This window comes from Dama dama, chromosome 9, assembly GCF_033118175.1.
Source record: "Dama dama isolate Ldn47 chromosome 9, ASM3311817v1, whole genome shotgun sequence".
Classification (NCBI taxonomy): domain Eukaryota; kingdom Metazoa; phylum Chordata; class Mammalia; order Artiodactyla; family Cervidae; genus Dama; species Dama dama.
This window is the reverse complement of record NC_083689.1, coordinates 40,086,714-40,339,848: the sequence shown is the minus strand read 5'-3', so window position 1 is coordinate 40,339,848 and position 253,135 is coordinate 40,086,714. Positions and strand designations below refer to the sequence as shown.

The 253,135-nt window shown below is 38.3% G+C and overlaps 1 protein-coding gene and 2 pseudogenes across 8 annotated transcripts; all 3 read left to right on the top strand.

Moving 5' to 3' along the window:
• The first annotated feature begins 41,420 nt into the window (after positions 1–41,420).
• Positions 41,421–42,844, top strand: LOC133062804 (endogenous retrovirus group PABLB member 1 Env polyprotein-like; annotated as a pseudogene).
• Positions 42,845–49,924: 7,080 nt separating this feature from the next.
• COMMD10 (COMM domain containing 10) lies at positions 49,925–231,896 on the top strand. 8 transcript variants are annotated; one of them, XR_009694129.1, is made up of 8 exons: positions 49,933–50,217; positions 52,161–52,251; positions 61,840–61,950; positions 63,432–63,587; positions 81,400–81,510; positions 145,126–145,231; positions 229,933–229,992; positions 230,724–231,896. XR_009694129.1 is itself a non-coding variant. In XM_061150956.1 (7 exons), the coding sequence occupies exons 1-7, from the start codon at positions 50,177–50,179 to the stop codon at positions 147,673–147,675; spliced, it is 684 nt and encodes a 227-aa protein (XP_061006939.1). In that variant the 5' UTR covers positions 49,925–50,176; the 3' UTR covers positions 147,676–147,690. The 8 variants fall into 8 exon arrangements, 7 of the variants coding, with proteins under 7 accessions (XP_061006939.1, XP_061006940.1, XP_061006943.1 ...); XM_061150956.1 differs by lacking the exons at positions 229,933–229,992; positions 230,724–231,896 and adding an exon at positions 147,608–147,690 and having other exon boundaries at positions 49,925–50,217; XM_061150957.1 differs by lacking the exons at positions 229,933–229,992; positions 230,724–231,896 and adding an exon at positions 199,458–203,130 and having other exon boundaries at positions 49,927–50,217.
• On the top strand, positions 65,071–65,623 carry LOC133062230 (large ribosomal subunit protein uL23-like; annotated as a pseudogene).
• Positions 231,897–253,135: the final 21,239 nt, after the last annotated feature.

Sequence of the window (253,135 nt, the reverse complement as noted above, 5' to 3'; positions counted from 1 at the left end):
GTCCTGTTTCCCTATCAAAGGATACACACAACCCTATCTTTGAGCTATGTTACAGATACTGAAACCCCCTCAAGGTGGGAGAATGTAGGGAAGATTAACATGGTATGCTGCCCCCAAGGATGTAGACCTCAGACCAGTCCTGTTGCCAAAATCTTGGCTCTGTGTGCACCAATGCCAAAAAGAAATATGGAGACACAATTATCACAATTATGGCGGAGAAGGAAAGGGTGGCTCTATTACTTTGCTAGGCAAAGGGGGAACACAGTAGGCTAGGGACTCAAGAACTGTGCCCTGTCCCTGGTAAGTAGGAAAAGGTTATAGTCAGCAAGAGTATGTGATAAGGATCAAGGTAGTAATAATCTATTCTTCTATTCTTTCTTCTGCAAAGTTTCAAAAGGGTGGGTTTGCTGACAAGGTTAGGGTGTGTGCAGGGTCTTAGGTGGTCTAGTCTCCTAATCTTGAGGAGCCTCTCTGGCCCTTTAATCTTGCTTCAGGTGGTTTTGTTGCTGTTTCTCCTTTGATTAGCAACTGTTCTGCTGTTTGGAATTGAGAGAAGGTCATGAAGGCTGGAGTCTTGCCTATAAGATATGGGGACAAAAGGACCTCCATGCCCAGGAGCCCCACAGGGTCCTGCTTGGCATCAGTTGGCCATGGAGGTTGATGCTGCTGACTCCAACTTACTTCACTATCAACCTATCAGACGAATGTCCACGCTCTTTGAACAATTACTATAAAACTTTTACTTTCCCCAAGTTGAAACACATAGCTTTGAGGGCATAGCCCACTGTGGCCCCCCTTTTCCTGGCAAAGTAATATAGCTTTTTCCTACTTCACCCCAAACTCTCTGTGATTTGATTCAGCACCGGTGTACAGAGAAGTTGAGCTTTTGGCATCAATATTTCAAGACTCTGCCTTCCCTTCTCCTCCTCCTCTCTCTTGCCTTTCCAGATGGCCTACACTCTGTGGGATGTTTTTCTGTGTAAATAAATTCACTTCTTACCTATCACTTCGTTTCCAAATTCTTTCACAACGAAGCAAGAACCTTAAACTCACTAGCAACAGTAGCATCTTAGTTCTTATCTTGCTTGACTTCCTGGCACCATTTAATAGTGTTAAATCTTAGCAGATGTCTTAGTCTTCTTGGGCTATCATAACAATATACCATAGAGGGGTGAGGTGAAAACAGGAATTTGTTTTTCACAGTTCTGGAGGCTAGGAAATCCGAGATCAAGGGGTCAGCAGATTCAGTTCCCTGCTTGAGTCTTCTTGGCTTGCCACCAGCTGCCTTCTCACTGTGTCCTCACGTGGCAGAGAGCAAGCCCTGTTCTCTCTCTGACTTATATGGATGCTAATCCCATGTTAGGGCCGCACCCTCTTGATCTCATCCAAATTTAATTACCTCCCAAGAGCCCCACCTCCAAATAATATCACTAATATTTCATTGGGGGTTGTTGTTATTCAGTCACTAGTCATGTCTGACTCTTTGTGACCCCATGGACTGCAGCACCCCAGTCCTCCCTGTCCTTCACTGTCTCCTGGAGTTTGCTCAAACTCATGTCCGTTGAGTCAGTGATGCCATCCATCCCATCCTTTGTCATCCCCTGCTCCTCCTGCCTTCAATCTTTCCCAGCATCAGGGTCTTTTCCAATGAGTCAGCTCTTCACATCAGATGGCCAAAGTATTGGAACTTCAGCTTCAGCATCAATCCTTCCAATGAATATTCAGGACTGATTTCCTTTAGGATTGACTGGTTGGATCTCCTTGCAGTCCAAGGGTCTCTCAAGAGTCTTTTTTTTTTTTTGACTCTCAAGAGGCTTCAAAAGCAATTCCTCAGTGCTTAGCCTTCTTTCTAGTCCAACTCTCACATCAGTACATGACTACTGGAAAGACCATAGCTTTGACTATGCAGACCTTTGTCGGCAAAGTGATGTCTTTGCTTTTTATATGCTGTCTAGGTTTGTCATAGCTTTCCTTCCAAGAGGCAGCATCTTCTGATTTCATGGCTGTAGTCACCATCTGCAGCGATTTTGGAGCCCAAGAAGAGAAAATCTGTAACTGCTTCCACGTTTTCCCCCTTCTATTTGCCATGAAGTGATGGGACCGGATGCCATGATCTTAGTTTTTTAAATGTTCGGTTTCAAGCCAACTTTTTGCTCTCCTCTTTTACCTTCATTGAGAGGCTCTTTAGTTCTCTTCACTTTCTGCCATTAGAGTGGTATCATCTGTGTATCTGAGATTGTTGATATTTCTCCTGGCAATCTTGATTCCAGCTATGCTTCATCCAGCCCAGCATTTTGCATGATGTACTCGGTATATAAGTTAAATAAACAGGGTGACAACATACAGGCTTGATGTACTACTTTCCCAATTTGGGACCAGTTCTAACTGTTGCTTCTTGACCCATGTACAGGCTTTTCAGGAGACAAACAATAGTTTAGTATTCCCATCTCTTTAAGAAGTTTCCGTAGTTTGGTGTGATCCACACAGTCAAAAGCTTTAGTGCAGTCAATGAAGCAGTAGATGTTTTTCTGGAATTCCCTTGCTTACTCTATGATCCAACAGAAGTTGGCAATTTGATCTCTGGTTCTTCTGCTTTTTCTAAACCCAGCTTGTACTCTGGAAGTTCTTGATTCAAGTTCTGTGGAGGCCTAGCTTGACGGGTTTTGAGCATAACCTTACTGGACTAGGAAATGAGCACAATTGTCTGGTAGTTTGAACATTCTTTAGCAATGTCCTTCTTTGGGATTGGGATGAAAACTAACCTTTTCCAGCCCTGTGGCCCCTGCTGAGTTCCACATTTGCTGACACATTTGAGTGCGGCACTTTAACAGCATCATGTTTTAGGATTTGAAATAGCTCAGGTGGAATCCCATCCACCTACACTAGCTTTGTTGGTAGTAATGCTTCCTAAGGCCCACTTGACTTCACACTCCAGGATGTCTGGCCCTAGGTGAGTGATCACACCATCGTGATTATCTGGGTCATTAAGACCTTTTTGTATAGTTCTGTGTATTCTTGCCACTTCTTCTCAATATCTTCTGCCTCTGTTAGGTCCTTAAAGTTTCTGTCTTTTATTGTACCCATCCTTGCAGGAAATGTTCCTTTGGTAGCTCCAATTTTCTTGAAGAGGTCTCGTAAGTCTTTCCCATTCTATTGTTTTCCCCTATTTCTTTGCATTGTTCCTTGAAGAAGACCATCTTATCTCTCCTTGCTATCCTTTGGAACTCTGCTTTTAGTAGTATCTTTCCTTTCTCCCTTGCTTTTTGCTTCTCTACTTTTCTCAGCTATTTGTAAAGCTTCCTCAGACAAGCACTTTGCCTTCTTGCATTTCTTTTTCTTTGGGATGGTTTTGGTCACTGCTTGTACAATGTTGTGACCCTCTGTCCATAGTTCTTCAGGCACTCTTGTCTACCAGATGTAATCCCTTGAATCTATTCATTACCTCCTCTGTATAATCATAAGAGATTTGATTTGTGTCATACCTGATTGGCCTATTGGCTTTCTTCAATTTAAGCCTGAATTTTACAATAAGGAGCTGATGATCTGAACGATACTCAGCTCCAGGTCTTTTTTTGCTCACCGTATAGAGCTTCTCATTTTCAACTGCAGAGAATGTAATCAATTTGATTTCAGTACTGACCATTTGGTGATGTCTTGTGTAGAGTCATCTCTTGTGTTGTTGCTAAAGGGTGTCTGCTATGACTGGGATGTTCGCTTGGCAAAACTCTGTTAGCCTTTGTATATTGGGAGTTAGGGCATCAATAAATCCTTTTTGGGGGAATATATCCATTCAGTCCTTAACAACCAGTTAGTAAAGAATGTTTCCTGTCTCCCAAGTTTAGAACCTACGGAGAAGTGAGACAAAGAAGATGTTCAAATGGAGAGAAAAAATGTCATCTTTGTTGTCAATAAAGGCTGGATTAGAGAAAGTGGCTTAGATGTGGGGTTAAAATAGACTTGCTAATCCTTTTCCATGAAACAGATGGACTACCCACCAGATTAATGTCATAGCACATCAAACAGGGGCAGGAGAATATTAAGAATATTAACAGCCAAGATGGCAGAGGCTCCAAAGAAAAGGGATAGGCACTGATATGAGAATAGAAACTCTCTAGGAACCTTACAGGGCCAGTCTCTTCCCCAGCAGAGGGAGAGCATCATGACCCACCCTCTCTACAGATGGGCAGGGCGGAAGAGCCCAAAAGCATCTGGATTGAGCATACCTACTGCTTTCTCCCAAACCCCTTTCAAACAAATCACTCCCCTGGGGAGAAGTGAATAAGGCTTAGCAAGGGAACTTAAGAGTATGACTCCAGTCTTGTGTTTCAAACTGTAGTTTAAGGCCATTAGTGAATTGTGAAATCAATTTATGGCAGAGTGGATATAGCCAAAGGGCAAAAAGTATGTATGAGGATTATCATTGAGAAAATTTCCAGAAAGCATGAAGAAGATAGAGATACTTTTAACATGATAGATATTAAAAACATAGATATAGAAATATAGATATTTTAAAGATATAGATTTTTTAACTTTTGTATTAAGTGTGTCTGCCTGTGTGTTTGTACTGAGGTACCATATCTATATCTATATTTATTGTCTTCCCTGGTGGCTCAGATGGTAAAAGCATCTGCTTACAATGCAGGAGACCCGGGTTCGATCCCTGTGTCGGGAAGATCCCCTGGAGAAGGAAATGGCAACCCACTCTAGTACTCTTGCCTGGAAAATCCCATGGACAGAGGAGCCTGGTAGGCTACAGTCTGTGGGGTTGCAAAGAGTCAGACACACCATATCTATATCTGTATATATTAAAAATGTCTATATCTTCTTCATGCTTTTTAGGAAATTTTCTCAATGTGACCCTCATACTTGCTTATTTGGTCTTTGGCTATATCCACTCTGCTATTTACCCCACTCTTTGAAGTCTTTATTTCATCTAGGATACTTTTCATGTCTGTTTTATCGATAAGTTCATTTGTACCTTTTTCTTTTTAGATTTCAGATGTGAGTGATATCATAGGATATTTTTCTTTCTGTGTCTGACAATCCATATTGCTGCAAATGGCATGGTTTTGTCCTTTTTAATGCCTTTTAGATTAGAATAATACTTAAAATGTGTATTTTCATTTCCTGTCCTGCCTAGTTGGTTAACTCTGCTGTTTGCGGATAAGGTTGCTCTGTGTGTTGTCTTTCTCCAGCTGGGTGTGTGTCCCTCAGCTGTGTCTCTTATCTGGCCTGTGGCTTCTATTTCTTTGGGGCCAGAACTGAGTGCCTGAGGGAGGCAGCAAAGCCCAAGTGTAGCTTGAACTTACTTTGGTGAGTTGAGGAGATGCTGGTGTAGTCTGGTCTATTTGGTCCTGAGCATCCCCAGAGAACTTCCCCGTACCTCTCTCTGTCCAGATAAGACTCTTACTAGAAAAGCTGCCTCTCACGGCTGCTGTAACCTGGTACCTAGGGAATTGGGAGGGGGAAGAAAGTGTGGTGGAAGAGAGGCTAAGGAACAGGCTAGTTCACTGCCCTGTGGTTGTTTTTGACACCCGCACCCTCCCCCCACCCCCTGAGCACTAAAGCCACCCACAGCCTGCCAGTACCTTCTCTGCCTGCAGTCATGATATGATGATAGCTATAGGGCTGGTCAAGGTCTGTCCCAGACAAGGTGGGGAAAACAAAGGTCTATCCGAAAACCCTGATAGGGCTCTGTGTTCTTATGCTCCTGGGCTACCATCGTCCACACCCTAGCCTGGCCCTCTTCTGGTAACCACAGAGCTAGTTTCTCAGATCTGCCAACTTCCCTGTGACTCTCAGGTATCCTCCTGACCTAGGACTGGATTCTGCTGTCTGCCAACTTGTCAACTTACTTCCACCTCCTAAAAAAAAACAAGCCTTGGGAGAGGAAGTGACTCCCTCAACGTCGTATAGTCAATAAAGGATGCCACTGGGGTTTGCACCGGGTCTGTGTGACTTCAAACCCATGCTTTAAATATCCTGTATCCTCCCTTACAGTTGCTGGAACCTAGGTCCACTCATTGTATCAGACTTTTCTTCTGAAAAAGAAGCGAAACTCAGAGTCTCTGAAGTTTCTCACTCTGAAGTCTCTCAGGCGTGTCGGAAGGGAGAAGAGTAGCGGGTTAAAAGCTGTTAGAGTGTAACAGAGTCTGTGAGGAGCAGTTAACAAAACGACTTCATAGGAGGGGAGGCAGCTGACTGAGAAATGCTGAGTGTGGTGAGAATTCAGGAGGGCTTCTACTGTCTAGGGAACAAAGATTGTTAAAGGGGAATCTCACAGTAATTTTCTTGGTGCTCTTAACCAAAAGGGCAGTGGCTGTAATGACCCTGTTGCCAAGGAGAGTATTCCATGCCACAGGATCCATTAACTGGCTATAATACCCTGAGGGTCAATGGTGGTCCCGTGTTTTTGGGTAAAAATCCCCAGGGCATTCTCCTTTTCATAGTACAAAAAGGAGAAAAGGGAATCTGGTAATCCAATGTCCAAGAGCAGGTGGGTTCATCAGATTTTCCTTTAAGTCCCTGGAAACTATGGTGTCTGGTTGTTCTCATAAAATTGGGTCCAGTTGTTATTGTTTAGTAAGATATTACAGAGGTTTGGCCTTAAGAAATTGGTTATCCAATTTTGGCAATAACTAACTAGCCCAAAAAAACCTCCCAGTTGGCATTTGGTTTGAGGAAACTTGGGACACCATGAAGTCTGGACCTGAGTGTAGCCCTTGTTTGGTATCAGGTGGCCTAAATATCGAACCTGGGTTTAGACAAACTACAATTTTTCTTTGGTGACCTTCAGTCCCTCTGAGGTTATAATTCTTTAGCGGGACTTCCCTGGTGGCACAGTGGATTAGAATCCACCTGCTAATGCAGAGGACGATCCAGGTCTAGGTAGATTCCACATGCAGGAGAGCAACTAAGCCTGTGAGCCACAACTACTGAAGCCCACATGCCTAGAGCTGTGCTCCGCAACAAGAGAAGACACCATAATAAGTCCTCGCACAGACTGCAGTGAAGAATAGCCCCGCTCACTGCCGCTAGAGGAGTCCCGGGAACAGCGACAAAGATCCAGCACAGCCAAAAAAAGAAAAAACCAGAAAAAATTAAAAGTAAATACATAAAAGCTTTCATAAGTGGATGCTTTATTTCTGTGAGAAAACTTGAGAAAGAGAAAAAAGAAGCAAATCATCTATACACTGCAACAAGGTAGAACATCTAGGGACTTTAAACTTTATACCATCCAGATCAACCTTTAGGATTTGCAAGAAATAAGGACTCAGTAAAACCTCGAGACATTACTCTCCAGGTGAATTATTTTTCTTCCCAAGTGAAGGCAAGAAGGTAGTGTTAGCTAGCTTCATCAACTTGAGTACTAAAGAATGCACCGTATAAATCAATTACAGTAAAAAAATTTACACCTGCTGGGGATGGATGTTAGCAACATATGAGGGTTAGGAACAATAGGGTGTTTGTTGCTCTGAGGTCCTGTACAAACCTCCACCCTTGACTCTTAGGTTTTCCCACTGATAAAATGGGAGTGTTACAGGGCTAATGAGGCTTTGAGCCTTGCAACTACTATGGGCCTTGAAGAATTTCTTACAGGGTAATTTTTTTTTTTTTTTACAGGGTATTAATTAGTTCTGGGGAGAGGTTTTGAAGGGTCTATATGAATCTTGAAGGGAAGTGTACTATGAATTTTGCAAACATTAGTTGCAAACATTAGTTTTGCTCATAAAGAGGATGGTAGCTGATTCAATAGAGGCAAATGATCAATGTTTCTAGAATAAGCTCTAATTCTATCAGAAATGGAACAGATAAAAGATATCAAAGGGTTATTTACTTCACTGGTGGGTGACTTTGATGACTACTCTCAAACTCCAGAATTATTTCCATTTTTGGGGAGAAAGAAACTCTGGCATGATACTTCTGTAAGAAGTCTAGGGCTAATAAATGGATGAGTGGAGGAGCTATGAAGAAAAGGATGTATATCTTTCAAAGGACCTAGACAAAAAAAGAATAAAGGACAGGAAGCTGTTGATGTTTGTTAGAGATCCCCACTATTTGAACTGTATTAGTCCTGCAAGGCAGGGGCTGCTTTATAGTAGTGGGGTTGGGCACAGAGAGTGTGGCTCCTATGTCAACTGGACTAGAAGAGATCTATCCCAAGTCTGGAGGAATGTTTCTCCAAGCTGGGAGAAGGAGGATTGGGAAGAGCCCTTGTACTTCCTTGGAGCCCCATCATTAAGAGTTGGGAGAAAGTTGGAAAGGCTGTTTAGAGGGCTGATGTTGTCTGGCATGTTTGAGTCTGTGAAAAGTGAAACTTGCTCAGTCGTATCCAGCCCAGAAATCGAATCAGGGTCTCCTGCGTTGCAGGTGGATTCCTTCCCGTCTGTCTGTAACCTCTTTCTCAGTGTCCTGGCTTTTTGCAATAATAGCAGAAACTACTGGATTGGGAAGATCCCCTGAGAAGGGATAGGCTACCCACTCCAGTATTCTTGGGCTTCCCTGGTGGTCAGATAGTAAAGAATCTGCCTGCAATGCAGGAAGACCTGGGTTGGATCCCTAGGTTGTCCCCTAGAGAAGGGAATGGCTACCCACACCAGTATTCTTGCCTGGAGAATTCCATGGACAGAGGAGCCTGGCAGGACAGAGGACCCCATGTGTCCATGGGGTCACAAAGAGCCGGACATGACTGAGTGACTAACACTTAGGCTTTTTCACAAGGGTATTAATTTTATTTAGGGGACTTCATTTGTGGAGTTGAAGATTAAGAATTCTGGTGTCTTACTTCTAGGTGACTCAAGTAGAGTGTGAGGGCTGGTTTGCCAGATTTCCTCAATCTGGAGGGGACATAGTTTTCCACTTCATCCTGGTCCTTTTATTAGAAGGAAAGGGGCCTGGTTCAGCCCACTAATACAGAGTTAAAAGTTACCCAGGAGGGATCAACAGCTGAAAGATGAGAATGTTTTTAAAAAATAATCTGAAGTTGATTGTAATAGTCATGAACAGGTTCTTCAGATTTTTGTGGGCAAGTTTGAATTTTGTCCCAATTGATATGCTTTGAAAAAGCCCTAGAAATTGCTTGATGAAGTCACCAAGCAGTTGTCCAAAAGTGAAAAGTGAAAGTCACTCAGTCGTGTCTGATTCTTTGTGACCCCATGGACTATACAATCCATGGAATTCTCCAGGCCAGGATACTGGAGTGGGAAGGTTGTCCAAGCCTAATCATATAATAATTTAGTGGACAGCTTTCCCAGTTGTCATTCTAGAGACCATTCATGATTTTTCCAGTTTTTTACCCAGGTTTTTATCCAGTGCTGGGGCCTGGCCTTCACTGACAAGCGTATGAACTAGCTAATAGAGGTCAGAGAAACCAGGTAAGTAAGTTTGAATGACTATATTAAATTCCTCAGCAAATCTGTGAGGTTTTTCAGTTACTTGGGAAAATCATTAAGTAACTGAACTATGAAAAATTGAACTATGTTCAATTAACTAGTTCAAGTAAAATTGAACTATGTTCAATTAGCTAGTTCAAGTAAAATTGAACTGTGGCTTGAAGTTCAGTTTAAGTCCAGGGAATATAAGAAATTAAGTGTTTAACCGCTGGATCCTCAAGATGTTTAATTTTATTTATTTATTTATTTATTTATTTTTTCTGATGAGCGTCGGCATCGGGCGCCTTAACCCGGCGTTCGGTTCATCCCGCAGCGCCAGTTCTGCTTACCAAAAGTGGCCCACTAGGCACTCGCATTCCACGCCCGGCTCCACGCCAGCGAGCCGGGCTTCTTACCCATTTAAAGTTTGAGAATAGGTTGAGATCGTTTCGGCCCCAAGACCTCTAATCATTCGCTTTACCGGATAAAACTGCTTGGGTTTCGTTGCGAGAGCGCCAGCTATCCTGAGGGAAACTTCGGAGGGAACCAGCTACTAGATGGTTCGATTAGTCTTTCGCCCCTATACCCAGGTCGGACGACCGATTTGCACGTCAGGACCGCTACGGACCTCCACCAGAGTTTCCTCTGGCTTCGCCCTGCCCAGGCATAGTTCACCATCTTTCGGGTCCTAACACGTGCGCTCATGCTCCACCTAAGATGTTTAATTTTAAAGAGACAGGTTTTGATAGGTTTGAAGGAAAAGCAGGTATGGAGAGTTTCAGAGAAAAGAGCTGGTGAGAGATTGAGCATGGGGGACTTGAGAGAACAGAGGAGGCGTGAGTGGGATACAAGGGAAGGAGGAAGACGGCGCTGGAATGGAACCGATGGAGAGACAGCATGGTACCAGGGGCAGAATGGGAGACAAACCAAGCAAGAAGAATCCAAGGCTTTGGGAAACATTCTGTTTTTCTTTGTTTGCCCCAGTTAATATTAATATCTTATTTTGCAGAGAGGTAATTTCAGACTCCTGAGAACATTGGGAACCCTCAAGATGCCAGTTGAAATAGGCCTACTTCTCAGTTCTGGAAATTTTTTGAGCTATTGTAGTCCAATTTGGTTTTAAGGAAGTTAAGTCTGAGGATTTCAAAAGTTCCACTAAATGGTCATTGATACTCTAAATTGCCTTTGGTCAGGTTGGTCCATTTGTTGAAACGTGGATGAAGAATTATCCAGTTTTTGCTTATTTTTATTACTTTTTAAAAATATTGTAATTACTTAATTTATTATTTACTCTGCTGCTCCAGGTCTCAGTTGCAGCATGCATGCATGATCTTCAGTTGTGGCATGCAAACTCTTAGTTGTGGCATGTGGAAATGAGTTTCCTGACCAGGGATCAAACCTAGGCCCCCTGCATTGGGAGTGCAGAGTCTTAGCCACTGAACCACCAGGGAAATCCCAAGAATGATTCAGTTTTTAAATATAAAATCGTCCAGAGTCCCTATAGTGAGGATACCCTAAAAATATTCAGGTAACTGATAGCTGAGAAAAACTCACAGGTTTTTCTGTAAAGGGACAATTTCCAAACAGCTCGAACAACTCAGTTCACACAACTTGCAAGATGATATCATCCAGTTCTAAGGAAACACCTTGGTCCCAGAGAAGACAGGTCAGAGACATTCTGAGTTTCCAGAGAAGTGCCCCTGTTCCTAAAGAATGTGCTGACAATGAAACTGGCAGTTTCAGTGAAGCAGCTTCTGTTCCCAAAGGAAGGGCCCACAGCCTCTCGGCTAGCTTCAATTGAAACACTCTGATCTCAAAAATCAGACCAAAGGGCCAAGCAGGGACTCACATACAGAAACAAGACCTTAACCACAAAGATGGAAACTTTAAGTAGATCCCCCACCCCAAAGCCTGAAGAGTGTCAAAGGCAAAGAGGTTGTCAGCTTGATCCAGGAGAAAGATATACCTTTCAAGTCCAGGGTTGGTGAGAAAGACAGTAAGTGACAGTGGGCTCAATTGTGGGTACTGCACCTGTTTGCTCACCAGTCTCAGAGTCCGCAGGGGTCATCTCTGGCCCCTCTATGGGCCACCAAAATGTTGACTTAAAGCAAATAGACTGCCAGATATTTCTCCAGCCAAGGTGGGCTTATTCAGGATCAGTAGATAATTGCAATTTGGGGCCTGTTACTGTGGGAAGCCATGTACAAGTCCTTGCATTGCAAGGGAAGAAGAACTCTTTTATAAAGGGAAAAAGGAAGCTAGGATGGCTACGGTAAACAAAGGGTCCATGGCTTTTCATTGGATGAGTCTTCGTCAGGAAGGAAGAGGAATCTTTCTTCTTCCTGTTGGGCTCTGCTATCATCATCAACAGAGTGTGAGAGTCTCCTGTGTTTGGTCTCCTGATTATTTGTTTGAGATTTCTGTTTATTAATTTTTTACACTGGAAATAAGTACCCAGAATGTTCCCTCTTCTATCTAACTTCGACCTCATTACTGGCTATACTGATCCCTAGTGTCCTAAAATCCTGGTTGGGAACCATTTTCTGTGCAGAGAAAATTGGTCTTGGAGTCAGCAAGACTTGAACAGAGCAAAGCATAGTGGTATCAGAAAGATCTGGGCTAAGTTTCTGGACCCATGGGACTTCCCTGGTGGTCCGGAGATTAAGACTCTGCTCTTCCACTGCAGAGGGTGTGGGTTTGATCCCTGCTTGGGGAACTAAGAGTCAACATGGTGCATGGTGTGGCCAAAAAGTAGAAAACAAAGAAAAAAAAAAAAAGACCTCAATTTCTAGACCCCCTATGGCCTTCATCATGCCATATAACCTTCCTGAACCTGTTTCTTCAACTGCAAAATGAGGATAGTGATTGTGGCAGACACTGTTGGTGGCCTACCCAACAGCCGTTTCCTCTGTTTTTCTTGCTAACAGAATCCCAACTCTGTCCTTGGTATGTGACCAGCCTCAGGAGGAGTCATGATTTAAAACTGGAGCCTTCCAATTCCTGTTGATCAGTGTTGGTCAGGGGTGAGTGCCTGGCTCAGTTCTGGCCCAGGGGATGTAGGTAGAAGGCTGCTAGCCTTCTAGGAAGTATCCTTTTCCCTTCCCACAGAAAGTGCTGTCAGGTAAGGAAGGTATGCTTTGTGAGCTGGGGCAACCCTGGTGCAAACATCAGCTCCGAGCCTGCAAATGAAACCCTTGCTGAGGGAAGGCATGAATGAATGGGAAGGAAAACCCAAGTCTCTGAGGATATCACGGAGCTTCCAAGCCAATTCTAGGTCTAATGTCCTAGACTCCTTGGTGAGTAAACAACAAATACCTTTCAGCCATTGTTAGCTGAGTTTTTCTCTTGATTGCAGCCAAATGTGTTGTAACCAATAGATATAATGATGTTTCTGGATGAGGCGGTGTATGTAAGAGTGTCTATTCTTGTGCATGACGTAGGCACTCAAATGATGTTAACTTCCTCACCACCTCTGACCCTTCATCCTGCCTATCCTACGGAGAGAGTCAGTTCCTAGGCAGATTGATAAATCCAGGGGTCCCCAAGGAGAGAGGGGTCTGGGGTTCTCAAGGAGGAGATAAGGGTCTGGAATTCTCAAGAAGAGGAGAGGACAAGCTTTTGTTTTTTCTTTTTCTCTACATTCCTTAGTCTTAGTCACATAAAATTTTTTTTTCTTTAAGCCTGGAACTGATGATTACACAACAAACAACTAAGCCTGGAACTGATGATTACACAACAAACAACTCAGTTTAAACTCTGTGCTAGGAATTATGCAACAACAATGTATCCTGCTTGAGGACAGTTTCTCCTTCCTGAAAACCTTCTGACTAATCCTGATATCTTAGAATGTATATCATGGGAGTGGGTCTGGTAAAATTTTACAACCTTGAGACCTTCTTTTCATTTATTGTAATAATTAATTAAAAAGTGTATAACTCCCTTGCTAACACTAGCAATGGGGGCACTCTCCATCCCCCTTCTGATGTCTATGTCAGAAGTTTTCTCTGGCCCTTTCATACTGTAATAAAACTGTGCTGTACAAAAGCTCTTGAGTGATCAAGCCTGGTCCCTGGTCCTGAAGTTAAATCTTCTTCAGAGATCACAAATCCGACACTGTTCACTGTCAGCTATCACTACTGAACCCCAGGCCCTGGTGAATCCAGCGAAGTACTTTCTGTTCCAGCTTCCAGACTGACTATGCTCCTGAAGACACAACTAGGCAGACTGACATAACCACTTTCTCTTGGTGGCCAACCTCACCTGGGTGCTCCATGCTTTCCAGTCAGTTTCCCTCCTCCACTCTCTGAAATGACAATTTCAAATCTTGATGTTCCTCTCTGTTTGCCCCTCCCCTCCCCTCCCCTTCTTGGCTCGCAGACAGAAGAAACAACTCATCTCCTACCTCATAGAGAACAAAAGAGCCAACAGAGGGGGGCTTGCTAATCTTCTCCAACAACCCCCGTGAAAACTTCTTCCTCTCCCAGGCTAGCCCCTCACATGTCACATGCTCTGGCCCACTGCAGGCTGTTTTTTAGGTCTCCCCTGGCCTTCTTCTGTCCTTTAGAACATTCCACTACAGACTGTACCAAATATATTCAAGTGTGTTTACGTCCCATGTAAAACACACACATACATACACACTTTGCTGTAAAACTTTAATTTAAGAAAGTTTTTCTTTAAAAATTACTTAGCTACAGATAACTTGTCTAATTTGTGATTGACTGTGTGTGGGTTTTTGTGTGTTTTTTTTGTGTTTTTTTTTGAGCACTAAAATGCTCATCAGGTTTCCCTCGGTGGTTCAGGTTGGTAAAGAATCTGCCTGCCAATGCAGGAGAAGCGGATTTGATCTCTGGGTAGGGAAGATCCCCTGGAGAAGGGAATGGCAACCCACTCCAGTATTCTTGCCTGGAGAATCCCCATAGACAGGGGAACCTGGTGGGCTTCAGTCTATGGGGTCATAAAAGTCAGACGCGACTTAGTAACTAAACAAAGATGGTCTTTGGGAGCATTTTTCAAGATGAGAAAAATCTAACTCCCAAATTGATTTTAAATACAATGCCATCTTTATGAAACTTAAATATTATCAAAAGGAAGTTGACATAATACTCTGTTGTACATACATTTAATTAAACATATTTTGATTCTGCAGTTTTAAAATAAATTTTTGAGCCAATCCTTTTAGTGCTCAAAGTTGTTTTTCTTTTTTCTTTTTTTTGTGGGTTCCTAAAAAGCCTGCAGGCTCTAGGTAATGGATCAAATGCCAGGTGCCCCTTCCTGGGTCTCAACCCCTTACTCGCCTTGCATCTTTCACACTTCCTTCTTTACTGTTTCTCCCCAAATGCATTTAAATGTGTTCAAACTGCCATCAAGATAAACCCCAACCGAGCCTAATAAAACCTGGCCTAACAAAGTCACGCCAGGGCCCACTGCAACTAACCTTTCTAACTCTGCCTTCCCTCCCCACTCAAGCTGGCTACAGAGTTGCTTACACTATATCCACTTCCAGATGGCCCCTCGCCCCCCTTGCTCTCAGGGTAAAGACCAACACCCATACCTTGGTCTATAAACCTTGAGCTGGTGGGGACTCTGCCAACCTCAAGGACGCTGCTAATGGTTCCCCACCCCCCAGTTCTACCTCCTCTGGGTTTCTCAGACACGTGCTTTCTCCTGCTTTCAGAGCAGGAGCTCTCCTGCCTTGGAGCCCCACGTGTAGCACCCTCTTCCACTCACTTCCTCACCTCTGTAGCTCATATTCCTCTGGGCACCCTCCCCTGGTGTTTCAAAGTCAGTCTCCCTGTGGCTGTTGCTTCATGATGTTTGACCCCTAATTATTTGTAATCCTTCATTCCTTGTTTCTCTCCTCATATTGGTGCTGTGCTGCATGCTTAGTCACTCAGTCGTGTCCGACTCTTTGCAACCCTGTGGACTGCAGCCCACCAGGCTTTTCTGTCCACGGGATTCTTCAGGCAAGAATACTGGAGTGGGTTGCCATGACCTCCTCCAGGGGATCGTCCCAACCCAGGGATTGAACGAAGGTCTCCCGCATCGCAGGCGGATTCTTTACCGTCTGAGCCACCAGGGAAGCCCAAGAATACTGGAGTGGGTAACCTATTCCTTCTCCAGGGGATCTTCCTGACCCAGGAATTGAATCGAGGTCTCCTGCATTGCAGGTGGCTTCTTTACCAGCTGAGCTACCAGGGAAGCCCATTAGTTTGGTAGGGCTGCCCTAATAAAGTATCACAGACTAGGTGGCTTCAACAACAAAAAATGCATTTCTCACAGTTCTGGAGACTAGAAGGGCAAGCTCAAGGTGCTGGCAGGTTTGATTTCTTTTGCAGGCTCTCTCCTTGGCTTGCAGACTGCCTCATTTTCACTGTGACCTCATGTGGCCTTTACCCCGTGCTTCTGTAACTCTGGGGCTCTTAAAAGGACACCAGCCTTATTTAAACCTGATCACTCCTTTACAGACCTTACCTATAAATACTGTTAGTTCTGAGGTACTGGCGTTTGGGACTTCATCAGATGAATTTTGGGCGGACACAATTCAGCCTCTAACAGCCAGGGACTGTGTCTTTCTCCCCAGTGTATCCAGAGTACCATGCGTAGCACCTGACCCAAAGTAAGACACAAGAACACATTTCTATGTAACCAACTGCCCAGGACTAGCTGTGTGACAATTCCTGGGTTCCTCCTGTTCTCTTCACCTTAGTTGCATTATCTATGATATCAGGAGGCAGAAGGTGGTTTCGAAGGACAGTCTGACAGTTGACCGAGCATCCTGACATTTCTTCAGTGAAATCTTTCCCCACTCACCACTAGAGGGCAGTGTTATTTCTTATTGTTTCTTCCTTGGGACAGTGCCTTCAACTGTCATGCATCAGGGACCTCAAAGTGAAGATGCTGAAGTCAAAGACAGCCAGCGTCCAACTATCAGCTGGGCACTCAGCCCTGGGCTTGATTTTCAACTCTGCCACTTCCTGGCTGAGGTATCTTTTCCTAAGTCACTTCAAGAGTGTTAGTTTCCTCTGCTGCTGCTGCAATGGAAATGGACAATTCCTGGGCACAGCTAGGTGGCATGCCTCATCCATGATGTTATAGGGGGCAGGTTTCCATATAGAGTTCCCAGGATAGAGACCCTAGAAATAAGAATGCCCCACTTGCTGCCATCCTAGGGACCAAGTTTCAGTCTGCTGATGGGTTGTGAAAATGCTGGCAAGTCTATCTAGGGTTGGACTTACCTGAGTGCTTGGACTGCCCAGAGAGGGCAGATGTCCAGAGGGAGGCAGGTGGGCAGAGTCTGGTCCCACCCTCTGCCCTTCTTCTGTGAAGTAGAAATGCAGGACGATTTGGGGGTATCCTGGGTGGGTATAAGAGAGATTCTGGTTAATTTCAATTTCTGAGGCTTCAAGTTTATTACAGTATGAAATGCCCAAGGAGGTGCAAAAGAAAATTCTGAGTCGAAAGTATTTAGAAAATTAGTTTCTTGCTAAGTGTATGTTGTAAACATATGTAAAAAGGCAACCAGATTCCCTGATGAGCCACACAGATAGACCCTCGACTGTTCTCTGCCCCTGGATAAGAACCAGTAGTCAGACCTCGAAGACCAGCTTCCCAACAATGCTGCCACCCTCGGGGAAATGAAGTGGCCATGACAGAATTATAAAATAGGCTTGGCTGAGAACCACAACCAGAGTCAGAAAAACCACAGAAAAGGCAGTGGAGGGGAACCTCTGTTGCCACAAGAGATTCACCCAGGAGCTGAGAAAAATGGTCTTGAGATCAAACAGCTCTGAAAGTACCCTTCTTGAGCCTCATGGAACAGCATTACCTAACAGGAAGGGAAGGAGGTGTTATGCCTGCTTAGGGACCAAGGGTGCAGAAGGTCATAATTTCACAGCCTTGTCTAGCTTCAGTAGTTATGGCAACCAGATTCTTTACCACTGAGCCACCAGGGAAGCCCAGTTTTAGGTATATGGAGAAGGAAATGGCGACCCGCTCCAGTAATCTTGCCTGGAGAATCCCATGGACAGAGAAGCCTTGCGGGCTACAGTCCATGAGATTGCAAAGAGTCAGGCAAGACTTGGCGATTAAACTACCAGTGCTTTTTCTTAAGAAAAAAAAAAAGAAGGGAATGTACTGTATTAGGAAAAATTCCATTAAGAATGATTACACTTTTAAGTAAAATTTTTGTAGAAGGAAGTTTTTAATATCTTTCAAGCAGCTGTTCCTCAAAACTGGCTTAGGTTGGATATTACATTACCCAGCATGCCGGAAGAATGGAGCCTTACTCTCCATGACAGGCCTGACTGCCCTGGTAAGGGTACATGTTGACTGAATTTCCCAGGACACATTGCCTTATAATGTTCTGAAGTATTGCTGGGTCATTTTTAGGGTGTTGCTTCTTCAGAGTAAAGGGAGCTTATTTAGGAAGATTGCTACACAAAAATCTATTCTGAGTGTGGAGGGAAATTGCTCCGTCCTGTTGGTGGTGGTGGTTGGTGGTTTAGTTGCTAAGTCGTGTCTGACTCTTGCCACCCTGTGGACTGTAGCCTGCCAGGTTCCTCTGTCCATGGAATTCTCCAGGCAAGAATACTGCAGTGGGTTGCCATTTCCTTCTCCAGGGGATCTTCCCGACCCAGAAATCAAACCTGAGTCTCCTGCATTGCAGACAGATTCTTTACCAACTGAGCTACAAAGGGAAGCCAACTGTCCTGTTAGCATCATTCTTTTTCTTTGCAGAGTCGTGGAGAAGTATGACAAAAGTGGCAGGCTTATCCGCAACAACGCAGACCTGTGTGACTGCCTGAGCTGCTTCTACCCCTGCCCCACGTGTAACTCCAACAGGTGGGGCCTGAGTGCCGCTCCAGCAATGCCTTCATCACCGGGTCTGGGGAGGTCATCAGCCTGCTGCCATTTGATGTTCCCAACTAGGAACTGCCCTTGGGGCTGATCGGTTTTTTCTTTTTTGCATTTAAGCCAGCCTCTTTCTCCTAGGGGAATTTTAGGGCTGGAGAAAAAGTTTTAAAAAACATACTTAAGACTTGTGTTCTCTGAAGCCATAGAACCAAGCAGAATGCGCCGTTCTTCTCTAACCTTCCTGTTGTGATGTCTGAAATTCCTCCCCCTGGTAACCCAAGAGCGTGCCTGTGGATGGATCTCAGTACCAGCACCTCCATCACTACCCTGCTCTCAGAGTAAAAATCCCTTTCCTCTTTGCTGGTACCTTAGGAGTTGGAGTTTGAGGATTTTCAGAATTCAGTAGCTGGGAGCTTGCCTTGACATAGAAGAACATAAATTCAGACATTTATAATAGCTAGTTACCCTTAGAATCTCACATATCACCAGTTCTAAATCAGAATTGCATTTGGATTAGACTTGGCACTGTATACCCATAGTCTCATTTATTATCATTATTATTTTAATAATATTAAAATGAAATTTGATAATACTTGGCAATATTTTTATTAAAAATTTGTATTTTACTTGTAACATGGAAACATTAGGACTTGAATATCCTAAAGGTCATTGGTTTTCATTGTTTTTTCATTTCAGGATCAGTATTTCAGAAATTTTTTTTTTCCAAAAGGAGGAAACTTAAATTATTCTGTGGAAGCATGTTGTTGTGTGTTGACTAACTGAGTGTATTGATACCCAACTGAGTAGATTCATGATGTGATTTTTTTTTTCTTTTTTTTTTTTTTTCTTTACTGTGCAAAAGTTTTTATTTGATACCTCAATTATCTATTTTTGCTTTTGTTCACTGTGCTTTTGGTGTCACATCCAAAAAAAAGTTGTGATTTTTTTTTTTTTCAATTCTGATTCATTGTAGGAGCTTTATAGAAACTTATATTCAGCTTACTTTGAATTTGTTTTTATGAGTCCTGTTTAACTCAGTGGTTCTCATCCTTCAGTGTATATCAGAATCACCTGGGAGACTGGTAACATGCTAGATTTTTCTGCTCCACCCCCAGAGTTTCTCATTTGTTCGGTCTGGGGCAGAGCACAAGGATTTGCATTCCCCAGGTGAGGTTGATGCTGCTGTGTGGGGACTGGAAACATACAGTTTCGAGTTTGTTTTTCCTGTGTAATCAGTTTCAAAAGTACTTATTACTGTACAATCCACATGCCAGGTAAGGTTCATGATAATTCTGGACTTGTTATTTTGGGGCTAAAGTAACAAAAATCCTGCAATTCATGCTGTAACGCCAGTATTCCTATGTGTGTAGCAGGAGAACTGACTATGTTTTTCACAGAATTTACTGGGTTTTCTAGACTTAACTTTGTACTCTATGCTCCAAATTCACTACCTTTAACCATCACAGCCCTGGGAGGAAGAAATCAAATCACCCTAGTCAGGTCCTTTGAAATGCCCATCAGGAACATACAACCCTGCTGCTGCTGCTGCTAAGTCGCTTCAGTCGTGTCCGACTCTGTGCGACCCCATAGACGGCAGCCCACCAGGCTCCCCCATCCCTGGGATTCTCCAGGCAAGAACACTGGAGTGGGCTGCCATTTCCTTCTCCAATGCATGAAAGTGAAAAGTGAAAGTGAAGTCGCTCAGTTGTGTCTGACTCTTCATGACCCCATGGACTGCAGCCTACCAGGCTCCTCCATCCATGGGATTTTCCAGGCAAGAGTACTGGAGGGGGTTGCCATTGCCTTCTCCATACAACCCTGAGACCAGTCCAAAGAAATGGGGGCATTTTTTTTTTTTTTTTTGGTTTATATTATGTTTTGTTTTGAGAATAATTGTTATTTTGTAAATGACTGACCAAGTGAATTGTTTCCTTACTTACTTATTTTAGAATCACGTAATTTTAAAGTCAAAAAGGAAACTTATGGGTTGTCTAACTAGGATTTTGTCAACAGGTAATAACCAAGAGGCTGTCCTCTGCCAGGCATGGGGAGGCAGCTGTGAGTAGAACTCAGCTGGTCCTGTCCTCGGAGTCTATAGACTGAAAACAGTCTTCTTTTCCTTTTTTTTTTTTTTTTTTACAATTGAGGAAATTTAGACTCAAATTAAAATGACTCAGTTAAGGACTAACAGAAGCCCTGGCAACCTTAGGGTTTTGAACCCTAAGACTAGGTCAGTTGTTGTCATGGCATCACATAGGTCCCTAATTGACCTGATTGTAGAGCTCATCCAGGTGCTTTTAATAATGTGTATTCCTGAGCCCCACCCCATACTTTGGCAATCAGAATCTCTAGGGGGGAGGCCCGGGAATCCATACTTTAAAACTAGCACTCCCAAGTAGGTCTCATGATCAAGGAAGTTTGAGAAAACTGCCTTATCATATATATTTTTTTAATTTAAAAAATGTTTTTATTAACATACATGTATTTGGTCACTTCAAATTTAGAACACTTAGAATCAACATGAACATGGTAAACTATTCTTTGGTGATAAATTTTTGAAATAGGGGAATAGATACTGAACTGGTTCATATTAACCTCACCGTTCAATCTGTATCTGTATCTTGTTCAGTGAAAACTCATTTTCATATTAAAAAATAATCAGACAGAACTAGAACAAATAATTTCTCAATTTGTATGGAAATACAAAAAACCTCGAATAGCCAAAGCAGTCTTGAGAAAGAAGAATGGAACTGGAGGAATCAACCTGCCTGACTTCAGGCTCTACTACAAAGCCACAGTCATCAAGACAGTATGGTACTGGCACAAAGACAGAAATATAGATCAATGGAACAGAATAGAAAGCCCAGAGATAAATCCACGAACCTATGGACACCTTATCTTTGACAAAGGAGGCAAGGATATACAATGGAGAAAAGACAACCTCTTTAACAAGTGGTGCTGGGAAAACTGGTCAACCACTTGTAAAAGAATGAAACTAGAACACTTTCTAACACCACACACAAAAATAAACTCAAAATGGATTAAAGATCTAAATGTAAGATCAGAAACTATAAAACTCCTAGAGGAGAACATAGGCAGAACACTCTCTGACATAAATCACAGCAAGATCCTCTATGACCCACCTCTCAGAATATTGGAAATAAAAGCAAAAATAAACAAATGGGACCTAATGAAACTTAAAAGCTTTTGCACAACAAAGGAAACTATAAGCAAGGTGAAAAGACAGCCCTCAGAATGGGAGAAAATAACAGCAAATGAAGCAACAGACAAAGGATTAATCTCAAAAATATACAAGCAACTCCTGCAGCTCAATTCCAGAAAAATAAATGACCCAATCAAAAAATGGGCCAAAGAACTAAACAGACATTTCTCCAAAGAAGACATACAGATGGCTAACAAACACATGAAAAGATGCTCAACATCACTCATTATCAGAGAAATACAAATCAAAACCACAGTGAGGTACCATTACATGCTAGTCAGGATGGCTGCTATCCAAAAGTCTACAAGCAATAAATGCTGGAGAGGGTGTGGAGAAAAGGGAACCCTCTTACACTGTTGGTGGGAATGCAAACTAGTACAGCCACTATGGAGAACAGTGTGGAGATTTCTTAAAAAACTGGAAATAGAACTGCCATATGACCCAGCAATCCCACTTCTGGGCATACACACTGAGGAAACCAGATCTGAAAGAGACACGTGCACCCCAATGTTCATCGCAGCACTGTTTATAATAGCCAGGACATGGAAGCAACCTAGATGCCCATCAGCAGATGAATGGATAAGGAAGCTGTGGTACATATACACCATGGAATATTACTCAGCCATTAAAAAGAATTCATTTGAATCAGTTCTAATGAGATGGATGAAACTGGAGCCCATTATACAGAGTGAAGTAAGCCAGAAAGATAAAGACCAATACAGTATACTAACACATATATATGGAATTTAGAAAGATGGTAACGATAACCCTATATGCAAAACAGAAAAAGAGACACAGAAGTACAGAACAGACTTTTGAACTCTGTGGGAGAAGGCGAGGGTGGGATGTTTTGAGAGAACAGCATTGAAACGTGTATATTATCAAGAGTGAAACAGATCACCAGCCCAGGTGGGATGCATGAGACAAGTGCTCGGGGCTGGTGCACTGGGAAGACCCAGAGGGATGGGGTGGGGAGGGAGGTGGGAGGGGGGATCGGGATGGGGATTGCTAGTAAATCCATGGCTGATTCATGTCAATGTATGACAGAAACCACTACAATATTGTAAAGTAATTAGCCTCCAACTAATAAAAATAAATGAAAAAAAAAAGAAAATTAAAAAAAAAATCAGGAAAATGAACATTAAACCGCCCTTCTTTTTTGTCTTCTCTTGTTCTACTGTCTTAAACATTAGATGAGAGGATCTGATTTAAAACATGTGTTGGCAAATTACAATGGTAAGTTTTTCAAGTAAAGGAAAAAATAAATAAATGCACATATTTATTAAGCAGACATCCCATCCTGCTGTTAAGGAAGCCTAGTAAAACCTTTGGTGAAGTCCTTTTATTCCTGTGAATCAGTTTATTTCATTTTGATCTAATGCTAATTCAATGCATTTTTGAAAAGCCTCTTGCACTAAATGATTATTGCAAAAATAAATTGATGTGAATTGTCAGAAACTTATTTTGTAAGTGTCTAGTTCTATCCCACAGTGAACAAAGCTCTTTAGTTATTTGAACTGAATTCAGATTAACAAGGAATAGAGCTGTACCATCTGATTACATTAAGGAAATTGTCATGTCAGTGTAATAGGATTTTTTCTCTTTCTGCTTGGCAATCTTTCAGTGTTGACTGTGTGTCTTCATGAATATGTATAGAAATTGTAAGGAAAGCGATTTCACAGGTTGATTAAAATATTAACTGAAGGATTTAAAGTCACTCAGTATCCTTTACACAAGGATTTATTCCAATGCAAATGGAATGTCACATCTCATTGATTTGCAGAATAGTTTATCTGTGTCTAATTTGTAAGAGAATCCATACAGCATCTGAGACAATCCATCCACACCCACCCCCAACCCCAAAATCCAGTATCCTGGATCTCTTACAGGTATGAACCTTGGGATGTGAACTCAGAAAAATCATGTACGCTCTCCTTTATGTATTTATTTGCTTGTCCTGGAAAGTGAACAGTGCCAACTTGGGCATTTTGTGGCTATCATGGATTGTAGTTCTGTTATGCATTGGAAATGTAAACACTTATGTGGGCAGGACTGCAGTGTTTGGCCATGCAAACAATTGGCTGCTTTGTCCAGGGGTGACTTTCATGTGGACTATGCTGCCACCACTCCCCTGGGAGCACAGTAAAGTAGCTCTTCTATGATAGCAGATGCCCTTGATGTGTGACTTTCTTGATTGTCTAGTATTTATGGACATTTGGTATGTTCTCAGCATTGAGTGATTTCCATTAGCATGTATTCTGTATAAAATAGGATTCCCTAGTGGCTCAGATGGTAAAGAGTCTGCCTGAAATGCAGGAGACCTGGGTTTGATCCCTGGGTCAGGAAGATCCCCTGGAGGAGGAAATGGCAATCCACTCCAGTATTCTTGCCTAGAGAATTCCATGGACAGAGGAGCCTGGTGGGCTACAATCCATGGGGTTGCAAACAGTAGGACGAGACTGAGCGACTTCACTTTCACTTTTCACTTTGTATAAACTAATTAAAAACATCTCTACATCTTGCTTTTCCCCCTTCTGCTGTTTCTTTTTCCTTTATTCTCTGCAATGTCTCTAATGGCATACTACAATTTCCAGGTTAGTTTGAACAGTACTCTGAATATATTATGTAGCCAAACCAGTTTTCATACTTTCTTTTTCATAATCTATGCTTTAATCTTAGATATGGGAAATTCTTTTTCATATTCATAGATTTCCTAAAATTTCGCATTTTCCATAATATTTTTTTTTTCACTCTGTGGAAGGAATATGACTATTTTATCATCACTAGTCTTGTCTAACAAGTAGTTTATTTTGTGTTCATAGTTTGTAGTTTTGGCAGCATTTCCCTCCTCACTCTCTTTGGTTCTTTTAAAATTGGCCAATGCTTAAATCAGCTATAGTAAATTCAAAGAGATCAGGGACTGCTTTTAATTGTTTTTCCTTTGATAGTGAATTCAATAGCCCTGAGTGCTTAATAGATATACTGCTTAGTGACCATTCATTTGTTCGTTCATCAAGTACCTATCTGCCAGTTACTTTACTAGGTGCAAAGGGTAAAATGAATAAGAAAAAATTTCTTAAACCTGGGATATATGAAGTAGAAAGAAAACCCAGGCTACCTCAACTGTGTTGACTATTCAGTCTGCCTACCTCTCTCAACTTTTCAGAGTCATCCTTTGTTTTATTTATCATGTCCAGTCTTTTAACCTGTACTTACTGAGGGAAACAGAAAAAAGTCCTTCTACTTATCTCTCTGGAAGTGGAAGCCCCTTGTGGTCTTCGATATGGAGGTAATGTTCATCTCACAAAAGGAACTGTGGATTCCTGTCCACTTTTTCTTCTCTAGAAGGCTTTGTTTCAGATGACTGGTTTCCTTAAATATTTGCTGGAACTTACCAGTTAAGCCATTGGATCTGAGGTTAGCTGGTTGGTTGGTTTTTATAAGAAGGTATTTAATAATATATGCATTTATAAAAACAGTTATATTCTATTTTATTCTATCTTAATGCCAATTTTGGAGAGTTTTCTTTTTCTAGGATTTATCTGTTTAATCCACATTTTCAAATTTGTGAACATAAGTTAGTTCAAAATCAACTCTAGTTATCATTTTCAGTATAAAACATTTCCCAGATTTTAGTTATAAACTGTTCAAAGGATAGTAGAAACCAATATCCTTTCAATAAACTCCTTTCCCCTCTAAGTTAGTCAAAGTTGGATTTTCTTGCTTATAAACAAACTATCCTAACTAACGCACATACTATGCAGAAAATGGAAAGACGTCTATTTAATGGCAGCAATTAAAAAAAAACCAAACTTCCACTAGAAATGTTTCTCCTCTCTTTCCCAAGTTAACCTGAAGCCTGAATTAAGAGGTCTGAGCCAGATCTGTTTCTTGTCAACATACTTCTAATCAGTATGCTCCCTGTAGCAGTGGCTGAAAAAATGTTGATACAACTCACAGAATGTTTTCACTGAAATGGAATACAAATGACCTAGCTTTCGGGAGTTACTATAGCCCAGCCCCAGAGAGAGGAGAGAGAAAAAGAAGACAGGGATGGAGGGAGGAAGGGATGCCGCTGTTTTGAACTACTTGAGATTCAGAATTCTCTTCTAGTTTGACATTTTTTCTAATGTATTTGGCATCAGAGTAGCATTAAATTGTATGATTTCTACAACTTTTGCATATATTCTTGGAAGATGAGGTTCATTTGCATTTTGCAGTTTTTAATAATTCACTTTCCTAAAAAGCTTTGTAGAAAAGTTGTAGGCATGGCTTTGGCTCCCTCTGGTGGCCAGTCATATGTACTTTAAGTTTTATGCAGAGAACAAAACTGCTGCTGCTGCTAAGTCATGTCAGTCGTGTCCGACTCTGTGCAACCCCATAGATGGCAGCCCAACAGGCTCCGCTGTCCCTGGGATTCTCCAGGCAAGAATACTGGAGTGGATTGCCATGCCTTCTCTCCAGGGGATCTTCCTGACCGAGGGATTGAATCCACATCTCTTACATCTATTGCATTGGCAGGTATGTTCTTTACCACTAGCGCACCACCCGGGGAAGCCTGAAAATAAAGGCTACATTTAGCAAAAACATCAAGTTTAGGAAATATTTCAAATAAAATGTGTGACTCCGTCTATGTCTCTTTCTCAAGCTGTCTGTGGTGAAGGTACCAGTTATGCAGACTGATGCTGTTGCCTGTTCCCATGCCAATGCCTCCTTTGGCCCAACAAGCTCCTCAGTCGTTCACATGGCAACCATTTAAGCTTTAGCCATCTAAACTCACCACCTCTTCATTGTCTGAGCAATGTTTCACCTTTCTTAGAAAGGATAGAGGGCTCCCAACACAGATATCTTTGACATCCTGATTATCTCCCCTGCCTCAAATCTTCATAAAAATCTCTATTTTCTTCTTGCCCCCATTTTTCTATGTTCTCTCCTGCCAAAGTCCAGTCAGTTAGGATGACCTCTGGATCCCGTTTCCCCTGATTCATCTGGAGCCCCACTGTATTAATCTTTATGATTTCTCTTTCTTTTCTATATCTCTGCACTCTTAGTCTTTGTTGGCTTTTCATGATCATCATTTAGACATGCTTACGTCAGCTATGGTTTTCAACTGCAAACAGTTCTGGCTAATTTAGGCTAAAAAGGGCCCACCACGTGTGAGGTAATGAACAAGAGCCTACCTCAGAAAGAGCAGGTGCTCTGTGGAGCTGGGGAGCAGTGCAGAGAGGACAGAGTCCTCAGGACAAATTGTTAGGAGCTCGCTGAGCTGGGAGAGAGTGCTGAGTTGTCAGAAGTCAGAGCAGCTGATCAAGGAGCCAAAAAGGAAAGAGTTAAGTCATTATCACTTACCGTGATGGTGAAATGGTGGTGATGGTGGTGGTTTAGTCGCTAAGTTGTGTCCGACTCTTTCGACCCCATGGACTGTAGCCTGCCAGGCTCCTCTGTCCATGGGATTTTCCAGGCAAGAATACTGGAGTAGGTTGCCATTTCCTTCTCCAGGGGATCTTCTCGACCCAGGAATCAAACCCAGGTCTTCTGCATTGCAGGCAGATTCTTTACCAACTGAGCTACAAGGGAATATGCAGGGGGTATATTCTCTTGTACGGTCATATGCAAGGGGCTAAAACCAAACAAAGCACCAGCCCCCTGCCACCCCATTCTCTTTTCCCCACTGTGGAGGGTTAGGTGGATCTAGGCCATCTTGGGGGGCACCTTATCATCCACAAATCCTGAACAAGAGGCTCCTACAGCTTTTTGGGCCCTGGGCTGGGTAGGGGATAGTGGGTGAGGATTAGGAGTGGACGAATACTGGGTATTGAGACAGAGTGGGGAAATCTATCTTCAGGATTCCCTCTTCCTTCGCGGTAATGGCAGCTTGGCAGAGGTTTGCTCAAGACCTCAGGTAAAGAGACTAAGGATTGAAGGCCCTGGGGCTAGGAATGCAAACCTGCAAAGCACAGGGTCTGAAAGGCCCTGACTCCAACACCCAATTCTCCAAGCCAGGCTTCAACAGTACATGAAACATGAACTTCCAGATGTTCAAGTTGGATTTAGAAAAGGCAGAGGAACCAGAGTTCAAATTGCCAACATCCCTTGGATCATTGAAAAAGCAAGACAGTTCCAGAAAAACATCTGCTTCTGCTTTATTGACTTTGCCAAAGCCTTTGACTGTATGGATCACAACAAACTATGGAAAATTCTTAAAGAGATGGGAATACCAGAACACCTGATTTGTCTCCTGAGAAATCTATATGCAGGTCAGGAAGCAACAGTTAGAACTGGACATGGAACAACAGACTGGTTCCAAATTGGGAAAGGAGTATGTCAAGACTGCATATTGTCACCCTGGTTATTTAACTTATATGCAGAGTACATCATGCAAAATGCCAGGCTGGAAGAAGCACAAACTGGAATCAAGATTGCTGGGAGAAATATCAATAACCTCAGATATGCAGATGACACCACTCTTACAGCAGAAAGTGAAGAAGAACTCAACAGTCTCTGATGAAAGTGAAAGAAGAGAGTGAAAAAGTTGGCTTAAAACTCAACATTTAGAAATCTAAGATCATGGCATCCAGTCCCATCACTTCATGACAAATAGATGGGGAAATAATGGAAACAGTGAGACACTTTATTTTTTGGGGCTCCAAAATCACTGCAGATGGTGACTGGAGCCATGAAATTAGAAGACGCTTGTTTCTTGGAAGAAAAGCTATGACCAACCTAGACAGCATATTCGAAAGCAGAGACATCACTTTGTCATCAAAGGTCCATCTAGTTAAAGCTATGGTTTTTCCAGTAGTCATGTATGGATGTGAGAGTTGGACTACAAAGAAAGCTGAGTGCCAAAGAATTGATGCCTTTGAACTTTGATGTTGGAAAAGGCTCTTGAGAGTCTCTTGGACTGCAAGAAGATCAACTAGTCCATCCTAAAGAAAATCAGTCCTGAATATTCATTGGAAGAACTGATGCTGAAGCCGAAACTCCAGTACTTTGGCCACCTGATGCAAAGAACTGACTCTTTGGAAAAGACCCTGATGCTGGGAAAGATTGTAGGTGGGAGGAGAAGTGAACCACAGAGGATGAGATGGTTGGATGGCATCACCGACTCGGTGGATATGAGTTTGAGTAAGCTCGGGGAGTTGGTGATGGACGGGAGGCCTGGTGTGCTGCAGTCCATGGGGTCACAAAGAGTTGGACACGACTGAGCAACTGAACTGAACTGAACTGTGTACCCAGGCCAGGAGGGCAGGAAGGGCAGCCTTCCCCTTGAGGCAGGGAGAGCTCTTGTAATTACCCATGGTCAGGCCTGAAAAGTCACATGTAGGTTTTTTTGTTTTTGTGTTTTTCAACAAGGAGCTGGACTCCTCATCATTGTGGGGGTGAATCAACTCTAAGCACTGGTGTCAGTCAGATCCCGGGGTCAGAACCCACCCAGTATAGCAGTCCCATCAAACAGCATAGAGTGGGAGAAGAGGGTTAGCTCAGATAAAATCAGGGACTGTTGCAAAAAAAGGTGAAAGAGAAGTGAGGCAGGTTAACTCAGAGTCATCACACTACCCATGTTCAAGTCTCTCCCTTCTTAGAAAAAGCAAAGCAAAACCTGTTATAGAAAAGTCTCTCTTTGATCCTGTCTATTGACCCCTCCCCTTTTCCCCAAAACTGAGCTTCTAGAAATAATATTCAACATTCACGGAGTCCATTTCCCAGTCACTTATTTACTCATTTCTCAACTCACTGCTGTCTGAAATCAGCTCTGCCTTCCCCCTAGTCAACCAAAATCCCCAAGGATGGCACTGTGGTTACAGTCCATGGACCTTTAAATCTTTTATTTCGGTATTTGACCCTACTGGCTCTGTTCTGCTTTTTGAACCACCTCTACTCTTGTTTCTTTCCTCTCCTTTCTCTCGACTGTTATTTCCCAGTCTCTTTTGTGGTCTTCTTATTATTCTTTCATCACAGAGTTTCTGTCTTCAGCCCACTTGCACACTGCTTGTTAGATTCAGTCATTCTCCATCTCTCAGCAGGACCAAGGCTAGGAGTCCTAGGTCTTGAATTAGCACGTGGGATCCAAATCCTGGCTCGACCCACAGCTTGCTGAATCACGGTGGGAAAACCACTCAGACTCTCATTGTGAGTTTCCTTATCTGAGAGTGGACCTGCCAACAGGGTTGTCGTGGGATTTAATGAAACAATGCTCACAAAGCATTCAAAACAATGCTGGGCACACAGCAAGTGTAGCTTGATAAATGGTGGCTATCATTGTGTATTCAGAACATCTACCCTGCCCCATGCTCACATCAATCATGGTACTTCTTCCTTTGTAGTGTCTTTTTTTAGACCTCACATTCATTACATCAGTCTGTAACTTCCTTATCAGGAGGACTGTGTTTTTTTGTTTTTTATTTATTTATTTTATTTTTGGTATGTGGGACCTCATTTCCCCAGCCAGGGATCATACCTGTGCCCCCTGCATTGGAAACAAAGAGTCTCAACCACTGGACCATTAGGGAAGTCAGTTCAGTTCAATTTAGTCGCTCAGTTGTGTCCAAGTCTTTGTGACCCTATGGACTGCAGCACAGTCTTCCCTGTCCATCACTAACTCCCGGAGTTTGCTCAAACTCTTGTCCATTGAGTCGGTGATGCCATCCAACAATCTCATCCTCTGTCGTCCCCTTGTCCTGCCTTCAATCTTTTCCAGCATCAGGGTCTTTTCCAGTGAGTCGTTCTTTGCATCAGGTGGCCAAAGTGTTGGAGTTTCAGCTTCAGCACCTGTTCTTCTAATGAATATTCAGGACTGATTTTCTTTAGGATTGACTTTTAGGTTTGATCTCCTTGCAGTCCAAGGGACTCTCAAGAGTCTTCTCCAACACCACAGTTCAAAAGCATCAATTCTTCGGTGCTCAACTTTCTTTATAGTCCAACTCTCATATCCATACATGACTACTGGAAAAGCCATAGCTTTGACTAGACAGACCTTTATTGGCAAAGTAATGTCTCTGCTTTTGAATATGCTGTCTAGGTTGGTCATAACTTTTCTTCCAAGAAACAAACGTCTTTTAATTTCATGGCTGCAGTCACCATCTGCAGTGATTTTGGAGCCCCCCAAAATAAAGTGTCTCACTGTTTCTATTATTTCCCCATCTATTTGTCATGAAGTGATGGGACCAGATGCCATGATCTTCACTTTTTGAACACTGAGCTTTAAGTCAGCTTTTTCAGTCTCCTCTTTCACTTTCATCAAGAACCTCTTTAGTTCTTCTTTGCTTTCTGCCATGAGGGTGGTATCATCTGCATATCTGAGGTTATTGATATTTCTCCCAACAATCTTGATTCCAGCTTGTGCTTCATCCAGCCCATCATTTCACATGATGTAATCTGCATAGGGAAGGTGGGACTGTGCTTTTTGGACACCAGAGCCTTAGCACAGAGCTTAGCACAAAGAAGATGCTGCATAAATGCACATTGGATGAAGGTGATAGACATCATGGATTATGTATTAAGGGGAATATGAAAGTAAATTTGGCATGGTTAGGAAAGTTCCTCCAGATTTCCTAGATAGTAACATAAATTCTTTTCATTAAAATGCTTGGCTATCATTTTAATTTTTTCAGTCCCACCTGACAAATATTCCAAACCCTTGTTCAAATAAAATTCAAGAATCTATCAGACAAAAACTTTTCCTTTCCTTTGTCTTCCCATCATCATAATCACCACTACCATCATCATCACCATCAGTATTGTCTTCAAGTGCCTGATGCAACCACTGAGTAATAATCTTGAAAATTTGTCCGGTAAGAGTCTCTGCTGCAACTTCGGTTCCCCGGGAAGTAGAATCTGAGCTTCAGTTGGCATGTAGAAGGTGAAAGTTAGTTAAGTTGCTCAGTCGTGTCCAACTCCTTGTGACCCTGTGGACTATAGCCCACCAGGCTCCTCCGTCCATGGGATTCTCCAGGCAAGAATACTGAGTGGGTTGCCATTTCCTTCTCCAGGGGATCTTCCCAACCCAGGGATCGAAGCCAGGCCTCCCACATTGCAGGCAGACGCTTTAACCTCTAAGCCACCAGGGAAGCCCCAACTGGCATGTGGGAAGTTGGTTAAGAAAGGCTCTTGAGTTCAGCACCTGGAAAGCGGTGGGAAGAAAGCAAGCCTAGCTGGAGGGAGAGGAAGGACTGTGATTCAGACAGATGAAGCACTCAGCGGGCCCCAGGAAGCTCTGGAGTGGAGATGGTGCTCTGACCTTGTCCCCGATGACCTCAGGGAGACACAGAGGTGTCCCAGAGCTGGCTCCTGCCGGGGTCCAGCCTCAGCAAGATCCAGGGGGCACCCTCAGGATGAAGGGCATCGTCGAGAGAGAGAGAGAGAAGACACGTGAGACCAGCCTTGATACGGCCAAGTCTGAGAGGGGGAGAGAGAGAGAAAGAGAGAGAGAGAGAGACCAGACAGGGGGTGCAGAGTCTGGCAGAGTCTGGCAATGCTTTATTTTTTACCATAGCTTTTATACCCTAAGTTAGTACATTTCTAAGGGGAAGATAGTTCAACATTACATCAGCTTGTTCTTCATGAAACCAGGGTGTTTTCTGCATACTTTTTTGTTTATGAGGGTCTTGTACATTATCTTCTGGCCTTGGGGCCTATTGACATTTTATGACCTAGGTGAATGCAAAACTGTTTTCCGTAATCTATTCTTTAATGAACACAAAGGTCAGTCCTTTTGCAGAAGTTATCAGTTAAATTTATCTAAAAGGTTTACCACACACAGACTCTGCAGCTCCGGTGAGGCAGCCCCTGTTTAGCATTCCTGGTTAAAATGAACAATTCTGAACTCTTATTTTTCTAAATCTTTAACTCTAACCACTTTTAGAATAATATTTTTGTGTTCGCTAATAGGGCTTCCTCACCCTAAAGGGCTCTGTGCCTATTAGGGCCTTTTGTGTGTTTATGGTTAAGGTGTTGTGAGCAGTCATGTGCATTAGTATGCTTTTGCCAAGCAGGCTAGAATGCCGGCAAAGGGGTCTGAATTGAAACACTCCTTTCATCCTGGATAATCTTATAGGATACCACTGTCCAGGGGACATATTGATTAAAGTTCTAAGTTGATTCTGTTTGGAAAGAGATCAGGGAAGGCCTTCTACCCGTGTCACAGAAATTAGGGAGTAGTCTAATATAGCAAGCATCAGAAAGACCGAGATCATCTTTAAGGTGAGCTCCGGGGCAGCTTTTCGAAATCCCTGAAGTCCTGATCTGCCTTGCTTGTCAGGTCTTCTCCTCATGACCTTGTCATGGGTGGGATCTCGTGTGCTGGCTCCCGGTAGGCTCCTACTAGCTCCAGAGAGGAGACATTGCAGGTGTGCATTCATTGACAAGCCTTTGGTTTGAAATGGGCCGTGGTAGGAGCATTTACCTTATGGAAATTGGAGACAGGCTGCCCTGAGAAGTGGATGTGACCTTGAGCTGGGTGGGGCTCTTTAGGAGAGGAGATCTCTGGAGAAGGCTGACAGCTTAGAGCGATAGCAACCTTCCCAGCCGCTGAGGGTATACAGCCCACCTTCCTGGGGAAGGAAATGGGCTCCACAGCACACCACCCCTAACAATCCCCGTGCTCTAGTGATGCAGCTCTGAGAAAGCACAAGGAGATGATGTGTTTCTAAGTTTTATATGTGTCCTTTTGACAGCAGTGTTTGCTTTATAGTTCAAAAAGTTGCAAATAGATAATAGGTTTTTTAAAAATAAATTTCTTCTAAAAGAGTTTTAGAAAACAGAGAAATTGCAAGGACATTACAAAGAGTTCCCATGTACCCCACACCCAATTTCCCCAGTTATTGACATCTTAGGTTAATATAGCATATTTATTACAATTAATGAAGCAATACTGATACATTACTATCAACTAAAATCCATACTTTAATCAGATTGCAAAGGAGAAACTACTTAATTCTAGATGTAGAACTGAGAATGGACAGGTGTGTGGTTGGAACAATGAGGACACCGGGTAAAGAGTCAGACAAACCGCTTGTTGTTACATGTGACCCTAACCAGGCAGGTTGGGTCCTCTCTGGCTATTTGGCTTGTTAGAAGCTTTGCTGTGTCTTAATAATACTATGCTGACTGTTCTGGGCGATGGTAACTATGCTGTCTGGTCAATTTACTAATCTAAGCAAACAGTACAGAGGAAGCTTTTAAAATCTTGTGTAAATAGTAGGTAGTTACACTGGAGAGATGTACAATTGCATTCTTTTCAATTTAAGTAGTAGTCATCATTTATTTTGGACCTTTCCTTGAGTACAAAAAAACTTAAGTAAATTTTGATAGTAATTAATAAATTAATACTACTTACAAATTACCATGAGAATGGTGTTAATACTTGGGTCACTCAAAGAACTTTTATTTATATGTGACCTCTTTTAGTAATATATTAAAAAATAATCTGAATGCATAGCAAATTCACTTTGTTTTCATTATATTTTGAATAATGACTTTCTTGTTTTTATATTAATTAGAAATTCAAGCAGTACAAAGTAGAAGGTAAAAAATTATAGAAAATCTTACCAACCAGAAATAAAACTGTAAACATTAGCCAAACCAAATTCCAGTAACCTCTAGATGGACATTTTTCTAGATCTCAGTCTATATGCAGTCTTTGAAAGTTAAATATGGCTATATAGAAATAGCTTTATCAAAGTGGATAAGGAAGGAAAAGAAATGGAAGAAATTGCTCTTTTAAAAAAGTTGTTTCTTTAACAAAGCTATGTGTATTCCTAAAATAGTCCTCTCAGGCAGAGGTCACAAGCTCAAGTGGCTTTAGAAGCAGTGGCAATATGATTTGTGAAGCAAGCAATGGATATTAAATTGCTAGCATTGTTTTCAACAAAAAAATCTCTCTGATTATATTGCCTATGTCATCACTGAGTAGGTCAAAGAAAATGAAGGAGCAAAATATTTTCATAGTCAATTAACCATATTCAGATGACAGTTCTCTAGGTTGTTACCCTTTCAAAGATTAAAAAAAGATTAAGAAGTTATAGTTAATTTATTTTTTAAGTGATATATTTCACTTAAGATAGAATTGATTGATACCATGCCATGAAAAATTAAGAAATCTGTACTCCTAAAATTTTATTTCACTTATCATGTGCATTATATAAATTAGTTCTCTTAGCTATATATTAATTTTACATTTTCAAACATTAAAATATTTAGATTTAATTTTGTAAACATAATTCCCATTTTAACTCTTACTTCTAAATGGATTTAATGTTCACTACATGTTGTCGCATACTCATTCCTGTGTTCTTTATTTTGTTAATCTTTAGATTGGCTTGTTTTTTAACTATCTGTTTTCCCAAAAGAACTCTGAGAATTACAAATACAATCATATTTGAGAATATCTGACTTTTGCTTTAACAATTGAATAGCATCATGGCTGAACATAATACGCCCTTCTCAAAACTTCACAGGCGTTGCTGTGGAGCAGTCTGAGACTTGTTGATTTCTTTTCTCTTGTGATTTACTTTTTTCACCTAGATCACTGAAGAACGTCTCCTTTATACTTGGAGTGTGATTATTTCACCAGAATTCCGCACCCCCCCCCCCCCAGTATTATCATTCTATAGCAGGTTCTTCCTGATAACAATTTTACTCTTTCATCAAAGTGAAGAGTCAGTTTCCCCCACATGATAGGGGAATTGTCTTCTAGTGTATATCTGTTGTGACTGTTTCACACAAGAAAGACTCCCCAACCCAGTCTTCATTTGCTGTTGAGATCGATGGTATCATACACACACTCTAAGAAGATATGAAAAGGTTTATTACTCACATCATGTGGCTTTCTGGGGTGAGCAGGACAGGCTCCCAACAGGTTCAGCAATGTCTGGAGGGAGCAGGGAAGGTGGCTGGCTTGGAGTTCTATTGTGTTTGGGATGGGGACGCAGGAGGACAGTTCTCCCACACAGTTGGGGTCTTGCATGGTTTGAATGTCCTGCCAGAGCCAAAGGAGGGAGCGATGGGCCATCTTCATCAGTTTGCCCAGATGTGGGTCAGAAGGGAAGAGGGCTTGAAAGCTGTCAATGGTCACATAAAAAATGGAGGCAGACTTGTCAGACTCTTGTTACAGTGATTGGATGTGTCTTTGTGTCTGTTTTTATTTGTTGTTTTTCAGTTGCTAAGTCGTGTCCAACTCTTTGCAACCCCTTGAACCGAAACACAGGGGGCTTTCCTGTCCCCCATTATCTCCCAGAGCTTGCTCAACCTCATGTCCATTGAGTGGGTGATGCCATCCTACCGTCTTCTCCTTTGTCGCCGCTTCTCCTATTGTCCTCAGTCTTGCTTTAGGGACACAGTTATTCTCAGGCTGACTTTTCTTTGCTCTCAGCATCGACTTTGTGTTTCTCCTTTGCATTTGCTATGAACAGTATGAACAGCCCTTCCTTTCTGTCAATAATTCAATTTGCAATTGTGCCTACTCTGTGAAGGTTTCTTATTTACGTATTAGGAAATGATGCACTTTTAGTCCTCAATTTCTTTCTTTGCTTTTGCAATGTATTTTACATCTAATTGTGTTGTTTCATCAAGTTTGTCTTTTAGCTCTTGTTCCACTGAATTTATTTTCGTATTAAATTCTATCTTGAGCAATCACATGGCAGATGGCATTTTCTTCTATTTGATTATATCTTATTCTAGACTGAACTTTTCATCTGTTTCTTGTATGCTATATATTTCTGATTCTTTCTGCCTTATTGTTGTACTTTCCCCTCCCCCAGGGGCACCAGAAGACTAGTTCCTGATGTTCCTCCATCCCTCATAGCATCCTGCATCTGCCTTCATGGATGTTCCATGAGTCCCCTTGGCTGACAATTTACACAGCCCCCCAACCTTCCCCTCCTCCCCAAGTTGGAGGTTATTAGGAGAGTTCTCCTGGCTTGTAAATGTCTTCTTTCCCTAGTACTGTTCCAGCAGTTTGGGGATCACCTCTAGGATGCAAGTTAGGCAATACAGACACTCTTTCTTGTCTTGGCAGACCTTTCTTTCATGTCTGTTATTAAATTCTGCCTGGTGTTTCCCTGTTTGCTTGCTGTTGCTGGGTGGGTTTTTTCCCCCTGCTGCCTATTTGTGGGTTTACTGTTTTTACTTCCTTTACTACTCACTGAATCAAGGGGAGTCTGCAGTTGTCCCTTGTGGACGTGTCTATATGGGAAGCACCATCTAATTCTTTTCAAACTGTGCTCACTGGTGAAAATTACTGAAGAAACCACTCAATGGTTCACACATCCTATGTGTAAATATCAATCCTGTGAATGGCACAGGTCTCTGAGAGGTTGAGAAGAGGAAACTAGGTGCAAATGAAAATGGAGGGGTGATAATTTCAGATGATTTTCAACTTTAAGCTTGAGAATAGATTAGAAAGGGGAACTGTTCGTATATCACAATATATTTTTGTTACTTTTTAAAAAATGCTTTCCTCCCATTCCCTTCCCTAGTCTCCAGTTAAGGGTGGGTGAATATAAGTACTGTTTGTGTGAACAAATGTGGCCTGCACCCTTGATGCTATTCCTTCTTTTTTAACAAATTTAATTAAATTAGTTAATTTATTTACGGCTGCAGTAGGTCCTTGTTGCTCTGTATGGGCTTTCTCTAGTTGCAATGAGTGGGGGCTACTCTTCAGTGCAGTGCACAGCCTTCTCATTGTGGTGATTTCTCTTGTTGCGGAGCGTGGGCTGTAGGTGCGCTGACTCAGTATTTGTGGCATGTGGCCTCAGTAGTTGTGGTATACGGGCTTAGTTGCTCTGCAGCAAGTGAAATCTTCCCAGACCAGGAATCAAACCCTGTCCCCTGCATTGGTAGGTGGAGTGCTACCTACTCTACCGCCAGCGAAGTCTGATACTATTCCTTCTTTTCTTTTTTTTTTCCCCTAAGCTTCTTGCTTCCTTCCACACCACAGCCTGGTATGCAAATACTCAGGGAATAGTTTACATTTATGCTTTCTTGATTCCTAACATATCTTACATTAAACAGGAACAGTCACATAACCAACTCATAAATTAGAATATGTGACTTTAAAACTTCATTCCCCTGAGAATCTGGGGAGAAAATGTGGAAACATTACATGTTTACCATCTAGAAGGCTGTTTGTCCCTTATACCCCAACTGATTCACTTACACTTATGAGGCAAGTGCTGAAAACAGAGCTAAAAATAGGGCTAGAAAGTGTGACTGAGGTTGGTGTGGAAATGGGGAGGTGACAGGAAGGAGGAAAACTGGGCCAATGGCTGCTGCAAGTGACTGTTCCAAGCAGCTGAATGTGGCTTTTGTGTTTGCTCATCATCTGGGGATGGCACATGGGTGGCAGGCAGTTCTTGTCCTCTGCCCTGATGTGACTCTAAACAACCTTTGATAGTTACCTGAGAAACTCAAGGTGAGTTGTAGGATTACAGGCTTTCACACTGTTAAGGACCTGGGTCAGATCCTTAGCTAACCCATTGCCAGAAAAATCTGAGGTTGTAACAAAATGCCTGTACCCCTCAATTTGATAATATATATCAAGAGCTTGGTTAAACGGTCATTTCAGCTAGTCTGGACTCCTTGGGCTCAGGTGCTGTTCTAATGGTTGAGTAGGTGTTACCCTTCCTCCAAAGATAATTGTTCACCTTTCTGGCTGGAATGGTTTTGGGCTGGATTCCTTGATGTACTCAGGGTTTACCTAAGTGTTGGAGAAGACTTCTGGGGAAAAAAGGCCCATATTTTGGCTCTACTTCATTGAATGATGAAGATATAGGTCATGCCTAGTGGGCAGACTGCCCACTCCAGTATTCTTGCCTGGAGAATCCCAGGGACGGGGGAGCCTGGTGGGCTGCTGTTTATGGGGTCACACAGAGTCGGACACGACTGAAGTGACTTGGCAGCAGCCGCAGTGGGCAGACTGAGGTTACATTGCAAGACACTGCCATGGGGCCGTTGAGAAGGAAATCATCAAAAAGGAGGGGCTCCAGGGTCTTCCCTGGCTGTCCAGTGGTTAAGACTCTGCACTTCCAGTGCAGGGGGTGAGGGTTTGATCCCTGGTTATGGAAGTAAGATCCCAGGTGCTCTGCAGCACGGCCAGAAAAAGGGGGGAGGGCTCCAAATGGGACAAAGTTTCTCAGAACATAGGGCAGTGGTGTAACCAACCTCACTCCAACCTGAGTTCTGATATTTTGGTAAAACAGCTAGGCATACGTGAATTGAAAAAGCTGCATCAATTAAGAACTGAAGCACTCAGGGCCCAAGCCAATTCTTGTGTTGAGAGTCCACTCGGGGAGTAAAACTGTCTTCTAGCTATATACCTCCACGGATACACTCAGCCCTCTGTGTCCCAGGCTTCAGGCTGTTGCTGACTTTCTCAATAATGTGACCCATGGGAATGCTGAATTACTCCTGTGATCTTAAAGCCCCTGCCACTTGCTTCCAGCCTTGTAGGGCAGGGACTGGGGAGACCTCCAAGGTGGGTGTGGGCAGGGATTGGGCTGTGGGCTCTAGGACAGTTCCTACCCAACTTGTGGAAGCTCTGGATTTTCCAGTGACTGTCTATAGGCTCCAGGTGACATACCTCAGGAGTTCAAGGGTGGCATGAGCCATTGGACAAATTTGGACCAAAATAAGATGGCAGATTGGAAAGAGTTTGCAGACAAAAATCTCCTCTCCACTGTTATCTCTTGGCTGTTGCAAGATACAGTACCTTGAAATAGTTTCTCTCAGAAATAAACTAGGTTTTGAAGCTGTAATAAGCTGGATAACATGCCACCTTGTATTTGCTTCCCTCCTTCCTTCCTCTACCCTTGTTCCTGAAAGTGGAAGTGGCTCAGTTGTGTCTGACTCTTTGCAACTCAATGGACTCTACAGTCCATGGAACTCTCCAGGCCAGAGTGCTAGAGTGGGTACCTGTTCCCTTCTCCAGGGGATCTTCCCAACCCAGGGATCAAACCCAGGTCTCCAACATTGCAGGCAGATTCTTTACCAGCTGAGCCACAGGGAAGCCCAAGAATATTGAAGTGGGTAGCCTATCTCTTTTCCAGCAGATCTTCCCAACCCAGGAATCAACCCGGGGTCTCCTGCATTGCAGGTGGATTCTTTGCCAACTGAGCTATGAGGGAAGTCCCTATGATGGAAAGGACACTTATTCCTACTTCCCTACAATTACAGCCCCCAAGGAAACATTAGCATGTAACTCAGGCTGTTACATGCTGAGTTACAATACAAAATATAATTTTATACTTTATAAAACAAATATATAGAATATAAAACAAAATATACTTTGTTCTATAAATATATTTTATTTATATTAGAATAATATAAAAACTAAGGTGAATTTGGCAGGTGATTGCAATAGAATCAAGAGTATGAAAGAAGCTTTAGGGCTCTGGGCAGGTTTAGTAGACATAATAGATCAGGGGCAGCAGGTCTAGGCTCTGGATCCATTCTAAAGATGGGTTGACAAGCTTGGGGGTTAGGAGTAAAGTGTGATTTATGGTATGCCTTTGCTACCTTACAAGTACAGGGGGCCATATATAAAGAAAGGGGGGGCTATTAACTACAACTGGCAAAGAAATAAGAAAAATAAAGAGGAACTTCTGCTGCTGTTGGAAGCAGTATGGGAACCTGCTGCAGTGGCAGTAATGTACCTCTGGTGAGACCACCAGAGGGTGAACGCGCCTTAGGCGAAAGGGAACCATTTGGCTGACCGACTGGCACAGCAAGCAGCCGCCCAAGACAATATAACAACCAAACTTACGGTAACACCTGTGGTGTCCAGCCTACTAACTGCCCAAGCAGTCCCAGTCTATGACAAGGAGGAAACCACTTGGGCACAAACTGAGCAAGGAGCACGGCGGGAGGACGGATGGTGGGAATTCTCAGATGGGAGACTCTTCGTCCCCTCTAGGTTGGCACTTCAACTGGTTGCAGATTTCCATCAATCCACCCATTTAGGAAAAACAAAGACTCGTGAGATTTTAGCGCTCTATTTTGTCATACCACGTCTAACAGCCTTGTGTGTAGATGCAAGCCGCTGATGCATAACCTGGGCCAAGAATAACCCAGCCCCAAAGGAGACAGTGCCAACTGGGATACAATTAAAGGGGACCGCTCCATTTGAACATCTAGAAGTGGACTTCACTGAGGTAAAGCCATGCTGAGGATACAAATATTTGCTGGTGATATGTACTTTTACGGAATGGGTAGAAGCTTACCCCACCAAGACTGAAAAAGTGAAAGAAGTGGCCCGATTCTTGCTGAGAGACATTATTCCTAGGTTTGGGCTCCCTCTGAGTATAGGATCAGATAATGAGCCCGCATTTGTGGCTGAATTACTCCAACTGGTCTGCAAAGCAGTAAATATTAAATGGAAACTACATATAGCTTATAGGCCACAAAGCTTAGGAATGGTTGAGAGAATGAACTGGACCATCAAGGTGACTTTGGCAAAATAGGTGCAAGAAACTGGCGCCCCCTGGATGGACGTGCTGCCATTGTGTTAATGAGGATCAGAATGACCCTCCGGTCACACAGGTATTCTCCCTATAAGATAATGTTTGGGAGGCCTCCCCCGCTTATTCGGGAACTAAAGGGAAATTTATCACAAAAAGGAGGGGTGGAGGTGTGGTGGCAACTGGCACAGTTGGGGAAGGTAATCTATGATATCACCCCTTATATTCAAGAAAGAATTCCCTTTTCTTTAGGTACTACTATACACCCATACTCACCAGGAGATTTAGTATGGGTAAAGGATTGGAAATGGCAGACGTTATCTCCCACCTGGAAAGGGCCATACACTATTGTACTAACCACTCCCACTGCAGTTAAAGTTGCAGGTATCACTCCCTGGATTTACCATACTCAGTTCAAGACAGCAGCAGAGGAAAAAGGACACTGGACCACCCATACTAACCCAGAGGAACCACTGAAGACCCGACTCATCTTCTGTTGATGATTACAGATCCAGGATGGAACCACTACAAATGATTCTGCTGTTCCTGATTGGCATGATGACCCTACCTGGACTGCAAACTCAGGATAATGTGTTCCTGTCCTGGGCCCACTTGTATGCGAACTTCCATAACACTTCTAACTGTTGGGTTTGTGGGGCCATGCCTTTGTCAGTGATGGATGGACTTCCTTGGTGGGTGTCTCCTCTCTGCAGAGGGGGCTTTTGCCCCCTCTGTTCCTTTTTGAGGCAACAACAAGAAACATTTCTTTCTTCAGTAACTCACAACCTGTCACTTCTTTCTTGGTGTAAACAGGACTCTAATCTGATTGATCAAGGTCATGGGGCGACATCTGAAGTAAATGCAAGCTTAACAGAAGTAACAAAAGCCTACACTTAAAAAATAAAAAAGATAAGAAATCTATGGCCAGTAAAAAGGGCCAATTCACCAGGTACTTTGAACAATTTTACCAGATATCAAATGAATATTTTTGGATGACTTCGGAAAAAGGCCAGACTATTGTCCCTGCCCCATCTGTTGGGAGCAAAGCGAACAGAATATTGGATTTGGTGACCATCCCATAGATCCAAAATAATTAAAGTATGTGGGATACTTGTCCCCAGAGCAATGTGAACAAATATTAGAGGTCACCTATCACCCAGATTTACCAGCTCGCTGGCCTGGCTCAGACTGGAGGAACAACCCTGGGATCTGATGGGTGGCCCCTAAAGGTACCCAATGGCTGTGTGGATCGAATTTATGGCCTTGGCTTCCAGTTGGTTGGGTTGGCCACTGCACTTTAGGATTTGCCTTTGCTCATGGACGTATTAAGCCATGCTTACAACAGGCCCCAGTAAATTTGCCTCATTTACCTGTGCGGTGGGCAAGGTCTGTGTTTCAATGGTATGATTACATAGCTGCCTTGTTTGTACCATCTATAGGAACAACAGATATTAAGATTAAAGTAGAAGCTCTAACTTCATGAAACACACAAAGGCAATCCAAGGCAAAGGCAATCATGCAAAGGCAATCCAAGCTTTAAATGAAGAACAAATACGAATGAGAAAGGCAGTGAATCAAAATCGGATGGCTTTAGACACGCTTAAAGCTGCCCAAGGAGGGACTTGTGCTATAATTAAAGTTGAATGTTGTGTAATTATTCCTGATTTATCTGGCAAAGTATCAGCCACAGTAGATGACAGGAAAAACCAGGTAAAAGCTATGTCTAATGATAATCCTCCTTTTTGGACATTGGTATTTTCTTGGATCAAAGGTGATTGGTGGAAAAATCTTTTTGTAATTATTTTGTTAATCATTATATTAATTTTTGGCCTTGTATTCTCCAGTGTATAACTCAATGCGTAACCTCCAAACTGATAGCTCTGCTGCAGTTACACAGTCCCCGTGTACCATACACACCCATGACTGATGCCCATCATTAAAGAGAAGAGAAGCATCAGGAGGGGGGAATGTTGGGGCCAGTGTGGGAGAAGCAAGAGAGACTGCATCATGAAGCCTGTCATCCATCTTAAAGACAAGATGTGAAATGGGCATGAACTTTGCCCAAGAGTGAGGAAACAGTTGCTAATGAAAAGGTCTCCTGGAGACATCCCTCCCTACAGATGACAAATAGATTGTAGCTGAGCTCAGGCTGCCCCTGCTAGATTAACCAAGGAGACGTCCCGCCCTTGATGTATAATCATTGTTTCCCCCCTTTAACCTTAATTGTTTGTTCTCCTAGCACCTATTTGTTGTAAAACTCCGTCATATACAACAGAGGTTGCTAACATGTAACCTGTCACTAAGCGGGGGGTATAAAACTAGGCCTCTCAGAAACATCAGGGTCCTTGTTGGGAACTGATTCCCCTTGGACCCTCTGGCATAATAAACTGTACTCTACTGCCTTGAGTGTCCTCTGAGGTGAATCCACAACAGTCTAGGCTCTGGATCCATTCTAAAGATGGGTTGACAACTTTGGGAGTTAGGAATGAAGTGTGGTTATGGAATTATGCTTCAAGAAGTACATATCTTGTTCTCTAGCATTTGGCAACAGGAAGACAACTAAAAGGACTTGTCCATGTAGTTTCGGATGTGTATGCCTATACTCCAGAGATTGGGCTTCTCTGGTGACGCAGACGGTAAAGAATCTGTCTGCAATGTGGGAAACCTGGATTCAATCCCTGGGTCGGGAAGATCCCCTGGAGAAGGGAATGGCAATCCACTCCAGTATTCTTGCCTGGAGAATTCCATGGACAGAGGAGCCTGGTGGGTTATAGCCCATGGGGTCACAAAGAGTCAGACATGACTAAGCGACTAACACACACACACTCCAGAGATTACAGAAATATTTTGGCTGAGAGTCTCATTTAGGGGGTGGAATTATTCACCGCATCAAGACTATATAGGAAAAAGTGGTGATAAGAAGTGATCACTCCTATCAGTGAATATGAAGAAAAATAATGAGAGGCCTTTCTGTATCCACTGGACCCTATTTTGCTAAACCTTGGAAGTCTGTGCTTTGTTTTATGAGGGAAAGTAGAGTGATCCTTGCACATACAAATCAGGCTGTTTAATTCTCACCAGAGCCCAGGGGAGCAAACGTTATTCTCACCTCCATTTTGCAGATCAAGAAAAGGAAACTTGGTGCAGTAAACTGTTTTGTTCCAGGTTACATGAATTCAGGGCTCAGACGAGGTTGGACTTGTGATCTCCAAAGAAGAATTAGCTCAGGACCAGGGGCCAGGCTTGATCACTCAAGAGCTTTTGTGTAGCAGAGTTTTATTAAAGTATGAAAAGGGAGAAAGCTTCTGACATAGACCTCAGAAGGGGGATGGAAAGTGCCTCCTTCCCTAGTCTAAGCAAGGGAGTTATATATACATTTTATTATGATAAATCCAAAGAATGTCTCAAGGTTGTAAAGATCTTACTAGACCGACTCCCATAATTTACATGTTAAGATTACAGATTAGCCAGAAGGTTTTTAGGAAACATGTCCTCAAGCAGGATACATTGTTGTTATATAATCCTTAGTGCAGAGTTTAAACTGAGTTGTTTGTTATGTAAGCATCAGCCCTGGGCTTAAAGAAAAAAACGTTTTATGTGGCTAAGAGTAAGGAATGTAGAGGGAAAAAAAGATGTTTGTCTTTTCCTCCTCCTTGAGTATTCCAGACCCCTATCTCCCCCTCGGAGACCCTGGACTTATCAGCCTGCCCAAGAATTGACTCTCAAAACCACCCTGATGCTCCTTGGCTGAAAATCCCAGCTATAGTTTTGATGGGAACTGAGGAGGAGATAAACTTCACCTCTTCCTCCTAGAGATTCAAAATAGTTTTAGTTGTTAGCAGCTCTATTTCAGGCAATGAATCGAAGGGATCATTCAAGGGAATGAGGGAAACGATTCAAAAGTTGAGGGAACTGGAACTTTATTAAAATGGTGTCGGCTAAGGTAATCTATGTTTGTATCAGAGACCTATAATTTATGTAGATTCACATGCACTTTTTTTTTTTTTTTCAGATACTGCATGAATTGGGAAGTGTGTGGAGTGTTGTGGAACCAAATGTATTTGTATGTGTTCAACACGCTGTATAATTGACTCAATTATCCATGTGGGGATTATTCACTTTTAATTTGCAATCTGGCTTCTCCTTTCAGTTAGGATGTTTCAGGGCTGCTCTAGGAATGCCAACTAATTTAAATAATTTAAGTAAAACATAATTAGGTACGAAAATTAAATTCAATCTTTTCTAAGCTCCTGAAGATTCTGCAGCTGAAATGTAACTCTAATTCATTCACTGTCTTTTCATTCTCCAATGCCATTTTACTACAGTGAATTTTACTGCTTTCCATAGGTTATTGCGATAGTTCCCTGTCTGGCTTTCTTGCTTACCACTTCCCTGTCCAACAACCATTCTGTTGACGGTAATTTTCAACAAACAAACAAACGCAGCTCTCATCACAAAACTTTCTTTGCTTGAAAACACTTAATGGCTCCCCATTTCTCATCAAATTGAATGTACATGCCACAACCTAACATTTAAGGCTTCTTCACTTCACCTGCCCCAGGAAGCTTTCCTGATCATACCTCGGGGATGTCTGATCACTCTTCCCACCTCTGAATCCTCATAATGCACTCGGTATTTTCCTGTAAGGGAGACTAAGGTATTCCTGAAGTCATGCTGTCTTTCTACTCTCCTGTGAGTTCTTTTTACCTTATTAAAAAATTATTTTTACTGCATTCAGTTGCTTTACGATGTTACTTTCTGCTGTAGAGCAAAGTGAACCAGCTGTGTGTAGACATGGGTCACCTCTTCGCCACGGCACAGCGTTGAGTAGTGTTCCCTGTGCTATGCAGCAGGTTCTCGCTTGTTCTCTCCTTTTTTACATAGTGGTGTATATACGTCTATCTCAGTCCTCTAATTCGTCCCAACCCCCACCCCCTTTCCTCTCTTGGTGTCCATACTTTTGTTCTCTACAGCTGTGTCTCCGTATCTGCTTTGCAGATAGGTTCATCTATACCATTTTTCTAGATTCCACATATATGCCTTAATATTAATCAAAGTCTTGATAGCTTATGGTGAACAGTGTCAGATTCATGATCTCCAAAGAAGATTTAGCTTCGGGACCAGGGACCAGGCTTGATCACTCAAGAGCTTTTGTGTAGCAGAGTTTTATTAAAGTATGAAAGGGACAGAGAAAGCTCTTGAGTGACTGAATGCAGTCCCCAAAAGGGGAGCCTTGTCAGGGGTTTATGCCGACCTGCCAATGCCAAAAGACACCCAACCTCCCTGCGAGGGGAGCGGCCAGAAATGGACGAAGTGGGTGGACCGAAATTTCCTTTTTTGGTCACCTTTTTCTGGTCTCTTTGGCCATTTCGTAATTTCGTGGGGGAAATAGAACTACTAACCTCATCTGTCAGATCATAGACTTTCAAGGGACTTGTGATCCATGCTGTTACTATGCACTTTTACTTAGACTCCATGTATGGAAGCGCCTAGCCTTGCTAGGAGCCAAAAGTTACAAGAGCACTTCTGGGAGCGAGGCGGAGCTCTAGCTCCAGGAACATCTCTCAGGCTAGAGGTCACTCTCTTGGCTGCCTGCCTCAAGGGCCAGCGACCTGAAAGTGAGACTTTGTCATGGCTGTGCCTCCGATCTTTGTGGACAAAAGCCCTGCTGTTGACCATGAGGTTTTTGAGGACACAGATTGGGAATTGCAGAGTCTGGTCAGATTGGAAGTGCAATGGGTTTCTTCCTTTGGTAGCATTAGCTCTTAGTGGGCCAGAGGAGGCTCTCTGGTGGCTTCTGTCTCAACTCCTTAGATATTCTTTCTGTGGAATCTGTGGAAATGAACTGGAAGGATTGGCCCTAATAGCTTGAGGACAAAAATCACTTTTTCCTTGCTGGCCTACCCTTTTGCTAGCACATGTACTGGTGTGGCGACACTCAGAGGAGACATCGTGGTTGTTGTTCATTCCTTTATGACTCACTGCTTCTACTGCGGTCAGGACTGTGCACGGGCACATGTGAGACGGAAGCTTCCCCTAGGAATCCCTTGGAGAATATTCTGGGAAAGCTACTCTGCTCTACTGGGTCACATCAGAAGAATGCAAATCAAACAAAGGTCTTGGTGGTAAGGAACTAAATCAATTTGGGATTCCATCAGGTCTACCCTTGGTGCATCTCCACCCCACCTCAGTGGTAGAACCGGGAGGGATGAGTACGGCACCTGCGTTGGTAAGCGGCACACTAAGCCCGACAAGGGAAGGAAATCTTTGGTGGAAAGTCTGTCTACACCGCCATCTAGACCAGGGAGGGATGCCTCTGGTGGAAAGAAGCCACGGCTGTGGATGCCGCTTTTTTCTCTCTTACAGATTGGAGCTAGCAGTTCCAGAGCCACTCTTTTAAAATTTATTTTTAAAAACTGGGACAAGTTTGATCCCCAAAGTTTAGAAACACACGTCTGATCTTCTTCTGTGATAATGAATGGCCACAGTATCCTTTGGAAGATGGGGAACGTTGACCTGTTAAAGGGTTTCAATTAAAATGCTGTTTTACAATTAGATTGGTTCTGTAGAAAACAAGAGAAATGGGTAGAAGTGACATATATGTTTCTCTTTCTCTCTCTGTGAGACATGCCAAGCTTATGTCCTAAGAGTACAGATTTGGGTGTGAAACCTTTAGCTCCCTCCTCTTCTCTTACTTTGCCCCTGGATCTGGGGCTCCCAACTGAACAGGCTGAGAATCAGGACACCCTTCTAGGATGGGTTGCCTCAGTCTTGGTAGAAATTCAAACAGTACCAATTGTCGTCGAAACTATCTAGAAGATCCAACAAGTACATAGAAGCCTTTACAGGACTAACTTTATGGGCTTACTTGGTGATATATGTCTTGGGACAGATGCTGACTCCTGAGCAAGAGCTTGAGTTTTGGGGGAAGCTACTGCTTTTGGAAATAAATGGCTTGCATGTGAGACAAGGGGAAAGAGGGAACATGAAATAGCCCTCCTTCTGCAGTTCATTTCAGTCACTTAGTCATGTCCAACTCTTTGTGACCCCATGGACTGCAGCATGCCAGGCTTCCCTGTCCATCATCAACTCCAGCAGTTTACTCAAACTCCTGTCCATTAAGTCAGTGATGCCATCCAACCATCTCATCCTCTGTCATCCCCTTGTCCTCCCACCTTCAATCTTGCCCAGCATCAGGGTCTTTTCCAATGAGTCAGCTCTTCAGATCAGGGGGCCAAAGTATTGGAGTTTCAGCTTCAGCATCAGTCCTTCCAATGAATATTCAGGACTGATTTCCCTTAGGATTGACTGGTTTGATCTCCTTGCAGTCCAAAGGACTCTCAAGAGTCTTCTCCAGCACCACAGTTCAAAAGTATCAATTCTTCGGTGCTCAGTTTTCTTTATAGTTCGGCTCTCACATCCATGCATGACTACTGGAAAAACCATAGCTTTGACTAGATGGACCTTTGTTGGCAAAGTAATATCTCTGCTTTTGAATATGCTGTCCAGGTTGGTCATAGCTTTTCTTCCAAGGAGCAAACGTCTTTTACTTTCATGGCTGCAGTCACCATCTGCAGTGATTTTGGAGACCGAAAAAATAAAGTCTGTCACTGTTTCCATTGTTTCACCAACTATTTGCCATGAAGTGATGGGATCCAATGCTATGACCTTAGTTTTCTGAATGTTGAATTTTAAGCCAACTTTCCCCCTCTCCTCTTTCATTTTCATCAAGAGGCTCTTTAGTTCTTCTTCACTTTCTGCCATAAGGATATCATCTGCGTATCTGAGGTTGTTGATATTTCTCCCAGCAATCTTGATTCCAGCTTGTGCTTCATCCAGCCCTGCATTTCACATGATGTACTCTGCATATAAGTTAAATAAACAGGGTGGCAATATGCAGCCTTGACGTACTCCTTTTCTTATTTGGAACCATTCTGTTTTTCCATGTCCAGTTCTAACTGTTGCTTCCTGACCTGCATACAGGTTTCTCAAGAGGCAGGTCAGGTGGTCTGGTATTCCCATCTCTTTCAGAATTCCCCACAGTTAATTGTATCCACACAGTTGAAGGCTTTGTTGTAGTCAGTAAAGCAGAAATAGATGTTTTTCTGGAACTCTCTTGCTTTTTCCATGATCCAGCAGATGTTGGCAATTTGATCGCTGGTTCCTCTGCCTTTTCTAAAACCAGCTTGGACATCTGGAAGTTCACAGTTCATGTATTGCTGATGCCTGGCTTGGAGAATTTTGAGCATTACTTTACTAGCGTATGAGATGAGTGCAATTGTGCGGTAGTTTGAGCATTCTTTGGGATTGCCTTTCTTAGGGATTGGAAAGAAGACTGACCTTTTCTGGTCCTTTGGCCACTGCTGAGTTTTCCAAATTTGCTGGTGTATTAAGCGCAGCACTTTCACAGCATCATTTTTCAGGATTTGAAATAGCTGAATGAATAAAGGTACTAAGAGCACAGGTTCCCCTAGGGCACTGCAGAGCACCAGGGGACAGGAAGAGCTGGTGGCGCTGGTCACACGCTGGAGCTGCCCTGGGCTCCTTCAGAGAGCATTCCACCACTTGCCCAGCTGTGGCACAGGCCAGACACTGCAGGGGTGCTTAAACTTTTCCTCCTCACCCCTCAAAAATTATTTGTGTATGTACGCACTGCTAAATATATGTTCATACACACACACATTACCTATACTAATACCTAAAAATATTCACACTCCATATCCAGCTATGTGTATATATAAAATAGGTAAATATAAACCTGCTGCTGCTGCTGCTGCTAAGTCGCTTCAGTCGTGTCCGACTCTGTGTGACCCCATAGACGGCAGCCCACCAGGCTCCCGCGTCCCTGGGATTCTCCAGGCAAGAACACTGGAGTGGGTTGCCATTTCCTTCTCCAGTGCATGAAAGTGAAAAGTGAAAGTGAAGTCGCTCAGTCGTGTCCGACTCTTAGCGACCCCATGGACTGCAGCCTACCAGGGTCCTCCGTCCATGGGATTTTCCAGGCAAGATTACTGGAGTGGGGTGCCATTGCCTTCTCCGAAATATATACCTATAAGTAAATTAAAATGTGTACAGCCTTAACTCGGAACTGCGGGAGTGGCGCGGAGTATGACGGCTGGGAACGCCCCTTCGCCGCTCCAGGACTGCAGGAGCGGAGCGGCGCGGCCCTGGCGAGGCTTGGCCCTTCCGGGTTGCCGTCCGCCGCCGCCTCCGCCATTGGTTGGGCTCCAGGCATCTGACTCGGGCGGCGGGCCTAGTAGGGAGCTTCAAGGATGGCGGCGTCCGCGGCGCTGATCCTGCGGGAGAGCCCCAGGTAGCCCCGGCTGGGCGCGCGGGGACAGCGGTCACCGGGGTGGCGCGGGCAGGGCCGGCCCGAGGATGCTGCTGCTGTCTGTCGCCGGGGCGCCGGGCCGGCTGAGTCGCTGCGCGGGCCCCGCGGGAATGCTGGACCGCGGGATCGCGGGATCGCGGGCCCCTGGGCGCCTCCGCCTGCACCGTGGTTCACTTGCGTGGGCTTTCTATGAGCCCGACAGCTGAAGTCAGTGCGTCGGTGTCTGGTCACTGTCACTGTTCCCCGAGGCTGATATCGCTGGTACCCAAGCCGTCCTGGGGTAGTTCTGAAATCACGTGAAGAGGTGTTCCCTTTCCTTTTTCAATACTTTTCAGACTTTCTGATTATGGGAGAGACTCCCATTTGTCCTGAGTGGTCATTAGTACTTAGCACGTGTTATTACAGCTTTTCAATCAAGATCGAATAGGCCCCAGGCCAGGAGTTTTTTGGCTGGTAACAGCATCTGACCAGAATTTGGTAACATTGCTTTTGTTTTCACTTTATTTACCTTTTGTCCATTTATATATTTAGTTCATATCTATTCATGGTAGGTAAGATTGGCGGTCTATAGTGGTGATATAAAGTTCTGTTTTAAAATAAAATTTGGCAAAAATGATTCCATTTAATGAAAGATAAATAATAGTGCATGTAGTGTGTGGATGCAGAAAAGTGCCGAAGTATCACTGAGTCTGGAGAATAACTTCTTTGTGCATAGTGTTAGTTGCTCAGTCGTGTCCGACTCTTTGCACCTCATGAACTGTAGCCCGCCAGCCTCCTCTGTCCATGGAATTCTCCAGGCAAGAATACTGGAGTGGGTTGCCATTCCCTTCTCTTGGGATCTTCCCAACCCATGGATCGAACCTGAGTCTCCTACATTGCAGGCAGATTCTTTACAGTCTGAGCCACCAGGGAAGCCCATCTTGAGCCTAGAAGGGACAAGAATCTTTTTGAAGAGGGTTGTCATTTTGAAGTTTTTCCTTCTTTGATTGCGTTCTGACAGCCAATTCCTTTTCTCACACCAGTGTCCTGGGTAACACACCACATCAGTAAACCATATCCAGCGTGGTGCAGTAGAATTGTTCTTATCACATAATTTAAAGTTGGTTACAGTTTAAACAGGGTTTTAAAATAACTGTGCACTTCAGTATCAGTTCAATGGCTCAGTCGTGTCCGACTCTTTGCGACCCCATGAACTGCAGCACGCCAGGCTTCCCTGTCCATCACCAACTCCCGGAGTCCACGCAAACCCATGTCCATTGAGTCGGTGATGCCATCCAACCATCTTATCCTCTGTCGTCCCCTTCTCCTCCTGCCCTCAATCTTTCCCAGCATCAGGGTCTTTTCCAGTGAGTCAGCTCTTCGCATCAGGTGGCCAAAGTATTGGAGTTTCAGCTTCAGCATCAGTCCTTCCAATGAACACCCAGGACTGATTTCCTTTAGGATGGACTGGTTGGATCTCCTTGCAGTCCAAGGGACTCTGAAGAGTCTTCTCCAACACCATTGTATGTTAATGTTTGTTTTTTTGAATTCCATTATCTGCAATGCATCACTCTTTTTATCTGTTTTTGGTGTAGCTGCCACTTCCCTTCCCCAACTCTTCAGAGTTCTGTTTTGAGTTACATGGATACATAAACTCCCACTCCTAAATTGATACTGTTCCCCACAGAGTGCAGGCTTTCCCAAGTAGTTTGCCAGGCCCAGAAGAAAGAGAAAATTTGCCAAATAGACCTTTTCAACAGAGGTACTTTTGGGATATCTTTTGGAAATGTCCTGTCTTCTTTGCTGGCCATCATCTGTTTCACTCGGACTTACCTTTATAGCAATCAGTTGTTGAAATGAAAACTTACAATCAACTATACTTACAGCAATGACAGTACCACTTGGGGAAAACACATTTTAAAACTTTGTGTTATGAATTTCTTTAGCATGAAAAAAGCAGTGTCCCTGATAAATGAAATAGATATAGGAAGATTTCCACGACTGCTCACCCGAATTCTTCAAAAACTTCACCTGAAGGTTTGTATGTTTGTAATTCTATCGCTTATAATTTGTTCTTATGATTCTACTGCAAATCCAGGTTTCCACTTGAATAACTTTTTGCAAGGTATCGTTCTCCAGCACTACTGGGGAACACTGAGTCTCCAGAAAATTTGATGAATATCCTATGGTCAAAAGTTTGGGAAGTTCTGTTTTCATTCAAAATAATTTTTTTTTAATATTATGGAACTTATCAGAGTATGTTTTATGGTAGCGTTAATAGTAAATATTTAAGGGTGACTATTGTGTGCAGAATTTTCCATATGTATTTTTTTTCCCCCATATGTATTTGACCATGGAATTGTTTTATCATGGTATTTATTTTGGGATTAAGATTCTGTGGAACATGCTTTGGGAAAATTCTGATATTATGATTTCATTCTTCCTCTTAAAAATATTTCTGTAGTCTTGCTGTCAACCGGTATATAATCTTTCTCTTCCACTGTTATTTCAAGGGTGTGGTTTCTTGAAAGTATTGATAATTAGTAATTCACTACTTGGTCACCAATCTTAGTTAATTTCTTTATCAGGTTCTGGAAGAATTATGAAAATCAGACATAAGAAATATTTGATTAAAAAAAAAAAGAAATACTTGATTCATTACAAGAAACTAGTGTAATCCAAATGAATCTTTGAAATATAACTATTCACTCAGGGAAATAAAACCTGTAGCCTCTGGAGTTTGGTGTATTTGGAACATCACAATGAAACTTATACCTACATATACCTAAGTTTATTGGCAATGGAGAAGGAAAAAGTTAAAGACTATTGATATGTCCTTTTTTTAAATTAAAATATAGTTAATCTATAATGTTATATTTCAAGTGTAAGGCAAAGTTGTTGATAAATACATGTATTCTTTTTCAGATTATTTTTCATTATAGGTTATTATAAGATGTTGAGTATAGTTCTTTGTGCTATGCAGTAGGTCCTTGTTGTTTATCTGTTTTATATGTAGTAGTATGTGTATGTTAATCCCCATATCCTAATTTATCTCCCTCCACATCCCCATTTGGTAACTGTTATTTTTTTTCTATGTTTTGGTATATTTTTCCTTAAAATTGTTTCAGAAACATAGGACTTCCCTATAGCTCAAATAGTAAAGAATCTGCCTGCAATGCAGGAGACCAGGGTTCGATCCCTGGGTTGGGAAGATCCTCTGGAGAGGGTTATGGCAATCTACTCCAGTATTCTTGCCTGGAGAATCCCATGGACAGAGGAGCCTGGCGGGCCACAGTCTATGGGGTCGCAAAGAGCTGGACATGATTGAGCAACCAACACACAGTGTGATCCAATATACTTTGTTTACAAGTCTGGAATGGGTGCCATACATTTCAGAAAGATTGCTTTTAAAACTTTACAAGTTATTTGATAGATTGACTTGTGGGTGCTACCATATTTCCCCATTATGATAGAGAGGTCTTGTTATATTAACATAAAGGACAATCACAGGTGTAAACCCCAGCACACAGAAATGTGTGAGGATTTTGTTGTTGTTACAGTGTGTTTAGGGTGCTGCTGGTGTTTAATGCCCTGGGACATTAACTCTATTAATAATGTGTAGCACAGTCCTGTACAAAGAAGAATTGACCCCATCTCTGAACTAAAAAAGAAAAAGCATAGCTTATCTCTGAAAATGCATTTATTTTGTACTTAATATAAGCTGGAGGACTTCTTATAACTTAAGTTTATCAGGTTAAAATTATATATGTACACTAAATTATGACATATGCAGACTACTAGTATCATATGTTTTTCCTCGGTGATGGTGTGTGTGTATGCCTGTGTTTGAAAATCAGAACTTGAATTTTGGACCAAAGGCCTCTCTTCTCTCTAAAGCCATGCTGAGTTGAAAATGAAAGTGAAAGTCACTCAGTCATGTCTGACTCTTTGCGACTTCATGGAATTCTCCAGGTCAGAATACTGGAGTGGGTAGCCGTCCCTTCTCTAGGAGATCTTCGCAACCCAGGGATCGAACCCGGGTTTCCCGCATTGCAGGCAGATTCTTTACCAGCTGAACCACCAGGGAAGCAATTGCCTTTATAGTTAGTTCAATAATATTCTGCCTTCATAGAGTAGAAATTCTCTGTAACTTTCTGAGGAATGTGACCTGATTTTAACTATATGTGGAACTGAGATTAGTTCACTCATTATGCATGTTAAGAAAATGAATTCTTCAAAAAAAAAAAGAAAAAGAAATGTTGAAAGAATGTATTTTTTGATTTGCTCTTTTTGTGCCTTTGAAGTTCAAAATAGAGTGCTTAAGTTGTTTTAATAACATTTATGTTTTAATAACATAAACCATTTCACAAATAGTTTATGGGTGTTTGTTTTAAGACATCTAAACAGTGTGGACGAACTGAAATGCCCCCTTGATTAACTCTTGCTTCTTTCTCCACCTTGGTTCTTTGCTGTGTTAGTTATCTATTGCTGAATTGTAAATTTCCCCCAAATTTAGCAGCTTAAAACAATAATAATCATTTATTGTCTCTCACACCTCCTCTAAGTAAAGAATTTAGCAGTGGCTTGGCCGGGTGGCTCTGACTTGGGGTTCTCATGACATTGCTACCAGCTTCTGGTGGAGGCAGTTGTGACCTGAAGTGCTGACTGGGCTTGGAGGATTTCCTTCTAACATGGCTAGCTGGTGGCAGCTGTGGCTCCTTGTCACGTGGGCCTGTGCTCCTGACACGGGTGGAGGTTGGCTTCTTCTGGAATGAGTGGTCCAGGAGAGGACGGTGCTGTCCTTTTTATGCCCTAACCTTGAATATCACATAACTTCATTTTCACTATATTCTTCTTCTTAAAAGTAAGTCAGTTAGTCTGACTCATATTCAAGGAAGAGGAACTTAGGCTCCCATCTTTTGAATGGAGGCGTGTTAAAGAATCTGCAGACGTGAGAAAACCATCACACCTCCCTCAAAGCTATCTTTGTTGTCGATTTGATTTTTATCTTTCAAGGCCTTTTTTCAAGTATTAATAAATACAGATGTGCCCACGTATGTGCATGCATATACACATAGAACTGTTTGGTTTGTAAATAAATGTTTTCATAAGTGGCATTGTACTGTGTGTATTGCCCTACTGTTTACCTTTTCCACTCATCACTTTTACCAGAAATCTTTCCTTGTCAGTCCATATAGTGCTTATTCTTTTTAAGTATTGGTTTTCCTTTTTACCTGTATATGTCTATATATGTTTATGTGTGCTGTGCTTAGCCGCTCAGTTGTGTCCAAGTCTTTGCAACCCCACCAACTGTAGCCCACCAGGCTCCTCTGTTCATGGGATTCTCCAAACAAGAATACTTGAGTGGGTTGCCATTCCCTTCTCCAGAGAATCTTCCCAACCCAGGGATCAAACCCAGTTCTCTTGCATTGCAAGCAGATTCTTTACCGTATAAACTACAGGGAAGTTCTATGTTCTGTGTTTATGGGGTATGCTTTTTAAATATATAGAAAAATTAACATCCACTTTCCATTAAAAATTTAAGTTTCTTAGACCCTTGATCTCTGATTTTATAAACCTGGGCCTTAAATTTTTCTCCCATTGAGAGGATAAAAATGAATATATCTCTTTAACTTTTTCAGTGCCCAGATATGTGTGGGTTACTTTTGGTATAGAGGAAGAAGTTAACCGGCTGCTGTTTGGAAGCAAATGCCATGACTTACATTTAATATTTATCTGCCCAGGGTTGTTGTCAGATCAAGATATTGAATATGTGTTTGGAACTTTGTTTTGTAGCTGTATTCTGCATTTGTTGTTCTGTTCACATATTGATGCTGGGAGGGATTGGGGGCAGGAGGAGAAGGGGACGACAGAGGATGAGATGGCTGGATGGCATTGCCGACTTGATGGACATGAGTTTGGGTGAACTCCGGGAGTTGGTGATGGACAGGGAGGCCTAGCGTGCTGTGATTCATGGAGTCGCAAAGAGTCGGACATTGACTGAGCAACTGAACTGAACTGAACCTTATTTTAAGGGTGCATTTCTCATGTACTAGCGGTTGGGGGGGAGATAAATGTTCCCTTGCTCCCCTTCACTCCAAACCACTTTATTAATATAATGCTCCTGAAGATCTTGAGAATGTCCCTTTTTTGCCCTCTTTTTAAAAAATCTCCCTTTCTTGTACATCTGAGGACACTGAAGTTTATTTTTCCGTGTGCCCAGTCACTATCTTTATTTTGTCAAAAACAACTCATTTGGTGTATGTTAAAAGGAATCAGTTCGACACACTTGGAAGTTAGATTGTACATATCCATTGAATTTAATGCAACATGTGGTTCAGTGATTATATGTGAGTAATACTGTTATTCTGTTCCTTATATTGATAAAACTCTGGTACTGTAGGTCATTATTTTAAGAAGGTATGTGGTAGTCACAGAAACTCTGGAACTTTAAAATCAAAACATTGGTCTTGAGGTAAGTGACTGACATTTTAGCCAAATTGGGTTCATGCTTTTCTTAGTCAGAAAATAGATAGTAGAGACTGGAGTTCCCCTGACTGACCTCCCCAAATGGAAAATGTGGCAGTTCTGAGCTGCACTTCTAAACTTAGACTTCTAAGCCTCACCTCATTGCTGCTTCACTACAAGAATGCAGTTGTAAAATTGTATCTCATCCTAAGCCATCAAGGCTGGGAATCATGATACTTCTGAAACTTCTCCATGTAGCTACTGGGGAGAGGCAGCAACTGGGAAAGTTGTTTGGTATGTGGGGATAGAGTATTTTTATTTGAAAGCAGTTCTAATAGTGTACATTTTTCATGCATGAAAAACCGATCTTTGGATCAAGGAGGTTGTACTCCTTGTACATGTTGTACAAGGAGTTGTACGTGTACAACCATGAGGTTGTACTCAGATGACTCACTTCTATTTTTCACATATTGCTTATGAAAGTAATGTGTAAGTTTTGGAAAATGTTAAAATTATCAAAAAGATTTCTTGATTTATGTGTACTCTTATAGTAACCCATACTTTTGCAGAACTTATTAAAATGGAAATTATTGGAATAGTTGTTTGTAAGGTCTTTCTAACTAGAGCATAGTATACCCGAGGGCACGAACCATCTGTGTAGCACATAGAAAATACTCAGTAAATGTGTTTTGTTGTTCAGTTGCTAAGGCATATCCAGCTCTGCGACCCCATGGACTGCAGCATGCCAGGCTTCCCTGTCCTATTTGTTTGTTTTACTTGCTTGTATTTCTGTGGTAACAGTTGTGATTTCTCTCTTTGATTTCTTATGTTGTTTATTTGGGTCTTCTCTCTGTTCTTCTTGGTGAGCCTGGCCAGAGGTTTGTAAATCTTGTTTACCCTTTCAAAGAACCAACTCTTGGTTTTATTGTTTTTTTTTTTCTATTTAAAAAAAAAATGTCATATTTATTTTCTCTCTGATCTTTATTAGGTCCTTCCTTCTGCTGACTTTACATTTTGTTCTTCTTTTTCTAATACTTTTAGGTGGTGGTTTAGGTTGTTTATTTGAAAGTTTTCTTGTTTCTTAAAGGCCTGTATCACTGTGAACTTCTATCTAAGAACTGCTTTTGCTGCATCCCGTAATCCATTGACTTTTAACAAAATAATACTAAGGCTCAAACTAGTTGCCACCTCTCTATCTGATGGGAATCTTGGTGCTAGGTAATGCAGGTTGTAGATAAAGGTTCTTAGGGTTAACGGATTTTATCTCTTTAATCCTACCTCTTATAAATGCTGACAGGGGCTTAATGCTGGGTCAGGTCATATATTGGGAGAGGTTTTGGGGTGAGTTCAGGGGAGGAAAGAAAGAGCTAACAATGGAAAGGAAGTCCCAGGTATTTTCTATCTTAAAATGCTATTCTCTTAAGAAGATTTTGCTTGGGCTCTTAGAAAAGTTGCTGAGACCCATTATAATTGGTTAGTATTATTACAGAGAACGTGCTCTCCCCCACAATGTTTTATTTATTTTTTAAAAGATTTTATTTTATATTGGAGTATAGTTGATTTATAGTGTTACAAGTGAGTGATGAAGGTGAAAAGAGGAGAGTGAAAAAGCTGGCTTAAAGCTCAGCATTCAAAAAACTGAGATCATGGCATCCAGCCCCATCACTCCACAGCAAATAGATGGGGAAAAAATGAGAATAGTGACAGACTTTATTTTCGTGGGCTCCAGAATCACTGCAAATGGTGACTGCAGCCATGAAATTAAAAAACACTTGCTCCTTGGAAGAAAAGCTGTGACCAACCTAGATAGCATATTAAAAAGCAGAGACATCACTTTGCTGACTAAAGTCCATCTAGTCAAAGCTATAGTTATTTCCAGTAGTCCAGTAGTCATGTACGGATGTGAGAGTTGGACCATAAAGAAGGCTGAGCACCAAAGAATTAATGCTTTTGAAGTGTGGTGCTGGAGAAGACTCTTAAGAGTCCTTTGGATAACAAGGAGATCAAAGCAGTCAATCCTAAAGGAAATCAGTCCTGAATATTCATTGGAAGGGCTGATGCTGAGGCTGAAACTCCAATACTTTGGCCACCTGATGTGAAGAGCTGACTCATTGGGGAAAACCCTGATGCTGGGAAAGACTGAAGGCAGGAGGAGAATGGGGTGACAGAGGATGAGATGGTTGGATGGCATCCTTGATGCAGTGGATGTGAGTTTGGGCAAACTCCGGGAGATGGTGAAGGACAGAGAAGCCTGGCATGCTGCAGTCCATGTGGTGGCAGAGTTGACATGACTTAGCCACTGAAAAACAGTAAATTCTTAACATTTTAGGGCTTTACTTTGTAATATTGTGTTTTCTAAATGTCCATTTTTTGTTATTATTTTCCACCTCCTGTAAATGATAGAACTTAAGATTTTTTTAAAAAATGAAATTTGTTTGGCAAGATCCAAATAATGAACTGTTATGTGATTTTAAGATATTGCAATTTACAGACACATCAGTTTGTATTAATGATGGATTTACTTTTTTCTTTCAAGTTCTCATTTTCTTTTCTTTTTTTTTTTTTTTTTATGGTGGGACTTCCCTGGTCATCCGCTGGTTAAGACTGCACTTCCACAGAGGGGGCACAGGTTTGATCCCTGGTTGAGGAACTAAAACCCTGCATGCCTTGTGGGGTGGCCAAACGCGCACACACTCACACACACACAGAGTCTTGGTGCTGTTAGAAACGGCAGCATGGCCTCCGGCTCTAACAGTACTCTGTATAGCACTGAGCACTTTCTCTCAGGTCATCTGATTGTCTCCATAGACACCACCCTCGTGAGATGAGGGGGGTCGAGAGCCCAGTCCAAAGTCACAGTTTATCCATTCACTGAATCACTCATTCAATAGAGCGGATGCAAAAGACAGACACAGAAAAAGGAGAGGGGTGGTGGGACCACCCAAGGGCCACCGACCCAGCTGGAAGGAAAGTGGCCTCAGAGAAGGTGCCACAGAGGTGACATCTGAGCTGGATTTTGAAAAGCAGGCAGGAAATGGGCAAAAACATAAAGAAGGGTAGCCCAGGCAGAAGGAACAGGAGAAGCAGTGGGAACATCAATGTGAGGGAAGAGGGCATGGTTCAGTGTAGCTGGAGTAAAGAGAGCAAAACAGACAAGACAGACTGCAGCAGGTGCTGCGTGCCAGGCTGGGTCCTCGTCCCAGGGAAGGGGACAGAAGGAATGCCCCTCAGAGGTAGACTGGGCCGGGAAGTACAGATATCAGCAGGGGTGAGGGGAGGAAGATGGAGGGCTCCTGGCTCTCCAGGCAGCCCATATCTTCTGGAACAAAGCTTTCTTGTGTCTTGCACTGGGCCTGGCTCCATCTGGGTTCCCCGACACTGAGACATCCTGTGTGGTCATTATTTCACACCTGGCTGCCTGACCCTTCAGCTGAGAGCTGCCTGAGACAGGCCTGGATCTGATGTGTCTCTGAGTCCCTAGCATCCAGCAGTGGCCAGAAGGGACAGAGAACAGGAATCAAACAGTGACAGGTCCAGCCGAGGCCTGAACCTTGGGCTGTAATAAAGGCATCGAGCAGGTGAGCCTCACCTGCTCAGCACCCACTTGGCAGCACAGCAGGGTATCTCCAGGGCCTTGGACAGGGATGAGCTGTGTCTGTCACCTCACACCCCTGACTCCAGTCTCCCCAACAGCACCTTGATGGAGAAGGGGAGATGTCCAGGGCCCTGCCAAGGTCTGGGGTGCAAGACGCTGCTGGGATAGCTTCAGCAGATTTCTTATGGGACAACGCAGTGGGGTCTCCTCCCAGAGCCAAGTACCAAGTGCCCTCTGCCCAAACTCCAGGATGGAGGACTCTTTAGCACAGAAAGCAGTCTCAGGCTCAACTCCTCATCTTGAAAGTGAAGTCGCTCAGTTGTGTCCAACTCTTTGCGACCCCACGGACCGGGGCCCCCCCAGGCTCCTCCTTCCGTGGGATTTTCCAGGCAAGAGTACTAAGGCCGTGGGAAAACAAGGCAGAGGCTGCAGAGCAGCCTCCCCTGGACAGTGCTGCTCCGTGTGCCACGGCTGCCTCCTTCCCTCCATCACCGGCGAGGCAGCACGACTGGGATGATTAACCCCTTTGACAGCTAAGGAAATGAGTCAGAAGGTGGCACACCTGACCTGGGCCACTGTGGGCAGAGACGGGAAGAGAGGGCCTGGCGTCACCAGAACAGACGCTGGCACTGGAGTCTGGGCTGTCCCCGGGCATGGCTGGAGCAAGAACAATCAAAACCAGATGCCACTCTAACTACTCTGCGTGGATTTAGATATGCAACCCTCATGACAACCCCATGAGGTAGGGACAATTATTTCCCCACTTTTTACAGATGAAACACAAAGATCAAGTACCTTTCCCAAGGCAGCTGGTGAGGGAAGGAGCAAGGATGCAAACCCACGCTGCAGAAGCCTCCTGAAAAGGATGGGAGCATGTGAAAGCATTCTATTCAGCGCCTGGCCCTTCATTCATATTTGATGAGCAAACAAGTAGATGAATGAATGAAGAGTCTCAGCATCTCTCCCCACCTGTAACATTAACTCCCTGCCCAGCCGGCAGCCCTCACCACTAGCTGGGACCACTCACCCACCAGCACAGCACGATGATTCCTGCCCAGGCTCTGGGACCCAACCAGTTGCTGACTATGGTTTTAAGGGACCCAGGGTAAGGCGCCTACAGGGACTTACTGGAGCTGCTCTGACCTTGGCCCATCTCTCTGGGAAACATCACTATGTCCTCACCATCCACACCATTGTCAGACTGACTCTGGTCCTGCCTTTGTCTCCCTAGCTGTGCCCCCCTGCCCCTGCCCCCACCACCAGCTTGATCCCCTGCCTGTCCTCTTTCCAGCCCCTATTCCAGCTCATGGGTCCCCAGACACCTCCAATTCTACCATCTCTCATGACCTGTGTCGACTAAAAAAAGATGTCCAACTTGAGAGTTGCGAGTTAAGTTTTATCCAGGGCAAAATGAGGACAGTAGCCTGGGAGGCAGCATCTCAGATAGCTCTGAGTGACTGCTCCTCAAGTTCTCATTTTCATATGAATAAAGGAATCCTCTGTTGAGTATCTGAATTTTGAATACCTGAATGTATGTTAATAGGTTGCTTTTTGTGTTGTAGGCTGAAAGTAGTTTCAGTGAAGAAGAGGAAGAAAAACTTCAAGTTGCATTTTCTCTAGAGAAACAAGATCTTCACCTAGTTCTTGAAACAATATCATTCATTTTAGAACAGGTATTTTTATTGCCGCAAAACAGCCTAACCATGATTTTTATTTACTACATGTTTGCATTGCTGTGACATCTATAGCATTTTAGCTTATTTTTCTAAAGTGTACAGGTAAAAGCTGTGAATATGTTTTATCAAAAATTTTGATGTGGTAAAAAAGTATTTGAATGTGTGTTTTTTTCTCATGGTATTGCATTCTACAACACAGTCTTAGTGTTGAATAGCATGAGTAAAGTATTAATATTTGACATTATGAATCAAGACTTCACTGACTTGAGACAGTTGAAAAAGATTTAAATTTATTGTTACTTGGTATAGTAATTTGGAAAAATGCACACATTTTGTTTAAGAAATTTAATAATTGATTTTGAGAATTTATTTGACTAGGATGATAAACAAAACATTTAGAAAAGAAATAGTTGTCAAAGGACATTTTGTTATAGTCTTTCTTCCTACTGAGCTGCCCTTCTGCATCCCTTGTTTACATCTAAATTCAGTTCATTGTTTAAGTTCCCTTCAGATCACATCTCCTCCCACTGCAGCCTGGACCCTATACTCACAGTCCTCCCCTTATTTGGATTCCTTTTATGCCTGGCTCATCATGGTTGAGCCCATTGTTAAGTCTTTTCATTATTTCATGTATATCAGTTACATCTCCTTCACTAGGTTTTGAATTTGTAGGGGGCTAGGATCACATTTTTGGTGCATTGTAGCACACTGCTAGGCTAAATCTATTAAGAATCTAGAAGTAGATTCTTAATAAATTCCTGTTGTTTGATTAAGTAGAAGAATACTTGTGAAATAAAAATTTAAACAGTACTGCAGCTTTTGGGCATTCTAGTGAACAGATACGGTTGAGGACAAAATGCTAGGCTTTACTACATGCAGACTTACACAGTTTACAGATCATAAAGAAGACTATGTTCTTGTCCTTGGTGAACCTTCCGTAGAAGAAAAGGATAACCAGACAGGACAGAACAGCATGGGGTTTATGAGAAAATTGTTTCATCAAAATGTAAAAAAATAGAACAGGTATCACTGTAAAGAAAGTTTTCAATTTTTTTTAATGTATTTACCTAGGAAGTTGGTAGATGAAGATGGTTTTGAGAAAGTGTTTCTTGGAAAAATTGTGTTAGTTGGGAAACAAAACCACTGTGTACTTATTTGAAATAATTAAGTGAAATAAGGAAATTAAATTTTAATTAGGATACTATTTATATAACCAGAGCAAAGAAGTTGATAAGTAGATTTAATATTACTTAAACCACAGACAAAAATGAAGTTTAGCATGAAAAATTTGTGCCCTTTAATTCTGAATTTTCCACCCTTGGTTGTGTATATTGTTATTTGTAAAATAACAAAAAATTTATGCAGTAGAAATATAAAATTTTTAAAAATTTAAATCATTTGAAGTAATGCATTTAATTATAGCTTAAGGTCTCTGTGTGAACATTAGGGATATATGTGGCTTTTTTCCTCTTTACTAGGCAGTGTATCACAACGTGAAGCCGGCCGCTTTGCAGCAGCAGTTGGAGAACATTCATCTTAGACAAGACAAAGCAGAAGCTTTTGCCAGTGCTTGGTCTTCTATGGGTCAAGAAACAATTGAAAAATTCAGGCAGAGGATTCTTGCTCCCCACAAGGTACAGGATATATTGCTCAAAGGATATTTTTCAGTAATGTATGGCATAAATTATTATACCTAAAAGTTTTTAAAGTGATAGTTTTTGTAAAGAGTTAAATCAGGCAATAGAAAGTATGTATATGATATTCCTATAAAAGTATTTCCATGCATATTTGCTTGCTTTCCATGCATAATTTTAATTGCCAATTTCAAATATGCTTCTGTAACTTTTGAGACCCTTTTTCCTTCCGAGTCCTTGGTCAGAGTTGGTTATTCTGTTAACTGTGTATCTTATGTATAAGACTTACTATAATTTTTAAAGTATTTATTTATTTATTCGACTGTGCCAGGTCTTAGTTGCAGCACACAAACTGTTAGTTGCAGCATGTGGGATCTAGTTCCCAGACCAGGGATCATACCGGGGCCCCCTTATTTGAGGGCTTAGAGTCTTAGCCTCTGGACCACCAGAGAAGTCCCAGACTTACTATAATTTTTTACTGAATCACATGCTTATTTGTTTTTGTATGCTGGTATTAGGGCCTAGCAGAATGCCTTGTATGCAGAAAGTGCTCAGCATTTGTTGAATAGCAAATAGTAAGCAAAACGAACTCTTAGGGGAAAATGTAAAATAATAGCAGTATCACAAAGCTCCTTAATAACCTCTGTGTGTGTGTGCGCTAAGCCTCTTCAGTCGTGTCTGACTTTTGTGACCCTATGGACCATAGCCTACCAGCCTCCTCTGTCCATGGGATTCTTCAGGCAAGAATACTGCTGTGTGTTCGTATTCCTCCTCTGGGGATCTTCCTGACCCTGGAATCAAACCAGCATCTCTTAAGTCTCCTGCATTGGCAGGCAGGCTCTTTACCACTAGCACCACCTGGTTACTCTTAATGGAGATTAAGATGATCATACAGATTTTGCCCCTTTTTTCTATTAATATGTTGTTTTACATAATTGATTTTCAGATTTTCAACCATCTTTGTATTTTGGGGATAAATTTAACTTGGTTTTGGTATATAATCCTGGTTGTATATTGCTGTATTTGCTTTACTAATATTGTGGTAAAGATCTATGTTCATGCGGGATATTGGTCTGTAGTTTCCCTGTGATGTCTTTTTTGGCATCTGGTTAATACTGACCTCACAAAGTGAGTTCCCCTCTCCTCTTTTGTTTTCTGAAATTATTTGTGAACGTTTGGTATTAGTTTGCATTTTCACCAACATTATATGAGAGTTCCAGTAGTTCCAAATTCTTTTCGGCATTTGATATCATCAGTTTGTATTAAAGCTATTCAATTAGGTTTGTAATGGTATCTTGTGTTTTTAATTTACATATCCCTAGTAACAAATTATGACGATGATCTTTTCATGTACTTAACTTGTCATCCATAGAGCTTCTTTGGTAAAGTGTCTGTTCAGATCTTTTATGAAACTGTATTTCCAGGTTATGACAGATAAAGAATCATAGTAATATAAATATAAAGGACAATTATAAGTGTAAATCCCAGCATATCAAAATGCATGGGTTTCCTTTTCATGAAGATGGCGCCGAAGGCGAAGAAGGAAGCCCCTGCCCCTCCTAAAGCTGAAGCCAAAGCAAAGGCTTTGAAGGCCAAGAAAGCAGTGTTGAAAGGTGTCCACAGCCACAAGAAAAAGAAGATCCGGATGTCACCCACCTTCCGGCGGCCCAAAACACTGTGGCTCAGGAGGCAGCCCAAATATTCTCGGAAGAGCGCCCCCAGGAGAAACAAACTTGACCACTATGCCATCATCAAATTCCCCCTCACCACCGAGTCAGCCATGAAGAAAATAGAAGACAACAACACACTGGTATTCATTGTGGATGTCAAGGCCAACAAGCACCAAATTAAATAGGCTGTGAAGAAGCTCTATGACATTGATGTGGCTAAGGTCAATACTCTGATCAGGCCTGATGGAGAGAAGAAGGCATATGTTCGACTGGCTCCTGACTATGATGCTTTGGATGTTGCCAACAAAATTGGGATCATCTAAACTGAGTCCAGCTGGCTAATTCCAAATATAAAAGTTTTCACTATGTATATGCTTCTTGTCTTTATGTTGATTTTTGGTTGAGGGGCCATACTGTGGTACATAAACACTTAAGTAACCAGGAAAAAAAAAAAAAACAACACAAAATGCATGGGTTTTGGTTTTGTTCTTGGTTTTTTGGGTGTTAGAATTTGTAGAGGGTGTTTGGTTTCTTTCTGTTGAGTTTTGTGAATTTTTAAGTCCTCTGTCAGATATGTAATTTGTAGTTATTTTCTCCTAGTCTATAGCTTTCCTTTTCAGTTTCTAATAGTATCTTTTGCAAAGTAAAAGCTTTAAAGTCTGATGAGGTTTGATTTGTCGCTTTTTTCTTTTATTAACACTGCTTCTGGGTTTGGGTCTGAGTTTGTAACATAATGCAGTGTCACAAAAATGTTCTCTTTTTTCTTCTAAGTGTTTTGTGTTTTACATTCAAGTCTAATATCCGTTTTGAGTTAATTTTTTGTAGGATATGAGGTATAGGTCTAAGTTCTTATATTTTTTCTGATATGAATGTTTCATTTGTTTCAGTGCAATTATTGATAACATTCTTTTGTTATTGAATTGCCTTAACTCCTTTGTCAAAAATCATTTGACATATTTGTGTGTCTCTTTCTGGACTCTCTTTTTGGTTTCACTGATCTATTTATGTCTGTCATTATGCTGGTATCATGCTGCCATAATTACTATAGCTTTGTTGTAAGTCTTAAAATCAAGTATTGTTAACCTGCTAACTTTATTCCTTTTAATAATTGTTTCAGGTATTCTAGTTTCTTTACCTTTTAGTGAAAACCTTTAAAAAAAATCTGCAAAAAACCCTTTGGAATTTTGATTGAGATTATGTTTAATTTATAGATCACTTTGTAGAGAAATGACTTCTTAACAGTATTGAGTATATCTCCATTGTTGTTAGAGTTGAACACTCTTGACCTTTTTTTTTTTCCCCCTTTGGAGTTGTTGTAAATGGTACTGATTTAAAAATTCAGGTTTCCATTGTTTATTGCTAGTATATAGAAACACAGTTAATTTTTGTATATTGTTATTGTATTCAAGACCTTGGTAAACTTATTATTTAGTTACAGCAGTTTTTTTGGTTGTTTTCCTTGTGATTTTGTCTACAGTCAGATTGTCCATGAAGAGAGAGTTTTATTTCTTCCTTTCCTGTTTGTCCAGCTTTTGTTTTTCTTCCCTTACTGCGCTGACTAGGACTTCTGGCATGGTGTTGAATAGGATTGGTAACTTTGTACTTTGTTGTGCTCTGTTTGTGGTTTTAGAGAGAAGGCATTCCTCACCATAAGTAAGGCACTAACTGTGGGTTTTTACAAAATGCCCCTGTGTTATTTTCATTCCTTTCCTTTTATTTTTTTGACTTATGCATTCAAGAGCTCTCAAGAAGGATGTGAAGCTCCATATCACTGCTTCATTTTTCATCATTTAAATTTCTGCTTTCTCCTATCCTATTTTAAAGGTTTATCCAGATTTTGTTTTCCATTCTTTGTTCCTGAAATTATTTTTAAACATCTTCATTAAAAAAAAAAAAATCTCCACTTGCCTTTGAATATTTTCCTGTTTTATATTTATATATAAATATTTTATATATAAATATATAAATATAAAAATTTTCTTCTGTTTTTCTTTCTTGTATTTATATAAGTACAGTATACTTGTATAGTTAAAAGTGATTTTTTTCACTTCTTTTTTGTTTATTTTTTGTTTTTATTTTTTACAAAACCTTGTGTCAAGGGCTGACTTTAAATAGATCACAATGAGGGAGCTGCTGTCCTAGGTATGAAACCCTGACCTAGAAGCAGGTCAGCTACAGGTGGTTTAGCACCAAGTTGCCCATGAATGCGTGGTGTGTGATGGGCCAGGGGGTGGCCACCTCTCTGGCCATGCCGTGTCTCCCACGGCAAAGGGCCGTCCACACCAGACCCCAGTCCCAACGTGTGGTGTGGCACGGTGTGCTGCGAGGGATGCTGGGTGTGGAGACCGGCTTGCTTAGGGTGACTGAGGCTCCCAGGGTGCAGCCATATCAATTGACGTGGGGTCAGATTCTGACCTAGAAGTGATCAGAATCCTACAGATGGTGGCTTCCCCCTATTGGCTCTTCAGCCAAGCGTACGCCGAATGTCTGAACCTGTGGCTCCTCTCCTACAGAGCAGGGTTACCATGGCAACAGCACATCATTAGTAGAGTAAAATTTACCTATCTCATAGCAGTCTAAGGCCAACTCACGTTCCATATTAGTGAGTGAACAATCCAACACTTGGTGAATCCTGCCTCTCAGTGATAGGAAGAGCTGACAAAGAAGGATCAGAAGGTGACGTTGCTGTGAATGCTTAGCCACCACAAGCCAGTTATCCCTGTGTTAGCTTTTCTGACACTTCCTGCTTAAAACCCCAAAGGTCAGAAGGATGTGAAGCTCTGCTTTCAGGGTCTTTATTCATACTGAAAATCAAGATCAAGTGAGCTTTTGCCCTTCTTCACGGGAGGTTTCTGTCCTCCCTGAGCTCATCCTAGGACTCTTTTTGTCACTTCCAATAGTAAGTCATTGTCTAATACCTTCTGGATGATAGTTTGTTACTCTTTTAAAGAATAATATTTCTTCCCCATGTTATGTTGCATTGCATTAACTTCTGTCTTAAGAAGTGGTTTGATCAGTTGTCATACAAAATATGCAAAAAAAAATAGTTGGAAGAGTGTGATTAATTGTACATTGGTCCCTGAGAATGTAGAAAATTACCTTTTGCCAATACAGAGTATATGAGAGGATAGCTAATATCAATGCATTATTTTAATGCCTTCAGTGCTTAATTAAGATTGTATAATAATAGCAAACATCTCTTGTGTTTATTGTGGGCCAAATATTCTACTCAGCGCTTTGTAGTAATAGCTTGTAAAACTCATTAATAGTTTTAGTTCATATTTAAAATTAAACTGAAACTTAGATTAAATAATTGATCCATGGTCATGCTGCTAAATAAGTGGTAGAGTTGGGGTTTGACAAAGTAGTTAACATTTCTAAACCACCGTGCTAGTCTCCCACCTAGATATTAGCAGCAGAATTTTTCTGTCAGGCATTATGCACAGTGGTTTACATAGTAGGTGTGTGTTTTGTATTTTTGAAAAAGAAATAAAACTTGAAAGTGTGCCTTAACTGTGTTAACCCAAGTGGTCCATGGCAAAGCTGAGATGGTAATCAGATTGGTCCCTCTCTTAATTAAGCCTTGTTCTTTTTATGTCACGGCATCTCTTGCAGCTATAATGTTACCTTTTTTTTTTTTTTTTGCCCTGATGACTATTTAGGATATGGTGACTAAAATAGCCATGGGTGAAAATAAATCATGTCATTTAAGTTATAACAAAAATATGTGGCAGTAGTTAATAGTGGGCAAATGTATTTACAGAGACTGACTGTTGTTTTACAGTGATTTAGAGGTTCTCATGAACTGTCTGTGCCGTGTTTGCAGTGGAACATCTGTGTAAGTAATTATCAATGCAGAGAGAGTCAGATTCAATTAAATAACAAGCTAAAAAATCAAAAAGAGCTTATTTTTAATTCAATTTTTAAAAATACCTCCTTTCATCTTCTGTTACTTAGATCTAATAAGTGAGAAGCAGATTGAAAATTAATCTGGTGGCTTTTTGTAGGATACGACTGAAAGGATTTTTAAATTTTATCCCATCTCTTTTTTTTTAGTACACTTTATCTTTACCTCTTCAGAGACTAAGATGTTAACACAGCTTATTGGAATTTATATTCTTCCCTCTTTCACCAGTGTTGATTATGTTAGCAGTGTCCTTCTAACAGGGTTTTCTGTTTGATTTTTGTTACAATGCCTGTGTGGTAACAAATTTATTAGTTATGAATACTCTTTCAGACAGAACTTGAATACTGTGTTTACTTTTAGTCCTAAAATTCTGGTGAGAGTTTATGTATATTCCTAGTATACAAAATGTAACCTATATATCAAATATTTTTGGCACACATCTCTTTTTTTTCTGAGACCTTAAGGAAAATAATTGTGTTGTTTTATGATTTTTAAAAAAATATTTTTGTATTAGAGTTCACCCTGTTCCTCAGTAATAGATTTGATAATGAGAAATATATATAAGGCATATTTTTAGCACTGTGAGTAGCCTGCTTTTTAAAGCCTACATGTACTGATTCTTTTTCTTAAAATGCACTTGTATATTTGTTAGGGAGTTTTTAAAGATATATTTGACAGTTGTATTTGTTTTGAATATTCAAAATGTGTAATGTGATTTTCTCCTCCTGTTAATAGTGTTCTTAACTTTACCAATTATATGACAAATTTATTTATAATATTTACTCATCTCATTATATAGTGAAAATTCATCATGTCTTCTCTCATGTTCTTGAGAAACCTGCATTTAAAAATGGATGGATAATGTTCTTAAGATAATAATGTTCCTAAATAGTGTTTAAAAAAATTCTCTTTAAGCCATTGTAGTAAGATTTACTTCACTGTTAAGTATAGCAACTAATTGTTTGCTTTATTAACTGTTAAATATCTGTTTTTTAAATGTAATATAAGAAATCAGAAATTTCAATTTGACATTTTAAAAATTTGATGCATTCTTTTAGTTTTATTATTTTCTTTAGTATTCTTGTTTCATTTCTTTTTGGAATTATAAGAATGGATGAAGTGTTTTACTATAAAGAGAACAGAAAAAGCATACTTCATAGAGCTAAATCTAAATATATAACTATGAGTGCGTATCTGAGTGCTTTTTTCAAGCTCTATGTATTTATTGGCTGCACTGGATCTTAGTTGCAGCACACGGGCTCCGCAGCTGTGGTGCACTGGCTTAGTTGCTCTGTGGCATGTGTTCTCTTAATTTCCAGACCAGGAATTGAACCTACATCCAGAATCCACCTGCCACTGCAGGAGATGCAGGAGATGTGGTTCGATCCCTGGGTCAGGAAGATCCCCTGGAGTAGGAAATGGCAACCCACTCCAGTATTCTTGCCTGAAAAAACCCCATGGACAGAGGAGCCTGGTGGGCTGCAGTCATGGGGTCACAAAGAGTCAGACACGGCTGAGTGACTAACACTTAACATTCGTGTACAAGTCTTTTTGTGGACATATGTTTTCATTTCCCTTGAGTAAATGTCTAGGAATGGGGTGATTGACTCTTTAGCCAAATTTAAGGCTTTCTATTTGAGTTTCAGCCACCCCATGCTGCATGGATTGGGAAAAGTCATAAAAATACAAAAAGGCAAAGAAATGTGAATCTGTCATGTTGTGTGGATCCCTTCCCTTTAACTTCTGCTTACTTTTTAGTCATTCTCCAGTGCCTTCAAGTCTGTTTTTAAACTAGCTTGTTTAGAGGTTGTACTTTTTATTTGCAAGGGAAGTTTATGTCATATAAACTATTTCCTGCCATTATCAGATCAGGAACTCCAGAAGTGCTTCTTTTAAATTGTAAGTCTTATTCTGTCCCTTCTCTGTTGCACATCCATCAGTCTTTCCATGTTGCTTATGATAGAAGTCAAAGTTCTTACAGTTGCTTTTAAGACCCTATGTGATCAGTAAACCCCTCTTCGTCTGCTCTCTTGTTGACCTCCACCTGGCTCACTTTGTGTAATTTTATTCTTTTTACCTCAGAAGCTCTTGGGTGTTCATGAGGTAGGCTTCCTTATTTTTTTTCAGCCCTGTGCTCAGATGTCACGTTTATCAGTGAGCCTCCTTGTAATCGTCATAGTGAAAAGTGCTTCTATCTTTATGGTAACTTCTTACTTCATTTTTTTTCTATCATACTTAGTATTCTTATCTGACCCACTGTGTATTGTACTTACTTATTATTATTTTTTTTTATTGTCAGTCTCTACTACTAAACTATAAACTCCAGAAGGACAGGAATTTTTGTTTGTTTTGTTCACTACTGTATTTTCACTACTTTAAGTGACCCTTGGGACTTGGTTCTCAAAAATTGGTTGTTGACTGAATAAATGGACAGTATCCCTGCTTTTACAAATTGTGCTATTTTGAAGTTCTGTGTATAAGGTTTTCTTTTAAAGAGGGATATCGGTGTTTATAGGTGGAGGAAAGAACAGTAAAGAGAGAAGGGTATGGATTATATTTTGTATTTCCTAGTGCTCTTTTGTGTTTTCATTTTGGTTGTACTTGAAACTTTTTGTGGTTCATTTATTTCATTCTTCTTGAGTTTCACTGGAAACTATATTCAGTCATTTACATTTTTTCTCTTTAAAAGTGGGAATGTATATAATAAGAATTGCTTTAGCTTGGAATGAAAATTCTCCAGGGGAAAAAAAGTGATGTCATTAGCTGTTGCTGCAGCAATCAGTTTAAAGAACTTTAGATCTAAGAGGCCCTTAATCAGTCTAATTTGAAACAGAAATGTGTTCTATGCTTTATAAATAATTGACTAAAACCAGAGCCATTAACAAATTAAATAAAGATTTTACTAATGCCAAAGAACTGGGCTATTAGCAAAATTACTCTTATGTCATAGTATTCAAAGATGTGCACTTGCTAAATAGAATTGATGTACTTTTTCAGAGTGTGCCAATAGTGAGAGCATTAGTTGAATGACATTTCAGTGTCCGCAATCTTGTACTGTTGTGTTCGTATATTCATGGTATGCAGAGGTGGAAAACAGGCTGAAAGATGATTCATTAATGTTTTCCCTCATCACCTTATAACTTGGATATGATGACCAATTAGGTATTTTGGCCAAGTTTGTGAGTCAAGGAATGTGATTTTAAGTTTCATACCACCCTAGCAGTGATGCTATGTTGACTTTGGTAACTTGGATATGATGACCAGTTAGGTATTTTGGCCAAGTCTGTGAGTCAAGGAATATAGTTTTAAGTTTCATACCACCCTAGCAGTGATGCTATGTTGACTTCGGTAGCATCTAAACTTGAGGATATAGGTTAGAGAGTATCCCTACGTTGTGATATTTGTAATGAAGCATTTACACCTCTTATGATGTCAATGCTGAATTGCACAGTAGTCATCTCTGAGATCCTGACCTTGTCTTTGTATGCTTACAGATGTTACAGTGTAGAATTCTTTCTCTGGGAGGCAAGGAGTAGTGTGGATTTTTTGAAGCTTATTGCCTCCCCTTCTTGCCAATGACTAAAGGATGGCAAAGAGGTTGAAGATGTTCTCTGAATGCACCTATATAGTCCTCTGTTACAGCTTTTCATATATTTTATCTGTCTATTAAGAAATAATGTTGCATGTCATTGTTCAGTTGTTCAGTCGTGTCTGACTTTTTGTGACCCCATGGATGCCAGGCTTCCCTGTCCTTTTCTATCTCCTGGAGTTTGCTCAGACTCATGTCCATTGAGTCAGTGATGCCATCCAGCCATCTTGTCTTCTGTCGTCCCCTTCTCCTCCCACCTTCAATCTTTCCCAGCATCAGGGTCTTTTCCAGTGAGTCATTTCTTCCCATCAGGTAGCCCAAGTATTGGAGCTTCAGCTTCAGCGTCAGTCCTTCCAGTGAATATTCAGGACTGATTTCCTTTAGGATTGACTGATTTGATCTCCTTGCAGTAATGAATTATAATTTACATAGTATAATCTATATCCTTTTAATTGTACTGTTCAGTGAATTTTGATAGAGGTATATCTATGATATCATTGTCATAATCAAAAGGCAGAGCTTTTTCATCATTCTCAAAAGTTACTTCGTGCTCCTTGGCAGTTCTTTTTTCCTCTAACCCTGGCCCCAGGAAACCACTGATTTGCTTGATGATGTTTTGTTGGATTTTTAATCCATGGAATCATATACATGTACTTCTCTCTGGCTTCTTCCACTGAGTATCATTTTGAGGTTCATTCTTGTTGTTGAATGTGTTAATAGTTTGTACTTGTTTTTTTAAATTGTGGGTTGGTATTTTTTATTGCAGTGTGGTATTCTATCATATGAATATATCACAATTTGTTATCCATCCACCTGTTAATGGTATTTGTACTGTTTTCAGTTTGGGGTTATTTTGAATAAATCTGTTAATATTCTCAATACATATCTTTTTATGGGCATATATTTTCACTTTGCCTGAGTAGTTTCTTAGGGATGGATTGACTGAATTGTAGGGTCAGTGTGTATTTAACTATGAGGAAACTGCTAAAGAGTTTTCCAAAGAGGTTATGCTATTTTACATTCCAGCCAGCAATTTTTTCACATCCTGGCCAACACTTGGTATTGCCGTTCTTTAAAATCTAGCATTTTAATGGGATAAGGAGATTGAATATCTTATCATGTATTTATTGTGTTTATTGGTTTATTTGTTTTCTTTTGTGAATTATGTATTCCAATCTTTCCCTGTTTTTGTGGAGTTTTTTTGTCTTATTATGGTAAGGATTCTTTTTATAGTTTGAATACAAGTTCTTTGTCAGGTATATGTATTGTGAATATTTTACTAGTCTGTGGCTTGGCTTTTTCTTAATGGTGACTTTTGAAGAACAGGATTTTTAGTTTTGATGAAGTCCAGTTTATAGTTTTTTTCTCTTATGGTTCATTCTTCTATGGCTCTCTCTGAAATCTTTGCCCGTCCTAAGACCACAAAGGTCTTCTTTTCATGAGAAGTTTGAAGGTTTTAGCACTTGCATTTAGGTCTGTGATCCATTCTGAGTTCATTTTTGTGTGTGGTGTTTGTTAGGTGTTAGTCGCTCAGTCATGTCCGACTTTTGCGACTCCGTGGACTATAGCCCACCAGGCTCCTTTGTCCATGGAATTCTCTAGGCAAGAATACTGGATTGGGTTGCCATTCCCTTCTCCAGGAGATCTTCCCAACCCAGGGATCGAGCCTGGGTCTCCCACATTGCAGGCAGATTATTTTCCATCTGAGCCATCAGGAAGCCCATCTGTTAGGTAGAGATTGTTTTTTGTTTTGTTTCCTTGCCGATATCTAGTTGTTCCAGCTTCATTTACCTTGGTGCTTTCATTATAAGCCATTTTGTGAGTCTTTAAGTCTATCCTTCGCCTTTGTCTTTATTGCTGTAGCTTTATATTCTTCAAGTTAGGTAATATGATTCCTCCAACTCTTTGAAAAAAATTGGTTTGACTCTTTTAGGTCATTTACATTTCCGTTTAAAATTTAGAATCAACTTGTCAGTTTCTATTAAAAAAAAAAAAAATTCCTGCTGGGAATTTAATTGGATTGCCCTAAATCTGTAGATCACATTTGAAAGAACTGACATCTTAGCAATATTGAATCATTAATTCATGAACATGGTATATCTGTCCATTTATTGATATCTTCTTTAATTTATTCAAGCAATGTTTGTAGTTTTCCAATGACCAGAATTTTCACAAATTTTGTTAAAGTTATGCTTATGCTATAGACTGAATGTGTCTCTTCAAATTTCATATATTGAAACCTCACCCCCAAAATGATAGTATTAGGAGGTGGGGCTTTTGGGAATTAATTAGTTAATACGGAAGGGACCTAATCAGTGAGATTAGTGCCCTTATAAAGAGAGAACTCCCTTGCCTCCTTCTGTCTTGTGAGGATACAAGAAGTCTGCAGTCTGGAAGAGGGGCCCTCACCCATCCTTGCTGGCACCCTTATCTTAGACTTCCAGTCTCCACAACTGTGGGAAATAAATGTTTGTTATTATTAAGCCATACTGTCTGTAGTATTTTGTTTTAGTGGCCTGAACAGACTAAGGCACTGTGTATTTCCCTGATTTTGGTTGCTACTATAGATAGAATTGCATTTTTGATAATTTCTAGTTGTTTGTTTCTAGTATGTTGAAAACTACTGATGTTTTATATTGGTCATTTGTCATATCTTTCTTAAAATCAGCCATTAGTTTTAGTAGCTTTTTTTGCAGATTACCTAAGATTTCTTATGTACATGTTATGGCAAAGTTGTTTTTGCATATGTTTGTCTTCATCATGTGGCTTGGAACAGAGATTTCAGTTTGATGACTTTTATGTCCCCAGCATCTATGATGGTATAAAGGTCAGGTTTACGCTCTTCTGATTTTTCTCCTTTCTGGCTGCATCTTTTGGCCAGTCATACTCATTACTGTCTTCTCATTTCCACAACCTATAAATCTTGTGTTGTGCCAGGACTTAGCTGTCGGTCCTCTTCTCTTATTCTTTTGTTCTTGCCTGGCAATCACATTCAGGCTTCTGAGTTTAAAAACTATTTTCTAATAAAACATTTTTTTCTCTAGCCTATTTGATAATTTCATTGGATGTAGAATAGGCATCTCAAACTTAACATTTAAAAAATAAATTTTTTTTATTTATTGGATCGCTCTTTGGATCGTTCCTCTTGAAACTGTTCCTGTAGTTTTCCTGTCTTAGGTAATGGTTAAGGTTTTTTTTTTTTTTAATTTGCACAGGTCAAAATGATATAATTTTGCCATTATTATTTAAAAATGGATAGAAAACCAGGATAAAAGTATGATTCTACTGAAAAGAAACATAGGTTTCATCAACTTACAACTTAAAGAATTCACAGAAAGATGGGAATCTTCTGAAAGTGACAGGCTTTTTGTCAAACTATATGCTTGTTGAGTTAAGGCTGATATCCGATGTAAATAATAGTTAAGAAAACCACATATATAAAATGCTGGAAATTGGTTTTTCTTAATGCCAAGGTGTTATTTATTTTTAAACATTAGGGGTTAGAATTTTCTTCATTATTTTTTGAATTTTAGATATTCCTTTGGTTAGGACAAAAGGAGGGAAGCACTTCTATTCCTTCCTAAATTACTTGGTAATTTAATCCCCACTTAACAATTTCATTGTATTTGCAAATTTGTTCTAAGTTCCAAACAAATAGATTTTTTTTTTTTTGGAATCTGACTTTGTAAATTGGGCATTGTCAGCTTAAAGATGAGGAGTAAAACTTGGCATCTCTTGGAGGGCCTCCTAGTGACAGGTTGTTTAAAAATTTCCTGATTTGATTAATGGACCTATTTGAGTGGATTAGAAATACCCTTCGTTTCTTCTACAGCATTTTCTTTTGAAGGAAAAAGGTAAAATTTGAGGTATAAACATCAGTGCCCCTATTGTTCACTGGTTTATATTAATAGAATGTTTCCAATAAAATGTACTTCTAAATTGATCCTGTCATCTTCTGTCCTTTGGCAGACTCTGTAGGTACATATATTGCTGAAGAAAATAAATCTGTTATTGATTGTAATGGAAATACTAGAAACTTCTCTATTTTAGACAAATGTAAAATTACTCTGAATCTATTATTTTAAAGATTTAATTATATACACATTCATATACACATGCCATTATTGAGGGATCATAAGTATGACCTCTTATACATTCATAAATTGATTTTCCCAGCAGGTATTGCTTTCTTGGTGATACAGATTTATAATGAGAAATGTGTCTAAAAGCTAACCTTATTAAGCAGATTACATTGAACTGAAAAATGCCCTTCTCCCCTGTATGAAAGATTTAGAAAAAGTTATTTCATGCTTCATTCTATGTGTATAATTTTAGAAAACACAGAATAAACCAACTAGAATTTTTTTTAAGTGGGGAATTTCCTATAACTAGTCAGTAGATTGTATAGGAAGAAATCACTGAGGTTAAGAGAAGTGGTCAAGGAAATTGGGGAATAAGTATTTAGCTAAGCTTTAAAAATAGGTTCATGTTCTTGTATTAAATGTTTAGTCAACTTCCAGGTTTTACATTTCATAAGAGTAAATAATAATGTATAGTTTCTGTAATAAGCTGTATATATATTATATATGGAATTTCTGCTTGTAGTATTTGCTAGTTATAAAATAAATGGTGGATTATAGCAACAGAATATAGATAGTGCTTTCTCTTTTAGCAGTTAGAGTTCTGTTTTTATGTGTTTTCATGATTGATTATAATAAACAGTAATTGTTTCATGAATACACACACACACATAATTCCTAAAACTCATTCAGTATTTCTGAGCAGTATTTTTCCTATTGTAGATAGCCTGAGCTGTTAGAGGTTTAGTGGGTAATGAAATCAATTTGGAGGGTTTTTGAATTAGTATTTTAAGAGTGAAGCTTAACAGAATTTATGTATCATTGCTCTGGGTGAAAAATTGAATGGTGACACTTTTGTATATTTATATCAATTTGCAACATAAAAAAGTATTTCTTACTATGTGATGTGATCTAAGCAGATGCTACTATTATAGGGAGCCAGTAGTTAAAGTATGGTGATTAACATTACGTTTTCATTTTCATTTTAAGAGAGTTAATATTATTTTAATTTTGACTGATTTTGCATATGCTTGGAATTGTGATTTACAAAGCAATTACGAGAAGTTAAGCTTGGAGTTGTTACCTGGATGTTAGAGGGAGAATGAAGTCTTATATGTATCTGTTTTGAACTGACATCTTAGTGACATTGTCAGATAATAAGTAATGTAAGTGGGATGCCTAAGAACTATCATTTAAGCAGTTTTGGCATGGGTTAGAAAACATTAAAAATATTAGTGGCTCATTCTCCTTGTATTTTATGTTATGTTGGTGACATTTAAATGTAGAATGTTGATTAAGGTATAAAGACCCTCAGATTTAAATTTGGATGTGAGATATCTAATTATATTTAAATGATTCCTGGTATTTTAATGTACAAATGTTCGATATACACAATACAGAATTTTCTTTTAAATAGAAGCAACGTAGTTTAGCTAACTTAAGTAAAAATTCAATCTAGATTTTGTTTCCTGTGTAATTAAAATGTTGATGACTTTCATATTTGTTTCTTAGTTAGGAGTCTCAGAGGAATAATTAGAGTATACTATAACATCTTCACCTTGGTAAAAGGCTTTTGTTTTATTCATATTTATATCACCAGTGTCTATTACAGACTCAGAAAATAATATATGTGTATTATTTAAACCAGTTTAAGGAATTATATAAAACCAGTTTAAGGAATTCCATCTTTCTTCAACTTGCCTTTGTCTTTTAGGACATTGATGTTTTTCAAGTGTACATTCCTCTTATGTCTATTTTTATATTTTCTGTTAGTTTCTTCAGGATCAAATTTAGTTATAATTTCGCTAAAAATTTTTGTGAATGGTACTTGCAGGATATCGTACCTGGAGGCACATCTTGTCTGTTTGCCACTGCTTGGTGATGTTAATTTTGATCTCTTGGTTAAGGTGTTTTGCTTTTTTTCCTACTGCATAATTATTTTTTCTTTTGTACCTAAAAAGCAATTGTGGGCAAGAAGCTTTGTGGCTATTCATTTCATATCAGACCTTCTCCACTTAAATTTAGTATCCATTGATGATTTTTACTACAGTTTATTTTTGTAACTTTTGATTTTGATATAATTTCCGATTTAGAGAAAAGTGGCGATAGTAACAAGCATAAGGAGCCTCCGTATACTCTTCTCTTCACCAGTTGTTTACTTTTACATATTTTATCTGTAAAATGGGGATAATAAGATTAGTGCTGGTATTGTCTCCTAGTTTCACTCAGAAGATTTTCTTAGGTTTGTTTTTCTTATTGCTCTATGTAACTGTAAAATATTAAAAAAAAAAATAATTGTGGCTCTCCTTTTTTCCCTCTTCGTTTGAGGTTTCTGGATACTGCTCTTTTAATATGAAATTTTATGTATGGGTGTGTGTATGTGCCTATGCCTACATATGAGAGGCTTAGCAGCTGAACAACAACTACATTTTTTTTTTAAACTTTTAAGTTACTGTTTCTTGTGGGCATGGGATGAATGTTTTTAAATCACAAAACAATAGAAAAGGCTCTAAAATATAAGAAAGTCAGTCAACAATGTTTTCAGTTATGATGTTTTTAAAATTACCTTAGCTTGTATTTTTTATTTGCTTCAGTTCAATTCAGCATATAGAGTGCCTACTCTGTTTAAAAGATACTATTAAAAAGAGTATAGGAAAAATTAGGTAATCAAAATGCCTTGTTTATAATGCTTTGGAGTTTCCAAAACAGTTTGAATATGCATTTTCTTATTTAATATTGCCAATAACTCAGGAAAAAAGCAGATAATTCAGATAGATTTATTTCCACTTCCTATGAGGAAACTGAGATCTTGAAAGGTTGTGACTTAATTATTAGGGCCACCTAGGTAGTGAGTAGTGGCTTAAGTATGAACTAAAGCATAAGCTTTAAGTTCAGTGATCTTAATTGCCCCATTCCACCTCTATGCAGTGACTAAGTATACATTCATTTGTGCAAAGGCCTGACCGTAGTGGGACCATATTTTAATTTATTCACTTAATATTTATCTTTGTCGTTTATCTTAAGTGCTTAAAGGATAAGTATAGAATTAGTTAGATCAAAACAGTGTCTTGTAGGTTTATATGAATACCTAGAGGGTGTTTTTCAATTAAGACTGTGTATCAAAATGCTTGGATATATGAGAGTAGTTGTGACATGTGTTTTCCTGTTATGTTGGAGAATCTATTGCTGTAACTGTTGAAAATAATTGTTGTTCAGTCTGCTAGGTCATATCTGAGTCTTTGTGGACTCCGTGGACTGTTGAAAATAGTAGTGAGCTGGTGTTAGAGACTGTTTTACTATAATTAGTATTAAAAATCAGTACATTATGGATCCTTGCTTCATGTGTACCATTAAATTGATTTTTTTCCTTGTGGTATTATGGATTATGTCTCTGCAACATCTTCGCTCTTTTTACCCATAACCTCTTAAAGGTTCAGTGCCAGGGAGAACAGAACTGTATCTTTATTTTCTCATCACATCCTCTCTCGAATAGATAATACTTTCATTGCTCTCTTTCCAATTTGGCTTTGAGTCATTGCTGTGATTCTAGCTGTTGAACAGTCTTTCAAGTTAGCAATTAGTATTCCAGTTAAGTAAAAATTGTTTTGAGTCTGCCATTCTTACCAGTGTAGCTGAGGTAGTTTCAGTAAATCAGTTACTAGAGTCGAGTTGCCAGAGGTATATGACAATTGCATGTCACAAAACTTCCCTAAATATTGATAACTTTGGATTTACTGGAAATTAGATTTAAAACTTCATACTTACAGTTTTGAGGTTGGAAAAATCAGTAATCTGTCATGTTCAGTAAAGCTGCCTTTATGTTGCTTAATATTTTGAAACTTGAACTGCTTTAGCGTCTCCTGTCTTTGCCTTCCTGATTAAATCTTGCTGTTGTGTTAATTAATAAATTCAAAGGAAGTATTCTAATTAGTTTCTGTCATAACTGGGAACCATAGTAGGTTAGAATACTTTGGAAAGCATGATAACACCTGCTCACTAGTAAGTAGATATCAGTTCTTTGTCTGGCGCTCTTCCAGTCTCACTAACTGTGTCTAAATGTGTGAACCTCTTACCATCTGGGCACTTCAGTTTTCCACTAAATTAAAAAAAAAAGTTTTACCTTGTTCTACTTATTGCAAAGAGTTTTGAAAGATAGTGGGAGGTCATTTAGAGTAGTTATCACATATATATGCTATTTACTAGTTACAATTTATAACTTTAAAAACCATTGGCTTTAAAATACACTGTTTTAAAATAGTAATTTACTGTTTAAAAACCATTGACTCCTTTAGTGTAGTTCATTGCCTCCTCTCAGAACTTTTATTTTTAGAACAGAGTGTATTTAAAGACCAGTTTTACGCTTGAATTCGACAGGCATGGCATGAGGCCAGTCTAATGAGCCCAAAGGGAGAATGTTCAGAGTGTGCAGGTTGAAGGAGCCCAGGAACGGACTTTCCACAAAGTCCAGGCTATCCATGTTCATTCCTGCTGACTGGAGATTTGCTTAAAGCTGAGTGTTTTCTTCCTTCTGTACCATCTGATTCCAATCTACACTTGTCTTTTGTAGCTCGAGACGGTTGGATGGCAGCTTAACCTTCAGATGGCTCACTCTGCCGAAGCAAAACTAAAATCTCCTCAAGCTGTGCTACAGCTCGGAGTAAGCAATGAAGATTCGAAGGTGAGAAAGAGTATCCCATTGAAATGATGTATTTTGTTTCCTCCGACTTGTACTTTATTGTCGGCAGGGTCTTTGCTCTCTGGATTGAAAATTTAAAAATAATTTAATTAAAATTAGACAAGGATTAACAGCATGACAGATCTTTATTTATACAAGTTTTGATGTCAGATTTACACTTCACTTTTTTTATTTGAGAAACCAGATTCTCTTACAAGGTGGCGTTCTTGCAAGAACATGTTATAACATATTCTTTTGAATTCTGCAATGGGAAAAAATTGGTGGTAGTCATAATAAAATTACAATTTTAATGTTTTAGGTATTTGTGAACATTTCTGGGTGTTTTGTGTTTTAACCTGCATACATATGGCAGAGGGAATATTGTTGTCCAGCCAATGCCTGGAATATGAAAGTGACCTGAGTTGTGTTTGTGTATGTATAGTATGTTTGTGGGTATGTTTAAATCTCAGCTCTTACGAAATAGAATTTTGGTGATACTGCCTGGTGATTTCTTCCTTAGTATTAATTTCAGAAAACTTGAACATGTTATCAGAGGCTAAAGAGTTGCTATGGAATAGTTTTTATTATTATAGCATTTAAAGAAATGTATATTTCACATGTCAACCAGAGCTATTTTTTACATACATATATTTTTTTACTATAATTGAGTATCCTTAATAGTGAGAAAAGGGAGTGATCTCTTTTCCTCAAATAAATGAAAATGTGACAAGTGAAATAGAGGTGAGAATGAGTGAGGAAGATCTGAAGAAGAAGAGATTATCATGACTGTATGTGATCGGAGAATAATGAAAGAAATATTACTTATTGAAATAATGGTCATTGAAAGGTGTGTATATTATTATTTGTTAGCACTTTCACAGTTTATTGGGTTGCGCAGAAACTTTGTATGGATTTTCCCAAATGAACTTTTTGGCCAACCCACTATTATGGATTGTATGTTTCAGTCTTTCATAAGAACTGGCATAAGTGCCTATCTCTAGTTACATGTCTACAGAATTTTGAGGCATTTGAGTTGGATTTTAACACACAACACACGCACATACATACATACATACATAAAATCTGTTAATTTATTACAATGTTTCCAAAGAGTCATTTCATTTCGCACATTTTCACCAGAAAATAACATAAACGTAACAATTAAGTGTTGAATTGACTGGTATATTAAATATGCTCTGCAATTTAGTAGCTGTTTAACCTCGGGCAAGTTACTTAATCCTTATGAATTTCAGTTTCTTCATCTGTAAAATAGGAATAGTATTATCTGCCTCACAGGGCTCTAAGGAAGATCAAATACTCATTGTTTGTGAAGTACATCATGCTCTATAAATGCTGTCCGCTGCCATCTTCATCATCATCATCACTAAAAGTTTTTTTGGGCTAATGAATAAATAAAGCTCTTTGTTTTAAACCAAAACTATTACCAACTTTATTTCTTAAGGAAATTAACCTTTCCTCTTTTCTTTCAATCTTTCTCCCTTTTATTTCTTGATCGTGTTTTTCATATGTATGCTTAGTGGGCATAGGGAGGTAAAGGATAGCCTGGAAAGTCCTTTATTTTTTTTTCCCCTTGTGAACTAAGGAAAACATTCCTTTAGGTTTAGGGTAATAATCTGGAGCTCACTGGTATGGACTGGGACTGCTCCATAAGGGAAAACACACCTATACATTCTCACACACAAGTATATGTTCTCCAGTGTACCTTCACTTTATTTTTCATGACTCTTGTATGTGAAATCTGAGTAGCTATGTGAAATTTATAGGTTGAAAGGGTACTGTTTTTGACCCCTCTACTGGATATCCTTTAAGCATCATCACGTTGGCAGTGATGAACTTTGGAATGCTTGACTTTGGGTTGCTTGAGTCTTCCCGGCTTCTTTGTTATGTCTTCAAAATGTGTCTGTGTCCGTTATATCTTTAGGCAGTAGGCATGAATGAGTAATGCTTCAAGTAAAAAAGTCATGTTTTTAATTCATATTATTCAGGAAATCCATACCTATGTGAGAGCCAGCTCATTTGAGACAGAGGCTTGAGCACATTTGTATTTTTCTGTTTGCTGCTGTTTTAAAATTTTGAACAGACATTTGATTACCCTTAGGCTAGGTTGTAAAGAAGCCTCCTGCCAGTGCAGGAGACCTAAGAGATGCTGGTTTGATCCCTGGGTCAGGAAGATCCCCTGGAGGAGGGCATGGCAACCCACTCCAGTATTCCTGCCTGGAGAATCCCATGGAGCCTGGTGGGCTACAGTCCGTAGGTCACAAAGAGTCGAACACGACTGAAGTGACTTAGCACTCACACGTGCATGACTTGTATGGCTAGAGAACCATTTTCATTAACAGGCACTTGGGAAGAGAACTGCAGCACACAGGTATAAAGATATTTTCTTTTTGTTTGCAGATTTAAGTGAACCTCTTTGTATTGCCTGTCTCTCCTGTGGCGTTTTTATGGGTTTGGCCCCTATTCCTTATACCTTGTAAACAGTAGACATGTAATGGGATGTACAGTTATGATCAACCTGGATGGAAACACGCCCTCTCCACGGGATGTGTGCCCCATCCCTGAAGGGCCAGAGAACGACCACACCGCTGTGCCCTCCATGAACTGATGCTGGGAGGCTTTACTTTTTCTCCGTGTTTCTATGATCTGTCATTCTGTTCTTTGTACTCTTGTTATATCTGATTCCTTGATGTTAATTTTTATATAACTCTGATTATTAAGGACACACACTCCTCTTCCCCCAAACATTTGGTCTCTTCTGAAATGAGAATTTGGAAATTCTAGACAGGTTAGAATATTAGGTTAAAGGAACACGAGTATGGAATGTGTTTTAAAAACCAGATTGGTTAAAGGAAGGGAGAACTTTTATTAAAAGGAAGATTGAAAGTTATCACTGGTTAGTGTATGATGCAGAGTATCGTGAAGGACAAAGTTGTCGTGCTTAAGAAATTGTCATTTTTTTAAAAACAGGAAACAGGTAAAATTCTTTCATATGTATGCTTTATAGTGTAGTTATTTTGAAAGTACACATTATTAAAATAATTCTGAGAGGATTAGAGTCAGTGCAAATTGTAAGAGAATATTTTGATAGTATTTACTTTTAAGCTGCTAAACTGAAAACTTACTGTAATGTAATTCAGTGTAAAGTGTGGTTTCTAAGAATCTCTCTCTTCTCCTTCCCTTCCAACATACACATTGAAAAGGGTAGCCTGCAGTGAAGTTTTAATTGCTATCACTTTAGATAACATTGTTGTACTGACCTCCTTTCTCTTAGAACATTTCTGTCTCAAGGCTTTCCTGTTTTGCTACTAATTTTATCATGGAAACTGGATGATCTTAGCTTTTCTTATAGTACGTTGATATATATTCTAGTCGTTTTCAGTTAATTTTCATAGTGTTTGTCTACTGATTTAGCAAAGTAAGATTATTTTCCTATTCCACACATAGCTCAAAACAAGTTTTCTGAGTTTTTTGGCTTTTCTTTTTTTTTTGGTTTATTTCATTAGGGGGCAGTAGAGCTCTTTGCTTACCTAATCTCTGGCACTCAAAATGTTATTTGAAATAACATTCAAAGTAATTTGTGAAGTCAGTAGTTGTGGGAAATGCTAAGTGTTTACATTTCTAATCTGTATATAACAATAGAGTTCTCTTGTTTCCATCAACAAAATTAGTGCCTGTTAATCAGATATGTACAGAACAAATAAATGAAATCATTATGATTTCAATGTTTGCTAATTTATTTGTGATCATTTGCCAAAATGAAATTTATTAAAAAGCCTTCCACACTGTTGATTTTTTGGTTATCTTCTGTCACTTGTATTAATTTCTTTATGAGAGAAGAGAATACAATATTCCCAAAGATAGTTGAATGGCTGTGTTAGATTAGAGAATAACTAATTCCAGACTAGTCATAGACAGTTGAAATTTCTTTGTTTATAGAGAATAGCAATTTATACGTAACAGATCTGGTAATTTTGAATGGCATCAACACTTTAACTTTGAATATCCTAAAAACACTAAAATATTTGAATTTTACTGTTAATCTTTCATTTTCCTCAGTAAATTTGCTGTTGAGAACAATCATATTTTGTTAATACAGCAATTCTAAATTCTTTTTGTACATCTCTTAAGAAAGAATCCTTGTGTTTCATTCTTTTTTTCTTCTTTATTTTGAAACAGCTGAGATAAAATCTTGACAAGAAAGCTTTCTAGACTTTATCTAACTGTTCAGTTGGTTTGTGCTCACGTTGTAGAAGGTTAATTATGATCTCCAGTGAACCTAGGACTTTTAATACTAATTTTAAAAATTAGAGGTCTTCATTCTTATTTGCAAAATGTATGACAAATTCTATTTAGATTGAGAAAAGGGGGAAAAGCCTTTTTTTAGTGCTTACTCTATGCAGAGATGGGCTTACCTCTTTTAATATTTAAAACATGTCTTCCAGATATAAATTCTTATTATTATCTGTATTTTATAGATAGATGGAGAAATGGAAACATGTATAATTAATTTATTTTCCTAGATTATTCCTAACTAATAAACAAGGCTTCCCTACTTAGTAACTCAGTCAGTAAAGTATCCGCCTGCAATGCAGGAGACCTGGGTTCAATCCCTGGGTTGGGAAGATCCCCTGGAGAAGGAAATGGCAACCTACTTCAGTATCCTTGCCTGGAAAATTTCTCGGACAGAGGAGCCTGGCGGGCTCTAGTCCATGGGGTCACAAAGAGTTGGACATGACGGAGTGACTAACACACAATAAACAAAGTTGGGATTTGAAGTCAGGCAGTTTTATTTCTGAGTCTTATGCTATACTTATTGCTAGGATACTGTATCATTTTGCTTATTTAATAATTTAACACTTATCCTGTAATATGTGTATATGTTTCAGGGTGTTGAGAGCTTTTCTAAAGTGCAATGATTGTTTTATTATTGTTGTTCTTCATAAAAGTATAGTTACGTGGATTCTAAATTTCCTTTGCATTTTCTTATTTGATTAAGTTGAAACAATCATATACTTAAGTCAAAGGAAGACACTAATATATTCCTTTATATAGTAAGTAAGGTTGTATGTTTTGATGTTATCCCAGTCAGTAGAGGCTGTAGTTATTGACAGACCTTATTGTAAGGGCTGTATGACATCATTGATGTTGATGTGTTATGAACAAAGAAATAGGGTATGTCATTAAAAACACATCCTTAGCTCTATATATGACAGATTTTTCAGTAAGAGAAAAGCATATGTGGTTCAAATCGTGAGCTCTTTGTATTAGAAGTTTAAAGTATTTTGCTTTCCTTAAGGACAGTGTTCATAGTGACTGATTCTGGAGGACCTTCAGATTTTTCTGAGCTGCTTTGATGAGCAGGTCTAAATTTTACAAATGCTGTATTTTTATTAATCTAATATCTGTATAGTGAATATGTTTCAACATATTCTCTTGATAATTTAAGTTCATTTTTCTCTGTTACAGTAGCTATACATATATTTATAATGGATATTTTAGAAAATATAGGAAAAAAGCCAGTTAAAATCATGTATAATTCTAGAACCCACTTCACTTTTCACCCATAGGCTTGTTATGTTTTGCTGTATGACCTTCCAGCTGCTCTTTCTTGTACCTTTGTTATGAGTGATTTTTTAAAAAATAGTGATGTTTGCTTTTGGTTTGGGAGAAAGAATTGAAGTTTTGTTATTACTCCTCAATACTAGATGTGGTATGAGAAGATAATCTCTTTCATCAGTCAGAATTTTTTTCCCTTTTATACAGTATACTGTCTTATGATCTGAAAAGTTACTCTGTAAATTCTTGGGTTTTTTACTCACTGATTCTGATCAGAAATTTATAAAATGAGCTTTGTCTAATGAGCAGGTCTGTGTCAAGATACTAACTTTTATTTGTGTCATTTGGGATGGTTTTATTCAGGGTTCAGAAAAATTTTGAGATTGGTCAGTGGTTTTACTTTTGAAATGAAATGATTGATGAATATTGCTTATCTCTTTAAAATATTTTTTGGGTCTTTTTTAATTACCTAAGTTATAAATGTTTATTGTGAAAATTTTAGAGATATAGAAAGAAAAACTCAGATTTACCATGACTATGCAGACATCTTTTATTTCAGTGTTTGTTCAGTAGAACTTTCTTTTGAAAGTCTTCTTTTATTTTATTTTTTGTCTTCTTTGATTTTATATTCTGCTTTTTTCACTTAACTCTGTAACAGATCTTTTCCATATTCAAATGAATGAATGAATAAAGCATCTTTGGAATTTATGGTTATTCTTCAGGAGTATAATTACTGGGTGAAGGGTGTAAACAAAAAAAAAGATCTGACTATAGTTAGATAATAGGCTTTTCATAATCATTCTAGGATACATTTTAGTTTGCCTTTGAGGGATTTAAAATCTTCTAGAGAAAGGTATAACATTACTATCTCAAAAATAAGTTCTTTGATAACTAGTTAATAATTATACTTTGGGTAATTTTAGGAGAACAGTGAAAACCCAGGTATTTTTATAATATTATAGAGCCCTCTCATTTATAATTTCTTTATTCTAATAGTGTACACATTAAACAAGCTTTTGTTATATGTGTTCTACATTATTAAAGAACATGTGGAAGCAATCTTATAAAATATTCTAGCAGCTAGCTTAGAGAAAATAAAACAGCCCCTATTTGGTAGACAATTGCACATATACTTTGGAAAAAAAAAGCCTAGTTCTTTGGAATCATATTTACTTATTTAAATATTTCTAAGACTTTGTGGCTCTGGTTTTCTGATTCTTAATTTTGTTTTCTATCCTTTTTCATTGTGATGAATTTCTCAATGATAGTATCCTTTAAGTTGTCATGTTTTCTAAATGAGAGCAATACAAAAGTGTCTTTCCTCAATTTAGTCGGTTTTTATTTTTTTATTTTTTGGTTTATTTTTAAGTTTCCTGATTAATATGACTTTCTGAAAGATCATTAGTATTCAAGTATATTGAAGTGTTCACATCATATGTGTATAAGTCCTTGATATCACAAAATGAACCCCTTTGATGTAGGTGAAGAGTGTGTATGTGTAAGCCTTTATCTGTATTTTAGGCTGCCTCATGGAAAGTGCACATTTATCCATAATAAGACTTTCTAAGCTAGCAAAAATATTGTTTTAGACACTATATATCTTTGAGTGAAAACAAAGTATTAATACAAAGAGTATGATGGTAGTTAGATTAAAAATGTCTTGTAGGAGTAAATCCTTTTTTTAAAAAATACCCCATTCATGCATTTCATAATTTTAAAAAATCATCTTTTTACTGAAATTCTTTTCAAAAATTTTGTGAAATTCCAAAGTAGGGAGACAAATAGTATCACCCTCACTTGCCTTTCTTAGCTTCTGAACTTCTTTATTTTTTGAAATCCAGTGGCAATTGATAATTGTAGAATTCCTCAAATATAGTATATTTAAGTACCTTTAAATTTTCTTTAAAATATTTTTATGGATTAGAAATAATACTAACGTAAATGAGTGGCTTAAGTATTTTGAAATAAAAGTGTTAACAATGAATTAGACATCTAAACAAATAAAATGCTGGTAAGTTCAGTAAGTTAAATAAGCACACGTCTAAAATATCTCAAATTCAATTCAAGAAACACTTATTAAACACATTTATTATGCATGGGATAGGCCTAGTGGTAAAGAATCTGCCTGCCAATTCAGGAGAAATCAGGAGACATGGGTTCGATTCCTGGGTTGGAAAGAGCCCTGGAGGAGGAAATGGCAACCCGCTCCAGTATTCTTGCCTGGGAAATCCCATGGACAGAGGAGCCTGGTGTCTTAGAGTCCATGGTGTCACAAAGAGTTGGACACGACTGAGCGCCAGAACGCATACACATGCATGCATGGGATACTTGGCAAGGTATTTTTGATATAGACAGGTTTTATTTTCCATCGTGGGGCTTATGGTCTAAAAGGGAATACATGTTCTAAGCCTGTAAATGTAAGTTTAGTGATTGTTACAAAGAGGAAATACTGAAACTGTGGAAACTGACAGCAAGGAGTTTGAGACTGCACCAGAAAGGGGAGTTTGAGACTGCACCAGAAAGGGGAGTTTGAGGGGGAGGAAGAACAGCTGAAAAAGGAGAGAGCCTTATCTTTTGAGCTTGTTGAGTGTGAGATAGCTGAGAGATTCGGGTAGAGATTTTTGGATGGCAGTTGGTGAGGTAGGGGGCGGGTTATACACCAGAAATTGAGCCTTGGAAATCATTGAGGTTTTGATTATAATTTCAGTTAAGAGATGGAAGAGCTTAGTCGCCTCGGGAAGGAGTATAGAACCTTATGAATTCCCAAGTTTAAAAGGCAAATAGAGCTGGAGGAGCTTTTCACAGTGATTGGGAAAGGAGCAGCCAGCAACTGAAGGGAGAGAGCATTTCCTGGAGGGCGAATTACTTTACATGCTGTAATAGGTAAAAGAGAGAATTAAAGTTACTAATTTAACCCTCACAGCTGGGAATTAGGCACTAATATTTTTCCTAGTTTGTAGATTGAGAACCTAGTCTCAGTGGTTAAATATCTTTCCCTAGGTTGGAGACCAGGTTCGATCCCTGAGTTGGGAAGATCGCCTGGTGAAGGGAATGGCTACCCACTCCAGGATCCTTCCCTGAAGAATTCCATGGACAGAGGAGCATGGCAGGCTACAGGCCACAGGGTCACAAAGAGTCGGACACGACTGAACCACTGACTCTTTCAGATTGGATTTTAAAAAGTGATGTAGGCAAGATTTGAACTTAGGTTCTCCTGCCACAATAGCCTGAACTTAAAGTCACCACATGGTAGTTAAAAAAAAAAAAGAATTTAGCGTCATGGGGGTCACTGGTGATCACTGTGTGGGGCAGGAGAAGGAGGTGTTTCAAGATGGAGGGCGGTATTGAATACTATTCAGAGGTCGGGAAAGAGAAGAGCAGACATCTGTGTGACTGTTGGATTTGATTAGATGGACTTCGCTGATAACCTTGACAATTGTAATCTCAGTAACAATTGAGAGGGAAAAGAATCCTGACTGGAATAAATTGAGGAAAGAAAATGAGGTAAGAAAGTGAAAGCAAAATAGAATAGTCAGTCAATGTAGAGGAATGTGGATTCAGTGGCCGAAGATACTAGAGAAGGTTTGTATGCCAGTGCCACATCCATTGGGGGAAAAATTGATGCTGCTGGACAGAGAAAGGTATGAGTTTCTTAAGAAAGTGAGAAGATAAGAGGGCCAGAGCACAAATGAAACCGTTGGACTGTGATGAGAGTAGGAACATACTATTTGTTGTAACAGCAAAAAACACAGAATGGACCAGGTAGGTCGTTTTGGTGGTAGAAGAGAAAGCTGTAACTGACTGCTTCTGTTTTCTGAATGTAGTTATTTGTTCGGGGAGCAGATAGGTCTTCGAGTTTTGAGAACAGAGGAAAAAGTATGAAGTAGTTATTTTGGATATTGGGAAAATGAACACCCTAGTTATTTTAGACTATTTCACTGTTACTGACCAGTGCTCATTGCCCATTTGAGCTTTGTGACCACAAATTTGAAACGAGAACTGTTGAAAGGATATATATTTTCTTTCATCCATTTTTAGTTGCTCTAGTGCAGATGTGAAGTAGGTAGATATTTAGGTTTAATCAGGGTTTCATCTTTGCCAAGTATATCAGATGAAGAGAGAAAGGGACAAAGGATTGACTTTGCATACAAGGGAGTGATTTTGGTGATGGACCACAGATTCTAAATCAGATCAGTTGGAAAGAGGATATAGTGTCTATTGGGAGTGGCATGGTGGCGAGTGAGAAACTGACCGATGATAGAACTGGAACCCGTGCCGCACCCTCGTTAGAGTCATTTGTGGTTCAGAGGACCCTCAGACGCCTTAGTTCCAGGATCACTCAGGAGTTTTGTGTTTGAATCTTCAGACCTCTTGACTTGGTCAGGTGTATAGCTTATTCTTTAAAATGGAGAACATAAATGTGAAGGCTGCTGTCTGGTCTCTGAACTTTGTCCCCTGCATCAACTTGGAAACTGAAGTGGTCTAAATACAAGATTTATTCCATATCATAGGAGTTCTTAATGTGTGACTAGTGGCTACTGCTTGATCTGTTACTTCTTTGGTTGATGATATACCCAGTCTGGTGGAAAATACTGGAGTAGTTCATAGTGAACCCTCTCTTCCATGGTACTATAGCTGGAAATCAGTTAAAATGTAAACTTTTTTTTTTTCACTCTTAGGTAAATATTAACTACATCTTTGATGGCTTTCTGAATTGCTCTTTGAAAGCTAATATTCTGATTTTGGCATGGTATGTAACTTTTAGATCCAAGAAGACAAAGTAAAGATGACTAGATTATTTTCTTATGAGTAATTTGCATTTTTGAATGTTGAATTCAGGCCTAATAATTTTGACAGAAGAGGAACTGGCAAACACTTTCCTGGCCTAGTTTAAATGAGATTTTAAGCATGTTTGGTGTTAGGTATCATATGAAAGCTGAAGTTTATATATCTTGAATATGTTATGCAAATTGTATTTCTTTCAGATTTCTTTCTTTGTATGAGAATTATTTAGGGGAAATTAAACTTTTATGAAGAGGAAGAATCAATTTTACTGTATAATACATTTCTCAGAACAAATTATTGGGCACTATTGGCTGTTTTTATGGTATTTGGAAAAGTGAAGATTTTTTTAATAAGTTCACATATAAAATTCTTTATATGTTATTACTTTCTGAACTTTTCAACTTCTTTAATATTTATCTAAAATTACTAATCTTTTGAATAAATCTCATATTTGTATATGAAGTACTTTAAGGATTTAATTAAATCCCCAAATTTTGTATCACCTGACTACTTACTTGGAAATGTTGCCATTTCAAAATGCCTAATGATTGTGAATCTGATTTGGCTATTTTCTTGTTAGTTTTTAACATTAACTCAGCATCATGAGTTTTATGTTTTAATTCTAGAGCTGAATGGTGTTTTTGAGGATCTGAAGGTAGTTGTTCAGTTAGTGCACGGAAAATAGCCAATTTCAATCACCATATCATTTAATGGTGTCCATAGGCAGTGGGAACAAATAACAACTAGGGCCACAGATGGAATAGGGTTGGTAGAGCACTTATTGTGTCACTTATCTCACCTCCTGCTACTAGCAAAAACAAAGAGAATTAATATAATCTACTTTTTACAAACCTTGATAATTTGCTTGTTTCAGGAAAGTTTTGATCCCCATGTCTAATTAATGAAGTAACATATACACAGTTTTTAAAACATCATATTAAGCTTTAAAAAATTTTTTTGTTGATGTTAATCTGGAATTTATGTAAAATTTACTTATACTTTATAACTGTGCTGTTAAAACATCAGTGAAACTCTGTATATTTCTTGTTGTTATTGTTGTGATTAGTTAACCAAAACATATAGCTGACAAATTATACATAATGGGTGAAGATGAAATGTAATAACAAGTAAATGTATAGAAAGAAATTCTTACTTATTAATTTCATCTTTAAAGGGCAATTTTATCCAAACTCATTTTAGGGAATTTTAGTTTTATCTCTTTTTTATTCCTTTGTATTTTGCTAGATTTACATGAGTAATTTATATTGTAGAAAAATCAGAAAATGTAAGAAAATAAAATTCATCTATAATTCTATCTAAAGATAATAATTTTGAATGACATACTTAATTGGCATATAGCTTTCCAAATCTATCAATTATAAATTAGTTTCCCCCGCCATGAAATATTACATTATAAATATCTTTGTCAATAGATGAATTTTTAAATGGCTGTGGAATATTCTATTTTTTTGGTAAATATGGTTTATTTTTTCTAGTAATTATTTAGCAATATATTTGCTTTAAAGCCATGTCTAAGCCAGTTGACATATACTAATATATTGACTGAAGTGAGGGAAGTAGATCATAGAAATGCTATCCATGTATTAGAGAAGATTTTAGTAGCTGCTGGAGTATTTACTTTATATTGCAGGATAAACTGTTTTTTCTAATAATCATGTTTCAACATATAGTTTAAACACATAGTGCCTTTTAAAATTGTCTGTGTGTGATTACTAACTGATGATGTTCTCAAATGAAGAAAATTTGCTCCCTCCTTTCCTTTCTTTCAGTCTGAATTTGGCAATAAGGAGTTCATGATCTGAGCCACAGTCAGCTCCCGGTCTTGTTTTTGCTGACTGTATAGAGCTTCTCCATCGTTGGCTGCAAAGAATATAATCAGTCTGATTTTGGTGTTGACCATCTGGTGATGTCCATGTATAGAGTCTTCTCTTGTGTTGTTGGAAGAGGGTCTTTGCTATGACCAGTGCGTTCTCTTGGCAAAAGTCTATTAGCCTTTGCCCTGCTTCATTCTGTACTCCAAGGCCAAATTTGTCTGTTCCTCCAGGTGTTTCTTGACTTCCTACTTTTGCATTCCAGTCCCCTATAATGAAAAGGACATCTTTTTTGGGTGTTAGTTCTAGAAGGTCTTATAGGTCTTCATAGAACTGTTCAGCTTCTTCAGCGTTACTGATCAGGGCATAGACTTGGATTACCATGATATTGAATGATTTGCCTTGGAAATGAACAGGGATCATTCTGTCATTTTTGAGATTGCATCCAAGTACTGCATTTCAGACTCTTTTGTTGACTGTGATGGCTCCTCCATTTCTTCTAAGGGATTCCTGCCCACAGTAGTAGATATAATGGTCATCTGAGTTAAATTCACCCATTCCAGTCCATCTTAGTTTACTGATTCCTAGAATGTTGATGTTCACTCTTGCCATCTCCTGTTTGACCACTTCCAATTTGCCTTGATTCATGGACCTAACATTCCAGGTTCCTATGCAATATTGTTCTTTACAGCATCGAACCCTGCTTCCATCACCAGTCACATCCACAACTGGGTATTGTTTTTGCTTTGGCTCCATCCCTTCATTCTTTCTGGAGTTATTTCTCCACTGATCTCTAGTAGCATATTGGGCACCTGCCGACCTGGGGAGTTCATCTTTCAGTGTCCTATTTTTTGCCTTTTCATACTGTTCATGGGGTCCTCAAGGCAAGAATACTGAAGTGGTTTGCCATTCCCTCCTCCAGTGGACCACATTCTGTCAGACCTCTCCACCACGACCCGGCAGTCTTGGGTGGCCCCACCCGGCATGGCTTGGTTTCATTGAGTTAGACAAGACTGTGGTCCGTGTGATCAGATTGGCTAGTTGTCTGTGATTGTAGTTTCAGTCTGTCTGCCCTCTGATCCCTTCTCTCAGGGCCTAATGTCTTACTTGGGTTTCTCTTACTTTGGACTTGGGGGTCTCTTTTCATGGCTGCTCCAGCAAAGCACAGCTGCTGCTCCTTACCTCTGATGCGGGGTAGCTCCTCTCGGCCGCACTTCTGCGCAGTCGCATGAAATTAAAAGATTCTTACTCCTTGGAAGGAAAGTTATGACCAACCTAGACAGCATATTAAAAAGCAGAGACATTACTTTGCCAACAAAGGTGCGTCTAGTCAAGGCTATGGTTTTTCCAGTGGTCATGTATGGATGTGAGAGTTGGACTATAAAGAAAGCTGAGCGCCAAAGAATTGATGCTTTTGAACTGTGGTGTTGGAGAAGACTCTTGAGAGTCCCTTGGACTGCCAGGAGATCCACCCAGTCCATCCTAAAGGAGATCAGTCCTGGGTGTTCATTAGAAGGACTGATGTTGAAGCTGGAACTCCCAATACTTTGACCACCAGATGGGAAGAGCTGACTCATTGGAAAAGACCCTGATGCTGGGAGGGATTGGGGGCAGGAGGAGAAGGGGACAACAGAGGAAGGGATGGTTGGACGGCATCACTGACTTGATGCACATGGGTTTGGGTGGACTCTGGGAGTTTGTGATGGACAGTGAGGCCTGGCGTGTTGTGGTTCATGGGGGTCGCAAGAGTCGGACATGACTGGGTGACTGAACTGAACTGAACTGAACTGAACCTCCTTTCTTTCCCCACCCCCCTTTTTTCTTTCTTTCTTTTTTTTTTTATAAACAAGCAAAAGTGCAGTTTCTTTCAGAGTTACTCCATTTTATCTCAAGGAGTTCCAACCTATCCATCTTTAAAGGGCAATTTTATCCAAACTTAAAATACTGCCACTTCTTTGGTAAAGGCAATATAATAAAAGCTCCCAAAATAACCCTTTAATAACTTTCAGCAATAAAACAAATAGAATTATTCATATGCAACTTTATTTATAGAATGAGCAAAGGCTAATGGAATTTTCCAGCAAAAAGAGATCTTAGGTGGATTTGGCAATGGATTCTTAGATATAATACCAAAAGTGCAAATGACAAAATACGTAAATTGGACTTCATCAGAATTAAAAACTTGTGTGTCAAAGGACATTATGAAGAAAAAGGAAAGATAACCTAAAGAATGAGATAAAATATTTGCAAATTATATATCTGATAAGGAATTTCTATTTAGAATATGTGAAGAACTCCTAAAACTCACCAACAAAAAGATAAACAAGTCAAAGAATGGGTAAAGGCCTTGCATAGACATTTCTCCAAAATAGGTATACTGATTGCCAACATGCACATGAAAAGATACTCAACATCATTAGTCACTAGGGATACACAAAACAATGAGATATCACTTGACACCCATTAGGATGACTTTAACTAAAACAATAAAATAAGTGTTGGTGAGGATATGGAGAAATTAGGACCCTCATATATCACTGGTGGAAATGTAAAGTGGTGCAGCCACTATGGCAAATAGTTTGTTACTTCCTCAGAAATTTAAACATAGAATTATCAAATGACTCAGCAGTTTCACTCCTAGATATATACCCAGAAGAAGTGAAAACAAAGACTCAAATAAGTACATCTATATACATGTTTATAGTAGTACATAATAGCAGCCCAAAAGGTGGAAACAAATATGCCCATCAATGGATGAATGGATAAACAGGTAGTGTATACATAAATGCAGTATTATTAGCCATTAAAAGAAATGAAGTTCTGATTCATGCTACAATATATATGTACCTTAAAAATCTTTTTCTTAGGGGAAGAAAAGCCACTGACTTGTATACTTTAAATGGATTAAAATAGTACATTTTAGAGAGAGAAAGGCTGACTAGGAATATTTTAACCCTCCCAGTTTACTGATCAGAAGACTCAGGCCCAGTGAGGTTAAATGATTTATCACTTGATTATTGGCATAGCCAGATGAGACCCTAGTCTGACAGAATGGGGGGAACGGAAGATTTAAAGTGAAATGATTGAGTTTAAATTCTTAGACTGTGGGCAAAAATCGGAGTTTTTCTGCAGTAAATTGCTCAATTTGAAAATGTGGTTGGTAATACCTGCCTCTTAAGATTATTGATAGGATTACATGAGGTATCTGTGAAATGCCTATTAGAATGACTGTCACATAGTAGGAACTTAGTGTAATTGAATTTGAATTTGAAGTGCTATAGTTTAATATTGTATAAAGAACATAAGTTATTCTGGAAAATATTTTTAGGAAAAGATTACTTTAGAAGACAGTTGACACTGGCTTGATGGCTTATATAGTATTTTGCTCTTACTTAAAAAATTGTTCAGTGTTAGATATTCTCCTTTGTGACCAGGCTGTTGGAATTGAGATTGAATTATCTGTAGCCATCATTTTTTAACAAATTACTGTTTCTTTTCTTTTAATTAGTAGAAAAGATTCCCAAATGAATAAAGAGGAAGAATGCCACTTCCTTAATTACTAATATTACATTATAGGCTACTTGAACTCCCTGTGGGATTTTTTTTTTTTTTTCACCCACAGTGACATTTTATAGAGTATGTGCTCTGAAGGAACAAGTCCACAGGGATAGTATGGCATTGTGCCAATTACAAATGTAATTTTCTATTGTATTAAACCATCTTTGCTTTTATATCACTATTCTGAATTATAATACTTTGTATTTACTTTGTAGCTTTTAGCTACAAGGCTCAAAGCTCTACAGAGTCTCAAAGCACTCCAGTGAGGTAGGCATACTATAATCATCCTTTTTAGTTAAGAAAAGGGGAGGATGATATTATTTGTTATTGCTATAATAACAGAAGAAATAGTCTGCTAAAAATGTGTCACTGGTTATAGGATTTGTTGTTCAGTCACTAAGTCATATCCGGCTCTTTTGCAACCCCGTAGAGTGTAGCCTGCCAGGCTCCTCTGTCCGTGAAATTTCCCAGTCAGTACTGGAGTGGGTTGCCATTTCCTTCTCCACGAGATCTTCCCAACCCAGGGATCTAACCCACTTCTGCATTTTCAGGCGGATTCTTTATCACTGAGCCACCAGGGAAGCAGTTATAGGATAGTCTTATTTTTAAGAAATGAAAAGTTCTTCTGCCTCATGTAAATAATGTTTAGATTTTTATCCACATTTTATTTGTTTGGGTATTTTCTCTACTTTTCAACTGATTGTACTGTATGTTAACTTTCTTTGACTCTAAAGTACAAGAAAATATGAACACTGTAAGCATGTACCTAAAGTAGATTTGAATGATTTAAATTTATCAAATATTTTGTTGTAGACAGGGAAGTAATTTATAGATTTATTGACAAATTTATATTTAGATATAGCTTGTAGATTTCTTAGCTTTGAGATGGGTATTGTGTATTCACTTATAAGTTAATTATAGTCACCTTCTTAGGTATTTTAGGTTGGCATGCTAATGACTAATACTAATAATAAGACTGCTGCCATTAAGTGTATTTACACTTCTCTTTTATGGTACACATGTCCTTTATGAATTAAGTTCTACCTATAGGACTATTACATAGAATAAGAACAAGTTTAAAAATATGTTTTAAAATGGGATCTAATTAATGGTAATTCCTAAAAAAAAATAAAGATTCCTCATAAGGAAATTTTGTTTATTTAAGAAGTACACTCATAAGTTGCTTTGGGTCAGTTCTTATGGATTAGGACCTTTTTGGAGGTTGAGAGGACAACTAATTTCTTCATGATATTATATGAAATTTGCAGGTGGCCAAGATATCTCATTGTCTCTTTTGTAAGTGCTGCCACTTTATATTTTTCTGAATTCTAGACGTTCTAGGTAGATGGAGCTCATCAAAGCTGAGTGTCTTGATGGCTGCAGTGCATAGAGAGTAAGCGCTATGTCTGGTAGTACCACATTTAAACAATTAAGAAGATAATGATAATAGATAACCTTTATTGACTGTTTAATATATGCCAGGTATCCTATGTGCTTTTATACTTTGTCTCATTGGACCCTTGAAATTAATAAACAATAAGTCACATTTTTTAATTTGCTCAGAAGGACTGAAAATAATGTACAATTTAATAAAGTAGCCACTATGCTTCCACAGTGATTACTTTGCCATCTGTCTTTAGTGAGGTCCATGACTAGTGCCTATTCTCATAGTCATTATGGTTTTATCTTTTTCTTAAACATTTTGTTTTGATAGTCATGAAGCTCTCCTGAGGGTAGGCGATTTACCTCTATTTGCCAAGTGTGAGGGGTGAGAGAATGACCTTGATACAGGATTGCATTGAGAGTTGTTCCTGTTCTTTTCTGGCAGGGATGTCTGGGTGAAGTACTCACAGTACGCGGAAATCAGGGCATTGCTGGTAGTAAAATAGAGTCTGTACTGGATTTTTCTAGATTATAACTGCTCAGTTGAAGTCTGAGTAGGTAACAGGTTAGCTAATATATTGATTGACTGCTTCTGCTCTTGGGGCAGTCAAGCAGTGTGTGGGGGACCTGGAGGCCTTAGTCAGCCACCTAACTTCAAGCTGCCTTGTTGGTTAACCATATTGTAGAGTACAATGAGAAACCTGTATGTGGGTCAAGAAGCAGCCATTAGAACTGGACATAGACCAACTGACTGGTTCAAAATTGGAAGAGGAGTACGATAAGGCTGTATATTGTCACCTTGTTTATTTAACATATGTGCAGAGTACATCATGTGAAATGCTGGGCTGGGTGACTAACAACCTGGAATCAAGATTGCTGGGAGAAATAACAGCAATCTCAGATGTGCAGATAATACCACTGTAATGGCAGAAAGTGAAGAGGAACAAAGAAACTCTTGATGAGGATAAAAGAGGAGAGTGAAAAAGCTGGTTTGAAACTCAGCCTTCAAAAAACTAAGATCATGGCATCTGGTCCTGTCACTTCATGGCAACCAGAAGGGGAAAAAGTGGAAGCAGTGACAGTTTATTTTCTTGGGCTCCAAAATCACTTCAGATGGTGACTGCAGCCATGAAATTAAAAGATGCATACTCCTTGGTAGGAAAGCTATGACAAACCTAGACAGTGTATAAAAAACAGAGACATCACTTTGCTGGTAAAGGTCCATATAGTCAAAGCTGTGTTTTTTCCAGTAGTCATTCACGGATGTGAGAGTTGGACCATAAAGAAGGCTGATTGCTAAAGATTTGATGTTTTTGAATTGTGGTGGTAGAGAAGACTCTTGAGAGTCCCTTGGACTGCAAGGAGATCAAACCAGTCAATCCTAAAGGAAATTAACCTTGAATATTCATTGGAAGGACTGTACTGAGGCTCCAATACTTTGGCCACCTGATGTAAAGGGCCAACTCATTGGAAAAGACCCTGATGCCGAGAAAGATTGAAGGCAAAAAGAGAAGGGGACGACAGAGGATGAGAGGGTTAGTAAGTCTCACTGACTCAGTGGACAGGAATTTGAGCCAACTCTGGGAGATAATGGAGGCCAGAGGAGCCTGGGATCACAAGGACTTGGACATGACCTAGCGACTGAACAGTAACAACAAGAAGTATAAACAGCATCATTTTTTGTCAGTGCCAGAATGTGAGTTAGGCCTTAGGGAACTATTTCAGAAATGTGAAGCAGTAGAAATTATATAATATTTTCTTTTTAAAATATCTAATTCTCTCCTATTTAATTGCTGATGAGATGTTGAATTTAGAGCTTGAACCTTATACTTAGCAGCTTAACGGCAGCCACTTGCACAAAAGTATAAACATTTCCTAACCAGATTGTGTTTACCAATCTGTAGTGTCAGTTGATGGAGGACAAACTTGACCTGTTTACTAGAGAATGCTTTTCACCTCCAATTTTCTTTTTGGGGAAGTTTGGCTTACAAGTAGTTTTAGCTAATTATTAAAACTCTGTGACATAAAAATTCTTTCAGAGAGTTTATAATTAATTTAAGTTACATTAAGCAATTCGTAATTCAGGTTGGCCCAAGTCTTTACATTCAAAGAGTGCCTTTATTAACCCACATAGTTTCCCGTAATCCTCATTTCTACCAGGTTCTCCTATAAAACTTATTTTTCTTTTTTGCATATTAATGTTAAAAAGAGTGATGAATGGTTTCTTCTGTTGTTTTTTTTTTTCCTTGTACATATGCAGAGTCTTACAGAGAGATGGGTTTTACGGTCTCTAAGGTCAGTGTAGAAGGTGATGATCTCATAGAGATAAGACTCTAATTTGAGGAGGGAGAGGAAATTCTTTAGGAAAGTACCACACGGACTCTCAGCATAACATTTCTTAGTAAGTCAGTTCCAGTCATATTATTTTTCTTCAGAGGTTTGTTGGAACTGTTGGCTGTTTCTTTAGTTGGTCATTTAGATTTGGAGTGCATATTTGTCTTTTAGCCCTAGAATCACCTTAGCACTCATGAGACGTCAGCATGCATTGACTGAGGAAACAGAAGATTCACATTTTCCATCTCACACTTACACTGACTCCAGGACTTACCCTCATTCAAGGAATGGTGAACCTAATTGCTTGGATTTTTTAATTAGTATTCTATCTCTGTTTGCCAAGTGTATAGTTGAAGTTATATAAGTGAATTGTGCTTAAATTCACATAAATATGTCACTGTGTTGTATTAACTGATGACTTGTGTCTGCTTTATCCATTTTCTATTTTACTAACATGCATTCAGATTCTTCAGGTTCTCTTGTCCTAGAATTTAAAAGTACTACTGTGTACATTAAAGAAGGCCACCTACCTGTTACCAATCTCTTACTGATTTATAGGCTTAAAGCCTGTTAGAAGAGATAAAAGTTTCTTAAACATAAATTCACTGATATTCTATATTTGTCAAATAAGTTTAGTCTTATAAAAATCTTGTAGGTGAACAAATATTCAGTGTGTCCAAATGAAAAATGGAAGGGATAAGATAGTATAGATGATAGGTACTAACTTTAAAATTGACTAGGAGGCATGTGACTATATTGACCTGCTACTGCTACTGCCAAGTCGTGTCCGACTCTGTGCGACCCCATCCCTGGGATTCTCCAGGCAAGAACACTGGAGTGGGTTGCCATTTCCTTCTCCAGTGCATAAAAGTGAAAAGTGAAAGTGAAGTCCCTCAGTCATGTCCGACTCTTCGCGACCCCATGGACTGCAGCCTACCAGGCTCCTCCGTCCATGGGATTTTCCAGGCAAGAGTACTGGAGTGGGGTGCCAATTGCCTTCTCTGCTATATTGACTTAGTCGGTGCCAATTTGAAGAATTCTAGTGTGATTCCCTGTTTTCCTTCAAATTGTATTGAGTTGGGTTCTGTTGCTGCAAGCCAAGTTATTTTAATTGGATTTAGATTCAGGCATGACTGTCTCCCATGGCTTCTGTTCTTGTAGGCTCTACTTATGCTGCTTTGTACAGTAGGGGTTTGCCCTTATTTATATTCATAGTATTAATCACCTATTAATTTTTCATTTTAGGTCATTAAAACATGTCACATTCATTAGTATCATAATTAGAAAATCAATTATCCTCCTAACTTAAGGACCAAAAGATTTGAGAACAACTGTGGTATTTAATTTCTTATATTTTAAAAGGTCTGACTGAAGATTTTAATTTTAATTTTGTCCCCTTGTTAATATTGTTGTAGGGAGGTTTAGTCTTTGTTACTAAATACACACCTTATTAAATCAGTGTGTGTCCTGGGACAAGACATTTTTCTGGATCCTGGTAATTTCTACCATCCAGCTAAAAACTAACTGTTACATTTGATAGATAATAGAGAATAAGGTGGAGGACTTTGGAGTTGGCATTGACATGTAGTAAAAAGATCACAGACTTTGGGATCACACTGTTTACGTTTTGGGGACCAGTTGAAGAATCTTGGGCAGGATACTCACTTGATTGAAACTTAAGTTCTGGTCTGAAAGTTTGGACAGTAATAGCCACCTCCCAAGGTTTTTCTAGAATTGAATACTGTGTGTGTGCTCAGTCGTGCGCTCCTTTGCGACCCCTGGGACTGTGGCCCGTCAGGCTCCTCTGTCCTTGGGATTTCCCAGGCAAGCATACTGGAGTGGGTAGCCGTTTTCTCCTCCAAGAGATCTTCCCAACCCAGGGATCGAATCTGCCTGTTCTTCGTCTCCGGCTTTGGCAGGTGGATTCTTTACCACTGCACCACCTGGGAACCCCTTAAATATGGTAGGAAGTGTAAAAGCATCTATTACAGTACAGCACATTGATATCTTCATTTCTTAAAGAGATCTTTCCAGTTTAAGGCCGGAGAATCAAAATGCCTAGCTCTTTATAAGGCCTTTATCAGCTGTTTATAAGGCCTTTTTATTGTTGAGTTTTGCCAAAAGTGGAACTAGTTGTGAAAGTAGAAAGCATAAAGAAGATAATTCCTTCTTATCCTTTTTTTTTAAAAAAAATATTCTTTTTATCTTTGGGGTAAATTTAGGGAGAAAATGTTTAAGGGAAGATTAGGTCTATTAGAAGACCTTACTGAATTTTTTTCTTTGGTGCTGGTGACCTTTTGCTAGCAGTTTGAAAGTGAAAAAGGTTAATAAAGCTGTACAGTAAAACAATCTGACTAAAAATAAAGCTGCATACTTAATAGAAAGCCTGCCCCTCTGCTTAAAAGTGGGAGAATATAAGTGTGCATGTTTGATGAATGTAGAACTTTCATAAGAGTTGTGACTTTACCTGTTCAATTTTAAAATAAAAAAGTTCAAAGTGTACAGATTTCCAGGTAAGGGTATAAATTATTATGGGAAAGTGTGTATAAAATAGAAATTAGAAGGTAATGGGCAGCCTAATGTTACATCTATAATGAAGATATAAAAAATTAAGTGAAAGTATCTTCCAGTTTTGTATTTTTAACCAGAGAAAAGTTATTTTCTGTGACTACTTTTATTTACAAAAAACAGCCACTGACTTGCTTCTAAAAAAATTTAGATTATTTAAGTCCTGTAAGAATTTCATCTGAAATAGTTTTAGCAGCATGCAGTATCAGTAATCATCGTGTGAAATTAGCATGATGTTTGGCTCTTCTAAAACTGGTTTGAAATTTGCTTGTGCAGTTTTACCCAGTTACGTTGGTGACCTTGAAAGACTACTAGTCACAGCAGTGTTCTGTGAAAGAAGTTTCAGTAAGCTGCAGTTAATTTAAAATTACTTATGATTGTCACTTAGTCAAGAGAAATTGTTTAACATGGCATTTCCCTCAATTGAAAATACCATAAGCAAAGAAGTAGATTTTAAAGATATTACTGGTGAATTTGCTTCCATAAAACCAGGAGAGTAAAATTGTAATGTTCTGTGGTTGATATAAATAAAATATTTAAACTTAAAATGTTGTAAATTTCAATTTCTCAATAATGTTCTGCAGAAATACTAACCCTTAAAATATACACTAAAACGTACAACTAGGGGACACATTTTTCTTTTCGCCTCAAGTTCTGGGCACTGATAAGAACTTCACAATACACCCATTTCCCTCAATCCCTGGCCTTCTGCTTTTATTATCATACGTTTTTAAAAATATGTTACAGGCCTTTCACTATACTAATATGTTTGTTAAAACAAATAATTATCTTTTACAGAAATTTAAAGTCCCAAATCGATTTAAGCTATGGAGATTTTTTCTGGGTGGGCCTGGCCCAATCAGCTGTTCACTTTAAAAGCAGAAAAATTCCTCTGGCTGGTAGCTGAAGAGAAATCAGAAAGATCTGAGGTGTATGAAGTACTCTGTGTGTTGTGGGTTTGAGGATGGAGACACTGGTGAGAAAGAATGAGGGCAGCCCCTAGGAGAAGAGAGTGTTTTCTGGTTGACAGCAAGGAAACAGGGAACACAGACCATTAGCTACAAGAGCTAGATTCCACCATCAGCCTGAATGAGTGTGGAAGCTCCTTCTTTCCTGGAGCCTCCAGGTAAAAACCCTACCTGCCTGACACCTGATTATACCCAGTGAGAGGCCACCCAAACCTGTCTCAACTACTGACCTGTGGAACTATGAACTAGTTATTGCATCTTGTTTTAAGCCGCTCAGTTTGTGGTAATTAGTTATACAGCAAAAAAGAAAAACAAATATACTTTATAAGGTCTTTTGTCAATCTGAACATTTCTGTGAGGCTCTGTCTTCGCTGGTTCAGACGTCTTAACATGGCATACAGCCCTACCCTGGATTGGATCTTTACCTGAAAGCCATTTCATTATTTGAGAATGGTTTTGTCACCTGGAGGCGCTTGTAGCTTGGCATAGCTTTACTGTTTAACCCAACAAGTCCTCGCTCTTTTGGAGATAATAGTTCGTTTTTTTTAAGATTTATTTTATTGATTTTTGGCTGTGCTGGGTCTTCATTGCTGCACAAGGGCTTGCTCTAGTTGTGGCGAGCTGGGGCTACTCTCTAGTTGTGGTGTGTGGGCTTCTCATTGCGGTGGCTTCTCTTGTTGTGGAGCACAGGTTCTAGGCACATGGGCTTACAGCAGTTGCAGCACGCAGGCTTATTTGCTCCTAAGCATGTGAAATCTTCCCGGACCAGGGATCGAACCCATGTCCCCTGCATTGGTAGGCAGAGTCTTAACCACTAGACCACCAGGGAAGCCCTGAAAGTTCATTCTTTAGTTCATCTCTTTACTCTCATGTGTTATGTGCAACGAGAAGCCCAGTGGCACTTTTAGTCATTGAGTTAATTAGGAACATTTCCCATTTTCGAACAACAGTATTTCTAAACTTCTCTCCAAAACAAAGCAAGGAACCTCTTTCTTGCAGCTTCCAATCACATTTTAGTACTTTTAGACCCTCACCAACAACCCCCTCTGGGCCTTTGTTGTTGTTGTTGTTTAGCCACTCAATCGTGTCTGACTCTCTTGCAACCCCATGGACTGTATGTAGCCCACCAGGCTCCTGTGTCCATGGGATTCTCCAGGCAAGAATACTGGAGTGGGTTGCCATTTTCTTCTCCAGGGAATCTTCCTGACCCAGGCATTGAACCTGGGTCTCCTGTGTTGGCAGGTGGATCTTTTACACCTAAGCCATGAAGGAAGTCTTCTTGGCCTTTGAGGTTTCCACTAACGCTGTACTCAGTGCCCTGAAGGCTTTAACTCAATCTCCACCTCAATTCAAGAGCAAACATCTGAAGGCAGAAGTGCGTGACATTTTTATGACCTTGACGCAGAAGTCACATAAGCATAATTTCTGTTGTTCTCTATTGGTTGAAGCAGTCACAATGTGTGCCAGGTTCAGCAGGGAGGGGTACTGACCACACTTCTGTACGGGTGAAGTGTTGAGGTCATATTGAAAAAGGCCCTTGTTGGGTGAAAGATACTGTGTTTATATTTGGAGAATTAAATCTACCACAGAGCTCAGTATTTTAGCTTGCATTTTAAAATTGCATTTTATTTGATTTGTAATGGTCTTTCAAAATATAATGCTTCCAACCCTGTAGCCCATTTCACAATTAAAGATTTATAGGAAAATCTAAAGTTTTATTTATAATAGTCTAATAGTATATCCAATACTGACATCAGCTAATTGGTACATTCTTTAATTAAAAAATTAAAAATTAAATTTAATTAGTTATTATCTGGAATTCAAGCTGAAATTAGTCAAAGCTATGGTTTTTCCAGTAATCATGTATGGATGTGAGAGTTGAACCGTAAAGAAAGCTGAGCTCTGAAGAATTGATACTTTTGAACTGTGGTGTTGGAGAAGATTCTTGAGAGCCCCTTGGACTGCAGGGAGATCAAACCAGTCAATCTTAAAGGAAATCAGTCCTGAATACTCATTGGAAGGACTAAGGCTGAAGCTCCAATACTTTGGCCACCTGATGCGAAGAACTGGCTCATTGGAAAAGACCCTGATGCTGGGAAAGACTGAAGGCAGGAGGAGAAGGGGACGACAGAGGATGAGATGGTTGGATGGCATCACTAACTCAATGGACTTGAGTTTGAGCAAGCTCTGGGAGTTGGTGATGGACAGGGAGGCCTGGCGTGCTGCAATCCATGGGGTGACAAAGAGTAGGACAGGACTGAGTGACTGAACTGAACTGAGCTCAAGCTGACTTTTTTCTTGTTTAATGAGTTTATATTTTTAAAGAAAAGTATTCTCTTAACTGAGTCAATCTGTAACTCTCTTTTATACTCCGTGTTACAGATTTCAAAAACTGTAGCATATGAACTGAACAAATACAAGTTCTGATGTATGATTTTTCAGCTTTTTTTTTTACAATGGTGCCTATTTCTTTAAGAGAAGGTTCTACGTGTAGCTTATTATTATTTTGTATTACACATATCTCTTCTCACCAAAGTCAGGCTGGTCGTCAGCTGTGGTACCTACTGAAACCTTGAGGGAAGGTTCTCTCGATCTCTTGCGGCTTCTCTCATCTCTGGGCTTTCCCTGGCCGAAAAAGTCTAGGACTTTGGCTTTCAGCTCTAGTGGGCCTAGGAGGCAATTCTACTCAAACGTTTCTCATCACGGTAAGATTTCACAAGGAACTTCTGAGGAAGAAGTAGATAAATGATGGAGGAATAATATTTAGCAGGAGTTTTTGAATCACTGTTGAACACACATCTTAAAAAAAAACTATTACGGAAAGTGAATGTTGCTCCTGATGAATGACAGTTCATCTCATATCAGAGTGCCTGCCAGATTTTACTGATCGTGAAGCAAACAAGGGAATCCGCTTTGCACCTTCAGTCTTAAACAGGCTGACAGAATGAATCAGTGTTGCTTTGATTACATGAATTAAATAAAATCTCTGCAGAGCATGTCACTTAAACAGAATAGTTCTGTCTAACGGGCTTTCGAACCTGGACATGTTCCTAGTTCTTTGGGTGTCGCAGTCTGTCCTGTGGCCTCGCTGACCCATGTCTTTTATGCATGCTGAATTACGTATGTACAGAAAAGCGCATAAAACACAAATTTACAGTTAATCACAAAGCTGACATCTGTGTAACTACCATCCAGCTCCATTCCAGATATAACTTATTGCCAGCTTTCCAGCAGTTTTCTTGGCTTCTCCTATGTAGTTTCCTCTTCTTTCTCCCTCTTTTACATAGTGTACCTTCTATAATATTGTTTGTTTTTATTGACTGTTTTATTTTTGACATTATTTAAAAGGTATTATGTTATTTTCTTGTGTTGCTTGCTTCAAAATTATGTTTTTGATATTTATTCTTATTGGTATGTATACAGTTTCATTTTCATTGCTGTATAGCATATTATTATATGAATAGATCACATTTATTCATTACAATTAAAACATTTTTATATTCATTACATTGTTGATAGGCATTTGGGTTGTTGCCAGTTTTTAACTATTATGAGCACTGCTGCTGTGAACATTCTGATACATACCTTTTGTTGCATAGGAGCATCTGTTTCTGTTGGTATCTGCCTGGGAGTGGAATTGCTGGGTGTTATATATACCAAAATCACACTTAAATTTGGTGTGAGACAACACTTCTTTCTCTAAACATAGTTTGGGTGTGTCAGACTGTGAGACAACTCCTTTAAGACTATAGAAGCCTTTTTATTTAGCTGAGAGGGTCTTGTAGGCCCCTTCATTATTCTCTTAGAGACACTTACAAGGGGTTTTTACATTTTAATTTGACCTGCGGTCCCAGACTATACGTTTGAAGAATGTTTTGCCAGCTGAGAGACTGGAGGTGAGAAGCAGTTATTTTTCAACCCAACAAGTCTTGGCCCCACTTTATTCCTTCTAAATTTTGCTTGTAAATTGATCCCATTTTTCTTCAGCTCATCTCTTTTTTGCCCTGTTACCTTATCACACACAGCTGGGAACAACCTGCTGACTTTTAACATTTGCCTGGAGATCTGAGACAAATCTAAATGTTTATTAAGTAACTTTTTCATCTTCAGAGTACTATAGGCAACACAATTTTGCCATTTATTTTGTTACTACATAGCATAAGTTTCCATTTTTTCAGCCTCCAGTGAAAATTTTCTTAACCTTTTTCAGCTTTTGCTAAGAGTTTGCTCACCATTTTTTAAGCCTTAGGCCACTGTTTGATTTCAAAAGCAATATTATATACTTTATGTTTAAAATTATGGCTGTACCTCTTTCTGGTACCATCAGTTAGCTATTGCTGCCGAAGGAACCACTCCAAAATAGTGGTTTAAAACTGTACCCACTTATTACTGTTCATGGGTCTGTGTGTCGGCAAGGTAGTTTGAAGCTGGGCTTGCTCGTGTGTCAGCAGTTTGCCGGGGGCAGGCTAGTTTACGACAGCTTTAGTCACTGTGCTGACTCAGGTGACCATGCTTCATGTCTTCCACCATGTGGCAGGTTAGCCTGGGCTTGTTCACTTGATTCACAGGGAGCATGAAATGGCACAAGGCTTCTTGAAACCCTGGGGCTGAACCAGCACACTGTTATTCTCAACATACTCTATTGGCCAAAATAAGTCACACGTACAGGCCAAATCTAAGGAGTAGGGAAATAGATTGTAATTACTGATGGGAGGTGCTGTAGAGTCACGTTTGAGCAATAATGTCTGTAGTAAAGGGTGGAGAATTGGAGTCATTTTTGCAATCTTCCAAAGCATATACCTGTTTAATTTTAAAGTAGTTGTACAGTTTGTACTCACACCAACAATGTGTAAAAGTTGTGTTCTACATGGTCATCAGAACTTAGTAATGCATCTGTGTTACTTGTAGCTATTTTGGTGAGTGCCCAGTGGTATTTTATTGTGGTGTTAATATTTCTTTGCTTGAATTTCTTTTATGGTTTTCTTTTTTCCCTCTTTTATTGGCCATTTGAGTATCTACTTATGTTAAAGGCAAGGGGAGAAGCACCTCCAAAGGCTGAGTTTATTTCTAGGCTGCTCCTGGATCCTCGACTGTAAATCATTACTTCGTTGTTAGCCCTCCAGTGCCTTCAAGCAAGTGTTTCTAAATTTTTGCTTTTAATTACTTTTTTGTAAATTTTCTTAGTTAATCCTCAGTGGGAGGGTTAGTCTGAGTCTCCCATTCCCGGAAGTAGAATGTTTGTATTCCTATGTCTTTGGAGTTTTGACTTTTATGAATCTGGGAGAATTGGGGGTGCAATCTAAAGTTTTAAGGGTTAATGTACATTACGGAAAGGCCTTTTGTAAGTGAAGTATTATTTGCCTTGCAGACAGTGATTTTTTTTTTTTTTTCCTGAGGCCTGTCTGATTTGTTGGCAAACAGTTTTGTTGTGTTTGACAAGTAACAGGTGCTAATGTCTTTTGCAATCTTGTCTCTGGGAATTAGAGGGTCTAGGTCACTATGTTCATTAATTAAGTCCAGGAAATTTTATTTCTTCTGTGGCTAATCACTTATGTTTGACATGAGTCTGTCTTTTGTGCCTTTAGCTTCCTCGCTTCTACCTTTGTTCTGTGTAGCTTATTTTTCATGTGGCAGTCAGAATTTTTAAACGTAATTCAAATTATATTATACCTCTGCTTAGTATAATCTTAAGGGCTTCCCTTGTAACTCAAAGACCCAAAGGCCTTAGCAGAGTCTGTGAGATCCTATCAGATATAACCCCCTGCATGCTAACTCGCTTCCGTTGTGTCCAACTCTTGGCAACCCTATGGACTTTAGCCCACAGAGAACAAGCTCTTCTGTCCATGGGATTCTCCAGGCAAGAGTACTGGAGTGGGTTGCCATGCCTTCCTCCAGGGGATCTTTCTGACCCGGGGATTGAACCCAGGTCTCCCGCATCGCAGGCGGATTCTTTACTGCTGAGCCACAGGCATAGCCCTCATAACCCCATGCTGCCTGTTTAATTAACTTCATCTGATACCTTTCCTGTCTGTTCCCTCTGCTCTATCCACAGAAGTTGCCTTGTTTTTCCTGGTACATTTCATGGCTTTTGCATTTTCTGTTTCCTCTTCTAGAATGCTTCATACTTTGTTAGCTACATGGATTGCTATTTCCCCTCTGTTTGGTCTCTGCTCAGATATTTTTCTAGAGAGAAGCCTTCCCCAAACACTTTACAAATAATGGCAGCATCTCTCCTATCACTCTTTTCCCCCCTTAACTCACTCTATTTTTCTTTATATAATTGTCATCTCCTAACATAACTATTTATTACTATGTTTATTTTCTGTTTCCTTGTCCTAGAAAGTAAACTCCATGAGAGCAGGGACATGCCTAAGACAATGTCAGCCAGACAGTAGACCTTCAGTTAATCTTACGTATGGATTTAAAAGCAATAGTTATTTTAATTAAGCAGTTACTACTAAGAGAGCTTGTTGTATAAATAGCTATTTTATTGAACAAAATATATCTAATGGTAAATAGAAAATTCAAATTTTACATGTTAACAAATCCAACATTTTGACTATTAATAGATGGACTTACAATAGACTCATATGAAAGGTTTAATAAATTTAATACTTAAAATCGTGTTTTCAAAGTCATTGGAGGGTCGTTTTCTAACTCTGTGTGCCTATACCTTCCTTCCTGTCTCCTACAAATAACAAATCTCAGAATGAGGTATGGGATATAGGTTATATTTTTATAAGTTGTACAAGTATTTTTTGTGTTCTTTGTTAGACACATCTGTTTGAGTACCACTGGTTTAAAGTCAGACTGTAATCATTGCTGAGTTAGGGACAAATCTATATCATAGGAACAGCAGCTGCCTATTTCCTGAATGTTTAGTGTGTGCCCTTGCTTAAAATGTTTCATCTGATTTACTCTTCCCAGTAACTCTGTGAAATAGATAACGCTTGTTATCTGCATGCTATAAATGAAGAAACTGAGCAGGATCATGTGGCTGCTGAGTCAGCTGAGCTGAGATTTGAACACAGGTCTGACTCCAGTTTAACAAAGTGTTTAATATGTATAACCCTCTCTGATTTAGAGACAAAATTATTTCAGCAATTGGTTTTCTATATAAAATGGGAAAAGTTCAGAAATGAGGATATGACATGTAAAAAACATGTTGAAGCCAAGCAAATATTTATATAAATTTCAATTTTTGAAGAAAATCAAGGACCAAATTTTGCATTAGAATAATAAAACTTGAAGATTCTGATCAAATTATAGTCCTTAGATTTTGGATGAATACAATTGTATATTTCTGTTAACAAAATGTGTAGTCTTTTTTTTTTTTAATTGAAGTATAGTTGATTTACAGTATTAGTTTCAGGTGTATAACATAGTCCTTCAATATTTTTGCAGACTGTACTCCATTTGAGGTTATTGCAAGATAATGGATATAATTCCCTGTGTATACAGTATATCCTGGTTGCTTATCTGTTTTACATAAAGTAGTTTGTATCAGTTAATCCCAAACCCCTCATTTGTCCTCCTCACTTTTCCGTCCCCTTTGGTAACCACAGGTTTGTTTTCTGTATCTGTGAGTCAGTTTCTGTTTTGCATATACATTCATTTGTATTATTTTTTTAGGTTCCTTGTATAAGTGATATCATACAGTATTGGTTTTCTCTGACTCTGTCTCTTTTGTTGTTCAGCCGCCTCGTCATGTATGACTCTTTGCAACTTCTTTTACTGAGCATAATATTCTCTAGGTCTATCCAGATTGCTGCAAATGGTAGTATTTCATTCTTTTGTTATGGCTGAGTAATATTCATAAGATGTGTATTCTTAATAAAGTATGAATGCTTGTTCAAAAAGCATTCTGTACCAAGCTTTGTGATAGGTGCTGGGTGGATAGAAATGTACATTCAAGTTTTTTTTCTTTTGGATAGACTCAAGTTTTTCTTTTGGATATAATAGATAAGGCTTGAAAACAATACACTTAATTGGAAGATATGTTAAACACCTAAAATGGTGCCTGACATACTAGAAAGTTACAAATAAGTGATGAATTAGGGAGGTTTATTCATAGTGCCGTCTGACATACCATGTGTGATATGATTTTATATAGATTCATAGGAACGTGTCTGCTGTGGCGTATATGTTTAAATTAGGCCTTAAAATGTGAGTGAAAAAAGAAATGGATAGTCTGAGTCAGGGGAAGACTATATACAGTGACTAAATTCAGTAAGATGAAAACCTGTATCTGTTGCCCACAAAGATACTTCATTTACTTCCCTTGTAGCTTAAACAAAAAACCCAACCAGTTAGAAGCCATTTCATTTTCTGTATGAGTAGATTATTTCAATAACATTGTATTATGGCCTTAAAGGGAATCACTGACAAAATCAGGATTTTATATATAAATAAAATTTGAGAAATGTAGATGCCTATTGTAGGTAGAAATGTAGATTGCTTTGAGAAATGTAGATGCCTAACCCAATTGTACCATATAAAATGTAGTAAAGCAATCAGGATGCTCTTTAATCCTTAAAAGAGAGGATTTGCCTAATAATATTGGTCTAAAAGAATTATTTCATAAAACTTTGAACTTTATTGCCAGGTGATCATTTAGAATTTTCAGGGGTCTAGTGAGTATGCTCCTTTCTTAAGACTTTTAGGATAATTCAAGATGGAATAATGATGGAGCAGGGATTAGAGGCTGTAAAGTACCTAATGTGATGTCTGATAGATTCAGTTCAGTTCAGTTGCTCAGTTGTGTCCAACTCTTTGTGACCCCGTAGACTGCAGCATACCAGGCTTCCTTGGCCATCACCAACTCTGGGAGCTTACTCAAACTCATGTCCTTACAGTCGGTGATGTCATCCAACCATCTCACCCTCTGTTGTCCCCTTCTCTTCCTGCCTTCAACCTTTTCCAGCATCAGGGTCTTTTCCAATGAGTCAGTTCTTCATATCAGGTGGCCAACATACTGGAGATTCAGCTTCAGCATCAGTCCTTTCACTGAATACTCAGGACTGATTTCCTTTAGGATGGGCTGGTTTGATCTCCTTGCTGTGCAAGGGACTCTCAAGAGTCTTCTCCAGCACCCCAGTTCAGAAGCATCAATTCTTTGGTGCTCAGCTTTCTTTATGGTCCAACTTTGCTCTTAAATGGTAATGAATTATATAAGTCAGTTCCAAGTGCCATTGACAGCAAATAGCAAGTTGTCTTCCTCTGTCTGTCTGCTTCCCACCCTAGACTCTTGATCCTATCCTCTGCCTAGTGAGTAGATGAATTAGAAGTAGAGTATGAAAGAGATTGGGACAGGGTGCTCAGGGCTGGTGCACTGGGCTGACCCAGAGGGATGGGGTGGGGAGGGAGGTGGGAAGGAGGGTCAGGATGGGGAACACATGTACACCCATGGCTGATTCATGTGAACATATGGCAAAAACCACCACAATATTGTAAAGTAATTAGCCTCCAATTAAAAAAAAAAAGAACTAAAAAAAAAGAAGTAGAGTATGGAAGAGATTATATTACTTAGGTTATATGTGTCTCAGATTTATTTTGATTTTTCCTGTTGGTCACTGTTGAAGGACAAACTATGAGTTTTTTAAAAATGTAAATTTATTATGAAAATTTAGTTTAAATTCACTTATTTATATTTCACACTTTTCCTGGCATTGAGCTAGTCAATTCACTGTATACTGACCCTGAAATGGTAACTTAGCATCCTAATATCAGATCCTGCCTCAAAACATGAGAAAGACAAGGTCCTTGCACTCTTTAATTAAGTGTGATAGATAAGGCTGTAAAGACAGGAAAGCTCCTGAAGATGGATGAGTCTCTTAGTAAGTGTGAGGTAATAGATCTGTATTCTTTAACCACTCTTTCAATTGCTTCAGATATAAAGATTTTGTTTGAAGGAAAAAACCTAAAGAAGGACCGCTGTCTGTGAAGATACATAATAATACTGCAGATGTTGATCTCTTGACATCAGAAGCTGCTTTAACTTACTTTTAAGCCTCTGAAATTGCCTTTGTCGTCAGAGTCTTGGAACATAAGAACCTTTGAGAAAGCCCATGACTTTAGTCAAGGAAACATGCATTCTTTTCACTTTGTGCTGAAGTTCGGGAAAGTAAGGAGGGCACTGTTTTAGGTTCTGCTTCACTCCTATGGGAAACAGCTTGCTTTAGGGCATTTGTTCTCACTTGCCAGTTGGAGGACCTGTTCTGTGGTGAAAATATCTGTAAGATTGTCAGCTGTTCTTTTTCAGAAGGCTTGCTTCTTATTTTGAGATTGTCTGTCTTTTCCTTTTTGTTAAATGTTAATATCCTTCTCTTTTATACAGTAATGCTGATGGTAGATAGTAGGACTTAAAATACATATAAATTCTTAGAAAGTAAAATGTTGCTAGCCACATGAGGACCACCAGTGGTGTGTGTGTATGTTGTTCTGGTTTATGAAATCTGAAAGTCTGAAAAGTGCTAACTTAGTAGAAAGATTGTAGGCTTTGCATTCAGCAAACCTGGTTTAAATTTTTTCTCTGCTATGGTTGTTATCTTTTTTTTTTTATTTCTAAAATGGGATGTGAATACCTGTCTCCTATGGTTGTTGTGAGGATTGTCTGAGATAATATAAATGTAAATATAGTGCCAAGTGTATAATAGGAGCTGAATAAATTTGGTTTCTTCTTTCTTAAGTGGCTGAGGGTAGAGGGAATCTCAGGTAAAGTTACCACTTAAATTGAATGTAAATCCAAGAGGAAAAAATGAAGAAAGGAAAAAGCTTTGGCATTCCACAGTTTGATGAGCCTTTTAGTAAATGGGTATGACATGGTACCTTGTACATATTTGAAATTTAATACATATGTATTGATTTTAAATTATTTTAAAATGTTGAATAGGGAAGTTAATAAATGTTTGAGTCATAAAATAAAGGAAAAGAAATCCAATTTTGAGAAAAGTTGAAAGATTTAAAATTTTATTGTTGTAGTAAAGTGAATCAGGCAATGGTCAAAATACTGTGGTGAAGAATCCATCGTTCATATTACCTGTACTCAGCCTCTGAATCGTGTCCAACTCTTTGTGACCGCATGGACTGTAGCCTGCCAGGCTCCTCTGCCCAGGGAGGCAAGAATACTGAATTCTTTCCAGACAAGAATACTGAAGTGGGGTGGCATTTCCTACTCCAGGGGATCTGCCTGATGCAGGGATCAAACCCACCTCTCTTACGTCTCCTGCAGGAGATGTAATACACCTGGCAGGTGTATTGTTTACCACTAGTGCCACCTGGGAAGCCCCATTTATATTACACATTTTAGTAAAGTATTAAAAAAATTTCCAATCTCATTATTATACTTATAACAATAACTTATAGTAATTCACATGTGTTCTTTTTTGTTTTACAGTGTTTTCACACATTATACCATTGATGTTTCTAACTATGTATGTACTATGCATGTTAATACTTTATTAAGATTAATAGATGAGAGAAAGCTGAAAGATGATTAAGTGACTAGCATAGTTAGTCATGGTTATAAAGTGATAATCAGAACCAAATCTTAAGATAGCTGATATCATTGTCTTTCATTTTTGTTGCTATTATGACAAAGACAACTTTATGAGGACCCAGTACATTTTAACTATTTTATTTTCTCTTTGCCTTCTATGAAACATTTTAATCCTTATTTTATAAGTTCAGAGTCTGATAAAAAAAAGAATGATTTTCCCAGGGTCACATTAATGACCTTATAACTCTGAAGCAGAGTACATCTAACCACTGAAGTCCCTTTTTGCACTGAATTACAGTGGCAACGGTTGATGTCATGGCAGTTGGATAAAATCAGCCAAAGTAAAATGTTTCTTGGTGTCGACAATTGAAATAGATGACCTAGATACCCTTTTTCAGGTTTATGAGCAATTGTGTTTTTTGATTGATATATTTTAGAGAACCTTTTCAAATTGCTTTAAACACCTGGAAATTTCTGTGTAAAATAATTTACCTGGACCAAACATATGCAAAGCAGCTCTCATTTAGTGACCACATATAGATATAAATATGTATATACAGTGTCAACTGTATCTTGTATGTAAGATATATATGTATCTTATGTATATATAGGGTGTATGTTTACAATTTTAATTGAGTGTGAACTGTAAGCTTTGGTAGCTGTTGTCTCTATAATCAGATATCCATATAGGCTGTGATCTAACCTAGTAGATTTTTGGTAAATCTCTTTGCTCTAAGAAAGAATGTATTTGTTGAAGGTGGAGAGTAACCATGCCCAAGCCCAGCTGGATGGATTATGTATATTCATCATTCTCCATAATTGAACTTGGCTAATTTAGAACTAATTTTGGTTAAAGACTTTAAAGTATGGATATCACAGCAGTATAATGAGCAGCAAAAATGTGCACCTTGATATCTGAAAGGACAGTTTGTATGCTCTCATCGAATCTGTCTGAGATTTAAGAAGCATGCGTCTTTTGGAAGAGATACTAGTACGTGTCCTAATCAGTGTTTAATTATCACATGGAGGACACCTTGTAGGACCTAATTTGGAGCATCTGTTTTAGATGCAGCACCTTGTCTCCAATAGTCATTCATCTCCCCCGGCCCCGTACTGTGTGTGTGTGTGTGTGTGTGTGTGTTTGACAAAAATTGAGCAAATCTTGTTGGAGTGAGGGGACCAGGCATTGATAGTAATTTGGCCTGCTCATGTTGCTGAATTTCTAAATTGTATCCAACTCTTTAAGACCCCATGGACTGTAGCCTGCCAGGCTCCTCTGTTTATGGGATTTTCCAGGCAGGAATACTGGAGTGGGTTGCCAGTTCCTCCTCCAGGGGCTCTTCCCTACACAGAGATCAATCCTGTGTTTCCTGCTTAGTCACAGTCATGTTCTACTCTGTCCAATTTATACGCCTCCCTTAATTCCTAGAAATCTCTGCCACCGTTGGGACTCCTTACCACTTCTTCAGAGGTTCAGATAAGAAAAGAGGAATCTTTTTACTTAAAGAATAAGTTAAAGGGAAATAATTACTTACTTTAGTGAGAAATTTTGAAATGATACAGCAATTAAGATATATACAAATGCTTTTAATGTCAACAGATAGAACATATCTGTTAGAATATCTTATCTATAGAGGTCTGCTTAGATCTTTTTAAAGTATCTTCCTAAGTTTTATTTTTTAAATGTTGTTTTTTTCTTCTTGAAAGCATCTTATAATAAATAAACACACACACACTAAACAAAAAACCCTTGAACCAATGTGAGGAGAAGGTCTTAATTATTTTGTGAATAATTTGTAGTTTATGGTTGGGTTTATTTTGTGACATTACATTCTTGAACTAGAGATTACTTTCACCAAATAGTGCTATTTTACTTTTAAAACCTTTTTTTTTTTTTGAGTATAGAATACTTTCTGTGTTTTTTAAGATAGATTAAATGATGTATTTATTTTAATTCAGAAAGTAAATGATGTGCAAAGGAAAAAACCCACCCAGTTTCCATTTGAATGAAATTTATGTATAAGTTTTTGGTTATGTCTTATATGTGAGTAAATGACTCCTCCCACTGAAGTTACGGGTTTATAGCTACACAAGGGCTGATTGAGATTACTCTATTTCCCTCACTAATATAAACAAACTGTGGGTTAGTCTGTATTTTAAATTACTGATTAAGTTTTCCTGTACCTCCAAGTAAGTGTGGGTAATAGATAATGGTTTGTACAAAGCTTTGGGTAGATTTGTGATGAAATTTCATTAATTTAGAAAAAGCCCTAATGAGCATACCCATGTTATAAAATCTTCATGTCATGACTACTAATGAAATGAAAACAGTAAGTTAACTAGTACCTGTCTAGCTTTTTAAACTTTGATTATAAAAGCTAACTGTCATTGTTTATAAATGACCACAGATATCTTTATTTCAAGGAAATTTTGGGATGCTTCATTTATTAACTCATAATATATGAAGTAGTTAAAAAAAAAGGAAAAAAGAACGTTTTTCTGGGCTTTACCACTTACTAAGAAACTCAGTTTTATAATTTTGTGGGGGGGAAGTATATACATTCTTAGAAGGGGTTATGTTGTACAGATCAAATACAACATTTTACATATTCTACAACCACTTAATAAGCTATAACATGCTCTTGGTAAACTAGAATGAACAGGAGTTGCAGTCTGAACGCTGGAATCTATTTAAAGTTCTTGGAGGCTAGACTGAAGCACTGCCTACAAACTTGGAAATGAAGAAAATACTTTACCCTCTGATAGTTATCTTCTGTGTACACAAAATGAATCATGGCTAAAATATGGAAAGTCACTGATAAAGTCAATATTTATCTTAGTCTGTAGCTTCTAACTTTTTCAGTTTATCAACATATTTAAAGAAGTATGTGCTCCTTTGAAGCTGATGAAGTGGCCTTGTACTGCTGAAGCTCAGAGAGATTTCTGAGACAAGAACTATAATTGTCAGTGCATGAGGACAGGAAATTTAACTCAGAAAAGTCTGAATAATCTACTTCCATTGTTGAGGGAGTTGCCTGTGGTGAGAAGGATATTTCAGGCCATTAAAGTACCCTGTTCATCAAGCTCCCCAGGTTTTGTTTCTTGGCTCTAAGCACAGTTTTCACTAGGAATACAGTTGACCATATTATAGTTTTGGTGAATGTTCAGTTCAGTTCAGTTCAGTCTCTCAGTCGTGTCCGACTCTTTGCGACCCCATGGACTGCAGCACGCCAGGCCTCCCTGTCCATCACCAACTCCCAGAGTTTACTCAAACTCATGTCCATCAAGTTGGTGATGCCATCCAACCATCTCATCCTCTGTCATCCCCTTCTCCTCCCACCTTGAATCTTTCCCAGCATCAGGATCTTTTCAAATGAGTCAGTTCTTTGCATCATGTGGCCAAAGTATTGGAGCTTCAGCTTCAGCATCAGTCCTTCCAGTGAATATTCAGGACTGATTTCCTTTAGGATGGACTGGTTGGATCTCCTTGCAGTCCAAGAAACTCTCAAGAGTCTTCTCCAACACCACAGTTCAAAAGCATCAATTTTTCAGCATTCAGCTTTCTTTATAGTCTAACTGTCACATCTGTACATGACTACTGGAAAAACCATAGCTTTGACTAGACGGACCTTTGTTGGCAGAATAATGTCTTTGCTTTTTAATATGCTGTATAGGTTGGTCATAGCTTTTCTTCCAAGTAGTAAGTGCCGTTTAATTTCATGACTGCAGTCACCATCTGCAGTGATTTTTGGAGCCCAAGAAAATAAAGTCTGTCACTGTTTCCCCATCTATTTGCCATGAAATGCCTCTTATTACTAATTAGCTATTCTCATAGGTCCTATGCTTCCCTGGTGGCTCAGAGGTTAAAGCGTCTGCCCTCTATGCGGGAGACCCGGGTTTGATCCCTGGGTTGGGAAGATCCCCTGGAGAAGGAAATGGCAACCCACTCCAGTATTCTTGCCTGGAGACTCCCATGGACGGAGGAGCCTGGTAGGCTACAGTCCACGGGGTTGCAAAGAGTTGGACACTACTGAGCGACTTCACTTTCACTTTCTGTAGGTCTTACGTACATATATATTAGTTTGCTAAGGCTGCCATTACAAATAGCCCAGACTAGGTGGCTGAAGCCACAGATATTTATTTCTAGTAGTTCTGGAGACTGGGAAGTTCGAAATGAAGGTGCCAGTAAATTTAGTTTCTGGTAAGAATTGGCAAGGAGATCAAACCAGTCAATCCTAAAGGAAATCAATCCTGAATATTCACTGGAAGGACTGATGCTGAAGCTGAAGCTCCAATACTTTGGCCACTTGATGGGAAGAACTGACTCGTTGGAAAAGTCCCTGATGCTGGAAAAGATTAAAGGCAGGAAGAGAAAGTGGCAATAGAGGATGAGATGGTTGGGTGGCATCATCGACTCGATGGACATGCGTTTGAGCAAGCTCCGGGAGATGGGGAAGGACAGGGAAGCCTGGTGTACTGAGTTTGTGGGGTCGCAAAGAGTCAAACACGACTTAGTGACTGAACAGCATAACAGAGGGCTCTCCCTGGCTTGTAAACATCTGCTTTCTCACTAGGTCCTTGCATGGACATTTCTCAGTGTGTGTGCTCAGAGAGAGCAAGGTAGCTCTCTGATGTCTCTTCTTATAAGGACGCTCATTCTTTCAGATTACGGCCTCACCTTTATGGCCCCATTTAACTTTAATTACTTCTGTAGGGATCCCATCCAACTACAGCCACACTGGGGTAGGGCTTCAGTATGTGAATTTGGGGGGCTTAAACATTTAGTCTGTAATGCTTGGTTATCATGTATCCGTCCCAGAGAGATGACCTGCCCTTATACCTTTTTTTGTTGTTTTGTTTTTAATCAAATTAGGTTTGGGGACTTCCACTGCTAAGAGTGGCATACTTTGGTGGCAAACTTGCTATGCATATCACTTTTTTGCTTTTTGGAAGCTATTCTGCATCACCTGTGTCATACTCACACACTGTATGGCTGGAAAAGCCAGCACATTAAAATATTTCTGCTTCAGGTTTGACTGTAGAATGTGTAGCTCTGTGAACTTGAGTCTGTTTCTCTGTAAAATGGCAGTCATGATTGCTGCACGGAATTGTTATTGGTCATGATTCTTTAAGAGGAAAAATATGTTAAAAACTGTAAAGTAAGATGCAGTGATGAGGTTTTTTGTAAAGACGGGCAGTGTTATTTTATTATTGTTTGTAGACTTAAGGACTTGAACCCAGACCTACTAATTCTAAGAGTAGGACTCCATAAGTGGTCAAACATGCCCATTTTCCCAGAAATAATTGTAATTCTCTATGGCCAGTTCTTCTGGGGAAAGTCCTCTTTAATTTTGTTTATACCATCTCATGCAAATAAACCAAAATGCTGTGCTTTGTTTTGTGAATTTTATCTAAATTCAGCTGCTGGTGATTAGTGCTCAAAATAGTAATGATATGTCTAGAGCTTATAGAAGAATAATCCAAGACTGGGAAAAAGCATGTCTTAGCCCAGCCACTTTGTATATCGCATTGAGAAGTCTGTAAAATGTTAAGGAAATATCCCATATTGGCTTACTAACTGGCACTTTTACAGAGAGAAATCTGATTTAACTTAATATCTCAGGCTGGATAGAAGTGGGGAGAAAAGTAGAGAAAAGCTTTTGATTATTACAGGAGTAGGAAGCCTATTACTTACACTACCTCAGTGATAGCAAGAGCGAGAGAGGTAGGGAGAGGGAGAGATATTACATGAAGAAAAATTCTATTTCGATGCTAGTTATATTTTGCACGAATGTTGATGCTGCCTTTTTTTCCTTTCTCTAAACTTGCTACCTTGAATTATAAGGCCTTTTTAGCTTTGGGGTTCTACAGAAGCATAGGACTTCCCTCAAATTTGACACATTAGCTCAGACTGACTAATTACCTCATGGTCTGTCCTAGGTAGAAAACATTTAAGTGCTTTTTCTTCAGTCCTGCAGTTTTAGGGTGATGCCTTAGAAAACAGAGCTGAGTTCTCATTTGGAGAAAAGCTTTACTTTGTTGAATGAATAAATAAACTGTATCTCTGCATACTTAGCTTTAAATACTCACTTGCCATAACTTAAAATGGGCTTCCCTGGTGGCTTAGCTGGTAAAGAATCCACCTGCAATGTGGGAGACCTGGGTTCGATCCCTGGCTTCAGAAGATCCCCTGGAGAAGGGAACGGCTATCCACTCCTGGCCTGGAGAATTCCATGGACTGTATGGTCCATGGGGTCGTAAAGAGTTGGATACAACTGAGCAAACTTCACTTTCATTTTCATAACTTAAAATTCAGAAGAATACACAGTATAATTGAGAAGTATTTGAGTTCCATTTGTTTATACCTGTAAAAAAAAAATAGTACCTTAATTTGTGTGAAAGTGATAGTCTCTCAGTTGTGTCTGACTCTTTGCGACCCCATGGACTATGCAGTCCATTCTCGAGGCCAAAATACTGGAGTGGGTAGCCTTTCCCTTCTCCAGGGGATCTTCCCAGCCCAGGGATTGAACCCAGGTCTCCCGCATTGCAGGCAGATTCTTTATCAGCTGAGCCACAAGGGAAACCCAAGAATAATGGAGTGGGTAGCCTATCCCTTCTCCAGGGGATCTTCCCAACCCAGGAATCGAACTGGGGTCTCCTGCATGGCAGGCAGATTCTTTACCAACTGAGCTGTGAGGGAGGCCCACTTAATTTCTCTAGTTCTTCCATTTCCCTAATATTTAAATATGATATTTCCCTAATATTTACTATGTGACATGGAGAGCAAGTTAGAAATGAGGAAAATGAGGTGAGAAGCAGACAGCTGCTTAAGTGAAATGGTGGAGTTGAAATTAGAAACCACCTCTTCTTGGATTATCTTCCTTTACTCTTTCCGGTACTGAAAATCAAGTAGATAAATATTTATTTATTGAGCTCTTATTATGTGATGCTTTCTTAGATCTGTGATTCTAGGTTCTCTTCCACATCCAAGATTCTGTCATTACTTAGTAATATTGAAAATAAAGAAAACGTATTTAAATATTCTAAAGTAGGTGGTTATATCAAATGTTTGAATTACTTATAAAATTATTATGAGTATCACATAAAATAAAATACAGTAAAGTTATATAACATAGTTATATATATATATATATATATATATATATATATATATATGAAGCTATATAAATACAGTAAAATAAAATACAGTGAAGTTTTATAATATACAGTGAACCTGTGTTGTACTACCTGAAGATTTCCCAAAATGTTTATATGTTTGCATATGCACATTTATTGACTTATGAGTGCATATTTACGATTTCTTAGTTCAGTTGCTCAGTCATGTCTGACTCTTTGTGGCCTAAATGATTTCCTAAATTGGCATATAAATTTATGATTTTTGAAATTAGCATGTAAAGTTTGCTCCTTGGAAGTAAAGCTATGACAAACCTAGACAGCATATTAAAAAGCAGAGACATCACTTTACTGACAAAGTCCGTGTAGTCAAAGCTGTGGTTTTTCCAGTATATGTACAGTTATGAGAGTTGGAAGGCTGAGTGCCAAAGAATTGATGCTTTCAAATTGTGGTGCTGGAGAAGACACTTGAGAATCCCTTGGACAGCATGGAGATAAAACCAGTCAATTCTAAAGGAAATCAACCCTGGATATTCACTAGAAGGACTGATGCTGAAGCTGAAGCTGCACTACTTTGGCCACCTGATGGGAAGAACTGACTCACTGGAAAAGACCCTGATGCTGGGAAAGATTAAGGGCAGGAGGAGAAGGGGACGACAGAGGATAAGATAGTTGGATGGCGTCACTGACTCGATGGACATGAGTTTGAGCGAGCTCCGGGAGATGGGGAAGGACAGGGAAGCCTGGCATGCTGCAGTCCATGCGGTTGGAAACAGTCAGATATGACTGAATGACTGAACAACGTAATACGGATAATGGTGCCTTCTTTTGAGTTCCTGTCTCTGAAAATATTGTACCATTCTAATTGCTAAGAAGCACTTGAAATTATGGTACCAGGAAATACAGCCTCTATGGCAGTTTGTTTTCTAGCCTGCTGAGAGTGCTGGGAAGTGTCTCAGTAGTGTCTGACTCCTAGGGACTGTAGCATGCCAGTCTGTGGAATTCTCTAGGCAGAAATACTGGATCGGATGGCCATTGCCTTCTCTAGGGGATTTTCACAACCCAAGGATCAAACCTGGATCTCCAGCATTGAAGGCAGATCCTTCACCACCTGAGCCACTAGGGAAGTGTGCTTTCTAGCCTAGATAAGGCTTTTTGTAGTTGGTTCTGCTTTTTCTAGTAACCTTAAGGAGAACTGGTTTGATAATAGGATTTTTAACACAAAGTTTGATTCCCTGACTTTTTCTCAGGAGGGGTCAGGTACAGTTAATTGATGAAAACAGTCACCAGAATGTATTCAGAGAAATATCTCCCATTCCTCAGAGTTCAAAAATGTAATATTGTATGTCTTAATCCTTCAGTTGCATGGTATTCTATAATGCACCTAGACCAGAGACATAGGGATTTCAGATACTCTATGTTAAAGGGATACAAAGTAACCAAGTTTTAAAATGTAATCTTGTCTCCATGTTTCTATGTGTAATTTTATAATCCCAGAAACAAAATAATTGAAAGGAACCAATATATAATGAGCAGTATTTTGCTATAGAAGTTCCTAAAAAAGCTGAGCTACAGTTTGCCTCTCTTTCCACAGAGTTATTTTCTGAAATACTGGTTATAATTAAGCATTAGCAAATACGTTATTATGGGCTTCATAAAAAAGAAATTCTCAGATCCCGTTTTATCTTTTGCTTCTTAAATTAATTGAAGAAAACAGAAGAAAAGGAAAGGAAAAATATAAACTTCTTCTCATACCCTGATTTCATGATTTTGAAAATTATGAAACTATTTTAAGGTTTTATTACTTAAAAGGGTATTGCTATATTTATCTTGCTTGATATAGGCAGAGTCAGAGTTAATTAGTCACAGGTATTTATTAAAGATCTGCTTATCAAACACTATGCTATGTCTTGTTGAGTTTGCAAAAACATAGGATATATAATTTTTATGCCTGGGAAGTTCATAATCTAGTAAGGAAGATTAAATATAAATAACACCTTTAATATATGATTAAGCATTAAAATAGTAAGACAGTGAATAAAAAGATTTTATAATGTAATTCAGCTTCTCATTTTACTGATGAAGAAACAGCAGTCTGGACTAGTTACCTCAAAAATTTGCCCAGAGTCACACTCCTGGGTCATGTCAGAACCAGGGTTGGCACGCAAATTTCCTGACTGTAGCTGAGTGTTTTCTGTTTGGAAACACCTGTGAGCTCTGTGGAGTGGGCTACATTCAAGACATGTGGAAAAAAGTGAGATGCTGAAGGGAATGGATAGGTGGTGGGGTGTTCCCTAAGGCAGAGAGCTTAGAAGATTTGGGAAGAATAAAGAGAGCAGCCTAATGAGGGTGGAAGGCACATAGTAGTACCTGTTAGTAACCTGGGTTTGGATTAAGGAGATCCTTGAAAACCATGTTGTTTTTATGCTATAGACACTGGAGTCCCTATATAGATTTCTCAAACAGAATGATTTGATAAAAATTGTATTTGGGGAAGATCCTTCTGTGATGGTGAGCATGAAGGGGGCAGAAAGGCAGGGTAGGTTGAGTCATGAGGTTGTGATAGTAGGAATGAAATAGAAAATTCAAGGTCACAAGGCATACTTGGGGGAAAAGCAGTAGATTTTAGTTTAATACAGAGAATGAAGGGAAGAACATAGAAGAATAGTATTTCCATGGACAGAAACAATCACTTGGATGAGCACTAAGATGAATTGGTTTTTTTTTTTGTGTGTGTGAAATTAAGTTGTAAAGGACTTTGGAAATCATCTGTGCTGAATTTGAAGATAATATTAGGTTATATAGGTGAATATATTCCTTTGGGAATTAGAAATATAGCAGTAAATTGAAAGGACCAAAATATAGATTTTTAGAATCTTGTCTGTATGATCATGTTGAAATTGTCAAGATACATGAGCTTACTAAAGAAATAGCAATAGAAATAAACAGTAGAAGATATTTGAAGGGGTGAGGGAGAAGTAAAGCAACTAAAAAGGAGACAGAAAATGTGGAGGGAAAAATAGTTAAGAGCACCATCGACTTTGGTCCCACATAGACCTAGGTTGAAGTTCATCCTTTACCATCCTTTATATTGAGTAAGGAATCTTTTTTTATAGACTCAATTTTTTTTATGTAAAATGGAATAGTAATAGTACCTACATTTTAAGGTAAGAATTACTATGATCATTAAATAAATTAGTCAATAAAGAGATTAGTTCAGTGCTTGCACTCAGGTATAGTCAGTAAACCTTATAAGGTATAAGGTTTATACCTTATAAAGAATCTTCAAAGAATAAAGGAATGCCACTGGGTCTGAAAAATAAAAAAAGGACTAACAAATAATTCAGCTAAAAGGTGAATTTTGGATAAAGCAGTATAATAGAGTCATAGTACAGTTAAATCTGACGAACTTTTCTATGTAGGTTGTATAGTGGTGAGTCAGCTTTGAAGTATAATTAAGTATATTTTGAGTCAAAGAATAAGGACCATGGAAGCTTTTCTTATTTGTTTGTTTTCTTGATATTAAAAGGATTAATGCTGTGTGCTAATGAAGGCTTACCATAAATGTATTAACATTTAATCTAAAATATGATTTTAGGTTTTCATTTGAGTTTTCTATAATTTTTGGACAGTTAGTAATGAAGTTTTTTTTTGTTCTAATTCAGGGTTAATAATCATTTGTACCAGTTGGGTACACTTAGAAACTGACAGGTTATCTGTGTGCATTTTTCAGTTATATGAATAAATGTTTTTGAGTGGAAGGCTACTTATACTGAGGTTTATAAAAAGCGGTATGGAATATGATTTAAATTTAACAGCAGTGGTGGTGGTTTTGTCGCTAAGTTGTGTCCGAGTGTTGTGACCCCATGGGCTGTAGCCTGCTAGGCTTCTCTGTGCACAGGATTTTCCAGGCAAGAATACTGGAGTGGGTTGCCATTTCCTTCTCCAGGGGATCTTCTTGACCCAGGAATTGAACCCTGGTCTCCACCATTGCAGGTAGATTGTGTACTGACTGAGCTAAGAGGGATGCCCTTAATAGCCATAATATAGCTGAATTTCTAATTGTCAGGGCTCTATTGCTTAGAATGAATTTTTAGCACCAAATTCCATATGGAGGTGAGTGAAATAGGAGAAATGGACCTTTTTTTCCAGTTCCATTTTTATCCTATATTTTCTGGAATATATGGATTTACTTTTTCACAGTAGACTCTAGTGGTTCCTCACATTGTTAATAATATTACCTAAATGAGATTACAACTTGTGAACATTTTCTATTAGTAATTCATTCATAAATGTTTCAGAAATCATGAGCTTTTTATCTTTTTGTGGCATGTAACCATACAGTTTGTTTGAAAAATAAACATAGTAAAAATAAAATAAAAAAGAAATTTTCCTGACTAAAAAACAGTGAGTTTTTAAAAACTATTTTCATAAAGTCAGTCCTTTTGATTTGGGACATTTAGGGGGATTATGTATATTGTAGTATCCTCTTGGCTGACTGCGTTTTTATTCTTGTCATATAAAAGGGAATTCTTTGTTGTTATTTTGAGGAGAAAATGGAGAAATGTTTGTTTAAACATTCTTATTATTCTTGCCATTCATCTATTTTAATCAAAAATTAATTTTATTTCTCAATTTTACTTCTTTGTTACATAAATTGAGATCTTTAGAAATATGGCCTTTTTACGGACCAAGATTGCATTTTGTATCTTTCATCTTTTGAGATTGTATGAAACAGCAAAATAAAGGGAATTAGAACTAAGCTAGTAATTTGTTACTAATGTGAAAGAAATTAGTATAAGTCAGAATAGTGTAAACCTATGTAGAGCAACTAACACATACATATGTACAGCGTGTATTACTTCTGAGTCATGAATTTAAAAGGCATAGAGCATTGTTAATCATGAAAATCCACATAAAGAAAGAAGGAAATAATAATAGGAAGTCTGTTCAGTTGATTCAACAAACATTTTTAGAGAAGTATTATTCTGAAAAAGCACTGTGATCCTAATGCTGCTGACCCAGGAACATACTTTGAGGACCACTGTTACAGATCTTGACAGACCCATTTGAAATTATCCAGATGAGAAGGGGAAGAAGGCTTTTTAACTTAAAAAGTGATCTTTGACTTCTGGGCATCGGTGGTCTTGTTTACCACAATGGTATTGTGTTATGAACCTGGCCACCATCTCAGTATCTTTTCGTCTAAACTTTCTATTCTTTGTTCATTTATTCAGTAAATGTTTACTAAATATCTAATAAGGGCTAGGCTAGGCATATTTAGAACTGGAGATAAAGAGTGAGACAGACATAGTTCACATACTCTTGCTGTCATGGAGCTTACATTCTCCGGGGGGCCATATATAGATAAATAGGGAGTCAGGCAAATGATGTAGTTGCCAGTTGAAGTATGTCTGTGAAGGGCACAAACAAGGGGAAGAATTGAAAGTATCAGAGACCAGACTCTGTTAGGTGTGGTGGTCTCTGAAGAGATGACATTGAAGTGGAAACCTCAAAAAAGAGAAGGAACTAGGTTTATTGATAGGAGTAGGGTATTATTTTAGTAGACACAGTTAAATATTTATAGACCCTAGGGCAAGATGAAAATCTTTATTCTAGGAACTGAAAGTAGACTTAGCCCGCTTGTAAATTTGGGGAAGAGGTAAGGCAGAGAGAGGAGAGAAATTAAGGGCAATCCTTGGCTTTCTGGTTTGTGTAAATGGATGAATGGTGGTCTTGTTTATGGAAATGAGAAGTGTGTGTGTGTGTGTGTGTGTGTGTGTGTGTAGGGTCAGGGAGAGCTCAGCTGTGTTTTGAAACTTTGGTCAAAGAAGCAGTCAGTTAAGGTAATTAAAACCATTGCTACATTAAAGTCAGATTATGCAGTAAGATTACACAGAAAGGGCTTTCATTATTGTTAGGAAAATTAAGAAATTCCCTAATTCTGGGGGTGTTTAAAGCAATATTGGTACCCACAAAGATTAAAAAGTTTAAAAGTCAAGTGAAAGATTAAAATTCTTAGTCAAATGGAGAAAAGGCAGATTGTCCAGAAGGTAAGTGAAAATAATAAAATAATATGTAATCATATAGATTGTTGGTAAGAGAGGCCATTGGCTCTTCAGAGAGTATAGAAAATAATTACCATATATACAGAATATTTAACATGATAGTTGAAATATGAAATGTTAGTATTCATAGAGGATACTAAAGGGACAGTGTCAGAATTGAAAGGAAAAAGCAGTTTCTGTGACCTAAAAATCTTAGCAGACTACTTGATAATAAAATGTAAATGCCTAAAATAGTTTTTAAAATCTGGGTTTAGCTAGCTCAGTGCTCTAGAATTTCAGTGACTACTCATTAAAATGAAAGTCAGTCTTGTTTTTATTTTTCATGTGATATTTCCCAGATCTCCAAGGGACCATCGAAGGATTTAAATAATCCATATCCTTATGAAAGTGAATTATAGGCGTCCTTGAATTTAATAAGGGTAAAGACTTTCCAAGTAGTCTTTAAACTCACAAGTTCAGTTTAAACTTGTGACTTTCTTGCAGAAGAAAGCTCTGTTCTGAGGGAACACTGTTTACATTTAAAAGAAATAGACATTGGTGTTTTGTTCACCAGAGTATGTATTCATCATACCTAACCACAATGCCAGAACACATAGTAAACATTTAATCTGTAGTTGAATGAATAAGTGAATGAATGAATATAAATTTTAATTCATTCAGTTTTGGACTTTCTGGAAAGCTGATAATCTACAACGCAGATCGTTTGGTATGTGAGGCGATCTCTCTCCCTTTAGTGTGGTCAAGTATTGTGCAGTAGCAGGGCTACACCTAGGCTTCCCTGGTGGCTCAGATGGTAAAGAATCCTCCTGTAATCCAGGAGACCTGGGTTTAATTCCTGGGCTGGGAAGATCCTCTGGAGGAGAGCATGGCAACTCACTCTAGTAATTCTTGTGTGGAGAATTTCATAGACAGAGGAGCCTGTTGGGTTACAGTCCGTAGGGTCGTAAAGTCAGACAAAACCTAGTGACTAACACTTTCAATTTTGGTGCTGTACCTAAATAGTATTAGTGTTGATCAGAAATGTTGATCAGAAACATCTTTGAGATTGTATTTCCATGCATTACATAGGAGACTGGTCTTATTTCAAGCCAAATATAAATTCCTTTTAGAATTTGTATAAATTTTAATTATTTTGATCAGTCTCCTATTTACAGCTAATAATCTATAGTTGACTGTGTTGCTCCTACATTCCAAATATGAAAAGATTAAATTCATGATGCTTTTGAGAAGAAATACTATTGGAAATAGTTATATGGATAATGAGATATCCCGGGACCTCATTTTACTTGAATTATTTTTGAAAGTTCAGTAGATGTACCCCTCTAGTCACGTGTAAAAAAATGACAGCTATTCCTACCTGGTCCATAGTTCTACATTAAAAAAAAACCTAGCATGTTAGTTCTTTTGTGTTTACTTCCTAGTTATGTATCCATACTTCCTTTCTTTTGCTTAGTTATATATCTGACTTTTTTTCCCCTGAAGCTCTTGATTAAAATCAACTTTCCTCTGGAATAATTGAAATTAACTTGGGCTCCTTTTTCTCATGATCTTGTTTTTTAGTGATTATTTCTCAAAATTTGTTTCCATGAATTTTGTTAGTTTTATGTAGCCATATTTTCATGGTTGTCATTTCACCTGCAGCCAACCTTTCTGGATTAAATTTTACTGGTTTACCCTAACCTCTGGGATAGAACCTCATAATCATGTAGATATAGCACAGTACATAAAGAACACTGAAGAAGCAGCGTCAACTTTTATTCTAGAGACACTGAAGAGAATCATTGTTTACCAAAAGAAAATAGATTGAGCAGAGATCTGTTAGAATGACTATGTTATGTGCTATTATTAGTGTTTAAAAGTTAAATGATAGTTCTCAAGGATTGAGCTGCTTTTAATGTTTTTTAATGAGAAAACATTTTATGGGCTTTTAGCCAGGGAAGTTATGTATAAATGGTAATTGAGGAACAGTGTAACATTTATGAACTTGGAGGCAGTGTGAGGTAATGGACTCTGAGGCTTTGGGATCAGGTGCTTTGAGTCCTGACCCTTTCACTTAATAGCTTTGTAACTGTGGGCCAGTTATTTGACCTCTTTGGACCTCAACTTCTTGTTTTGAAAAATGGAAATAATATGATTTGTTTACCAGAATCTTGAGAGAATTAAATGCAAGTATATACATAAAATGCCTAATGAAACTTTTGGCACATACAGATTATTCTGCAAAGACAAATAGATCCTATTGGTAAGTATAGAAAGGGAGATGTGAAAATATTTCTTCATTATTTACTAGAGGTTTATGCTCGTAGATCTCTATACTATCTTAACCTAGTGATCCATAATGACTCCAACAAGTAAGTGTGTTTTAAGAAGTTGTGGAATTTTTACTCTTTTGTTCACTTTGAACAGAAAGTCAATTTGTGCTCTAAGGTCCCTGGCAAAGATGGAGGATGGGCAAGGGGAGTTTAATGGGCTCCTGGTTCCACTTCCACCTGTATTTTTCTGTTTTAACTTTTGTATTTCTGTAGAAGATATTGTTTGAACAAAAGAATCAGTGTTTTTCAAAAAAGTTTGGAAAAACAAGAGCAGACTCAAGCACACCCTTCTTTGACTCCCCTTTCTCTCAGGCGCTACTCTGTTTCCTCCTTCGCCTTGGTAGGGCAAGGAGGGAGGAGGAGTTTCCTAGGCTGTCTTCTTGGTTTAGTTCTCAGCCAACAAACCACCATAGAAGAAGGTTCCTATGCAAAGAGGGCACTTCTGGTGGAAAAGTTCCTAGACCTGCTTAGCTCTGGGACTGGTCTCCACCCATGCAGAGGCACGTGGTGGGCCATCATAAGAAGTTTTCCAGCTTTGAAATAACTAAAACAGACATCTTGCCTCTGATTACCTTTCCTAATTGTCCTTATTGAGAACTCTGTTGATGTTTAGTTGCTTAGTCATATCCAACTCTTTGCGACCCCATGGACTGCAGCACACCAGGCTTCCCAGTCGTTCACTGTCTCCCAGAGTTTGCTCAAACTCATGCTCATTGAATCGGTGAAACCCTCCAGCTATCTCATCCTCTGTCGTTCCCTTCCCTTCCTGCCCTCAGTCTTTCTCAGCATCAGGGTCTTTTCCAATGAGTCACTTCCTTGCATCAGGTGGCCAAAGTATTGGAGCTTCAGCTTCAACATCAGTCCTTCCAATGAATACTCGGGGTTGATTTCCTTTAGGATTCACTGGTTTGATCTCCTTGCTGTCCAAGAGACTCTCAAGAGTCTTCTCCAGCACCACAGTTCAAAAACCTCAGTTCTTTGGGACTCAGCCTTCTTTATGGTCCAACTCTCACATCCATACATGACTACTGGAAAAACCATAGCTTTGACTATATGGACCTTTGTAGGCAAAGTGATGTCTCTGCTTTTTAATATGATGTCTAGGTTTGTCATAGCTTTTCTTCCAAGGAGGAGGTGTCTTTTAATTTCATGGCTGCAGTCACCATCTGCAGTGATTTTGGAGCCCAAGAAAATGAAGCCTGTCACTGTTTCCATTGTTTCCCCATCTATTTGCCATGAAGTCATGGGACTGGATGCCATGATCTTAGTTTTTTGAATGTTGAGTTTCAAGTCAGTTTTTTCACTCTACTCTTTCATCTTCATCAAGAGGCTCTTTTTTGTTCCTCTTCGCTTTCTGCCATTAGGGTGGTGTCATCTGCATATCTGAGGATACTGATATTTCTCCCTACAATCTTGATTCCAGCTTTTGCTTCATCCAGCCCGGCATTTCACATGATGTACTCTGCATGTAAGTTAAATAAGCAGGGTAACACTACAGAACCTTGACATACTCCTTTCCCAATTTGAAACTGGTCCATTATCCATGTCTGGTTCTAATCTTGTCCTGCATACAGGTTTCTCAGGAGGCAGGTAAGGTGGTCTGGTATTTCCATCTCTTTAAGAATTTTCCATAGTTTGTTGTGATCCTAAGAATAAACGGCTTTAGCATAGTCAAGCCTGCCAGGCTCTTCTTGTCCTTGGAGATTCTCCAGTTAAGGATACTGGAGTAGGTTGCCAGGCCCTCCTCCAGGGACTTTTCCCAACTCAGGGATCGAATCCAGGTCTCCCACATTGCAGGTGGATTCTTTCCCATCTGAGGCACCAGGGAAGAAGCCCCATGAAGCAGAAGTGAACGCTTGAATTGACCTTTACTGTTTTCATTTTCTTCTTTATCTAAGACTCAAATCTATCACTTACTCTCTTTTCAGTGTCCTAGTCTTCCCTGAACCCACCAGCAAGAACTCTGCTTCTGTATAAATCTATCTGACTTTACTCTGCCATCAGGCATTAAGTGTTGTTGGAGAAAATAACACACTGACTAATGATGATGAGTTGCCTAATAATTTCTTGAGCTCTGAGTTCCTTCTCTACCAGTTACTTCCCTCTCCTCCATGTTCTCTCTGTTGGCATCATACCATTAACATTTAAGCATGTTCAAATGAATCCAGGCATCAAATGGAAGTAATGAATCCATCTGCTATTTGAGATACCACCCTCTTTCTCATATTCTCACAAACTTTTTCAACAAGATGTTTATTTTCGTGGTCTTTAGACCCTTCCAATGCTGTTTCTGCTTTGTAAATTTATTTTACCTTCCTGCTTAATAGTGTTTAACAACTTTACTTTATGAGAGTCTCGTATCCCCAGCGTTATATTCATATCATTCTGTTTCCTCTTTTCTTGTTGTATGTGCTTCCTTCACTTCATCAGACACACCTAAATTTTTTCTTGCCTCTCTGGGCTTTTACAAGTTCCGTTTCTTCTACCTCCTCCACTTCCCCAAGTCCTTGAGCATACTGTTCAGTTATCAAATGTCATTTCTTAAGAGATTTTCCGTGATCAGACCTGACCTGACGTAGTCCTCCTACTTTATACATTTTTCTTTATAGCCCTTGTCACAACTGTAGTAATTTATTTAATGTCTTTCTTCCTATATCTCTTAATCTTAGCTTCTAGAGAGTAGGTATTTCCTTGGTCATAGAGCCTGATATTTGTAAGGAGCTCTAGGAATATTTGTTGAAGAAATGACTGAATAAGTGAACAACTTTATTTCTCCATAGCTCTGTAGATCAGTATGTCTCTGACCTTATGAAACTTCTTTTTATTGACAGCATAAGTTTTAAGTGGAAGTTCAAAAACTAGTTCCTCTACTAGAGTTATTAAGCAGTGTACTCAGTAGTGCATAATGGCTGCATGGCATATACACTTTTTCTTTATCATCCTCTGCTGCTTTTTGCTTTTTAACAAACTAGAAATATGTAATAATTTCAAACTTCTATATTAGGAAGCTGAGTATTTTGTTACTTATGGCATTTTAAATTAAATCACGTGTTTATTGACTGCAATTTAAGTGTATGCCCATAAATGAAAAGCTAACATATAGATAGAAGGTTTTTATCTATTTAAAAAAATTTTTTTTCCCTAAAAATAAAATATACTTTAAAAGCAGTTAAGAAATGCATATATCCAAAAGACACGACAGTAATTCTGTTTTCTTCCTGTATTTTAGACTTTTATTAGACTTTTTCAGCTGCTAATACTCTAGTAAATAAAATGTTACAGAACTTTAGTAGTGAAGAACTATTTGACAGGTGAAAGTATAGCTAAAAGTATATAAGATAAATTAATGAATATATAAAGGAGTGGATAGCAGTGACGTTGTACTCATTTTGTAAATTTCTCATTTCTACCCTAAATGATAATAGTATGTGCAGTTAAGTACAATTGAATATTGCACATATGTGCAGAGATTGCTTCCATGTATTATGGATTAGTAAATAGTGTCAAGTGAAATTCTAAAGATATTTAGTGTTTAAAAGTAACCATTATGTTATTTCCACAGATACTTTATTGCTGTAAAAAAAAATCGCTATCAACCTGTGTACATATGACTATGACAAAGAAGAGTGACAGAATTTGAACTATCACTGCAAAGTAGATTAAATGACCTCTTAATTATCTCATGTATTGACATTTACGTGTAACTATATTCCTAGCATATTCTAATTCAAACTCAAAATAGAAAGGTAGAAATGAATGTAGTTTATTTAACTGAGTTGAGAAAACATATTGTAGTAATTAAATTCTGTTTTTTTTTTTTAAACATAACTTTTCTGTAAGTTAAATTGCTGGCTTCCAAGTACTTTAAAATGACTGTATGTTGTAAGCCAAATTTTCCTCTTAAGTATTTCCTTTGTATTTTATACTTTATTTTCTTTAAATTATAGCTCCATGTCTTGGGTAAAATTCTAAGAAGATAATAATGGACTCTTATCCTGTAATGATAAAAAAAAGTAGTGTGGTAATACAGGAGCAAGTGACAGCTTTTCCCTCTTAAGTATATAGATCCATATTCTGGATGGGTTTCTTTACGAGTGAGATACATCTTTCTGTCAGATTACAACAGAATGTTGATTCGGTCAGTTTCCAAGAGCTGTAATGGAAACTAACCTAGATGCACATCGGTACTTAATTTGCAGGAAGTGACTGACTATTTGACCCCCCATTATACTCATGGTGGAGAAACAAATATTAATAACTTGTCCACGACCTGCCATAATCTACCCCAGAAAGTCAAGTTTTGATTGTCTCTTGCAATAAGTTTGCCCAATGCAGAGATCGAACCGGGTCTCCTACATTGCAAATGAACTCTTGACCATCTTAGCCAGCAGGGAAGCCCGTTACTAAGCCTATTTGACTTAATTATGTTGTAGAGGCACAATATGTTTGGAGGGGGAGGAGATTGAATTTATTTTCCAGGAATTCTTTCTACTGGCATTGGAGCCAAAAGTTGATTCAGAATAATCAATTTTTGCCTATTTTTTCTTGGCCATGCCATGTGGCATGTGGGATCTTCCCCAACCAGGGATTGAACCCAGGCCCCCTGCATTGGGCCTGTGAAGTCTTAGCCACTGGACTATCATGGAAGTCCAGTTTTTACCCATTTTCTACCAATAATTATGTGATTTGGGAAATACCTTTGTTGTTGTTGTTGTTGTTGTTGTTTTTAGTGAAGATGATCTACCAATCATATAGCATCATGTTAAAAACATTATTTGCCACATAGTGATTTAAGCCATGCTTTTATGAGAATAATAAATCACATTTATCAAGGGCTTTTTATATGTTAGGGTTTATTCTAAGTGCCTAAAGTCTTAACTTCTACTGTGGAAGCCAAAATGCTACAGATCATCCCTCTCATAGCTCTTGATACGGCTAGAGTTATGGCACATGATTTATGCTCAGCTGGTTAGAAAACTCTGCATGAAACTTCACATCTGAAAAAAGCAATACAAAGAAACAGGGGACAGTTACAAATGAAGCGCTGGTACCAGCAGTGGGAGTGGTGCCAACGTTGTCAGCAGAGGCTTCCTAAGCCAACCCTTCTTTCCTTCAGCGTGGCTTTTGGTGGCAGTTCTAGCCTCCTAGTGCTCTTTAGTTTCAGCTTGTTTCCCAAGTCTATTTCTTCAGCTTGTTTACGTGTCCTTTTCTGCTTACTTAATAGAAATTGCACTGTTCTTGCAGCCAAGAACTCTGGTACAATTATTAGTGGCAATAATTGGGCTTAATCGTTAACTATTTGGAAATACATCCCTTTTGTTTTGGTAACCTCAGCTGTCAAAACCCTGAGTTTCAGTTAACACAATAAAAGGGAATTTGAAAGGGGGAAAATATAAATTTTAATTATTTCAGTAGTGGTATCAGAAGGAAACAATAAGCATCTAATTAAGAACACTTGTCAAGAAATTGTGCATGTATTTCAGCACTCTAAAAACCTTCAAGCATTGTTTTTGTAGTTGTTATTTTTGTTCGCATCATTTTTATTTTGCAAAGAGGTAATTTGTATTGGGCATGTATTCCTGGTATTCTGAAAAACATCCCTTTGATTTTCCTTTGAAGAATCCACCCCTTCCTTGCTCTTAGGGTAAGGCCACACTCACCAGCTGACTCAGAGATGGTGTGTGACCTACACCTAAGCAGTCCGCACACTGTGTCTCCTTACACGCGTGGAGGGCTGACTGGATGAGTGTATATCAGTGTGCATTGAAAGACAGCTGTAGCAGCTTCAAGTACTACAGCCTCACACATCACATACAACTTGAGAAGGAGGCCAGCGTATCAGAAAGTAGAATTGAGAGGATGGGGGGAGAGAGAGGCGTTTGGGACATATGTAGCCTATAGGGAGTGCTTGCTGGAGAATAAAGTCATCACGAAGGAAAGCAAAATCTTAACATTGTGGAGTCCTGATGATATATCTTGAAGCCTAAATCCAGCTATGCCTGAAGCCATTCCTGTTTCTACACTTTTAATCCTTTGAGTCAGTACATTACCTTTTTGCTTATGCTAGTTTAGGGGGTAGGTGTCTGTCCTTGGCAACCAAGAGTCCTTGTTTCTTTGGAATGTAAATGCTAAATCATCTTGAATTGGCATCATGGATTTTTGTCATCATATTTTTAAGGTTAACTTTTTATTTATAAGTTGCATATACCTTTTGTACATGAAATATTAATAAGGAAAAGCAACTAATACTTGAAGGTGAAGAACTACTCCAGAAAGAAATGAGCATGAAAGTTCAAACCTTAAATTCTAGAAAACTTGGAGATAGCTGCATTTTTACTTTCTGTGTGACTTCCTTGTAAAATACAAGTTGAGAAACAAAATCTTAAAAAGAATATTTAAGTCCTGTAAAATGTATATTTTAAAATGTTAAACACATTTCAGACATTTGCTGAATTTGATTTGTAATAAGCACTTTGCTACATTTTATGCTTTGTTATTGCCTTTTATATAGCTTTCTAAAGTTTTGACATTATAATATTGTGGTTTTCTGTCAAACATTGTTGACTGAAAATATGAGCTTATGGATGACAGTCATGGCTATTTCCCAGATTATTGTACATAAATATTTTAAATAGGAAAATGTGTTTATTAATATTGCCTTTAACAGTCCCAACTTCATTCAGTATCCTTATATTTTCCCTTTGCTAATCATCCTTGATCTGAAATTGAAGGTGATTTTCTTCATTTCCTTCTTGCTTGGATGGATAAAGAAAAGAACTAATGAAAGCATTCCAGGAGGAAGATGACCTCAGGAGCAAACTCTCAGACATTCTCAGGGTTTGCATGTCAGAGATCTGACACAAATTAACTTAATCAAAATATACTGGCTCAAATAGCTACCAGGAAATGAGAGGTGAATCTCTAACCTCAATCATGGCAGAATGCAGGGGTTCAAGTGATATCACCAGGGCTTCGTCTCCATATTGTTCAATTTTGCTTTCCTCTGTGATGACTTTATTTCCCGGCAAGTGCTCCCTGTGGACTGTGTATGTCCAAATGTCTGTCATTCGTATAGTTCCAGGCTTCAGATAAATGTGAATGACTATCATTTTCCCCCATGACAATTAAATATGTGGAGGTGGGGACCCAAATAACTATTGACCTTGCTCAGTTCTCATGGCCACCAGGCTTGGGGAGTGGAAGGCCCCATGATGGATGGCTCTGTCAGTATTGCACTGAATGGAATTGTAATATTTCCCCAAAAGAAAAGATGCTAGTGAGACAGGTATAGATGTCCTCTTCCAGAAGGGTTCATCTACCTCCCATTGCAAGCTATTCTGCTTACTCTTGTTTCACTATCTAATATACCATTTTTAAGTTCAGTTGAATTAAATTGCCTCCTTTTGATAAGATGAAAATGCTACTTCTGGTAGGATTTGGTTGTTTATATCCAGTGCAAATTAGATCAGAAAGGTTTCTTCTGGTGTGTAGCTGGTATCACCTATTCTGAAGGACTGGAAATTTTGACTCTGAAAAAGAAAGTAAGCATTTTTGCTAGGTACAACACCTAGCAGTGTCGCAAAGTGGTAGATGGCGTGGAAGCCACGTGGCCTTGGGTATGACTTTGCAACTTCCTAACTATGTGCCCTTAGGCAAGTCCCTTAATTTTTCAAATCCTCATTTTTTTAAAACTATTGGATGAAAATAATACATATAGAGTAGCTCTGAAAGTTAAATGAGGCAAGTAAAGCATTTAATACAATACCTAGCACAAAGTGGATACTTGGTAAGTGATAGCTTCCTGGATATTATGAGTCCCACTAGTAGTAGCAATAGTAATAAATACTGTCCTTTGCCACCCTTGTTCCCAGATGGTTCCCAACTACCTAGGATTAAGAGTTTGAAAAGGTTCTGTAGTTCAGTTATATTAAGGTTCACATCAAACTTTACAAATGAGTCTGGAAGTCTAACTGCTGTTCATAAGATTGGTTTTATGGGGAAAATTTTCTTGAACTTGAAGAAAATATATTTTTGTTACATAAGTCATTCTTCAGAGGAATTTTCTTCTCTTTGCTATGTTGTTGTTGTTTATATTTAGTTTTTCCCTTTATGAGGGCCAGACAAATAAGTAAGGATCAGAGTCTGTTTGATAAAATACTAGAATTAAAGTGTATCTAGCAAAATGAAATATATTTGCAGAGATGGCGATAAGAAGTTGTGTCATAGCCATGTGACTTGTTTGGGGAGGTGTTGCTTAATCTGGAGCCTAATTAAGTAACAGATGAAATTTCAAGGCTTTTCATGTTTTTTTTTGTAGTCAGGTGTTTAACATTTAACTTTAAAAGTCCTGTCATAACTTGTGGCCCTTTACAGTGATGGAGTGATTGACTCATTATGAGGAAAAGTGGTTATGGTAAGCAGGCAGAGAATTCAACTGCTTTGTTATTAATGAGAATAACTTCATAGATGAATAATCTAAGACACACATAGCTAAAGTGATGATTTTATAGTATAAAAAACTTAATAGCCAACTCTCAATAGCCAACTTAATAGCCAACTCTATCTTAATAGCCAACATTCCCATCTCTGCTTTGGTTAATGTACGTGATTATCACATGATATTAAGAAGTCAGAGTTATGGAGTTGATATTGTACTGGCTTACTTGTAAGAAAGATATTTTGTTTATGGCTATAGACAGTACATGGCATACTTCTATTCAAGGATCCTTCCTGCTATTATGAATCACAGAAATACTATATCTCTGTGTGTAGATGGCTTCTCATGACCTAATATAATGATCAGAAAAATAGTAATATACTCTAAATGGTGATTAATTTTTATCTTTATATATAAAGGATACCTTTTCTATATATGTAAAAGGATAGGTTTTCAAATTTACCAGGGAAAAGGAGACCCTAAGCAAAACCTAAGAAATAATGGATACTATTTGTGTGACATATGATTTTCTAAATAAAGCTTAGAAACACTGCTATACCTGTTCTTTCAGTATGTGCAAAAATAACATCTTGATAATGAAAGCTTTCTTTTTATAGATTGTCAGTAATTTATACCAGAAGTTGATAATCAAGGAAGGATAATTGTTTCTGCCAAATAAATATCTATCCTTTTTTAATCTTTCTTGCAGTAAACACTTGTGAAAGTGTTAGTCATTCAGTCATGTCTGATTCTTTGCGACCCCATGGAGTGTAGCCTGACAGGCTCCTCTGTCCATGGAATTCTCCAGGCCAGAATACTGGAGTGGGTTGCCATTTCATTCTCCAGGGGATCATCCTGACCCACAGATTGAACCCAGATCTCCCGCATTGCAGGCAGATTCTTTACCGTCTGGGCTACCAGGGAGGTCCAAACACTTATAGTATTTTTAATATGTGGGGTTGTTTGCCACATTTTGCAGAGTCTAGTTCACAGTCATAGTCTTCAGTTTTAGAAGAGAACATAAAAGGTCATTCCATTCATCCCCTTCGAGTTGATGGTAATGTACTTTGCAGTTTAATATGAAATTAACACCTTAGGCGACATTTTTTTTACTTTCTTAAGTGTCATTTTATTTCATGTAAACAGTTTTTTTTTGTCTTTCTTGCCAGTAAGAATTCTAAATTTTATTTTTAAAGAAATAGAAAATCTGTGAAAGAACTCTGCTACTTTTCCCATCTTTCTAAAAGTGCATTCAAATGTAAATTGCCATAGGCACCTATGGAAAGAGCCAGTTAGCCTTTGAATAGAATCCAGTTCAGATACTGAAGCACAGAGAGATTACATGATTTGCCTGTGTCATATATTGAACTAGGAGTAGAGTAGAATTGAAATAGTAATGTACTGGAACCAACCTTGGGTCTGCTCGCACTAAGGCCAATCTGTGGACCCTGGGTTGTGGCGAAGTGTAGCCTTTATTGCAGGGCTCCAGGCAAGGAGTTCAGGACAGCTAGGCTAAAGACACCCAAACTCCCCAGGAGTTTCAGCAAAGCATTGTTAAGGGGAAGTGAAGGAGGGGCATCCCAGGGTCTGTGGTCGTCTTCTGCACAATTCTCTGATTGGACAATTGTGAGGTAAAAGGGGTGCTATCACAGGGGTTAGCATTATTAGCCCTTAGGCACTGATAGATCTGAGAGGGGATGGCGCGGGAGGAGCTTTGTGGTCATGATCATCAAGTGGTTATTTCCTTTTGTGGTGGTTTTAGCATTTGTCAAACAACTCAGAAAATGTGCATCAGATACTGTTATCTAGGTACTTCAGAGAGTAACTAGAGCAGAGGATAAGGGGGAGGTTCTGTCCTAGGAAGGCCCCATAAGGTCCTGCTCCATTATCTTAGGCTCCAATTCCCAAGTTAGTTCAGCCCAGAGCCAGAGCCATGGATGCTTTCCTTGTGGTTATTGTGTGAAAAGCTTGATTACCAGAGATGTAAAGAGAGTTGTTTCAGATGCGTCTCTTTGCTTCTCTTCTCTAACCTTCTCTTCTCTCTCACACGCATAGTCTTAGCTTGAGACATACATACTTATATATGTATATCTCTGGAACCACATATATGCACTACCTTTTACAGTTTTGATGAGTTTTTTTTAAAACTTTGTTTCACAGCCTTAAGTCAAGTTATCCTCAGAAATGTCCATTGCTTGTCTTAAAGAGAAAGACATTGATACTAGTCATAGCTGGAGAGATAAGAGGAACATAGAAGGAGCAGGGTAGTTTTCAAGTACATTTTGGTATTTTCCTTGCTGTATATTAGAGGTGTATGCTTTTAGTAGATGTTTACCTTTGGAAGTCAGTCTCTTGCCTTTGACTGAATATAAAAAATTGTAAATACACTGTACTGACACTGATTGGCTGCTGTGGAAGTCATTTTAATGTCATGAACTGACACTCTGACTACACTGCAAAATTAAATGAAAAGAATGACAGCTTGCTGTTTGGTTTTAAGTCTTTAAAGCAATTGCCAGGAATGTTTTTGCTTTACTCAGAGTTACACATTCAATGTGACAGTAATTTAAGTCTGTGCCCCAACCACTAATGCTGAAGAAGCTGAAGTTGAACGGTTCTGTGAAGACCTACAAGACCTTCTAGAAGTAACACCAAAAAAAGATATCCTTCTCATCATAGGGGGCTGGAATGCAAAAGTAGAAAGTCAAGAGATACCTGGAGTAACAGGCAAATTTGGCCTCGGAGTACAAAATGAAGCAAGGCAAAGGCTAACAGAGACCAAGAGAACGCACTGGTTGTAGTAAATACCCTCTTCCAACAACACAAGAAATGACTCTACACGTGGATATCACCAGATGGTCAATACCGAAATCAGATTGATTATATTCTTTGCAGCCAAAGATGGAGAAGCTGTATACAGTCTGCAAAAACAAGACCGGGAGCTGACTGTGACTCAAATCATGAACTCCTTGTTGCAAGATTCTGACTTAAATTGAAGAAAGTAGAGAAAACCACTAGGCCATTCAGCTATGACCTAAGTCAAATCCCTTATTATTACACAGTGGAAGTGACAAATAAATTCAAGAGATTAGATCTGATATACAGAGTGCCAGAAGAACTATCTGGAGAAGGGAATGGCAACCCACTCCAGTTTTCTTGCCTGGAGAATTCCAAGGACAGAGTAGCCTGGCGGGCTACAGTCCATGGGGTCGCAAAGAGTCGGACACGACTGAGCGACTAATACTAATACTAGAAGAACTATGGATGGACATCTGTAACATTGTACAGGAGGTGATGATCAAAAGCATCCCTAGGAAAAAGAAATGCAAAAAGGCAAAATGGTTGTCTTACAGATAGCTTTAGGAGGAGGCCTTACAAATAGCTGAGAAAAGAAGAGAAGTGAAAGGCAAAGAAGAAAAGGAAAGATATACCTAATTGAATGCAAAGTTCCAGAGAATAGCAGGGAGAGATAAGAAGCCTTCTTAAGTGAACAATGCAAAGAAATAGAGGGAAACAATAGAATGGGAAAGACTAGAGATCTCTTCAAGAAAATTAGAGATAACAAGGGAACATTTCATGCAAAGATGGGCACAATAAAGGACAGAAATGGTATGGACCTAACAGAACCAGAAGATATTAAGAAGAGGTGGCAAGAATACACAGCACTTTACAAAGAAAGGTCTTAATGACCTGGATAACCATGATGGTGTGATCACTCACCTAGAGCCAGATATCCTGGAGTGCAAAGTCAAATGGGCCTTAGAAAGTATCACTATGAACAAAGCAAGTGGAGGTGGTGGAATTTCAGCTGAACTATTTCAAATCCTAAAAGATGCTGCTGCTGAAGTGCTGCAGTCAATATGCCAGCAAATTTGGAAAGCTCAGCAATGGCCACAGGAGTGTAGAAGTTCAGTTTTCATTCCAGTTCCAAAGAAGGGCAGCGCCAAAGAATGTTCAAACTACCACACAGTTGCATGCACTTCACGTGCTAGCAAGGTAATGCTCAAAATCCTTCAAGCTAGGCTTCAATAGTATGTGAACCAAGACTTCAAGATGTACAACCTGGACTTAGAAAAGGCGAGGAATCAGAGATCAAATTGCCAACATCCACTGGATCACAGAAAAAGCAAGGGAATTCCAGAAAAAACATCTATTTCTGCTTCATTGACTATGCTAAAGCCTTTGACTGTATGGATCACAACAAACTAGAAAATTCTTAAAGTGATGGAAATCCCAGACCTCCTTACCTGCCTCCTGAGAAATCTGTATGCCGGTCAAGAAGTAACAGAATCAGACATGAAACAACAGACTGGTTCCAAATTGGGAAAGGAGTAAGTCAAGGCTGTATATTGTCACCCTGCTTATTTAACTTATATGCAGAGTACATCATGCGAAATGCCAGACTGGATGAAGCACAAGCTGGAATCAGGATTGCCGGGAGAAATACCAATAACCTCAGATATGCAGATAACAACACCTTTATGGCAAAAGCAAAGAGGAACAAAAAAGAGCCTCTTGGTGAAGATGAAAGAGTAGAGTGAAAAAACTGGCTTGAAACTCAACATTCAAAAAACTAAGATCATGGCATCTGATCCCATCACTTCATGGCAGATAGATGGCGGAAACAATGGAAACGGTGACAGATTGTATTTTCTTGGGCTCCAAATTCACTACAGATGGTGACTGCAGCCATGAAATTAAAAGACACTTGCTCCTTGGAAGAAAAGCTGTAACAGACCTAGAGAGTGTATTAAAAAGTAGATACATCACTTTGCCAACAAAGGTCCATATAGTCAGAGCTATGATTTTTCCAGTAGTCATGTGTGGATGTGAGAGTTGGACCATAAAGAAGGTAGAGCACCGAAGAATTGATGCTTTTGAATTGTGGTACTAGAGAAGACTCTTGAGAGTCTCTTGGACAGCATGGGGATCAAACCAGTGACTCCTAAAGGAAGTCAGCCCTGAATATTCATTGGAAGGACTGATGATGAAGCTGAAGCTCCAATACTTTGGCTACCTGACGGGAAGAGCTGATCAGGCAGTGACCCTGATGCTGGGAAAGATTGAAGGCAGGAGGAGAAGGGGATGACAGAGGATGAGATGGTTGGATGACATCACTGACTCAATGGACATGAAGTTGAGTAAACTCCTGTTTTCACAAGCAGGGAGATTGTGAAGGACAGGGAAGCCTGGTATGCTGCCGTCAATGGAGTCCCAAAGCAGTGTTGGACACTACTGACCAACTGAACAACAGCAGCAGTTACCCTGCCTGTAAGTACAGAGACGGGACTAGAACTTAGATATTTGCCTTCTCAATCAAATTCTCTTTTTACTGCACTAAATTACATTTTCTTGAAAAGTTATATGAATGGTTCATATTAGGTAAATTTACAATGAGTCTTAAGTTATTGTTTCTTATCTCATATTCACTTAGATGTTTTCTCATTCCTTCTTTTCTGTACCTTCTGCTTTAAGTTTTCTTTTGGATCTTATTCCTGATTATGTTGACTGTTTAGAGAAATACCTGCCATTATTCTCTATATTATAATCAGAAGGAGAGTTGGAGCATAAATGTTTTCCCTCTTAAATTCATTTGAATAACAGAATGTGTTAAAAGTCAATTGTAACATGCAAACAGAACCCTCATGCGGTGAAACTGCTTACATGCTTAATAAGGATTAACACCATAATTGCAAAATTGAACATCATTGTACTCCATCTTAATGTTAATATTTGATCTTACTCATAATGGATGTCTGTATGTAAACTTTTCATTTACTGTAGAGGTCGTAGTATAGGATATTAAAGAAGATATTCGACTAGAACTTCATTTTTCTTATAAGCTCCCATGTTCCCATAGCAATTTTAGACAACACATGCTATTTTACTGGAAGAGTAACTAGAGGATATAGTCTGATCATTCAGTACCTCCCATGGTAAACCTTCTGTTTGTTTTGTGAATTTAGTGGTTAAAGATGCATGATAAAACTTGTCATCTCTGTTAGATGCTGCTAAATCAGATGTTCATAAAATGGTTGCCTCGCTTCTGCAATTCTTCTTTTTATTCCATTAAATATCAGTTTCCTAGATAGTCATACATCTGGTGTGTCCAGAGTCTTCTTGCTCTGAAAATACTCAAATCTACAACATAAATTTTAAATTCCAAATTAAAGGGAGGAGGAGGATTCTTTATAAGTGAAAATGTTCCTCAAACTTATGAAAGAAAACAATTTTTCATTGAAATTTATTTTCACATTTCTGACCATTGTATGGTTTTCCTAGCAGTACGAAACAATACCCTGCAGTTCCTCTCATTTAATTGTTGAAGCAGAAAATCTTAATTAGCCGTACTACTGTTGGGGAAAAAATTATGTATTCAGTTAACATGATTTGTTGAGAAAATATACATATTTTTACATACACATTTGGATATGTGTGTATTTGTATATGCACATATATGTATATACACACACATGCATATGTGTGTATTTTGTTTGTATGTATATACTTAATGTTCCTTTCTAAATACTAAATAGTATTCTAAATACTATTCATACTTTGGAAAATATAAATAACAAAAAATATAAGATGAAGATAAATTAAGTTGTTAAACCAGTGTTTTTTTTTTTTTTTTGCCTTAACATCACAGATATTAAGAAAACTTGAGGACTTTTAATTTGGTTTAAACATTTTTTAGCATCTATTTGTTTTTTGGTTTGTTTTCTTGACCTGTTCAATTACATATTTGCTTCCTGTTATTCTCAGGGTTTTTTATTTCTCTAAAATGCTTTGATTTCCCCCTCCACTGATTCTTTTCCCTCCGTTGTTTATGTACATCACTTACATGGTAGTATCTAAAAGAAAAAAAGCAATTTAGAAGTAAAGTTGAATAAGATTTTATTGTTCTTAATTCTGGAGAGTGTTTACTGAGGTTATTATCTTGTTGTCCAGTTATCTGCCTGTCAAGTATCCAGGATATCAGTCACCAGACACTTCACATTGAGTTCTGGTGGGCTTACGGTTGTGCATTTTACAGAATTCGTGAAGGCATTTTCTACAGATTTATCATGAATTTATGGTCAGTGGAACTGCTTAAACTTCCTAATCCATTTGTTCCACAGAACAGTCTTAGAGTTAAACAGCAGTTTCCATTTCCCATATGGGTAAATGAACCCATGCATACATTTATCATTGATCTCTAGCACTGGAAAAATGTAGAAAGTGGATGTTTGCTCTGTATTTGAAGGAGGGAGAATATTTGGGAGGAGTTTTCCTGAAAATAGAATTGGTGAAATAAAAGTTTATATTCACCCTAAGGGAGATAGACTCTCAAAAGCAAACTAACCTTTTTGGTGGATGTTTGAATCGGGTATATTCCAACCACAGTAGAGTATTTAGTTTGACTTTTCTTTGAGAAGCAGGGACAACCTGTGATGTTGGGCTGGCAGGCATGAGGAAGCAATCACCCTTCTCCTCTTCCATCCTTTCCCCCAAATTATAAATAGAAATGTGTCCAAATAACTGCAGAGATACAATCTAGCTTCTGCCTTTTCCTATTTTAATATGCTTTTTTATTTTTTAAGAATTAAAGTTAGCAAACTTGAGAGAGAATCTAAAAGTACTTTTTCAATTTTTTTTGACTTTCAGGTGAGTTACTCAGATTCAGTTCAGTTCAGTTCACGCTCAGTCGTGTCCAACTCTTTGCGACCCCATGAATCGCAGCACGCCAGGCCTCCCTGTCCATCACCAACTCCCGGAGTTTACTAAAACACATGTCCATCGAGTTGGTGATGCCATCCAGCCATCTCATCCTCTGTCGTCCCCTTCTCCTCCTGCCCCCAATCCCTCCCAGCATCAAGGTCTTTTCCAATAAGTCAACTCTTCGCATGAGGTGGCCAAAGTATTGGAGTTTGAGCTTCAGCATCAGTCCTTCCAGTGAACACCCAGGACTGATCTCCTTTAGGACAGACTGGTTGGATCTCCTTGCAGTCCAAGGGACTCTCAAGAGTTTTCTCCAACACCACAGTTCAAAAGCATCAATTCTTTGGCGCTCAGCTTTCTTCACAGTCCAACTCTCACATCCATGCATGACCGCTGGAAAAACCATAGCCTTGACTAGGTGGACCTTTGTTGGCAAAGTAATGTCTCTGTTTTTTAATATGCTATCTAGGTTGGTCATAACTTTCCTTCCAAAGAGTAAGCGTCTTTTAATTTCATGGCTGCAATCACCATCTGCAGTGATTTTGGAGCCCCCAAAAATAAAGTCTGACACTATTTCCACTGTTTCCCCATCTATTTCCCATGAAGTGATGGGACCAGGTGCCATGATTTTAGTTTTCTGAATGTTGAGCTTTAAGCCAATTTTTTCACTCTCCTCTTTTACTTTCATCAGGGGGCTTTTTAGTTCCTCTCCACTTTCTGCCATAAGGGTGGTGTCATCTGCATATCTGAGATTATTGATATTTCTCCTGGCATCTGGATTCCAGCTTGTGCTTCATCCAGCCCAGCGTTTCTCATGATGTACTCTGCACATAAGTTAAATAAGCAGGGTGACGATATATAGCCTTGACATACTCCTTTTCCTATTTGGAACCAGACTAGAGAGATGCAATTACTGCATTGCCATGTCTATTGTGTTATATGCAGTCTAGAATACTTGGTCTTTTTACTCCTGTAATCTTGAAATAAACATTTCATTTTTAGCCATTAAAAATACCAATAGCTGTATTTTTAATTAATGTGAATTGTATTTTATTCTTACTAATAGTTTAGATGTATCTGTATATCCAAGTCAACCCACTGAAATGAATAATCCTCTATATTAGGAAAGGACGTTAGTAAGATTAGAGACTTCTTGACTTCCTTGCTCCTCCTTATTAGTCTTTCAAGAGATTTCATAGAGATAATACAGGTGTTCTATTCATCAGGTTTTATTCATTGATTTCGGAACATTGCCTCATCAGAGAGAGAGGGGAATTAGTAGTTTTTCTGTATCACATTGCCCACCTTTATCATTCCCATTCTTTCTTTTGGCCATCATTTACCAGGGACCTACTATGGCCCAGACATTATACAAAACTCTGACAATAAGTGACCTTAGTCATTTCAGCCATTATGGACCATTAGTAGAGAGGGCAGGTAAATCAGGATTCCTAAGTCCCACCGCCTGGGTTTTACTCTTGGTTGAACCACTTCCTGGTGATGTTGAACAAGTCTCTTCATCGTTTGTTTCAATTTCCTTCTTGCTAAATCGAATATAACAGCTCTAAATGAGAAAAATGTGTGGATTAAATGAGGTAATGCATGTAAAACATTTAGCACAGATGTTAGGAGAGGAAGCTTATAGTTTACTAACTCTGCTGCTGCTGCTAAGTCATTTCAGTCGTGTCCGACTCTGTGCGACCTCATAGATGGCAGCCCATCAGGCTCCCCCATCCCTGGGATTCTCCAGGCAAGAACACTGGAGTGGGTTGCCATTTCCTTCTCCAATGCATGAAAGTGAAAAGTGAAAGTGAAGTTGCTCAGTCGTGTCTGACTCTTTGCGACTCCATGGACTGCAGCCTACCAGACTCCTCCATCCATGGGATTTTCCAGGCAAGAGTACTGGAGTGGGGTGCCATTGCCTTAGGATCTCTAACCCTTTTTAGAAAAGGCTGATTTGACTAGCTTTATTTATTTAGTTATAATGTTTCTATTTTACTTTTAGAGCCTTTTCCCAGTTGTAGTGTCCTCTGGAATGTACTCTGGTCAACTTTTCTGTTTCAAAAAGCTCCTGAAAGTCTATCATGTCTTGGAAGCTTCGTCATTTAGCATCTCTTGGTCAGACATTTCTGTCCATGTAATACTCATGACCCTTATCACATGCTGTGCAGTGATGTACAGTTACTTCTTCCATGACATGTTGCTTCCTTGGATTGTTTATTTGCTTATTTGAGGTGTGACTCTTGGGTATATTTTCAGTTATTTATTATCGGTTTCTTGTTGTAAATACCTTGAAGGGAGGAAACCATAGCAGTCTGCATAGTAGGTATTTAATAACTGAAATAAGTGAAAACAATTTCCATTCTCAGTAGAGGAGAATAGAGCTTTCTCTTACCAGGCTGTGTGGTTGAGAATAGGACTGTAAGAACTGTTCTACTGTCTTAGCCTTTAGATGCAGGGGTGTACCAAGTTCAATTGAACCCTTTGTAAAATGAATTACGTCTTTCATTCTTAAGCGTCTGCAGTTTCAACTGTGTACTGTTTCTCCAGTGTAGCTCATTGGTTGGATTAAGCTTTGGGACTTTCTTTTATTGTGAATAATAATTTTCTAAATTCTTTACTTTTGTTTTGCTTTTCGATTCTGTTTTCTGTGATGTTAGCATGCTCAGTTTTGGCTTGTTCCCCATAGCCCCTTGCTCTCTTCCAAGTCTTACTCTGAAGCCTGTTAAAGCTCTATACAGTTAGATTCTATTTATTGACCCTCCTGTAAGTAAGCCATATCTTCTATTTCCTTTTTATTTGTAATTTATATATTATATGTTTATTTTGACTCACTTAATAAACGATTAGTTTCCTGCTTATAACTCTGTGTGGAAATCTTTGTTTTCATTTATTTTTCTTTCTTCCTGTACAAAAGCTGGAGATCCAGTGTGAAACTTTGCGGATAAGTACATCCCGAGGTTTTGTGCGTATGTCCATGTATCCTCAGTCGCTTCAGTCATGCCCGACTCTTTGCAACCCTGTGGACTGTAGCCCACCAGACTCCTCTGTCCATGGGGATTCTCCAGGCAAGAATACTCGAGTGGGTTGCCATGTCCTCCTCCAGGGGATCTTCACGACCCAGGGATCAAACCTGCATCTCCTGCATTGCAGGCAGATTCTTGACTGCTGAGCCACTGGGGACGCCCACAAGACTTTGTATACTTGGCCCTTAATATTTTCATTGTTTTTTTTAAAGAGAAAAAGATTGTCAACTGATTACCAATCATATAAGATGCCAGTTTGATGTGACAAATCTGTTAAGACTGATTTTCCTCTTAGTATTTCCTGGTAACACAAAACCAAGTATAGAGCACTCTGTGTGATTTTTAGTTCTTAGGATGTAGAATGCGAGTATTACAATTCTCATTTTTAAGAGCAAAAAATAGGCTAGGAGAATTAAAAAGACCTAATATGTTATTTCTCCATTCGTATGGTTAATATAGGCTACTATGTGTTGGTATTATTGAATCTCAACCCAAATTTCTTGTCTCCTGTTGAATTGTTATAAATTCAAATAAAAACACTCAGAAAAAAAGTTGACATTAAAAATACAGAGGCAATTAGTAATTAGCACCGGGAGTGAAATTTTACCTTCAGTCATAGTATGCTCTTTAAAACATTTAACATTTTAACTTCCTCAAGGTGCCTCTTGTAGGACTTATTTTTTTGTACTTAAAAAAATTTTTTTTTTATTGATCAATCTATTTGTCAGTCTTCTTTAAGCTATTGTTAGCTACTCATTCATTGAAATAGTGACATATTAATTAAAAAAATAACTTCTCAGGGACTTCCCTTGTAGTCCAGTGGTTAAGAATCCACACTTCCAGTATATTGTTCTTGATATTCATTCAAGATATTACATGCATCAGTAGTTTGTTGCTTTTTTGTTGCTGAAAGTATTCCATTTTATAAATGTACCAGTTTGTTTATTCAGCTGTTGAAGGATGCTTGTTTTCCTTTTTGTTGTTGTTCAGTTGCTCAGTCGTGTCCAACTCTTTGCAGCTCCATGAGCTGTAGCGTGCCAAGCTTCCCTGTCCTTCACCATCTGCTGGAGCTTGCTCACACTCATGTCCATTGAGTCGGTGATGCCATCCAACCATGTCGTCCTCTATCATCCCCTTCTCCTCTCGCCTTCAGTCCTTTCCAGGATCTTTTCCAGTGAGTTGGCTTTTGGCGTCAGGGGGCCGGACTCTTGGAGCTTCAGCTTCAGCATTAGTCCTTCCGATGAATATTCAGAGTTGATTTCTCTTAGGATTGATTGATTTGATCTCCTTGCAGTCCAGAGGATTCTCAAGAATCTTCTCCAGCACCACAGTTAAAAAGCATTATTAGTTCTTTGGCACTCAGCCTTCTTTATGGTCCAACTCTCACATCCGTACGTGACCACTGGAAAAACCATAGCTTTGACTAGATGGACTTTTGTTGGCAAAGTGATGTCTTTGCTTTTTAATATGCTCTCTAGGTTTGTCATGGCTTTTCTTCCAAGGAACAAGCATATTTTAATTTCATGACTGCAGTCACCATCTGCAGTGATTTTGGGGTCCAAGAAAATAAAGTCTGTCACTGTTTCCATTGTCTCCCCATCTGTTTACCATGAAGTGATAGGACTGGATGCCATGATCTTAGTTTTTTGAATGTTGAGTTTGAAGCTAGCCTTTTCACTCTCCTCTTTCACCTTCATCAAGAGGCTCTTTACTTCCTCTTCACTTTCTGCCGTAAGGGTAGTGTCATCTGCACTAGCTGAGATTATTGATATTTCTCCCTGAAATCTTGATTCCAACTTGTGCTTCATCCAGCCTGGCATTTCACATGATGTACTTTGCATATGATTTAAATAAGTAGGGTGACAATATGCAGCCTTGACACACTCCTTGCCCAATTTGGAACCAGTCCGTTGTTCCATATCCGGTACTAACTATTGCTTTTTGACCTGCATGCAGGTTTCTCAGGAGGCAGGTAACGTGGTCTGATATTCCCATCTCTTGAAAAATTTTCAATTGAAAATTTCAATTTTCAAATCACAATTTGTTGTGATCCACACAGTCAACAGATTTAGTGTAGTCAATGAAGGAGAGGTAGATGTTTTTCTTGATTTTTCTATGATCCAGTGGATGTTGGATCTCTGGTTCCTCTGCCTTTTCTAATTCCAGCTTGTAGATCTGAAAGTTCTTGGTTCACGTATTTTTGAAGCCTAGCCTAGATTTTGGCAGTTGTAAATAAAATGGCTATCAACATTAAAAAAAGAGAGAGAGAATGTGCACTTTCACTGCAGGGAGCATGGGTTTGATCCCTGGTCAGGGAACTAAGATCCTGCATGCCATGCAGCACTGCCAAAAAAACAAAACAAAGAAACCTTCTAAGCATTTGATGTTATTAAGATTATAGATATATAATCTTTATAATATATATATACATACACACATATATATACACACACATATATATGTATATAAATACACACACATTCAGACATGCTGCTGCTGCTGAGTCGCTTCAGTTGTGTCCGACTCTGTGCGACCCCATAGCTGGCAGCCCACCAGGCTCCCCCATCCCTGGGATTCTCCAGGCAGGAACACTGGAGTGGGTTGCCATTTCCTTCTCCAGTGGATGAAAGTGAAAAGTGAAAGTGAAGTCGCTCAGTCATGTCCAACTCTTAGCGACCCTATGGACTGCAGCCTACCAGGCTCCTCTGTCCATGGATTTTCCAGGCAAGAGTATTGGATTGGGGTCTATCTTTATTTGTGTTATTTGTAGATCTTTTCCTCTAAAAAGAAGAATATGTATTTACAGAGTTATTGTTGACTGATTGTTGGAATGACAACAGAGGAAGATTTGAAATACATTCTAAGTATTACTATAGAGGATATACTCAGTACTTTAACAGCTGTCTAAAAACCACCTAATAAATGAGTTTGTATCTGATGGCAGATATTCATATTACAGACTTATTATTAGATAGAGTTATTCATCCAAACATATATGAATAACTATCATAATTATTGTATTCACACCCCATATCAAATCTGTCAACAAATCCTTTTATCTTACTTTCAGAATATGTGCTAAATGTAATTATTCTGACTACCACCTACTTCAAATCAGATTTCACTTTTTTTAGAGATACCTGACACATTTTATCAAAATTGGGACCCTGTTTACCATCTCCATATTATTTCCCCTTATTCCATTTTATTATTTTTTTAGTAGAACTTTCCACTTTTGATATTATATCTTTTTAAAAAAGCTTATTTATCACCTGTGATTTATTGTTTGTTCCCCATTAGAATGTAAGTACCATGAGGGTGAGGAATCTGTCTTATTAATCCAGTGGTCACTAAATGTAGAACAGTGCTTGGCACACCTTAGGTATTTAAGAAAATACAGGAAGGAACAAGTGCTGTGAAGATACAGAAACTTGGTGTGAGCCATCTAACAATTTTCTGCTTAACATTTTTTTTTTTTTTAATTAGGGAATGAGTGAATGAATGAATTAAAAAATTAGGCTTTTGGTAGTCCACTTCGGAAAAATTGTTTGTTGTTATCTACTAAAATTGAACATACTTATACCATGTAACTCAGAAATTCTACTTCTAGGTATATACCCAACTGAAATGCAGATATATGTTCACCAAAAGCCATGAATGACAGTGTCCATAGCAATGCTATTCATGACAGCGCAAGTGTAGAAACTGCCCATGTAAACAGTAGAATGGATAAATAAATTGTAGTATGGTCGTACAACAAAATACTATACATCATTGAGAATATATGAACTATAGTATTGTTAGACTGTGAATGAATTGTATAAATATAATGTTGACTGAAAGAAGCCAGAGGCAAAATAACACATATTATATAATATTACTTATATAAAGTTCAAATTTGTTTTTAGATGTTAGGATAGTGTTTATCCTTGAAAGGATGGCCCTGGAAGGGGAATGAGGAGGGACTTTTAGGGTGCTGTGGTGTTTTATATCTTAAAGATAGTACAACATGACATTAGTGCAACATGACAGTCCTAGCCTTAAAAGAATTAACGAAGGAGCAGCTAACATTAGGCTAAGTAACATAACTGATGTATAAAGTGCTTTGAATGAGCAGAGGATGAAATAATTTCTTTTTATTTAATAGTTTCCTCAAAAACCAGATAACTTTTTTTTTTTTTTTAAAACCAGATAACTTAATGATGAAGAGGTTTAACTCTTTTTAACAGATATTGTCATAACCAATGGCAAACCAGAACATTCCTTAAGAGAGAGAAATTTTATTTCCAGAGTTACAAACTGAGTTTTTAAATGTTTTAAATCACAGCAAGTTGGAAGTGATCAATAAAATATGTAAACACTATTACAATACAGTGTCAGCACTAAGAAAAATAAAATTTTATATCAATAATAAATATCATTGATGAACCAATGGAATGTCGGGTGACAAACATGGATGAGATAGTATTGGCACAACCATCATATTGACAAAGATGTGAAGGTCTGCTAAGTCGCTTTAGTCGTGTCTGACTCTGTGCGACCCCATAGATGGCAGCCCACCAGGCTCCGCTGTCCATGGGATTCTCCAGGCAAGAATACTGGAGTGGGTTGCCATTTCCTTCTCTGATGTGAAGTTCTGATATTTGCCAAATACTTTTGCAGGGAAATTAGGACTTATATACATTGCTGGTGTCAATGTAAATTGGTACAGCCCTCTTTGAAAAGCAGCTGTATGATGCCTAGTAAGTTTGAAGATGCACAAATGCTATGGCCCTGCAGTTTATCCCTCCAGATGTCAACCTGAGCAAATATTGTGCATGTATGGTGGAACTGAGCAGAACCCTGCAAGACTCCCCGAAGTACAAAGGCTTCTCTTTGTCCCTAGCCTCTTGTTTGTAGAGAAACAGAAATCTCTCAGTCATCCCTGAGTCACAAAAGAGCGGGCTTGAGCAGTTAATGGTTAGGACAATAGAGTCACAGACTCAGTGTCTGATGCACATTCCTTACTTGTTTTACAGATGCTATAACCACCATCAGAGGAAAAAAGCTAACTGCACGATGACCAAACTGTAACCATAACATAAGCTGCTCCATCATGAGCAGTACTGAATCTATAGCTAGCACTGTTTGAAGAACTGATCTTCAGAGGATGGAATTAACAGTGTTGCTCTTAATCTATATTTTTGTGGGCATCAAAATAATTCTACCTTGTTTTGCCTGTATTTATAAGAAGGCAACTAAAATTGCGAGCAAAGAGGCCCCACAGACCTGTCTTCTACTTTAGTTATATGACATCATATGTCAGTGTGAAGAAATTATGGAAGATGGACTTTTGCCCCTAATCCCATAGAAATGAAATGATGTCTGACAAGTAGGGATTTGTAAGTAGCTCTTTGCCACTTTCCTGTTTGTCTGATTTTGTTCCTGTTAAGCCTTCAGTATAAAAATGAGATCACTAGGTAACATTTAACCTAACTCCTGATTTACATTCTACGAAATGCACACAATACCTTGCCTAACCTGTTGATTTTTTCCCTCGACTAAAAGAAGTAGGAGTGAAGAATTAAGTAGTTAAAGAATGACTCGCTCTCTAATTCCAGTGGCCCCCTTAGCAATCCTGCAGGCAGACCACATGGGCATGATGACATCTAAAGAAAGATCATTAGGAGTCAGCCATCCTGCACGCAATGAAAAATGATGCAGAACCTAACCATCTGCTTCAGTGATTAACTGAGATCACTTCCCCCTTTTCCCTTTAAAAATCACATAGCTGAGCAGAATCTTTAGAGTTGGTTTTGGGGACATGAGTCCACCTTCTCCTTAGTAGGGAGACTTTCTGATTAAAGTAACTTTCCTTTCAGCCAACATTTGCCTCTCCACTGTTGGCTTTTGAGCGGTGAGCAGCTGAACCTGAGTTCAGTAACAATATTTGCAATAGTGACAAAGTGAAACTGTATTATGGCGTATTCTAGCTGGTTAAGTAGGTTTCTCTGTCTATCAGATCTAGTCCCTTAAATCTATTTCTCACTTCCACTGTATAGTCATAAGGGATTTGATTTAGATCATACCTGAATGGTCTAGTGGTTTCCCCTACTTTCTTCAATGTAAGTCTGAATTTGGCAATAAGGAGTTCATGATCTGAGCCACAGTCAGCTCCATCTTTGGCTGCAAAGAATATAATCAGTCTGATTTTGGTGTTGACCATCTGGTGATGTCCACGTGTAGAGTCTTCTCTTGTGTTGTTGGAAGAGGGTATTTGCTATGACCAGTGCGTTCTCTTGGCAAAAGTCTATTAGCCTTTGCCCTGCTTCATTCCATACTCCAAGGCCAAATTTGCCTGTTACTCCAGGTGTTTCTTGACTTCCTACTTTTGCATTCCAGTCCCCTATAATGAAAAGGACATCTTTTTTGGATGTTAGTTCTGAAACGTCTTGTAGGTCTTCATAAAACCATTCAACTTCAGCTTCTTCAGCGTTACTGGTTGGGGCATAGGCTTGGATTACCATGATATTGAATGGTTTGCCTTAGAAACAAACAGAGATCATTCTGTCATTTTTGAGATTGCATCCAAGTACTGCATTTCAGACTCTTTTGTTGACCATGATGGCTACTTCATTTCTTCTAAGGGATTCCTGCCCACAGTAGTAGATATAATGGTCATCTGAGTTAAATTCACCCATTCCAGTCCATTTTAGTTTGCTGATTCCTAGAATGTTGATGTTCACTCTTGCCATCTCCTGTTTGACCACTTCCAATTTGCCTTGATTCATGGACCTAACATTCCAGGTTCCTATGCAATATTACTCTTTACAGCATTGAACCCTGCTTCCATCACCAGTCACATCCACAGCTGGGTATTGTTTTTGCTTTGGCTCCATCCTTTCATTCTTTCTGGAGTTATTTCTCCACTGATCTCTAGTAGCATATTGGGCACCTACCGACCTGGGGAGTTCCTCTTTCAGTATCCTATCGTTTTGCCTTTTCATACTGTTCATGGGGTCCTCAAGGCAAGAATACTGAAGTGGTTTGCCATTCCCTCCTCCAGTGGACCACATTCTGTCAGACCTCTCCACCATGACCCGTCCGTCTTAGGTGGCCCCACACGGCACGGCTTAGTTTCATTGAGTTAGACAAGACTGTGGTCCTGTGATCAGATTGGCTAGTTTTCTGTGATTATGGTTTCAGTGTGTCTGCCCTCTGATGCCCTCTCACAACACCTACCATCTTACTTGGGTTTCTCTTACCTTGGACATGGGGTATCTCTTTATGGAGGTTCGTGACATTGTACAGGAGACAGGGATCAAGACCATGCCCGTGGAAAAGAAAGGCAAAATGGTTGTCTGAGGAGGCCTTACAAATAGCTGTGAAAAGAAGAGAAGGGAAAAGCAAAGGAGAAAAGGAAAGATATTCCCATTTGAATGCAGAGTTCCAAAGAATAGCAAGGAGAGAAAAGAAAGCCTTCCTCAGTGATCAATGCAAAGAAATAGAGGAAAACAACAGAATGGGAAAGACTAGAGATCTCTTCAAGAAAATTAGAGATACCAAGGGAACATTTCATGCAAAGATGGGTTCGATAAAGGACAGAAATGGTATGGACCTAACAGAAGCAGAAGATATTAAGAAGAGGTGGCAAGAATACACAGAAGAACTGTACAAAAAAGATCTTCACAACCCAAATAATCATGATGGTGTGATCACTCACCTAGAGCCAGACATCCTGGTATGTGAAATAAAGTGGGCCTTAGAAAGGATCATTATGAACAAAGCTAGTGGAGGTGATGGAATTCCAGTTGCGCTATTCCAAATCCTAAAAGATGATGCTGTGAAAGTGCTGCACTCAATAAACCAGCAAATTTGGAAACCCCAGTAGTGGCCACAGGACTCGAAAAGGTCAGTTTTCATTCCAATCCCAAAGAAAGGCAATGCCAAAGAATGCTCAAACTACTGCACAGTTGCACTCATCTCACATGCTAGTAAAGTAATGCTCAAAATTCTCCAAGCCAGGCTTCAGCAATACGTGAACCGTGAACTTCCAGATGTTCAAGCTGGATTTAGAAAAGGCAGAGGACCCAGAGATCAAATTGTCAACATCCGCTGGATCATCAAAAAAGCAAGAGAGTTCCAGAAAAACATCTATTTCTGCTTTATTGACTATGTCAAATCTTTCGACTGTGTGGATCACAATAAACTGTGGAAAATTCTTCAAGAGATGGGAATACCAGACTACCTGATCTGCCTCTTGAGAAACCTGTATGCAGGTCAGGAAGCAACAGTTAGAATGGACATGGACCAACAGATTGGTTCCAAATAGGAAAAGGAGTATGTCAAGGCTGTATATTGTCACCCTGCTTATTTAACTTACATGCAGAGTACATCATGAGAAACGCTGGGCTGGATGAAGCACAAGCTGGAATCAAGATTGCCGGGAGAAATATCAATAACCTCAGATATGCAGATGACACCACCCTTATGGTAGAAAGTGAAGAAGAACTAAAGAGCCTCTTGATGAAGGTGAGAGAAGAGAGTGAAAAAGTTGGCTTAAAGCTCAGCATTCAGAAGACTAAGATCATGGCATCTGGTCCCATCACTTCCTGGCAAATGGATGGGGGAACAGTGGCTGACTTTATTTTTTTGGGCTCCAAAATCACTGCACATGGTGACTGCAACCATGAAATTAAAAGATGCTTGCTCCTTGAAAGGAAAGTTATGACCAACCTAGATAGCATATTAAAAAGCAGAGACATTACTTTGTCAACAAAGGTCCGTCTAGTCAAGACTATGGTTTTTCCAGTGGTCATGTATGGATGTGAGAGCTGGATCATAAAGAAAGCTGAGCACCAAAGAATTGATGCTTTTGAACTGTGGTGTTGGAGAAGACTTGTGAGAGTCCCTTGGACTGCAAGGAGATCCAACCAATCCATCCTAAAGGAGATAAGTCCTGGGTGTTCACTGGAAGGACTGATGCTGAAGCTGAAACTCCAATACTTTGACCACCTGATGCAAAGAGCTGACTCATTGGAAAAGACCCTGATGCTGGGAAAGATTGAGGGCAGGAGGAGAAGGGGATGACAGAGGATGAGATGGTTGGATGGCATCACTGACTCAATGGACGTGGATTTGGGTGGACTCTGGGAGTTTGTGATGGACAGTGAGGCCTGGCATGCTGCGGTTCATGGCTTCACAAAGAGTCGGACACAGCTGAGTGAACTGAACTGAGCTGAACATTAGCAGGAAATCATGTTATGTGAAAGAGCTTGGTAATGTTTAGTTAGCCTGCTATTTTTATTCATTTGTGTATTAATATAAATTTGTATAAAGGAATTTCTAGTGAGGCTCATATCACATAGGTAGATGAAATTTTTCAGATGCTTTTCAAGTATGTGGAAATTTTAAAATACATTGATTTTGAAGGTCAGAAAAGTTTAATGCATATCTGTTTGTAACTGCATTTTATATGCACACATGCATGGAACAATTCATGATATAAGATTATATTATACAGTGATATTTGAAACTTAAAATATATATATAAGATAATGAGGTGTAGTGGCTAAGAGCACAGACTTGAATCAGTTTGAACTGCATTTGAATTCTAGCCCTGGCAAGTTATTATAACTTACCCATTTAAGCCTTGGTTTTCTTGGGTCTTGTTGAATAGAGATAATTTCCACTTCATTTTGTTGATTAAATGAGAATTTGTGTAAACTACTTAGTACAGTTACACAGCATACTCAGAAAGCCATTGATATTTTAATTCTAACTTCTTTCTCTTGAAAAACAATTTGATAAATATGATTTGCGTTTCTGATTTAGCTCTCAAAGTTGATGAGATTCCTAATGTAACCAGAGTAATATAAATAGTACCTGGAGTGAAATAACCATCTGTAGCAGTGGTTTGATGGAAAAATATAGCTAGAATTTCAATTTGAAAAGCCTGAAACTATACAGTTGTCCTTTGGTTACCAGACTTACTGTGAATTCCAAAATCTGCGGATGCTGAAGTCCATTTTATAAAAAGGTGTGGTATTTCATGTAGCATACACTCTTCCTCCCATACACTTTAAATCATCTCTAGATTACTTTTAATACCTAATACAATGCAAATGCCATGTAAATGGTTATGAATACAATGTAAATGCTATGTGAATAGTTGCTGGTGCATGGCAAATTCAAGTTTTTTTTTTTTGGAACTCTGTATTTTTTTTTCAAATGATTTTGATCTGGAGTTGATTGAACCCACAGATGCAGATCCTGCTGATATGGAGGGTCAACTGTACTTTACCCTCTTAAAGTTCTAGGAGTAAAAGTGATAATCCTCTCGCCGGGCACCCTTCTATCTTGTGAGGAGTAAGAATGAATATACCCACATATCGAAGCCTGTGGCAGTGGTTCTTTTTGCTTGGGCCTGGGGCTTTTTGCAGTATGGGGCTTATAAGAGGAATGAAGATTAAAAAAGGGGTTCCAATGACAGGAGGCACTGAAGTGCCATGTTGTCCTGGCAGAAAGGATCTTGGGGTGGGGAGGTAAGTAATGGAAGATATAAAATGGTAGGCCAGGGTTATAGGTGTAATAGAAGTTCTGATTTTTAAAAAATAATCATGCCAACTGTGCACTATTTCAAGAAACACTCTTGGCATTTTGTTGAAATTATGATAGATAATGAATATATCACATTTTGGACTTACCTGGTGGCTCAGACGGTAAAGAATCCGCCTGCAGTGCGGGTGACCTGGATTTGATCCCTGGGTCGGGAAGATCCCCTGGAGGAGGGCATGGCAACCCACTCCAGTATTCTTGCCTGGAGAATCCCATGGACAGAGGAGCCTGGGGCTACAGTCCGTGGTGTTGCAAAGAGGTTGGACATGACTGAGTGACTAAGCACAGTACAACATGTCACATTTTCTCATCCCAATCTTCTTTAAGAAAATTAAATGGATTTCTAATCATTTGTTTTAATGTGAAATTGTTGTGTAGGTTAGTACAGACATTGAAGGCTATCAGTAAACCCATGTTAGAACTTTATAAGAAGTAAAGAATTTTGTAAATATATCTGACATTTAAATTGTTTTAGGGTGTCTATAATAAAATATCCATCACACAGTTCTTTGTGGTCAGTGTTTTCAGGAATAAACTTGGTGTATCATATTGATTTCTCTTAGAAGATTGGGTTTGTATCTTTTATCTCTATAAACTACACTATGACTAAAGCTCCTTCTAGAAGATGTGAATTTAATAAATATGTTAACAAATAGCTATCTTTGGAGATCATATACTTTATTTCTTGTTATCTTTTAGAGACTCATCATGCTATTACTTGCCAAGGAGACTTAGGATATGAAAGCACAGTGTACTCTTTTTATTGTGAGAAGTTCAAAGACCTTCTGAATATATTAATGATCAGTACCAAAGCACTCCTTGATATTTATTCTACTAATAATGAGTTGTAAAGATGCCAGAGTCAAACTGAGAGGTGAATGCCAGGTTCCCTTCACTGCTGGGTGATTTGCGATTTCATATCCGTTTCCAGCTTTATTTTAGTTTGATTCAAATGTGGGCCTCTACAAAATGGCCAATTACCACAGGCGTTGACCCTTTGGGTCACTATGAAAATACTCACTGAATATCAAAGGTCTGTGTAAGGATATTTAATCTGTATAGGTTCTTTCTCCAGAAGGTCTGTGAAAGTTCTGAAATTGCTACATTTTGTGTATATGCACATATACATTTTTTTTCTGAGAAGATGTCTGTATCATTTATGAGTACTATCAAGTCTGTAACCCAAGATGGGTTAAGTACCAGTGGGTTCATTTTGAAACCTCTTCAAAGTTTCTTACATAGAGTAAACGTTTGCCATCTCATTTCCTTGATATACAGCATATACTTCTGGAGAAATGAGGATACCACGTGTGTTTATTTATCAATCTTATTTTAATTTTACAGTCCAGAAAATTTGTGGCCTTTTCATACTATAGTGGTATTTCTTTTTATGTGAATTCATATTTTAATGCAAATGCAGTGTCACTGAGTGAATGTGATTGATAAAATGTGAATGATGCTTTGCATAGTTTTATTATTTATGTACCTGAGTTCATTATTAAAGGGGGAAAGAAGGAATTTATCATATCATATCATGCAGTTTTTTTCATGGAGTAGAACAATTTAAAAAAAGTTTTGGACTGTATAAAATTTTCATATTCAGAAAATACCTTTTTTTCTTTAATAAGGAAAATACTGGCTTTTATGGAAGTGCTAAACCCTAACACATCCTGTAGAAATAGGATCTTATCATGCAGAAAATGGTAGTATCATATATAGACTAAACCATGGTTGATTATTATCAGGGTTTGTGAATATTTTGTTCTATTTGAACTGGACTTGGTGATAGAATCAGAATTCTTTAAAACTTAGCTGTTGCTCCTTTGACCTTTGTGTTGCCTAAAGGGAAACAAACTTCCTAGAAAGTGGAACTCTAGAGTTGAAAATGAACAAGAGGATTAGAAGATGTAATTATGATCTAACGTTAATTAATATTTTTAATTAGACAGTGAGTAATTTATTTCAAAATTCCAACACCCAAGGTCATAAAATTTATCACTACATTAATGAGCAAATGTGGAGTTATTTTGCTGACTTAGGAATTAAAATTTTAAAGACCAGAAATTTTTATTCTGTCACCAAAGAGAGCACAATGATTATGTTAATTAGTGAAAATACTAGAATTAATAGCCATTTTGGAGTGTTGACTTGTTACTGGCACTTTTACCTATCACTTCGTTTGAGATAAATAATACTGCCATTTTGATGAAGAAACTGAAGCAGAGTAGGTTGTTCAAGGTGTTCTTGGAGACCTTCAAAATCAGGCAGTAATAGATGCTCAGTGTTTGTTAAGTTGAATTGCATTGATAGCTGTGAATCTCCAATCCCTTCCCTTTTCAGTGTTTCCATTTCCCCATTTATCTGTGGTTAAATCAAGGTCTAGGACCCCAGGCCTTGATATATATAACACGCAAATGTTCCCAGTGAAATATGTGCTACCCTGTCAGCAAGCTTTTCTATCATTCGGGAGAAATGTGACCTATATTACATAACCCTGTGTAAAAGGTGAGTGCAATAGATTTCTTATACCTCTGTTCCTTCTTGTTCATCACCAATTACTAGACTGGAAATTGGTTGAAATGCTGAATGTCTTTTCTATATAGCTTTTTTTGTCACTAGAGATAGTTCCTTATTTTTCTTAATAATTTGGGTAGTTAAGCCATCTGTAATATAGTTTTTACTTTGATTTGGTTTCTTTGGAGAGAGTATATTTTGTAGATATACCATAATTCTACTTTTGCACTCTCTCATTTTGCTGTAACCTCTTTTTAAAATAGTGGTTAGTTAATTCTGTGAATGATATCAAATTTGTGTGTTGTGGAATATGAGAAAAACAAATGAAAATGTTGTATAATGAGCATTTTATAAAGATCTAAGCCTATGAAGAAAGTTTATATAATAGATAATACCTCAGCATATTTTAAATGTTATAGCTAGTATTAGTGCCTTATAGTCAAGTTCATTTAGTTGAAGGGAATATGATAGAAAATACTATTAAGTGATACCCTACTCCATCTAACTTTTATAGAAGGGAGCAGTTTTTAAAAGTTTGTGAAGATGTCGTATTTTGTTTATGCACGTGTGTGCTTAGTCACTCAGTTGTGTCTGACTCTTTGTGACCCCATGGACTGTAGCCTTCCAGGCTCCTCTGTCCATGGGGATTCTCCAGGCAAGAACACTGGAGTGGGTTGCATGCCCTCCTCCAGGGGATCTTCCCGACCCAGGGATCGAACCCGGGTCTCCTGCACTGCAGATGGATTCTTTACCATCTGAGCACCAGGGAAGCCTATGCAGATGTAGTGCTGGTGCTATATTTAAAAATAAATGGATTTTCCCCTTATTCTCATTTCCTTATAATCACTATTTTAGTATTGCCTAATTGTTTAGGTCAATCTAGAATATGTTTTTTATTTCAAACGAAGATTTCCTTTGTGAAGGAAATTTTGGTTGGGTATTAGAAGAGAGACTGAGTATATAGAAGAAAAACAGTCTTTTCCCTGTTTAATATAGAGGTCAGACTGGAAAAGTCACTCCTGAAGCTGCCCCTGGGGGAAAGGAGAAGCCTTATCGTTTACAGAATTGATGCCACAGGGGCAGTTGTTTTGAAGTAAGACAACCCAGACCATTACAGCATTAATAACTTTTCCCAGTTAGATTAGAGGTTTAATCATAAAAGAACACAGTGTCCAGTATTTTTGATACAATGTTTTTGCATATAGAAGAAGCATTTTTAAGGCAATTCTTTTTCCTTAGATTTATATTTTTAGCCATGATGTAAAAGTTTTTATTGTTGGAAAAGGAATAGATAGCAAACTGATCAGATGATTTTACATTGAGAGGAAAATTTGAATTTTTACTGTAAATTTTGTTAGTATTTGTTAGTAAGATTTTCTGTTGATTCAGGAGATTTTTTACTTCTCAATGATGTACTTTACAAGAGTGAGGAAAGGCTGATCACATAAAATACACGTAGCATGTATATAATATTTTTATGAACCAGAAAGTTTTGTTCTTGTGCTTTCAGTAGAAACATAAGACAAATCTCATGGTCTCATTGAAACAGTTTCCAAAATATTAGGTTGTGTTTTTATTTTAGACCTGTATTTTCACCAAAATTATTACAAACTTCATAGTTCATCACCAGTAAATTTTACACATGTCCAGCTAGAACTTTCTAAAGTGGATATAAATTAAATATAGCAGTTCTAAATTATAATTTTATTCATGTTTTTATTATAGCTTATACTTTCTGTGCTGTATCTTTAGTACAAAAAAGATGAACACTTAAATTAGGACTGTAAGATTCAGAAAGATGCAAAGGGGGTGCAGACAAAAAATTTTAATAGATCCTTTTGAAGGTCCTTTTGAGTAAACATAGTCATTAAATAGCCATGTAAAAAGCCCAAAGATGTGTATATTTTTATGAAAGAGTTTTTAAATTCTGAAATATAAAAGAAAAAAAAATCCACCCTGTTTCTACCACCTAAAATCAACTGCTTAACAGTGAACTCCTTACAGATTTTAATTCCTATGTAGATTTGGGTTGTTTATAGCTTTTCACAAAAATAGTTTGCCTTGCACAGTTTCTGAAGATACTTGTTAATGACAGCACAACACAGTTTTCTAAATAAATTGACCCAACTTGGTAGACAAAACCTACAGTTTTTATTTGAAAGTTCACGAATAGTATATGGGCTAGCTTTAGGAAGGAGTTTTTCTGTTTGAGGTTTGGGAAACATTTTAAGAAAACAGGAAAAGTGGAACCATATTTTATCCTAGCTGTATCTTGCTGAGGCAAGGATAGAAGAAGGAATAGATACCATAAGAACCTGTTTGGTCCAATCTTGTGTAGTAAAGTAATAAAGACTCAAATAGAACTTCCATTCAGTCTTCTGTGGTTAGAAAATTTCAGCTAGCTTTGAATAGGGCCTTGACTCCTCCCTGATGTGAACCTACTTAGAGAGCATTGTGGACTGAATTCTGTTGCCCCCAAATTTATATGCTGAAGCCATAGCCTCTAGTATGATTGTATTTGGAGATAGGGAGGGGCTTTATTTAAAGGGTTAAATGAGGTTGTAAGGGTGAGTCCCTAAACCAATATAAGGGGTGTCCTCAGAAGAGGAAGAGACACCAGGATTGCATGCACACAGAGAAAAGATCATGCATGTGACAGAGAAAAGACAAAGCGAGAAGACAGCTGTCTGCAAGGCAAGGAGAGAGGCCTCAATAGAAACCACCCATGCTGGCACCTGCATCTTGAGCTTCTTCTAGCACTGTGAGAAAGTATATGTCTGTTGTTCAAGCCACCCAATCTGCAGTAGCTTATTATGATAGCCCTAACGAACTAATAGAGAGTAAAACTGCTTTTTCTCTTCTTTTTTTTTTTAAAGAATAATGGGTCCCCAAAGAGATCAGTTGCTAATCTGTGGACCCTGTAATGTTATAAGGAAAAAAGATCTTTGTAGTTTTAAGTTAAACGTCTGGCGATAGATCATTCTGGATCGTCTGGATAGGCCCTAAACACAGTAAAAAAATGTCCTTGTAAGAGAGGCTGAGGGAGATTTGACACAGGCGGAGAAGCTGATGGTGTCCCTAAGGTAGAGACCAGAGTGATAATGGCCACAAGTCAGGGAATACTGTCTGTCAGTAGAAGCTGAAAGAGACAAGAAATAGATTCCTGGAGGGAGCATAGCCCCCCGATACCTTGATGTTGGCCCCATGTCACTGTTTTCAGGTTTTGTGAGTGAATAAATTCCTGTTGTTTTTAGCCATCAAGTTTGTGGTAATTTTTTATAGCAGCCATAGGAAACTAAAACAAATAGCTAGTAAAAATACCAAATAATTCTTAGCATCTGTTGAAGCAGTCTTAGGATTTTGTGCCCTGTGATACTTGCTTCTTATTTTATGAAGTAGTGAATTATGTTGGTTATTTTTCTGTTGTTGCACCATCATCTTATTCTTGGGTAAACTCATTTATATTTCTGATTTTTAAAATATACTAGTGAATTTGATAATATTTTGAGAATAGTTTACTTAGAATTTTTTTAAAATTAAGGAATGGAATTAGTCTCTATTTTTCCTTTTTTATACTGTTTTTGTCAAGTTTTGGTCTTAAGGTTATCTCAAATTTGTTGAATGTGAGGCTAGAATCCAGATTATACTAACTTTAAAAGCCAGACATCAAAGCTGAATCTTCTGATATAGGCAGTTGTGAGAGCTGTTGTTGGTTCTTAATCAGTGGAAGCCTCATGAAAGGGGTGGTTTAGAAAATAAGACAGAACAGTGCATTTAATAGTCGTCTATAGTTATCTATGAAACAAGAGTCAAGTATTACAGTCCCGTATAAGAAATTCAGGAACGGAGTTCCCTTGAACATATTCCACTGTGTTCATGTTCTTTAGGAGACTTATATGGGTTTTGAAACATTCAGTTGGGAAACCAAGGAATTCTAAGCCACTCAAGAGTGAATGACTGTAAGGTGACTGTACTTACCTTTGCCTTTTGATTCTTTTTTTCCATTTTGTTCTTGGAGAGAATCATAGGAATTATAGGCATCATAGAGTTACAAACTTTGGGAATATTAGGGAACGATACGAAAATGTCTGTGTAGATCAGAGTTTCTGAACTGTGGCCTTGGATTCTGTGAGAAAAGCAAGAGTAGAGATCTTACTGAGGATCCATGGATCCATATGTCACCCAAGCCTTCAGTTCAGTTCAGTTGCTCAGTCATGTCCAACTCTTTACAACCCGATGGACGGCAGCACGTCGGGCTTCCCTGTCCATCACCAACTCCCAGAGCTTACTCTAACTCATGTCGATCTAGTTGGTGATGCCATCCAATTGTCACATCCTCTGTCATCCCGTTCTCCCAAGCATTTATCTCAACACTAAAAAAATAAGATTAACATTCACCTGTTAGTCCAGATTTTCAAATATGCACAATTATTAAAAAATCTGTATCATCAAGTGAACAGTTATGTATTTTTTAAATTTTTATTTATTTTTTAAAAAATATTCATTTAATTGGCTGCATCGGGTCTTTGTTGGGGCAGGCAGGATCTTTCATTGTGGCATGCAGGCTCTAGAAGGCACTGGCTTAGTTCCCCTGTGCCATGTGGGATCTTAGTTCCCTGACCGGGGGTCAAACCCATATCCCTTGCATTAGAAAGCAGATTCTTAACCACTTGACCACCAGGGAAGTCTCAGCAATTATATTTTTAAATTTATGGTATGTTTGGTTGTTAATGTTTTGAAGCACCATTAACCTGCCTACTATCCCATGATAGTTTGTAAATTTTTGGTTTGTTTTAAAGGGACTGTCTTCTAATTAAACACCAATTGCTTTATCTTACTGTTGAGGATGTTCATGGTTATGCTGTCACTGTTGTTTACACTGCTGGTCAGTCAAACTCCTGGTCAGAGCCTCTGTGTTCAAGATTCCTTAAAAGTTTTATGAAGAAGCATTCCTAGATTTGTAGCACTAATTATTAGTTTTTAACTGAAAAAGTAAGGATATCTGCATCTTCTGACCTTGGGCTGTGCATAGTGAATCTTACATTGCTGCATTTTGAAAGTTAATGAGATATCTCTGCTTTTATAAAATTATTCTTAGTTTTTTTTTCATACTTTCAGTTTAGTAAACTCTTTGAGATGGTCCAGTTGATTCTTTTGGCTGTTATGTTTTAGTTCTAGGCACCCTTCTTTGTTTAAATGGATAGCAAGTCAAGAAGCAAATAAGGGTGAATTTTTGGAATCCTTTGTGTATTTTTCAGAGTTTTTCTTACCGGAGGGAAAATAACTAGACAGGAAGACAGTTCAGTCCCCCTCCAAAAAAAAACTGTGTAGCAGGTTTGTGAGAAGATGTACTGAGTCCATTGATCTGTGCATGCCCTTTAGCAAGAAGGTGGATTTGGGCAAGCCTCAGCATCAGCCAGCACTGATAAGTGTGTGATAATTCCAAAGAGAGATATGGTGAAAGGGAGAAAGAAAATGTTAATGTTCCCTGGGGTATTAAGGAGGGCCCAGAGCACAATTAAGAAGAAATGATGACTTACTCTCTATTGATAGTTAAGTCGAACTGAAACCTCTTTGTTCTCATGAAAATATTCCCAAAGTTGTAAAGAATAAATAGTAAGACAGCTTATGTGGATCTTAAAAAAGTTAGTTTTGAGTATTGGAATTAAAATTTTCTTGTACTGTGTTATTAATGAATTATTATAGTTCTTTATATTCTGGATACAAGTACTTTATCAGATTTGCAAGTATTTTCTCCTGTCAGTGGTATGTCTTTTCACGTTCTTTGTGATGTCTTTTCAAAAGCAGAAGTTTTTAACTTTGGTGGTTTAGTTTATCAAATTTTTCTTTCATATGATTGTTTTTAGTGTCATATCTAGAAAACTTTTGCCTAGCTCAAGATCGAAAAGATTGTCTTGTATGTATATTTCCTTCTAGATGTTTTATAGAGGAAAAGGTAGTCTTTTTTTTTTTTTTCATTTATTAGTTGGAGGCTAATTACTTTACAATATTGTAGTGGTTTTTGTCATACATTGACATGAATCAGCCATGGATTTACATGTATTCCCCATCCCGATCCCCCTCCCACCTCCCTCTCTACCCGATCCCTCTGGGTCTTCCCATTGCACCAGGCCCGAGCACTTGTCTCATGCATCCAACCTGGGCTGGTGATCTGTTTCACCCTAGATTATATACATGTTTCGATGCTGTTCTCTCGAAACATCCCACCCTTGCCTTCTCCCACAGAGTCCAAAAGTCTGTTCTGTACATCTGTGTCTCTTTTTCTGTTTTGCCTATAGGGTTATCATTACCATCTTTCTAAATTCCATATATATGTGTTAGTATGCTGTAATGTTCTTTATCTTTCTGGCTTACTTCACTCTGTATAAGGGGCTCCAGTTTCATCCATCTCATTAGAACTGATTCAAATGAATTCTTTTTAACGGCTGAGTAATATTCCAGGGTGTATATGTACCACAGCTTCCTTATCCATTCGTCTGCTGATGGGCATCTAGGTTGCTTCCATGTCCTGGCTATTATAAACAGTGCTGCGATGAACATTGGGGTGCACGTGTCTCTTTCAGATCTGGTTTCCTCAGTGTGTATGCCCAGAAGTGGGATTGCTGGGTATATGGCAGTTCTAATTCTAGTTTTTTAAGAAATCTCCACACTGTTCTCCATAGTGGCTGTACTAGTTTGCATTCCCACCAACAGTGTAAGAGGGTTCCCTTTTCTCCACACCCTCTCCAGCATTTGTTGCTTGTAGACTTTTGGATAGCAGCCATCCTGACTGGCGTGTAATGGTACCTCATTGTGGTTTGGATTTGCATTTCTCTGATAATGAGTGATGTTGAGCATCTTTTCATGTGTTTGTTAGCCATCTGTATGTCTTCTTTGGAGAAATGTCTGTTTAGTTCTTTGGCCCATTTTTTGATTGGGTCATTTATTTTTCTGGAATTGAGCTGCAAGAGTTGCTTGTATATTTTTGAGATTAATCCTTTGTCTGTTGCTTTGTTTGCTATTATTTTCTCCCAATCTGAGGACTGCCTTTTCACCTTGCTTATAGTTTCCTTTGTTGTGCAAAAACTTTTAAGTTTCACTAGGTCCCATTTGTTTATTTTTGCTTTTATTTCCAGTATTCTGGGAGGTGGGTCATAGAGGATCCTGCTGTCATTTATGTTGGAGAGTGTTCTGCCTATGTTCTCCTCTAGGAGTTTTATAGTTTCTGGTCTTACATTTAGATCTTTAATCCAGGAAAAGGTAGTCTTTCAACAAGGAGTGTTGGGACAGATGTTTACATGAATTAGCCTTTTCTCCAGATGATTTCAGGGTTTCACCTTTGTCTAAAATCAATTTGTCATAAATGAAAGACTTTGTTTCTGGTCTTTCTCTTCTGCTGCATTGATGTATATGTTCATCTTTAGACCAGTTCCACACTATTCTGATTATTGTAACTTTACAGCAAGTTTCTTCAATTGGGTTGTGTAATTCCTTTGGCCTTGTTCTTCTTTTTCAGAATTATTTTGCCCGCTTTACATTTTTAGCATTTCCATACATAAATTAGGACCAGCTTGTCAATTTCTACAAAAAATACTTATTGTGATTTTGTTAGAGATTGCATTTTATCAGATTAAGTGGGGACGTTTTCCACTTTAACAATATTGAGTCTTTCAGTGTATAAATATGGAATGTAGCCATGTATTTTCATTTTCTTTAAATTCTCTTAATCATGTTTGGTAGTTCCTAGTGCATAGATCTTGTGCTTTTGTGGCTAAATTTATAGCTAAGGAATTTTTTAAAGCTCCTGTGAGTGGAATTATTTTCTTAATATCACTTCTGAATTGTTGGTAGTATATAGAGCTATAATTTACTTTTTAAATTAATTTTTATTGGAGTATAGTTGATTTACAATGTTGTGTTAGTTTCCGCCATACAGCAAAGTGAATCAGTTATACATACACATATATCTACTCTTTTTAATTCTATTTCCAAAGAGATTATTACAAAGTATTGAGCAGGGTTCCCTGTGCTGTACAGTAGTTTCTTCTTAATCATTTATTATTGCTATAGTAGTGTGTAAATGTCAACCCCATTCTCCCAGTTTATACTTGAATATTGACCCTGTAACCTATGACTTTGCTAAATGCATTTACTGGTTCTACTGTTTCGTTTTGAAAATTTCTTAGTTTTTACATATGTCTTAGAATACAAACATTTTATTATTGTTGTTTTAAAGATGATTTTGCTTAATGTTAGGATTGCTGTTACCCCAAACAGTTTTTTAAAAATTGGAATTGTGACATAATCACCATTATATTACCGTATGTCAGTAATTAAATTTTTATAGACTTTATTTTTAGAGCAATGTTAGGTTTACAAAAAAACTGAACAGAAAGTAGAGTTTCCATCTATTCCATCTCTCCCTGCATAGTTTCTCCTATTTTAATATCTTGCTTTAGTGAGTACATTTGATTCAACTGATGAACCAATATTAATACTTTATTATTAACATAAAATCCATACAGTGATGTAACTTTTGCTTTAAATAATCACATGTTTTCTTTAAATTAAGAGAAGAAAGGAACATTTTTGCATACTTTTATTTTTACCCATATATTTATTCATATCCATCTTTTCTGTAGACCTGAGTTGAGTTCAGTCGTTCAGACTGAAGAATTTCTTTCAGTGTTTCATGTTATTCAGGCCTGCTGACAACATATTCTCTGTTTTTATCTGAACATGTACTTATTTTTATTATTGAAGGATTGGACTTCCTGGAAATAGAGTTCTTGGTTTCTGTACTTTGTGTTGTTGCAGTATCTCTGGCTCCATAGTTTCTGAAGAGAATTCAGCTATCAGTCTTATCATTTTCCCCTTTATGGAATTTCTCTGGCCCCTTTCAAGATTTGTTTTTTATTTTTGACTTTCAGCAGTTTGTGTTATTTTTAGTATAAATTTTCCTTGTGTTTACTTTAGCCTATTATATTTTCCGTCAAATTTGGGAATTTTTCAGCCATTATATCTCTGGATTTTTTTTTTTTCTCTTTTATCACCTGCCCTGCTGAGATTCCAGTTACATGTATTGGATCATTTCGTACTGTCTCATAGGTCTCTGATATTCTGATCATTTTACTTCAGTCTTTCTTCTCTTTTACCTTTGACTTGGGTAATTTCTATCACTACAACTTCACTTTTACTGACTCTTCCCTTCCCATCTCCACTTTGTTGTGGACTCATTTGGGGATGTTTTATTTTAGTTACTATACTTTTCAGGTCTGGAGTCTCTCTTTTTTTTTTGGTTTCCCTTTTCCCCTTGAGATTTCCTCTGTATTCACTCACTAGTAGCATGTTTTCCTTAAATTTTTTGATTATAGCTTCTTTGAATTACTTTATCTGCTAAATTCACCATCTGAGACCAGGGTATACATTTTTGCTGAGTATTAATTAGCATGTCTGGAAATTCTTGCTCGTAAACTTGATATTGTAGATTCTATGTTGAAGTAACTCTGCCTTCTGTCATATTCTTTAGAGGACCTTGGTGTTTTGAACCAGTGGGCTTGCTTAATGGAGTAGGAAATGGCATCCCACTCTAGTATTCTTGCCAGAGGATCCCATGGACAAAGGAGCCTGGCCTCACAAAGAGCTGGACACGACTGAGCAACTAAGCATGCAGGCTGGCTTGAGCTGAAATTGCAGATACTGTCTTCTGTGCATTATACAGCTTCCTGTCAGTGGTGGTGGTGGTGCTGTGTTTTTATTTTTTATTTTTTTCCTTTTCTTTTTTTTTTTTTTTAATTTTTTTTTTATTATTATTATTATTATTTTTTTCCAGTGGGTTTTGTCATACATTGATATGAATCAGCCATGGATTTACATGTATTCCTTGTGGCTCAACTGGTAAAGAATCCGCCTGCAATGCAGGAGACCTGGGTTCGATCCCTGGGTTGGGAAGATCCCCTGGAGAAGGGAAAGGCTATCCACTCCAGTATTCTGGCCTGGAGAATTCCATGGACTGTGTATAGTCCATGGGGTCACAAAGAGTTGCACATGATTGGGTGCTGTGTTTTTAAATAGCCCAAAGCCTTGTAGGTCTCTCCTGTGACTATGAAATTTGGCCATTAGCCCAAAGATTTAGGCTAAAATGGTGCTCATCCTTTGTATTGTTGCTTTGCTTCTACGGATTCCCTCCTAAATGGTAGTAGCTCTGATGACTTTGGGCTCTCTCCTCTGATAGTTAAGTCTGTCCAGAGCCATCTTTCTCACACTCAGACTACAAATGATTGATGAATTAACTCAGTTAATAGTACCATTACAAATAAAAATCCTGACTTTTTTCTCTTCCTTCTTTTTTATCAGGCTTCACGGGCCTCCTATGTTCATGTGTAATTTTGATACCAGCCAGGAATTTGTGTAGCTTATGTTCTGAATTTGGGTCTGAGGTTGACTTTATATCAGGATTTCCTCTTTAAATTTTCAGTTGCTTTTCCAGCCCTAAACTCTTAATTTCTAACATGTTTAGCCAGAGTGGCTGCCTTTTCCCCCACTCCATTTTCTGCAACTATAGTTGTAGCTGTGAAGCTTGATCAGTGCCTGGGAATCAGTAAGCCATGAACTCTTACCCATTCTACTTTCATTTTTCAAAATTAAAATGAACTCTCTTCAGTCTTATGTATGCTTTTGAATACTTTCCATTGTCTTAATGTAGTTTGTTTGTATTAATCTTATATTTTATCAGTGTTATCTCTGACACTTAGTGTGACCAGAAGTTGAACATATTCATCTCTATTGATTTTAATGATACTTTTTTTTTTAAAGCCGCTAAACATTCAGTGAAATTTGAGTGAAGTTTTTAAATATTCATTTACACCTCAGTTCTCCCAGGTTCATGTTGACAGTTTATATAATTTTAAGGGACAGCAAATTCATATTTTAGCTGATAGACTCTTAAGTTTCTGTAAGGTGTGTCTGTGTGTGTGTGTTTGCGTGCATGTTCAGGTGTGTGCGTGTGTGTTTAATAGTCTAATTAATTAAGGTCATTGTTCATTCTTCACCTCTGTCATTTGAAAGGCATTTGATTGGAAAGTTGCTTGGCATTGGTCTTGGTGATATTAATTGGAGAAGTTAAAAAACAGTGCAAATATTCTTATTCCTAAAGGAACATTTTGTGTCACACTGTGTTGTTGGACACTTTCTTCTATTATAAACTAAACCATTTTTATATTTTCTTTAGGGGTTAGCCTTGTACCTACTAATACACAATCAATTTATTGAATTACTCCCAGTTTAAGTCAGTAAACAGTGTGTTACTATCCTTAGTATTTGATGTAGATTAATACCCCCATTCACATGTGGGAATGTGCTTTTCTGATGAAAGTAGGCCTTTTGTCTCTCAAGCTTGTCTAACGTGTTACCTCTATTAATGTAGTTTCAGAAAAGCGTTGGATTTATTGCTGGAAGAGAAACAAATAATTACTGCTACAGCCTCCTTACTTTATTGGTGAAAAACTAAAGTACAAGCAAGTTAAATAATACTTTGTTTGGTTAAATATTAATATATCGTATCAGAACTAATTCTTGAGCCCAAGTCTCCTAAACCTCGCTTCATTAGCTATTCTACTACATCTAATTCTACTCCCTCCTCAAGAAACTTATAACACTGTCACTCTTAAGAAACTTTCATGTCCATTTCAAGAAACCATCTCACCCACAATTTGAAAATTTTCTTACTTAGATTTGAGTAGCACATATAGCTCCTTTTTTTTTTCTCTCTCAGGTTTCAGAGTATTTGTAAGCTGGAAATTCATATTGTTTTTAATTTATTCATTTTACTTATTTGTTTTTGACTTTGCTGAGTCTCTTGCTGCATACTGGCCTTCTTTAGTTGGGGCAAGCAGGAGCTGCTTTCCAGTTGTGGTGCATGGGCTTCTTATTGCAGTGGCTTCTCTTGTTGTGAATGAAGCATGGGCTCTAGGTGCGTGGGCTCAGTAGTTGTGGCAGGCGGGCACAAGCTTAGTTTACCCCTTCTCCCCCCAGTTTCTGGAATCTTCCCAGTCCAGGGATTGAACTCCTATCCCCTGCATTGGCAGGTGGATTCTTAACCACTGTACCACCAGGGAAATCCTGCAAGTTCATATTTTAAATTTTTACTTAGAATGAAACATCAGTAAGTTTGTGGTTCTTTTAACAACTGTAGAAGACATTAATTCCAACATTAATTTTCATTTTAGAGTATGCTTACTTTATGAAAGTTATCTGTAAATGGAAAATAAATATGGAGATGAGCAAGTAAGTAACAGGAATCAGCTTAGATGTGATTTTGAGGTACAGTGGGGACATTGAAATGCCCCAAATGATGGAGGGATTCCACTCTCTCTCCCTCCTTCTTTCTTTCCCTTCCTCCCTCCTTTCCTTCCTCTTTTTGTCCCCTTCCTTTCCTCCTCCTTCTTCCTTTTCATCCTTCTTTATTTAGTTAGTGGGTTATTTAAAATACTTGTTCTAAATCTTATTTCTTTTCCTAAATGACCTTTTGAGTGTGTAGGACTTGGATATTTGTCTTGAAGAACTTTTGGTATAATATTACCTTAAAATTACTCAAGGCAGGTGGGATGCATGAGACAAGTGCTCCAGCCTGGTGCACTGGGAGGACCCGGGGGAATCGGGTGGAGAGGGAGGTGGGAGCGGGGATCGGGACGGGGAATACGTGTAAATCCATGGCTGATTCATATCAATGTATGACAAAACCCACTGAAACGCTGTGAAGTGATTGGCCTCCAACTAATAAAAAAATAAAATAAAATAAAATAAATCACACACACACACACAAAAAATTACTCAAGGCAAAAACCTAGGACTTATTCCTTAAGTTATTTTTTCTGTATCTCCATTCATTTCTTAGCTTTATTGCTTATTTCTTCAAATTTTGTCTTGAATCTACTCTCATCTTTTTGTATCTCCTGACACCTATTTCAAAGTATCATCATTGTTTAACTTTCCTGATTCCTACTGGAGCCCCTCTATTCTATTTATACACAGTTTATGCACAGTTTAAAGTTGACTTTCTTAAAATGTTATTTGAATCACATTACTCCCTGCATAAAACACTTTTCAGTAACTCTGTATTGTCCTTAGTATAAGAACCGGATTCTTTTCTGTGGCTTATGATTGAGCCCAATTCTCTAGCTCCCTAGCCTGATCTTGTTCATTGACCACAATCACATTGATATCCTTGTAGTTCCTCAAATGCTAGTATTTTTCTTCTGTAATTTATTTCACATCCTTTTTCATCTACCTGTAACTCTTTTTCTGTCTTTGCACATAGTTTATTTCTCTCACTTTCTCAACTCAGATGTTATATTCTTAGAGAGGCATACCCTGAGCACCATGCTTGTCCCAGTTCATTGTTAGTTTCCTTCTTTTTTTTTTTTTTTTACCAGCTTGCACTTACTTTCCCTATTTTCTTATATTTTTGTCTTTCTAGAATTTAAATTTCATGAGAGTAAAATACCCTAAACACACTGTCACGTTCATGATAAGCGTTTGGCTTTTACCAACTGCTTGAGTAAAAGGTAAAGTTTTTGGACAAGTAGTTCAGCCTAAGCTAGAGTCTGTGTGTGTGTGGGGAGGGGGGACGGAATTTGTAAAATATGATTAATTAATTTAAAAAATCTATAAAAGGTAATCATATAGTCTTACATTTTGAATGTGGCCATAAATTAATTTTACCACTATTAAATATGGCATTCAGAATGTCACATTAGACTATAAATGTGTCTTCAAACTTTAAGTTCTAGTGTTCCAGACTGCTTATCAACTGAAAAATTTTTGTGTTGCTTAAAGGTGAAAGAATTATCATTTTTAAATGATAATGCAAAAATTAGCTTGACTACTTTGTATTTGGTCTTCTCATTTGTAGCGTTTCGTGTCATGTATGTTTATCATTTATTACTTATCTTGAGGCTGTCATGTAGTCTTTCCTATGGGCTACTAAGAGAGTTTTTATAATTCAAATGATAAATAATTTTCTAACTTTCACTTTTTAGAAGCTGAGGAGTGTTTGGGTTTGAAGTGGATACAGACAGTTGGGTATATTAGTGTGATTTGGTTGTGGGAAGAATCTTGAAGTTGTGGGATCCACCCTCTCATGCATTCATTCAACATGTGGAATGTTGAGTTCCTAAGGTTTGAGGAGAAGCATGAAGTAAGCCCCATAAGATGTAAGTGATCTTCCTTTCTTACCCTCACTCTGAGTCACTTGAATTTGAGCAAATTCATCTGCCCTTTTTCTGAAAAGTAGTAACTCTTCTTGGTATGGGTAGAAAAGTTGGAAAATTGCAGCATATAGCAGAAACACTTTAAGTACTACACAGCTCTGTGCAGGGTACTTGCAGTTCACGGTTTAATTTCATAGCCCGGTTGCTGCTTCTAGCTTTGGCTGATGCTCAGGTTTCCCCTCTGTGCACTCCCCGAGAAGCTGCTGAACAGAAAGCTTCGGGGGCTGCTGCTGTTGTTCAGTCACGGTCATGTCCAACTCCTTGCAACCTCATGAACTGTAGCCTGCCATGCCCCTCTGTCCATGGGGCTCTTCAGGCAAGAATACTGGACTGGGTTGCCAGAGGTCCTACCAGAATGCCCCTAAACGGCTACCACCACTACTTACCTTTTATGTAAGGTAAATTCTAAGCTCAGCTCCATTATTAATTCAGTCAATTCGGTTCAGTTGCTCAGTCGTGTCCGACTCTTTGAGACCCCATGAATTGCAGCCTGCCATGCCTCCCTGTCCATCACCAACTCCCAGAGTTTACCCAAACTCATGTCCATCGAGTCGGTGATGCCACCCAGCCATCTCATCCTCTGTCGTCCCCTTCTCCTCCTGCCCCCAATCCCTCCCAGTATCAGGGTCTTTTCCAATGAGTCAACTCTTTGCATGAGGTGGCCAAAGTATTGGAGTTTCACCGTCAGCATCAGTCCTTCCAATGAACACCCAGGACAGATCTCCTTTAGGATGGACTGGTTGGATCTCCTTGCAGTCCAAGGGACTCTCAAGAGCCTTCTCCAACACCACAGTTCAAAAGCATCAATTTTTCGGCTCTCATCTTGCTTCACAGTCCAACTCTCACATCCATACATGTAATTAAGCAAGTTTAATAATAGCACCACCAACATATAGCACCACAAATAACACCATAATATTATTGTGAGAATTCATTGAGTTAATGAATAATAAAGTATTAATATTTTTCACAGCAGCTGGCACTAGGCAAATATCATTTGTTATGGCTGTCATCATCATTAAGATAACCATTCCCCTCCTCACCACCCCCCTACCCCACTGCCAGTACTATTAAGGATGCTATCAAGTTGTCATAGGGGAGAAGACTGCTTTTCTAAGCATTCTGGAATAATACGTCTCTTCTAGGATATGTACTCCTTCCCTGACTTCTGCTCTTTTATAAGTCATCCTTTTAACTTTGTCACATCTGTCAGAACATTCTGAGGTTCAAGACATACATTATGCCCAACCTCAGTGTCTCCATGCCTCACCGTTCTGGAGATCCACGCACAGTCATGTTAATGGTGATAATTCAGGTATATTGGCTCATGTCCTGCCTGAATGATGCAAGGCATCCACCTTCCTGTAAAGAATCCCTAGCTTACTCTGATAGTCCCCAGGGTCTCTCAGGAGTGCACACAGGCCCCACATGTTCCTTACTCTTGCAGGTGCATGAGGGCACACCCTCACCACCACCTCTGTAATGTATGGCCTGTATAGCTGTTTTCTTATTAGAAATGCTGTCTCTTGATACTCTCACAGATAAAAATTCTAGAGCATGTAAAATGGCATTGCATTTACCATAGTTTATCATAACTATGCTTGGACTCCATGTCTCACAGAGTCCTTTCTGAAAACAACTTTTGCTATAGATTCGTAGACATAAACATAGTCTGTAGACATAGACCTTCCCATAGGTTCAGCCTGATCCTTTCTCTACCCTCCCCTACCATCCCGCTCTCAAGTCTGCTTCCCTTCGGCTTCTGGCCCCTGTGCAAGTCAGGTCAGTACACACAGCTTATGTATGTCGCCAGCCCTACTATCCTGCTCTAGACATCAAGGTACCTTTGAATTCCAGAGTAACTTTAGCACTTAAATTCCGTGTCTGTTCATGAGAATAGTAGTTGTATAATTTATTATAACCCCTAATATGGTATTAGGAGCTTTCAGTTCAGTTCAGTCGCTCAGTTGTGTCCGACTCTTTGCAACCCCATGAACCGCAGCTCACCAGGTTTCCCTGTCCATCACCAACTCCCAGAGTCCACCCAAACCCATGTCCATTGAGTCGGTGATGCCATCCAGCCATCTCATCCTCTGTCGTCCCCTTCTCCTCCTGCCCTCAATCTTTCCCAGCAACAGGGTCTTTTCCAGTGAGTCAGCTCTTCGCATCAGGTGGCCAATGTATTGGGAGTTTCAGCTTCAACATCAGTCCTTACAATGAACACCCAGGACTGATCCCCTTTAGGATGGACTGGTTGGGTCTCCTTGCAGTCCAAGGGACTCTCAAGAGTCTTCTCCAACACCACAGTTCAAAAGCATCAATTCTTTGGTGCTCAACTTTCTTTATAGTCCAACTCTTACATCCATACATAACTACTGGAAAAACCATAGTTTTGACTAAATGGACCTTTGTCAGCAAAGTAATATCTCTGCTTTTTAATATGCTGTCTAGGTTGGTCGTAGCTTTTCTTCCAGGGAGCAAGCGTCTTTTAATTTCATGACTGCAGTCACCATCTGCAGTGATTTTGGAGCCCAAGAAAATAGTCTGTCACTGTTTCCATTGTTTCCCCTTCTATTTGCCATGAAGTGATGGGACTAGATGCCATGATCTTAGTTTTTTGAATGTTGAATTTTAAGCCTGCTTTTTCACTGTTCTCTTTCACTTTCACTAAGAAGCTCTTCAGTTTTTCTTCGCTTTCTGCCTAAGGATGGTGTCATGTGCATAGTTGAGGTTATTGATTTCTCCTGGCAACCTTGATTCCAGCTTGTGCTTCATCCAGCCCTGCATTTCACATGGTGTACTCTGCACGTGAGTTAAATAAGCAGGGTAACAACATACAGCCTTGACGCACTGGTTTCCCAATCTGGATCCAGTCTGTTGTTCCATATACAGTTCTAACTGTTGCTTCTAGACTTGCATACAAATTTCTCAGGAAGCAGGTCAGGTAGTCTAGTATTCTCATCTCTTGAAGAATTTTCCACAGTTTGTTGTGATCCACAAAGTCAAAGGCTTTAACGTAGTCAATAAAACAGAAGTAGATGTTTTTCTGGAACTTTCTTGCTTTTTCAATGATCCAGCACATGTTAGCAATTTGATCTCTGGTTCCTCTGCCTTTTCTAAATCCAGCCTGGACATCTGGAAGTTTTGGGTTCACGTACTGTTGAAGCCTGGCTTGGAGAATTTTGAGCATTACTTTGCTAGCACGTGAGATGAGTGCAATTGTGTGGTAGTTGGAACATTCTTTGGCACTTTCTTTGGGATTGGAATGAAAAGAAATTCCATATTTATGTTTTGTGTCATATGCCTCCCAGCTACAGGTCCACTATTACTTGCAGGGAGTAGGGAATGTGACCTGAAATACTAAGGCCACCCACTTATGTGATTTCATTTCTTTTATCTTCATTTCCCAAGGTATTGGCTTCAGGATTTTTTTTTTTTTTTTTAATCTTGTAATATTGCAGGGCTTAGCTTTCTGATTTGATTGGTGATGCTGAACATTCATGGCTTTTCAGTTAGTAAGCAAGAAACTTTAAAAGTCATTATCAGTGCCTTTTGTCATGAAAAAGATAAGTAGAAGGAATTAGTCTTTCTCACCCAGGGATGTCAGTGTGTGTATACCAGTGGGAACCAGACAGCATGTCTAGGTAAAATCACTTATCACAATGCAGCTACTTTTTTACTATGGCAATTTTAGCTCAACTAGGTCATGTTATAAATGTCAGCCAGCGAGAGAGGGAATAAAATGTCATCGGAATAATACACATGTGCTTACATTTCAATGGAACTTTAAATCTTTTATGGGAATCAAAATTAGAAGGGTGTTTTTTTCATTGTAGTGATAAATATGAATATAGTTACTGTTACTGTGACTCTTTTCCTAACTGTTCAATTTGGCCTCATCCCTGGTTTCCTTAAATTAGAAAGAAAATCTCAATTTTTGCCATGGGAGGTTAGTATAGATAAGAGTTTTTCAGCCAAATCATTGTAGTTGCTTGATAGAAAAATATATTTCCAATTCACCTTTAAAAACTGTGTTAAGAGGAATGAGATACAATGTAAGCCACAGAACCACCACTTGACAGTACATTAACATTATTCATATTCTAGGCCAGAGTTTTAAAAAAAATTTTATTCATTGTTGTTGATTTTGTACAACACTAACTAGATTGGAAGGACTAATGTTGAAGCTGAAACTGCAGTACTTTGGCCACTTAATGTGAAGAGCTGACTCATTTGAAAAGACCCTGATGCTGGGAAAGATTAAGGGCAGGAGAAGGGGACGACAGAGGATAAGATGGTTGGATGGCATCACTGACTCAATGGACATAGGTTTGGGTGGACTCTGGGAGTTGGTGATGGACAGGGAGGCCTGGCATGCTGCGGTTCATGGGGTCACAAAGAGTCGGACACGACTGAGAGACTGAACTGAACTGAACTGAACTAGATGTTAATTTTAAGTTATTTAGGAAAAGTAATTGAAGAGGAAATATCTCATTTTTCATGTTCATATATAGTAATTTTTTCCATTATTTCAAGAGAATTATAGATATAAAAGGTGCAGTAAAATAGATTTGTCAAAGAACCTTTAATTGGCCGATACTTCTTTTTTCCTTCAAAGTTTCAATTAAACCTGAGGAAATAATATAGTTGCACTATGATTTTAAATGAATCTTTTCACGGTTGCATAAATCGTGACTTGTCATAAATTGTAGGATTGTGAATGACGGTTATATCTGGATTCTGATCTTTTTGCTTTTCTGATTCATGCTTATTAAAATAGGACCTTTTAGGATCACTGTGATTATCTCTTTGTTAGTTACATGTTATATATTATAACTTACCCTTGATTATAAGCAAGCTTTGAACTACTTAATTCAGTTTAATCTTTTTGCATTTGTAAAGAAAAAATTATTCACTGCAGTAAATAAGCATTAAGACATAGCTTATATTTTGAAGATTAACTTAACTTGAGAATCATACTTTTGATTTTGACCTCAACTTCTGATAGGGTTAAGGTTTATTGTTTTATCTTTCTGTAAAATAGTATAAAATAAATGTGTACTTGTAGATGTTACAGTTTAGAGTAGAATTTCACTTTATAAGAAACTAATTTGTCTTCACATTTAGGCATAAAAAATGCCAGTATGTAGAAGACATTTATAGTTTATTAACTTTAAAAATATTTTTATTATTTCCCTTTTTACTATTTTTTTTTTATTCCCACTTACAGAATGAGATACAGGCAGTGAACTTGTATTTAAGATTGATCATTTGTTTTGAATCAGGTACAGACTAATAATGACTCTATCTAACATAGGTATTTTGGGTTCAGTCTCTAGGTGACAGATACTTGTGTGTAATAAAACTCACCACTTGATTTAGCATTGATTGTCATTATTGTTGATAATCCTGGCAGGAGTAGCATTGATTGAACAAATGTGAGGATTGAATTTGCCTTTTCCTAGCAAGCAAGGTAGTCACAGAAGCAGGATGAAGTATAAAGGCTGACAGCATCACGGCATTAAATCTATTCAACTGTACTTCAGAGAAGAGAAATGGCAGTGATTAAGGGTACCATTCAATTCAGCAAACATTTATTGAGCAGTTCTGTAGCCCAACATAGTGTTAGCTGCTAATAGATATAAAAGGAGAAGACAGTATAATTTGCCCTAAAGAAGTCTGTCATGTAATTTGGGAGACAAGTCATTCACATATGAAACAGCTGGAGAACAAAATAGGACAATGTATAATCACGTGTGGGTTTGTTTGTGCAACAAAAATACAAGCACAGTTATTTGTCCAGCAAGTGAAAAGAAATACCTATATGATGTCAAATTCTGTTAGGTGACATAAAAGTAAAATAGCCTTCTTTCTTTGCTACTAATATCCTAAAAATTCATTCACTCTATTTTTGCAGTAAGTCTTCTATATATTCTAAATACAGTTCATTTTTCCAATATCTAGGTATTCTAGATCATATTTTTTAGAAAGTAGGCCTCAAAGAGCACAATCATCTGCTTAACTTTGCATAATGAGACCATGTAGCAAAACAGCCTCATTACATTCTGTTTATGTTATTTTTTTATTGCTTTCTCAGTGGTAATGGTCTCGAAGATTTTTGTTGTTGTTGATAATCATGGTAAGAACAGTTAACATGAGATCTACTCTCTAACAAATTTTAAGTGTGTAACACAGTATTGTTAACTGTCTCATTATGGTTTTGATTTGCATTTCCTTGATGACTAGTGAGGTTTAACATCTTTTTATATACCTATTGGCCATTTGTAGTATTCTTTTTAAAATTTTTTATTGGAATATAATTGATTTACAAGGTAGTATTAGTTTCTGCACTATAGCAAAGTGAATCAGTTATACATATAAATAAACTTACTGTTTTTTAGATTCTTTTCCCACATAGGTTACTACAGAGTGTTGAGTTCAGTCCCTTGTGTGATTACATAGTAGGTTCTTATTCGTTATCTATTTTATATATAGTAGTGTGCATATGTCAAGCTCAGTCTCCCAGTTTATCCCCCCCACAGATACTTTCCACACCTTTGACTCTATTTCTGTTTTGTAAATAGGTTCATTTGTACCTTTTTTTTTTTTTTTTAAAGATTCCACATGTAAGTAATATGTGATACTTGTCTACCTGACTTAGTTCACTCAGTATGCCCATCTCTAGGTCCATCCATGTCGTTTGTAAGTATTCCTTAGAAAAATGTCTATTCAGATCCTTTGTCTTTTTCTCAATTAGTTATTTATGGTTTTGGGGTCTTGTTTTCTGTTTGATTGTTGTTGCTAGTAAGTTAGAAGAGTTCCTTTTATATTTTGAATATTAGTTCCTCAATCAGATATATGGTCTGCAAATATTTTTTCCTGTTCTGTAAGTTACTGTTTTCACTTTTTAATTCCTCCCTTTACCGTACAGAAGCTTTTTAGTGTGATGTAGCCCCACTTGTCCATTTTTGCTTTTGTTACCAGTCTTTTGGGTGTCCTGTCAAGAAATTATTGCCAAGAAGTGTTTTTTCCTGAATTTTCTTTTAGTAGTTTTATATTTTCGGGTCTCATGATTAAAACATTACTTCTTTTCAGGTTGATTTTTGTGTACAGTGTAAGATAAGGATTCAGTCTTATTCTTTTGCATTTGGATATCCAGTTTTCCTAACACGGTTTACTGAAGAGACTCTCCTTTTCTCCTTAGGACACTTGTTGAAGATCGGTTGACCATATATACATGGGTTTATTTCTGGGCTCACTGTTCTCTTCCATCAGTCTGTATATGTGTCTTTATGTTAGTACCTTGCTGTTTCAATTACTGTAACTTTGTCATATGTTTTGAAATCAGGAAATGTGATGCCTTCAGCCATGTTCTTCTTTCTCAAGATTGTTTTGGGCATCCAGGATTTTTTGTGTTTCCATACAAATTAGAGGGTTGTTTGTTCTATTTCTGTAAAGACTGCCATTGGTATTTTGAAATGCCACTGAATCTGTGACTCGCCTTGGGTAGCACAGACATTTTAACAATATTAAATGTTCCAAGTCTTTCTATTTATTCATACCTTCTTTAATTTGTTTCATCATGCTTTGTGCTTCTCAGTATACAAATCTTTTACCTCCTTGGTTAAATTTATTCCTAACTATCTTATTCTTATTCTTTTTGATGGTATTATAAATGTTTTGTTGTGTTGTTGTTAGTTTCTTTTTTGGATAGTTCCTTTTTAGTGTGTGGAGATGTTGATTTTTTTTTTAATCTTGCAGTTTTATTGAATTTCTTTATTCTCTTCAGTTTTTTTGTGCAGTCTCTAGAGTTTAGTCATTTGGAAACAGATAATTTTACTTTTTCCTTTAGTATGCTCTTAAGATACTTTTAAGATTCAGCTTTGACTGGGAAGCTTTCTCTCTTCTGTGCCTCTCCTTAGGTATTTCTCCATTGTCCCTCCAGACCTGTTGCACATCTATCATATGTCATTGTATTTTAATATATTTTAATAAATTCATTTGTCTGATTCATTAGATTGACATTGTTTTTTTTTTTACCAGATCACTAGAACTTTACATATTTCTCAGTACATCATAGACCCTTAAACATTTATAGGATGAATAAAATATATGACTTTGTTATTTATTAGACTACTAGTGAAAAATCTGTTATTACATTTAGTTCTTGCAGTAAACATGGGGTACATCCTATCATTAAATGTCCAGTGGATATGGATCTTTACGATCCAGTGATGTATACAAGTTAAAAATAAACACAGCCCCGTCTCTACCATATAATTTTCTCCAAGAAAGCTAATATGAAAAATTGTGTTGTTCATTTCTCCACACCATCAACAGTTCTTGAAGTTACTTGAATCAGTTCAAATATCAATGTGATATGTAGGTATAATATGTGTGTGGTATATCATCCTCATTAGAAACAGCTTTTTAAATGTTAACTGACATTGCCTTCCTCCCAGTTTACCACTTAATGATTTCAGATACAGTTGTAAATTGCATTAAAAAAAATTTTTTTTTTGGTCCTTAATTCCTCTTTTTTAAGGCTATTTCTGAGGCTGACTTGGAGTACTCCCCATCACTCCATACTATTAAAAATGGTTTTGCCAGCTTTTCAGTTCAGTTCAGTTGCTCAATTGTGTTCAACTCTTTGCGACACCATGGACTGCAGCACGCCAGGCCTCCCTGTCCATCACCAACTCCTGGAGCTTGTTCAAACTCATGTCCATCGAGCTGGTGATGCCATCCAACCGTCTCACCCTCTGTCATCCCCTTCTCCTCCTGCCGTCAATCTTTCCAGCAGCAGGGTCTTTTCCGAGCCAGCTCTTAGAGCCTCGTAAAATAAGATCAAGCTGATTCCACAGCCTATTCGTGTTAGATATAGTGCTATAATTTTGGCTAAATATAATTGACATGAAATAACTATAATTGAAATAGTTAATTGCTAGTTCATCTGGAATTTTTCTGTTGCAGTTTTTATAATAAGAGTTTTTTAGTGTCAGCTACTTTATTTTTGGCCCAACTGTGTTTCTTAAGTTCTTAAATATCAGATTATTTGGAGAATCATACCCTCTCTGGCAAATGGAATTCTTCTACTTTATTGTTTTGAACTGTATTTTCTTCAAAGTCAGTATTTCAGCAATGAAGGTATCTAAGTTTTCACTTCTTAGGTGTTTTTTCTTGGCAGTGAATATAAGAAATTCTCCAGTTCAATTCAAAAGAGTGAAATTTTAAATTAGTGTTTTTGTTAACTATGCTTTCCCTGATCACATGATTTTTGGCTTTCTTCTAACTGTATGTAGTATGGTGGTTTAGTCACTAAGTTTTGTCCGACTCTTTTGACCCCATGAACTGTAGCCTGCCAGGTTCCTCTGTGCATGGGATTTCCCAGGCAAGAATATTGGAGTGGATTGCTTTTCCGTTCTCCAGGGGATCTTCCTGACCCATGAATAGAACCTGGGTCTCCTGCATTGCAGGTGGATTCCTTATCAACTGAGCCACCAGGGAAGCCTTAGCGTAGTAGTCTTAAAAGCTCTGAAATCATATCTAGGATATTGTGTGTTGCAGTATATAGTAGCTACAACTTCACTTTTCTCAGTTCATACATAGTATGGTTAGTATTTATCATAATTTTAAAATATGACAAATTTTTTTCTCTTTTTTCCCCAAAAGTTCTTGGATATCATAGTCACTTCCGGCTGTGTCTTAATTTCTGTTTATAGCATTATTTTATAAACATAAATGAAAGGATTAAAGGAAACATTTTAAAAATAAACATTTTAATTAGTATTTGAAAATTCAAGCAGTTTCATCAAATGTGGCTCCCAGTAAGTTCCTTCAGCTTAATCAGAATTTTATCAGCTTATTAAGGTCCACCTCAAATGAACCTTCAAATATTTTTTGAAGGCTTTCCATTCTTTTCTCTTTTTCATTTTGTTTTCTTTTTGCCCTCCTAACCTCTCCTTTCTCTTCCTGTGTTTTTTTTTTCCCACTTATCTATCTTTCTTTCTCCATTTTACCTCTTCCATTTCCTCCCCTATTTTTCTGCATTCACCTCTGTTCAGTTCCTTTCTCACGTTGATGAACTTCATTCATTTGCCATCTGTCCTCCCTTTGTACAGTGTAAGAAAGTACATGCCCTGTCTCATATAGTGACCTCCTTTTGTTTGTCTGCCCTTCCTTGTGCTCATTTTTATGAAACAGAGTTGAAGGGAAATAAGTTTGGATGGGAGAAATAGAGGTTTGTTTTACAAAAATATGTTATTAATTCCAACAAATCTTGTGAGAATTGTTAACTACAAGTATATAAAATCTACCGTGATCCTTGCATGAAGAGTTATGTTAGTATTGCATTTTTGGTTGAAAGCCATGATTCATGCAGACTGAGTATATGTTTGTTTGTGGTTGACATTTAAAGACACACTTTACTGTTCCCTTCTCTTGAATAGACAACAGTTAAAAACAGTGATCTCTATATAGAAGACATTGCTAAAATTCAACTTGTTGTTGCAGTGTGTTGCTATAGAATGCTAGAATTACTTTAAGCTTGAAGCAAAACCAGAACCAAATACTTGGAAAGCTAAGTGCAAAGGCTTCAAGGAAATTTAGGATCATCCAAATGGTTAGCCTACAGAACTGAAGATGTTAAACAGATCTGTATTTGTAAATGACAGAAATGATTTCTGGTTTAAGTATTATTCAGTGGTATTTTATCAAAGCTGAGTCTCCCTCACAATCCTGGTTCTGTGCTTTGCTGGGCTTATTCCCTGGGAGTTTGCCCCATGTAATACGTTTTGGTTTTCATATTGTTGCCAGTGGAAATGGGTCTTTATGGCTTAAGTGGGTTGATATTGTTTGGTTGAAAATGAACTCCTAGGGAGCCTACATTAAAAAAAAATTTTCCAAACCAACATAATGTGGAAATGCACTGCTAATCCTGTTATAGAATAGTGGGTACTTATGAGGTTCTCAGAACAGAATCTTGAGATTTGTTGAATAAAACTTAATGGGAATTTAAGCTGGTTTGTAACTATTAACAGATGTAACTTTTAGAGAAACATTTTCAAATTACTTTAATCTAGTTAAAACTGGTCAGGGCAATCATCAAAGAATTGAAAGTTGCTCCAGTTAGTTCATTGAAAACTCCTGCCTTTTAACCTATTAATCATAAAAATGCTCTGTTCTTAATTGTCATGTGGTCCAGTAAATATGAGCAGTTTTTCTGTGTCACCAGTGCTGTTAACAATCAGGCTGACGACTTAATGCTTCATTATGGTGGTTGCAAGCAATTCTGGAAATAGTATTTTAAGAAATGTCTTGCTCAGAAGCATCATTTCTTCCAGGAAATAGCCTTTCATTTTGATCTAAAAAGTTCAAGGCTATGGCATCCTGTTGGAGCTCTGGGGTGTTACTATTTTCAGACCTTGTTTGTGTGCAACATGAGCCATATTGATTTCCAGATAATATGAATTTATTCAAAACAGGAGATTGTAACATTCTAGGGGCAGATTGTTTTTAGTTTTATTAAATTTACTTTGATTACAACCAAGAAAATTGCCTTGAAACAACTAAGATATTATATTCTGACCCCTTAGCTCTGCTGTCATTTAATCTTTCCCAAGGTTTCTCCTGTTACCCTCTCTTTTCAGTAGGAGATGATGGTATTGGTACAAATCGAGAGATGTAGGATTTAGCATCACTGCTGATTTACAAGAAATGCAGTGTCCTTTTTTCTTAAATAAATATAACCAAGTGAACTTTACTAAGTAATAATTTGACCATGTAATAAAAAGCAGGGGTAGTTAAGTTTCAAATATTGCATACATTTTTTTTTCTTATAGCATCTATAGTTTAGAATAAAAGCATGATGGGGTATTGTTTTTTGCCAAAATTTCTGAAGTTACGGTGGAAATAAAGTAAAAATAAATAATAGTTTTCATAACTGGAACATTAAATGTTTTTAATAATACTACCAATCAAAGGGGAATTGCTCAAATGTAACCATCACTGTTCTACCATGCAGTGAAAGTGAGAGTTGCTCAGCCGTGTCAGACTCTTTGCAACCCCAGGGACTACACAGGCTATGGAATTCCCCAGGCCCCTTCTCCTGGGGATCTTCCCAACCCAGGGATCGAACCCAGGTCTCCCACATTGCAGGCAGATTCTTTCTGAGCTGAGCCACAACGGAAACCCCTTTTACACATACTGGGAGGTCTCTGCAGTAGTCTACAAAATCCTAAATGACACGGTCGCCTCGAGGTTTTCTCTCTGATCTTGTTTTCTACCACCCTGTCTGCCTCACTCAGTTTACTTCAGTTGCACTGGTCATCTTACCGCTCCTCCAACATTCCAGGAACTTTCTGCTTTAGAGTCTCAGTACTAGTTGTATCTCTCCCTGGAATGTTCTGTCAGACAGCCATGTAGCCTTTTCTCAGTGCTTGCATGTCAGCTGCTTAGGCAGGCCTGCCTTGATCATCCTGTTCAAAAATCACCACCTTTACTCTCCCACTGCCTCCAGCACCTGAACTTACTGACTCTGCTCCACTTTTTCATTTCATTTCATTTCAGTAGCATCTCTCACTTTCTAACAAACTGTAACATGTTCTTATTTTTAAAGAACATAATGTGTGAAATAGAACAAAACACAGAAGCATGTTCAAAGATAATGAATGGGCACAAATAATGTATGTCAAATCCAGAGAGGAAGTTAAGGAAATAATAATTACAAAATCATAAAACCTAAAGAAGGGTATTAATCTTTAGATAGAAGGGCTGAGCAAGTATCAAACAGAATGAATGAATATAAAATACTCCCTTGTAAATACATATTTTTGGCATTTTAGTCTACTGACTAAAGAAGAAAGTCCTGAGATCCTGAAGAGAAAAATGAGTTACCAACAAAAAACCTGAATTAGACAGTTATTACACTTCACAGTGGCAATCCTGAATACTAGATCAAGTGGAGAAAATGTTGTTAGGGTTCTGTAGGAGAATTATTTTGAAACTAGAAGTTATATACTGAGCTAAACTGTCCATGAAATGTGAATGCAAACATGTATGAGGAAGACTTGCAGGAACTCTAAAAGTGCATCTCCAAAGAAACATAATAGATGATAAGAGGAGAGTAAAGAAGCAGTGACTCTAACCCCAGAGTATACGATGAAATACCCCCAAAATATAAGTGACAGGTAAGCAGTTATCCAGAAAGGCAACTGATTCAAATTGAAACTCAAAATCTAACAAACAAGCAGCAATCCTATGATTAGCAGTCAAAGGGAATTACAGCTTTTATAATGCTGAATCCTGAAGAACCGAAAAGATTCCACAAAGGAATTAAAAGTATTCATTATCAGCCTGTTCTCCATTTAATGTCTTTAACTGATGAGCTTCTTATTATTAGCTCATACTCTCTTCTTCATTGTACCTGTGTTTGTTTGTTTGTTTTTTTAAGTCAGTGAGTAGATTTTGGCACATTTCACAAATGGAGAAAACTGCAAAATATGTATAAAAAGCACAGATCTGAAATATAGAAACGATCGACCTCTATGTCATTTTACAAAAATAGTACCTTCAAGGTGGAAGTTCACGGTTGGGATGTAGACAGTTGGTTAGACCAGGGGAGGGTTTTCCAGCAAAATGAAAAGTCTCAGACCTGCTGAGATGGCCGAGATCCAGACTCTGCTGAGTGACTGAGTTAGTAGAGTTGTGGGCCCTCTTCCCCAGCACTCCCGAGGCTCCACGTCAGCTTCTGCCTGTGCCCTACCAGCCATTTATACTTCAAAGAATCTCTTCTTGAAGGAACTCTAAGACCCTTTTAAAATCTGCACTCTTTATCCTTAGAGACGAAATTATCCTTTTGGGTATGCTTTCAGAACTCATACTTTTTTTTTTTTTTAAGCTAGTTAATAACTCGATCTGTGTGTAAATTATTTACAGATGAATGCACTTCCAGCCAAATTGCCTTATTTAAATGTATCATTACTGGACACTTCAATAGCTTTTCCATTTGAACACCGAATTTTACTTCATTTCAAATATATTTGCATAAGCAGCTTATATCATTCCTTACTCATCCGTTTTATGGTATTAAAGTAATAATTTTACCCATCTTCAAAACAATATGCTTTAGATTATTACTCCCATGAGAATTTATATGCAAACTGGGGGTATTTTTTTTTCTCTTTATGTGACCTTCTTTTAATGATTATTACAAAATTGAAATCGTATTCTTTTCCGTGCTATCTTGGACTTTTGGCCTGTTTTTAAAGCAGGCAAGTCTTTTAAATGCCTGGCTTGCAAGTGTTAGCTAGTAAAGCTGCCTTGTTGATTGGCATTGCTGTTCAGTGACACTCACTGTCTTTCCCTGTGAGTATTTCCATGAGGAACCCATTACATTACTCTCATGCTGCTGGGAATTTCCCTATCTTCCTTTGTCATGTCTGCCTCCACTGTCTCTTTGGCTTCCATAACAGATGTTATTCTCAAATGGTAAAGAATCCACCTGCAATGCGGGAGACCTGGGTTTGATCCCTTGGGTAGCTCCCCTGGAGAAGGGAACAGCTACCCACTGCAGTATTCTGGCTTGGAGAATTCCATGGACAGAGGAGCCTGGCAGGCTACAGTCCATGGGGTCTCAAAGAATCAGACACGACTGAGTGACTTTCACTTTTCCTCTGTCATGTCTGCCTCTGCTGTCTCTGGCTTCCATAACAGGTGTCATTCAGATTGGATTCTTCCCAACCAGAGTGCAGGTGGAAATTTTAGCCTCTTCTCTCTTTATCTCTGCCAGTAAGGACCCTGACCCTTTAGAAATGTTAACCTCACTGACTATGACCCTTCTCTTTTTGTTCATTACTTTTTACCTCTTAAGTGAAGTGAAGTTGCTCAGTCGTGTCCGACTCTTTGTGACCCCATGGACTGTAGCCTACCAGGCTCCTCCCTCCATAGGATTCTCCAGGCAAGAGTACTGGAGTGGGTTGCCATTTCCTTCTCCAGGGGATAGTCCCAACTCAGGGATCGAACCCGGGTCTCCCGCATTCCAGGCAGACACTTTAACCTCTGAGACTATTTTCCCCGGTACCACAGAGTCTTCTAGAACCCTTAAAACCCAAAGTTCAGTCTTGGTTGTCTGTGCAAATCCCTTAAATGGCTCCCTATCTGAAAACTGTAGCCTTTATGTAAAATCTAACAGTGCCTTTATGTAAATAAAGCCTCTCCCTCTCCTCCTCTTACCTCATCGTCTCCCTCTTACGTAACTGTATTCCAGACATACTGTCTCCTTGTTGTTTCTTTACGATACCATGCACACATTCTCCTCAGGAATATTGTACTTGTTGATACTTCTGTCTGGAACGTTCCACTCCCAGATATTCTCATGATTTATCCTTTCACTTCTTGCAGATCTTTACTCAGATGTCACCTCATCAGTGAAACCTTCTCTTTATACCCTAAGAATAACGGTGCCGTGTATTTCCAGTATATCTCATGCCCTGTAGCTTCAGACAAGCCATATGTTTTATTAGACAGATGTATTTTACTTATTTATTGTCAGCTTCCACCAAATGAAAACTTCCACAGCAGCAGGGAACTTTAGTTTTATAAACTGTTGAATTTGAAACACCTAGAGTAATGCCTGGCCTGTCTTAAGCACTCAGTTAAGTATTTGTTGAATCAATGAATATTATAAATGCTCCTGTGTTCAGTATTTTATATGGATATAAATTTTAGCTAGAGTTGACCAGTCTCTTCTGTTATGAGCAGAAATTACAATCAGATTGCCTGGGTTCAAATGTCATTTTTGTTACCTTGCACAAGTACTTAATTTCTCTGTCTCATTCTGTATCTCATAGGTTGCTTGAGGATGAAATGAATTAATGTATGTAAAGAAATTTTAACAGTATACGGCAGACACAGTACTCTGTAGTTTGATATCTAAGGAAATGTTCAACAACGTCAAAGTTGGTTTTGTCTTTTCTTTCAGCTTACTGAGCATTGTTATTTCTGAATATTTATGCTAAGGTTGTTTTAAGGGAGAAGTCTCAACACTAGGGATTGAATTTTTTTCTAACTAGAAGGAGAAAGACAAATATCATTTTTAAATCATGATTTTGATACTTTAATATAAAAAACATTTTTAGGACAGAGACATTCAACTTGTATGTGTTCAGTATATATCCACTTCTGGGCCGCCACTTGTGACACCCCGGAGCTCTTTATTTCTAATCGCGGTTGCTTTGGTTTGACTCAGTTTGGTTCAAACCAGTATGACAACAGATAAATCACAGAGGGCAGGTTAAACTTACTTGCTGCTGGTAGCAAAACAAATATGCAAACATAACCTGGACTTCTGAGATATAATGTACAGTCCTGACAGGCTGTGTCATGTCAGAAATAGGGTTGCTGCCTTTTGCAGTGTGGCAGTGAAATCTGTGGTTCTCTAGCTCCCATATACAATTCAGTTCAGTGTGAAGCGGCTTTTTAGCTTGACACAGTTGTATACCACTGATTAAGATAACCTCTCTGCCTTGGAGGGAGTGTCCTTCAGTTCAGAAGAAATTTTTTTCTATATATCTCAAACAGTTCTACATATCTCCAACTGAACTTTTCTGTTAAAAACATTTCATTTTTATCTTCTTTATTTTTTAGTTTCTGGATTATATTCAAGTAATTACTCCAGTATTCATGTTCAACTGTTATTTCCCAATTGAATTCTTTGGAAACTTTTAAAGTTATATAGACTATAAAGTAAATACTATACTTGCTAATGATGATTTTTAAAGCCTGAGGACATTGTAGCTATTATACTAAAATAATTCTTGCCTTTCCTCTTAGTAGGATTCTGTGAAAAGTTAGAAGAAAAACTTGCTCATGTCTAAGAAAATATTAATTTCATCTTCAGAGTAAAGTTGCTAAAGTTAGCTTTTGGTCTCCATATGTTTTAAAGAAGTATAACAATATAGCTCAGTGAGTTATCACAAAATGAACACTCCTGTGTAACCACCAAGCACTGACGAAGGATAGTGTTATCTGCATCCCTGGAAGCCCTCTTACTGATTCCTAACCACTGCCCCTTTCCTGCTTCCCAAAGTTAATCACTCTCCCATCTAGATATCATGGATTAGTTTTGTATAAATTGAGTCAGTCAGAATTTACTGTTTTGTCTCTGGGTGTTTTTCCCCACAGCATTGCTTGTGTGTAATTCCTCCGTGTTTTGCATAGCACCACTTGTGTTCCTGGCTGCATAGTATTGCACTGTGTGGCCATACCGTGGTGTGTGTAACCATTTTTCATATTCATGGAAATTTGAATTTGTGCTATGATTGATGCACATACACATGCATTTCTGTTGAACATATACTTAGATGTGAATTGTTAGATCATGGGTTCAATTTTAGTAGGTAATCAAGTTTCCCAAATTTGCTATACTAATTTGCTTATTACCAGATGTGTGTGAGAGCTGTGGTTGATAACATTTCTTCTCCAAAACTTGATATTATCACTGTGTTTAATTTCAGCCATGCTGGTGAGTTTGTAGAGAGACATTGCAATGAGCTTTCAATTTGTTTTTCCTGATTATTAGTGAGTTAAGCACTTTTTGATATGTATATTGACTGTTTAGAAACCCACTTATGTAGAGTGCTTTTTCAAGTCTGTTATCTGTCAAGTTGTCTGTTTTTCATATTTATTTGTAGATATACTAGACACTAACCCACTGTTGATTATAGATTATTGTTTCATGCTTTGTGGCTTGCTTTCTGTCTTAAGGCATTGTTTGAGGAAAAGAAATTTTTAATTTTAATATGATCTTTATTTCTCTGATGTATTTCTCAATCTTTTCCTTCATGGCTCCTACTTTCTGTGCCCTACTTAAGAAATAACTACAATCTTCTGTCATGAATATTTCCCAGTGTTATAGTTGGAAAATTTCATTGTATTACTCAGTCTTCCTTGATTATATACTCTATCAATAAAAATTTAGGTGTATGCCCCCTTCTATATACATGTAATTTATTTATATGGATCATATGTGTACGATATACTCACTTTTACATAAAACAGGAACGAAAAAAAGAAAATAGAAAATAATTAGGTAAGTACGAAAGGAGTTGTGTCCTTTTTTCCACATTCTAGTATTATGATACAGCCAGTATTATGCATTTTCTGATTTATACACACTACATTTTATGTCAGCCTTTTTAGAACCAAATAGTATTATCAAGTAAATTATTTAAACTGTTGAATAGGAACTTAACCTGTTGATAGTCCAATCAGAAAACTTTATTTGGGAATTTTTAATTGGTATAAATTTGAGAAAACATGTTTTCTATAAGGCAATGTGCCTTATAGAGAAAATTTATTTCCTCAATTTTCACACACTGTAATTTAGGAAATACCACAGTCTCAAATTAGTTAGGCATGTGACAGACTCAGCAAATACTTGATTTTTTTTTCCAAAATGTAGATTTAATCATTTTATTTCCCTGCTTTGAGTTCTCAAATTTAACAGACATCTCCTTACATTAAATATTTGTCTAAAGGTTTTCTTATTTTTATAAGATTTGCTCAGATAGAAACTAATCACAAAAAGTTAAAGGATACAACCTGCACAGATTTCCTTCTTTTCTATTTAATAACTTAAAAAATTTTTAAAAATTGTTCTATTTTTCAGTATGTAAGTTTGTGGTTTAAGATGGCTTTAGTCACTAAGCCAAATAAATATCCTCCAACTCTCTCTCTCTGTCTCAGAAAGTTTCTTACATGTGGCATTGGCAGTCCCCATATTAGACTGTTTAAATGGTGTTTTAGAATTAGATCACATATTTTTTTCTGCAAGAATTGACATATTTTAAAAGAAAAGAAACGCAGCTCTAAACACTCAGATTTGCCTGTTTATTCGACCTTCTAATCTATACATATCTTGACAAGTTAATTTGAAATCTTTACCTCCCTCCCTGCCCCCAGCAAAAAATAGAAAATAAGGGGCTATTTCTGGCTCTTAAATTATTATCCTTTAAGTGTTAGAATATTCCTCTGTATCAAAAATAAAGTCTTATGAACTTTTTCTTTAACCTGTATGTGAACGTAAGGTCCCAAGAAAAACAATTTGAAGAACACCTTACTATTAATTAGGTTTCAAAACAATCAAGAATGAGATAGGTTTCCTGGAATTATTTAAGCATCTGGTTTCCTAATAACCTCTACTAGGTAGCCATTAGTTTTTTTTTTGTTTGTTTGTTTGTTTGTTTTAATTGGAGAATAATTGCTTTACATCATTGTGATGGTTTTTGCCATATTAGCCATTAGTTTTTAAAGGTGGTTACACAGTTATCAGAAAAATTGAATTCTGAGGAGGTGCAATTTTAATGCATTTGAGCCGGAGTAAAAAGTTTTTAAGTTTGGATGTAAAAAGTGAAAAACAAAGGCAAAAGTTTGATATGGTTAAAATTTATTGTACTAAAGGCAACTTTTAGAGTATAATACATTTTGTTAATATGCATGCATTATCTGAAAGTTGGTAAATTGTGTATGTTAGTGTCATAATATCAGTAGTAGCTATTATGATAGTGAGCTTACTAATTGCAAAATAGGTAAGAAATTAGGAATTACTGAACTAAAATGAAATCTGTTGGAAAAGCATTGTAAGTATCTCAAAAATGTAAAAGACAGATTGGAAACATGAATTTCAAACTGTACTGCAATGCATCTAACCATTTCTAGACCATGTAATCTTTTTAACTCCAAAGAGGGCTGCTCATGAAAGGCCACTGTAAGAGATCCCCTGTAATAACTGATGAAGACTTTCTTATCACTGAGAGATTGCTTTTGATAAAAAAGATTGTTTTTTTTTCCTTCAGATTGTTCCAAACCAATATGTTTTGGGGTACTGAAATCTGCCAGGTATAAACTGTTCTGTCTTTGAATTCACCTGCACTACTTTTCACCAGAATTTCATGCTTTTTGTATTGCTTTTCTTCAATGAATAAAGGATCAAAACCTGAGTATTTACCCCTATGCTCTGTGCTCACATCAGAATATTCATTAAACAGTTATACCTCTGTGACCTTGAATTCTCCATAAATAAAAATTTAGAGTGCATAAATTGACTTCCGTGTAGCTTTGGGGCAACACTGAAAGTTTCAGTTCTGATATAGATGAACTGCAAGGCAACCCTATGAGGAATAGTTAGAAAAAATATAACATGAAAGTTAGGAAGGGAAACTGGATGACAAAGAATGGAGATTTTTACAACAAAGACTTGGGAAAGGTTAAGAGAAAATAGTCAGACCAGGTATGCCTGATCCTAGATAGGCATCAGGATAGCCTTCTGCAGCTTTCTTTTTGTTGATGTTAATTTTGTTTAGACTTAATACATCTTCCCTGGCCTCAAGATTTTACAGCATCTTTGGGAGTGGCTCTGAGGACAGAAAAATTGTATTCCTATTTTTGGTTCTGTTAGAGCCAAAGTTGAGAACTGTTGTAGCATGGCTATGCAAGTCATCTTATCTTTTTTTTACTTTGCCACCAATCTTTTAAAACAACACTAAAACAAAAACTAAAAAATAATACAATATCCATTATTACAATTTTATGTTGTGGTAAATTTCAGTAATACTATCTTTACCAATTTTTATTGTTTGTAGTGAAGGAATATTAGACTAGTTAGTTCGTTATCTTCTTCCTTTAAAGTCAAAATTCTTACCATGTTATTCTGTTTATCTTAGTATATTCAGGACTCGTGTGGTTGGGGCTGTGTCAAATATATGAGTGATTACAGGTCCTTACTTTTTATTGAAAAATTCTTTACATTTTGTTTTATGACAACAAGTAGGTTCCCAAACATTATTCCAGAGATTACTATGCCCTAGCATTCATCTGTCAGACATCTGGGTAGATCAGATGACCTGGCCATGGTAAACTGCTGAGTCTCATATTCTAGTGTTCATTTGTCTTAACGTCGGGTTTTAAATCTAAACATATTTGTCTGATGTAGGATTTTGAAGTTACCATGATATAGATAAAACGTAACTTTTATTTGTAATGGTAATAAACTGTTAAAGTATTAGTAAATAAATAATTGAGAATGTGAAGTTGACTAGAGAATTTTGAAGTGAGGAAAGATAGTTGAGGTCAGTTTATGCCCTCTCCCCAACCCCACCATGGCTCTCCTTCTCCACTGCATAAAATTTGAATTCTAAAAGATTAAAAGATATTCCAGTGTGGCTGAGATGGTCTGTGGATTCACATCAAGTAAACTATATTATTTTGTGATTTTTAAAAAACAATTTTTCTCTTTCTATACTTAATTAAAATCTTAAAGTGTTTAATACAGTGCAGATTTTAAGCTGCCTTTAGATGACTTGTGCTTCCTATTATATTTTTGTTTCTTTGCAGTTTCTGGGCTTGAGACCAGTTCCACATCTGATTTTATGAACCAGCAATGAGACAATGGCAGTAAAGTTTAAATCAACATATTGATTCAATTAATTGTGCTTCACATAAGTCACTTAACAGTCATATTTGTTATTCAGTGGTATGTTTGTCATAAAGTTAATATGTTTCAACAATTTTTAAGGATTGTATTATTGCTATTTTTTCAAATTTGATTTTATGAATAGTGATACTATATATTACCCCAAACTTTCCTAAGCAATTGTAGTTGATCCTTTTTACTCATGCCTTCTTTTGGTGGGGGGAGCATAATTTTTACTTTCAGACATCTAGTTTTCATTATCTTGCAGCTTATTGATAATTATTCAGTTGTTGAGATAATTGAAAAAAATGCATTTTATCTTTTAGTTTATAAGGAATCCTTTGAACTTGAAGCAGAAACTGTCTTTTTGAAATTCACTACATGGATTAGGTTTTCTTAATTAAGCACTGAGTGTCATAATAGTAAATTTTTACCCTTCAGGTATAAAAATGACTGATGTCCCATTTGTAGACAATTTATATTGAATTGAAATGCTGTGAAGTTTTAAATTTTGTGTGAATCTCAGAAAAGTTAGCTCTTCTATTATACAAGTGAGCAGGTAAGGTTTTTTTGTATAATTTTATTCACCAGATGGAAGTAGTTTCGTTGAAAAGTTTAAAAAGTAGTCCTGCGTAGGGTAAGACGGAGGCCTGAGCACACCTGTTGATTTTCCGGTCCCTCCTGAGATGTCACTGAAATAGACGCGTAGAAGCACAGAAAGAATAGATTGATGAAGCAAAGAAAATCAGAGACTCGCTAGTACTTGTTAAGTTTTCAACAAATGACTGGGAGAAGGAAAGATGGGAGTGAGATGACTGATGAAACAAGCTGTGAGGAGGCTACAGAGGAGGTGAGAGGAAACTGACCAGCCTGTCTGAGCCTGAAAGAGCCCCTGAACTGAGAATCTGCCAAGTATGAAGTAGGGCAGGAAGAAGATATAGAGCTGAAACAGGAGGATTAATCAAAGGTCTGTCCATGAAACCAGAACAGTTGGCTCCCCTGCTGCACTTCTCATCCCCAGGCCAGAAACCAGAGCCTCATCTCAGAAGGAAGGCAATGAACCATATGGGAAGGAGTAAGGTTTCTGTTGTGCATCTTGGCACTCTACAAGTAAGTCTGCATTATTCTGGCCTTTGAGGGACTGCAGCCTCACAAATGGCTTCCTGCACACTCACTGTAGCTCTAGAGTGAAGCTTGCCTATGTCCAAACACGCTGATGTGTCCAGAGCTCGAGTTAATGGTGCCAAGGAGGCAAGAAGACAGATGAAAGCTGTTTTCATTATTATGTTTGTCTATTGTCTCTGAAGCCCTCATATTATTACAAGTGCTTAAATTTCTATGTTCTTATCATCATTTTGATTGTTCATTGAATATTTGTCCGCAGCGTGACAGATTTTTCACAAATGGAAGCAGATTTTATTTTCAAGAGTATCTCACTTTTGGTAACTCAGAAAGCTACCAAAAACTGCTTTTTCCTCCCAAGATGTTTTAAGTTTGCTAATATATTAGTAGGGTATGATTTAGGAACAATTAGTCTTTATATTTAATAATCTTAGCTTAAATTTAATGGTAGCATAGGCTAACATTGATATTTAATAATGTGCACATATTATTCAGATTTATTTGGCCTCTTGGGTTATATCATTTTTTTGCCTATAAGAGATATAGAATGCTTTATTAAAGCAATGAGAAATGTTGATCTCCTTAAGTGGAAGAGAAGAATATATTTCTTGTCTTTAAAACATTTAGTAATGTGAATTGGGTTGTAGTGTTCAGACAACTGGAGTTAAACTCAATCTTAATTTTTCTCATTTCCTTAAATTTTCATGGATATGCATATGGACTTATTTTTGTATTCATTTTCAGCTAAATAAATTAGTCTAACTATGCATGACTGAAATTACCTTCCATAAAAATTTCCAAAAGCATTTGAGAAATAGCCCAAGGGTGGTTAAGTCTATCATATTTTACTTGATTTAAATGTTGTGCCTAATTTCTGTATGGATATATGATCAGAAGAAAGAATCTCAGACTTAATGAAAGTTAATTATACTGTTGTAAAAGTCCAAAATGAGCTTGTATCACTGAATGAGACTGACCTTGGAGACTAGTGGAAACTTCAAATGGTAGTTTCCAACTTCCATTCATTTTGGAGTTATTAAGTGTATGAAAAATATATTATAGCTGTTCCTGAAGGTCAATAAACATGGACATGGTCATGCTGAAGTATATTTTGGATATTGATTTTAATCTGTAATAGACTTTTGTATTCTGTACTTTGGGTGCTAGAGAAATTACCATCCTCATGCATTCTCACAACAGTTGAGATCTGAAAAGTCTTAATTAATGGTCCTTAGTTTTATGTTTCAAGAAGTTGGAGGATAGGCATTTCCCCCCCTATCTTATTTTGACTTTAGAAACAAGATACAAACAAGTTCTTTAGATCTTGTAAAGACCCTTAATAGGTACTTGAAAATATGGCTTGTTACTGTCTACTGAGTAGAAAAATCTTTTTTCTCCTGTTTAATATTTTAATTCCTGTATTAACCCATTCCCAGATGCCTTGTGCTGTAGAAACATTTATTTATTTTCATCTGAAATTTACAAAAGGAAAATGCACAAGAAGGCATATTTTAACAAAACAAGAAAGACAAAACAGCTTTTGACACTTGGCCTGCCCTTAATGAGTACATTGCAAGTTGAAGGCTTGTTTAGATCTTTAAAATTACCTTTTATGAGCATTCTTAGCAGTGGGCCCTCAGCCTGAAATCATGGTGCCAGTTTAGGTCTTCAGGTTCTTTTTTGTAAATACCAGTTCTTTTCAATATTAGGTAAATTTCTTAGGAAGAAAAATAAGACATCAAATTTATTTACTGAACAAAATGAAAACCTATTGTTGTAGATTCAGGTCAATTCCAATTGGAACATTTTAAGAGATAGTTTGAATATTCTCATATATGGACTGTTTTAACATAATGTAACTCAAGCTTCTGTGGTCATATGAACTTTGGGAGAAGTAATTTTCCAAGAATTAGTACTGAAACTTTCTGAGTTAGAAATTCATAAATCTGATTTCATTATATGGTTCCATTCCATATAGGACATTCAAAGCCATATATAACTATTTTTGTCTAATTAGTTTTAAAGAGGGTTTAGAACCTTTTGGAACAGTACAGTGGTGATGTTTACTCACCAGTAAGGACTTATTGATGTACAAGTGTGGGTATATGTGAAAAAAAGCAAATTCATATTAAATCTAAAGGCATAGAAATTAGATCCTTTTTTTCTATTGTCAGGCATCTCTTTGTGTAAATGAATAAAAGGAATATTTTGAGAACATCCAAAAGCTTTTCTCTTACTCTGTGTTCTTATTCTTTTCTAAAAATGTCTGGAGTCTTAATATATATGCTTATATTCCTCCCTGACAGTCATTCTAAAATACTTTTGTACTTTAATTTCAGATTGTTATTTCTTTTTAACATTATGTATCAATAATGATTTAAATTTAGTTTTACAAAATTTAATTTAGTAAATTGAGTTTTACAGCTTTTGGACATTACAGTTTCTTGTATTTTTACATGTTCCTCATTTTTTGTTTGGTTTTCTAGAATTGATAATTTAATAATTCTTTTTTTAAATTAAAAAATGTTTATTTGTGGCTGTGCTGAGTGAATCAATATTTGCAGTGCTCTGGCTTTCTCTAATTGTAGACAGTGGGGGCTACTCTTCATTGTGGTATGTGGATTTCTCATTGTGGTGACTTCTCTTGTGGAGCGCCGGCTCTCGGGTGCGTGGGCTTCAGCAGCTGCAGCTCATAGGCTCTGGAGCATGGGCTCAGCAGTTGTGGTGTATAGCTTAGTTGCCCCACAGCATGTGGAATCTTCTCAGAGCAGGGATTGAGTCCGCACTGGCAGGTGGACTCTCAACCACTGGCCCACCCAGGGATGCCAATAATTCATTTAGATTGTACCTGAAGGTTTTGAGCTAGTCTGAGTCTTAGAAAGAAAGAAAGTGAAGTCGCTCAATCATGTCCAACTCTTTGCGACTCTATGAACTCTGTCACAGGACAGTTCCTATGAGGACAGGCTCCTCTGTCCATGGGATTTTTCCAGGCCAGAATACTGGAGTTGGTTGCCATTTCCTTTTCCAGGGGATCTTCCCAACCCAGGGATCAAACCCAGATCTCCTGGATTGCAGGCAGACTCTTCACTGGCTGAGTCACCAGGGACGTCTGAGTCTTTGCATGACTGAAAATGTGTATTTAATCTCTCGCTTGATTTCTAATAGGGCTTGACCGAATTCTACATATAAATAATCTCACCTGAGAATTGAGGGCTCCTTTATTGACTTCTGGCTTCTCTGGTGGCTCAGATGGTAAAACATCTGCCTACAGTGTGTGACCCAGGTTCAATCCCCGGGTCAGGAAGATCCTCTGGAAAAGGAAATGGCAACCCACTCCAGTACTCTTGCCTGGAAAATCCCATGGACGGAGGAGCGTGGTAGGCTACAGTCCACGGGGTTGCAAAGAGTTGGACACGACTGAGTGACTTCACTTTTCACTTTCACTTTTTATTGACTTCTGTTACCTGATTTTGTTAGAAATAATTCTGATAGCAATATGATTTTTATACTTTTGTAAATAGCCATTTTCTCCTTCCTTCTGCCTATTCCCCCCACTGAAGATTTTGAAATTTATATACATAGCATCCTGATAGTACACTTAGGATGTGATTCCTTCATTTCTCTTGAATACTTTTTCATCTAGTTCTTTCTGTTTTGTCATTCTGGTAGGTAATTTTACTGGAGTTTCTAAACCTACTGGAGCGTCTAACTCTACCTTCCATTTCTCTTTCTTTGTATGTTTTCTTCATTTTACATTGGTTATGGAGGCTCTCTTGTCCTTCTTGTCTAATGCAGTATTTTTTCCTTTAGCTGAACCGTTTAAACTATCAGTCTGTTTTTTTTAGGCTTTGTTTTATCATTACTTTATCAGGCACATTTTAAATTATGTATAACTCTTTTTCAAAATAGCCTGTTATTTTGTTGTTGTTGATGTACTGTCTTTTCATTTCACTGAGAATGCCAACTATATTTAAAGTTTTCTTCTGTTTCTTCTACTCTGCCTGAATAATATTTTCTTATTTTAAATTCAATGGCTTTGTTGCTAATTTTTCTTCAAATGGTCAGTGATTCTTGATTATTAGTATGTATGGTTGAAAGCATAGATGGAGTTGTTTTCATGCCTGGAGAGTATTTATACTCTTCAGCCAGATGAGACTCCCTCCCTCTGGGGGATAATAAGATTCTTATTACAGAAGCCTTCATCCAGTGACTGCAGGGCGAAAGGAGGAAGCACTGCTGAGCAGGGTGTTCCTGTTGCAGGATTTTGACCTCTGGGTTTGGGAGTGTTTTCCCATAAATTGCTTGCCTTTATTTGCTTTGTTTCTCTCATCCCACCATCTACTCTGGGACTCTGCATAGGTAGAAATCACATTTGAGAAAAGACACACACGCTTTTGTTTGGCCACAAGCTTTATGTTTCTCTGGGCCTCTACAATCTTTTTTGCTTATTTTAGATTTAGTTTTGCTGATTTGATTTTTTTTTCTTTTAATCAAATCTCTGATTTTTAGTTTATAGAATTTCCTCATTTTCTGGCTTACAGTAAGTGGTATTCTTTCTTATTTTACTGCACTATCAATGTTTCTTCCTTTAAAAAATATTTTTCGTATGTGTGCAATTTGAAGGAAAGGGGAATAGGTGAATGTGTCCTTATTTTTTGTTAAGAGTACAGATTTCAAAATGACAGACTGAAAAAATATAACTATTTAATGGAGACTAATCAACATTTTAAAAGAAGGAAAATGTACTGAATGTTTATAGTACTTAATGAGTTTATAAAAGCCATTTGTTTATCATTAACCTTCTTCATGAGTTCATTTTTTACCCCCAGAAAACAAATCAAAGCTTACTGACTTTGGAGTAATTTCTTGGGCAATGTTTATTGTTAATCATCCTATTTAAGAGGAACTTGCATTAAGTGGTATTTTTATTATGGTAACAAATGGATCATTTTGATATATTCAGTATTGACCCATTTTATTAAGTAGGCATGTTATTTTCAAAAGTCGTGTGGCTTGTCAGCATTTTTATTGATAAATTTTAACTTAAAAATATTGAAAGAAGTAAACCTTAGGAACTTTAATTGGGATTATAAAAGAACTTTACTGTTTTGTCCTAGAAAAGATTCAGTAAAAAACAAAAATCAGGTATTATATTAATAGTCATACAAAGTAATAACCATCTGTACAAGTAAATTAACTACCTGTTAAAATGGAAAGATTGATTTTTATAACCTCATTTTAACTAATTACATTTTTAGAAAATGAATGTAATTTTAAATTAGGGCTTAAATGTTGTATTTTTCATAATTGTTTTTGAAACAAAGTTTGCTAATAAGTGTTTAGAAGAGAATAAACAATTTATTTATGTAGTTGTGTTTTATTTATTGTATATGTACTATATGTTTTTTCATTAAATTCTTGAAAAATAGGAAGATGTGGAGTAGCGTTCTCTTTTAAAAGTGAGAAATTATTAACACAGCATTAAGATTGCTTTTGTATATGAATTTCATGATTTCATTTTTGTCTTTTACATTTTTTTAGCAAAACCAGTTCCTACTTTAGAGACCTCAGTAACTTGTAGAAATTTGTTGCTTTTCTTTTAAAAGTGCACCTGCATCCAAAAACGGATTAAAAGCATACTTATAAAGAAAACTGCCATAATGAGTAACATTTCTCAGTACTGCCTAATTTGTCAATATGGCTGGTTTTGATTAAAAAGAAGTTGATTACAATGTTCAAAACTGTTTATTGAACAGAAAAGCTGGATACAATCAGAAATAAGAGGTTTGCCTATGGAGATACTGAATCTGAAAATCTTGATGTGACAATTGGTATTTCCTTTTAAGGTTTTTACTAATCTTTCTAGGGTAATACCAAGTATCAGTGGTTCTTCTACAAGTTTTTGGGAGGATATTCTTGTTGGGGTAGGGTGATGGTGATGCTTTTATTTAACATTTGTCATTTTAGTAAGATTAGAGTGATGTTCAGTGTATTCTTATCATATCTTAGTAAAACTCTTTTATCAAATTGATCAGTATAGCCTATAGCTGAGTATTCCCAAAAATACATTATCATGACTAGAAGTTTTTTCATTTAGTTGCATTTATTTGTTATCTTTCTGATTATTGACCAAAATACTTGACTCTGGCCTCTTCTTTTCTTTGTTTGAATCCTTTTCTCATTTTATTTTATTTTCTCATTTTTATTTTGATTTTTAACTTTCACAAATATGGAAATATTTTATATATATCCATATCTCTGGCTTCTTCATTCCTATCAACCAGCATGGATTTTTTAGTGCCTGACTTTTATCTTCACTTATTAAATTAAATTGTTCCTATTTATAGTTTACAGCAAATTCAGTGCTCCTGTTCTGCATCTTCTTGATGTCTCATCAATCTCTGGTATTTCTGGCCAGTCATTCTTAGTGTTTTGACTTCAGAAATATTCTTTTTTCCTAGTTTTATAATAACTTTAGGTAGTATTTGTTGAGCACTTAGTTTGTGTCACTCGCTATGCCAAGCATTTTTCATGTCATATAATCATTGCTACAGTCCTGAGGTTAGTTACTCTCATTATTCCCAGCCACAGAAAAGGACAGTGAGGAACTGAGAGGTTAATTACTTTGGGTGAAGCCACTCGGCTTACAAGTGATGGAGCCAGGGTTGGAAGTCTGACTCAAGAGCTGGTGCTTTCAGCTTCTAGATGTTATATTGCTTTCATCATCAGCATTTCCTCTCATCTTTTTCTGTTTGAGTCCAGGTGTTGAGGATTTCATTTCTCCCACTCTTACCTATTATGTTAGGTATTTCTGTATTCCTCAAAACTGTCCAAATATCAGTTAATGACGTTTTCAACCCACTTGGAGTTATGGAAAAATTTCTTTTTGTTGTCCTTTGAAATGAAATTTTAAGAGAGCAATCATTAAAGGGTTCAAAGTTAGACCTAAAAGGATGCAGAAGTGACCTGTATAGGTTTTTTTTTTTTAAAAAAATCATATCCATAATTCTTCAGTTTCCTATTTGCCAGTACTATGACAAGACATTTTTATGCTTAGATTTCATCATTAGCAGTTAAGATTTGATCTTCTTAGAGTTGTGGAGACTGAATTTAGGGCCAGATTTCTCAGTGTTAATTATTTGAGAGTGTATAACTCAACTCATTATAAGATGGATGATTGTCTAAATGTTGGTTATCAAATTCTTGGCTTTGCATTCCCATGTCTTTTACTGAGCTGAAGATAAAATGCCTATGAATTCTGTTCTTTACATTTTGCACCATGTGAATGAAAATAATTTTTTTTATGACTTCAGTGCTTATTTCCAAAATAATTTGAGGTACAAGTTAGGCCCATTTGTACTTTATTTGGCAATATTTCTATGTTAAATATTTTACAACATTGCATTTAAAATGTACCATGTATTATCAGGAACCATTGTTTCCTTTTTTAAAAGTGAGTATAAAATTAATAAACAGTGCTTTGAAAGTTATTTCTTTAATCACTGTAATAGGAACAGTTAATGTAGCAAGGAAAAAAACTTGAAATAAGGTTTCATAGTTGGCTGTCATGACTAAAAATTTCTGTGTTTTTATAGAAGTTTAGTAATATATAGGCAGGCTTTTATTTATATACACACACATTTTAGAAAGTGAGTAGTTCTTATTTTGCTCTTTGAGGACTTTTAAAAGCGTGTTTTAAACACCGGATATATTTGACTTACTTTAAAACAGTCCTTGAGACGATTAAGAGTAGAGAGAGCTGGACTTTGTCCAGAGTGTGAGCCTATACCCTGGTGTTTAAAATACCACCTTCAGAGCCTTTAACTAATAATAGCGTGGTCCCTAAATCTAATTAACGGTTTCAGGTCCCAACCACTTGCTGCCATTTAGGATCCTTCTGGCTCTGCTTTCTCAGGTATACATTTTCCTTGGATGAATCCTGGTGATTAAAATGCAGGACGTGGTGCTGGGGGAGAAGAAGGGTTTTATTTTGCAGATTTATTCAACAGTAATTGAGGTCAAATTTTGAATGTATGTTTGAAGCCATAAAATTGTTTAATATTCTAGTTCATTCCCTTTAGTAGTTTAAAAAATTATTGCTTAGTGAGAGTTCACTAGTCAGAATATTCCTTCATTAAAATCTAGCTTTGTCATGTTACTATTCATTCTGCAGCACCACACATCACTGTTACCCCCACCATAGCACTTCATGCAAAGATTTCATTTTCTACTCTTCTCAGTCTCCTGTCTTATCAGGAGAGAAGAGGGCATTAGCTGCACTGCCAGGTAAAAGGCAAATCAAAGTTTAATTTGAAAATAGCAGCCTGCAATCTTGAGACCTACCTGTTGGCAAACAGGAGACAGCATTATGATCTCCTTTATGACTTCTGGATCTGGGCCTTGCACCATATTGCTAATTTCTCACTTGCTCTTCTTAGCGTGTTTTTTTGCCCAGTTAGCTTGGTGGAGAGAGAACATTTCTGTTAGATTTTGCAAAATGTCTTCAGCAACTTGAAAGATGTGTCATCTAAATGCAAAACATGGTCAGTCCTGTTACTCTAAGGCTTGGTTGAATGATTTGTTTGCCATCGTAAAGAATATTTACTTCTTTAAAGCAAGTCTGTGCTATGTAAGTGACAGATAGTGCTTACCATACATGAGTTCATGTCTTGAAAACCTAAGATACTATGTTCAGAGTATTTGGCATTTTGTTTTCATATATTCATGAAAACACATAGTGAAAATATTTCTGATACTAACATTATGTTTTAATCTATGGATTAGGTCACCAGTGAAAATGGATCTAAATAGACTCATTCTATTCAAGACATTTTATCTACTTCACAAAACAGTAACACAGTTTTGCATTATTTGGTAGTCTTTATACAGAAGACATTACATCTAAGAATAACTGGAAGATGCGGTTTTAGTGTGAAGTAGTGTCATGTGTAGCTGAGCTGGTAAAGAATCTGCCTGCAATGCAGGAGACCCCAGTTCGATTCCTATGTCAGGAAGATTCCCTGGAGAAGGGATAGGTCTTGGGCTTCCCTGGTGGCTTAGATGGTAAAGAATCTGCCTGCAATGTGGAAAACCCGGGTTTGATCCCTGGGTTGGGAAGATCCCCTGGAGAAGGGAATGGCTACTCCAGTATTCTTGCTGGAAAATTCAATGGACAGAGGAATTTTGTCTGCATGGCAGGCTGCAGTCCATGGAGTCTCAGAGAGTTGGGCACTACTGAATGACTTTTACTTTCAGTGTTATGTGGGAAAGGAGACCTATCCTCCACATACTCCTGCCTAAAACATGATTCTCTACCTACTGGCTTTTAATCGCTCTTGGAAAGTCAGGATTTTTCATGCAGTTCTAATACTGCTGTTGAAATCGACCTTTGTTATAGTACAGTTGTCTCTTAGTGTCAGTGGGGGATTGATTGCAGGATTCCCTGCGGCTCCCAAATCCGAGGATGCTCCGGTCTCACAGTGTGCCCTCAGTACCTGCTGACTCCACTTCTGCAGCTGGCTGAACCCTCGGGTGCAGAACCTGTGGATCGAAACCTTCCAATGGAGAGGCTGACTATATACTGATTGAAAAAACTCCATGTCTAAGTGAATCCGCTTAGTTCACATCCTAGTCCTTGAAGGATCAACTAATGTATATGTAAATGTATCTGGAAAGGGCCTCTCTCTGACAGCCCACAGGTATGAAAATAGCTGTCAGAATTGTAACCCACATTTAGGTGAGATCTAAAGGTTGTTACATCCTTACTGGAAATGCAATTTATTTTGGCAATGTTTACATAACTCTGAGTATTTAATTATTAATCTACTATTAATACTTGCTCATTTAAAATGTTACATTTAAGAGAGATTTTGGTTTTCTCTGATCAGTATATTCCACATGGCTTTATTTCCCACTTGACTTGAAAAGACAAAAAAGATTCCATTCAATTTAATAAGCATTTTATTAAACATTTGTTATATTCAAGGTCCTGGGCTAGGTCCGTGTAGAGCATAAAAAATGATGGGGTGATGGTGATGACAAGGATGATTGATTCCTTACTGAATACCAGGCCAGGCATCTGACTAAGTCCTTCTATACAGAATACGTATTTCATCTTCATATCCCTGTCCAGCACAATCTGGAATCAAGATTGCTGGGAGAAATATCAATAACCTCAGATTTCCAGATGACACCACCCTTATGGTAGAAAGTGAAGAAGAACTAAAGAGCCTCTTGATGAAAGTGAAAGAGGAGAGTGAAAAAGTTGGCTTAAAGCTCAACATTCAGAAAACTAAGATCGTGGCATCTGGTCCCATCACTTCATGGCAAACAGATGGGGAAACAATGGAAACAGTGACAGAGTTTATTTTTTGGGGGGCTCCAAAATCACTGCAGATGGTGACTGCGGCCGTGAAATTAAAAGACGCTTGCTCCTTGGAAGAAAAGTTATGACCAACCTTTACAGCATGTTAAAAAGCAGAGGCATTACTTTGCCAACAAAGGTCCATCTAGTCAAAGCTATGATTTTTCCCGTAGTCATGTATGGATGTAAGAGTTGGACTCTAAAGAAAGCTGAGAGCCAAAGAATTGATGCTTTTGAAGTGTGGTGTTAGAGAAGACTCTTGAGAGTCCCTTGCGCTGCAAGGAGATCCAACCAGTCAATCCTAAAGGAGATCAGTCCTGAATATTCATTGGAAGGACTGATGCTGAAGCTGAAACTCTAATACTTTGGTCACCTGATACGAAGAGCTGACTCATTTGAAAAGACCCTGATGCTGGGAAAGATTGAAGGTGGGAGGAGAAGGGGATGACAGAAGATGAGGTGGTTGGATGGCATCACCAACCCAGTGGACATGAGATTGAGTAAACTCCGGGAGTTGGTGATGGACAGGGAGGCCTGGCGTGCTGCAGTTCATGGGGTTGCAAAGAGTCGGACATGACTGAATTGAACTGAACTGAATCCCTGTCAAGTAGGTGCTATTATTACCCCCGTGTTACAAATGAGGAAACTGAGGCAGAGAGCATTTCATAATTTGTTCAAGATAGTGACTTCTGAAGATGGCTTTGAAACACAAGCAGTTTGATACCAGTGGTCACACCCTTAAGATCCTATCCTAGAGCAACTTTCACCCTGCTAGAAAATGATGGTACATTCACAGGGAAAATACAGTACACAGTAGAATGTGTTAGGTGCCGCACTACTAGCTGAAGTGTGGGAAGAACTCAGAAGGAGACTTGTTTGGGAGATTGGGGAAGGCCTCATGTGAGAGGTGCTTCAGCTGAGCCTTGAAGAATGGCAGGATTTTGCCATGTTTAAGTTAGAGAAGTACATTCTTATTGAAGGGGGGAGTGGGGATAAAGGCATTGGTTTGAGAAAATACACAGGTGTTCAAAGGTAGTAACTGGCACGTTTGTATGGCATCCTTGCAGAGAGAGCAGGAAAAAGATAATTCAACTTGCTTTATACAAAAATTAAAGTGGCAACCTGGGAAATTTGAACTTTTGCAAATAGTGAAGAATCTTTGGAGGGTCTGAAGTCTAGAAAAAGAAGTTCATGATCAGAATTGGATGGATTGAAGGAGGAAGAGAAGAATGGCCATGAGACACTGAAACATGGGCAGAGAGCATATTTAGTAATTGCATCAAATATTTAAAATAAATTTTTACTCTGTAACTAAATGAAAACTTAAGATGGCCAACATTAATTTGAATATATGGGAAAGAAAAAATCTTTGTGCTTACACAGACCCTTAAATAAAATGTGTAGATTTTCATTTAAACTTGAAAACTCAATTTTCTGGTATTAAATTATAGATTCAAAATATCAGTCAGAAGTCCAAGTGTTTATTCAGTTGTGTCCTACTTTTGCAACCCCATGAACTATAGCCCACCAGGCTCCTCTGTCCATTGGGATTATCCAGGCAAGAATACTGGGGTGGTAGCTCTTTCCTTCTCCAGGGGATCCTCCTAAGCCAGGGATCGAACCCAGGATCTCCCGCATTGCAGGCGGATTCTTTACCGCCTGAACCACCTTCAAATTATAGATTATTTAAAAATGGAATTGTTACATTTTCTTTTTTAACTGTAGGATACTATTTGAATGGAAAGGGATTATCCAAAATGGAATCTCGACAAGGTTTAACATCTCTTTTTTTATAATGATGTTACAAAATATTTCATAGATTTTAGTGTTTTACATCTATCTTAGAAGATACTCTCTTAAGCTGAAGAAATAGGTCTGAGTTGATGCAACAGAAATAAATCTACTTTCTAAAGAACTCATCCTATTATGCTCTTTAAATCTCTTTCTATAAACTGACAGTATTTAAAGTACATCATTAAAGTGAGTTTTACTCACAACAAAATTTCATTTTTAGTCATGTGAATGGTCACATGTGAATATCCTGTACTTCAAAGCAGTGTAATAGTGTTCTCTGAACATAGTATTTCTGGAAGAAAGATTTCCTACATGCTTGCCAGTTGGAAGGCTGATAGAGTTGGAGAAATTTGGGCCACTCACCAAACTTGTGATTTCCTAACCCATTTTGTGAACCAAGTTATACTGAGGTCATTATGCAGACTGTGATTTCTCCTTAATGATTTTCACATTTTACTTCATAGGTTATGTTGACCTTTGGATTTCAGGCAGTAAATCAAATAAAACATCTTACTTAGATTAAGTTAGAAAAAAATTAAATATTCTGAACCATAATTTTGTCCAGTATCTCTTTTCAGACATTTTCATGATACTTTTTATGATTTCTATGTAATAAAATGATGTCTTTTTAATTTTAGATTTGTCCCTTATCTTTTTATAAAATCACCTCTAAATACAGTATGTTGATTCTTTTCAGCTATTTTAGCCTCTTCCTAATAAGCACCTCCCTCTCAACTTTCCATGAATGTGCTATGTACTGAGAAGTGCTTTTTAACAATTATTTTGGTTCCTTAGATTGTAAGCCATCTTCGCTTGTATTACATATAGGTTATTAAAGAAGATAATGATCTTCCACCCCTAATGATCTATGTCTTGCCAGTCTTAGTTCTTTACCTAGAGAAATAAGGAACAGGAATGGGAGAAATAGTGAATACTCTTCTTTATTCCATTTCTGTATATTCAAGTCCCATCTCCAAATACTAGGTCTAATTTTACCTCTATTACAAATTTGAAGTGAAGGTAAAAGATATTAATTTCCATTTTTCCCCTTTATTTTCAACTTTCTAATCTAAGGTTAATAACTAGAGGGCATTTAAAAAATCATTCTTCTAATCTTGATGTAGTTAAGAATTATATTTTTACATTTTTAAGTCTTTTGTTTGTTTCTTATTTCCTTCTTTGTATTTTTGTTTCTGCCAGTTTTTATCCTTCTTCTAAAGGTAAAGAGATGAAAAAAAAAGATGAGATGCTTGATGGCAGACTTAATTGTGTTCTTTATTTACTCTTTTTATGGGCAAAGTGGGAACCTAAATTATATCTGGGTGTTGGGTTACTTGAATATCAGCTCTGTTAGTCCCTGCAGATTTTTAATATTTTAAATATTTCATAGTTAGAAAGGAAAAGGTATACTGGGAGAAGTTTTTGGAGAGCTTTGACTTCTAGTCAAAGAAGGTAGAACTTTAAGTGTTGGTAATGAGGGAGATGCTGACCATTTTTATTAGAAGAGCAACTTGATAAAAGTGGCACTTTAAAAAACTGAATATGGCATCTGTATTTAGCATGATCTAGAGAATGATGAGATTGAAGAAAAAAATTTATGCAAATTCAACATTCTACACTTGATCTTAAGCAAAAGGCCAAGAAGCAATGCAAATACAGCATTCTAATTTTTGAGAAATTGGTGCTTAGACCAAGTAGTGGCTTGTGGAATGGGAAGGAAAGGGGAAGGACTGCTGCTTTCTTTAATATAATAATTTTGGTAAGCATTCCTAAATGCAAGTATAGGTGTATTACTAATCCTGCCTAATGTACTTCATATACTTCAGAACCTATCTCAAATCTAGTTCCTGCTGCATAAATGTAAGTGCTCTCCATTTCAAGTCAAGACCAAACTGAGAGCATGATCGGTAATGTGGTTCTTAATCCTAAGCCACCCACGTGGAAGATAATCTTTTATGAAGGACATCAGTTAGCTCTGTTACCATTAATATGTTTTCCAGTTAGTCGGCTATCTTGAAAGAGCCTTTGTCTGTCTGGAAGAGTTCTGATTTACAGCATTGTCCTTGGCTACTTCTACAAGTTTCTGCACACTTTTATTTAAGCCAGTGTCTTCATAAATGTCTAAAAGAGAAACTCTTAAACCATTGTTTCAACCCACTTTAAATAACATTGCTCCACACAAATGATCTGTATTTTTACAAAATCATTAACTTCCAACTACATGGCACAACTCGGTCTTTGTTCACAGCTCTTGGGTAAATCCCACCAGCCTTATTGATTTTATATTTGTTAGAGCTGACTTGAAAGTGAAAATCACTTGTATTCACTTTCAGTTTAGTTCAGTTTAGTTTCTCAGTCATGTTCGACCCTTTGCGACCCTATGAACTGCAGCACGCCAGGCCTCCCTGTCCATCACCAGCTCCCAGAGCTTGCTCAAACTCGCATCCATTGAGTCGGTGATGCCATACAGCCATCTCATCCTCTGTCATCCTCTTCTCCTCCTGCCCTCAATCTTTCCCAGCATCAGGGTCTTTTCAAATAAGTCAGTTCTTCACATCAGGTGGCCAAAGTATTGGAGCTTCAGCTTCATCATCAGTCCTTCCAATGAATATTCAGGACTGATTTCCTTTAGGATGGACTGGTTGGATCTCCTTGCAGTCCAAGGGACTCTCAAGAGTCTTCTTAACACCACAGTTCAAAAGCATCAATTCTTCGGCTTTCAGTTTTCTTTATAGTCCAACTCTCACATCCATACGTGACTACTGGAAAAACCATAGCTTTGACTAGATGGACCTTTGTTGGCAAAGTGATGTCTCTACTTTTTATTATGCTGTCTAGGTTGGTCATAGCTTTTCTTCCAAGTAGCAAGTGTTTTTTAATTTCATGGCTGCAGTCACCATTTGCAGCCCCCCAAAATAAAGTCTTTCTTTGTTTTCATTGTTTCCCCATCTATTTGCCATGAAGTGATGGGACTGGATTCCATGATCTTAGTTTTCTGAATGTTGAGTTTTAAGCCAACTTTTTCACTCTCCTCTTTCACTTTCATCAAGAGGCTCTCTATTTCTTCTTCGCTTTCTGCCGTAAGGGTGGTGTTATCTGCGTATCTGAGGTTATTGATATTTCTCCCTGCAGTCTTGATTCCAGCTTGTGCTTCATCCAGCCTGGCATTTCGCATGATGTACTCTGCATATAAGTTAAATAAGCAGGCTGACGATATACAGCCTTGATGTTCTCCTTTCCTAATTTGGAACCAGTTTGTTGTTTCATGTCTGGTTCTAACTGTTGCTTCTTGACTGGCATACAGATTTCTCAGGAGGCACATAAGGTTGCCTGGTATTCCCATCTCTTGAAGAATTTTCCACAGTTTGTTGTGATCCACACAGTCAAAGGCTTTTGTGTGGTCAATAAAGCAGATGTTTTCCTGGAACTCTCTTGCTTTTTTGATGATCTAACCAGATGTTAGCAATTTGATCTCTGGTCCCTCTACCTTTTCTAACTCCACCTTGAACACCTGTAAGTACACTGTTGAAGCCTGGCTTGGAGAATTTTGAGCGTTACTTTGGTAGTGTGTAAGATGAGTGCAACTGTGCAGTAGTTTGGACATTCTTTGGCATTGCCTTTCTTTGAGATTGGAATGAAAACTGACCTTTTCCAGTCCTGTGGCCACTGCTGTGTTTTCCAAATTTGCTGGCATATTGACTGCAGCACTTTGACAGCATCATCTTTCAGGATTTGCAATAGCTCAAGTGGGATTTTATCACCTCCACTAGCTTTGTTCGTAGTGATGCTTCTTAAGCCCCAGTATCTTAAGGCCCTTATCACTTTGGAGCTACACAGAATTTAACCTGTCCTTAAATTAAGTTGTATTCCAGTCACCTATGGAATAATCTATGTCTTAATTCCCGTTCCATTAATCTGTGATTTTTGAAGCGGCTCTATGTGACCTGTCATTAAAAAAAAGTGATATTTGATGGATACTCTTAGCATTCTGTCATTTTTTTCTCATCCAGGTTAGGAAATGTCTTTGAAACCCTATTTTATTTTCTAGAACTGTAAAATGCTAGAAATTATATAAAGTGGTTTTAGGTTCACAGTTATTATTGAGAACTTTTTAATAGGTTATTTAAAGGTTTGTTTTATTGACTTGGCCTAGGTCACAAAGCTCATTAACATTAATGACTAGGCTTCAGAGGCATATAGCTTCTCTAATCATCAACAGATACAAAATGTTAAACCAGACTGTATAGCTTTATTATGCTATGAGTCATTTCAGGCAAACATCACATGTAACAGGCAAGAGCTGAACAGTCCAGTTTTAATGTTTGAGTCAAACCTTTGGCTTTTTATTTTTTTTTTGTAGATAAACTATAGAGTTTTAAAATTGACATGCAAGGACATTTTTATAGACTTTATATGAATATATAATTCATTAAAATGCTTGGAAATAATCATTCAAAACATTTTTTATTAATCAAATTTAGAAAAAGGATAAACCTGGAGGCACAATTTACTATTTTAAAACTACCAACTTTAAAATCACATTTTTCTTCTCTTAAAGAAGTTTGCATTATATGAGATCTTACTGTTGTTTGAAAATTTATATAAATAGGAGATGCTAAGTGATATATTCTGTTTGTTCCAAAGAGATGATCTAACAGCCTCTGTAGCTGTTTCTAGCTTTTCATATAAAACAGCAGTGCATCAAAAGGTAGTGAAGAGGGCCTGAAATTTCATCCTTGAAATGAATAATTATGCTTTATTCAAAACAGCTGATTTTACTTTCTTCTACTAACATATAAACAACAGGTCCTTTTAAACTAGTAGTAGTGGACATAATTTGGAATATGCATGCTTATTAGGTCACTTTTGTTAAGTAGAGCTAATAATTTGAGGCATTTGTGTACAGTAGGGATTGGCAAACATCTTTTCTGCAAAGGGCCAAATAGTAAATATTTTTTAAATACAAAAGCAACCACAGACCATACATAGACCATATATAAACAAATGAGTGTGGCTGTGTTCCAATAAATCTTTATTTATAAACACTGTCAGCAAGCCACATTTAGCCTGTGGACTCCAGTTTACCAACCCCTGGCTTACGTTCATTTGAATTCTTCATTTTCTATCCACCTCTTTAATCCACTGGTGTTGGCTTCTTCTTACCAAAACACCAAAAATACTTTGGCCAATGTCAGTAGCATCTTCCTTATCACTGAGTCTAAGATAAAAACTTCCTAGTCCTTTTCTCAGTTGGGTTTGGGGAGTCTTTGACACTTGAATTGCTCCTTCTTAAAACTCTTTTATCTTTCTTTAGGGTCCATGATAGCACTTTTTGAGTTTTTATCCTACCTCTCAAGACATTTGTCAGGTTTTATTTTTGCAAAGCTCTACTCTTTTTTTTTTTTAATAGCCAGTTCCTTAAATATTAGCGTGCATTAGGGATCTGTTTATATTTTATATCGTTTCCAGAATAAGCAATTTATAGGCACAGAGAGTAGATTGCTGTTGGGACAAGGGGTTAGGAGGGAGGGTTGGTAGATGATAGCTAAAGGGCCCATGGCTTCCTTTTGGGGTGATGAAAAGGCTCTAAAATTAATTGTGGTGATAATTGCATAGTTCTATGAATATACTAAAAACCAATGAATTATACACTTTAAATGGGTGCATTGAATGGTGTATGAGAGCGTCTTGGACAGCAGGGAGGTCAAGCCAGTCAATCTTAAAGGAAATCAACCATGAATACTCATTGAAAGGACTGATGCTGAAGCTGAAGCTTCAGTATTTTGGTCACCTGAAGCAAACAGCCAACTTATTGGAAAAGTCCCTGATGCTGGGAAAGATTGAGGGTAGAAGGAAAAGAGGGCGTCAGAGGATGAGATGGCTGGATGGCATCACTGATGCAATGGATATGAACTTGGGCAAACTCCAGGAGATGGTGAGGGACAGGGAGGCCTGGCGTGCTGCAGTCCATGGGGTCGCAAAGAATTGGACCTGACTGGGTGACTGAACACAAACAAAATGATGTATGGTCATCTCTATAAGGCTGTTAAAAGACTCTAAGTTAAATTCTCCAATGTTGTTATTTTTTCCTAAGTTAAAAGTTAGGCTCACATTCCACCCTTTACTCAAGTACCATAGTACAGACTGAACAATCTCCCAGTGCTATCTATTTTGAATTCATAGTAATAATCCTCAGATACTACATTTTAAATGAAAAATGAAAATCTTACTTATGAACTCCAGATATACTCAGGATTATAGAAGAATACCAGCCTGTTAGAACCATTTCTTTTTTAGAATATGCATTATTAGTTCATTTGATGATTCCAAGAGGAATTTGCAAATTATAATCAGGTAATTAGGTTAGCAGGGAACTAATGTGGATGGGAAAAAATCAGCTCAGTCTTCATCTGTCAGCATTACAAGTTAAAAACTTGTAATGGATCAACATGATTACAAATTAACAATTTCTTCTAGATGGTTATTACCTTAAATTAACCTCGTAATCAAATTAGTTACTGTGCCTGCCTGTCTTTAGGGTTTTGGGCCCACATGTGTTGAGGGTGAAATAGGGGGTTTCCTACTATTATGCTGCAGGTTAACAATAGGTTTTCAGATGCCTCTTACTTGATGAATCCAATGCCCTTCATAACATGAAACAATTGTTGAACTTACACTTTTTATTATGTAGACACAGAGCTTCCAATTAGCTGATAAGAACTGTAAATGTAACCAAATTGTGAAATTAATGCTCATGTAGGTACATTTAAAACCTTGACAACTGACCTGACAGTATGAGATGGAAAAAAAATTAAACCAACATTTGTTTTTAATTGCTTTTTTTTTTTAGCACTGTGAATTACATTGTTGCTTAATTTAGGATGCAGTGTGCAGTAGCTGCTGAAAGTACACACACCATCCAGATTTCTGTGAGTTTACTCTCAGTATGGTAAAGTGACTTTATGAACAAAAGAGAAACCCGGACTTGGATACTGAGCTCATAGTCTTTAAAACTACACATTGAAAACATAATATGATTTCCACTTGGTATCTGTAGTTTACCCGGAACCCCTCAGCTAGGATGCTAACATATGTTTTAAGAAATTAAGTAATGTAGCTACTCCTGAATCTGTAGTGATAATGCTTTTAGTAATCAGATAAGTACTTATAATGAGAATAAAGTATAATTTTCAGAAAAAGATAACATCACCTATAATATTTATTACGGGAAGAAAGCTCCATTTTTTGTTATCAGTGCTCTTCTTAACATAATTTCTTACTATATTTAAGAAGCTTCATGTAATCATTCAAAACCTCTTATCTTGCCGATTATATTCAGCAACCACAGCTAAATATTTCAATACCAAAGCTGAAAATCATAGTGACATATCATCGTACACATAATAAGTTATATTTAATGATTACTATAGGAGCCACATTTTGATTGGTTCCAAGTTTGTGATTTGCTCAGGCATAGCACATTGTTAATTTTTAAGAGGAGAGAAAATATGGTGATGATATGATTGCCAAGCATATTGTTTTGTCTACACAAGAATAAAGTAATATTTTAGCCAGAATGAAGAGAGCATATACAGATAACAGTAAATGTTCTAAAAGCTGCAGTATATATCCCTGATTAAACATTTAGTGACAATATTTCATATGTATTTTACATGATTTTTGTATTGAATAAAAGTTTCTGGCCAAAAATAGTTTATTGTTATGTTGAGAGCCACAACTACTGTGTTTTTAGCTGAGTGTGTATTTACAAAGCCTCATATCTTCAGCTTTCACTTGTTTGACGAAGAGGCCTTCTAGTATGAGAGGTTATTTTTCAAGCTAACTAGAGAATCAGTACATAGAATTTAATTATTGTAGTACTTGGTCCACATATTTACTGAGCATGGGAGAGTTATAAGACCTGTAAAGTTACTGTCAGCATAGGGGGCAAACACTAGAATACTTTGAAAATACTTTCATCAGTTAGACAAAATCCATGTATTCTGATACTCTCCATTTATATTATTTCCCAGTCCCAGTGGGTGAAAGGGAACATATTTAAATTTAGCAACCTCCCCTTCTTAAAATTAAGCTTAATAAACATCTATTAAGTTATTAAGTACTGTGATCAAGTACTGTAGTAAGCTGTTAGATGCAAATAAAGGCAAGCCCCTCTCTTGAACAGCCTACCATCAACAGTATTTGATTGGCCAAAAATTTCTTAAAAGTTTTCCTGTAAGATAACAGAAAAATCTGAGCAAACTTTTTGGCCAACCCAATATAAATGTAAGTAATTCCATACAATGGGAGGGGAGTTTGTGGGAGAATAGATACATGTGTGGGCTTCCCAGGTAGCTCAGTGGTAAAGAATATGCCTGCCAAGCACAAGACATGAGTTCAATCCCTGGGTTGGTCAGATCCCCTGGAGGAGGAAATGGCAACCCACTCTAATTTTCTCACCTAGGATATCCCATGGACAGAGGAGCCTGTTGTGCTACACCCCATGGAATCGCAAAAGAGTTGGACATGACTTAGCGACTAAACAGCAATAACAGATACATATATATGTAGGGCTGAGTCCCTTTGCTGTCCACCGGAAACTGTCACAACATTGTTAATTGACTGTACTTCAAAACAAAGTAAAAGAGTTAAAAAAAATTGTTTTAGTTGCTAAGTTGTATCCAACTCTTTTGCGACCCCCAAGTTGTATCCAGCTCTTTTGCGACCCCTCTCCTCAGGCTCCTCTGTCCATGGAATTTCCCAGGCAAGATTGCTGGAGTGGGTTGCCATTCCCTTCTCCAGGGGATCTTCACAACCTAGAGATCAAACCCACATCTCCTGCCTTGGCAGGTAGGTTCTTTACTACGGAGCCACCTCGGATATCCTTTAAAATAAAATAGGGAAAGGGAAAGATAGAAATATGCATAGGGTGCTGCAATGTCAACTGAGCTGAGTATTAGAATCTAGCCAAATGAAATAGCTGGTATCTGTCCATGTATGTGTGTCCACGCACACCCAAGAGTAATTGGGAGCATTACTGGGAGAAGACGGGGAACAACATGGTCAAAGACCTGAAGCATGCAGAATGCTACAGCCGCTGCTGCTGCATGCAGCGCATGAGGAGGAGGTTAGGAGATGAGGCCTGAGGTGGGGTCATGGGTCAGGTCGTGGAAGTCTTGAATGCCATGCTCACGATCTTGAAATTTGCTTTCGCTGTTTATGTACTGCCATTATTCCTAAACAGATAAGCATTTTGTTAAACTTCACGTTGCAAAGATTGGAAGAAGACAGGTTATAATTTAGTTGGTTTGACCCCAGGGAAATGCTGTTCGTGGCTTGGATTCCATGTGTTTGATGCAGTCGTCCTTTTATAACTTCCATCAAACTTTGATACAAGCTCAGGGGTTTCAGTTTGCCCACTGCCCTCCTCAAACAGCGGGGCCAATGCCTGTGAGATTTTGAATCCTGCTAGGCTGGGCAGTATTTTAATGAAGAGACTTTGGAATCACAGGCCTTGAGGGAACAACAGAAATCAGCTCCATATGCAGGTGAAAGTAGTAATTTTTCTTGCTGTGTTTCTCTGTATGATGTATTCTATTTGTTGGGCTAACATTGTTTGTATGTTTTGGGCTAATGTTGTTTGTATGTTTGGAATTAGAATTTTAAACATGGCAATTATGTTAACTTTGTGAAATTTTCACAATAGATTTTTTTTTTTTTTTAAAAAAAACCAATGTAACAAAGTTGCTTTTTTTTTTTCTGGAAATTTTTGAGAAATTTAAGATCTTAACCTCACATTTTACATCTCTTACTTGGCATCTTATCAGCCATGTTTATTGAACTATTTATTTACCCTCAGTAGAGCATTTATGTATTTCTGTATATAATGAATTAGAGAAGGGAAATAATTGTGCAAATTCATGGGGAGAAATCTTTTTCTGTAAGTTAGCTTGATATGCAGGTAAAAGTGCTATTTTATCTTGTTACCATAATAATGTAGTGGAAAGAACAATGACTAGTTCCAGTGCTGTATACTTTATATGAGTTACCTCAACTTTGTGAGACTAGTTCTCTCATCTGTTAAGTAAGATGGTTGAGTTAGGTTACTGTTAAAGCTTTTTATTACTGACATTTTGTTGTCCTCTACCTCAGTTCCCCAGTTTACTTTGTTTATAGAGGTTGCCTGTCAGCATCCTTAAGTCATAGAATTGATAAGAACCTTGGGCAATTGTGTAGTTCAGCCACCTTACAGAAAAATGGAAATTTGCTCTTCCCCTCTACCTAGAATGTTTTACTTGCACCTTTTCAAGCTGGCATCCTCTGAATCAAGCTAATTGTAACATCTATTACCCCTTTTGTTGCCAGCATTAATTCCATTGATCTGATAATGGATAGAGAATCCCTTCTTTCTCACCATTCTACGCACATTCTTATAGTTGGAAGCTTGGCTGTAAACGACAACCTGCCTACCTAGAAAAGGATCTTTCTTTGGTCAAGAGTGTACTCCTTTCCTATGGCTTATCCATTTCTGCATCAGTACTGTTTAAATATTTATTGAATTACTGAATATTATGGGTGGTAGAAATGGTTAATGCTCATATATATGAGTAGAATGCACTGACTACTTAGTAATAGTGTAGATAGTCAGCAAATAATTAGAGACACTGGAATATTTTTACAGTGATCTGTAACTGTATATAGTTATAGAGAATATAATTTATAGATATATTTATTTAAAAAGTGGTGTCTAATGATTTTTGCTTTATAAACCACTCAGTGGAATTTGAAATATTATTTAAATTTTATATCTGTCCATTTCTGTAACTGAAAAGGAGGAAATTTCTTTTAAGTACCTAGCAAATTATTTTTAGATTTAACTAAGACAAGAGATTAGTAGTATTTCTTTTACCGGAATCCTCTACTCCTGATTTTCTAGGTATAAATATAATTGTATGGTTTCTAATTCTGATGTCCTACTTAATTTTAAAAGCTAAGCAATGTAAATTTGGTTTAATTCTTATCTAGTTTATGTCTATATTATTTACAGGTTATTCTGTTAGATAATTTGTGATGAGACCAATTTCTGTCTTGAAAAATATGTGTATGTTCCTAATTTCTAACTAATGGGAAAGCAAATGATATTTTTACTGTCAGCTTCCATCAAGTTAGACCTCTCCGAAGACCTTAATAAATTTTATTTTCATGGGAATTTTGCTAATGGGTATATGCAACATTATCTAGATACTCACAGACAGGAGTACAAGTCAAAAATAAAGGAAGTAGGTGAACAAATACATTTTCCTTCTCTTTTCAGAAATGGGCAGAATGTCAGTCTTTGCACCTTCATTTTCACTTTGCAGTGTTTTCAGATAGGGTGCGGAAAGTCTGTTTGGTGTTAATGCATGAGACCAGCTTAGACATCATAAGTCATGCATTTCCTAAATGGGCTCTTGGTTACATTCTTATATATATAAAGCAGAAGAAAGAGAGTTAATCTTCTAGTCTGTATATATTTAGTTAACAATATTAGTGACTTTAATGAGTCTTACTGGAACACTGAAGGCAGGCCACCCAGTTTTATTGCCTGTGTGCCAACTTACTAAATTATTTGGATTCATGTAATAAATACTTCCAGTTTCACGTGCCATGCAAAAAACATCTATGAACCTGAACATTTATGGAACACCTACCTACCCTAAATATCGGTGTTCCGAAGGGGTCTGTCCCAGGCTGCCCTCCCTGTTTACACTGCTTTCTTCTCCTGGGCAGTCTTATTCAGTTTTAAATAGCAATATATCAGTAACTCCCAAGTGTATATCTTTTAGCTAATTTCTTTTTCTGGCTTCCCAGGCTTATTTCACATATTTTTGGGGAAATATCACAGACATATCAAACTAATTGTGTCTGAAACTGCACTTTTGAGTCTCGCTTCCTTCAAATCTTCTCCTCTATAGAGTTTCCGATCTCAGTTGCATCCATCAGTTTCTCTTGCTGGAAACCTGAGAGTCGTTCTGACTCCTCCTATTCCTTCACTTCCTTCCCCAACCCAGATCTGTTACTGAATGCTATCTCTTCTACCTCCAAACCGTTTTTTTTTTTTTTTTTTCACTTTTCTCTATCACTGCTGCTGTCACTATCTTTGCCTGCTGCTGCTGCTGCTGCTAAGTCGCTTCAGTGGTGTCCAACTCTGTGCGACCCCATAGACGGCAGCCCACTAGGCTCCTCTGTCCCTGGGATTCTCCAGGCAAGCATACTGGAGCGGGTTGCCATTGACTTCCCTGGCGGTTCAGACGGTAAAGCGTCTGCCTACAGTGCGGGAGACCCGGGTTCGATCCCTGGGTCGGGAAGATCTCCTGGAGAAGGGAATGGCAACCCACTCCAGTATTCTTGCCCACCCCCCCCCCCAAAAAAAGGGGGCTCCAAGAAATAGCTTTGCCTAGAAGAATGCAACATAACCTCCTAACTGATTCCCCGCATCTAGTTTCTCCAGCTCTAATCCATTTACAAATAAAAGCTGAAGTGAGTTGCTAATATGTAAATACAGTTACATCATTCTTAAAATACTCCAATGACTTTCCATTGCTCTTAGACTAAAGATCTTCTCTTCTTTCCATTCCAGAAGAGATGATGGGGCCTGTATTAGTTTGCTAGGGCTGCCATAACAGTACCATAGACTGGGTGGCTTATAATAACAGAAGTTTATTTCCCCACAGGTCTGGAGGCTAGAATTTTGAGATCGAAGTGTCCTCAAGATTAATTTCTTCTAAGGCCTCACTCTGTGGCTTATGGACAGCCAGCTTCTTCCATCGTCTTCATAGAGTCATTCCTTTCTGTGTCTGTATCCTCATCTCTTCTTATAAGGACAGGAGTCATGTTGGATTAGGACTCACCCACAGGGGTTTATCTTTTTATTGTTGAATTATAGGATTTCTTTATATATTCTGGGTATCATATTCATATTAGATAATGATTCATGAATATTTTCTCCTATTCCATGGGATAGAATCTTCTCTTAAATCTTCAATGTTATCATCCCTCTGAGATCCTTTTTGACCACCTAACCTTGAATCTCCACCTGCCTACCCCCAAACACACATTACTTCTTGCCTTTTCTTCCTAGCACTTATCATCAACAAACATTTCTATATGTATGTTGTAAATTATGGTGATAGTTTTATTATTGTTGTTGTTATTGTTTTTATTACATTTCTTGTTTATTGTCTGCTTTCTTCAACTAGAATGTGAGGGATTTTGATTTCTATTGCTCCTTGCTATTTATGTAGTACCTAGAACAGGCTTTTTATGCCTTTAATAAAATCTTATTAAATAAAAATGCATGAATTTAACACATAACAGTGCCGTCTTTTTTTTGATTGGTAAAATATAGCACACATGCAGAAAAATAGCACAGTAATTTGTCAAAAAAGGAGACACCCTTATATCCAACACCAAGATCAAGAAATAATTATTGCCTAATTTATAATAATATTAATCAGAAGAAATGAGAAGCCTCTCCTATGCTTTCTCCCAGTTACTGCCTCCTCTTTCGAGTTACCCAGAGGTGATCAATGTTGTGATACTTCAATAATATTTTTGTTGCTTCATTACGGTTTACCACCGAAGTGTCTCTAAAACCTTTTCTGTTGTTTTTTTAGAATCTTCTTATGCATGAAATTAGTCACACATGTTCTTCTGTGCCCACTCCTAATGTTCAACATTGTTTTGACAGAGTCATGCATGATACTGTATTTGGCTGTAGTTTGTTGTCCTGTCTGAATAGCATTCCATTGTATTCCTCTACTACAATTTACTTATATATTCTTCTGTTGAAACAGATTTTTACTACCAGTTTTGGTTCTTTTGAATCATAATGCTATCACTATTCTTGCATCTATCTCATGGTGCCCAAATGTGTATATTTCTACTGAGCTTAATATTAATATTTAGGACTGAATTTCTGGGTCATAGGACGTATATAAATATTCAGCTTTAGTAAATAATCCCAGACAAATTTGCAAGATGGTTATACATAATTTTATCCCTTTCAATATATATTTTCATGTTTTTCTCTGTTTGGATATCCTCTTCTGGCAAGTGCCTATTCAAGACTTCTTGTCGCTCTTTTTTTTTTCTTAAATCAGATCAAGCCTGTCAGTCCAGACTGCCCATGAGTAGCCTTTCAGCTAGGGGAACTGCCAGGAAACCTCCCAAGAAAAAGGCTGTTCCTAATTATCTGCCCTTCACCCCCAGTCCTTGCATTCCATCACTGGCCAGGCTTTCAGATCATTCACAATGGCTAAATCAGATTTGGTCTCTAAGGGTCTCTTGATGATTTGCTTCTTCTCTCCAGCCAAATGCTACCACCCATGTGACTTTTTTTTAAAAATTGAGATATAATTTCATAACATAGTATCAGTTTTGGGTGTACAACATAATGATTTGAACCTTCTGTACATTTTCTGAAGAGTAAACAATGAAATTAAAGAGTTGATTCTCATTTTATAAGCAAATATGTGACTTTCTGGTTATATTCTCAAGGAAAGCTCAAGTGTGTGTTTTCTTCTTAAAAATGATATAATCCCAGGAAAGATTTTGATCAGGTGTACTCATAATATTTGTGGGACCTGAAGGAAGAGTAAAAAGGGAGGCCATCGTTCATTCTAAACTTTAAGTCATAGATAAAGCTACCAAGCTGTTAAATGAAACAGTTTGATCTATACTTTTTTCTCAGTGAAATACTTCTATAATGTCCTGAAAGGTCAGATTTGCATTTAATATTCTTGGACTCTGTGGGGTTCCATGTTAGATAGAACATGACATAGTGGGAAATTGGACCCTGGCCAGCCCCAACCCCCTTTCCTTTTTACCCTTCACACCTCATCTCCATCCTTATTTCCCTAAAACTTGTAACCACTGCCCCTGGCTACCCCTTTGGTAAACACAGATTCTCAAAATCTAGGCTAATGCTCCCTACACATAGACATGAAACAAAATCATTCCCTCACTTTTTCATATTCTCATGGTCTTCTCTAAGTCATTATGTGTTGAATGGGAAATGATCATGGTAATAGCTACCAGTAATTATGCCAAACACAGGGAGTTTTATATCAAGGTATCAGTTCTTTTCCTTCTTGGTGCTATTTCAGTAAGGCAAGATGCTCAATTTAGTTGACCTTTGAACAATACAGGTTTGAACTGTGCAGATGAAAAAAATCCACATGTAATCCACTTACATGTGGATTTTTTCCAATAAATGCTGTGGCACTACATCATCTGCAGTTGTTTGAATCTAAGATTGGGAGCCACAGGTCTGGAGGGGCAGTCATGGGGCTTCATCCACAAAGTTTGTTATACACAGCAAGTCCTGGATCCAGTCTCCCAAGGGTACCTAGAGTCTACTGTTATGGATGGATGGATGTGTATAAAAATAAACATCTCTCTCTATGTACAGACACTCATGTGCACACACACACATTGTTTTAGCTATTGTTATTTTAAGAAGTATTTTTTTTAAGTTACCTTCCTTTCCTAAGCGTAACATAACTAGAAAATACTACCTTGAAAGATGGCAAAGCAAAATAGAGGAAACAAGAGCATAGCTTGGCTGCTACCTCTAAGTTACAGCAAATCAGTTGTTGACACGCTGATTCAGTCTTCATTCTCTCCTAACTTTTGGCTGTGGGGGTAAAGAAATGAACTCGCGTCGCTTTCCCCTAGGGTAAACCTTGGCTTATCATCTCTCTTTAACTGCCGGAGGAAATATGGCATCACTGGATAATGCTGATTCAGCCTTTGGAGGTTTCATGTTATGTGCCAATTAATCAACTGATTTTTTCTAATGTGATTGAAAAATTCATAGTTTTTAAAAAATCATTTGTAAAGGATACAGCTTTAAAGCCAGTATGCGTCTTCATTCATTTTAAAACTTAAGTACTTATGTGAGTGTGTAAGAGAAACCTAAGAAAGAAATTTGAGCCTGTGTGCTTGGGCTACATCTAAAGGAAAGTGCCGTTTCTGAGCAGAGCCCCACTGAGTCTCCTGAAGTTAGCTAGAGAAGACCTGGTTTGAAAAACGTTGGCTTTCTAAATAGAAATGGAAATCATTAAAACAAGTAAAACCAAAAAGCAGTGAACCTAGGAACTTGGAATTAATATAATGTTGGCCATGACTGTAGGCAGTTAAGCACATGAATCAATGTTTGTTGGCAAGTTTTCCACTTCTTCAGTTCATGGTGCCTATTCCATCACATGAGCATGACAGTGTGGTCGGAGTAGGTAACACATTCCTGATGTTCTCTCCTCGTTAATTTTCACTTCCCAAAGGTACCCTGAGTAAAATAAACATGTTGGAATACTTTTCAGAAACTAGTTTGTTTCCTCAGTTTACAAAATCAACCCCAGGCAGATTGAGGTGGGTTGGGTTAAATGTTGCACTCTACTCCACCATCCTGTGTACATACATAATATCACTCAGTATCTGTAGCATCCTTAAAGAGTTCTCTATTGCATGTGAGGGGAAAGGAACGAGCATGTTTAAGTCCCAGCTTTGAAGCTGTTATGTTAATTGTTAACTTTTGCTGAGTCTGTGCATTTAAGAAGGTAACCATCTCAGCAGGTTAAGATCATAACAGTTAGTTAATGCTTGGAGGCAGCAGCTGTGCTGGTGTGCGGCATTAATAGCTGGATGAGTTCAATCAGATATGCTGCCGCCAGTGTCTTTGTGTAATGGTATTTACCAGATTTCAAATGGACTGCTGAGAAAGATGAAATACAATCTCATGTATTATCTCTGTCTTGAAAAAAATAGATAATGAAAGTGTTCCCATGTTGGCCTGTATTTTGTTAACCTTTGTGGAATCAACTTAAAGAACAGATACCCCTGTAGAGTTGAAACCTTTTGTTGCAGTGGAGTGTTATTAAATGTATTTTTTGAGTCCTTGGAACAGTGGGGTTGAGTAGACCAGGTAAGTTTGTGTTTTTTTTTTTTTTCCTTTTTTAAACCACTCAGAGAATAATATGGCATATTCTGAGGCTAGCTGGAGAGAACAGAAATGCAGTGTAAACTGTACAAAACTAATTTTTTTTCTTTCTTTCTCCCTTCCTTTCTTTTCTTTACAGAGCCTGCAGAAAGTTCTTGTGGAATTCAGTCACAAGGAATTGTTTGATTTCTATAACAAGGTACGTATTTTTTTCAATAATTTCCTCTATGGGGGTTTTTCACAATGTTTCCTCCATTTCATGAATTCTTATTTTTAAGTGCCCTATTATGGAGCTGAGTTCCTTAAACTTCCCTTGTGAATACCTTATGTTTCACAGTAGGAAGCATTGCTGAGATGAAGAGGATCTGACAGACTAAATCAGGAAGAAAATGGATATGGTTTTAATTAAAGCAATGGGATTGTTGTTTTAATGTAAAGCATCAAGTAATAAACTGTATTATCTAGCCACACTGGCCCTTAGATAATGTTAAATATTTTAATTTCTTGGCCCAAGGCAAAAGGAACATACCAAGCCTGTGAAGATTTATCTTTGAGGATATTTCGTGTTTCTTTTTAAATGCTGATTTTTGTAACCCAGGAATATGCACTGTTCCCTCTACCACCCTCCCCCCACCCCTTACAAATCTTATGTAGTGATCATTTAAAATAAAACAGCTAGGTGCGTTTTAAACAATAGTATTTAGAAATTCTTCTTTACAGATTTGAAAATAGCAAGCTGGAATTCTAATAGCTTCACATAAAAAGAAAAATTTTCTAAGTGGTATATTTATTGCTCTGTGAGTGGATTTAAAATGCAGAGCCACCAGTTGCATTCTTTTTCTTCGTTTGTGTGTTTCTAAACAACACTTCATATGAATTTCTCTCCCTTCACCAACTCTCTCTCTCTCTCTTTTTTGTCTCTGTAAACAGCTAGAGACCATACAAGCGCAGCTGGACTCCCTTACATGATGTTCCTGAAGACTGGTTTCTCTATCACGCTTCTGCCACCTGCTTATTTTGCTTTGAAGATTAACTGCCAGGTTGTGTTTTCTGAAGGATTCAGTCGCTTTCTCCTTGTAAATTATATGGCTTATTGCTTCTTAGACAAATAACAGCTGAGGAAGATCATTGTTCTGAGTACCGATGTTCTAATATACATTCTCTAGTTCTGTGTGCCAAAAGCAAGCAGTTGTTTAAGAACGTTGTTTTAAAGGAAACAAAAGTGGCTATCATGTGGTTTTTACTGCTTATTTTTGCTTTATTGCCTGACCTGTTTATTTTTTACATACTTGATGATACTTTGGTGTATTAAGGAGGATCTGTGGATACAATATAATGTGTACCTGAGAACACAGAATGTCATTAATTACATTAATAAACATAAGACAGTAGCCACATTCAATTAAATACATTATGGCCTTTTTTTCCTTTAATATAATGAGTATATTTTGAAATTTTAAAGAAAGCTAGTACTAGTTTATGAGTCAACTCTAATGAGCATCTCTGCGTGCTTTAATTTTTTTCTCTGAGTTTAATGATTTAATAACAGTTTACATTTTTGTGTGCTTTTCTTTGTACTGCAAATTAATAGTAATTCATTTCATAGCATGGGAGATAGATTCAGATCATGAATAAAAATAATTGTAATAAGTGCTAAATGAATATCTTTAAATTTTTAAAACATTTTTATATTCTCTTTCTGTAAATATGTTAATTAATTTCAATCAATGAGATTTTAATGTCTTAGAATTAGTTGAACTAAAGTGCACAGTATTTTATGCTATGGCTATATATACTTATGAGTATAGTTGCCTGCAGAAAATAATCACTTGAAGTTTTTATGAATGAAAAGTCTGTACTGTATTTTTTCTAGGGAGACAGACAGCAAGGGAGGGAGGAAAGAAGGAAAACAGGAGAGGAGGAGAAAATGAGAGAAAGTGAGGACAACAGAGAGATTCAAATAAGACTTCACATGAAAGAATTTGATTCCAGAAATATCCTGTGGTTAAACAGAACCATTGGATTTAAATCACAGTCCTTATATGAGGTATCTGAGTAATACAAATGTTAAATGTCTCCCAAATAAATGTTCAGTATATGGAATTTATGCCCTTATTTATTTATATGTGTGTTTGTATGTTGTTGCTTAGAAGGATTAGGTGTTTGGATTATTTCAGAATGTAAATATTATAGTGGCTATCCATAGTTGATTGATTTGAAAAGTTGTTAAACTCAAACTTCCACTGATAGCATATCTAGAAGACACTTTTATAATGTAATAGGGTTTGTTTCTATATATAGCTTGCAAGACCTATCTTATATTTTTATGCACTGTTCTGCTGGTCCCCAGAGGAGCGTACTTGACTGCTAGAAACATTTTGGTAAATATTCTTTCAGACTTCTTCTTATGTACAAATAGACATCCATCATTTCAAGCTGAATTTGTTAGGCCTTCCTGATAGTGACCATATGAATAGGTAGACGTTTTCACTGGTATGATGCCGACTTAATTCCCAGTGTAGGTATCTAAGTGAAATGTGACACTTCATAATGAAATTTCCTATTGTAGCTTAAAATAGTGGTAAATAGTTTTCTCTCTTTTAGTTTAGTTCAGGAAAGTGTGACCAAAGGCATTGAAGGAAGGATGGGTAATTGGAGGTCTAATTCTAGCTGCTGCTGCTGCTGCTAAGTCGCTTCAGTCGTGTCCGACTCTGTGCGACCCCATAGACGGCAGCCCACCAGGCTCCCCCATCCCTGGGATTCTCCAGGCAAGAACACTAGAGTGGGCAGCCATTTCCTTCTCCAATGCATGAAAGTGAAAAGTGAAAGTGAAGTCGCTCAGTCGTGTCCGACTCTTAGCGACCCCATGGACTGCAGCCTACCAGGCTCCTCCGTCCATGGGATTTTCCAGGCAAGAGTACTGGAGTGGGGTGCCATTGCCTTTGGCTAATTCCAGCTAAGAGCATAATTATTCTTGAAGCATATTTAATTGCAGATAATTTTACTTCTTAAGCCACTACCATTGTTATGATACACAAGTAAAAAAGAAGGTATCATTCCCAAAGATTATTGTGTGTTATTTTTTCACAGAAATAAGGTGGGTGGAGTGATAAGTGGAAACTGAAACCTTCTTTCTTAGCAGATAAACATGTTTTATGTGAATGCTTGTCATGAGGATTGAATAAAAATATAATTACTTGTTAGAAGTATTGCAAATAATATTTGCAATTCTTTGATTAGAAAATCTGATTTTTTAAATTGGGAAACACCAAAAAATCATAAAGGAGTAACCTAAAGTTATATACTCTCATTTTTCAGAAAGGGCCATTAATGACATTTTAGTAGATTTTATTGAAGGTTATTTTTTTTTTCCTATTCACATATCTTTCTCTACCATCATTAAGTAGTCCTTCATTTGAATGGATAGTTATTATTTAATTATCCAATCTATCAGTGTTGGTCATTTAGATGATTTTCAATTTTAAAAAATACTAAAGAACTCACTGGTGAAGATCATTATAAATAAACCGTAGACCACATTTTTTCATTATTTTATTATTAATACAGATTCCTAGAAATGGGATTATTATGCCAAAAGTATGAAGATTTACTTTTTATTTTTACTTTTAATGTAATTTTATTGTAAATATAAAATTGCCTATTTTTTTTTAAATGTGTAAAAAAAAGGTCTCTCCCCAGGAGTACCCACCTAACTCATTGAAAACATTTGGTTTTTATCATTTCAGATGTCTCATGTAAATGTAAGCACACACATCCCTCTTTGTTTTTGTTTTTTTAATTTATATTTATTTTAAGGCCATTTTTGCATACTGATAAATTACTTCCCCAAAGGTTCATATTGTACACATATGCTGCGTATTGTGCAGTATATATGTCAGTGCAACTCTGTCAGTTCAGTTCACTCTCCCCTTCCCCCCTGTGTCCACATGTCTGTTCTCTATGTCTGTGTCTCTAGTCCTGCTCTGCAAATAGGTTCATCTGTGCCATTTTTCTAGATTCCATATACATGCATTAATATATGGCATATATATTTCTCTTTCTGACTCATTTCACTTTGTATGACTCTCTGGCTCCATCTATATCACTACAAACATTAACCATGTTAACTTACACTACCTCCCTGCATTAAACCTTCAAAGACTTCACATTAAACTTCAAGTGACATTTAAGTGTTTAGAACCTCAGGACAGACTAAGAGTCATATACTAGTTTTATTGCCTTTTGTGTTACTTAATTTGCTTAAGCTCAGTTTCCTAATCTTTGTGATGGGAATAATAATAATCTAAATTACATGGAATTATTATGACGATTAAATGAGATATTTCAAGTTAAACATTTAGCATAATTCCTGATTTACAATAATCACATAAGTGTTAGCTGTCACTTTCATAATCACTAAGAAAATGACTAGGCTTTCTGTTGAAATTATTCCATGTAAAGTGTGAATTAAAGTAAACCTGGAGAAAGCTTGCTATGAAACCCCTTCTGAATTTAATTAGTGTTCTAATAACAACTCTATCTTATGATAACTAGATTCAAGCATAATGCCCATCTGTCCCATTCTTAATTTTTTTTTATTAACAAGGTAATAGGTGTGTTATGGGATAGTGCCATCTTTCTACATAGCTCTCCTAGCTCTGAGGATCCTTCCTCTCTAACTCTGTTCAATGAATTCTTACCTCTTCTTACCTTAAACAATGACTTCTACACCTTATTTATTATACCAGGTGTCTGTAAACTATGCCTTGTGGGCCTAATCCAGCCCACCACTTGTTTTTATAAGTTTTATTGGAACACAGCTCTGGTGGACAAACTCTCAGTCATCCCTGTCTTTTGATATTTATACCTAGGTCTGATCCTGTCCCCTTGCGTGTGGGCAGCACCTGTTAACTTGCTTCTAGCTGATAAAATATGACAAAGGTAATGGGATGTCACTCCTGTGACTGTTACGTTACATAAAATTCTGTCATGATACCAAACTCATTTAGAGACTTTCTTCCTTCTTGACTTTGAAGAAACTGGCTTCCATATTGTAAGAGGGGCTCTGGACAGAACCGCACGGCAAGGAACTACAGGTGACTTCTAGGTGCTGAGGGCAGCCAGCAGCCACCAGGAAGCTGAGGCCCTAAGCCCTCAGTCTTACAGCCACAAGGAAATAAATCCTCCAACAACCAGAGTGGGTTGGAAGTAGATTATTTCCCAGTCAAGCCTCCAGATGAGAGCATACTCCAGTTGACTGTGATTGCAGCCTTGTGAGAGCCCAGATGAAGGACCCTGACTCTGGTCCTTATCCATGGTAATTGTGAGATAATAAATGCATGTAGATTTAAACTTCTAATGTTATAGTAATTTGTTATGTTGTAACAGATGACTAAAACTAGTCATGTTCTTTCACTTACATATAGTCATACAGTCCATGGCTGCTTTTGCAATACAACAGTAGAGTTAAGTAGTTGCAGCAGAGAGCATGTACCCAGGAAGCCTATAATATTGTTGTTTAGCTGCTAAGTTGTGTCTGACTCTTTTTGCGACCCCATAAACTACAGCCTACCAGGCTTCTCTGCCCATGGAGTTTCCCAGGCAAGAATACTGAAGTAGGTTGCCATTTCCTTGTCCAAAGGATCTTCCCGACCCAGGGATCGAACCCACGTCTCCTGCTTGGCAGGTGGATTCTTTACGACTGAACCACCTGGGAAGCCCATAATATTTATTACCTGGCTCTTTACATGAAACAGTTGCAGACCCATTTCTTATATACCACACATCTTTAAGGCATCCCTAGAGGAATATTGCAGTTGGTAGGTACATAAATTTGTAAGACAGATATGGTATGTATTTCTGTAGCATCACTTTTGATTTTTGCCAGCCACTTGGCCATCCAGTTAGACTCTGTGTTTTTTCACACTCCGTATCTCCTGCAGCCATATGACTAGGTCACACCAATGAAAAGTGAGTGGAAATTGTATTCATCTTCACTTTTCTTTGCCCTTTCTAAAACATAGATTTGATGGGAGAAGGGAATGGCAACACACTCCAGTATTCTTGCCTGGAGAATTCCATGGACCAAAAAGCCTGACAGGCTACAGTTCATAGGGTCACAAAGAGTTGGACATGACTGAGTGACTATCGCACACACGGTTTTAACTGAGAAGATAAGGATGATGAGCAACAAGATGGAAGGAGGCTGGTCCCCAAATGTGCTTATGGGGCAGTACTGCTGATATGCCCTTGACAAGCTTTTGCCTCCAGACCCTTACATGAGAGATAAGTATTTTCTTTAACAACTGTATTTGGTGTCTTTTTAGTACAGCATCTTAGCTGGTAGCTTAAATGGGGGTGCCATGATTTTAATTAGCCAGTAATTTAGAGCATGTATATTTTTAAAGAGAGATGAATATTTTACAGCATATAATTGGAAATGCTCTTCCCAGGTGGCATAGTGGGAGAGAATCTGCCTGCCAATGCAGGAAACACAGGAGACTGTGGGTTCAACCCCTGGGTCAGGAAGATCCCCTGGAGAAGGAAATGGCAACCCACTCCAGTACTCTTGCCTGGGAATACTGGCAAGGGAAATCCCATGGACAGAGAAGCCTGGCGGACTACAGTCCATGGGGTCACAAAAGAGTCAGACACAGCTTAGCAACTAAACAACAACAATCTAGTAGGAAGTACATATAAAAGTTAAAGAGAAAATGGGAAATTTCCAAAAAACTTTGTGCTCGCAGCCTGCAACTTCAGACTAAGCTCTTAGGACTACTGGAGGATATATGAACCCCTCCCTTGGAAAGTTTAAGAAACCATAGGTATATGCTATAAATTTCCCCCAACATTTTACATAATCCATTTTCCACTGTTGAAGAAGAGGGCCAGGACAGTTCTGACTTGTTCAGGTTCATTAGTCAGAAACTGCTCAGAAATTAGAATTTAAGTTTCAAATGAGTCAATTTTGCTTCCCTAAAACTTTGATTTTTGTCATCATTATGCAAATAGTTCTACTCAATACACCAGCCTCATTTAATGCTAATATTAGGAGCACATTAATTTGAGGGACTTTATAGTAAAGCTTAATGGCATTTATAATTTTGGAGAATTTCAAGGATTTTATCATTGCTTCCTTCCCTCTCCCTCCCCGCTACCCTTGTCAAACATACTCTAGAATCTTATCAAAGGTCTTTTGCTTTTGTCTGAAGTGTAATAAGGTTGTACTAGCTGACTCAAGACCTGTGATCCAAATCCAAGTGCTGAGAGTTCTCATTCCTTGCTTTCTTTGTTTTATTTGAAATAGAAAGTTATTAGTTTTCATTTCAAAAGAAGTGTCTGCAAAGACAAGAAAGTTGAAGCAGGTCCAGGCTGTGTATCTGTAAGGAAGAGGATGTTACAGGATTAGAGAAACTGTTTTAATCTCCAAAGCTGGAAAAATAATGAATAGATAATAATGTTCCCTTAGTAAAACTAGAGTTCAGTCATTTTTAGCGTCTTTTAATGAGTATGAGAATCTCATTCTATAAATGACTTGGGTTTTAATAAATTTTTCTTCAAAGGAATCTAGGTAAAGGAAAGAAGGGGAAAGCATTTAACAGTAAATTTAATAGTTGAATTTATTTCTGAAGTTTTGAAGAATACAACACATCCTTCCTGAATTGTTTAAGGAAAAGTCAATAATAAGGTTTTTCTCATCTTTAATTAATATAGATTTGCTGGGAAGTGTGGGGCTCCGTGATATCTCAAGGTTGTTTCCCCTGTCTCTCTGCTTCTAGAATAACCAGATTTTCTTTGTGCTGTTTCTAGTCCACGGTTCAGATTCTTCCTACAGGTCCAACCAGGCAACCTACAAACAAAGCCAGAAGCTGTCCCCAGAAGCAGGCTGCTGTAGCACTTCAACTTTGGAAGGTTCAGCATTTCTCCTCGTTCAGGAATGCTGTTATATGCTCTGGCAGCAGAGCGCAGTAATTTTCCAAATGATCAGACAGAGTAGTGACTCATGCATCCCAGACCATGTGCTCTGCTTTGTACTCCAGCCTCTATTATGTGCTGGTGTAAGTAGCCCTGTGAACACCAGGGTATTGAAGACATACTGGCTGAACGAATCAGTGGGGTGCACTAATAGTTTTTCTCCCTCTGCCTCTCTTGTTTGCACTGTGCTATCTGAATTCTTAAAAACAAACAAAACCATCATAAACCTCAGATTTACGCAACTAGGTTTCAAATGGCCTTAGCCAAATATATTGATAATCTGCTTAGGGAGTAACCACTTCTCCTCTGGGGAGGGTTACCTAAAGTCACTGATCCTTTGCTTCACCACGTAGGAAATATATATGAAGAGAATAAAAGCCTGATAACCTTCTAGAGACCCAGATTTCTCCTGTCCAGAATGCTGGAGCAAGTTTTCTGCTGCTGGGAGGAGGTTTATGGTGGTCATGAAGTTGACTTAGACATGCTTCTGCTACTGTTGCTACAGAGTCTGAAAAACAGTTATGTTCCTATGAAATTCAGAGGTGATTTATGCGACAGGGTCAAATGGCGCACTCCAGAGAGACATCGGCAACATTCTGACATTGAGATGTTTGTTAAGTATGTATAGATTTTGTGAGCTTATTACCCAGATTTCAGTTTCCTATTGAAAAAGTTGTCTTGATTAAAGATAGATATGAACACCCTGTTTACAAAGAAGCTTTCCCCACTAATGTGGGCAGTTCAGTGACAAAGTTTTAAAAAGACATCTCCCCTTACACAACACAGATTGTCCAGCTTGTATATTTGTGATCACTTAGAACAGAAGTCTGAAAAAGTTCACATAGATAATGCAGAAGGCAAGCAAGTTGCAGAGAACCATGTAGAAAGCTGTTTAGTAACACTTCCGTTAAAATTTTCCCTTTGTTTCCAAGACTATGTGTTTAGATGTAGAATCCCAGTGTGAGGGGGATCAGTTTCTTCTTGATAGAGTCATGATTTATAACATCTGATTTTTCTACCTCATGGCAGAAAGGACTGTCTGTGTCAGAGTGTCGGCGTTCCTTACTGCAGAGTATGTCCCGTACTTGTGTGACCTGAAAGAACTAGAATAGTGATAAATCATCAGCCGGTTGGGTGCACCCACTTTCTGGACTTGAAAATTACTCAACACAGGCAGGCCCTACTCAGCAGGCTTGAGGGCCTCTGGGAGTGGCCCCCTCTGTCAGATGTCCTTTTAACTTCCCTTGTCTGTTTGCAATGCAGGAGGCTCAGGAGATGTAGGTCCAGTCCCTGGGTCGGGAAGATCCCCTGGAGGAGGGCATGGCAACCCACTGCAGTATTCTTGCCTGGAGAATCCCATGGACAGAAGAGCCTGGCAGGCTAAAGTCCATGGGGGTCACAGAAGAGTTGGACACGACTGAATGACTGAGCGCATATTTGGGTCAGCAGTCTTATAAAGTTCTGGACCGACTCAGATGTATCGGTAGGTGCCCTGAGCTGGTGGGTCCGCAGGGTGTGACCACCGTCCGTAGGGTTATTCCTCCAGGCGCTCAGTGAGAAATTGCTCACGTGTTCTGATTTTATAGTGCTATGGTTCTTCTCTACTGGCTTCTGGGAACCTCTCCTCCTGTCTCAGTTTCCTGGATTATTTTCCTTGAGGTAATGCCATTTCCATAAATGCATTTTACTTTTGGATCCCTTTTCTTTGGGCTTTACATTCAGTTAAATTTGTAATCATTGTAGTCTCAAAAACATTTTTATTATTTCTTATATTTAGCTTTGTAGTCTATGCTGGGGGATCTAGGGTTACAAAAGTATCTACTTGAAAAGGTGGGACCTCAAAAAGTCAAGTTTTCTTTCCATAGAATCATATTTTTCAGAAGTAAAAAATCCTCCTATAATTAAATGATTATTCCTTATTTCATCACCTTTCTAAGACTGAATTACATGTATTTTAGGCTTTCCTAAAGAAGCCACCTCTATTTCATAAGCTTCTCTGTATAGGTTTTCAAACAGAACATGTTTGTGGGTAGAGAGTGAATGTTTTATAGGGAAAGGACTGTTTCTCTACCTACTTTGCTGTTGTCTCCCTTTCTAGCTTCCGCCCAGCTTTTAAGAGTGAAGGATTTGCCATTCTGTTTGGTCAACTGTAAAATCCTGGGTGATGTTTACGGATGGGCAGGGTGCTATAAAAAGCCCATGTTTGTGCAGTGGTAGTCCCCTCTTGCACTTCCTGCTTTCACTCTGGGTTGGACTTGCCGGCAGCACCTGGAGAAAGAAGGCCCAGCCTTTCCTTCTCTGCCTCAACAAAGCATCATTGCTGTAGTTTTGTGCTGTATGGTGGCAGGGACTAGTGATCATCCAGAATTTGAGCTGAACCTGAGGTGCTGGTGGGAGGTGGGGAGGGTTCTTAAGAGTGAACCATGTACTCTAACCCAGTCTGAACAAGCTCTGAAAGGTAATACTAAAGTGTCTGTTTGTTTCTCATTTGCTATCAGTCTTTCTGTGTGTGTGTGTGTGCGCCATTAAGTGCAATCACAGTTTCTCCTCTGTCTGTTATAACTCTTCTTCGCAAATGTCTTATTTTTCAGTGGTAAACATGTAGAGAGCTATGGACCAAAATATGAAAGGCATCGTCCATACCTTAACTCTCAGGTAGGCGTTGAGTGAGAGAAGGCTTTAAAGTCAATAGCTGACTCCCTCTGAAGAAGACCAGCTTGACGTTCCTAATAAAATATCCGTGTCTCTGAAAACAGGGGAGACATTGCTAAGTCAGTTTCAAAGGCCACAATAGAACAGTGAAACCAGTTCACTAGAGGATGGAAAGTGACCTCAACACTCACGACTTCCTCTGTGTTTCTAAAGACTTGAACCTCAGCCTCTCTCTGCAACTCCCTAGGAAGCTAAAGAGGTATGGAATGTACCTTTGATAGCCTGACGTGATTTTGTCTTTTGACCATTTGCTGAATTCGTGGAGGGAAAAAGAACAATCGAAAACTGGGCTCCTCTCTTCCCAGACTAAGCGATGACAAAGCAACACAGCTAAGTAGGAAACTGAGGAGAGGATACGATGAGATATTAATTGACTGATCAGGTTACCCTATGTGCTCCAGTAACAGATGTCCAAGCCACTTCAGAGTTACCTTTTCTTAATGTGTTTAGTTATCTCTGAGTGGGGTTGAGTCACATCATATGAAACCCACGGGATTTGCTTCAGGTGGGGGAATGACTGAATTAAAGACTTATTCCGTGTGTTAGTTTCACCCTGAAGTATTTAACCCATACCAGTGTGTGTCAAAAGCAGAGCAAACTGATTTTGCAACACCAAGTTGTTTCTGCCTCAAACAATTAACCGTTGATGTGCCCACATCTATGAAAGTGCTGACTGGGCTGAACATCATCCACAAAATGTCTTACAGGCAGAACAACAACAACAACAATTTCTAATTAGTGACGTTTAGCGTTAAAGAGCATGCAACATTTTAGTTCCTTTGTAGGGGACTCTGAAATGTCCCAGGATATGTCTCATAATAATTAAACTTGCTTGCTTTTTCTGCCTCTTCAGGACTGCCATTGTGGGGGAGGAGAGGCAGATGGCAGGAAGTTGTCTCCCAGACCAGTCAGCAGGTCCTCCTCAGTTTTTGTCCCTTCCAGCTGTTCCCAGCTTCCTCCCCACGTGAATCCGCAGCAGTCTTAGGATCGGGGGTGGGGGCCACAGACCACCAGGAGCGAACCCTTTATGCGGAGAGAGACTCTCCAGACCTCAGACAGCAGTGCCCATGGTGTCCAGACGGAGCTCTGGTCTGTGCTGTGAGGTTTCTGCTGCAAAAGTGCAATAAATAAATGAGTAAATTAGCAGTTGCTTTGCATATATGCCTAATTTCTTCATTTACTTATGTTTTTAAGGAAGTAATGGAGAAAGGAATGTGCAATGGCTTGGGTGCATGTGTGCATATGTGCTTTTAAAGATCTTATATTTAATGAAAAATGGCTTTTGGTGGCCCTATGGTTATCATATTCAAATTGGATTCCGACAAGACCTTAGCTGGGCAACTCTGCCTATTTATTCATTCATTTATGTATTTAGTTATCCACCATCTATTTAATAGGCCAGCAAGTGAGGTCTTTCTAGAAGCTCCTTGAGCTGATTCTACCATAAAGGCATTGCCCCAGGACCTCACGAAGAGGCTGATCAGGGAGGGGGCAAAGAGGCTCTCCCTACTGACTGCTCTAGCAGCTTTCTGACAATAGGAAGAAAGATGGGGAAATATCAGTGGGGGCCACTCTGAGGAGCTGAGGTTGTTCCTTGCTTGGTCAGACACAGCTTTACCTTCAGCTTCGGCTCCTCACTTCATGTGATTGTCAGTCAGTAAGAAAAACGGTATAGTTCTGGTAGCTCCTTACTTTGTGCCAGTTCAAAGGAAACAAGACAGGGTCTCATCTCTTTGGCCTTGATACCAGGGGAATATCGCCCCTTGGTGGGACAACACATGAAATACTGAATACAGTTAACAGCCATGCCCAGTGGAAATGTGCAGCGCCTTACAGTTGACAAAGTCCTTCATACCCCTCATCTTATTTGATCCTCACAGTATTCTTATTTAGTCAGTTGGACGAGTAGTATTTCCATTTTATAGATGAATAAACTGAAGCTGAGACACCTAAGTCACTAGTCCAAGATTACACAAGTTGTGCTCAGAATTCTGACACCTGGTTTGGGGTTCTTTGGATACCGCTGTTTGCCTCTCACCACAAAATGTCCCCTTCAGTACCTGCTCTGCAATAATGGTTGGAATCCCTCTAAGTTCTTCTCCTTTCCTGTGAGCACTGTGTTCAGCTTTCTCAGTGAAGGGCACTAGAGGGACTGGCTGGGAAGAAAAGGCTTCTGCAGGTTCCACCAGCTGACCCGCTGCTCACCAGTATGGGTGTGAGGCGCTCTGGAGGTCTGTGCTCTGCCCCAGTCAGGGCTGCAGCTCACACAATCCTTCAGCCACCTGCAGCCCTGGCCTAGCCTGGTGAACGCTGTCCTGTGGCTCTCCCAACAAAATGCTGCATCCCTAAGCTTCTGGCCCACAGCCTCACCTCTAGCGCCTCTGCACCTCACCTGTCTGCTGGCAGTGACTCACCCAAGGCCCCTGCCCCTTAAGTTTGCCCTCCTGACATTGCGTGTCCCAAGCCTCCTACAAACAATGGTGTTCATTCTCCAGCTGTACACATATGGTCACTGGCTGTAGCTTACTTCCCAGAGGGCAGCTTCCTGCTGTCCCAGTGGCTGTAGACAAGCTCTGGCCTACAACAAATTTCTCTTCCATCCAATGGACATCAGCTGCCTTCTCCAACCAGGTATGAACCCTAGCCTTGAGGTGGATGGGGGCCTCCCCCTCCAAGTTCATCCTTCCTTGAACTCTCCCTCCAGCCTGTTAGTTCAGTTCAGTTCAGTTCAGTTCAGTCGCTCAGTTATGTGTCCGGCTCTTTGTGACCCTTTGGACTGCAGCACGCCAGGCTTCCCTGTCCATCACCGACCCCCAGAACTTGCTCAAACTCGTGTCCATTGAGTCGGTGATGCCATCCAACCATCTCATCCTCTGTCGCCCCCTTTTCCTCCTGCCTTCAATCTTTCCCAGAGTCAGGGTCTTTTCCAGTGAGTCAGTTCTTCTCATCAGGTGGCCAAACTATTGGGGCTTCAGTTTCAGCATCGGTCCTTCCAATGAATGTTCAGGACTGATTTCCTTTAGGATTGACTGGTTTGGTCTCCTTGCAGTCCCAGGGACTCTTAAGAGTCTTTTCCAACACCACAGTTCAAAAGCATCAATTCTTTGGTGTTCAGCTTTCTTTATGGTTCAACTTTCATATCCATACATGACTACTGGAAAAAACATAGCTTTGACTAGACAGACCTTTGTCGGTAAAGTAATGTCTCTGCTTTTTAATATGCTGTCTAGGTTGGTCATAGCTTTTCTTCCAAAGAGCAAGCATCTTTTAATTTCATGGCTGCAGTCACCACCTGCAGTGATTTTGGAGTCCAAGAAAATAAAAGTCTGTTACTGTTTCCATTGTTTCCCCATCTATTTGCCATGAAGTGATGGGACCGAATGCCATGATCTTCATTTTTTGAATGCTGAGTTTTGAGCCAGCTTTTTCACTTTCCTGTTTCACTTTCATCAAGAGGCTCTTTCGTTCCTCTTTACTTTCACCATAAGGGTGGTGTCATCTGCATATCTGAGGTTATTGATATTTCTCCCTGCAGTCTTGATCCCAGCTTGTGCTTCATCCAGCCTGGCATTTTGCATGATGTACTCTGCATATAAGTTAAATAAACAAGGTGACAATGTACAGTCTTAACATACTCCTTTCCCAACTTGGAAGCAGTCTGTTGTTCCATATCCAGTTCTAACTGTTGTTTGTTGACCTGAATACAGATTTCTCAAGAGGCAGGTCAGGTGGTCTAGTATTCCCATCTCTTGAAGAATTTTCCAGTTTGTTGTGATCCACCCAATCAAAGACTTTAGTGTAGTCAATGAAGCAGAAGTAGATATTTTTTCTGGAATTCTCTTGCTTTTTCTATGATCCAGCAGATGCTGGCAATTTGATCTCTGGTTCCCCTGCCTTTTCTAAATCCTCAAACCTATGGTACCCTATAAAGTTCTCCGATGTCTTGGTGGTGGTTTAGTCATGAAGTCGTGTCTGACTTTTGGCGACACCATGGACTGTAGCCTGCCAGGCTCCTCTGTCTATGGGATTTCCCAGGCCAAAATACTGGAGTGGGTTGCCATTTCCTTCTCCATGGGATCTTCCCTACCCAGGGATCAAACCCTGGTCTCCTGCATGGGCAGGTGGGTTCTTTACTGACTGGGTCACCAGGGAAGCCCTCTCTTATATCTTAGAGTTACTGTTTTATTATAACTTGATAATTCTTTATGTTAAACTTTCCCGATTTAAATCATTGTGTGGTTTCTCTCTGCTGATTGATATACTCACCAACTGTTGTTGTGGAGTCACAGACAAGGTCCAAGAAATAGTTTAAGTTTCTTTTGGGCCAGATCTTGTCATCTGTCTTCGATCACTATAAGCATGTACCTATTTTGATGCCTGACACATAGAAGATCCTGCATAAGGACCGATTAACTAGCACTTTTAAGTTAATTTTAACATCCCTTTTTGATGGAAGTAATAGCAGTCCACCAAGAGAGCTAATTATATGCAGGAAGGAGTCAGGAATTTGTTTATGCATGTGATTATTCACTCGTTTGTTCAATAAACTTGATCAAATGTCATTTGGGAACAGCAGCATTCACTCCAAGGGCAGGTCAAAAAGCAGCATTGATCTTCAACTGGGAGGCCAAGTAAATGGCTGCTACTAGAGGGCAAGCTAAAGAACATTCTGGAAGATGAACAAAAGCAACATAGAAAGACCCAATACCAAGTGGTCTAACTACCTGTGAGGCTCTGCGAAGGTAAGTGAAATACCTAAGGTTATGGGGCCCCTGCTCAGTAGAGTCCAGAGCAGAAAGCAGGTCTCATGGTCCTTTGCCATTCCATCACATTGCTTCTTCAAGTCAGATGATAAGGAGTGGTGATATACACTGCCATCTCAGGAAATGCGGGGAAATACCCCCCAAATGATTGTCCCTTACCTGGTTAGTTCAAGAGTCTAACTAACTTCCAACTAACTTCTTGGATTTGGAGGATCCAAGAAGTTGCCCTGCTAATGCTTTTACCTCTTGGAATGCAATTAGCAGACTATCAAATACATTCAATTTAGAGTTTGATATCTTTCCAGGTAATTGTCCACCAGTTAACTCACTGCCTCCTGAGCATTTGGGGGAAACCCAAATGTTCCGTGTCCTACCCTCCTCAAAACATCACTGATTTCTCTGAGGTGGTCTTACACCCCCACAGAAAGCCTCTCCATCACTCCTTTCCAGCATCTGCTGCCTAGTCCTAACAATTTTCTTTTGACATGTTGGTTTACTTAGCAGGACATTTAGCTATTTCTAATCACATGTTCATCCAGGGAGCCAAGGTGTTTACTAAGTGGGGGTGGGGGGGCGGGGCAGGGTGGAGCGCCATCAGATCCTGTTTAACATACTTTCCCCCAAGCATGACTTCTAGCTTGAATCCTATTAATACAATGAGTGTATGGGCATATGTGATACAGTGTGTGTCATTAATATTTCATCAGCACATGGGTCACATATGAACCAAGGGGGAATGTGGACATAACAAGAGCTGTGTGAGTTAAGCCATGTATAGGCTGTCTTTGTTGGCTGTCATTGAAAAGAAGCCCATGCTGGTTAGTTGATTTCAGATGTGCATACACCTCTGTGGTGGGAAGCAAGAAACAACACGGGTCCAGAGAAAACAGTCCCACCTGTGAGTGTCCTGAGAGAGGCCAGATTTTCTGCAAGGAGTAACAGTGAAATGCAAGTTGTACTTTGTAGGTTGTCTCTGGCTGGAGCTGCATTTTGTTGGGAGTTACAGGTACCCAGGAAATAAAATTTCCCTCACTAGGGAATCGGCTATGCTCCAGTATTCTTGCCTGGAAAATTCCACGGACAGAGGAACCTGGAATGCTACAGTCCATGGAGTCACAAAGAGTTAGACATGACTTTGCGTGAGTGTGTGCACGCATGCACACACACACACACAGACACGCAATCTGCTACAGTGAGGATGGCTCTTTTGACCTGGCCCAGTGAGATCAGTGAGGAAGGGTACTGCCTAGATTTGCTAATGCTTGTATTTTGCACCTCATAACCTGTGCTTGCTCTAAGAGCCAGTATGAGGCACTTCTTGGCCTGGTGATCTGTCTTCAGGGTCACTGTTTTTCTTCGCTCTCTCCACCCCTGACTCTCTCAGTCCTTGCATATGTACTGCTCTAGAAATCTGAGGGGTCTCTGGGAATACAAGCATCCCTCAGAGAAACTGCAGGTTAACTTGAAGATCAGCGCAAAAAAGTGAATATTACAATAAAGCAAAGCACACACATTATTTGGTTTCCCAATGCATATAATAGTTATGTTCACACTGTTCTGTATTATATTGTGTGCAATTGCATTATGTTTTTAAAAAATGTAAGTAACTTAATTTTAAAATAATGCTGTTGGAAAAATGGTGCCAACAGACTTGCTCAATGCAGAGTTCCACAAACCTTCAGTTTGTAAAAAAAAAAAAAAAAGCAGTTTCTGTGAAGCGCAGTAAAGCAAAGCACAATAAAATGAGGTATGCCTTTATTCTTTTACTTTTGTCTTATTTATTCAATCAAGAGACACTGTGCTAAGCTCTAGGAATACAATAGCTTTTCATGGGACTTCTTTGTTAGCCAAGTCCTCATCACCCTCTCCTAACAGTTAGGATAGGATTTTGTAAACAAAGACATTCCAAATAGTTGACTTCTAGACCTGGGGTGTTAATGTTTTTGAAAGAAAGGCTATGATCCAGCAGTTGGCTAGAGCTTAGGCTTTAGGATGGCCTAGCTTGTTTCATGCAACACATCATCTTGGATGTTAAGATCCCTCTGTCTGAAAACTAAATATAAAAGTAACTAGGATTTATTTTTTATTTTTAGTCAAATTTTTTGAAATTTGACTTAAGTTCAGTTCAGTTGCTCAGTCATGTCCGACTCTTTGTGACCCCAGGCACCACAGCAGGCCAGGCTTCCCTGTCCATCACCAACTCCTGGAGCTTGCTCAAACTCATGTCCATCAAGTTGGTGATGCAATCCAACCATCTAATCCTCTGTTATCCCCTTCTCCTCCTGCCTTCAAATGATTTACATACAATAAAATCCACTCATTTTAATTGTACAGTTCAATAGATTTTGACTAATGTGTACACAATGTAACCACTATTCCAGTCAAGAGACAGATACAGATATATCTATCATCCCCAAAAGACCCCTTTGCAGTCAATCTCTGCAGTCTCAGACAACCACTGATTTCTTTTCTGTCATTGTAGGTTAGTTTTGCCTGTCCTAGTATTTCATGTAAATGGAAAGCATACAGTATGTGTTCTTTTGTGTCAGGCTTCTTTTATTCAGCTTATTTTTTACTTTTTAATTTTATTTTATTGATTTTATTTATTTTTAGCATTTTTTTTAGATTTATCTATGTATGTATCCAAAGTTTGTTCCTTCTTATTGCTGAAGAGTATTCCATTGTATGGATATGCCATAAAATGTTTATCTTATGATGGGATTTGGATTAATTCCAGTTTGGGGTTATTATGAGTAAAGCTGCTATGAATATTTATGCCCATCTTTGGGAGCACACGTTTTCATTTTTCTCGTGGAAATGCCTACGAACTAACAAACAGTATGGAAAGTGTGTGTTTATAAGAAATTGCCAAGCTGTTTTCCAAAATAGTTGTACCATGTTACGTTCCCACCATCCATCCATGAGGACTGTTAATAAGTCACATCCTCACCAACACTTGGTGTTGTAAGTCTTTCTAATTTTAGCTTTCCTAGGTATGTAGTGGTTTTAGTTTGCCATAATGACCAAAGATACTCAGCAATTTTTCATATGCTTGTTGGTCATTCATGTATCTTCTTTTAAGAATTGTCCTTTCAAATATTTTGCTCATTTTTTTTTCATTAGGTTGTCTTCTGAATAAGAGCTCTTTGTATTTTCTGGAAATAATTCTTTTGTCAGATATATTTATTGCAGATATTTTCTCCCTGTCCATGGCTTGCCTTCAAAAGCAGAGAGCTTAATTTTGAAAAAGTTTACCCTTACCAATGTTTTTCTATTATGGTTTGTGTTTTCTGTGTCCTAAGAAATCTTTGCCTTCTTCAGATTCACAAACATTTTCTCCTATATTTTCTTTTAAAAGTTTCATAGTTTTAGTGTTTATGTTTAAATCTATAATTCATCTTCAATAATATTGATAAATGATGTAAGGGCCAAAGTTCATTTCTTCTATAAATAGATATCCAGTTTTGCCAGCATCATTTGTTTAAAAGAATATCTTTTCCACATTGACCATTGATTATGATGGTCTATTCTAGACTCTCTGTTTGGTCCCATGTACATGTTTATCCTCACTCCAAATCCACACTCCTTGATAACTGTAGCTATAGAATAAATCATGAAATAAACTTCATTGTAATTTTTCAAGATTGCTTAGAGTATTCTAAGTTCCCTATATTTATCTCTAAATTTTGGAATGCGTTTGTTAATTGCTTGAAGGAAAACAAAAAGCAGTGGATTTTGAGGTTGCATTTAATCTATAGATCAATTTGCAAGAAAGTCACATTTTAACAATAGTAAATTCAGTTCTTAAATTTCTCTCAACAACGTTTTGTCATTTTCAAGGTATACATTTTATAGTTGTTTTATTAAAATTATCCCTTTGGATTTTGTTTTTTTTCCCTATATTAAATGGTGTTTTTGTATTTCAGTTTCTAATAGTTCACTGCTAATATGTAAGAATACAACTGATATTTTTATTTCAATCTCACATTCTATAACCTTGATAAACTCACTTATTAGTTCTAATAGCTTTTTGAGAATTCATTTGTATTTTCTGTACATGTGATCATGTACTCTGGGGAGAATGACAGTTTTACTTCTTCCTTTCTGATCTTTAAAGTTTTTTTTTTTTTTCTTATTGTATTAGCTGTGAGCTCCAGGACAATATTAACTAGAAATGATGAGAACAAACAACATTGCCTTGTTTCTTATCTTTCAACCATTAAGTATGATGTTAGCTTTAAGTTTTGGGCATATGCCATTCATGAGACTGAGAAAGTTCTTTGTTGAGAATTTTTATCATGAATGAATGCTCAATTTTGACATATACTTTTTCTACATTTATTAAGAGGGAAGTGTGTTGTCTCTCTTATTCTGCTGATATTATGGATTACACTGATTTACACTGGTTGATTTTTGAATGTTTAGCTAAATGTACATTTCTGGGACAAACCCAGGTTTGTCACTATGTACTGTGTAGGATTAGTATATAGTGCTTAATTCACAGTCTACTGTGAGTTGACTGCGTTCTCGGTGAGTCCGTTTAAGATCTTACTCCGTTGTCTTCTTGCTTGCCTGTTACTCACAAAGCGTTGACTGTCACTCTTATCTTTGTTCCCTTATTGGCAGTGTGTCTTTTTTCCTCTGGCTGCTTTTAAGATTTTCTCTTTGGTCTTTGGTTTTCAGAAGTTTGACTGATATGCCTAGGTTTTGGGGTTTCTGTTTTTATTTTAATCCTGCTTGATGTTCTCTGAGTTACTTGGATCTGGGTGTGATGTCTGTCATTAATTTTGTTTTTTTTTTTTAATATTTCTTTTTTTTTTTTTATTAGTTGGAGGCTAATTACTTCACAACATTTCAGTGGGTTTTGTCATACATTGATATGAATCAGCCATAGATTTACACGTATTCCCCATCCCGATCCCCCCTCCCACCTCCCTCTGTCATTAATTTTGAAAAGTCCTGACATTTCTTCAAGTACTTTGACCTGTTCTCTTCTTGAGGAATTCTAATTTTGCACCATTTAGGAGCGTCTCGCAGCTCTCTGATGTCTAGTTTTGTTTTTATTTTCTTTCCCATTGTCTTGTTTCTTTGTGTTTCAGTTTGGATAAATCCTGTTGACTTACCTTCAAATTCACTAATTTTTTTAGATCTACTGATGGGTTTATTGGAGGCATTCTGCATCTCTGTTACTCTGTTTTTTATTCTTCTATTGCCATGTATTTTTTCTTATAGTTTCCATTTCTCTGTTGACATTATCTATCTGATCTTGTATAATATCTACCTTTTTTTATTATGGCATCTAACAGCATTAATCATGTGTGTGTGTTCAGTTGTGTCTGACTCAGCTACCTCATTGACTGTAGCCTACCAGGCTCCTCTGTCCATGGAATTTTCAGGTAACAATGCTGGAGTTTGTTGCCATTTCCTACTCCAGGGATCTTCCCAACCCAGGGATTGAATCTGCATCTCTAGCATAAATGCTTTAAACTTCCTGTCTTATAGTTACAACATCTGTGTCATACTTGAGTCTGGTTTCAGTCATTTCTTTATGTCTTTGTGCATTGTGAAGAGACCTCACATGTTCATGATGAACAAAATATGCTGAGTTTTTCATTTGCTTCAATAGCTCAGAATGGCACTATTACTGATCTTATCTTTATTTAAATTTTGATATTTTATCATAAAATTTTTGCATTAATTAAAAAAAATAATGCACTGTAATATTATGTATCTTGATTGCAGAATCCCCTTAATAAAACTTGTGCCTGAAGAGGGTGCTTCACTAGGCTATCCAGTTCAAGGACTTTTGCTCTCTATATCCTGAAGCTGAAAATACTGAAATTTTAATAATTTACATTGAAATAAGTAAGCCTAATATCAATGCAGAGGGATTTTAGAATGCAAAACATTCTGAAAATTTCTGTTTTAGACAAAAAAACAGTAAAGTACACAATCCACCCGAGCTCTTAGTTCAGGAAATGTGTGCCTCACTGACTTCTCACAGAGGGGCCTCATACAGGTTTATTTCACTGCCTCCGAGAATCTGTCAGTGAAGGCTGAGTTAGGTACAGAGTAATGTTTTTAAAGATTATCTATTAGCTCTCATTTGAATACAGCCAGAAGGACTCTGAGGCCTGTTTTTTTCCATAGAAAAGGTACACAGGGCCAGCCAGTTCCTACAGTTGAGAATGTTTGCTCACTCACTTCAGTTGTGTCCGACTCTTTGTGACCCATGGCCTGTAGCCTGTGAGGCTCCTCTGTCCATGTGATCTCCAGGCAAGAATACTGGAGTGGGTTGCCATTTCCTCCTCCAGGGGAATCTTCCCGACCCAGGGATGGAACCCAGGTCTTCAGTGTCTCCTACATTTCAGGTAGATTCTTTACTGTTTGCGCCATCAGGGGAGAACAGGCATATAAAGAAGGCAGTGCTCTGTGACCGCTTCTGAGTATCTGAAGCTTGGAAAGGCACCATTGTGGAAGAAAGTGCTCCGGATAATATCTTCACAGCTCCTAACAGTGAGGGGAACGAGGAGGAGAAATGAGGCTGAAGGTAGCACATTGTGTCTCCTTTCTCGGACCTCCATGAGGTCTCCAGTCTCCCCCTGCATTGTGGAAATCACAGGGTGGGATGGGAAGGGCCTGTGTGACTCTCCTCCCCCCAAAGCCCAGGAGGTCATGTTTTGAACAGGAATATATGCAATTGCTTGTTATTTGGTTGTTGTGCTTTAGCACTGTAAATCTCACTATGATTTTTCCCCCTGTTAACTCTTTACATTAGTAAAGAGTCAAAGAGGGGAAAAAAAAAAAAAAAAAGCAAACACCTTTTCTGTGTCAGTGCTGGTGAGATAACTGAAAATATGAAACTGGAAACAGCCACCTCCTTAACGATCCAGGAAGTGAGTCCCAGGACAAAAAAAGCCAAACAGCTGTTTATGATTTGATAAAGGATTCTGCAAACATCATGGTTCTGGGGCTTCAGAGATAAAAGGACTCTCCCCACCCTCTGGCCTTTTAGTCAAATGTCAGGACACTTTGGGTCCAAATCACAAGGCTGTGTGACTAGAGGATTTAAGAAGTACAGTTAAGATTTCCTTTCTCCTTAAGTGACATTCTTCATCATTAAAAGCTTTCTCAGTTATAGGGATGAACTTTCTAGAACCTATTAACAGTTCCTGTGCTTTAGGGTTAGTGACTGTCCCCACTGAATCTTTATGGCTATGATGGCTGAATAGGCACAGGGTAGACTTGCCTTAGGAATTAGATTAGCTATTATTGAAGTATTTTCTACATAATTGTAATTGTTTAATTAGAAAGTGTTTTTTTTGTTGTTCAGTTGCTCAGTCATGTCCGACTCTTTGTGACCCCATTGACTGCAGCACTCCAGACTTCCCTGTCCTTCACCATCTCCTGGAGTTTTCTCAAACTCATGTCCACTGAGTCGGTGATGCCATCCAACCATCTTGTTCTCTGTTGTCCTCTTGTCCTCCTACCTTCCGTTTTTCCCAGCATCAGGTTTTGTTTTGTTTTGTTTTTAGAAATATAGAATTTCCCCTGATCAGAGCATGCTAGAGCAAAATTCAGTATAGCTTCTAAGGAAATGTTAACTTTTTACCAAGTGTTACTACTGTCATACATTATTTACCTCAGTGCCTCCCAAACTTTTTTTCACATCATGCTGTGCATAGAAAATACTCGTCCATTGGAGTAAATTGTAGAGAAGGTATGAACCCTCAACTAGGCTGCTTACAGCTTGAAAAATTGAAAAGATGCGGCTGCCAATGGGAAAGAGCTACATCCATGAAAATACAGGGAGTTTCTACCTCACTTGAATGCATGGGAATCTGCTTAGTGGTCAGGTACCTGCCAGATAAGTTGCTGAATCTTATATCCTGG

Bases quoted from the DNA above. Each gene is read 5' to 3' on its own strand.
- COMMD10 (XM_061150956.1), top strand. From the start codon at position 50,177: ATGGCGGCGTCCGCGGCGCTGATCCTGCGGGAGAGCCCCAG. The intron at 50,218-52,160 runs GTAGCCCCGGCT...GAATTTCTTTAG, and splicing joins ATCCTGCGGGAGAGCCCCAG to CATGAAAAAAGCAGTGTCCC. The intron at 145,232-147,607 runs GTAAGTACAGAG...TTTGACTTTCAG, and splicing joins CAGCAGCAGTTACCCTGCCT to GTGAGTTACTCAGATTCAGT.